This window comes from Mauremys mutica, chromosome 1 (genome assembly GCF_020497125.1).
Source record: "Mauremys mutica isolate MM-2020 ecotype Southern chromosome 1, ASM2049712v1, whole genome shotgun sequence".
NCBI classification, from domain to species: Eukaryota; Metazoa; Chordata; order Testudines; family Geoemydidae; genus Mauremys; species Mauremys mutica.
The window spans coordinates 319,824,885-320,056,079 of NC_059072.1; the positions used below are offsets into that span (position 1 = coordinate 319,824,885).

The following is a 231,195-nucleotide window of genomic DNA, read 5'->3' on the forward strand; positions in this document are numbered from 1 at the left end:
CCATTTTATCAAATGTTGGAAAAGAGAGCCTGATTCCCAGCTAGAATGGCTGAGCAAGACAAGTCCACCTCAGTCAGCACGGTGTGATTGTGGGAGAGGCTCCAGACAGCAACAGGGACTATTTCAAAGCAGAGTGTCATACTGTAATCCCGGTAATGACTTCATATCCAAAACATGTGGTTGCTCCTGCAGAAAGTTTTAAAAGCTGTGATGTTCCAAGCACTTGTGTCTCAGGGAGCAATGGTGCAGCAAATGTTACTGATCCAAACAGACGCCTTCATTTGAGTCCAATACTGGTGAGTATCATTGCAGAGACCTATGATGCAGGCATGTACCTCAGAAAGAAACAAGCCGGCTGAGCCAGTACAGTGGCCAGTCCACATGTTGCCCCCCAGAGCATCCAGATTCAGGACATGAACTCCATCCCTCACTTTTAGCACCAGAGCAAGCTGGGTTTTGCTGCAGTCATGGTACATGTGATCAAGTGCCAGCACTTACAACTTTCATTGAAAATGGATTCCAACATAAGCCAAAGACTGGTGCCGTTTTCCTGGACCTGACCACAGCATACGATATGGTTTGGCACACAGACCTTTCGGTGAAATTGTCTAGAACTATGCCAAGTTGGTTAGTATGTGCAATGGCTCCGTTTTTGAGAAATTACCATTTCTGTGTGCATATTGGTGATAGAACAAGTGCTTGGAGGCACCAGAAGAATGGCCTCCTGCAAGGATCAGTATTGTCTAAAATATTATTCAACTGATATTCGAATGATCTACCATACACCAGGTCTCACAAGTTTGTTTATGCAGACAACATATGCCTTAGCACTCAGTCACACTCCTTTGACATACTTGAGAGTGTTCTGAATGTAGATATGGTGGCCAATTGCTGTCATTGATGGCTCCTGATACCAATTGTAAGTAAGACTTTGTCAAGTGTTTTCCACTAACATCATGCACAAGTGGGCAGACAGCTGAATATAGTTCTCAATGGTCAGTGAATAAAGCATGATTCACATCCAGTCTATCTAGGTGTCACATTGGATAGAACTCTCAAATATCGTGACTATCTTACAAAGACAGTGATTAAGGTCAAAATGCACAACAACCTGCCCAGAAAACTGGCTTGAATGACATGGGGCACCAAAACCTAGATGTTACGCACTTCAGCCTTGACACTGTGTTATTCGGTGGCAGAGTACTGCACTTCAGTATAGGCTTGCTCGTCTCACACAAAGATGATCACCATACAAATTAATTCCACCATGCATATTGTTTCAGGCACACTTAAATTTACTCCTCTACTAAGGTTACTGGTTCTTTGCAAAATTGCTCCAACCAGTGTTTGCAGAGAGGAAAGCATAGCAAAGCTCATGACGAAATTGCTTGATATGCCACATCTACCTTTAATTAAAGACTTGTTTAATCCACCACATGGTCGTCTGCCCTCATGGCACCCATTGTGAATAAGTTTACCGGGTGAGGGATTTATGGCAGAGGACGCGTAGCGAGCTTCATGGTCCACAGAGAAAGTGACAAATAATTATCTTGTCTTGGACCCCACTCAACATCAACCTGAGTTTGATTTACTGCAAAGGCAATGGAGCCTTCTGAATTGGTTTTATACCAGATGTAGACTTTGTGCTGCAGTGGCTTTTTGGTAATGTTTTAGAGACAGTTCACTATGTCAGTGTGGGTAGCCACAAACACATGACACATTGAGGACTGCAGAATGACTCAAATTCCTGGAGGTCTTCATGCCTTGAACATCATTGATAAGAATGCTGTGGCTTGGCTTGACCAGATTGCATATGCCAAATAAATAACATCTGGGCTAGCAGGGCTGGAAGGTTTATGGAAGCAGCAGTCTCAGTTCATGAAAGAGAAGGGGCATCTTAGGTCACTCTTTAATAAGAAGAACTCCAGTAACTGACTTGTGGAGCTTTGTTGAAGCATTCTGGAGGAGCAGCATGGCATCCACTCTTACTCAGCTGGAAGGAGGAGTGCTCTGATACAGAGGGTTTGTTTGGTGGGGATAGCAGAGTGGAGGGAGTGATCTTGAACAGCTGGAGCAGATATAGGTCAGAAAAGGATTTTGCTTTTGAGGGCAGAATTTAGCTGTTAGAATTAATGGTGTAGATTAAAAGTAAAAGAAATCTAGATATTGGAGGACACTGGAGCCAGAGTGAGCTGCTCTGTTAATCAGAAGACTGGTTACCAGTTTTATCCTAGGGAACAATTATGGCTGCCATAGTGTGGTAGTGGAGGGTGCAAGAAGCCCCTTCACATCAATGAGAGGTACCCCTAATTTGGCTGTCACTGTTGGTGATCACAAGGAGGCCCAGGGAGGCCACCCATGGCTGCCTGCTGTGCTCCTAGCTCTAGAAGTGAGAAGTGATTGGGCTGGTGAGGATGGAGCATTAGCTCTGGAACCTCTGTACCCAGACACAAACTGATAGGAGAGCTCTGGGGGGTGGGGATTTACTACCTTCCTGAGCATGCAGAAAGTCCTGCTGCTCACTGCACTGCCCCTTGCCCATCACCTATTAGGCATAATGCTTTCCAAGGGCACTATGCCTCCTAATACAACTGCTCTGGCATTGCTGCTTCTCCCCGTCCCCAAGGTGGCTTTGCTTTGTAAGAGGCACGTTTTAGCTGCTTATCTCACTGTGCCTCAAGTCTATTCTCTCTAAAATGAGGGAGTGACGCTGGCAGACCAGCTGCCGGCTCATGCCAGTGTCCCCACATCTCAACTGAACATTCACGGATACGTAGCTGGAACCAGTCTGGCTCCCCTGTGTGTTACTATTGGTAAAATAGACATTGGTTATAAGAATGTGTTTAGTGGTTAGACATTATGGAATGCTTGTGAGTTGTTGCAAGCTCTAATCTCACTCATACCATCTGTATCCCTCATTGTAGGGTAATAGTTGAGCAGTTGTATTGTGAGCCTCTGTGACTGTGTAAATCCCCAGACAAGAGAGAGACATTGACTAGTGTGAAGCGCTGGTCTCCAGCAGAAGGTGTTATGTCCCGACCAACAAGAAAGTTCCATTGTCAGCCAGAGGTGATGCATGGGTGGAGGGAAGGTCAAGTGCCCCCCCCCCCCAAGATTGGCCTGCTGGGGGCAGGCCAGGAAAGGGAATTTATCCTTTTCTCCCCCTGCCTTCCACTGGCACGTTCGCCACTCTCCCAGGCAGCCAGGCAGGGAGTGGGATGGAGTCGCTTCTGCCTGAGAGAGCCTGGCTGAGAGGCAGCAGTAGCCCTCTCCCTGCCCGGGCTCGGCTGCCAGGGACAGGGGCCGAGCAAGGCAGAAACATGCCAGAGGGGAGAGGGGGCTCCAGTGCACTCAGCCCCTGTCCCCGGCAGCTGGGGTGGCAGTGGGTCGCCCCCCACCCAGGCCCTGATGCCAGGGAAGGGGACCGAGCAAGCTGGAGTCTCCCCTAACCCCCCGCTCCCTGAATGCTCAGCCCCTGTCCCCAGCAGCCGAGCCCAGGCAGGGAGCAGTCGGCCATTGCTTCCCAGCCAGGCTCTCTCAGGCAGAAGCGGCTCCATCCCGCTCCCTGCCCAGCTTCCTGGGAGAGTGGCAGACGTGCCATGGGGAAGGTGCAGGGAGAGAAGGACAGGTAACGTGGGGCGGGGAGAGCATGGCAGCACAGGGTGGGGGACGTCACTGGGCAGAAGAGACATGTGGGGTGGTCATGTGTCTCCCCTTTAGATTGTGCCCCCCCCAGTATGGGGAGGCATGAGTTGTCTATGCCAAGCGGACTAGGGTGGAACATTAAAGAGGACCAACGACTTTGTTGTTTACTCTCCTCCCCACACATGAAGATGAATCATACAAGTGAATTCCTCCCATCAGTTGAGTTTGCAGAAGTGGGAAGGGAATAAAAACCCCTATCAAGGAGGAACGGGATCTCTATGCTGCTTGGACTCTGAGGGGCAACATTTTCCAGGCATAAGCAATAAAACCCCAGTGCTTAGCCTGGGTTAGCCCTAAAGGACAGCTAGAGCTTCTATTACCTTTTGAAACTTAAGATTGGAACCACATTTGTGTGTTCACCTGCTTTAACCTTGACAATAACTCTCTTGTTTCCTCTTCCTATATAATAAATCTTTAGATAGTTTACTATAGGATTGGCTCCAAGTATTGTCTTTGGTGTGAGATCTAAAGTGCAACTGACCTGGGGTAAGTGACTGGTCCTTTGGGACTAGGAGTAACCTGAATATTGCTGTGTGATCCTTTGTGTAGGGACAAAGGTAAGCTTGCCTGGGTGGCAAGATAAATCGGTGTACCAGAGGGAACTGTCGGTGTCTCCATGTTTAGGCTGATATAGTACATCAGGAGTTTACACTTGATACTTGGCTGGTGAAATCTAAGTATAAACTCACAACCAATTTGGGGTTGGTGTCCTGCTTCTTCACAGTCTGCCTAGAAGTTGGCAGTCACACTCTTGAGCCATTGCATGATGGATTGACACAGGGCACAGGGTTAGTTAATCTTTGCACAGCATGTAAAAGAGGAAAAGCACCATGGCACATAAAAGCTAAGTGTTATGATTTGAAACAAGCTTGCCCTTAAAAGGCCAGTATTGTACCAGTGCGCTGTGAGAGCCTGTGTTCTTACTGGCTGAGGGTCATTTTTCCCATTCTGTAAATAATGGTGCAGCAATCTGATTTGCTGACACAACTTTCCATTTGTTATAATTATCTTTTTAATTTGCTTTTGCTTTTTGTTTTTCTCCCCTGCCTCAATCTTCTTTCTTATCTGATTGCATCAATTTTTATAAGCTCCTGCTTATTGCTCAGTACATCACTGCTGAACCACCCTGGCGTCTCATGACCCCTTTTCTCTGCTTGGAGTGAAGGATTTTAATGAAAGTGTCTCCCAGCTGTTCCTTAAATAGTTTCCACTTTTCTGCACTGCACTTGCTAATCTATTTTAGGATTCAGAGCCTTAGGGCATTTGGCATTCCCCCATATTTTGTTTTCACAAAAAGACAAAAGCATTTGTGGCATTTCCTCTAGTTTCTCGAAGCTATTTCAACCCAAATGACAATGAGAGCATTATATTTTTGATGTCTTAATCCTACTTGCTTCATTGTGTCGGGATTAATGTCTTGGGCCTGTGACTGTGCTGGCTGTTCAGTAAACTACAAAATCCAAAGCTTGTGTTTCTTCTAAAATATGTTCTTCGCCTGAGTTTTTGCACAGTCACCCAGTAATCCTGTCATGGAGACTCTGGGTGTTGTAGAAAATGGTGCTGGTGACCCATCTTTGCTCTGAGCGTATCAAGGCCCCAACATAGGATTTGTCCAACCTTTTTCTGTGTCTTTTAGAGTGGGTGTAAAATCAAGCCCTGACTGCATATGGTCATTAAAGATGCCATTAGCACTTTTGGCAAGGACTCTTGAGTTCCAGTGCAGATCATTATATTCTGTGAACAATCTAAATTCCAATCTCCTACTGGGTCATGTACTAATAACACACTGAAGACTTCACCAAGGTGCACATGTCTGCGGAGAAGATATCAAAATCTATCTGTGTTCGGAGTTAAGGCGGAGTGTGACTTGCAGAAATTGTGTGTGCATTGTGATTATATGGTGAAAGTGCCAGGTGTTTATAGTGGAAGGGAAGAGTCCCCCATCATCATGTGTTTGGACAGTATGGTGTGCAGGTGGTAAACATACGAATGAAAGTTTCCACGGTTGGTGATTTCCTTGATTGTTAATGACTGCGTTGGCAGGATTTGCATTTGAGCAACTTTATCTCTAATTAAACAACCTTTTTTCCTTAGATACAATTAATTTGCAGCCAATTTCTTATATTCCTCTGCTGCTCTTCTCCTCTCCCCAGTAGTCTTAGGGTATGTCTACACTACAGCAGCATAGTTACGATGCTGCAGCTGTGCTGTCCTAGTGCTGTGTGTAGACACTTCCTACAATGACTGAATGGGGTTTTCCATCAATGTAGTTAACCACTTCTTTGGGCGGCGGAAGAATTCTTCCATTGACCTAGCTGTGTCTACACTGGGGCAGGGGTGCTGGAACAATTTTTATAGTGGGGGTGCTGAAAGCCATGGAACCAAACAGTAAACCCTAGATATAATGGAAACAACTTCAAGCCAGGGGGTGCAGCAGCACCCCCAGCACCCTAGTTCCAACACCTATGCACTGGGGGTTAGGTCAACCTCACTGTGTTGCACAGGGTGCCAAATTTTTTACAGCACAGAGCCACGTATCTAGGTCAATCTCATTTTTAAGTGTAGACCAGGTCTTCATTACCTAAAAGCCAGAACCTTTGTATTCATACCAACTACTAATGCCTGCTTTCATCAGGCCTTGCTGTCAGTTCACAGCCTGAGACTTTGAAAGCTGCTGAAAGGATTTGGACACCCATTTCCTCTTAAAATTAAATGGGAATTAGGAATCTCTCTGTGTTACTTGTCTTGAAGGTACTAGATTGCCATAGCGTCTGAGCACATCACAGTCTCTGATGTGTTCATCCTCACAACACCCCTGTGAGGTAGGGAAGGGCTGTTATCTCCACTTCACAGACGGGGAACTTATGCACAGAGAGACAAAGGGCCTTAAGGAGTTCGGTGCTGAGGCACTTTTGAAAATCCCACTAGGCAGCTACCTGCGTCTTTAGGAGCCTAAATACATTCAAAAGTCTAGCCCCAAGGCACACAGAAAGTCTGTGGCAGAACAAGGAACCAAACCCAGGTTTCTGGAGTACCAGGTCAGTGCTCACTGGATTATCCTTCTCCTCTAATTCCTTCCATTCCAATCTGGTAGCTGGCTTTGAAAATTCCACCTAGAATGGCTATTGCACACAAAACATATGCTAAAAATATGGTTTTATATCCCCTTTTATAGGTTTCCATTAAATATCTGAACCCATTTCTAGGCATCTCTGAGTGCCTTAGTGTTACGTCATCATCCCAGTGTGCACAAACACAACATGCCCACTCTAATTTCTCTTGAATAAATTAACCATTATCTCAACAATAACTTTACTCTTTGCCCCTAAAAGATCAGTGTTTGTTCTGTTGGATCAGCCCTTAAATGCATGATGATCCATACATGTGTGGCATCCAGGAGAACATTTGTAATATCCAAAAGGGAGGCAATGTGGTCTAGATAGATCATAGTCTCTGAAGCCAGGAACGCCTTTGTCCTATGCCCAGCCCTCCTGCTGACTAACGCTGGGATCTTGAACACACCAACGAGGACTCTCTTTTCAAACCTGGGTGTCAAAAGTTTGGCACCTAATTCCATCATTAGGCACCTAAATAAGTGACCTTATTTTCAAAGATGGGAGCAGCCAGAGCTCAGCAACCCAGACAGACAAGCCTCCTACTTAAGTGTCTAAATATGGAAAGTGCAAAACTTTTAAATGGGGATAATACTTTTCCATACCCACCTCACACATGTGTGGTGAGGGTTAGAGAAGGTCTGTACAGCAATTTGAAGAAATGAAAGGCTAAGAAGCAATAGCATTCTCCAAAGCAAACATCCTTTTCTATCCTTCGTGAGCACGTGCTTGTTGACGAAAACCCAGCAAGAATTCTCTCGTGTAATGCAGTTTTGTGGCATTGGTGTTTGCACTAGAATGAAAGGCTCTGTATGACAACAGGCCTACAGCAGGAGGATCCACTGAAGAGAAAGAGACCAACGTGAGCTATCAGGAAGGGTTTGAGGGACTAGAAAGCTCCAGGGTGTCACTCCTGTACAAGAACTTGTGGCTAGAATCTCTCATCCCCAACAGATGACTGGCCATGGGACTTGGTCACCAAGTGCGGGGCCCTTCTGCGTCTCCTCATTTCTGACTGAAAGGACAGAGCTGTTGACTGTGTGTAGAGCACGTGACTCCACTTTGGTCAGAGCAGCTGCTGTGAGAGGAAATGGAGGTTCAGAAAGTCAGCGCACATGGTGAGCTAAGGGAGATCAGAGAACAGGCACCATGTTCTCCAGCACGACCTCTCCCTGACAGGTCTCTACTGTACCATATTTCAGGCCATGCAGGACGAGACTGGGAAGGTAGTAGCTACATAATAAAGGACCCAGCATAGCTGCCTCCTGAATATATTGTCCAGGCTCAACAAGTCACAGAAAGAAAGGGCAAATATTTTAAATCTTTCCTAAACAAAATACGCACTGACTCAAAAACAGTTATGCTCACTGTGCTCAGCACAGCTCTCTGAAAGTTCACCTGGCGAAAAGCATTTCTTATTCTGTATTAACTGCAAAATGGATTCCAGGGCTCTTTCCATTAGTCTACTAAGTGTAACCCTTCTACCAGATGGAGCTGGCAGCAACCAGGGCCTGGTTCAATATCTAGGGGTTCCTTTTCAACAATACAACACAGAACTGACTGAAGCCCTCACCCAGTAAACTGGGAAAATTACATGCCACCCTGGGCGCCTCTAAGAGGCAATACTTCCCCTCTCACAAAGACAGAGTCTAAGTGTAGAAAAGAAACTTTTAATGAAAGGAGAGAAGTTACCCAACATTAATTAGGGAAAATGCCACAAGCAGGATTCATAAATATAAAACTGTGAGCAGGACACCCACCCCAGAGTGCGTGAGGCTGTGTCTTCTGCCTCATGTTCTTGAGTCCTACAACCAAAAGTTCCTTTTCTGTGCCCCGATCTGCTCCCTCACAGTGGTTGTTCTTGGTCAGTGAGGACCCAGGGTTCAGAGGTGCATCTGTGTGAGTTCACCTCCCACCCGGGGAAGAAGGCTTGCTCTGGCTGGCCACCCTACCAGCCGCAATTCTTCTCTGCTCGCCACCCTGCCAGCTGCAGGTCCTCTCTGCTCACTGCCCTGCCAGCTGCTCATTCTGCTCCTGCCAGCCAACTGCTCACCACTCACACTGGCTGACTCTCAGTTACCATCTGCTGCCACCTGCCTGTCCGCTGTGACCTCTGCAGGTCAGTCGCTGGGTGATTTTCAGTTTTTAGCAGGCTGGGCAGAAACACTGTCCCACTGCAAGTGATTTCAGCTCTCACTTAACACTTAAAATAAAAAAGGCTCCTAATGGAGCCTATTTTGCTCCATCTTTGAACAGTAGGGAGGAACAGGTTAAACCAGACCGGAGAACCCTTAGAGAGCATCCCCACCTCCTGGCTGGGACACCTGTCCCCATCCCTCTTACTTTCACAGGGATCTGGCATTCGAGCCCCTGCCTTAATTAGATCCTTTCCGCTGAGGGTGACCCCCTCAGTTGGGACAGGTTAAGTACAGTTCTACTCCCCTTTATTCATACAATAAAGACAACAACATTGATAACATTTCACTACCCCTGCATTCAGTACTAAAGTGATTTGTAACTCAACACCAGCCAAAGTTGATCACTTTGAGCAACACAGCTCTATCTGCTGGATATCTAAGCAGAGTAGGTGTATTCATGTAAAGACAGTTTGCTCCTGAAGTCTCTCCCTCTTCCCGCTAGCTGTCAGGAAAGAGTTCATTCAGACCCTGCTTACATCTACCCTGACCCTCCCTGTGGTATATCTGCACCTAGATGGCATTTCTGAGCATACAGATCTCCATAGTCACCTTATGAAAAGTGACAGTTGTATCACTAGCCATTTAGGAACCTAACATAGGAGTTTCCACCCACTGTTATATTTGATGATGAGGTTGGAGTCCAGGTGCCATTTCCCATTACCAGAAATGTGATGGGCTGCATTATGAGTCCCTCTGAGCTCGCGTTTTGTCTCAGGATCAATACCCCGAAATCCCAAAATCCCCACATCCAGCCTGGCTGGTGAGAGAATCTTGTGATGAGCCATTGCAATAGGAAAGACACGCCTGGAATTTTCTATTCTTTCTTGCTTGATCTCCCATGCTGGCCTCCCTCTCCTGCTGATGCCAGGTCCCAGTCTACATGCTGCACATGTAAGCATCCTTTTACTCTGGTGTGAATGCCAATGCCACAAAGCTGCATCCATTGTGAAAACCCTCTTTTGTGTCAGCGGTGGTTTGCTTAGCCTAGAACAGAGGGCAATAGTGGAATCTTCCTCTGCTAGCTCAGGTAGTGGGGGATGCCCGTCTAATTCATTAGAAAGAAGCCTCTGCCATTTTTAATGTCAGAGAGCCAAATTCTGCTCTCAGCTACATTGGTGTAATAACATTGAATTAAATGGGCTTACTCCAAATTTACTGGTGTAACTGCGAGCAGCATCCTGTCTCAAGGAAGCATGTATGCACTTGAGTGCTGTTTATGATTGTGACGGGGTCCCCAGGGTGCAGCCTGGGTCTGTGGGACCACTGTGCCCCCTTAACTCTCTCCAGTATGGACTGTCTCTCACAGTGCCTTGCTAGTGACCAGCAGCAAACCCCTCCAGGAGCTGTTATCACTCAGTACAACCGCATATGGAGTCCCACAGCCAGCGAGGTTGCATGCATGCTCCCAGAGCCACCCATGAATCACACAGAGAAAGGCAACAGTCAAATCCCCCCAGCTCCCAGCACTGTACCCCAGGAATATACCGTCTTGCACTGCTCAAGATTGGCAGCGCAAAAGTATTAATTGGTTCCCCATTTCATCAATGGAAAGTGGACATACATCAGCCTTTGAAAACCTGAGCAGATTTCCCACACACTTCATATGAACTCACTGGTAAAGATAAACAGTAAAAGAAGTTTACTGACTACAAAAGATAGATTTTAAGTGATATTAAGTGATAGGCAAAAAGTCAGAGTTAGTTACCAAAAAATATATATATATATAAGCGCACAGTCTAAACTCTCAACCCTATTAGATTGGGCAGCAACTAGACAAGCAGTTTTTCTCAACCCACTGGATACTGCAGTCCTTAATATACAGATTTCACCCTTGAAATTTGGGCCAGTCCCCTCAGTTGGAATCTTCAGAGTGTCCTTGTTGCTTGCAGAGTAGGTGGGTGAAGGAGAAAGGTCCAGCATGTGGCCAGTGTGTCTGTTTTATACCCTCAGTCCATGTGCTTGGGGAGCACAAGTCCAGGCATGGCTGGTGGGCATTACTTTTGGGCTTGGCTACACTTACAAGTTGCAGCGCTGGTGGAGGCTTTCCAGCGCTGCAACAACACCCCGTCCACACTTGCAGGGCACAACCAGCGCTGCAACTCCCTGGTTGCAGCGCTGGCTGAAAACCCATCCCGGCAGAGGTATAAGGAGTGCAGCGCTGGTGATCCAGCGCTGCCCAGCAGGTGTGGACACTCACCAGCGCTTTACCTGTCCTCCAGGGAATAAGGAGGTATCCCAGAATTCCTGTTCAGCCACTCTGCACATCAGTTTGCACTCTACTGCTCTTGGCTCAGGTGACCCGCCCTGTAAATGCCCCGGGAAATTTAAAAATCTCCTTCCTGTTTGCTGCAGCCAGGTGTGGAGTGCAATCAGTTTTAATCAGTTACAGGTGACCATGCCTCCACGCGGCAAACGAGCCCCAGCATGGAGCACTGGTGAATTGCAGGACCTCATCAGTGTTTGGGGTGAGGCATCTGTTCAGGCACAGCTGCGCTCCGGCCGTAGGAATTACGATATCTTTGAGCAGATATCAAGGGCCATGCTGGATCGGGGCCATGATCGGGACGCAGTACAATGCAGGGTGAAAATTAAAGAGCTGCGGAGTGCCTATTACAAAGCCCGAGAGGGGAATCGACGATCCGGAGCTGCTCCCACGACCTGCCGTTTTTACAGGGAGATGGATGAGATACTTGGGGGTGACCCCACTGCCAATCCCAGGATAACGATGGACACTTCTGAGCAGGCTGGGGGACAGGAGGAGGAGGCGGAGGAGGCGGCGGAGGCGGAGGCGTGGGGGGGGGAGGAAACCGCGAGTGAAGCTCCTGGCATGGGGGAAGAAACCGCAGATTCCCTGGAGGCATGCAGCCAGGAGCTCTTCTCAAGCCAGGAGGAAAGCACCCAATCGCAGCAGCCAGCAGTTGCAGAAGGACAAGCAGAGGAGCGTGTTACCGGTAAGCGGCTTTTATTTTCTGGGTGAAATGTTTCTGGAGAGGAGGGGGGGTTATGGATGCATGCATGCCAGCCTCTAGATGTGGAATAGCCCGTTGATGTGGTCTATCACGTCGCGGTAATCTGCCTCAGTTATCTCAGCAAAAGCTTCATCCAGAGCGTGGGCAATATGCCTGCGCAGGTTTATAGGCAGAGCCACTGTGTCCCTTGTCCCAGTGACGGTGACGCGTCCGCGCCACTCTTCTGCCAGTGGTGGGGGGACCATTTCTGAACACAGGCAAGCCGCATAGGGTCCCGGGCGGAATCCACATTGCTCTAAAAGAGCCCCCCGCTGTTCCCTAGTGACTCGCAGTAGGGAAACATCTTCCAGGATTAAGTCCTGTGAAAAATGTTGGGAGACTCTTTAGTGAAGAGATAGGGAGATAAGATCACCCCTGCATCTGCATTTCACTCAACCCCTCTAGCACTCCAGATTACCCGAAGCAACCAGCTCCCCTCTTACACCCAAGCCCCACTTCTCCCCATATAAGCACTGCTCACTCACCATGTCGTGGCTTCTGTAGTGTTATGCGTGTGGGTAAAAGAATGCTTAAATAAGAACTCACTCCCTCAGTGTAACAATTCATGTCTGGAGATAGTGGATACAATGCTGCCCGTGTTAAATGTTGTCATTTCTGTTTCTACAGTGACCTTGACTACTGGACTGCCCAGATGTTCAACATCACAGAGGCTTCAAAATTTGAGAAAAAATCCCCGAAAGAGCAAAGAAGACATGCTGAAAACTGTTCTTAATCAGTCTGCTCGAGAGAGTAAGGACTTGAAGGATTGGCGAGAGAAAGAAAGCAGGACACGCAAGAGAAATGCAGTGGCCAAGAGGAAAACCACGGAGCGGCTGCTAAGCATCCTGGAGCGCCAAGCGGAGTCTATAGAGTCACTCGTTGCCATGCAAGCAGAGCACTACCGTGCTACTCCCCCACCCGCCCCGTCCTTTGTGCCTTGTGCCCCAATGTCAGCTCAAACCACCTTTCCCCAGCATCCAGGTTCTTACCACCACCAGCTGCCTCCAACACCTGTATGTTCCCCAACCAGCCCTGATACCTACCACCACCCTTACCCTCTGCATTCAACCCCCATCACCATGCAGTATATGAACCCTGAAGTGCAGGATTCATTAAACAGCAATCCAGACAGGGCATATGCAAACTTGTGACTGTACAGTTCACCAACCCACACCCCTGCCCTCTTGTGTTCATGAAATGTTGTGTGTCTGTCTGTCTGTCAAGGAAGTTTTTTTCTTTTCAATAAAACAATTCTTGGCTTTGAAAACAGTCTTTATTATAGCAGATAGTGAAAGATACCTTAGCCCAGTAAAGAAAGAGGCACTACAAATCATATTATTATTATGGATAATAGAATAACAGTGTAAGCAGTGCAATTCCCTCCCATGCAAGGCAGCAAACATTATTGTTGGCTTTCAGCCTCAAATTCTTCCCTCAAGGCATCCCTAATCCTTGTAGCCCTGTGCTGGGCCTCTCTATTAGCCCTGCTCTCTGGCTGTGCATATTCAGCCTCCAGGACTTGAACCTCGGTGGTCCATGCCTCACTGAATGTTTCACCCTTCCCTTCACAAATATTATGGAGGGTACAGCAAGCGCATATAACCGCGGGGATGCTGCTTTCCCCCAAGTCTAGCTTCCCATACAAGCAACGCCAGCGGGCTTTTAAACGCCCAAAAGCACACTCCACAGTCATTCTGCACCGGCTCAGCCTGTAGTTGAACCGGTCCTTGCTCCTGTCAAGCTTCCCTGTATAGGGTTTCATGAGCCAAGGCAGTAACGGGTACGCGGGGTCTCCAAGGATCACAGTGGGCATTTCGACATCCCCTACTGTGATCTTCCTGTCTGGGAAAAAAGTCCCTGCCTGCATCTTCCTGAACAGGCCACTGTTCCGAAAGATGCGTGCATCATGCACCTTTCCAGGCCAGCCTGTGTAAATGTCAATGAAACGCCCGCGGTGATCCACAAGCGCCTGGAGAACCATAGAGAAATACCCCTTCCGATTAACGTACTCTGATGCCAGGTGGGGGGGGGCCAGAATAGGAATATGCGTCCCATCTATCGCCCCTCCACAGTTAGGGAAACCCATGTGTGCAAAGCCATCCACAATGTCCTGCACGCTCCCCAGAGTCACGGTCTTTCTTAGCAGGATGCGATTAATTGCCTTGCAAACTTGCATCAAAACGATTCCCACGGTCGACTTTCCCACACCAAACTGGTTCCCGACCGACCGGTAGCTGTCTGGAGTTGCCAGCTTCCAGATTGCAATAGCCACTCGCTTTTCCACCGTCAGGGCAGCTCTCAATCTTGTGTCCTTGCGCCGCAGAGTGGGGGCGAGCTCAGCACACAGTCCCATGAAAGTGGCTTTTCTCATACGAAAGTTCTGCAGCCACTGCTCGTCATCCCAGACTTCCATGACGATGTGATCCCACCACTCAGTGCTTGTTTCCCGAGCCCAAAAGCGGCGTTCAACGGTGCTGAGCATTTCCGTAAATGCCGCAAGCACTTTAGTGTCACACGCGGCAGGCAAATCCATATTGATATCATCGTCGGAATCCTCACTGTCACTTTGGAGCTGAAGGAATAGCTGGACTGCCAAACGTGTTGTGCTGGTGACACTCATCAGCAGAGTCCTCAGCAGATCGGGCTCCATTTGCCACAGAAATCGCGATTCACACAGAGAGTAACAGAAAGACACTCACAATGGCGCCAAACGCTGCTGGAAAGAGTGAATGCTGGGATGTGAAGCGATGCACCACGGGGCGCTGGCAAACAGGAAGCGGAATGACCCGCACACTTCCTTCCCCTTCCCACAATACTCAGCGCCAAAACGGCGCCAAAACGGGACGAGGTGCTCTGTGGGATAGCTGCCCACAATGCACCTCTCAATACAGCGCTGGAAAGTGCTGCAAGTGTGGCCACACTGCAGCGCTGGTAGCTGTCAGTGTGGCCACACTCCAGCGCTGGCCCTTCCACAGCTGCATGACCAGCGCTGTAACTCCCAGCGCTGCAACTTGTAAGTGTAGCCAAGCCCTGAGTCCCCAGGCATGGCTGAGCAATTCCCCTGGTGTGGCCTCATGCAGGTGAGTCATTGAATTGTAGCTCCCTTGCTGGACAATGGTTGTTGATGGGTTGATTGACACTCCGCCCGGGAGTTGGTTCCTATTGCCTCTGGGGAGCTAATATCTGGCTGATTCCCCAACTTACAGCATGTTTTAGTGACAACCGTGCAACACAATTCTCATAACATTGCATGCATTAATGATACACATATATGGATAGAGAAATGACTTTCAGCCGATCATAACCTTTCCCCTGATACCTTACAAGGCCTGCTTTAAATGTAAGATCACAATTATATACAGATGAGGAATATAGGGAGGTTACAGGGTGCTCCCCCAAGGTATGTTACAACGGTGTCTGTACATAACAATCCCATACTGTAAAGCTCATCTGTGCCAGAGAGAGAGTTTTCTCAGGGGCCGACCCAAGACTGTGGAATGAGCTCCCCCAGGAACTAAGGCCCATCACTAATGTCACCACTTTCTGCCTTGGGTGCAAGGAGCATTTCTTTGACCTGTCTCCTCTACTATAAACACATAGTAACGTGTGTGCATGTATATACAGATATGTAGATAATGTAAACAAGCCCCAACATTCTCCTGCACGCACCTCTCCCCTGGGGACAGGTTGAGAAAAGAAACACATGACAAATACCTAGTCATGTTGCTTAATGCACTGCTGGAATGAGCTCATCGGTGATGAGCCGTGATGAGCATGGTATAAAAACTTAAACAGAATAGAACTATTGCGACTTACATTTATCTGATTTTCTGAAAGGAGAAGGGGTATTGAGCAATTAAGGAGCATGTGTAAACCAATAATTAGTCATATTAAGTGATCTCTGCAGGCCTCAGACTCCAGCTTTCAATGCTAGAGGATAAAAGCCTCCTGGGAAACAGAAGCTCAATATCCTTCTGCAGCAGGCAAACAAAACCTTGTGAAGTTATTTTAGAAAACTGAATAGCATCATACAAATATGTTTCCTTTATCTAAGAGTCAGGTCATAGCAGCCTGAACTACCAGAGACTAGAATGGAAACAACATAAAAATAAATCCTTCCAAAATTTGCAATCATTACCACTTTTGGCATACTTAAATATAAACACCATCTGTGTTTATCATGAAATATGATCGTAACTGGGACCTATTCTTCCAGTTACACAAATGTTTATGAAGTGTTACAGTAAGGGGCACCTGGAATCCTTCCTCTGAAGCTGAACTGAGCTTAATTTATTTGCAAAACTGCCAGATGCTTATGTAGATGTGGCACGGTTTTGCCAGGAAAGGAATTACTAGGGAAGAAAAACAAAGCCACTGATCTTGCTTTTATGGCAGCAAATCCAAAGATAGAAGGTACAGATTGAATTATTCCCCAGAATTAATTGCCCTGAAAAATGTACTTTCTGGTTTTTATAATAAAAGTTACTCTTTTAAAATCCAGCTGGAGGAAGAGACATGCCAGCAAAGTACCCAAATGCATTCTGCCCCTTTACATCCCTGGCTAGAAGAAAAAAAGAACATAAGAACATAAGAACGGCCATACTGGGTCAGACCAAAGGTCCATCTAGCCCAGTATCCTGTCTACCGACAGTGTCCAATACCAGGTACCCCAGAGGGAGTGAACCCAACAGGCAATGATCAAATGATTTCTCTCCTGCCATCCATCTCCATCCTCTGACAAACAGAGGCTAGGGACACCCTTCCTTACCCATCCTGCCTAATATCTAATATAAAAGAGTTGGGGTCCTATTGTTCCTCTGCCTCCATAGATGGGGGTGGCAAGAACCCTACATATTTGGATTGGGGGTGTACAGGAGACTGTCATCTCCACTCCCCACAATTGATCCCAACCCTTCTGCTTCCCCTGGAGAGGGGCTCTGGGAGCAGGGCCGGCTCCAGGCACCAGCATTCCAAGCTGGTGCTTGGGGCGGCATTCAGCAAGGGGCGGCAGTCCCTGTTGTTTTGCCCCCAAGCAGCACGCCGAATTGCCGCCGCAGACAGCGGGGACAGTCTGTGTGCCCTTAGGGTGGCACGCGCGTTTCCGCGGCGACGGCAATTCGGCAGCAGCAGCTTCTCTGTTTAGCTGTCCGGGGCGGCTTCAGCTAAACATAGAAGCTGCCGCCGAATTGCCGCCGCCGAAGAAACTCACCTGCCGCCCTAAGGGCACACGGACTGCCCCCGCCGCCCGCGGTGGCAATTCAGTGTGCTGCTTGGGGCGGCGAAAACTGTAGAGCTGGCCCTGTCTGGGAGTGTTGGGTTGTGCAGTACAGCAAGGAGTGGGCCAGAGGTGAGAGTACTTGCAGGCAGCTTTTGTCTGTGAAATTATAGCCCAGCCCACACCATCACTTCTGTCATCTGCAGGACTTTTGTGGGTAAGTCCGTGCTGATTCTGGCAACACTGAGTGGTCATACCTGCGTTTCCTCTCTGCAGTCTGAACCACCACCCCTTCCCCAGCAGGACAGCTTCTACACTAGATGTACTGTCAAGTTTCAGGAAGTGGCTGGGGGAACCAAGAGTTTGTGTATGAATCTCCAGACAACCATATGTGCATATGGCCTTGACTTTCATGGAACCCAAGGCCTACACTGATGTTGGGGAGACATATTTTTTTAAGGTGCAGAGCCACTTGCTTCTTCCACACAGGAACAAGCCCCCATCCCCCCTCATTTCCAGAAAAGAAAAAAAACAGAAGAAAACTGAGAGTGGAAACTCACATCATTTGCTGTCTGGTCTGTGGGACCAGCCCATCTAGGAGATGATAGGGCTCTGGGTTTTCTTAACCAGAATCTCTAGATCTAACACTCAGATCCATAAAGGTATTTCAGCTTCCATTGATTTCAGTGGAAGTTAGGAGCCTAAATACCTTTGTGGGTCTGGGCCTATATGCCTGTGCTTCCCCCATAGAATACAGAGTCCAGGCAGTCTGTTTCCTTGTTCAGATTTAGATCTCACTGCATGGCAATCAGTTGTAATCTACTGTATGGTTTGCTTCTTCAACAAAAAGAGCTCTTTAAATATTGTCATTAAATGTGAAGTCTTTTTAGATTATAACGATAATTAAAATGTAACGATCTCTTTGACAGCCAGAGGTGAAAAGATGAAGAAATCCTAAATATATTACACCACCTAGAACTGAATACCCTGGGACAGATTCTGATCTCAGTTGCAGTGGTGTCAGTCTGGAGTTATTCCAATGAAGTCAGGATTGACACTGGCATTGCTGAGAGCAGAATTCAGCCCAATATCTTCCTGTAGCATACAAGGGAATTAAGCAGCACTGTTTTGCAATAGAAATGTATTGAAACATACAAGGAGATTTTAATTTAAAAAAAGCAAGTATAAGAGCCACAAAAATAAAGCTATTTCCCCAATTCAGATCAAGATTTTTATGCTTGGTAGAATTACAGAAAATAGTGCTTCAAGAAATCTGTTAGATTATCCAATCCACTCACTGTAAATGCAGGATTGTCCCATCCAGTACACTTTCTAGAGTTTTGTTCAATCCAGTTTTAAAACTTGTAGACAATTGCCGCTGGAAGCCAATCTAAAATATCTCACTGATTAAAGGATTTTTCCAATATTCAGCCTAAATTTTCCTTTTATTAATTATATCCCATTCACCCCAGTTACACCTCCCATGTAGTATTCTAAGCAATATTTCTCTAGCTGTAGCGTTTACCCTCTTCAGATATTTGTAGACTGTTTTTCATATTTGCCCACATATTTCATTTTCTTTTAGACAAGCTGTACTTACTTAGCTTTTTACATTTTTCCTTATAAGTCAATCCCTCCAGCTATCTGATAATTTTTTTGATCTTCCTCCAAGTTACATATCACTATTCTTCTAGTGGTGTTGTCAGACTTCCAGGAGCAGCTGCACCAGAGCTATGTAGGGCTTGATCTTGCAGGGTGCTGAGCAGTCTAACCCCAATCCAGCACACATGCTTAACTTTAAGGACATAATCAGTCCTATTTACTTCAATGGGACTTCTCAGACACTTAGAGCTAAGCATGTACTCAAGTGCTTTGCTGGATCAGGCCCAGAATGTGAAGTTCTTCACAGGATCAAGCCCATAGAAAAGAATTACTACTTCCCTCAGCCATGACAAGATGTGTCTGCATATGCAACCCAAAATTGCATTGGCTTATTTTGCTGACATATTACATTGCAAATTCATGTCCAATTTGCTATTCACTCTCACCTCTAGGTCTCTCTCAGCATCCTAGCTTCCTAGGTTTCTCCTTTCCATTATGTTTGTTTGGATTATTTTCCCTCAAGAATTAGCTTGTCTTTTTCCAGTCTGAATCTCATTTTGTCATTTTCCACCCTGTTCAGAGCACCCCCAATAGAACCGTCTAGTGGTAATGGGGGCTTAAGTGAGACTGGAGGTCTTTGCACAAGGGCAAATTTCCCCCTAATTAATTAAAGGGGGAAAGAGTCTCTCTGATTAATACCAAAATGTTTGTGGGTGATCAGCAAACCAGATACTCTTCAACCTTTTGGTTGAGCAATTATACTAAGATAATCAGTGAGCTATGAAAATACTTACATTTAGAACTTTTTTATGACAATTTATTCTCATTTACAGTCTGGCAACCTCCACTAAACTCAAGGAGAGCTGCAAAAGGTGAGCACCCCTGAAAATGAGGTAACTTTTAGTTGGGTGCTTAAATGTGGATTCAAGAGCCTAACTCTACACACCTAGGTATAAACATTTTGACCTTGTTTCCAAATGAGACATGAAATGAGCTGAAGAGCTAACCTTCTCCCATTCCATTCATCATACTGCACGGATAAGACTGGAAGCTGTTCCAAAGGTTAGGAGCTGAAAAGGAAAAGGCTGTGGCAAGGTGGTGAGGGAGAACAATATTAGTTTATTTAAGGCCCAAGAGAAAACTCTGGCAGCTGTTGTGTTTGCAATATTTTTTACCTAGAAAATTCTCAAGTGGCAATTCATTTATAGCAAGATCTGCACAGAGAGCAGGCAGGTGCTAGAAGAGCAAGGATAAGAGAGACAGAGAATGTCCTAAAGGTAGTTAATGGTGAGTACATGTGGAGTTTTAAAAACAAATCGGATCGTTTTGAACTTGATCATGAAATCACTGGGGGGCACGGGTGGGAGAGGGGAGTGATGGGGTTGTTTTTCTTGGTACTGTCATGGGATAGGCTGGGCTTTCAAGAGGAGTGCCGGCCTAGACTCTTACCTGTGCCAGGGTCATGATCCTCCTTATGGGACCGAAGTAGGAAGGGTAACATCAGTATCATGTGATCAAGAATGTGTCCAAGGACAGGATTGCTGGAGGATATTTAAGAAGCAACCTGTTCTCACTATGGAGTAGAGTTGACAGGAGTTGCAGTGTGCTGGCTAGCCAAGGAACAGGGTCTGGGGAAGGACTAGTAGTGGTTAGTCCCTGCTGGGAAGGATTTGGAGAGAGTCCTGTACTAGGACAGTGCTGAGCTGGGGACGGGGGGTGTTTGCCAGGTGCTTCCCTGTGGAGAAAAAGGTAGGGATGGAGTCTGAAAGGGGCTTAGCTAATGAGGCCTGAAGAGGCCTAAGAGGAGACCAGCTGTGTAAGAAGTAGCTTGAAGAAGAACAAAGCAGGTGTTGTGTATTTGGTTGTCATGGGTTTTGTTACTATGGCAACTGAGTTAGACTATTAAGGGATAGCTCAGCCGGTTTCAACCGGCTGAGTGAGCTCTCTGTTTCTGTAAATAAAATGGAGGTTTTGGTTAGCTGTCTGTTCTCTGGCCTCAAGTGATTGCTTCCTACACCGGCTGCCCCTAGGTCATAACACTGGCGACGAGGATGGGATCCTGGTGCTGCTCCAGTAACAGAAGGAAGTAGAAGTCAAGGTAAAGACCAAACAAAGAAAAAAAGCTGCTTGTTTGCACTGACTGTGAAAGTGAAACTAAAAATCATGGCTACTCTGACCAGGCCCCTGGAGCCTTTTGATGAGAATACAGAGCAGTGGCATGTGTATACTGAGCGTTTTGAGCTTTTTGGTATTGCAAATGACATTACAGAAGCGAAGAAGGTGCCAATATTCTTAACTGTTGTAGGGGCTAAAACCTACTCTCTGCTACGCAGCTTACTACACCCTGTTAAGCCTGAGACTAAATCTTACAGTGACATTGTGGAAATCCTGGGGTCTCATTTCTCCCCAAAACCACTGGTAATTGTTGAAAGATATAGGTTCCACAAAAGAGACCAAAAGGAAGATGAAACAGTTGTACAATTTGTAGCCATTTAAAAAAAGCTAGCAGAACACTGTGAATTTAAAGAGATGTTAAATGATGCCCTGCGTGACAGGTTAGTGTGTGGCCTCTGCAGTGAAGCTATACGGAAGCGCCTACTGACAGAGGCTCAGCTTACATTACAGAAGGCTGTTGATATTGCTGTCTCCATGGAACTGGCTACAAGGGAGGCACAATATATCGGTGCATCCCCTAGGGTGCAAAAAGTGTCACAAGAACCGACCCACAAAACTGTGCAGAGTCAAGAATGTTACCACTGTGGTAAGCTGGGTCACCAGGCATCAGAATGCTGGTGTAAGGACCTGGTGTGTCGACACTGTGGCAAAAAGGGACACATTGAGTATGCCTGTAAACAAAAGAAAAAGAGGCCTGTGGTCTGGCCGACAAAAAGAGGAACCTTGCATACCCTAGAGCAGACCCAGGATGATCAAGGTGACACCTCCTCACAAGAGGAAGTGCCACTGCATGTTTTGTCTTTGGCAGCGGGCTCACATGAATACTGGGTAACCCCCTTATTGGAGGGCAAACCTATACGCATGGAACTAGACACTGGTGCAGCTGTCTCGCTGGTTCCTGAGACTGTGTATAAGGAAAAGCTACAGCATCTTCCGCTTAAGGCAACAAAAACTGTTCTGAAGACGTATACAGGTGAAGCTGTGCCCATGTTGGGCACTATTGATGTTAAGGTGGAGCTCAATAGACAGGCGGCTAAATTGCCACTGTTTGTGGTGAGAGGTGACTACCCAGCCTTAATGGGTAGGTCTTGGCTTGGGAAGATTCAGCTGAACTGGGCAGAAGTGCACCGGATGACTAAAGAAGAAACCAGTCTAACCCCTATACTAAGGAAACATGCTGCTGTTTTTGGAGATGATTTGGGAAGTATGAAGGGAATCACTGTGACATTGAACATTAAACCTGGCAGTCCACCAAAATATCTGAAAGCCCGAACTGTGCCATATGCCATCAGGCCAAAAGTTAAAGCAGACCTGGAGCGCCTGGTCACCAATGGAGTCCTAATACCAGTTACCCATAGCTCATGGGCCACTCCTATCGTTCCAATAGTGAAGAAAGATGGCTCTCTCCGGATTTGCGGTGATTTTAAAGTCACTGTCAACCCAGTGTTGTGTGCAGAGCAATACCCGCTTCCCCGCATCGATGACCTCTTCGCAGGCCTGGCTGGGGGACAAAAGTTCAGTAAGATTGATCTGAGTCAAGCATATTTACAGATGCACGTCGATGAAAAGTCCCAAGAGCTGTTGACTATTGTGACTCATAAGGGGCTTTATCGATACTGTCGCCTACCCTTCGGAATCACATCGGCTCCCGCCCTGTTCCAGAGGGCTATGGACCAGATCTTGTGTGGCTTGTCAGGAGTTCAGTGCTATCTGGATGATATCCTGGTCACTGGAAGAAATGAAGAGGATCACTTAAAGAATTTAGAGGCTACCCTACAAAGACTGGAAGAGTATGGCCTACGAGTTCGCAAAGACAAGTGTGAATTCTTCAAGCCCTCTGTTGAATATTTGGGACACATCATCGATTCTGCAGGTCTTCATAAGGCCCCTGCAAAAGTTAAAGCTATTGTGGAGGCTCCCCCACCTCGAAATGTAAGCCAGCTACGCTCATTTCTAGGACTACTGAACTATTATGGAAAGTTCATCTCACAGTTAGCCACACTGCTAAAACCACTTCATGAGCTCCTTGGGCAGAACAAGGCCTGGAAGTGGACTGAAGCCTGTGATGTTGCATTTAACAAAGCTAAGGATGCATTGTTAAATTCTGAAGTTCTAACGCACTTTGATCCATCCTTACCCCTGCAATTGGCCTGCGATGCTTCCCCTTATGGAGTGGGAGCGGTCGTGTCACACATTATGCCTTCGGGAGAAGAAAGACCTATTGCTTTTGCTTCACGCACTCTAAGCAAAGCAGAAACTGGATCTTTAGTTAGGGCGAACCCACGGTTATGGGGCAAAATAATCCCCAGGGTTTAGCCGGGAATGGAGGCAGTCTACCCTCCTTCTCTAGTTTAGTGTGTGTTTTATTTAGGGGATGTTCTTATTAGGGGGGGAGGAATATGTTGTGTATTTGGTTGTCATGGGTTTTGTTACTATGGCAACTGAGTTAGACTATTAAGGGATAGCTCAGCCGGTTTCAACCGGCTGAGTGAGCTCTCTGTTTCTGTAAATAAAATGGAGGTTTTGGTTAGCTGTCTGCTCTCTGGCCTCAAGTGATTGCTTCCTACACCGGCTGCCCCTAGGTCATAACAGCAGGGTGAGTCTTTGTGTAAAGGTTACAGCTTTAGGCTCCCTAACCTAAAGCCTGGAGTAGGGGGAGGGCTCAGGGTACCTGCTACCTCATCTGCACTACCAGGAGGGATGAGTTATTACTCCTGCCAGAAGCAGAAAAGGACTAGTGAGTTGAAGAGCCCAAAGAAGAACTGAGCCCAAAGGGACTAAAATAATGTTTTGTTCTGGTCCACTCTTGTTTTGGGTGAAGGTCCCAATATATCCTATAAGCCTTGGGAAGATCCAACCAGCTACAGGAAAACCAAGGCATGATGGTCTCCAGATGCTGGAGACGTAAGCCACACTCAGTACCACACGTGTCAGTAAGTGAACATTAGTAGGAGAATGCAGACAGTGGAATTTGGAAAATATATACAGCCTTTCTTTATAGGTGCCGACACCATACAATACACCATATATATTAAGACCTTGCCACTTGAGGTTTTCTCCAGGAAAAATGCTGGAGAAACGACTACAAGGTAATCGTCTGGATTTTAATAAGCTATTATTATATTACAAAGAAAATGAAATCCAATAGAGTTCCAACAATCAGTGTTTAAGGAGCTGCATTCATTTTACACTCTACTCATTGTTACTAATTTCACAATAGAGTTGATTTAACCCAGTTCTTAAAACAAACTGGTGTTAAGACCTTTTGTGAGATACTGGCTTTGTCTCAAAGCCATCTGCTACATATTACTTCTAAACCATTTATGTAAAGCCAGAACAGCTCAGGATCTGTATCTAGTTCCTAGTGACTGCCAAAATGTTCTGCAGGATGTGGCAACGTGTGACTTTACAACAGCTTTTTATATCAAAGAAAAAGCCCAAGGCTAAAATATTTGAGACAGTGGAGCCTCTGACTCAGAAAAACTGCAGTAAATCCATTCTGTACATAAACTGTGTCTGTGTGTTGAGACTGGAAAACTGATTTGCGTGAGGCAGAAAAGTTGTCTGTGAATCCAGATAGCACAGACTGATATTTCATTGTGTTATAGAAAACACTACTTGTTCCATTAAAATGCTTTTTCTGACTTGGTTCCTAGTGAATAAAATCTACCCTGGCTGTGCCATTACTACTCCCCACAACTAGTGGGGCATTGGGCGGGTGCCTCTTGTTAAAACTTTGTCCCAAATGGAAGGTGGGGATGGTGTGGGAATGAGTTCCCTGTCTCTGATGGAATTGCTCCATTTCAGGGCTTGACTAAATCACCCGTTCCATAGATGACTTGCCCCCAGCACTCACTCCGGTTTTAAAATAACAAAACATCAAACCCTCCGAAATGCACCTGATGGCAACTACCAAGTGTCTGGGGTATTACTTTTCCCCCTGAAATCAGTATATATCCATGTGTCCCTTACCTAGGTCTTTATATGCCATTGTGAGGCTGGCAGAGCAGTTGCCAGCTGATCCCAAGATCTCACTAAACATTGACAAATATACAGCTGGAAACCAGCCTGGCTTAGCTGTATGTTAGTATTTGTAAGATAAATATTAGAGTTGTAAGAATGTGTTTGGTGTCTAGACGTTATGATCAGTGTAGGATGCTGCATGTATTGATCTCACTTATAATGTCTATAGCCCCTGGTGTAAAGTTATATTGTTTGCACTGTAAACCTCTGTAATTGTGTAACCTACCAAACAGGAAAAGAAGCATTAATTAAGGTAAAGTGCTCATCCTTCACACAGGATGGCCCACTGAAGGCAAATGAGGCATTGTGTAGCATCAGAGGACCCAGACCTTGTTGATTGCATTCCAGGAAGGGGAGACCTGTGCATGAACTCATCCCATCAGCTTGGATTCTGGGGTGAAGCGGATAAAAATCCCTGACAAGGAGCAACTGGGATCTTTATGCTGTCTGAACTCTGAGGGGCAAAGATTCCTAAACGTAATCAAGAGATGTTCATGTTGCTTGGCACGGGTCAGCCCGAAAAGGACATATAGAGCTGCTTATTATAGAAGCTTATATTACTTTTTATATCTAAGACTGTAACTCATTTGTGTATGTATGTTTCCTGTTTTAACCTTGTGAATAACTCATTCTTTAGTTAATAAATCTTTAGTTAGTTTATTACAGGATTAGCTACAGGCATTGTCTTTAGCTTGAGATCTGAGTACAAATGACCTGGGGTAAGTGACTGGTCCTTTGGAACTGGGAGTAACCTCAATAATGTTGTGATTTTTGGTGTAAAATGACCATCTGCAGCATAGTCCAGCTTCCCTGGGTGGCAAGATAGACTGGAATGCCCAAGGGGACTGTCTGTGTCTCCGTGGTAAGACTGTTGTAGTGCTTTAGGAGTTCGCACTTGTTACTGGGCTGGTGAAATCTAATTATAGATCATACAACCAGTTTGGGATGTCTGGCCTGCTTTTTGACAGTCTGCCCTGAGACTGGCACTCACAATGTCTGGAGTGGCTCATGACCGTAACAGCCACATTACATGTATACCTTTGAATAGTGAATATGTTTGGGGACTCTCTTAACATACAGTTTGAATAGAATCACTGGCAACATCTGCTGAATACATTAGTTGTTAGGAGACATTTGCTCACTTATAGTAAAAAGTATCTCACTTTTCACAAGGGGAAACTACGGCTAAGGGACTCACTAAAGGTCACAGAGGGAATTGGTGTTAGTATTACAATTAGAATTTTGGAGTACCTGACTTCTGGCCTTGTGTAGTAACCACTAGATAACACTTCTCCTGTTTTCCCCAGTCGGTCATTGACTTCTGCTTCAGTGGCGTTTTGTCTGTTGTGATGTGCTCTGGGTTTGAAGTCGCTCTATAGTATCACTTCTTATGCACCACCACCATGCAAATGGGGAAAACCATGAGAAGAACATTAGTCTCCATGAGAGAGCACTCTGTGTGTGTGTCTTCTCTGGAACACGATGCACTAACGCTGTCTTACAAAATGGCAGCTGTTTCTGCACCCAGGCCAGCCCTAAAGAAATGTAAAGGTACAATACAAAGAAACCAAAGCCATAATACAGCCACTAACTTCATATTTACATAGTGAGCTGTACAAGATGACCATAATAGTGGCAAGAGCATTTTGAGCCAAGTCCCTTGTCATGCATGGCAATCATGTTATCCCAAACATGAAAAAGCATCCAAATAACACTGATTCTTTCTGGGGAGGGAGAATTGGTCTTAAAACCAACCAGAATGAGAATCTTCTGAGTGCATAACTTCATACAGCAAAGAGTGGTGTTCCTACACAGCATTTTGTGCTCTTGAATCAAATATTAAGAGGATCTAATCCTCCAGGTATCTGCAGGTGAGACTCTCTTAACTAGAACTCCATGCATGTAGGCCCTGCAGGATTGGACCCACCCACAGAGGGCAAATTGCCAATTTCATAATGTTTCTCCATTTAGTTAGGGAAATAAACAATAAAATATTCATACTAGTGAACAGGAGTAAACATAGCTCTTCATAAGTGGTCTGGTTTCCATGGTGATCAAATTAACTGCATTTGCTTGCACAGACTGTGCTGTGTGGCAGCCACCTCTCTCAGGCATGGCATAACAGAGCCACCTTGACATCTGGGCACCAATTCAACCAATTCTCACCCTGGAAACAGCAGTGAGTAATGACATTTCAAGGAGCATTGTGGGAGCTTGCAGCAGGATCAGGAGGAGGGAAACAATTTGGGTTGTTGTTGCCACAAAACACGACAGGTCAGATTCTCTTCTCACCCTAGATTTATGGCAGCGTAACTCCACAGACTTCTGTGGTATTACACCAGATCTCTACCTGTGAAACGGAAATCAGAATCTGACCCACAATGTATTACTAGTAGTTTGATTATTTTTATTACATTTTGCATCGGGGTAGCTGCTGGTCTTAGACGCTGGCCCTGCTGTGAGCCCTCTCTGCCCTGCTGGTGGCACCGATAGGTTGTTAAATTGCCCTGCCAACTGGCTGAGGGTTCCTCTCAACATGGGGAATCCCTGATCTCATCCCCTTGCAGCCCTCTCATCCTAGGGTGCATGGCCAGAAGAAGGGGGGCATTTACAGGAGCATTGCTGTTCTCCAGGGATTAAGTCCCTTGTCCTCTATTCCCATCTAGCACTCTCTTCCTCCTCCATAGGTCCTGTGCTGAGCACAGCAAAGGGAAACAGTCCTCTGCTTCAGGAATCCTGCCACCCAAGTTAGGATTTGTCAAGGCACAGTAGTATAACTACAATGGTGCAAGTGGTTCAGGCACACTAGGGCCCACAAGGTTACAGGGCCTAACCAGACCAGGATTTTGATGTAGCACCCAGGAGTCCAGAGATACCAGGGTAGGAGGGGCAAAGGCTGCCACCTCCTGTCTGGAGCTATAAGGGGATTACCCACTCAACTGGTACAGTGGATAGGATCCACTTTTGTACCCTCGGCCTGGAGATGTAACCAGATTGTACATGTGGATAACCCGCAGGGGATAGAATGCAGGCAACAGGTGATCAGGACGGGGGGCTGTCTGTGATGGTGCTGCAGGGGGTTGCTAGTTGTGGAGGGCACTCAGATCTACCTGCACACACGTATCCCCATTCGTGGCACCACCAGCCTGGCAGAAGTTGTGCTGTGCTGCCACTAGGGGAGAGTGGCTGGGATTGGGGGCCCCTCCAGCTCGGATGAGCTGGGCATGAGCAACCAGCAAGGATGCGCAGAGGAAGGGGGGCGGTGGAAGGCAGCACCAGGGGATGCGTGGGATATAGGGGAAGGCCCAAGAGATGGGAAACGCAGTCTCCCCTTAGAGACAGAGTGCAGGGTGAAAGCACTCACCACTTTGCTTGGGGCAAGGGTGTGGAGGGGTTAGACTGGGGCTTATGGAAGGGGGTTGGATTGGAGCAGAGCTGGAGGGGGTTGGGGTAGGGCATGTGGGGGCCTGAAACAGGACTGAGGGGATGGATCAGGGAAGTGGAGGAAGGAAGGAAGCTAAAAGGGCCTGGAGGGGTGATTGGATCAGGGAGCTGTATCAGAACTTGAGGAGAGCAAAGGGTTCCATGGGAGGGAAGCTAGGGCTGGACTCAGGATATGGGGGAGCAATGGGGCTGGATTTCAGAATCAGACTCTTACCTGTTCGTACACCAGGGCCCACTAGGGCCTTGTTACACCACTATCAAGGCAGGCTGGAAGGGACATGCTCAGAGCATATCTAGGGCCCTCTAAAGCAGAGCAGTAGGCCCCTGTGTTTAGGGGCTTGCTGCTAACAGTAGTGTATGCATCAACTGGCTGGGAGGCTATAGAGGCCCCTCTAAATACAGCTCACACTCTTTTGAGAGCTTATCAACACCTTTTGCAAGGCAGGAAAGCAGGATCCCTATTTACATCTGGGGAATTGTGCTCACGCAGGGAGCCCTTGCTAAACAAGGAACTGAACGCAGCTCTCCTGGGTGCCAGGCTGGAGGCCTAGCCATTAGACCATCCCTGCTATGCTGCACCGGATGTTATCAAGAGGCTCCTGTCCTCTCACTTCCCTTCATCGCCCTTAATCTTGGTCCTTTGACAGACCTCACCATCTGCTGAACACCTTTCGGGCACACACTCATGAGAGTGCTTATGTTACAGGAGGGGAAGGTTTATTGGAGTGGAAAACAGGCTTGTCAAAAACATCTGACATGAGGAAAAAATATCCCATGCAATGATTTGACAGGAGAAAGATTGCTCAGTGGTGGAGGCTCCTCAGGCTTGACTGGGTAGGAAGAACCTGCCCTGTTCGGATTCAGATACCTTCCTCTCCTTACCCACTGCTGTGAATTGGCTGAATTCACCTCCCTGAATCAGGTATGCCTGTGCTGTCTCAGAGGTCACCATCCTCCACTACTGCTCAGGTCTCTTCATACTGTTTCATAATCACTCAGGAGGAAACTGGGCTTGTCAGAAGAAAAGAAATGGCATTACTTACTGCACCAGCTCTCGGTTCAGTCTAAATGTGCTCAGGCTTCTGGTAACCTCTAGGACACACTGGGCATGCTCAGAGATTTAGCATTGCATTGACAGTCCATTCTCATATCAACAGTGCCATCATCTAATCTATGTAGTCACTCCATTACTAATCGTTTGATACCTCTCCTCAGTTTTGTGGGGGCATTTTGTATTTTCATAACATTTGGGCATTTTAAAGTAGTTATTACTTCAGTTTTTCAGTTATTTAGCTGCCCCAAAAGTTCCATTGCCATCTACTGCTGATAGGTAATCACCCCTTTGAGGAGTAAGCAAACATCTTTCCTTTGCATCCTTGCTCCATTGCCGGTTTCTCTTTATGAGCAGAAAGCTGTTCTCATGGGTACTGCGTACAAAGCACTGAGGAGAAAAGCCTATGTTAATATAGGCTGCAGGCACAAGAAATGCACAGAAGGTATTAGAGCAATAAACAAGAGCTCTGTCATTTTGATCTGTGGACCAGACCATTCTGCCATACTAGAAACCCTGCAAGTCTCACCTTTGTCAAGAAAGGTCAGTTTGTTTCCCTTATGTAGAACTCCTGTGACATACATCACAGGTCAAATATTACATTTCATAGACATTCTTGCTGGACATACTGCTGAAAAGACCAACATAAAAATGACTTGAAGGTCACTGACTATTTAAATAGCCCTTCCTTGTTATGAGTCAGAATATAATTTATTAGTGTACAAGAAAAAGAGATGTAGCAGAAACATCAATAAATAGCTTCAGATTTTCCACCCAGTGGCTTCATTCTTTGTTCTCAATCTTAACTGCTCCTGTCCTAATTGTAATCACGCATAATTTGGTTTTAAAGCAATTAGAAATCTACTGTAATGCATGCAGGTTACTGATCTTATTGTCATGCAGAAAATTCATTCATTCTGCCAACAATTCCATACACTGTACTCGAGCTCATGACTCATAGCTTTGCGTAAACGATTCTACAGTAAAGCTTGTGAAACAGATAAATGTTTATCAAGGATTTACTGTAAAAGATTTCTCAATGCTATTAGTCCGTATAAGGACTCTTTCCTCAGTGGAGGAAAAAAGTTGATTGTGCCTTCGTATGGGGGCATTACCTGGAGACTCAGAGCTATGTGCTTATTTTGTACAGACTGTGGACCAGATTCTGCTCTGTTGTGCCATTAACTTGAAGTTGAGAATCTAGCTCACTACCTGTAGCTGTTAAATGCATTCCTGAAGGCAATAGCACTACTTCAGCTGCAGGGACGAACCCCACCATTCATGGTACATAGCTCATGAGCTACACCAAATCAATCTGCCACCCCAAAAAACAAAATAAAACTGGAGAATTTTTTTTTAAATTGCTTCTATAGACAACTCTGGCCTTCCAGTGCTAAATGAGTAATAAGTTGCATGACATAACCAAGAATATGTGGGAAATCTAGCACCATTTCTTAAAATGCTACCAGGGTTGCTGGAGCTACAATGCAGAACAGTATTCCACTGTAGCTATACTAATGCATATCTGTGCTACATCTAGAAAAGGCTACATTGGAAAGGACCTCCCTTGCGTAGACGCTAACACTACATGCTGTAACTCTTGTACCCGTACAATGCAATAAGACTCGTGTTACTGATGTCTGTGCAGAATTAGGCATGATATTTCACTGGCTGCCAGAGCTCCTCTCAACATTGCTTTAATGCTCATCTCCTAAACTCCACTTGCAGAACACCAGTGGCTGCTGTATGCATAACCACATTATTGCTTCCCTGCTGCAGGGCCTGACCTCCAGCAGAGGGAGCACATGCTAATTAATAGCATCACAGCTCAGAGGATGGTTTATCAGGGCTGTTGGCTCAGGTGATATTGGTGGATAAACAAGCAAGTAGATAGAAAGCAAAAGCAGCTCCACTGAACACATGATTAAAGAGTAAATGCCCAAATGTTCAAACGTGGGTGCCTGAAATTAGGCTCCTAAACCCTTATTGAAACATAAATATACCAGAGTTTCTGGGTGCTCAGCACGCCTGAAAACTGGGCCACTGTGTTAGGTGTCTAAAATCTTGGCCTGCGTGCCCTTGTTAAGGTCAACAGTAGGATGTGCAGGTGTCACAGCTGTGACAATCTACTAGAAGGCACATTTGTACCCCAATTGAAGCCAAAGAAAACTTCCCTTGACTTCAGTGGCTACAGAATCAGACCCATGATGAGTAAGAATTAGCTACATCATTGTAAGTGGATATCTGTATTATAAATGCTGAAGTATTTCCCAACGCAGTCAACTAACTACTCAATAATAGAGAGCTGATCTCCCAGAGGACGGGCTGTAAGAGAGAGGAAAATATCAACATTATTATGGCATAATAGTAATTGGGAGGGAACAACAGCAACATGTAGCTAAAAATGTCCTTATTCCAGAAATTTCTAGGTAACAAGGCCTGTATCCCATGACTCTATTCCTGTATCACGTGAATATAGTAACACCTAAATATACTTAATTACTTCTAGCATATTCAAGGTACCTTGCATCTCAACAGTTACATCCTTGAATGAGTGTATAATCATAGATATCATGAGTTCTAATACCATTAACTGAATTAGAGTGTTGGGACTAGGCATGGAATTACTTCTATTTGTGAGGTCCACAAATGTGTCTCAACCATCAATTCCTTGCCATGGAAGGATGAGATTGCACCAAATGGCAATTCTTTTCTAGAAGATCCTTGCCCCCTTCCCATTCACATGTCACAAGTTCACTGGGTACCCAGGAGATACTGGGTACCCATGGTGGCTAAGTCCATAAATGGCTATTAGCCAGGATGGGTAAGAATGGTGTCCCTAGCCTCTGTTCGTCAGAGGATGGAGATGGATGGCAGGAGAGAGATCACTTGATCATTGCCTGTTAGGTTCACTCCCTCAGGGGCACCTGGCATTGGCCACTGTCGGTAGACAGATACTGGGCTAGATGGACCTTTGGTCTGACCCGGTACGGCCTTTCTTATGTTCTTATGTTCTTATACCCAGGAGTAAAGGACAAACACTTCCACAAGTGGGCGCTTACTACAAGTTTGTGTGCCAAGTAGTGCAGCCTCCTGCCTTGGGTGGGTTTATGAGAGCGTGTTGGCTTAAAAGAGAGAGATTAATCGAAAGGTATCCAGTCTTTCAAGTCTACAGGCTGCAAGCACACACACTGTGGTTTATCATAAGCTAAATGGGGAAAGGGTGGTGGATCTTGGTACGATATTGGCTGCACAGCATGAGATACATTGCCTTGGGCAGGGGCTACTGACTTAGTTGTAATTCCAGGGGATTTGGCATGATTTCCTTAGAACATGCATTAAAATACTCTATCTCGTGGAGAATAATGCACAGATCCATTGGGCCAAAGGTATCCCTGAAGTCAGAAACTCCATGGATTTCCACAAAGATGCTGTGCAATTGCTGATGTCCATGTGGCTCATGAAAGCAGTTGCAAGGGAGTAGATCTGAGTGATGTTCACCTTGCCAACATTTAGGTCCAAAAAATCCATCTCCAGTCTCTGTCCAGTTTCTGACCATTCCAGCTCATGCCACTTGTGCTACTCCTCCCCTGGCCTAAAGACTCCTGCTGCTTTCCCCGCTTTCTCTTTTTATAGAGGAAGGAATTGAATCTTATTGCTGCTTGCAATCCCAAAGCTTAGTCTGCTGTCGTTTGCATATGCTAAGGACTAGGCTGTCTGCGTTCACAACCGTTGGGGTGGGAGGCAGAGAGAAAAGATTAGGAAATTGAGAGTAAGCCCTCTGAACTGGCTATTGTGATGTAATAAACAGGTCTGTCCACTGCTATTGATCTCTGCCCACAGCCGTCCATGCAGAGCCCTCTAGCACATGAGGGTAAATGTGGAAAAAACTAATGGACTAGAACAGCAAGAATAAAAATCCTCACAACTCTTATATATTCCGTATCTAGAGAGTGTCTTCCCTGAAATCACTGGAGATGCTTTAGAGCAAAGTAAGTTCTAATGAGGTTTTTTGGGGCAGGAAACTTCCCCGTTTTCCTTGAGTTCATCTATTTGTTTCCCATCTCTTATTTAAAACTTCTAGTCATTTGAACAACCTCACAACGTGTGTGCCTTTCTCTTCTCTGCACCCAGACAACTATGTCCTTGTAGGGTGTAAGGCAACTGTGATCTTCCAACCTAGATGAGGCTCAGAGCAGGACAAGAACTGCTTTGGAGGTGTCTGTTTTCCCTAAACTCAGTGAACAAGGCTTGCCTGGGACCTATTGAACATCTTGTTTCTGTTCACTCGCAGACTTTTAGCAGGTCAGATGTGATATAGTGAACTAAATGTGAGGTTGGCAGTGGGAATCCTGAATTCAAATGCTGACTCCTTCTAACGTACTGGGTGACTTTTGGCTAGTTCCTTTACCCAACGATTAAAAGGGGGAATGTTTCAAAACACAGCTCCCCCTCTGCTAAAAACCAAGAAGGAGCTCCTCTTCCTCTCTCTAGCTTGGATAAGCAGAACTTTCTCCAGGGTGAGAGCCCCCTTCTCCTGTTGCAGTTAAACAGATTGAGTTTTACATCTCTGTGCCTCTATTACCCCATCTGTAAAATAGGAGTGGTAATACTTTCCCTCTGGATAGATGAAAAGCACTGTACAGGGACACGGTAAGTATTATGTCTTTAAAAAAATGGATTAGTGGGAAGGTAGAATGCTACTACTTCTTGCTACACTTAAAGGCTAAATTTTTGAATATGAGCCTTTAATTCTACTTGTAAATATCAAGGCCATCTTTGGAAATAACTACATAAAAGATGTTGCTATATTCCATTTGTGCCATACACTGTAATTGTCAAATCACTGTTAAGTGTGATGCATTTCTTCGTTCCACTACCTCTTTTGCCATTCTTTTCAGTTATATGTGCAGCTTTGCTCTCCAGAAAGATCAATAAAGAGCTAGTTGTTTTCTAAAAATACAACTAAACATTTAAGGTGCATAATCTGCACTGAGATGACAGAAAAAAAATTTCCTACTCAGTTGTCACAAACAATGTCCTACTGAGCAAGCACTTATAGAGGGAGCATGAACATTCAAACAGGCTTATGTTATGTCTCCTGCTTAAAGGTAAGGAGTTTTTTTTTTCCTGGTGCTCATTCTTACCATAATTGGTGAAATTGTTGGTGTTGCTAACAAAAGAATCTTTACAGCTCTTCTGTCCTTGGGGGGAAATGAAGGTTCTCTTAAATAAACAGCTCACCTAAAACAACAGTACTCTGACATTCTGTTTCTCATTCTCTTCATGCCAGCCTCTGCTTGTCTATTCATACAAAGCTTTAGCACTGGATGTCACAGAGGTGTTGATGATGCAGTTATCTCTGTCATGTTCTCTTCCGGTCACTGGCTATCACAATGTATGTGGGAGTAATTTGAAGATGATCAAAGAAGAGAATGCACATGAAGCTCAGACAGAAATTTGTTTGTGTTCACCTTTGTATGGCAACATATTTGTATTAATACATCTTTGTATAGAAAGAAACTGTAGCCACATTTTGGCTGTTGGATCTTCATGGTGGATCTTGACTTCCATCCAATATTCTTCACTCTAAGGGCCAGATCCCCTAACTCACATTGAATCCTACCTTACTCCTCAACTAGTCTTACAGAGCTCTTCGTCTGTTTCCTGTCTTAAGGTGTGATTGCACTCCAAGAGTGGATGAAATGGTCCCTGTATAATTAGGGTGACCAGATGTCTCAATTTTATAGGGACAGTCCCAATTTTTGGGTCTTTTTCTTATATAGGCTCCTATTCCCTGCCCCCCCCCCCCAACCCCGGTCCTAATTTTTCACATTTGTTGTCTGGTCACCCTATGTATAATATATGCTGTGAAAAGTGCTTTAGGATTCTCCAGGATGAAAAGTGCTATATACTGTACATGGGGAAATCATCATCCTTACAATTGATGGACTTCAGCTCCCCTAGCGCCAGGTGCAGTCTGGATGCTCTGGTAGATGAGATCTCCAGAATATAGGATGAGATCTAAAGCAACAACTGACCATTTATTTTGGGGTTAGTGATTAAAGTATCTGGACTCCATTTCAGTAATTCACTACCAATTTACATGGAAATGGGAGTACAAAACAGGAGTATCAGGTCAGCAGCCCCAGGGTAAGAATGGCTAAGGCCATTCAGTAGTACCCACGTCCATTCCTTATATTAAATTCTCTCTCTCTGGGTGGGGGTGGGGGTTTGTTTTTTAACTAAGGGTATATCTACAGTACCCACCGGATCAGCAGGCAGCGATCGATCCAGCGGGAGTCAATTTATTGAAACTAGTCTAGACGTGATAAATCAACCCCCGAGAACTCTCCTGTCGACTCCTGTACTCCACCTCCCCGAGAGGCACAGGCGGAGTCGATGGCAGAGCAGCAGCAGTCAACTCATCGCAGTGAAGACACCACGGTAAGTCGATTTCACCTATGTTATTCACATAGCTCAAGCCTGCACAACATGCAGGCCACATGCGGCCCATGTGGGCTCACTGTGCGGCCCGCAAGGGTGGGTAGGCAAGCGGTGGGTGAGGGAGGGGGGCTGAGGAGGCGAGTGGGCGGGCAGTGGCGGGGGGGCAGGTGAGCCGGTGGCAGGGAAGGGGGCCTGAGGAAGTGATTGGGCAGCCAGTGGTGAGGGGAATGGGTGGTTGGATGGGGCAGGGATCCCAGGGGAGCCATCAGGAATGAGAGGAGGGGTTGGATGGGGTGGCGGGGGGCATTGAGGGGACAGGGAAGGGGGTGGATGGGGCAGAGGTCCCGGGGGGGCATCAAGAAACACGGGGGGTTGGATGGGGCAGGAGTGGGCCACGACCCCTTTGTGGGGTGAGGAGGGACCCGGTTGTTAAGATTTTGGCAGCTCATCACTGGCCAGGGCGGTGGGAGGCTGAGGAGGCGAGCGGGCAGGCAGTGGTGGGGGGGAGTATGCAATCTGGGGGGGAGGGGCTAAGAAGGCAAGCGGGGGGGGCACATGAGCCAGGGGAGTGGGGGTCTGAGCAGGCGTGCGGGTGGGCAGTGGCGGGGGGGGCGGGTGAGCCGGTGGCGGGGGAGGGGAGGCTGAGGAGGCGGGCGGGGGGGCAGGTGAGCTGGCAGCAGAGGAGAGGGGCTGAGGAGGCGAGCTGGGGGTGGGGGGCTGAGGAGATGAGCTACGAGTCAGTGGCTGACCTGTTCTACTGATCTGGTCTGGCTCCCATCCCCTCTCCAAGGGTTGCAGCTGTCTGGAGGTGCCTGCCTTCCACGCCTTCCTCAGTCACACCTCATTCATTGAACAGGGCAATTGATTACAAAGTGGGGGGAAGAGCTTATTCTACTTCTAGCTAAAAGATATTTTTCTTTTACCTTAATTATACTACCTTAGGGGCCTGCTATAACATACCAAGGGTCAATACCGCTGTTTCGGCAGGGCGGCGATGGGGAAGGAAGGTTTGTTTCCGCGAGGTGGGCGGCGCTTGGGGGGGTTGTTTTCGCAGGGCAGGCAGTGCTGGGGGGGTTGTGTTTTGGGGGGGCTGGGCGGTGATGGGGTGGGTGTTTCGGCGGCACTGGGGGGGTTGGTGGAACTGGGGCGGGGAGTGTTTTGGCCCTCAGCTGTTTTCTTTGGAGTAATATGGTCCTCGCCGCTTTACGAGTTGTGCAGGCCTGGTCATAGCTGAATTGCGTAACTTAGATTGATTCCCTCCCCCCACATACACCCAGTGTAAACCAGTTCTAAGACTATAAGTAGTTAGAAAGTCTGGTTCTACTAGGTGCTGAGACTTGTTTGGGGGATGAAACCAAACCCTCCTGCAGCGTGTGAGTGTATCTGTGTACCTGCTGTGTTCTTTAATAACAAATGGAGAGAGACATTGGGCTACATCCATTCAGTTGCTGATCACTACCTGCCAGCCGCTAAACCCTTTCAGCTCCACTGTACTAAATGCACCCTCATCTAGCCCTGAATTGGAGCCAAAAGGAGGAAAACATGCAATGCTGTTTATTAAAATGTGCTGTTTATCTTCAGATGTTGCTAAAAGCATCTCATCATAATTACCCCCATTGACATTCGGTGTCACTGCCTTAAGTGGTAAATGCTCCTGTCAAACAGCTCGAGCAAATGACTACCTATGGATACAGTCCCGGAGAGGGGGGAGAACTGGGACATGATGCACACTCATTACATGATGATACATTAGTATAAGTATTTGCTAAATGAGGTATAAGTGAAAGCATTAATGCAAGATGTCTATAGACCTCAAAGCCTGTAAACCAATATTTTAGCCAGATTGAGGCATGAGTAGCTTAGCCAGATTGAAGCATAAGCCTTAGCATGCATAGCTGAGCAGGAATAGCCCAGCATCAGGAGATCGAATGCTGTCTTATTCCCGTTTGACTACACTGCTGACCGGTTACTGCAAAATATCAGTTAATGCTAGTTTTGGATATTTTAGGATAGGAATGTTCAACAACAAGAGTGCTAGGGTAACCAATTGGCATATGACAATGAGCTTGCAGTAAGTGCTCGATTAGCCTATAAGGGGAGAGCACCCCAACATTACTAGGGGAAGAAAGTTCAGATATGGACTAAGGAGGCCGAACATCCTTGTAAATATTCATGGTGGCCACAGAACCCTATAAGAGAGCTATCCATGGCCCAAACACTTAGGATTTTCTTGGCAAGCTAGAGGTAAGACCACTCATGAATTACTTGTCTCACTACTTTTAAGGGTTCTGCCGGGGATGGTGTGAGCTTTTAGATACTCAGACGTTTTGACCAGTCTTTGTTATCGCTATCTGCTTTGCTGGGTTGGGGTGTTTGTGCTCGTGCTAACTGTGCTAGTAAAAATATTACAAGGACAGAACGCCTTTCCTAAGTGTGATTGTCCCCCTCCAGCACACTAGGGTCATCGTAATAATGCTAGTACTTCTGGGTCTGGTCACGAGGCAGAACCCTATCAAACTATAGAGTACTAATTGGCATTTCTAATTGAGCAGTATAACTGATACATAATTAGCAAAGCTCAAGGAATAATTATTCCATGATCAACTGCATAATTGCTCTTGACAGCATTTTAGTCAGTAGAGGAAGGTAGAGCAAAACTCAGGCTGAAGAAACACCTTCTCAGGCCTTATATAATACATTTCATATATGACTACACCACACCAGAATGGCTCTTGGAATGAGTGGATATTTTCAGAGGACTGGTAATAGGATACATATCCTTAAAGTTCCAGGTCACTAGTTCAGCTCTAGTGCATATAGAGTTGCTACCTGACCAGATTATCCCAAGATTGTCTCTTTTTTGAGGTAGCTGTCCCAGGAAATCTGTAAGTGTGCGCAGTACACGCTGACAGTTGTCCAATTTCATGGGCTCAGGATCATCCCAGGTTTTTGTACCTCAGAGGTAACAACCCTAAGTGCATGGCAGTTGTGATTTAGTTCGTTTTACAGAAATTTTGCAAACTTTCAGTAGTAAAGTGTGATGAACCTGCTAAGCAGGGAGCTACCATTTCCATCAACTCCCTCTCCACTACGTCTGGCCAGGTTGCCAACTTTCTAATGGCACAAAATCGATCACCTTGCCCCGCCCCCTGCCCAGAGGCCCTGCCCCTTTTCTGAGGCCCCACCCCCACTCACTTCATTCCCCCTCTCTCTGCTGCTTGCTCTCCCCCACCCTCACTCACTTTCACTGGGCTGGGGCAGGGGATTGGGATGTGAGAGGGGGTGAGGGCTCCGGCTGGGGGTGCAGGCTCTGGGGTTGGGCCGGGGATGAGGGGTTCGGGGTGCAGGAGGGGGCTCTGGGCTGGAGCCAAGGGGTTCAGAGTGTGGGAGTGAGTTCAGGCCTAGGGCAGGGGATGGGCTTTGGGAGGGAGTTAGAATGTGGAAAGGGGTTCCTGCCAGGGCTTGGGGTGCAGGAGGGGTTGAGGGTGTGGCCTCCAGCCAGGCAGCATTTACCTCAGGTGGCTCCCGGTCAGCAGCACAGTGGCGCTAAGACAGGCTCCCTGCCTGTCCTGGCTCTGCCCGCTCCTGGAAGTGGCCGCCCCGTCTGGCTCCTAGGCTCAGGGGTGGCCAGGTGGCTCTGCACCTGCAGGTTCTACCCCCACAGCTCCCATTGGCTGTGGTTACCAGCCAATGGGAGTTGCAGAGCCGGCACTTGGGGCGGGGGAAGCATGCAGAGCTTCCCTGATTGCCCCTGCACCTAGGAGCTACAGGGACATGCTGGTCACTTCTGGGAGCTGCACAGAGCCAGGGCAGGCAGGGAGCCTGTCTTAGCCCCGTTGTACCTCTGCCAACCAGACTTTTAATGGCCGAAGCCACCAGGGTCCCTTTTTGACCGGGTGTTCCGGTCAAAAACTGGACACTTGGCAAGCCTAAAACACACAGAGACATGCTGTGAAGCTGAGTGTAAGGCCTTTGCAAGCTTGGCCCCAAAAAAAGTTTAAATGTTCACCTTTAAGAACCCCGCCCCCCCTTGCAAACTAAAGGTCTCAAGAATCTTTTATAATAGAAGGTGGGGGAGGGTTTGCTACCAGCCCTCGTTAGCTGTTCCCCAGAGGGCAAATCTAAATTCTATCAATGCTGCCTGGGACGTTTTTTTCCCAAATATGTAAAAAATTAGCAACCGAGATGTGAAGTTGTCCATGGATTTGTTACTATCTTAGGCCCTGACCCTGCAATCACTTGCACACATGCTTAACTGCATGGGCGTGAGCATTCCCATTGATGTCAAGGGGACTACTCTCATAGTTAAAGTCAAGCATGTGCCTGACTATTTGCCAGATTGGGGGCTTTATCTCTTACTACCGCTAGCAGCCATAAAAGACCTCCAGTTCAGTTCCATATTTACATAGACAAAGCTCCCACTAATGCTACTGGGAATCTTACATGAATAGAGTACAGAATCAAACCTCGGGAATTTTGGCTGCAGAAAGAATGATGAAACAGGCCTTAAACTGGTATTTGTATTAAAAGCAATTAACATCAGTGCAGAAATGCAACCCTCTTACTGTTATACAGCGACCCCAAAGGTTCAAAAATCATGTCGGGTCTTAAAAAATCACAAGATTAACTTAATAATCATGAGACTTTAAATTAAACTTTGGGTTTTTATTTGTTTCTGGTTTTTGAGCCTTTCACTTTTTCAAGGTTCTCTTTGCAACCGTAAGGACTAGAAACTACATTTTAAATGAAAGTTCAGATTCTTGTGAGACTTGAAATAACATTGTAAGTTGGCAACACTCCTAGAATGTTCATCATTAGGAATATTCTAGAAAAAAGAATATTGAGGAAGCCAGACTTCCCTTTGTGAGAGGTCTCTGTTAGTTTAGGAGCCCTGTGTTTTCTTGAGCAGTCAGCAATGGCTACGCAGATATACCTTTATCATCACCACAGGAGCTATATTGTTCAATTTTTGTCAGCCAAAAAAAAAATCTTATCTTGATCTCCTTGCTTCTTATGGTGAGTAGGAGAGAGGAGTTTACATAATCCTCTGACTTTTCTCTTTCCTTCCGGAAAATCTTTCATTAAGGAGTTTGCTGTTGTTAATCATCTTTTTACTATAAAAGCCTATCTGTTCAAACCACAGGAGGTCTTCTGACCTCCAGCAATTGTTAAGCACTACGTAAGTAAACTATTACTTCAATTCTTTGTAACATCGGTAACTTGCCACCTTGAGTGCATGCTTTTATTATATTTATAAAATTCACCTCACTACAGGAAGTGCTCTAGCCAAAAGCTGCTAACAATTACTACAATCTTCCTTTCATTCTATCCTTGTTTTGAAGCAGAATGCGGTATTCAAAACAAGGTATCAAAACCAGAATCTGTCACTTTGCTACGGATCTGCAGCAAGCTCTGAGCTTTTATTTTATTTTATTTTTTTTAAACGCAACACATGAGAATGCTTAGAAAATGCAGTCGTGTTTTTATAAACTGCTTTTCACCTTCAACAATCTCTAAAAATAGCAAGTAACTAAACATACCAAGGCGTATGTTCTTTTTGTAATGAGAGGTTCTGTATCACTGCTGTCTTCAGTTTGGTGGGCTGGGCCGGACAAGGCTACTATTACCATGGGTTGTGACTGAGGCCAGCAGGAAATACAGAGGTCTATTACTAGGGATCCTGTGTGGTATCTCTCTGTTACAGGAGGTGCAGGAAGAGGCATTAATATTGTGTGTAGTCCATCATTTTTCCACAATGATCTCAGAACTGATCACTTGAAGTAACTCTGATTAGCTCCCCCCATATTTAGCCAAAGTCAGTTATATTAAAGATTAAGAAAACCCCAATGCTGCCTAACAAAGGGCTGCATTGACAGTTTACCTGGAGCATTACAGCCACATATGAAAGAGCAGGTTGTAGCCACTCTCCTCTTTCACATGGTTTGTGGCCCATGGAAACCTCCATCCTTGTCTGGATTGCTTCATCTTGATCAGAGTGGCTTTCTTCTTGGAACAAGCTAGAGAACAAATAAGCCAGGTAATGAGTCAATGTGATTTTTTTCAAACCCATGCAGCCAGAGTTGAGATGGAGAGAGCAGCCTGCTAGCAGCAAAGAGTGTCTCTTATTGCTTGGGTAGCTAGGACTCCATTGTTGGGTTATCCCTATTTTACAGCTGGGGAAGTGACATTCCTAAGGTCAGCCTGCAGGCCAGAGCTGGGAATATATCCTATGTCTCCCAAGTGTAGTGTTTTATCCACTAGATCACAATCTCAGAGAGTTTTGCTAGAAAAATTTGGGGAAACATGCCTCCAACTCAGTTCCCCAAAGGAGGTATTTATAAGTGCAGGCAGAACCCGAACAGCTCAAGGCTAGACTGCACCCTCCTACCATGCTACTCCACCCTGAATGGGCCCAACCTATATAATAGCCTCACCTATTCTTGCTCCTACGGGCCTACTCATCTCTGACACAAGATGGTGGCTCAGAGACATTTGCCTCTTTGTGCCTCAGGACAGGGCTCCACAAGCCTGAGACTAGAAACTCTTGCAGATATTTGGTCAATTCTCTCCTTACTTCTCTTCGGTTGGCTCAATGTGGAGGAGAAGCTATTGCACTGAAAATGCTGATCTTCTGATCCAAGCACCATGTAAGAGATAAGGTCCCTTTCCACTGCTTCATGACATCAGAGGGAAACACAGGTGGCAGTGAGGAACTGCTGATTGCAAAAGCTAAACAATTTAATTCTGCTTTCTCCCTTGCTTATATTTAACACTGTCATATCTGAACAATTAATAAATACAATAAGTCATTACCACCTCATTTCTCCAAATTGGTTCTGAGATTTGTGAAACAATTGAGTGAATGGGGAGGGGAAGCAATTCATTATGTCCGGGACACAATTTCTGGGAATTTCAGCTATATTAAACAAAACCTACCTTTGCTCAATCAAATTAGCCTAATTACATACATATGTATTGTCTGCTGTTCTATTATATCTAGAAAAAATTAAAAGGCGCTTGAGTTTCACTATGAAACCAGCAGCTTTTGCATAAGAAATGTGGACAACTTGACATCAGACAAAGCTTGATACTCCATTATTCATTAAAAATGTTGATAAGACTGGCTTATGCGTAGACTACCAGATTTTTTATTTTAATCTTCAAGGGACATGTTTGAATTAGCACAGGCCTCTGCTTTATTTCTGTAGCCTTTCAGTCCAGGTGTGCTGTGCTGAGAATATTGACAAAATGAGATTGTCAAGCTACACTCAAATTCTTATGCATGTCCTTTCCTGTTTAAATGTTACTATGACTTCAGAGATCATACTGCATCTGAATCATTTTGCTGCTGCATGAAGATACATCAACACAAGAATCTAATGCTTAATATATGCCTATTAGTGGGAAAGCAAATGTAACACTCATTACGTTACACTACGTGTTCAAAGGGCAACAGCAACAAAATAATGCATTCTGTTTTGGTAGATGTGGGAGCTCTTCAGAAGCTCTCAAGGCCTCTCTTAAAAGGCTGCAGCCTGTTCTCTCCTATGCCAGGGCTTTTCACCATGTCCTCTGCTCTTCCTTCAGGGCTCTAATGGTGCAGGGGGTGCTAGCAGGGAGCAGGTGCTCTTGTTGGCCCTTGCTCTTGAGATAAAAGGGAAGGCTTCTTGTGTTTCTAGCAGGCAACAGCCACCATCTGGCCCATCAGATGCACTATCTTTCTAGACTCATATGAGAACAGCACTTTGATAGATACCTGAGTTGTCTCTCGGCCAAATCCTACAAGGTGCTGAGCTCCCTTAACTTGAGGGAATAAAACAGTTCCTGGAAGGCACTTCGTGATTTGCAGAAGCTGACCTCATTAAAATAATCCTTGGGGGTTTGAAACTTTCTATACAAGCACCAGCTGATAAATGATTTTTTTACAGAGAGATCTGGGCTCTGATATAAAGTCTCCGCCCTGCACCTCTGATACTGTGCTGAGAGAAAATCATCTGACGTACAAAGCCTGAGCCAGATGCTCCCAATGCAGAGAGGTTCAAAGAAATGGAAATTGCACCTGAAAGGGTACAGGTTCGACAAAGGAGGAAGAGATGTGAACATGCTGCAGGCTTCTGCACTGCCCATTGACTGAAAACTCCCCCCTCACCCTCATAGTTGGAGTGCTGAAGATCTGAGAGATACCTATTAGGTATAACAGGAGCTGAGGCACGCTGAATGCTTTCTTTGGGGGCCTGTATATTTCCAAGCAGGAAGTTAATGCTAACTCTGGCTTCTCAGGCATGGCCCGCACTACAAAGTTAGGTCAATATAAGCCGCCTTGCTTCAATGAAGTAGTGCATGTGTCTACACTTAAGTTCGTTTCCCACCAATTCCCAGCATTCTCAAAACTACGATACCCACATGAGGAAATAAGGAAACAAATCAACAGAGCCAGACGTGTACCCAGAAGTCTCCTGCTACAAGACAAGCCCAAGAAAGAAACCAACAGGACTCCACTGGCCATCACCTACAGTCCCAGCTTAAACCTCTCCAATGCATCATCAGTGACCTACAACCCATCCTGGACAATGATCCCCTCGCTTTCACAGACCTTGGGAGGCAGGCCAGTCCTCGCCCACAGACAACCCACCAACCTTAAGCATATTCTCACCAGCAACCACACACCGCACCATAACAACTCTTACTCAGGAACCAATCCATGCAACAAACCTCGATGCCAACTCTGCCCACATATCTACACCAGTGACACCAGGACCTAACCAGATCAGCTACAACATCACCGGTTCATTCACCTGCACGTCCACCAACGTTATATACTCCATCATGTGCCAGCAATGCCCCTCTGCTATGTACATCGGCCAAACTGGACAGTCCCTACATAAAAGGATGAATGGACACAAGTCAGATATTAGGAATGGCAATATATAAAAACCTGTAGGAGAACACTTCAACCTCCCTGGCCACACAATAGCAGATGTAAAGGTAGCCATCTTACAACAAAAAAACTTCAGGACCAGACTTCAAACAGAAACTGCTGAGCTTCAGTTCCTTTGCAAATTTGACACCATCAGATCAGGATTAAACAAAGACTGTGAATGGCTAGCCAACTACAAAAGCAGTTTCTCCTCCCTTGGTGTTCACACCTCAACTGCTAGAAGAGGGCCTCACCCTCCCTGATTGAACTAACCTCGTTATCTCCAGACTGATTCTTGCCTGCATATTTATACTTGCCTCTGGAAATTTCCACTACATGGATCTGATGAAGTGGGTATTCACCCATGAAAGCTTATGCTCCAATACATCTGTTAGTCTTTAAGGTGCCACCGGACTCTTTGTTGCTTTCCCACCAATGTGAACTCTCCATTATGTAACAGCACCTCCCAGAGCGGTGTTCAGCCACGGCTGATGTACTGAGGTTGACACAGCCTGACTGTAGACACTGTGTTACCTATATCAACCTTAACAGTCCTCCACCAGCTGTCCCACACTGCCCACTCTGGTCAAAATTGTGAACTCCACTGCCCAGGGTCATGGAGACTGGAAGCCCCCTGCCCTTTAAAACTCAGCGAATTTTTGAAATGCCTTTTCCTGATTGTCCAGCATGGTGAGCCCACCCAGCAGCTCTCCATTGTTGTGTGCAATTCCCCAGCAGACCTTGCCAGCTACATACTCCAGACGCACTGTGGCTTGGAATAGACAAGAGATATTGGATCTCCTGGGCCTGTGGGGAGAAGAGGCTGTGCAGGCACAACTATGGAACAGCCACAGAAGCGTGGACATCTAGGAGCAGATTGCTCGGGGGATGCAGGAGAAGGGGTATGACAGGGACCAGCAGCAGTGCCACGTGAAAGCGAAGGAACTGTGTCAGGCATATTAGGAGGCCAGGAAGGTCGATCCAATGCCAAGCCGCAAGGATGTCTCTTGAATCCTCCTGAGAGATCTTGATGAAACTTCCAGGGAGATAATCTGCAGTCCTCTCCTGAACATTTCTAGGGATGGCAGTCCTATTTCTTCCTCCCCGATAGGACACTTTCCCGCATCAGTCAGCGATAACTTCGGCAGGCCCCATTGCAGTACACAGGCTAGCAGCATACAGGCCTGAGTGGCTTCAGGATGCCAGCACCAGCTGTGATCTCAGTGGCTTTGTTACCCTCAGGAGTGGGATATCAGCTAAAATCACCACTGCCTGTGGAAAATGGTGCCAGTATTCAGTGACATTGCTCTATATTCATAGATTCATGCAACCAAGCACTTTCCCTCCTCATTTCCCTCACCCTGGCCGGGCCACACTCACAATGGCTGGTGCTTGCATGGTGCTATGCACAAGCAATTCCAAGCAGAAGAGTCAATAAGCCTGTCTTGTTTAAAACTTTAGGGGCGCAAAGGAAGAGAGTTCTGAATTTTAACTTTCACTTTCCATTGTGACTGTACTGACAATGGTACCTCTGTGGGTTTTATCTGCAGCTGCTGCCATTGAAGACTTGAGGGGTTCCCCCTCCACAGCCGCAGGATGCAGAAGTCAGAGGAGGAGAAAGAAGAGGACTCAGGGTGACACATTCATTTCCTGCAAGCCAGTGCTGTATCAGACCATGAGCAAAGGGCCTGGAGGATGAAGAGGAGGCCCGTATAGAGAGGGAACGAGCAGACAGGAGAAAGGCCCAGGAGTCCCAGCAGGAAAAGGAGAGAGGGAGATGCACCAGGACACAATGGGGCTGCTCCGGCAGCAAACACAGATACAGCAGACTCTTGAGGACCTACAGGTACAACAACCTCAAGTCCACCTCCCTTTGTAGTCCACGGAGAACTCCAGTATAGCACTCACCGCCTCAACTTTCCATGTGGCCCCCGGGGCCATATCCCTACCCCTCCCCCTCCATAATGGGGGACATTAAAGACAAACACAGCTTCACCTACATATACATCAACCGTGGTTCTCATAGGGCAATGTATCTAAAATGGATATGACTGTTCCTTCTTCTTTACACTCTGTTCCACTCAGTTTGCTTTTAAATTCTACAGAATTTTTTGATGTATTTTTGTTAGTCAATAACACTGTTGTTGTTTGGAAAATAATAGTTCCCATCCTGCATAATACCTGGCGGCAGCGAAAGCACCCACTTACTTGATATTGTACTCTGTGACACCACTCGTAGGATCAGTGACAAACACAGTGTAATAATCATAAATGTACAGCAAGCACCGCAGTGTTACTAGGTGCATTGTCAGTGTTATATTCATAGATGTGCACCAATTCCTAAGAGGCCCCCAAACTGCAGGACCAGGCAGAGCACAGTACATCACAATGTATTACTGTGGCTTGCTGTTAAAGGGCTCTTTCAAAGCTTCCCTGAGCTATGTAGCTGCACACTGAACTCTTCTGATAACCCTTGTGTCTCGCTGTTCAAACTCAGCAGACAGGCACTCCACCTCCACCCCAGTAGAAACTTTTACCTGTTCGCTTCTCAGATATTATGCAGGACACAGCAGGCAGCTATAACCATTGGGATATTTTTCTCACTGAGGTCTAATTTTTTGAGAAAACAATGCCAACGTCCCTCCAGCTTTCTAAGCCAGGGGACTAACAGCTAGGCTAGATCCCCCAGGATCACTGTTGGCATTTCGACATCACAAACAGTAATCCACTGGTTGTGAAAGAAAGTTCCTGCTTGTAGCTTTCTGAACAGTCCTGTGTTCTTAAAGGTGCAAGTGTCATGCACCTTCTCTGACCACTCAGCACTGATGTTGATGAAGCATTCCCAGTGATCCACAAGCACCAGTGGCAGATTACCACACGGGCCCATGGGGCCTGTGTCCAGGGGTCCCAGCCAATTTGGGGCCCCTGGAAAAATCTCCCCTTGCCACAGCCCGAAGGCTGGAAGAGCTCTCACTCCCCACTGCAGCCTCGGGGCCGTCGCAGGGGCACAGACCTTCTCCAGTCTCAGGGCCACAGCAGGGGGGTGGGCGGAACAGGGACGGGGCCGTGGGTGGAAGAGGGGTGGGACCACATGGGAAGAGGTGGAATGGGATGGGGCCATAAGGCAGAAGGTGTGGGGTGGAGCCACGGTTTCCATGCCGGGGCCCCCCCACTTGCTCCAGCCCAAGGCCCCAGGAGACCGTAATCCATCTCTGACCAGTGCTTACAGAACCATAGAAAAGTAGCCCTTTTGCTGATGTACTCTGTGGTAAGGTGGTCTGGTGCCAAAATAGGGATATGTGCGCTGTCTATTGCTCCACCATAGTTCGGGAACCCCACTGCTGCAAATCCATCCACTATGTTGTGCACATTGCTGAGTCAATCCTGCATAGCAGGAGTCCATTAATGGCCTTGCACACTTGCATGATGGCAGCACCCGCAGTGGATTTTCCAATTCCAAAATGATTTCCCACTGACTGGCAGAATCCAGCACTGAACGTTTCCACAGTGAAATCACCACTCGCTTTTCCACTCTCAGCGCAGCTCTCATTCAAGTGTCCCTGCGCTGGAGGGTTCGGTGAACTCAGCGTAAAGATCCAGGGAGGTGGCCTTGAACTTCAGAAACTTCCACAGCAACTGCTCGTCCTCCTAAGCAGTGGCATTGGAACAGTTTGTACAGTGGGGGTGCTGAGAGCCATTGAACCAAACTGTAAAGCCTCTATATGGTGGAAACCACTTCAAGCCGGGGGTGCTGCCACACCCCCCAGTACCGCTAGTTCCAGCAGCCCAATCCCAAGCCTGCATTATGATGTGATCCCACCAGTCAGTGCTCGTTTCTCGGGTCCAGCAGTGCCACACTACCATTTGCAGCTGCTCTGTGAATGCCACCAACAACCTTGAATTTGTTCTCGCTATGTCCACAGCAATCTGCCCTCCAGGAAATCATTATGTTCCCTGCAGCTCTTCTTGTGGCTCTGCAAATACCAGAGAATTGTGGGTCCTGTGCTTGCAATGCTCATAACAATAGAGCAATGCTGGGACGCATCTGTCAGGGGTGGCGGACAGCAACAAGTCCCATGTGGGTTCATGGGCTTTTCAAAATAGGCATGAAAATTCTGGGATAGAGATGGCATTATGGAGTGGATAAAGTTGCATGATAGAACCTGAACCCACCCATGGTGCGTCCCACTATGCACTGACACAAGCACTCTTGGTGAGTACGCACAGCACCAATGCAAAGAGCTAAGTATGCACAACCACAAGCAATGCACTAACTGTGGCAGCTGGACGCCAGTGTAACTTGCATTGGTAAAAGTTTGTAGTGCACATTGCCTCAGAGAGACTAGTGAGCAGCCTCAGTGAGGGAGCAGATGGCATTGCAGTCTGATTATTGAGTGAGCCAGGCTGATTTGATGAGGGTACGCAGAGACAGGGACGGCTTTAGGAACTGCGGGGCCCGGCGGCAGTCCGAGTCTTTGGTGGCACTTCGGCGGTGGGGGGAGGGGTGTCCTTCACTCGCTCCGGGTCTTCCATGGACCCCCCGCTGCCTAAATGCCGCCAAAGACCTGGAGCGAGTGAAGGACCCCCCTGATGCTGAAGTGCCGCCGAAGACCCGGACCGCCACAGGGTGAATAAAAAAAATTTTAAAGGCGCCTAAGGCGCGGGGCCCTCTTAGGCGTGGGGCCTGATTTTGGGGAATCGGGAGAATTGGCCTAAAGCCGGCCCTATGCAGAGAGATAAGCTCTCTATGTAGCTGCCCCAATGGTTATAGTGTTGAAAACTGATGTCCCAACATCCTCAGGCTCCAAACTGTTGCAAGATTACATCTTCTCTGTGTGTCTGCAAAACCTTTCCTTCCCTTGCACTAACAGCAGCAAATTGCTATACAGCGATTTCAAATCCTAGGAAGCTGAGGGGGTTTTCAGTGACATAACACACCTGTTATTGCTGTTAGTTCCTGATGATCTCTCCCTTATTGTGTGCTTTCGCCTAGTTATCTCCCAGCATTGAAGTCATCCCATTGTGCTTAGCAAGTATTAATTTTAAAATGAACCAATATCTGTTCTGAAGTATACCAAATAAGCAGGCTCCTATCAAGCTCCCCATAGGCCAACAGCATTCTCTTTAAAATGTTTCCACAGAGGTTTCAGTTACCTTTGGGCCCAATCATGCAATCCTTTCTCAAGCAAAAATCCCACTGACTTGCCCCCAGTGGGAGTCTTTGCCTGAATGAGGGGTAAGTATCAGTTTGAATCAGATTTTGTTTTCTTGACAGAAAGTGGCCTAGGGAGTGTTGAAATCACTTGGTTTCCCACTATGGGAGGGGAGAATTTAGTCCCCCATTCCCAGAGCTGTGCTGATTACCTGTACTTGATGGTATTGGCTCACAACCAAGGTGGGGGGAAGAGAAACCATTTCACAGTCCATTTGAAACATGGGGAAAGGAATCAATTTTAATACTGGGAAAAGGTCCAACTAGCCTGTAAGGGAAATAGTTCTGCTTCTAAGAATAAATTACCATTTACCAACAATGAGGACTAAAACTATTAAACAAACCGCATGGGACAGTTTCCTGGTAAAATATGTATATAATTTTAATGTAAGTTCTGGGCACAGATCTAGCGCATGATATGGCTCTCAGGCTCCCAATCCTGCAAGCTGCTGCATGCAAACGGATCCTTCTGTCCATTTAAAGGGTCACTGAAGTCAATGGGGCTCTGCCTCGGAGGGTCTGCCCCACAGAACAGCTTGCAGATTTGGGGCTTTGCATCTGAGGTGTTGCCATGTGAATTGCCACTTGTTGTCAAGAAATCAAACTCTGAATGGCAAACAAAGAGATAGGTTTTTTTTTTAAATCACAAGTGAACCATCTATTGAGCTGTATAACATGCAAATTTCACTATGAAAGCTTAGCAGATGTCCAAGGAAATGTGTGCTTCATTTCTGACTGCACCCTGACTGGCCTTTTATGACTGTAATAAGTGAATATAATGGATTTATTCCAAATACCCACTGACATAAGTCAGAATCTGGGTTTAGATATCTGATCCAATTTTTTCTTGGATGACAGCATCAAATAGTGGAAAGCCACTTAAATGAATTACCCAGAAAGCTTTTCCCATCAAAAAACGGGTTTGTTTTTGTTTTTTTAAATACTGGGTGGGTGGTGATGGTGGCGTTAGCACAGAATTGTAACTAGTTTATCAGAAAAACAGGATGAGGTAGTATTTTGTGAACTCTGTTCTACCACGCATCAAGTTTATCAGTGTGTCATTCTGAACTGCTACCTCCAGAAAATGTTACTTTTTAGAACTACGTCAGCAGCACAGTTGAATCACTATCTTTGTATAGTCATCCCCCAAAGTATTGTTCTCTAGAAGTGACAAATGTGGAAATGACTTCAAACCCATGGGAGTAGTAGTAGTAACTGGATGTGCACCTGGTCCTGCCCTTACACTGGTATAAATCAGGAGTAACACCGGGACTTGATTCCAAATATGTTTGCACTAACTTTAAATAAGGAGTGACTCCATCAAAAGTCAATGGAGTTACACATGTAAAACTGGCTTAAATTACATAAGAATTAGATCCAGGTATTTTAGTATTGATGCCTTTCTATTTAGGTTCTAATATGCTATTTAGGTTAATATTTTAGTACTGATGCTTTTCTAATAAGTTCTGGCCTTATTTATGGTCCTTGTCTTGAGATTGTTACTGTGATAAAATATGTTTTGAACTCAATAGGAATTTGTGTGAATAAAGACTGAAGGACTAGTTTCCCACTGTCTTATGCATCTTGGGCATGCATCGTTACTACTCTGATTGTTTAGCAATTTGCACAGGTGTGAATGATGACACGTGGAGCAAGGCAGTGGAGAAGCCAGCCTGGATAAAGATTGGATCCCTATGTAAATGGAACTTTTTCTAAAATAAACAAACAAACAAACAAATAAATAAATATGCTCCTGACATATATTTAGGATACTGCAAGCCTTGAACTGAAATACTTAGAACAAGCTTATGACAACTGGTATTTTAAGATTCATAGTCTTAAAAAGCATAGTGGGATGATTTCAATACTGGGAGATAACTAAGCAAAATAGCTCAACAGGGGAGAGATCATAATGTAATAACAATCATAATAGTGTGTAATGCTGCACAAAGTGCTGTTGCTGAGAATCCACTCATCTTATCCTTTGAAATTGTCTTGGTTTGGCTTAGTCATAGTGGTGGGAGGGAATGAGAGACAAATGTGTCTTCCTCCAATACAAATTAATGGGCCAAACTGGGCCCTCACTTACTCAAATGCAACCCTGTTGACCTACTTATATAGCTTTCCATCAGTAGAGCTTAAAGCACTTTAGAAGAGCTAGGTAGAATGACAGAATATCAGGGTTGGAAGGGACCTCAGGAGGTCATCTAGTCCAACCCTCTGCTCAAAGCAGGACCAATCCCCAACTAAATCATCCCAGCCAGGGATTTGTCAAGCCTGACCTTAAAAACCTCTAAGGAAGGAGATTCCACCACCTCCCTAGGTAACCCATTCCAGCGCTTCACCACCCTCCTAGAGAAAAAGTTTTTCCTAATATCCAACCTAAACCTCCCGCACTGCAACTTGAGACCATTACTCCTTGTTCTGTCATCTACCACCACTGAGAACAGTCTAGATCCATCCTCTTTGGAACCCGCTTTCATGTCGTTGAAGGAGCTATCAAATCCCCCCTCATTCTTCTCTTCTGCAGACTAAACAATCCCAGTTCTCTCAGCCTCTCCTCATAAATCATGTGCTCCAGCCCCCTAATCATTTTTGTTGCCCTCAGCTGGACTCTTTCCAATTTTTCAACATCCTTCTTGTAGTGTGGGGCCCAAAACTGGACACAATACTCCAGATGAGGCCTCATCAATGTCAAATAGAGGGGAATGATCATGTCCCTCTATCTGCTGGCAAAGCCCCTACTTATACAGCCCAAAATACCATTAGCCTTCTTGGCAACAAGCGCACACTGTCAACTCACTGTCAACCCTAGGTCCTCTTCTGCAGAACTGCTGCCTAGCCATTTGGTCCCTAGTCTGTAGCAGTGCATGGGATTCTTCCGTCCTAAGTGCAGGACTCTGCACTTGTCCTTGTTGAACCTCATCAGATTTCTTTTGGCCCAATCCTCTAATTTGTCTAGGTCCCTCTGTTTGCTATCCCTACCCTCCAGCGTACCTACCACTCCTCCCAGTTTAGTATCATCTGCAAATTTGCTGATGGTGCAGTCCACACCATTCTCCAGATCATTAATGAAGATATTGAACAAAACCAGCTCCAGCACCGACCCTTGGGGCACTCCGCTTAATACCGGCTGCCAACTAGACATGGAGCCATTGATCACTACCCGCTGAGCCCAACGATTTAGCCAGCTTTCTATCCACCTTATAGGCCATTCATCCAGCCCATACTTTAACTTGCCAGCAAGAATACTGTGGGAGACCGTATCAAAAGCTTTGCTAAAGTCAAGGAATAACACATCCACTGCTTTCCCCTCATCCACAGACCCAGTTATCTCCTCATAGAAGGCAATTAGGTTAGTCAGGCATGACTTGCCCTTGGTGAATCCATTCTGACTGTTCCCGATCACTTTTCTCTCCTCTAAGTGCTTCAGAATTGATTCCTTGAGGACCTGCTCCATGATTTTTCCAGGGACTGAGGTGAGGCTGACTGGCCTGTAGCTCCCCAGATCCTCCTCCTTCCCTTTTTTAAAGATGGGCAGTACATTAGCCTTTTTCCAGTCATCTGGGACTTCCCCCAATCACCATGAGTTTTCAAAGATAATGGCCAATGGTTGTGCAATCACTTCCACCAACTCCTTTAGCACCCTCAGATGCAGTGCATCTGGCCCCATGGACTTGTGCTCATCCAGCTTTTCTAAATTGTCCCTGAACCACTTCTTTCTCCACAGAGGGCTGGTCACCTCCTCCCCATGCTGTGCTGCCCAGTGGAGTAGTCTGGGAGCTGACCTTGTTCATGAAGACAGAGACAAAAAAAGCATTGAGTACATTAGCTTTTTCCACATCCTCTGTCACTAGGTTGCCTCCCTCATTCAGTAAGGGTCCCACACTTTCCTTGACTTTCTTCTTGTTGCTAACATACTTGAAGAAACCCTTCTTGTTACTCTTAACATCCCTTGCTAGCTGCAACTCCAAGTGTGATTTGGCCTTCCTGATTTCACTCCTGCATGCCTGAGCAATATTTTTATACTCCTCCCTGGTCATTTGTCTAATCTTCCACTTCTTGTAAGCTTCTTTTTTGTGTTTAAGATCAGCAAGGATTTCACTGTTAAGCCAAGCTGGTTGCCTGCCATATTAACTATTCTTTCTACACATCAGGATAGTTTGTTCCTGCAACCTCAATAAGGATTCTTTAAAATACAGCCAGCTCTCCTGGACTCCTTTCCCCCTCATGTTATTCTCCCAAGGGATCCTGCCCATCAGTTCCCTGAGAGAGTCAAAGTCTGCTTTTCTGAAGTCCAGGGTCCATATTCTGCTGCTCTCCTCTCTTCCTTGTGTCAGGATCCTGAACTAGACCATCTCATGGTCACTGCCTCCCAGGTTCCCATCCACTTTTGCTTCCCCTACTAATTCTTCCCGGTTTTTGAGCAGCAGGTCAAAAAGAGCTCTGCCCCTAGTTGGTTCCTCCAGCACTTGCACCAGGAAATTGTCCCCTACACTTTCCAAAAACTTCCTGGATTGTCTGTACATTGCTGTATTGCTCTCCCAGCAGATATCAGGGTGATTGTTGTCTCCCATAAGAACCAGGGCCTGTGATCTAGTAACTTCTGTTAGTTGCCGGAAGGAAGCCTCATCCACCTCATCCCCCTGGTCTGGTGGTCTATAGCAGACTCCCACCATGACATCATCCTTGTTGCTCACACTTCTAAACTTAATACAGAGACTCTCAGGTTTTTCTGCAGTTTCATACCGGAGCTCTGAGCAGTTATACTGCTCTCTTACATACAGTGCAACTCCCCCACCTTTTCTGCCCTGCTTGTCCTTCCTGAACAGTTTATATCCATCCATGACAGTGCTCCAGTCATGTGAGTTATCCCACCAAGTCTCTGTTATTCCAATCACATCATAATTCCTTGACTGTGCCAAGACTTCAGTTCTCCCTGCTTGTTTCCCAGGTTTCTTGCATTTGTGTAAAGGCACTTAAGATAACTCACTGATCGTCCTGCTTTCTCAGTAGGAGACAAGAGTCCTCCCCTCTTGCACCCTCCTCCTTGTGTTTCCTCCGGTATCCCATTTCCCCACTTACCTCAGGGCTTTGGTTTCCTTCCCCCGGTGAACCTAGTTTAAAGCCCTCCTTACTAGGTTAGCCTGCTTGCAAAGATGCTCTTCCCTCTCTTCATTAGGTGGAGCCCATCTCTGCCTAGCATTCCTCCTTCTTGAAACACCATCCCATGGTCAAAGAATCCAAAGCCTTCTCTCCGACATCACCTGCGTAGACATTCATTGACTTCCACGATTCGACGGTCTCTACCCAGGCCTTTTCCTTCCACAGGGAGGATGGACAAGAATACCACTTGTGCCTCAAACTCCTTTATCCTTCTTCCCAGAGCCATGTAGTCTGCAGTGATCCATTCAAGGTCATTCTTGGCAGTATCATTGGTGCCCACGTGGAGAAGTAGGAAGGGGTAGCGATCCAAGGGCTTGATGAGTCTCGGCAGTCTCTCTATCACATCGTGAATCCTAGCTTCTGGCAAGCAGAAGACCTCTCGGTTTTCCCAGTTGGGGCGGCAGATAGATAATTAAGTCCCCCTGAGGAGGGAGTCCCCAACCACCACCACCTTCCTCCTTCTCTTGGGAGCAGTGGTCATGGAACCTCTATCCCTAGGACAGTGCATCTCATGCCTTCCAGTCAGTGGAGTCTCCTTCTGCTCCCTTCTCTCAGATGTATCATCTAGTCCACTCTCCGCATTAGTACATGTGGAGAGAACACAAAAACGGTTGCTCACCTGTATCTGCATTGCTGGTACATGGATGCTCCTTTTTCTTCTTCTGGAGGTCACATGCTGCCAAATTTCTTCACCATCCTTCTGTCCCCGCTGTGCAGCCTGCTCTGATTCTTCAGAATGTTGTGCCCGTAGAAGCATATCTTGACATCTGTCCAGGAAATCTTCATTTTCTCTTATGCAACGCAGGGTCGATACTTGTTTCTCCAGACCTCAAACTTTCTCTTCCAATATGGAGACCAGTTTGCACTTCATACAGACAAAGTTGCTTCTGTCCTGTGGAAGAAAGACAAACATGGCACATCCTTTGCAGGTAACAACAGCTGAACGCTCATCATCCATATTTCTTTCCTTCTAAGAGCTTCCTCAGCTGTTGCAGTAACTACTCAGAGAAGCCTGCAAGATGAAAGCCTTCGTGCATGCTCCCAAGGTGAACTCCTTCTGTTAGCCTCCGTGGTTCGCTGCTGACTGCCTTTTTATAACTATCAGGCCCACTCAAGGCCCACCTGGAACAAAGCACTCCCAATTCACACTTTTCAAACAATCAAGCACATGGTCAAACTGACAAACTGTCCCCACAACAGACACTCAGATACTCACCAACACAGCCCCCCTAATGCAGCACTTAGTGTACCTCCTCTCCAACAGATCCCAGGTAAACTCCCTCTGTTAGCCTCCACTGTTCGCCACATTATTATTATTAATTAGTGACTGTAGCAGGGTGGCTACCCGCTCCTGCCCTTTGGGGCTTTAAAACAGCCCTGGGAAGGGGCTTTTGGCTTGGCTGATTGGGGAAGTGGCTACAGCTGGGCCACACCCCAATCAGGCCACAGTTGGCCCCTATAAAAGGCTATGAGCCAGGAGCCCAGTCAATCTCTCTCTGTTTCTAGAGGGAGATGGGCCTAGCTGCAGGGAACTGAGACAAGGTACCTAGGGTGAAGCAGGGCTGGGGAAAGGCTGAGGAGCTAGGGAAGATCCAGCCTAGAAAACCCCAGGCTGTGGCCTAGCATAGGGCAAAAGGTACTGGGGGTTGCAGGGGGCAACCTAGGGGTAGGCCAAAGCAGCAGGTCCAAACCCCCTTTGCCGATGATGAGTACTGGCTACTGCAGTCTGCCCCAGCGAATGGGGGCTAGATAGAGACTGGGCAGTAGCCACTACTGAGGCAAAGTGGGGATAGTAGGGTGGGGGTTCCCCTGGGAAGGGGAGAGCCAGTAAAAGGGGCACCGGGGTCCTGGGAGGGACACGGGGCCAGGAGAAGACAGGTGGATCACCGGCCTGCAGGGGGTGCTCCGAACGCTGGATTGAGCTAATTCCCCAGAGCAACCAGCAGGAGGCGCTGCAGGGGTGAGTCGAACCCATTACAGTGACCCAAATGGATATAATTTTCAGATCAATCATAATCAATTCAGAAATGTCTTTCTGTCTTTCTCTGGCTGAGAATACATCTCCTTTGTCTTGCAGTCAATCCAGAATCTGAGGTCATGCCTGTTTAAAACTGTCTGATATGTTTCTTTAAAGGTTCTAATTTGTTTTACTCAGTACTTTACATACTAGTTGTAAGTGGCTTAGTTCTAACAGTTTTGTTCCATGTAAATACAGCTCACTGAATGATTCCAACAAGTTAGAAATGTCCTAGACACATTGTCTGTCATTTTTTTGTTTGATGCATACGTACAAACTGAATAACAGAAGCAACTTGTTTCAGAGGGGTAGCTGTGTTAGTCTGTATCAGCAAAAACAACAAGGAGTCCTTGTTGCACCTTAGAGACTCTCTAAGGTGCCACAAGAAACAACTTATTTAGTTAAACTTTGTGAGGTGGGAGTGGGAAGAGAATTTCACAAATCAAATCTAATATACCACAGTGGGGTTCAGTTGTGTTTCCAAAAATAAAGTCAAAGGTCTTCAACAACAACACTCTTACTACAACCTTTTCCTCTGAACTATATCTATATTTGTAGTTTGTCTTTCATTGCACTAAAACTATTTACAAACACACAACAGTAGACACTTATAATATACCTTAATAAGGGACTTCCATTTTGGGGAAGTCTTTCATATGCATGTCATCAGGTAGCATTTATTTTTGTCAGGTTTTTTATAGGGCCTTTCTATAGCTGCTAATTAACCAAAGGTATTTGTGCCCAATTTTCAATCCTAGTTCAGGATTTCAATGAAGTATGTGGGAGAGGTAGACTGCCATAGGGCCTGCTCCTGCTTCTTTTTAACTCAATTGAAGCTATTTCATTCGCAGGAATAGACATTTAGCAAGCACTGAGGCCAAAGCCAGCCTTGATTATTTTTTTTTAAATGTTCTCTGAATGCCCCTGTGACACGTTCCTTGACAAACTTTATTGAATTAAGCTTACTAGGAGTTTATTCTATTAAAAATGCAAATGTTTACGTACTATTTTATATGTCTCTGGGAGGTGGGGGCAGGGGGGAGACATGACTAATGTAAACCCTGGGATGTGTTATGAACTTCAGTGGGCTATTTGAAACAATGTGCCAGACAACAATGAATGTAGTTAACTGGTGAGGAGTCTGGTGGCACCTTAAAGACTATGCCCAAATAAATCGGTTAAGCAGAGTGACTGAAGTGGGTTTTTTTACCCATGAAAGCTTATGCCCAAATAAATCGGTTAGTCTTTAAGGTGCCACCAGACTCCTTATTGTTTCTGTGGATACAGACTAACACAGCTACCCCTCGGATACTGTAGTTAAGTGGGTTTCCCAGGAACAATCTTGGGGGAGATGTATACAGACATAGCCCCTCTCTTATGCAAGAACTCTGCTTTTTGAAGCCTCACCCTGAGGAGGGAACCATTGTCTGTTGATTGCCTGTTACATGAGGACAAGATCAGAAGCCCAAAGGGTGTAAAGGAGTGACTCACAGATGTGCTTCTTCTCAACCAAGGCATTATAAACTTGTAACCACACAAAACCCCCTGTGCTGGGTTTTGAAGCACTGACTCCTACCAGAGCCCTTGCTGGAGTTGGGGTGATTTCAGATAAGCTTATTAGCATGCATGGTTCTTGTTTTAATAGAGTTTCTCTATATGCTTGAACCTTAGGAATAAATGTGCTTGCTTAGGAAAAGCTGTTCAGTGCCTCTATAACTGTGGGTAGTTACACTGTTCACAGCCTCTGAGGAAAAAAAAACCACACACACACAAAGCAGGCCTGCTTAGGCAGTCTGACTTGCTGGGGAATTCACACAATGTAGATAGGGAACTGTGCAGCCTGAACACACTGCAAGCAGCAGAGGACAGAGATGCATGTCTCTGCCTAAGAGAGCTGATGGCTACGGAACCAGAACCCTGGGAGAGGGGGCTTTTTTTTAGACCATAAAAGGGAAAAAACAGTGGTGCAGTTGCCAAAGGGGTTCAAGGAGTATATGGTGGATAAATTCATCCCTGAGTAAAGGCTGCAGGATTTGGGCCCTGTGGGATTTTAAAAATGGCATTCCTTTGCAGAGCATCTCCTCTTAATGCTGTAGTCTTTACTCTACCCCAAATCTACATGTGCAATTCCACTGATGTCAATAGGATTTCCATCTATAAATCAAGGCTAGTGGGTGTGGGGAGGAAGCATATTGTTAAAACTGATAAGTCTGATGCCATAACAATGGGTGATGGACAGAATTATAGATTTCATTGTAGCACCAGCAGAGGATAGGTTGTGAAAGTAAAATATTGTAAAAATAGCAAGGAGAAGATGGGGGGGGGGGGGGGACAAAAAACAAACAACCACCCACCTGCGTAATAATCTTTGGTCCCAGTTCCACTACTAGCTATAACTTCTATTGAAGCCTACCAGAAGTTATGCCTGAGTGAGCATTTTATATACATATATGGCTGGGAGAGTATAGCTGATGGCTTGCTTTAGAGGCATGTTCCATTAACTAAGACCATATTTCATGTTATAGTAACTCTTAAAGTTATTACAACCATTCTGATATAGCATAGTTTACACTAGATAAATTGCCACAAATCTACTGCTTTTGCATACCTGTGAAAAAAGCCTTGGAGGGAAAAAAAACCAACAAGTCATTCCTTTAAATACAACCACTTCTCTATAAATAGAATGTATGTCAATCAATTTTGTTCTCAGTAGATCTACTGCTATACTACTCAAAGAGCAGTATGACAGCAATGCCTCCCACTTGTGACCTTCACAGAACCTCCAAAAACCAGCACTTTGTGACTTGCAAGGAAACATTCATCTCTGCTGAAAATACATGGATACACACAAGTGATTACTTTAAGGCAGAGGATATACACCAGTGATCTCCTAGTGCAAGGTATGTGGTAATGCTTGTATAATATAATGCATATTGTGAACAGCACAGTATAACAAAAATGCCAAGTTAGCCAAAAGGACTTGGTGCCTTTCTACAGATGCAGGCAAAATAACCCAAATCCTGGGTACACTCTCAGATTCCAATTGGTCAGCGATGAAGGAGGGAAAGCCTGCTAAATGTTCTGTTACAAACAGGACTATTGCAACCAAAGAGTTTTATCATTTCACCTTTAATAGTACTTTCTACACATGTAAAGCTAGTCAGCCAAGGATCTCACAGCATTTGACAAAAAAGGTGTGATGTTATCCTCCCCATTTTACAGACAGGGAAATGGAGGCACTGACACAGCAACGTAGCCTAGGTTAAACAGCTAGTCACTGTCCAAAACAGGACTAGAACCCACGGCTCCTGGCTCAATCCCTTTCTCTAATCACTAGTGAAATCCAGTTTGTTACAGCACAGTAGTTCTTACAAAAGAAAAAAAATTGTATACTCCCCCCCCCCCCCCCATTAGTGGCATGAGTACAAAAATAAATATTTTTTTGAAATTCACAGTTTATAAAAATAAGTCCATTTAGTTGCACATGACTCAGTGTTGGGGTTTATTTGACTTTGGAAGATAATGCCTGTTTGAAACGTCTCTTTAGATCTTGCATGTTGGGAGACTTGGGTCGAGGGATGATGGACGATCTCCTTTTGTCTCCACAGATGCTGTGGTGTAGTTTGCTAACCTCCTTGCAAAGATACTGAAAAACATCACACACCCCATGGTAGTTTTCACTAGTGGAGATTTCTAAAAACACAGTGCCCAGTTCATTAGCCAGCTGTATCCCCTCATTGGTCTGTACTTGCCTCGCATGGAGGAGATCCCCTTTGTTTCCCACAATAAGGATGGGTATTTTAGAGTCTGGATGGACTTTGCGTATGTGCTGATAGAGAGGACGAATAGACTGATAGCTACTGTAGTCTGTGATAGAATAGACCAAGAGAAAGCCCTCTGCCCACTTCATACACCTGGAAAGAGAGTCCAACATCTGTACAAAGCCTTCTTGCACCTGTAAAGGAATGATTGGAAGTTGAATGATTGGAAGTTAAATAATGGAAAGATGAAGCTTAAATTGTACTATTTTCAAAAAGATCAATAAAGCAATGACATCTGACCACACTGTACAATCTAATGAACTTGATTCCTATTAATTAGGAGGCAGGTCTGGCTATTTAAGGAATGGTTCAACTTTTGAGTCTTTAGTAAGGACTTGTCTACATTACCTGCAGGATCAATGGGCAACATCTATCTAGTCTAGAAGTGATAAATTGACTGCTGAGCACTCTCCTGTCAACTCTGGTATTCCACAGGAGTGAGAAGCGCAGACAGAGTCGATGGGGGAGCGTCCACTTAGATTGATTCCCTCCCGCATAGGCCAGGCCTCACTGATAGAGCATAACTGCTTAACGCAGACAAAGAACATAATTGTGAAAACTAATGTTTCATCTTGAATCATTTTAAATTAAAATCAAATGATTTAGTTGTTGTACATTTAGCTTAGTACTTAGACAACAAATCACTATAACACATTTTTCAAGCAAGCCACTCTAGCATATTTAATAAATCTGCCAGGGTGGGGGGGAATCTGGTTTTAGTCATGTTCTACTAGCAGCCTAAGTACATTATCATGCACATTCTAGTATGTCTTAAATGTAGTATTTTAAATAAAATTTGATTTTTAAACTGTCTGTTAATAAACTTTCAACATAAGTAAGTTTGCTATAACTGCATTCCAAACAGCCATTACAGATTATTTTGTACAGGCTTAAATCCATTCTATTTATGGAAATGTTTGCTAATGTACCTTTAATCACAGCTATTAGTCATAAAATAACTGTAGGCAGCGATGCATGAATGGTTCTAATGATTAGGAAAAAGACTGCATTTCTACTGACTTTCAGTGGAGTATGGATCAAGTCTCCCCTTGCTAGCTCAGAAGCATTTCTGTACCTGAATACATCCTGGTGTGTCTTGGATCTGTATGGAAACTTGGTCTCCCTCTACATGAATAAGTCTTGAATACAAGTTTCCTGAGAAATAAATAAGATAATGAAAACTGTTGCTTTGGGGCAGGGGGAAGAAATTTTAAAGAAACGTGGTAGCTAGTATGTAGATTCTGAAAACAGGCATTAAAAAAAAATAAATCCTCACCTGTATTGGGTTCATAGTCTCCAATAAACCTCTTTGTTAGGAATCGAACAATCATAGCTGAAAAGAACCAGATGCTTTTATTAATAGTGGCATGGCAAAACACAGTACAATCATGCTCTAACCCTCTGGCACTCTCAGGCATGTACATTTACAGGTTTATCAATGGATGTTAATGCAGAAAGAGCCTTAAAATAAATAAATTTTAAAAATCAGTCATATTTGGATTGGAGAGGTGTACAGCTAGGTCAGAGCTAATCAAATGAACAAGAATTGGACAACAGGCTTGGTCTGCCTGGCTACGGGAAAAACTCTGTGGCTGTGAAGGAATTCTCCAGCTACGGCAAGACGCATCCCTGACTTCGGCACTTCTCTCCCGACCAAGTGCCAAGTCCACAAACAACCCAGACAGACTCAGCCAACATCCCTCCGTTTTCAGGAACATTCCTTCCCTCGCCCCCGGGATCTCTCCACGTGCGACGGAGCCCAGCTGCCTCTCGCTCCCAGCCCCAGCGACGGCCCCCGATCGCGGCTCCCAGCCCCCGCGCCTCGGCAGGCAGCGGCGCGCCCGGCTGAACTCACCGCTTTTGCCCACGCTGCCGGCCCCCAGCACCGCCAGCTTGATGTCCCGGCTCTGGAAGAAGTCCGAGGGGCACTCCAGGATGGGCGCGAGCAGGAAGTTAGCGGACATGGTCGGCGGGCGCATGGAAAGGGAGGGGTAGATCCGGGCTGGGAACAGCAGCGTGTGCCCCACAAATACCGACACCGCGGAGGGAGCCCCGCGGGCGGCAGGGCGGCAGAAGAGCAGCTGCTGCCGCCGCCGCTGCAGGAGATGGCGGTGGAGGTGTTACTGCAGCTGCGGTGCCGCTGCCTGAGCGCCGCTGCAGCGCGAGCTTTTAAAGGGATCCCGGCACCCGCTGGGAGCCGCCTCCTCCCCTTGTAGCCCGGCCCCAGCGCTGGGGAGGCTGAGCCCGGCGGCCGTCGCTACGTACGCACATGGCGGGGTGTGCGCACACAGCGCGCGCGCCACCGGCCGGCTGCAGCGGCGGGGGCCCTGCCTCTGCCCCTGCCCCTGCCCCGGCGGGTGCTGAGGTGGCGCCCCGCTTGCGTGGGGCGCAGCTGTCCGGGGTTGCGCGCCTTTGTGTTCAGGCGCCTGCTGCCCGGGGCCGCTGGTCGGGGGGCTGGTGGTGACCCATTGGCCCCAGCGGGGAAAGTGCACCAGCAAAAGGTGAGCCGGTTAAAGCCCGGCTCCTGCAAACTCTTCTGCCAGCTTAGCCACCCGCCGCCCCCTGACTGCCGGGGCTGCTCACGTGCGAGTTTGCAGGGGGAAGGGGGGGGTAAATGTTCCTTTGCTTATACTGCTAGAAAGACACTTAGCGCCCTAGACATATAAGGCTGGAAGGGACCTCAAAGGTCCTCAAGTCCAGCCCCCTGCGCTGTGGCGGGACCAAGTAAACCTAGAGATCATCCCTGACAGGTGCTGGTCCAATCTGTGCTTAAAAAAACCTGGATGCTGGGGACTCCATAGCCTCCTTTGGAAGCCTATTGCAGAGCTTAACAACACTATTAATTAGAATTTTTTCCCCTAATATCCACCCTCCGTCTCCCTTGCTGCGGACTAAGCCAATTCCATCTTGTCCTGCCTTCAGGGGCTATGAAGAATAATTGATCACCTCCCCTTTCTAACAGCCCTGAACATATTTGAAGACTATCAGGTCCCCCATCTTCTTTTCTCAAGACTAAACATCCCCATTTTTTTTAACCTTTCCTGGTGGGCAGGGCCGGCTTTAGGAAGTGCGGGGCCCAATTCGAACATTTTCGGCGGGGCCCCGGCAGGGATGACTAAAAAAAAAAAAACGTAAAAAAAAGCCTTTCATTTCTTAGCAACCGGTTCCCTGTAAAAAGTTCTGCTTTAAGGAATGTGCCCTGCTTTAAGGGATGTGCCACAGTATGTATTTTTTGTACCAATAGGGTTACCATACGTCCGTATTTTTAAAAATTCCTCCCAGATGGTGATTTAAAAACCAAAAAGCTGGACATGTCCGGGAAAATACGGATGTGTTAACCCTACCTAAAGTTCTTTTTTAAAAAGATGGGCCTGAACTAGAAATGAGCTCTGTTTCACATGTGTGGGTCCCTGCCACTCCCTGGAGGTGTGCTAGGGTGACCAGATGTCTCGATTTTATAGGGACAGGCCCGATTTGGCGTTCTTTTTCTTATGTAGGATCCTACTACCCCCCACCCCTGTTCCAATTTTTCACACTTGCTGTCTGGTCACCCTAGGGTGTGCACATGTGTGGGTCCCAGCTGTTCCCTGCCCCTCTCATTGAAGCAGGTGTGCAGGGTTACTGCCCTGGGAACTGCAGGGCACCAGTGGACATGGGGCTGGCTGGAGGCAGGGCAGGGACTGGCTGGAGATAGGGTCTGGCTGCAAGTAGGGCAAGGGGTGTGGGGCTGGCTGGAGACAGGGGGATGTGGGGTGGGCTGGCTGGTTTCAGGCAGGGCCACAGGGGGGTGCGGCAAGGGTTGGCAGGCCTGGAGACAGAGGAATGCGGGACTGGCTGGCTTCAGGCAGGGGCTGGTGCGGGCAGGGGCTGGCTGCAGGCAGGGCTGGGAGTGCAGGGCTGGCTGCAGGCAGGGGCTGGGTGCAGGCAGGGGGTGTGGGTACAGGGGGTACAGCCCACCCTGTACGGTAAGTGCCGCCTCCTCCTCCCTCCCCCACCAGGGTAGCAGCAGCAGCCCGGAGCTCGGGGGCTATTTAAAGGGCCTGGGGCTCCCCTGCTTCTACCACCCCGACCCTTTAAATAGCCACGGGAGCCCTGGGGAAGCGGCGGGGTTCCGGGGGATATTTAAAGGGCTGGGGCAGTAGAAGCAGCAGGAGCCCCAGACTTTTTAAATAGCCCCCAGGGCTCCAGCAGTGGGGCTCTGGTGGCAATTTAAAGGGCCTGAGGCTCCAGTCCCTGCTGGGAGCCCCAGGCCCTTTAAATTGCCCCCTGGGGAAGCTGGGCCACCCCGGTACAGCGCACTGGCAGGGCTTGGGTGCGGGGCCCTCTTAGGCGCGGGGCCCGATTCGGGGGAATTGGTTGAATTGGCCTAAAGCCGGCCCTGCTGGTGGGTCAGGTTTTCTAAACCAATCATTTTGTTGCTCTTCTTCCAGCACTCTCCAATTTGTCCATATTTTTCCTAAAGTGTGGCACTTTGAACTGGACACAATATTCCACCTGAGGCCTCACCAGTGCCAAGCAGAGCTAGACAATGACCTCCCATGCGTCTTACCTACCACACTGCACATTCCCACAGGAATCAGGACAAGTGATGCAGGAAGTGCAGCTATGCCAATGAGATATTACCCCACATCCTGTGTAGCTGCAAGCCCCATTCCAGAGCCTGGCAGCTGTGGCACAATGCTATCCAAGATTGCCTGGGCAGAGACATCCCGAGGGCCATCCTTACCATATGCATACGCAAAGTATGCAGCTCCGGCTCCTCCCCAGAGTCCCCGCCCTTTCTCCACCCTGCCTCACCTCTTCCCTGCCCCAGCCCCGCCACCACTCCTCTGAGGACTCCAGAAGCGGTCGGGCCTGCACTCACCAGTAAGAAGAGCGACCCGGCCCCAGCCTGCTCTGCTTCCCGGGCTCCCAGCTGCGCCGCCGGCGAGTGCTGGGGGGCAGTTCCCCCCTCCCCCCAAGCCTGGGAGCCAGGGGAGCGGAGCAGGCTGGGGCCGGGTCACTCCACTGAAGTGGCCAGCCCCCCTTCCCCCCGTCCCCCATGGAGGCCTGGGGCCAGCCCCCCACCGCTCCCCCCCACAGGGCAGGGGCTGTGTAGGGCACCAAAATAGCTAGGGACAGCCCTGGCCATCCCGCCACCTGTGGGGAAGATAGCCATGAACTCCGCCATCCCTGGAAACGACAGCCAACTGCGACCAGACATTGTCATCACCAACGAGGACTGGAAGAAGATCATCATGGTGGACATCACAGTGCCCTTTGAAAACAGGACTCCGGCTTTCCATGATGCCCAGTCTCGAGAACTGGAGAAATATGCCCCTCTGGCTGACACCCTGAGAGCTAGGGGCTACGAGGTCCAATCTCACACGCTGATCGTCGGAGCCCTGTGCGCATGGGACCCCGGTAATGAACGAGTGCTGAGAGAATGTGGAGTCGGTCAATGATACACTTGGTTGATGCGGCAACTCATGGTGTCAGATGCCATCAGGTGGTCAAGGGACATCTACATAGAACACATCACCAGACAGCAATACCAGGAGGGATGAACCAGAGTGCTGATGAGAAGAGCAGTCAGGAAAGTAACTCAAATACTTTTCTGATGGACTGTTTTTTTTTTTCTCTAAATGGACAACCTACCCTAAATTCTCAATTACCGAGGGACAATCTTCACTCATTGATATATTTTGCTTTCCGCCACCAACTCTCTGTATAACTTTTTTCATGAGTAATATACCCAAATGCATGGAAGCTAGATATCTAAACTATTATTAAATTAATTCACCTAAATTTCGATTATTGCTGATTATTTACTATATATATCTTATTACTTTAAAAATAAACTTTGTATTTGTGGGTAATCTAAGCACTATATCCTGACACTCTTTTCTCAACCTATGTATTATATAATTCTTTTAACATTAGCTTTAATAAACATTTTGAATATGTTTATCTGGGGTCTGCGGCCTGCAGCTGCCTGGCTGGCTAATTAGCCTCGCCCACTGCACGTGGGAACAGACTGGCACCTTAACTGGCTGATCCTTAGAAAAGGAGGAGCAGGATATAGAAGAGGAGGCTGTAATACCTGCTAGAGCCTGGAGCAAATTCTGGGAGGAGCAGCTCCAAGAAACAGAAGGGAAACTGGGGAAAATCACAAAAAGGGCTCTGAGGTAAGAGCTTTTGGGTTGATGAGCTTGTGGGGTGAGGGACAGACTTGGGAGAAAGGGACTTAACCTATACAGACTGTGTGGAGAGGTTGTGAAGTGTTGATTCTGATTTCTGTTATGAAGATTTTAAATAAAACCCACAGCAATTAATCTGACTGGAAACTACCTTCCCTGGATTCTGTGAGAGGGCCCAAGGGATGGAGCTGGCTCTGCAGGCAGTAGCCTGGGTCCAGCTGGAAGAGAATGTTGTAGGAGGCCCCAGTCTTTTACAGCACCTCAGAATGATTTTAGCCTTTTTCACAACTGTATCACATTGTTTGACTTGTATTCAGTGAGATCCATTATATCCCTCTGAACCTTTCAGCAGTACTACCACCAAGCCAGTTATTCCCCATTTTGTATTGTGCACTTGATTTTTTGCTTCCTAAGTATTTGTATTTGTCCTTATTGAATTTTGTTTTGTTGAATTCAGACCAAGTCTCCAATTTGTCAAGGTCATGTTGAATTCTAATCCTGTCCTCTGAAGTGCTTGCAACTCTTCCCAGCTTTGTGTCCTCTGCAAATTCTATAAGCACACTCTCAACTCCATTATCCAAGTTATTATTGAAAATACTGAATAGTACTGACCCCTGGGGGATCCCAGTAGATACACTCTTCCAGTTTAACAGTGAATCATTGATGATTACTCTTTGAATACAGTTGTGCACAGGGGCGGCTCCCGGCCCCAGCACGCCAAGCGCGTGCTTGGGGCGGCAAGCCGCGGGGGGCGCTCTGCCGGCGCTGCGAGGGCAGCAGGCAGGCTGCCTTCGGCGGCTTGCCTGCTGAGGGTCTGCTGGTCCCGCGGCTTCGGCGGACCTCCCGCAGGCAAGCCCCTGCTTGGGGTGGCAAAATGCCTAGAGCCGCCCCTGGTTGTGCACCCACCTTATAGTAATTTCATGTAGACCAGGGCTTCTCAACCCTTTTTTTTTTCTGAGCCCCCCCTGCCCTCCCAGCGTGCTGTAAAAACACCAGGGTCCAGCAGGTCAACCCCACGCCACTTTCAGCTTCAGCCCCGCGGTGGGATGCTGGGGTTTGGAGTTTCAGCTGTGGGGCCTTGTGGCCCCCCTGAAAGGGCTCACTACCTGCAGTTGAGAACTGCCAATCTAGACCATATTTCCCTAGTTTGCTTATGAGAATGTAAAGTAGGACAGTGTCAAACGCCTTACTCTATTGTGATACATGCTTTATTTTAGTAATTGGGAGTAAATCATATACTGTATTTTTTCATTTTTTATATAAAGTTATAAACAGAATTTATTTTGCTTTTCTTTTATCATTTAGTAATACTTTTATTTTTCATATCCAGATACATCATTCAATAATCAATATTGGAAATCCAGGCTCACATTAATTAAGGTTCATCTGGATGGAATTTGAAAGTGCTTAGAAAAAAAACAGGTTTAATCTAGACTTTTTAAAAAGTGAGGCAAATATTAAAAATGAAATAAATAGATAACAGAATTACTGCCACACTCAAGCCCCAGTCCTGTAAGCAATTGTGCACATGCTCATTTTTATTCATGTGAGTAGTTGCACTGGCTTCAATGAAATTACTTATACATGTTCTTATCTGCCAGCAGGTGAGAGTTTGCTGATCCAGGCCTTAAAGAATTCATAAAAGGGTGAATATATATTTTTTAACATTAAGGAGTATGACACAAACCAGCAAAAGCTGACATGTAGAACTAAACTGTTAGAAGGTGGTCTGTCAGAACATGATTTTTTAAAAAGTAGTAAATTTAAAAAATCAAGTTGATAGTATCCCTTTAAGTTTGTGTGTTTGAGTATATCTACACTACAAAATTAGGTCAATTTAATAGAAGTCGATTTTTTAGAAAACGATTTGATAGTGGATTGTGTGTGTCCCCACTAAGCACATTAAGTCAGCGGTGTGCGTCCACAGTACCGAGGCTAGTGTCGACGTTCGGAGCGTTGCACTGTGGTACCTATCCCACATTTCCCGCAGTCTCCGCCGCCCATTGAAATTCTGGGTTGAGCTCCCAGTGCCTGATGGGGCAAAAACATTGTCACGGGTGGTTCTGGGTACATGTCGTCAGGCCCCTCTCCTTCCCTCCCTCCGTGAAAGCAACGGCAAAAAATAGTTTCTTGCCTTTTTCCTGGGTTACCAGCAAGCATGGAGCCCGCTCAGCTCACTGTCACCGTATGTCTCCTGGATGCTGCTGGCAGACGCGGTTAGGGTGACCAGATGTCCTGATATTTAGGCAATTTGTCCCAATATTTCGCACTCCATTTTTTTTGGTTTTTTTTTTGCTCCACCGACAGCCCCCCCAATGTGTCCCGATATTTTCTTCCTCTCATCTTGTCACCCTAGACGTGGTACTGCAGTGCTACACAGCAGCATCCCCTTGCCTTGAGTTGCGGACGGCAGATGGTGCAATACGACTGCTAACCGTTGTTGTCATCCTGTGGATGCTCCTGGCCAACCTTGGTTAGGTTGGTCAGAGGTGCCTGGGCAGACATGGGTGCTCCTGGCCAGCCTCAGTGAGGTTGGTCGGAGGAGCCTGGACAAAAATGGGAATGACTCCAGATCATTCTCTTCTTTAAGTTTCGTCTAATGGAGATTCAGTCCTGCCTGGAATATCATGCCAGCTGGAGGCTTCTGCCTCAGGCTACTCTCCCAGTCGGCAGCACCGCGCGGTCGCACCTACCCCAGCCTAGCCCTTGTTCCCATGGCTCATGAAGCCTGGACAATAGTAAGGAGCAGTTCAACTATAGGCTGAGCAAGTTCACAATGGTGGCACAATGTGCCTCTGGATGTTTAAAAGCTAGCTGGTGCAGTTTACTGACTTTGTTAGACCTCAGCGAAACCAATATTCCCATTGTTATTACCGCTTGCTGTGTGCTCCACAATATCTGTGAGAGTAAGGGGGAGATGTTTATGGCGGGCTGAGAGGTTGAGGCAAATCGCCTGGCCGCTGATTACGCGCAGCCATACACCAGGGTGGTTAGAAGAGCACAGCAGGGCACACTACGCATCAGAGAAGCTTTGAAAACCATTTTCATGACTGGCCAGGCTTCGGTGTGAAAATTCTGTTTGTTTCTCCTTGATGAAAACCCGCCCCCTTGGTTAACTCTACTTCCCTGTAAGCCAACCGTCCTTCCCTCCCACCTTTGATCTCTGTTTGCAGAGGCAATAAAATCATTGTTGTTTCAAATTCATGCATTCTTTATTAATTCGTCACACAAATTGGGGGGATAACTGCAAGGTAGCCCGGGGAAAAGGGATGCACAGGGGTGGGGGTGTAGGGGCACCCCCTAGAATGGCATGCAGCTCATCATAGAAGCAGCATGTCTGGGGCTCTGACCCAGAGCAGCTGTTTGCCTCTCTGGTTCTTTGGTAGGCTTGCCTGAGCTCCTTAAGTTTCACGCGGCACTACTGCGAGTCCCTGTTATAACCTCAGTCCTTCATGCATATTTATACCTGCCTCTGGAAATTTCCCTTAAATGCGTCTGATGAAGTGGGTATTCACCCACGAAAGCTTATGCTCCAATACATCTGTTAGTCTATAAGGTGCCACAGGACTCTTTGTTGCTTTTTACAGATCCAGACTAACATGGCTACCCCTCTGATACTTGACACCATGACAATTGGAGTTCCTCTGTCTGCTGCAGCTTTCATCCACCTTCACAGCCGTTGTAACATTACACAACAGTTTCTCCTCCATTGTGCAGTTATCCTCCTTCTGCTCTGCCGTTAGAGACTTCTTGGATCACACTTTGTCTGGAACCTCACCCTTGACTGTTCTGCCATGGGTAGCCCTAAGGGAGTACATGACTTCAGGCAGCATTGCTCTCGGGGTCATTGAGACACGCAAACCTCTCCACCATTACAAGGTACCAATTGGCATCAATGAGTGGTTTATGACACTCCAATTGAGGCACACCAAAAATCAACAGGCAACTATTGTGAGCGCTTATGCATCAACACTGGATCTCGAAGAGAACCTGAAGGAAGATTTTTATTCTCAGTTGGAAACCATTTTATTGGAGACCCCTACAGAAGACAAGATCATCCTTCTGAGAGATTTCAATGCACGTGGTGGATGAGACTCAGACCTGTGGAAAGGAACAATCGGGAAAGAAGGAGTTGGCAAAAGCAATTCAAATGGAATTCTGCTCCTGACCAAGTATGCTGAACATGAACTTATTATTACGAACACTCTTTTCCGACAAAAGGAAAAGTTCAAAACATCTTGGAGACACCCACGGTCAAAACACTGGCATCTTCTCGACTACGTCATAGTTTGTGCCCGAGATCATAGTGACGTCCTTCTCACAAGAGCAATGACAAGTGCTGATGACTGTTGGACTGATCATCGCCTTATTTGATCCACAATGAAAATTAAGATCGCTCCCAAATGGAGGCTGCAAAAGAAGCAGGTCAGGCGCAAGTTGAAGGTTCAAGATTTGAAGGACCCTGTTAAGCGTGACCACTTCCAAGCAGTCTTAGAAGAAAAGTTCCCATCAGAGTTTCCAGAAGAAATTGAGGAACATTGGAGCCAGTTGAAAGCAGTAATCATGATTGCTTGTGAGGAAACCATAGGCTACCAAACCAGAAAAAGTGGATTGTGGAAATTATCGTGGTATCTCCCTCCTAACCATTGCAGGCAAAGTTCTGGTGCGGATCCTTGCATCCCACCTTTTGCCCTTGTCAGAAGACATTTTACCGGAATTACAGAGTGGTTTCCGACCATGTCGTGGAACTGTGGATATGATCTTCATAGCATGGCAACTGCAAGAAATGTGTCGGGAGCAAAACCAACAACTGTACATGGCTTTTATTGATCTAACTAAAGCCTTTGATTCAGTGAACCGCCGTGCTGTCTAGACTGTACTTTCTAAGATTGAATGTCCTGATAAATACATCAATGTCCTAAAATTGCTTCATGATAACATGAAAGCAACTGTTCTGAGCAGCACTAGCTCCCAGAGTGAACCTTTCAAAATACAGCCCTATTTGATTCCTGTTTGTATCATTGCTCCAACCACGTTTGCAGTATTTATTGCCGTCATTCTTAACTTAGGTGCTGGGAAGTTTATTCATTTACAGAATGGATGGAAAGCTGTTCAGGCTTAGCAGGCTGAAAGCCAAGAGTAAGGATCTCCACAACATCTATTGTGGAACTTCAGTATGCTGATGACAACACAGTCTTTGCCCACTCTGAGAAAGATCTTCAAACTATCTTGAATGTGTTTGCCAATGCTTACACACGTCTTGGTTTCACTCTTAATATCAAAAAGACTAAAGTGCTCTATCAGCCCTCTCCAAATGAGGTATTACATGTCCCATCTATCAAAATCAATGGAATGGCACTGGACAATGTTGATCATTTCCTCTACCTTGGAAGTCATCTTTCATCCAAGGCAGATATTGATTCAGAAATTCAACATTGCCTGAGCTGTGCCAGTGTAGCTTTTTCTCGTTTATGGCACAGGGTTTTTGAAGATCACGACATTTGAACAGACACCAAGCTTCTTGTTTATCAAGCCATTATTCTCCCAACACTGTTGTATGGGTCTGAAACCTGGATAACCTATAGACACCACTTGAAAGTCCTTGAGAGGCACCATCAACGCTGCCTTTGTAAGATTCTGAAGATCAAATGGGAAGACAGGCACACCAATATTAGTGTTCTGAAAGAGGCAAATACCACCAGTATCGAGACAATGATACTCCATCAGCAATTCCACTGGACTGGTCACGTTGTCCGGATGCCAGACCATCACCTCCCAAAACAGGTCCTATTCTCTCAGCTGAAAGAAGGGTACTGTAACGTGGATGGACAGCGGAGGCGTTATAAGGACTTGCTGAAAGACAACTTTAAAAAGTGTAATATTGACATTGACACTTGAGAGGCACTTGCCCAGGATCGCTTAAGATGGAGTGAAGTCCTACATGATGGTCCCCTGCATTTTGAACTTGCTTGACGACAAGCTGAAGAGGACAAGAAGCGCAGGAGGAAGGAGACTGGCTTCCAATCATGGTCAACAGCCTCCTGCTGAGCCTGAAAACATCTGCCCTCATTGTAATAGAACATTTGGTTCAAGGATTGACCTTATTAGCCACCTGAGGATCCATAACTCCCATTGAAGATGATCATACTCGGTAACGAGTGATCGCCCTCATATGATGGAAACCTCTTCAAGCCAGGGGGTGGCAGCACACCCAGGACTCCTACTTCCAGCACCTATGGATGTTCCCTCAGGGAACTGATGGGCAAGGTCCCCTGGGAGAATAACATGACGGGGAAAGGAGTCGAGGAAAGCTGGCTGTATTTCAAAGAAACCTTATTGAGGTTGCAGGAACAAACCATCCCGATGTGTAGGAAGAAAAGTAAATATGGCAGGCGACCAGCTTGGCTTAACAGTGAAATCCTTGCTTGTCTTAAACACAAAAGAACAGCTTACAAGAAGTGGAAGATTGGACAAATAACCAGGGAGGAGTATAAAAGTATTGTTCAGGCATGCAGGTGTGAAATCAGGAAGGCCAAATCACACTTGGAGTTGCAGCTAGCCGGAGATGTTAGGAGTAACAAGAAGGGTTTCTTTAGGTATGTTAGCAACAGGAAGAAAGTCAAGGTCTTCACAGACAAGGTCAGCTCCCAGACAGCTGCACTCTGCAGCACGGTATGGGGAGGAGGTGACCAGCTCTCTGTGGAGAAAGAAGTAGTTTGGGGCTATTTAGGAAAGCTGGACGAGCACAAGTCCATGGGGCCGGATGCGCTGCACCCGAGGGTGCTAAAGGAGTTGGCTGATGAGATTGCAGAGCCATTGGCCATTATCTTTGAAATATCATGGCGATCGGGGGAGGTCCCGGATGACTGGAAAAAAGCTAATGTAGTGCCCATCTTTAAAAAAGGGAAGAAGGAAGATCCAGGGAACTACAGGCCAGTCAGTCTCACCTCAGTCCCTGGAAAAATCATGGAACAGGTCCTCAAGGAATCAATCCTGAACCACTTAAAGGAGGGGAAAGTGATCAGGAACAGTCAGCATGGATTCACCAAGGGCAAGTCATGCCTGACTAACCTAATTGCCTTCTATGACGAGATAACCGGTTCTGTGGATGAGGGGAAAGCAGTGGATGTACTATTTCTGGACTTTAGCAAAGCTTTTGATACAGTCTCCCACAGTATTCTTGCCAGCAAGTTAAAGAAGTATGGGCTGGATGAATGGACGCTAAGGTGGATAGAAAACTGGCTAGATGGTCGGGCTCAACGGGTAGTGATCAATGGTTCCATGTCTAGTTGGCAGCCGGTATCAAGTGGAGTGCCCCAAGGGTCGGTGCTGGGGCCAGTTTTGTTCAATATCTTCATTAACGATCTGGAGGATGGTGTGGACTGCACCCTTAGCAAGTTTGCAGATGACACTAAACTGGGAGGAGTGGTTGATACGCTGGAGGGTAGGGCTAGGATACAGAGGGACCTAGACAAATTAGAGGATTGGGCCAAAAGAAATATGATGAGGGTCAACAAGGACAAGTGCAGAGTCCTGCACTTAGGACGGAAGAATCCCATGCACTGCTACAGACTAGGGACCGAATGGCTGGGCAGCAGTTCTGCAGAAAAGGACCTAGGGGTTACGGTGGACGAAAAGCTGAATATGAGTCAACAGTGTGCCCTTGTTGCCAAGAAGGCTAATGGCATTTTGGGTTGTATAAGTAGGGGCATTTCCAGCAGATCGAGGGATGTGATCATTCCCCTCTACTCAGCACTGGTGAGGCCTCATTTGGAGTACTGTGTCCAGTTTTGGGCCCCACACTACAAGAAGGATGTGGATAAATTGGAGAGAGTCTAGCGGAGGGCAACAAAAATGATTAGGGGGCTGGAGCACATGACTTATGAGGAGAGGCTGAGGGAACTGGGATTGTTTAGTCTGCAGAAGAGAAGAATGAGGGGGGATTTGATAGCTGCTTTCAACTACCTGAAAGGGGGTTCCAAAGAGGATGGATCTAGACTGTTCTCAGTGGTAGAAGATGACAGAACAAGGAGTAATGGTCTCAAGTTGCAGAGGGGGAGGTTTAGGCTGGATATTAGGAAAAACTTTTTCACTAGTAGGGTGGTGAAGAACTGGAATGGGTTACCTAGGGAGGTAGTGGAATCTCCTTCCTCAGAGGTTTTTAAGGTCAAGCTTGACAAAGCCCTGGCTGGGATGATTTAGTTGGGTTTGGTCCTGCTTTGAGCAGGGGGTTGGACTAGATGACCTCCTGAGGTCCCTTCCAACCCTGAGATTCTATGATTCTATGAAAGCATTAAAGAGAAAATGTATTAAAAACAATAAAAGAATCTATAAGCTTACCAGAGATCACCCTGACTTCAGTAAAGGCTCTGGCTGGTGAATGAACTGTCAAACCCCACAGAAAGGGTTTTCTGTGGTCACGAGTTCATAACTGTCTTTGCTCAGAACAAGCCCCTCCTCCTACATGACTTTGATTGTCCCTTCATTAGACAGTTTGGGTCTTTTTATCTGTCTTCCTGTCTGCTGGTCACTTGTTATAATAAGTCCCCCTCTCGGAGTGAAGCTTTAAAAGGCTGAGTTCTTGCATAACCGGAGTAAGTGTGTTTGCATAACGCATCCCCAAGATTTCCTGGGAAACCTACTGTGATGAAGGGTGGATTTTCTGTAATATTTTTATGATTTGTATGTGTGCTTCAGCTTCCAGCTCTACTTTGCAATGTTACTCAATGATTGGAAAATGGTTAAATCTGCTTTTAGGGCACAGCAAGAGACATGAGGTGTTGGGTCACATAGCTGTCCAGGATAGAATGAATGGATCATTAAAGGACCAGCTGAAACCGACCCATATCAATGGAGAATCTGCAAAGACATTGGGAACCCCAGTAACCAGGACATTCATACCTGGCAACCAACCTGAGAAAGGCAAGGAAGCAGAGCAAGGGCTCCAGCTCAAGAACAAAGGGGAAAGGTGTCAGGTGGCTGGAGAAAGGGTTGGCTTTTGGAAGAGACAGCAGCTCTCACATGGGACTGACAGAGAGATGGAGAGCCAGAGCCAGAAATAGATTTCATAGCAACTTGGCTGGCTAACTGCACTGGCTTGGCCAGAATGAAATATGCCTTAAACTTTGTTTCTGTTTACCTAAGGACTTCTTGATGCTGTGTCCCAGTTGACACAAATCCTACTCTATTTTGAAAAGGCAGCCTGGTGTCACTGCAAATACTTGCCGAGGAGCATTGGTCCCTGAAGATTGTAGAAGTCTCTGACCAGGAGTCTAGCTTAGTTGGACTTGCTGGGCAGAGCTCACCGTGTTAAGCAGGCAGGCTAGAACTGAGAGGCTCAGGGCTTGTCTACACTGCCGGCCAGATCGACGGACAGTGATCGATCCAGCGGGGGTCAATTTATCGTGTCTAGTATAGATGCAATAAATTGACCGCTGATCGCTCTAGCGTCGACTCCAGTACTCCACCTCAATTAGACGCACAAGGGGAATCGACGGGAGAGTCTCTCCTGTCAACACACCACAGTGAAGACACTGTGGTAAGTAGATCTAAGTACGTCGACTTCAGCTTCGTTATTTTTGTATCTGAAGTTGTGTAACTTAGATTGATTTCCCCCCCCCGGTAGTGTAGACCAGCCCTCAGTCTCGGTATCAAGACCAAATGGCCTATCTTTAAGGAAGAGTGAAACCACTTGAGAAGGAGGGATGCCACACAGAAGGTGTTCCTCTAAGGGACTATTTAAAAGCTGGAGCATAGTACAGATCCTGTGGGTCTGTGACACCTTCTTAACTTGAAAAGTTCCTTCTTGTCTTGACCCACTGCTTCAAACAGTCCTTTGAAGCTCATGACACTTCCTGTGGTTTTAGACGTTAAATACAATCCCACAATAATACATAGACATTTACATTGTTAATACAATGAACTCCTAAGATACTTAAACTTAATTCAAGGTTTGTCTAGAATATTGCAGGAAATTCTGTCACAACTATATAGCCTTGTCACACAGTGCAAATCTTTCTTTGTGCAAATGTCAGGTCGAGGCAAACAGATGAAATGCTATCTCAAGGCAAAGTATTTCTGAATACTACTATTTTATTACAAAATTGGAGATTGGTCCAAGATCCAATCTGGATGTATATATTCCCAGAGTTCAGGAGACATTGAGATGCAAAGTTTTGATTCATGCTCCTCTATCTCCATTATTATTTTATCTTTAGCCTTCCACGCATAGCCATGTAAGTATATACTGTATAGCTTGTATCTTTTTATTTATACATATGCAATGTAATTAGTCATTGACTCATTCTTTGAATGAGATACATTATGGAAGTATATTGGACTGTATTGCTTTGTTGAAATAAACCAGAGGTCTCAAACATGCGGCCCGCGGAGTTATTTCCTGCGGCCCACCATAGCTCCTCTCACCCCCCGCCCTCCCGAGCGCACCATGTCCCCACTCCCCTGCCTACCTCCCAGCACTTAGGACTTTCCAGGAGGGAGGGGGGAGGAGCAGGGATGCGGCGCGCTCAGGGGAGGAGGCGGGGCCGGGGCGGGGATTTGGGGAAGCGGTTGGAATAGGGGCAGGGAGGGGGCGGAGTTGGGGCGGGGACTTTGGGGAAGGGGTTGGAATGGGGGCAGGGAAGGGGTGGGAAGAAGCATGGCTGGGGCAGGGCTTCATGGGAGGGGAGGAGTGGGGACGGGGCCAGGGGCAGAGGAGACGGCTTTTGTATCTTTGTATGAAAAGGTGTCAGTGATGCAGCCCTTGGGCCAATGTACTAGTCCTCATGTGGCCCTTGTGGTGATTTGAGTTTGAGACCCCTGAAATAAACACATTACAGAAACACCACACTGCGTAACCAATTTACATTTTGTTGCAGAATGAGATAAAAAAAATATATTTCTCTCTTGCCAATACCATATCTTTGAGTTGTCTCTTCACCTTGCTGGCTGTAGAAAATATGTCCACCTGTTTCGTAGGAAAGGGGACTGGAAGAATGACAAGAAGGTCCATAAAGACAGGCGAAGTGATTCCCAACAAAATTCCCACATTGAATGGCACTTATAGAAGTTAAGAGAGAACCTATTAACTCATCTAGTCCTTTCCTATGCCAAAGCAGGATTATTCTCTACACTATATGTTCTCATCCTTTACCTAGGCTAGTTTTAAATAACTTAAGACATGGGGCTTTTTATTGCTTTATTGTTTCATTGTTGGGAAAATTATCTTTATTCAGGACAAATTTTCCCTTTCTTAATAATATCCCATTACTCCTAGTTATTCCTCTTTGAAGTCAATAACATTACTTGAACGAGTAAGGGCTTTGTGTGCAACTAAGGGTTTGCAAAAAGTCATACCCTGGCTAAGCCATGCTAATGACCCACAATGTGGTGTGGAAAGTCAATTGGCGATAAAGCTAATACATATCAAAATTCAGTCACTCCCATTACATCAGAAAAGGCAGGTACTTTAGCTGGGACTCTCAATTAATTTTGCTTCTAATTTGCACTGTCTATTTAGATTATAAACTTCTTGGGGTGAGGGGAGAGTAGCACTGTATCATTCTGTCTTGTACAATGCCAAGTATATTGTTGCCACTTTACAAAAATATAATATACCAATAATAGGCCTAGAGGCTGCAGTGATGACAATGTTACAAAAATGCAGTGGCAGTCAGACAAGATTAATATTGCAGTTCTTGAACAAAGGGTTGTTTGACTCCCAGCAGTGAGTAGACAAACTGCCTTTTGTTCTAACCAAAATATACCAAGTACCCAATTGGAGGGATCCAGAATAGAAGTAATTTTAAATTTAAACTAGTATGGGAAGTGTGATCAGTATCAGCTGAGTTGCATGGAGATTCTCAGAGAATGGAAGAGCGCGAAGGGTGCAGGAACTCATGTTGTTTGCTCTCTACCCTTTCTCTCCATCCAAGAGTTCAGATGCACAGAGGTGTAGAGGAGGCTTCAGAGGGGCCATGGTCACAGTCCTCAGGGGTGGTGGGGGAACTTAATACCATTCAACCAGTGGAAAGTTGTCCTACAATCAATTACCAAAGCAGTGGAAGATTCCCTGTGTAGGAGAATGCTCAGGAACTGTAGGGTCAGGGCTGGGCAGCATTGCTGCTGTTGCACCCAGGGGCTGTTCTCTAACTACTCCCCAGGGAATGCATGGTATCCAAAAGGAGCAGGGTGGGGAAGAGAGTTGGCAGAGCCCTGGCTATGTGTCCATGCACCAGCCAGCAGAATGTGTCAGCTGCACATGGATGAGGATTCTGCACCCCTTCAAGAGTATCTGTTTTGTTTCCTCCTGTACCCTGACAGCTCTGGGAGGCTGTGTGTCTCTGTCAGGTTGCCTCCATTGTTCCATGCTACCCGCCCCCCCCCCCAGTGCAGAGCCATTTCCTCAAGGCAGGGGTAGTCAATTGTTTTCGATCAAGGTCCAAATTTCTTGGTCAAGGTCCAAACTCCAGAGAAAAACAACAATAATGATGCTAAGTACAATCACCCAAGCAGACCTTCTCCTTTTGTTCCAAGATTTCTGTTCTATTGCTAAAGCTTTTTAGTTAGCTTCCAGGAATTCATGTTGTTGTCATCCACTTCAATTGTCATATTCCATCATCTTTTGTCTTTGGCCTTGCACATAGCATTTGATTGCACTATTTTTCTATAACCTTCAATGGTGCTATTTAAGGGTGTTCATTCAAAGTGCCCCTTGACAGAAGATTATCAAAACGTGTCCATTCCATGCCTGATAAATAGGAGAGTTAATAAATTGCAGCCCCAGGACTTTGACTCCCCTTGTTTTATACCAACCGGGGGAGTTTGTATTGCTGTGTTGAGCTAGTCCTCCAGTCTCAGTTTCTATCTACAGAGGCATTCTGTGAAAGAGAAGTAACACTGACCTAAACAGGAAACACTGTGAGCTCTAAATGCTTGTCATAGCTGTTAAATGATACAATGGTTCCCGAACTGTGGCTGGTGGCCCACTGGAGGTCCATAGAAAGACAGCTGATTAGATGGCGTGAGCTTTTGTTTCCAGGCTCGGAGGTTTAAGAAGCTGGAAGTGAGGCAGAGGCAGTTGAATGTTGAACTCTCTTTTATTACAGACTGCTGTCACTTAAGAATAGGGGAAACAGAAGTCCCCTCAGTGACTGGAGTCATGGGGACTGGAGCTGCCAGCCACTGCAGAAGAGGAATGGAATGTAGTTGTAGCTGTCAATCCCAGTCCCCTTGCCTCTCAGGAGAAATGAGGCAGCATGTACAAGAGAGCAGCTATATCCAGGAACGAGAGACGGGAAACAAGAAGGGAAGCATGTGCAGGAGGGACACAATTGTTGCAATAGCTGAGTGTTGTCACTCAAACCTTAATCTTGCAAGTATTTGCAAGCTGTGTCAGGGTGAGCACAGTTGCTGCACTCCAGCACCAGGATAAGCACAGGCTGGGGGGAGGGGGGCAGGCAAGGTTAAACTTTAGACATAATCTTCTGCACTGAGCAAAAACATGTGTGAACTCCGTTATGTGTCTTCTCCCTTCTCACTACCATGAGGCAAAAAAGGAGCAGAATATGGGGAAATGGTCAAATCTGAGTAAGCAGTTATGGGTTTAAATGCTATTCTCAGATTGCAAATGAGGTTTTTATTTAGGCATTCCCATCATTGGCTGTACTCCTACTATTAGTCTGCACTAACTTTATAGCCATACTGCAGCACTCTCTATGCAGAATCAGGTTGTCATACATTTCTTTACCTTCCTGTTAGAGTGGATTCCTACAGGCAAAAACCCATCTTTCCTTTTGCACATATTTTAGTTTCACACAACTACACCATTACCTGAATTCAATTCACATTGGTCACAAACATATATAATCATTAGAGAGAAGAAAATTCTATACACATAAGACTGATATGAATAGACAAAAGATTGTACTTCCCGAAGCATGTTGCTGCTTTTAATGGACTATACTTAACGCACAGCAGCATGCTCAAGGTATTTTTGTATATAGAAAAAGAAAGCTCTTGAGCAAACCTTCGCCTCTTTTGACTTAGCAGAAATGGTCAGTTTACGATCTTAGCTTTCAAGGCTCTGCATCTACATAGATCTGAGTATAATCTGGGGATATTGGGTCTGAATTTTAAGGACTTTTTTTCATGCTCAGTTCAGAATCTGAGGATTCTTATCAAAACAACTGTTGTGATTGTAAGTGAAGATAATTGTCATTATTTCTTATTTTCTTCCTTTCAAAATGTATTCATGTTCCACCTCTCTGTAGTGCCTACAAAACCCTGCCAATTGGCATTCTCCCTAGTCATGGGTCCATTTCTTTTTCTTTTTAAATTAAGTTGCTGAATAACCATGTTATTTTACTGATGTTAGCCCTTTTTCTCCTTAGTCTTGGTCACCCCACTGTTCAAAATTAGCATGCAAGCTCCTTTGAGCCAGAGATCCATCTGCTGCTGTCCTAACTCTTAAGACTTTTTAAATAACATTTACTTTGTAATAGTGTTTATAGATGAGTCAAAATGATTTAAGCAAGTTGTGTTCTCTTCACATTGTTTAGTGAATACTGCACTATTTTGTACCAAATGAACAGGGGCGGCTCTAGGCATTTTGCCGCCCCAAGCATGGCAGACAGGCTGCCTTCGGCGGCTTGTCTGCGGAGGGTCCGCTGGTCCCGCGGCTTCGGCGGACCTCTATCAGAGAAAACTATGTTGACATATGATAAATATACTTTATAGGTTATTTGGCTATCAAGTTGTCCATTATACTGCAAAAGTTATGTCACTTATTAGCAAAAGCTTAAAGGTATGTATATATTTTGTTCATCCTTTCAAATGGAGTACTAGCACTTTTTATTGTCTTTGATACCTAATTAACAACACTGTCTTGATAGTTAGCTGACAAATAAAATTTGAGGACTATATATATATGTCCTAATTATAAAGAAAAATATCAGTGATCAGCATTCCCTTTAATGGGCCAAATTCTACTTATTTACACCTGTTAATTTCTTTGATATTAATGCTATAGGTACAAAGGAGGGAAGAAACTAGGCCTATGAACATTTGCTACAGGTACTGACACATGCATAACAATATAATCAAGTCACACTCCACTGGCTTGGAAGTGTGACTTTTACAGTTACATTTGATTAAAAATATAATCAAACCACTGTACTTATGCTGGCATGCATTGATATTTTAAGATCAGGTCTTTCCACCAGTGCAAATGTGCATCATGCTATCTTTTTTTATTGAAAGTGAGGTGATTATCTAGACAAGTGGAGACCAGAAAATAGAAGCATGACTTAAAAGAAGCCCTTGTCAGCCTTGAGCTTTGAAATCTATAAGCTGTATGTGTATAAAAAATAAATAAAAAAATCCACAGACCTGGATGGAATTAACATATGCAATACACAACTGTATAATACACTTGAATAGGGGTTCTCAAACTTCATTGCACTATGACCCCTTCTGACAAAAATTAGTTCATGACCTCAGGCTGGGGGACCAAAGCCTGAGCCCCACTGACCTGCAGGTAGGAGCAAAGCTGAAGCTCCAGGGCTTCAGCCCCTAACAGGGGGCTCGTAACCCAAGTCCCAACATGTAGGGCTGAAACCTCACACTTTGGCCTTAGGCCACAGCAAGTCTAAGCCAGCTCTGGTGACCCCATTAAAATGAGGTTGGGACCCACTTTGAGAACCACTGCACTAGGACTCTTATCACTGTATTTTGAGCCAAGTGATTTGTACTCAGTCAGTGGATGGAGACAAATGTGGCAGAGGAAACAGGAAGAATGATTGAGAGGAAAGGGATGCAGGGATAGGAAGAAGAGGTAAGAGGGCAGAGGGAGTGGGGGTAATAGTGGATGAGAGGTTGAAATGGAGGATGAAAAGACGACGGAAAAGATGGGAATTTGAACAAAGTGAAAGAGGCAGAAGCTGAGCTGTAGGGATAAGTAGGGGCTGAGGAAGTGTAGTGTATGAATATGGGGAAGCAAGGCTGTGAATGGTGTGGGTAAAGGCACTGCCATGATATGGAAGGAAGCAAGCAGATGAAGAGTTGGGGGTGGGGAGACAAAAGGACTGAAGGTGAGCTGTTCCAGAGGCCACTTCAATTCTTCAGAAACTTGCTGTTTCTCTTCAGCAATGTTTTGCCTATTAGGCACTGCTTCAGCATGGGGATGACCTGATGCTAGTTGTAAAATTGTGATTCCTCTGTACAACTCCTGCAGTGCAAATCATGAAGATGGTGTAGAAGCAGGGCCATCACCATTTACCCCACAAGAAAATATGCTACAGCCCCTGGAGGGGTGGGGGCATACTGCTTGAGAACCAGAGTGCTTCAGGATACTCTTGAGTCCTCAGTATAGAAGTCCTCCAGCACTTTCCTTGAAACAGTATAGATCTAGTATCAGTGCTGATCCCACAGGAAGCAGATTGCTAAAGGAAGCTTTAGTAATGGCTGCAAGTAGTAGTGGAGCTGTGCTATCATAGAATATCAGGGTTGGAAGGGACCTCGGGTGGTCATCTAGTCCAACCCCCTGCTCAAAGCAGGACCAATTCCCAACTAAATCATCCCAGCCAGGGCTTTGTCAAACCTGACCTTAAAAACATCTAAGGAAGGAGATTCCACCACTTCCCTAGGTAACCCATTCCAGTGCTTCACCACCCTCCTAGTGAAAAAGTTTTTCCTAATATCCAACCTAAATCTGCCCCACATCCAAGCCATTGTGTAGTATTATGTTTTTGCACAGGAATTGCAACAATTGTTTTAAGTTGAAACTTGTTTGAAGTTCTAATGCTATAACATTGTATTTCTTGTTCACTGTGTCTTTGTAAATCTGAGGGGTGCATGTTTGGGGCTAGGACGAGCAGAGACCAATGAGTCTCCCCTCACCTGCTGTGGGGCTGGCATGTAAGAATACAAGGAAAAGGGGGAGTATAAGGTAGGTTACAGATATCTAAAATCAGCTATCAAAATTGAAAGCTGGCTTGCAGGAGAAAGAGGGCTGGTTACTGGGGAAGATTTTTAGGTGCAAGGCCTATTTCCTATACAAACTCCATTTCGATTTCACTAGCTCCTGGGGACCTTAAGTATGGTAGGAATTTTCAGTGCTGTGGATCTGATGAGCACAGGAAGGAAAATCTATTCCTATGCTTAGTATATCTGAATACTATATACAACCTTCCCTGAGAACACTGAAGTCCACTGAAGCAGGGACTCTGGAGCACCTTAGTTTGCTCAATCAAAGGCAGACCTCACCACACTTAAGGTCTACAGGAGGGATTTGCTCTTGGAACCACCTTTTGGGTATGCATACAGCTTTGTTTTTTACAAATCTTGTTTTGAGAATTATAAATGTTGAAACTCTTAACAGTTTACACACAACTCAATAGATTGAAATGTCCATAATGGTCAGCTAAATACACCTAAACTGGTTTCTATCTAAGACTCATACAGCTGTGAGCCACTTTCAGCTAACAATCAAGTAAATGAGACCTGAAGCTGTTTTCTTAATTAAACTAAAGATTGTAATATGACATTAAATACTGCTTGCTGTATTCTGTTTGACAGTGCCTAATAAGGCAATATGAGAATGCAATCAAAGGAGAATAATCATTGGTAAGGATACAGAGGTCACCAATTCAGACTTTAACAGACCTCTGACTTTTAGTTGGGGCCCTGGCAGGGCCCCTGATTTTTATTCCCTTCCACCCCCCTCTGTATTTTTAGTAAAAGTCAGGGACATGTCATGGGCTTCCAGAATTTGTGTGTTGCCTGCAACCTGGCTTATTAAAAATACTTGTGACAAAATCTTAAGCTTAATCATTGGCACAAGCAAAGCATAGTGATTAAGGTACACGTGTTTAATAGTACACGTGATGTACAGAATTTGTTACCTTTGTTACCCAAAACTGATTAAATGACACTTTTGATTATAGAAGGAAGATTAATTTTCTAAAGCATATGTTCAGAAAGCAGCCTTGAAAGCAATCAACCATCACTCACATTTTGTCCTAAAGAGACTCCTTTATTTTTTTAAGTTAGGACTATGCCATGAATTCATAGGGAATTGGCTCCAGCAGCTCTGGCTCTTTGCCATTGGTTCTCACAAAGTGTGCTTCTCTGGGTGGAGCAGGCTGAAAGCAAAAATAGCAATAATCATTAATGTGACAAACACTCAAAAGTAACCTGACTTGCTACATTTAAAATATTTGCAGTCACATTAGCAATGTATAAACCAATTCCATCATGTGTAATGTGAAGTTTGTCTTTTCATATGATTCTATTAAGCTAAATGTATTTCCGATCTGACTGCTTTAACAAAATAGTCTCAGTACTATTGAGTAGTAGTTATGGGAGGGGTTCCCGCATTGTAGAGAGAGGGAGTAGCCAAGTCAACAGAAGAATTCTTCTGTCAACCTACTTGTGTCTACACTGGGCATTAGGTCACCTTATCACCACCACTCAGGAGGTTATGGATTTTTCATACCTCAAAGCAATGCAGCTGGGTTAACCTAACTTTTTCCAGTACAGACCTACCTTAAACAAATATTCAGTGTTTATCAATATTTCTCCCACTTAGGCCTGGTCTAGTATTGACACAAAAACCATTAGTTGATTGGCCCCCTCCTTCACTAGTGTCTGAGGAATAAATGCTCATTTACATGGTCAAGCAGTTTGGGTCTTAAGTGTCATGGGTGTATCATTAGTTCAGTTAATAAAAAACAGTACCTGGCGTTTCAGTTCAAACCAAGTGCCTTTTTCCTTTGCTTCCTTTTTCTTCCTTTCATTTTCTTTCACACGCTGCAGGAAGCTGTCTCTGCTCTTGGAATGCTTAATATGCTCAATACGCACATTTATTCTCTTGGCGAGAATCTTGCCCCTAAGGGAAAAAGCCTGTTTTGAATCTATTGCACTTAAAACAAAAATATTGAAGATTATTTTAAAGTCACAGAAGCATTTTTCTTAAGGGCTGTTGCTCAAAATGCACAGAACTGTAGTCAGATTTTTATCAGTTTCTACAACAAGATGTGTTAGCACATAGTTAAGTGTTGTATCATCTCAGGACTAATACTCTTGAAGACAAATGATTCTCTCCTCTGTAATACAGGGACAAATAGTTGTATCTACCACCACTATTGTAGTTCAATCCACAGTCAGTAAGTCCAGGGATAAGTAGGCTACGTACCTTGTTGTAGTGACTACACTATATTATGCCCAGTTGAGTAAAATTAAGACAACATAATGACCTTTAAAAACATATTTAGTATAAATATGCTAGCCAGCTGAACTCTTCATAATCTTGTTTAGAGTGCCACTCAGAGACCAGTGTTTCCCCTGACAGGATCCAAGCCAAACAAACATTGTTTGCTTGGGTTTTAAAAGGACTTATTTTACCCCAACTGAATGACCAAGGAAGACAAGAAATGTCTACTTGGCAAAGTGAAAGAGGGGGGTGTCACTACAGTTATTTTCAAAAATCAAATTTCACACAGAGGAAAGTTAAGACACTTACTTAACCTGTTTGTTTACAATAATGCCAACAGCATGCTGAGTAATGTTAAATACCCTTCCAGTCTTGCCATGGTAACACTTGTGGGGCATACCTTGTTGAACAGTACCCATGCCCTGTTAAAAACATAATAGAGTAAGACCATTAAAATAAAGTGAAACCATTCTACTCAGCTTTAATGTGGAGAATAAAGAATAAATTTGACATTCTTAATTTTATGGATATCTTGGAAGATGTTTAAAGGTTTGCTCTGAGCTACTCAAACGGTCACAAGATATCTGAAATCTATTAAACTTCTCTGACAATCCTGGCTTGCTTTCAGTGCCGGTGAAATGATTTGCTCATTTTGCTATTACCAAAGCAATCACACGAGACAGTCATCATCAAGCTCCAGAATGTCAAGAAGCTTAGACTTTGCATCCTTTGCTTTTTCAAACAGGCAAATCTTCTCAAAAGTTTGCAAATTGGAAGATAAAAGTAGAATTCTTCTATGAATAAATCAGTATCCAGTGAAAAAGCTAATTTAAAGCAACACTACGGTTGATTCTGGAGCACAAGTTCAGAAAATACAAAGTTATGGTACTCACTGCAACTGAAACTGTCACACTGCACCTATTATATATGCAACCAAGTACATCCTTTAGTTTATTCCCCATATTTTAAAATGTGTTCACTGCTTCCATCTCTGTGCATATACTTTTAATATATAGACTCCCCAAGCAACTCTACCTGTATCTAGGATTTTAGGTAGGAGCTAAGCCAGATCCCCTTTGCACAATACCCTAGAAGTAAAATGTTGGCTCTGTTAGGCCAATAGAGAGTTGCAGACTGAGTTATTACTGCTATTTGTATATCAACAACATCCAGGGGAGCCCCCAATCATGAATCTGGGTCCATTGTGTCAGGCACTGTACAAAGAGTAAAATCTCAAGATATCCAGCTTCTAGACATCAATTCCCAGTGAACATGCAAGATAGAAAAGACAGCTGTTACAGCAACCAAAACAGTCCATTAATTAGCATTTACAGTCTCAGCCATGTTTTTAAAATGTATACTACATTGTTTTGACACGGAATTTGTTTTAGACCGCCTTATTTCATCTTTAAATTATGCTATACTATTAGAAGATACCTTGATGTCCACAATATCACCCTTCTTGTAGATTCGCATATAGGTGGCCAGAGGGACAACTCCTGGTGGGGGGGGAAAATACAAGTCATTTAATAATTTTACTAAAAAGTGGTATTTCTCAAACTCATCTGAAAAAGCTTAAGTGACTAGAAATGGAGAAGCCATCCATCTGCTCACATTTAAAAGAAGTGCAATTTAAGACACTATGGCTTATTCAAGTTCAGTTTTAACCTGATCAGTGTAGAAGTTACAAGACAATACTACATTGTAAGATTTTTTCTTCCCCCCACTGTCAGCTGTGTAATTGCTGTTGCCATTGCCTTTTGGTAAAAGCAGTTTGAACTTGTTAGTTAAGTCTATAGTTTTAAGCCAGTGCTCCCAATACATACAACTATTTCTCACTTTCCCCTTCAAAGCAGTTCTTAGCCTATCTTTACTAAAGATGACATGTACTGTATTCATACTGTAACCTACACCTCTACCCCAATATAACGTGGTCGTGGGGAGCCAAAAATCTCTTCTGCGTTATAGGTGAAACCCCGTTATATCTAGGTAGTGGTGGCAGGGCTGCAGTGGTGATTTAAAGAGTCCAGGGCTCCCCGCAGCAGCCAGAGCCCCGGACCCTTTAAAGCACCACCGGAGCCCCACTGCTACCATGCTATATGTGAACCCATGTTATATTGGATCGCATTATAGCAGGGTAGCGGGGTATTTTCAAGCAGTCAGAAGATGAGGTAATCAAAATCTAAGGAAGCTACTACATTAAAAAAACATTTATTCTATAAAAGCAGTGGATATGACAGCATTTTGTTCTGCATTTTTAGTTGCCACCTTAAATACAACTAAGATTATGTCTGACAAAGCAGATATTCACCAATGAAAGCTTGCGCTCCAATACTTCTATTAGTCTATAAAGGTGCCATGGGACTCTGTGTTGCTTTTTACAGATCCAGAGTAACGTGGCTACCCCTCTGATCCTTAAATACGTTATTCTTAATACAATGTTGATGAGAAATGGTTAACAATACTTAAATATCTTATTAGGAATGGCTAAACTCATTACTGCTATGAATGCAGGTATCCCTAACACAAGCTGTACTTACCATGTTTGCGAAATGGCCTCGAGAACATATAACGTGTCCCTCTCCTTTTCCCCTTTGTGTTTGTCATTTTGGCAAATGGCTATTAAGAAAAGAGACAACTCAGATTATCGACGTGTATTCACCCCCAGTGCTAGTCAGGTCTTGCAGCATGCTTGGAGCTAGTGATACTTTCAGACCATACTCCAAATTACTGTAGAAACCCCTGGCAAAATCTTGCTTGTTGCTTAATACTTCCAATAAAAGCTTCATAAAAGTCACTAGGGGAAAAATGTGACAACTTTGCCTAGATGAACTAGGTCAGAAAAAATATTTTAACCTAAACACAAAGATGGCAGAGGGAGAGGTACGTTCGCTAGCAGATCATTGAGAGAGACTTCACACAGTGCAGGCAGCTAGCCCTGGCGTCACGTTAACAGCTGGATGAAGGGACTATACAGGCACGTAGCCCCTTAGCAGCCAAGCGATACCACACAGCCCGGGGCGGACCTACTAGGACGCAGGCTGGAGACCTACCCCCCACCCCCGCCTGAACAGCCGCCGCGGAGGCGGCAATGCCGCTCCCCGGCCCCAGCCCGCTCCCCCGCATCTCAACTTGGGGGCCCCCTTCCCCATGCAGCCACCTCCGGGCCCCCTCTCAGGCCTGTGCAGCGGCCTCCCCTTTCTCGCGCCAACCCCCCCACCCCGGGCCCGTGCAACCGCCTCCCTTTTCTGTCCCGGCTCGTGCAAGCACATGCAGCGGCCCCTCCGGCCCATGCAGCCGCCCTCCCCGCGCTGCTGCTGCTGCTGCCGCCGCCAGCCCCAGCCCCAGCCCCGCCAGGCCTCCAGCCACCGCCCTCCCCACCACCCAGCGGTACCGCAGCCGCGGGGCTCCCTAGCCGGTGTCACAGCAGCGTGACAAGAGCACTAGGTCTCGCACATACCTACAAAATGGCGGCTCAGGCCGAAAGGAAGGAGGAGGGACCTCCCGGGCTCTCTTAACGGGGCACCTCAGGGGCTGTCCGCAAATTGCCTGACTATAAAGCAATCGAGGGCAGCGGGGCTGGGGGGCAGGAAAACAACAGCGGCTAGGGATTTACCGAGTCGTGCCCTGTGTGACACACTTGCCATACAGTGCCCGACTGTGGGCCTCGCCATCGATTGAAAACAGGCAACTGTGTGGCCAGCCCAGGAAGTGGGCTTTGGAGGGCCACGTGACATGGCGGAGCGGTTGGGGGTGGGGTCTCAGTCCGTCATCTATCGGGAGGTTGTTCTGTTGCTGTTTGACTCCTGGCGCGCCAGCACCCGGGGGAGAAAACAACCTACTCGTGTCGCCCTGTGTGGACTGTTCGTCATTAGTCTGCGTGTTAAAAGTCGGGGCAGGCTCTGCGCTCTGTAAACCTTGTCAGGGTGGCTCCAGTGAAGCCTGTGAGTCGTATCACCCAGGGGAAAAGCCTCGATTTAAATAGTCAATTGTAATCAACTTTTCCATTTATATTTCACATCTTTAAAGTGTAGTCTCATTAGTTGATGTAACCATTAAACTGTATTGATTTACAACTAAATAGCACCATTACACGAGAGTTGTAAAAAGTGACAGAGTCCTGTGGCACCTTCTAGACTAACAAGTATTGGGGCATAAGCTTTGGTGGGTGAATACCCATTTCGTGAGACGCATGACATACCCATGCATTTGACGAAGTGGGTAGTCACTCATGAAAGCTTATGCCCCAATATGTCTGTTAGTCTGTAAGGTGCCACGGAATTCTCTGTCGCTTTTTACGGATCCAGAATAACACGGCTACCCCTCTGATACTTGACTACATGAGTTTTGGTATGTCTTTTTGCTACCTAGAAGGGTACACTATATACAATTACTTAAATAAATGCATAGGTTAATATTTGTAGATTATATTTTTAGTATATTAGAGAATGGTAAATGATAGTGCTTATTTACTAAATAATTAACATTTTGCTCATGAGTTCTATCAAGCTGCATTAGGATGGTAACTTTGAATTTAATTAAATATTCATAACAGTATGTAAAACTCGTGTATCAGAGGGGTAGCTGTGTTAGTCTGGATCTGTAAAAGCAGCAAAGAGTCCTGTGGCACCTTATAGACTAACAGACGTATTGGAGCATGAGCTTTCGTGGGTGAATACCCACTTCGTCAGATGCATGTATTCACCCACGAAAGCTCATGCTCCAATACGTCTGTTAGTCTATAAGGTGCCACAGGACTCTTTGCTGCTTTTGTAAAACTCATGTTTTTTAAACAAAGCAACCTTAAATGTTTTGGGTACATAAACTTCTCTTATCAAGACATGTTTCATATTTATAGCTAAAAGATTTATTAAATAAATGGGTTAACTGTAGTCAGAATTTAAAGGATTATTTCAGATTAGCCTGAGAAAATATGCCAAAGTGAAAGTGGCTAGAGTTTAAGTTGCACTTGCTTATGGGCTTGTCTATGCCACTGTAGTGCTTCTTGCTTCAGTGTAGATATTCACTACATTAATTTATTATGTTGACCAACCTACTACCTCTTGGATAGGTAGATTAGCTACTGATGGGAGAACCCCACCCCATTGCTGTAGTGACAGTCTTATAATATGCATCCAGATATCCTCCAATCACACAAGTTGAAAATTGTTCCACTTTACTGCAGTTCTGTAACCATATGGGAACCAATCCTGTCTGTGTTCTGTGCACATCCAAAATTCCTGCTGAATGACCCACTCTGAGAGCAAGTTACTAGTGACCAGGGCTGGGACAGCAGGAAGGTGCAGGTTGTGGGGAGAGCCCAGGGCTGGGGCGGCAGGGGGGTGGGGGTAGGGCACTGGTGGGGGGGAAAGGGAGGAGCCCAGCGCTGGGGTGGCAGAGGGTGTAGGGGGCAGAACCCAGGGCTGCAGCAGCAGGGGAGTGTGGTGGGGGGGAACCCAGGGCTGGGGTGGGAGGCATCCAACATTTTTTTTTGCTTGGGGCAGCAAAAAACTAGAGCTGGACCTGACCACAAGCATGAAAAGGGCTCGTCTACAGGTATCTACCAACCTTCCAGGAATGTCCACTCTGCTGGGTGGAGTGTAGCCTGTGTCAATGAAATGTTTGTTCTGAACAAGATGAAATGGAAAATTTGTTGCATAAATGATCCAAGCAATCTTTTCATCTTTAGAATCTTGCAGGAATTTGCTGGTCCTGATTACAAACTCATCTATGGTTTTACTGGATAAGAAAGAAAGTCTGTTAGTTTTTGTTTTTTGATACAGGTAATTTACTTCATAATGTATGTTAGTTGCAGCACTGCTAGTGGTACCAGCAGATGTCTCTGAAGTTGTAGACATTGCAGATTATGGATGTTCAAAACTCCTTATGTCTAAGCTGGACTCTGAAACAAAATGGTTAAAAAAGTCACTCTCTAACTCACTGACTGTTACTCGTCCTCTGCTTTAAAAAAATGAGATTGTTAATGAACTATTCCTCCTGTTGCTGCTGTTTTTACCACTATTTAAAAGACAATTATTCTAAACCTAATTTTATAGGAAAAATAATCATAAGGATTATCTAAATCTATTTAAACCCTTGTCTCTAGTGTGATACCAAACAGACTGTAAACAAAATCACTTTTTAAATGTACAAGTTCATAAATGCCTAATAAAATTTTACTTTTAAACAGGAAATCTTCACCTATTATTTTTGATAATATTTAGCAATAAAAAATAATCTCAGAAGTCCAGCAGTAACAGTAAAAATGTAATTGATAAACACTCTCTCAACAAAATAATATACCAATTATATTTTGATCAGAAACATTTTGACATTCCTAAGTAATCCACCCAAAACACAAATTTATGACAATAATCTAAATTATCATTTACTAGCATAGTAAAACATGGTAGGCAGCCTGTTAGAAAGGTGCAAAAATAAGTTTACTACCCAGTTGATCCAAATTGTTTAGACATGGCCACTCCTTCTTCATTGTTACATAACTTTCCCTGCTATTCTCAGAAAAACAAAAGAACTAAGAGTGCAAGACTTCTGCTCATGTCACCCACATGTCTTTTGTACTGCAGTAATTTATTTGTTTGGAGACAGAGGGAGGCAGTTGAGGAATTAATGGATTTCTGTTTGTTTTAATCTCTGTCTGTGTACACACGCAAGGAGACAGAGCAAGACCATTTACTTTCAGTGCCCGGAAGCAAGGACTGGTAGATACTGTGCAGATCAATGTTTTTCTATGAGCTGGGAGAGTAAGTTTCCATGGTGGATGGAGCCAAAAATATTCATAATTTGAGAACTGAGTCAATTAGAGCTCAGGTAGGGAGAAGTTATAAAATAGGAGTATGAGACTTCCCCTGGTGGCTCAGTGGATAATCCTGATGAGATATGTGATGCTGGGGTAAGTGAGCTATCCACTGGGACTTAATATTACTGAGATGGTTGCCTTATAACAAACATCAATAAGAACATAAGAACAGCCACACTGGGTCAGACCAAAGGTCCCTCTAGCCCAGTATCCTGTCTTCCGACAGTGGCCAATGCCAGTTGCTTCAGTGGGAATGAACAAAACAGGTAATCATCAAGTATCCATCCCAGCTTCTGGCAAACAGAGGTTAGGGATACCATCCCTGCCCATCTTGGCTAATACCCATTGATGGACTTATCCTCCACAAATATATCTAGTTCTTTTTTTAACTCTGTTGTAGTCTTGGCCTTCACAACATCCTCTGGCAAAAAAGTCTTCAATGGCAATTCGGCAACGGGGGGTCCTTCCGCTCCGAGACCCGCCACCAAGGTGCCCCAAAGACCCGCAGCGGGGGGTCCTTCTGCCCCGGGACCCGCTGCCAAAGTGCCGGGTCTTCGGCAGCAATTTGGCAGCAGGCAACCCCAGACCCCCTGAATCCTCTGGGCGGCCCTGGCTTGCTGCCGCCAAACAGCTGTGAGGGAGCGGGAAGGAGCAGGAACATAGTGTGCTCAGGGGAGGAGGTGGGCCCGGGGCAGGGATTTGGGGAAGGAGTCCAATAGGGGCGGAGGTAGGGCAGGGGCATTGGAGAAGGGGTTAGAATGGAGAGGGTGAGGTGGAGTTGGGGCAGGGCCAGGGGCAGAGGGAGGTTGAGCACCCACCAGCGCCAGAAGAAGTTGGTGCCTATGATTCCTACCCTTTATTTCCAGTCTCTTAACCAGTTACCAGTCCATGAGAGGACCTTCCCTCTTATCCTATGACAGCTTATTTTGCTTACTTTGCAATCTCAGAATCTATCTTACTGGGGAGTAAGATAGATCCAAACGTCCAAGGGGACTGTTTGTGACTCCATGGTAAGATTGTTCTAGAGTTTTAGCAGTTCACACTTGTTACTGGTTTGGTAAAATCTAATTATAGGTCATGCAACCAGTTTGGGGTTTCTCCCTTGCTTGTTGACAGTCTGCCCTGAGATTGGCACTCTTGTTTGTGAACCACTCAAAACAGTCTGACACCCACTTTCAGGTTTCTAGCTCCCTAGCAGTTTCTTGAGTGGAGACCCATGTGTGTCTTCCTCCTGGCCAGGGTATCTCCAGGCTAAACAGTTCCCTGCCTTTACTGTGTTATTCCCAGCAAAAGACAAGCTACCTAGGCAAGCTTCTCTTGCCTTCTCTTCAGATGCTAACAACAGAGCGATTGCCAACTGTTGTAAATTACCACACAGCACTTCCTATACAATCCTACAGAGAAAACATTTAAAACAACACAAGAATCTACACAGATGCTAACAAACATACCAGAGATCACCCAGCCCTAACATGGGCTCTGGTAGGAGCAGTCCTTCATAAGCCTACCGAGTAGGTCTGCTTGTGGTTTCAAGATCATTACAGCTTCATCTCTGAACAAGCACACACAGCATATTTAGTCCACCCTTTATGTAGTTCAAGGGCCTTTGATCTGGAATTTCCAGGAGCAGGTAATTAGGAGACAATGGGTTTCTCCCCAGGGTATAGCTTCAAAAGGCCTCCCAAGTATCTCCTAGGTCAGGGGTTCTCAAACTAGAGGTTGGGACCCCTCAGGGGGCCACGAGGTTATTACCTGGGAGGGTCAGGAGCCTCAGCATCCATCCCAAACTCTGCTTTGCCTCCAGCATTTATAATAGTGTTAAATATATACAAAAATGTTTTTAATTTATTGGGGGGGAGACACTCAGAGGCTTGCTACATGAAAGGTGTCATGTAACAAGGTCCTCCTGGGGCCCACTGGCTGCCCCAATAAAACACAGAGAGGCTTTTCCTTCTACAGCACCAGTGGCTTTATTTACACATATTCTCCCACCACCAGTGATAGACTATATACAGAGCAGGCCTTACAGGCTCCTCTTCAGCACAGAGTCTGCCCTCAGCCTGAAGACTGACCTTCCCCTGACCATTCCCTGTCTTCTGGCTGCCAGCCAGCCTTTATAGCCCTTGAACCCTCAGGCCTGCAGGTGCAGCCAGTTCTAAAGGCCAGGCACCAGACTTCTCCCCAGCCCCAATCTATTTCCCCTGATTGGGGCTGGCTGAACAGGGGCTAATTAGGTGCCTTTGCACCAGCACCCTGCTACAGGTCACCAGTACAAAAGTTTAAGAACCACTGTCTTAGGTGCTCTTGATGAAGTTGAATGTCTTGCTCACCTTGCACCAGAGGTTAATCAGAATTCTGTTGTGTTCCTCTGACCAGCTAGCAGCACACTTGATGCAGAATGACTTCTTAGTGCTGGTCATATTAATACACATGAGGGTTAACTGTGATTCCAGTTGAGCAGTCTCCATGGACATGAAGGGATAAATGCTGAGCAGCTGCATTTGAACCAGGAAATTGCTTCTGGTTCCGGGGAAGTGAGTGGGAAGTTTTGGGATGGAAGGACTGGGAAACAAAGCCCAGGGATTTGTGAGATAATGTTGCTGGACTTGCCAGTCCTGAGTCTGGAGACCCAAACTTGAGATACATCCATGTTGCAAAATGCCTGGGCTTTCACCTGCATCATTTAAGAACGTAAACATAAGAATGGCCATACTGGGTCAGACCAATAGTCCATCTAGCCCAATATCCTGTCTTCCAACAGTGGCTAATATCAGGTGCTTCAGAGGGAATGGACAGAGTAGGCAATCATTGAGTGATCCATCCCCTATTATCCACTCCCAGCTTCTTGGCAGGCAGAGGCTATGGACACCCACCGCATGGGGTTGCATCCTTGACCATCTTGGCTAAAAACCATTGATGGACCTATCCTCCATGAATTGTTGATCTAGTTCTTTTTTGAACCCCGTTATACTTTTGGCCTTCACAACATCCCCTGGCAAGGAGTTCTACTTGCATTGTGTGAAAAAGTACTTCCTTTTGTTTGTTTTAAACCTGCTGCCTATTAATTTCATTGGGTAACCCCTGGTTCTTGTGTTATGTGAAGGAGTAAATAACATTCCCTTATGCACTTTCTCCACACCTTTCATGATTTTATATACCTCTATCATATCCCCTTTAGTCATCTCTTTTCCAAGCTGAAAAGTCCCAGTCTTTTTAAACTCTGCTCATATGGACACTGTTCCATACCCTTAATTATTTTTGTTGCCTTTCTCTGTACCTTTTCCAATTCTAAGTATCTTTTTTGAGATGGGGTGACCTGAACTGTACACAGTATTCAAGATGTGGGTGTACCATGGATTTATATAGCGGCATTATGATATTTTCTGTTTTATCTATCCCTTTCCTAATAGTTCTTAACATTGTTCGCTTTTTTGACTGCCACTGCACATTGAGCAGATGTTTTCAGAGAACTACCCACAATATCTCTTTCTTGAGTGGTAACAGCTAATTAGGCCCCATTATTTTGTATGTATAGTTGGGATTATGTTTTCCAGTGTGCATTACTCTGCAGTCACAGCGGGATTCCGGCTCTGACCCACACCCCTACCAGGGTTTGCACACCTGAGTCCTTAGGGATTCCTAACTCAAATCAAATTTACTTCTGTGTGGACAGATGGGAGGGCTTGGACTTAAACCTGAGTAAGAGCCTGGGCTTAATGTGCTATGCAGACATACCCTTATACAGCCATAGTCCAGAGTCCCACCTTCCAAAGTGAAGGGTGACTTTTGGTCTCTGAAGCTATACCCAGTATTGACAACTTGAATTATTAAAAGATCATAAACCAGATTTCAAAATATCATAAGATTGGCTTTACAATACTTATATCTTAAAATACATTGAGTTCTTCTTATTTGTCTTCTAGTTTTTTGAAACCTTAGGGCGTGCTCAGACTATGTTTTCAAGCTTTGGACTGCAACAATATGATCTAGAAACTTATTTTTAAAAATGAATGAAAGATGAAATTCTCAAATAATAATCACTTGTATCTAGTAACTGGGACTTTAAGTAAAACATCAGTTATCAGAAGACTTGCAATAAAATAGTGAGAATTGGCTGCACTCTGACATGCCTCTTCTTTTCGCTACGACAGTTGCTCTACACAAAGATGTAGGGCTGAGAGAGAGAAAGTACTAATGGTGGATTAAAAAGAAGTAAAAGTGAGAATCAATAAAGGACAGTGATCTGTCCCTTGAGCCCTGTGTGCCTCAGTTTTTCTATCTGTGAAACGGGGACGATAATGCTCGCTTACCTCACTGGCAGTTGTAATTGATTAATTCTTCAGTGCTTACAGAGTGCCGTGAAATCCTTTAATGGAAGGCATTCTAATGTAAATGTTAATACTATGAAATTTCTGTCCCAAATCCTGAGGTCCTTACACCACATTCTCATTAACAGTATTGCCAATCCCAAGCCTTTAAAAATCAAGAGTCCGGTCACTAGAAACCATGAGACTGGCTTAAAAATCATGTAATTAAAAAAAAATGTGTGGGTTCTTTTGTTTTGTTTTCTAGTGTCATTGCCTTCAGGGTTCACATTTTCAAGCTTTTCTCAGCAACCAGGAGGGCTAGAAGCATATTTGTGGTTTTTTTAATTAAAGTGGAGATTCTCAAATAATTCTAAGAATTAAACTGGAGGCTTTAAGAAAAGCAACAAATGTTGAGACTGGCAAGAAAATCATGAGAGCTGGCATCATGACTTTGGTCTAAATAAGGACTCAATAAAACCTAAGCAAGAATTTCAAGATTTGCCCCTTCTCTCACACATGAGCCCTGGGTCTCAGCAACACTCTTCTCAGTGAATGTACTCCTTAGTGGTGAGTTCATAGTTATCAGACATGTATGTGGCTATTTAAAAAAACAAAATTATAAGTATAACCAGATGGGGCTATTAAACCAGCTGGCCATCTGCAAGTACATCAGGGAAGCTACTAATTTTCCAGGGTAGAAATCTTCCAAGAGAGTGAATCAAAATGATTGTACTTTTTTGTTGACAACAAAGACAGCAGTGTTTAAGGACTGATTGCCACCCGCACATGAACAATAGCTTTACAATCAGCCAAAGAACAAAATATGTCTAACAGTGACATATGTTTCAATCACAGCAAAAATAATAAACATTAGCACCGTGTGAGACATATCAGAAATCAATGGTAAGCATTCTTTAATTACTTTACTTGCGAAGTTCTTTCCAATATTTTCTGTGCTCCCATTGATCAATTTACCAATGTATAAATGCTTACTATTTTGCATGGTACTTTGCTAATTTCTATTCTGCTTCCTTTAGATCTAACTGTTGTAGGGAACTGGTTGCCTCAAGGGACTGGAATAGTGTAAAACAACATTTTACATGTAGGTTGCCAGTTCAAACGTAATGACTGGAAGTTATTACATGATAGCTGTTGGGTAGCCTATTTGAAATGAGTTGTTACTCTAGTTCTTACAGAGCAGAACCCACACCGCAAAAACCATCACAATTGACACCTTTGTTTGCTGCTCTGGAAGGAAGCAAAAGGGCCAAACAGTCCTGGGCTTCATCATCCCTTCCCGTCCACTCCTCCCCAGCAGCAGTTCTTCTAAATTAGGGCTGAAGTTCATTGGAAGGATTTGAACGGAAAAGATGTCCTGTCACTGGCTTCTGCTATGCTTGTGCTGAGGATAAACAGAGGATGTTGGTCTCCAGAGCTGTTAATCTGACACCCGTAATAAGGACCAAATTCCCTTCATAAAACACAAGAGGGTACTGTAACTGAAACTGGTGCTTTTAATACTTTAAGTAGACAACATTATATACTATGTACCTAGGGTCCTCTTTTTCCAATGAGCTCTGCACAAGCCCCTGCACCTATGCAGACCAGAACCCCGTTAAAGAAAACTGGGCTCCACAGGGAGGCAAGGTCCATTCATGTAGAGATCATTGCAAGATCAGGGCCTGGGTTTTTATATTGTTCTTATCACTGTAGTACATGAGCACCTCTTTTCATAATGATATCCATTCTTATATGCGTACACTGACTCCCTCAAGAAATATGATCTCCTTCGTAGCCAGCGCTCCATCTTCTTTTAGCTGTCTAAAGACAAAAAGCAGTAATGATTTAAAAATCTATTGTTCTGTTATTCTTAACTCAAAATTCCTATTTTCATTTTTTATTGGACACATTTTCTCTTTCGCCTTTTGTCTACTGCTGATATATTTGACAAAAAATTGTTAGCTGAAATACTCTTTGCAGTTCAATATTCAGTAACCTTTTTCTCTCAGGACCCATATGTAAATCCATGGTAGAGATCATTCTCAAATTGAGGGATCGCCAATCAATCACATGAGGACAGAACAAAAGGGAAGTTCCTTATTAACTGTTTACCATTTGAGAATTACCTTAAATAAATGCTTCAGGTGGTATAAGAGAGTAAAATCCATTAACTGATATCATTTCTTTCAATCATCAAATAACCTAACTATGTATACGCTGGTTCACAATGGGATAAGATAAAGTAGCACAATTACAAGATTCAGAGAGGGTTATTGAGGATAGTGAGATGACATTTCTTAAATGTCAACTGAGAACTCTTAAACAAGAGAAGGAGTAACAAGTTTTTAACAATGGGACTCTTATAGATTCCAAAGTATAGGAAAGAAGAAAGGCTCTTATCCTCTAAACAGAGAGACTACACTAAAAAACATCCTTCTTTGCTAAAATCTCATATAGTTTTTCTTTATTTGGCAAAGGATCTGGTTATTTCCCCCCTGCTCCTATAACTACTGTAAATATGTATAAACTATTTTAATTTTCTTCTTCTTCAGGTGTTAAGATTATGGAGATAAAACTGACTTAGAATTGTACTTGAATGACTCCTGATGAATTAGGAGCTAGGTACAGAGTTGCTGCCTTTGGACTAATCTCAGTGTACTATATATAAAATGATAACACAAAAACACTGTGCTTGGTGTCAGGTAAAGTAGATTTACCAATAATATACTTAACACAGAACCTAAAAAGCAAAGAAATTAAAATTTAAGGAAACCGACAGTATATACCCTCTGTTCCTCCATTCAAGGACACACACCTGACCAATAGCGCAATGAGCGTACAACACAAATGCACCCCCACCTGTGCCTATGTCTTCACTGCCAAAAGAGGTGTGTTTTTACAGTGAGATAGCTAATGCACGTTAGTTATCTTGCTGTAAAATCCTAGTGAAGACAAGGCTCTATATATTTTACTGCAATGTGGGGAGACGAGGTCAACCACAGTTGGAAAGTATAGTGTTGACCTTGCCTAGCGGTCAAAACTTGTCTTCAGTGGGCAGGGCATGTTGTTAGAATGATGAAAGACAGACGAGCTAAGTGTCTTTTGGATAGACATCCTTATGATGCTTAACCTTGTGGTTGACCAAGGAGAAGATGGAGGGATAATACTGAGCACGGCCTAAGAGGTCTTAATGTGATATCAGTGGGAAAAATATGCTCTTGACAGAAACAGGTGGGGGAAAATTGTGAGAATAGGCAAGGATCTCTATGATCTGTAGAGCCAGGGAAGAGTACATAAGAACATAAGAACAGCCATACTGGGTCAGACCAAAGGTCCATCTAGCCCAGTATCCTGTCTTCCAACAGTAGTTAATGCCAGGTGCTTCAGAGGTAATGAACAGAACAGGTAATCATCAAATGATCCATCAAGTAGTTAATATTATGGAGTGCTCACAACTCCAAAATTAAGGTTGCAACAAATAGTTCTACTATAATGCTCATTTTGAACATATACCTCTGTCCCCCGATTTTTAGTTGAAAGAGCTATTGAGCTGCATTTTTTGGGTCTAATGTTCATGTTTAGTAGGATTTTTCTAATGACCTTCAGAAGTGAAGAATCATAATTGTTTATATAGTAAAGACTCAAAAATCTATGGTTTTCACAGTGGAAAAAAAAGCTCTTATGAGTTTTGGCCACCTGTTTCTAAACACAGTTTATTTATGTACTTATTATTATTTATTAAAATGTGCTCAGCACTTTCCGTATGTGTAGGAAGAGACAGTCACTGCCTCAAAGACATTGTAATCTAAAAGGACAAAGGATGGAGGAAAGGGAGTCTCATATAAAGTGATTTAAGATGAATGGACACAGGTCTTGTTCTAGTTCTAGATTTGTTGTTTGAAAAATACAGTAACTCCTCGCTTAACGTCATAGTTATGTTCTTGAAAAATGTGACTTTAAACGAAACGATGTTAAGCTAATCCAATTTCCCCATAAGAATTAATGTAAATGGGGGGATTAGGTTTCAGGGAAATTTTTTTCACCAGACAAAAAACTATATTTTATATATATACACACAGTATAAGTTTTAAACAAACAATGTAATACTGTACACAGCAATGATGATTGTGAAGCTTCATTGAGGTGGTGAAGTTAGAGGGTGGAAGAGGGTGGGATATTTGCCTGGGAATGCCTTACTGCTAAATGATGAACTAGCACTTGGCTGAGCCCTCAAGGGTTAACAGATTGTTGTTAATGTAGCCTCACACTACAAGGCAGCATGAATGAAGGGAGGGGAGACAGCATGGCAGACAAAGACACACACGCTGTGTGTGTGGGAGAGAGATGCGCATTGTCCCTTTAAGTATGCTGACACTGTTCTAAGTACATTGCCTTTAAAAACATCAGGAAGCTGAGATAGCAGCTGCAGCCAGCAAGCTCTCTCCATCCTGAGGCCTGTCCTGTCCCCACCCTGTTCTATATGGAGAAGGGATAAGCGGGGGGCAGGAGTAGGGGGGAGGGGGACACCCTGACATTAGCCCTCCTCTTCCCCCCTCTCCAGCACAGCAAGCAGGAGGCTCCCAGGAGCAGCTCCAAGGCAGAGGGCAGGACCTGCACATGGTATTGGGGGAGGGACAGCTGAACTGCCGGCAACTGATAGCCTGCTGGGTGGCTGCTGCAGAGAGAATTTAGGGGAGCAGGAAGCTGATAAGGGAGCTGATAGGGGGACTGCCGGTCCACCCTGGCTCCAAGCCCCCACCAGCTAGCTGCAATGGGCTGCTTTTCCTGCAAGCAGCGGACAAAGCAGGCGGCTGCCAAACAACGTTATAAAGGAGCATTGGGCAACTTTAAATGAGCATATTCCCAAATTGATCAGCAATGTAACAAGGAAACAACGTTAACCGGGACAACTTTAAGTGAGGAGTTACTGTGTATATGTATAAACTGTCCCCTCTGATAATCCCTATCTCTTCAGCAGCTGCAGGTTTAGCCTGTCTCTTCCTGGAACAGGTTCTGCCATTGAGTCAGGGGTATGCCTACCCACTTAAAAAAATACAATAAAAAAAATCTCATTAAAAATCCCTTCTCCCCTTGTCTTTTCATCATCGCAACAATCAATCAATTCCCTCAGCATGAATGGCAAATTCAAAACTGATCAAAGGAAATACTTTTTCACATAATGTACAATTAGCCGGTGGTACTCCTGTGTCCAGATAAATGACTTTTTTAATGCTGATATCAGTGTCAGGATCAGGCCTTGAGGCTTTTTGCAGCATCATCTGCCTCAGGCTTTTTGCTCTGCAGAGATGCAGACTCCACCTCCAAGTAGGGGTGCCAATCCTCCAGGATTGGCCTGGAGTCTCCAGGAATTGAAGATTATGGCATGTGATGAAATTTCCAGGAATACAGCCAACCGAAATTGGCAACTCTACCTCCAGGAGGGGTGGTGGTGGTTTGAAAATTCATACAGATACATGTCTGTGAATGAACACAAGGGAGGCTGATCTACCCTGTGTTACTCCAGTGTAGCGGTTTTCAGCCAGTGGTCCAGCGACCCCAGGGGGCCTGCAGACTATGCCTGAGCTTTCCAAAAGGGTCTGCACCTCCATTTGAAATTTTGTAGGGGTCTGCAAATGAAAAAAGGATCAAACCAGGGACCTCTGGAGCTTAGTGCATAAACCTCTACCGCAGGGGTGGCCAACCTGAGCCGAAGAAGGAGCCAGAATTTACCAATGTACATTGCCAACGAACCACTGTAATATGTCAGCAGCCCCTTATCATAGAATATCAGGGTTGAGACACCTCAGGAGGTCATCTAGTTCAACCTCCCCCCCACCCTGCTCCCAGCGCCTCCCATCCACCATCAGCACCACTGATCAGTGCCTCCCCACACCTCCCAATCAGCTGTTTCGTGGTGTGCAGGAAGCTGGGGCGGGGGAGGGAGAGGCGTGAGGGCACTGCAGGTTCAAGGAAGGGGGCAGGAAAGGGTGGACTGGGGGTAGGGCCTGTGGCAGAGCCAGGGGTTGAGCAGTGAGCACCCCCCTGGCCAGGGGCGGCTCTAGGAATTTGGCCGCCCCAAGCACGGCGGCACGCCGCAGGGGGTGCGCTGGCGGTTGCCGGTGCTGCGGCTCCAGGGGACCTCTTGCAGATGTGCCTGCGGAAGGTCCGCTGGTCCCGCGGCTCTGGTGGAGCATCCGCAGGCATGCCTGCGGGAGGTCCACCGGAGCCGCAGGACCAGCGGGAGGTCCACCCGAGCCGCTCGTCCCATGGCTCCGGTGGACCTCCCGCAGGTATGACTGCTGATGGTCTGCCGGAGCTGCCTGCCGCCCTCCTGGCAAAATGCCGCCCCAAGCGTGCGCTTGGCGTGCTGGGGTCTGGAGCCGGCCCTGCCCCTTTCACACTGGAAAGTTGGCCCCTGTAGCTCCAGCCCGAGTCGGTGCCTATACAAGGAGCCGCATATTAACTTCTGAAGAGCCACAGGTTGGCCATCCCTGCTCTACCGCATGAGCTAAAAGCCAACTGGCTGTTACTGCGGTGAGTAGATCTAAATACATTGACCTCAACTATGTTATTCACGGAGCTGAAGTTGCATAACTTAGATCGATCCCTCCCCCAGTGTAGACCAGGCCTTAGAGCCATTAGATGGGACAGAACCCCATACCCAGGAGGTGTGTGGATTACACTATGCAGGTGTAACCCCACCCACGTCAATGGCATTACAGCTGTTTAAAGCAGAAGTAACACAGTGGCAAATCAGGCTCCTGTTTGTGAATGTCACCACAATGTTTTACCAGTTCTGGAGCTTTGTGAGTGTTTAATAGTGGCAGGGCAGGGCCATGGCACTGACTACCCAGCTTGCCTGACTGTTTGCGCTTTGGGGTGTTGGTCTCAATGCTGGGGCTCCTGGACTCCAGGGTTTGCCTACCACTCTCCCCTGTGAGGAGAATTACGTTTCTGCCCCCCACGTCCCCAAGCAAGGAAGCGGCAGCAAACAGCAAGAGCCCGCCACTGGTGAGGCTCCACGGGCCCCTGCTTTGTAAGCCAGGCATATGCTTTCTGGACTCCGGGTGCCTGACTTCGGCCAGGTGCCGCAGGCCACTGCTGCCACATGCTGCGCTGCCAGCCTGCACGTGGGCCCGCCCCTCCAGGTGTGGGCGGTGGAGGGGCCCAGTCTGGCGGGGGCAGCTGGGCTGACTGGCACACTGGAGCTACGGCCCGGAGAGAGCCCACGTGGCGCCGCTACACCCGGGGGGAGCCAATGTGGGGCGGTGCTACAGCCCGGTGCTGGGAGCCGCTTAGAGTGGGCGGCGCAAAGGCCCGAGAGGAAGCAGAGGGCAGGCCTTGGGCGGCGCTAGGCCGGGAGCGGCGCTAGGGCCCAGAGGGAGCCGGCGTAAGGCGGGGTGGGCTCGCGATCTGTGCCCGCGCGCGGGGCTGGGGGTGTGTGAGGGTCTCGCGCTCTAGACTCTGCCTCGCTTAGAGCCGCGCGCCCGGCGGTTGGGGCGGCGGGTCTGGCGCGCGGGGTACGTGTCCCGCTGCAGCGGCTGGTGGGGGCTGCCCCCTCCCCGGCTCGGCGCTGTGAGTGGGCGGAAGATGGCGCTGGGCGGATGGAAATCCTAATGACGGTCTCCAAAATCGCCTCTATCTGTACCATGGTGAGTGAGGGGGCGGCCGGGCACCCGCGGGGCCTGTGGGGAGGGAGGTGATATAGGGGGGCCGGGCGGTGGGTGTGAGGGGGAGCCCCCTGGCGAGGCGGGCTTGAGGGGGCGGGTTCTGGGGCGCCTGTGCATGCTTCGGGTGGGGTGGCGGGGGGGTGGCGTGTGAGCCGGGCACTGAATCGGGGGGTGGGTTTGGAAATGGGACGGAAGGTGGCGCGTGCGCTACGGGGGCCCTGCAGCATCGCGCGCGCGCGCGTGTTGGGAAAGGGCGTGAGGGGGGCGCTTCCTTCTCTTGCAAACAGGTGACACGGGTTACGGGGGTTCGGGAAAACCAGGCTCCTCGGAGCGGTGCTTCCTCTCTGCCTGGGTTTTGTGTGTTCATGTAGAAGAGTGTGCCACTCGCCGTGGGAGGGACTCAAAACCTGGGTGTAGTTAATCGGCTTTAGAGAATGCAGTATTGAGGCAAGCACTAATGGCGATGGGGGTGGGGAAGCGTAATATGGACATATGGTGAAACTTGATTTAATAACCACACAGGAAACTAGGAATCATTAGTTAACCAGTAGAGAGAAGTCTTTGTCAAAATTGTACTGGAAATCTTGCAGATGCTTTAAAATATTTGCTCAAGCTGGTTTTTATTGAGTATAGGATTTCTAGAGATCTTGATTCCCCCCCCCCCCTTGCTGCTGACAAAAAATTATGATGTAGAGTTGTTAGTACATAGTGCCTCACTAATGTTGTGTGGGCTTGGTTGTCATGTCACACTGGCAATCTGGTGCACCCTTGGTTACCCTTAAAAGCTGCATTAGCATCCAGTGTAGTTAGTCTTGTGCAATATGGCACATGTACTGGTATGTAGTCTGGACTGTTTGCATTGGTTCAAGTCCTGATGGGAATACATCTTTCAGTGTTTATTTTTAATTGGACTTCATCCATAATTATTTGTGAAGAAAGAGTTATGAGCACACTAATTGGTGTAATAGAACTTTTCTATCTCTAACTAAAAAAAAATTATGAATTTAGTGTTCTTTGAGAGTGCTGAACTTTGAGACCAAGCTATCCTCTAACCTGTAGAAATAGTCTCTCCTCAGAGATAAATATATCGGAAGGACAGAACAGGTCGGGCAGGGGGAGGAGTGGCACTATATGTGAAAGAAAATGTAGATTCAAATGAAGTAAAAATCTTAAGCGAATCCACATGTTCCATAGAATCTCTATGGATAGAAATGTCATGCTCTAATAAAAATATAACATTAGGGATCTATTATCGACCACCTGACCAGGACAGTGATAGTAATGATGAAATGCTAAGGGAAATTAGAGAAGCTATCAAAATTAAGAACCCAGTAATAGTGGGGGATTTCAATTATCCCCATATTGACTGGGAACATTTCACTTCAGGACGAAATGCAGAGATAAAATTTCTCGATACTTTAAATGACTGCTTCATGGAGCAGCTGGTACGGGAACCCACAAGGGGAGAGGCAACTCTAGATTTAATCCTGAGTGGAGCGCAGGAGCTGGTCCAAGAAGTAACTAGAGCAGGACCGCTTGGAAATAGTGACCATAATACAATAGCATTCAACATCCCTGTGATGGGAAGAACACCTCAACAGCCCAACACCGTGGCATTTAATTTCAAAAGGGGGAACTATACAAAAATGAGGGGGTTAGTTAAACAAACGTTAAAAGGTATAGTGATTAAAGTGAAATCCCTGCAAGTTGCATGGGCCCTTTTTAAAGACACCATAATAGAGGCCCAACTTCAATGTATACCGCAAATTAAGAAACATAGTAAAAGAACTAAAAAAGAGCCACCGTGGCTTAACAACCATGTAAAAGAAGCAGTGAGAGATAAAAAGACTTCCTTTAAAAAGTGGAAGTCAAATCCTAGTGAGGCAAATAGAAAGGAGCACAAACACTGCCAACTTAAGTGCAAGAGTGTAATAAGAAAAGCCAAAGAGGAGTTTGAAGAACGGCTAGCCAAAAAATCCAAAGGTAATAACAAAATGTTTTTTAAGTACATCAGAAGCAGGAAGCCTGCTAAACAACCAGTGGGGCCCCTTGACGATCGAAATACAAAAGGAGCGCTTAAAGACGATAAAGTCATTGTGGAGAAACTAAATGGATTCTTTGCTTCAGTCTTCATGGCTGAGGATGTTAGGGAGATTCCCAAACCTGAGCTGGCTTTTGTAGGTGACAAATCTGAGGAACTGTCAGAGACTGAAGTGTCACTAGAGGAGGTTTTGGAATTAATTGATAAACTCAACATTAACAAGTCACTGGGACCAGATGGCATTCACCCAAGAGTTCTGAAAGAACTCAAATGTGAAGTTGCAGAACTATTAACTAAGGTTTGTAACCTGTCCTTTAAATCAGCTTCGGTCCCCAATGACTGGAAGTTAGCTGATGTAACGCCAATATTTAAAAAGGGCTCTAAAGGTGATCCCGGCAATTACAGACCGGTAAGTCTAACGTCGGTACCTGGCAAATTAGTCGAAACAATAGTTAAAAATAAAATTGTCAGACACATAGAAAAACACAAACTGTTGAGCAGTAGTCAACATGGTTTCTGTAAAGGGAAATCGTGTCTTACTAATCTATTAGAGTTCTTTGAAGTGGACAACAAACATGTGGACAAGGGGGATCCAGTGGACATAGTGTACTTAGATTTCCAGAAAGCCTTTGACAAGGTCCCTCACCAAAGGCTCTTATGTAAATTAAGCTGTCATGGGATAAAAGGGAAGGTCCTTTCATGGATTGAGAACTGGTTAAAAGACAGGGAACAAAGGATAGGAATTAATGGTAAATTCTCAGAATGGAGAGGGGTAACTAGTGGTGTTCCCCAAGGGTCAGTCCTAGGACCAATCCTATTCAATTTATTCATAAATGATCTGGAGAAAGGGGTAAACAGTGAGGTGGCAAAGTTTGCAGATGATACTAAACTGCTCAAGATAGTTAAGACCAAAGCAGATTGTGAAGAACTTCAAAAAGATCTAAAAAAACTAAGTGATTGGGCAACAAAATGGCAAATGAAATTTAATGTGGATAAATGTAAAGTAATGCACATTGGAAAAAATAACCCCAACTATACATACAACATGATGGGGGCTAATTTAGCTACAACAAGTCAGGAAAAAGATCTTGGAGTCATCGTGGATAGTTCTCTGAAGATGTCCACGCAGTGTGCAGAGGCGGTCAAAAAAGCAAACAGGATGTTAGGAATAATTAAAAAGGGGATAGAGAATAAGACTGAGAATATATGATTGCCCTTATATAAATCCATGGTACGCCCACATCTCGAATACTGTGTACAGATGTGGTCTCCTCACCTCAAAAAAGATATACTGGCAGTAGAAAAGGTTCAGAAAAGGGCAACTAAAATGATTATTGGTTTGGAGAGGGTCCCATATGAGGAAAGATTAAAGAGGCTAGGACTCTTCAGCTTGGAAAAGAGGACACTAAGGGGGGATATGATAGAGGTATATAAAATCATGAGTGATGTTGAGAAAGTGGATAAGGAAAAGTTATTTACTTATTCCCATAATACAAGAACTAGGGGTCACCAAATGAAATAACCATATTGTTCCGAGTATAGGCCGCTCCTGATTATAAGCTGCACCCTTAAAGTTTGGTGCTATTTAAAAAAAATAAATTTTTAACTTTTTTTAACTTAAAGAAAATATACACATTAGTAGAACAGTAAAACAGTATTTTATTTAATGAATAGGAAGACATGTACCAGTATTTTTAACACTTTTGGTAGTCCTGCTTTTGACGGCATATGTTATATACTCAGAAATATTGAAAACTATTTTGTAGTTATACTGTAAATAAAGAAGGGAAAAGGAATGGACAACAAGGAGACTGATGGGAACAGTTCTCACCCTCTCCCCTGCACAACAATCAACAACATTAGCAAATGTTCTTAGGGTTAGGGATCATGGCCCCCCACGAACTCCTGCCCCATCCAACCCCGCGCATTCCTTGACACCTCCCCCCACCCCAGGGACCCCTGCCCCATCCAACCACCCCTTCTCTCTGTCCCCTGACAGCCCCTGGAACCCTTTCCCCTGACTGCCTCCCACCGCCCCATCCATCCCCTGATCCTTTCTAACTGCCCCACCAGGACCCTTGCCTCTATTCAATCCCCCTGTTCCCTGCCCTCTGACCCCCCCAACCCCTATCCACCCCCACCCCGAACCCCCCTGCCCTCTCTCCAACACCCCCTCCCTGCCCCCTTACTGCGCTGCCTGGATATGGCTGGCGGCACTACAGTCCGGCCACGGCTGGAGCCAGGAGCCCCGGGATGCTGGGCCAGGGCAGGAATCACGCGGCCGGAGCCCGGAGCTGGAGGATGTGGCAGGAGCCGGACGGCCAGAGTAGGGCGGCCAGGAAGGGATGCGGGGCCGGGGCCGGAGCCGGGTGGCGGGGGACGCGGGGCCGGGCGGCGGGGGATGCGCGGCCGGGGCTGGCGCCGGGGGACGCGAGGCCAGGCAGGGCCGCCCAGAGAATTCCGGGGGCCCGGGGTCTTTGGCGGGGGGGCCACTTCCGTTCCGGGACCTGCCGCCGAAGTGTCCCGAAGACCCGCCGCGGGGCGCCCCCGCCGCCGAATTACCGCCGAAGCGGGACCCGCCGCTGAAGTGCAGCCCGGTCTTCGGGGCACTTCGGCGGTGGGTCCTGGAACGGAAGGGCCCCCCGCCGCCGAATTACCACCGAAGACCGGGCTGCACTTCGGCAGCGGGTCCCGCTTGGGCGGTAACTCGCCCCGGAGCGGAAGGACCCCCCCCCCCCACAGGCGAAGACCAGGAGCAGAAGAAGCTCCTGCGCCCGGCCCCGCAAGAGTTTTCCGGGCCCCCCGGAGTGAGTGAAGGACCCCGCTCCGGGGCCCCCGAAAAACTCTCGTGGGGGCCCCTGCTGGGCCCGGGGGCAAATTGCCCCCTTTGCCCCCCCCTCTGGGCGGCCCTGAGGCCGGGGCCGGCGGAGGCGGGTACACGGGGCTGGGGCCGGGCGGCGGGGGGTGGGGGGGGATGCGGCCGGGGCTGGAGCTGGGCGGCGCAAGGCCAGGGCCGGCGGAGGCGGTTGCGCAGGGCCGGGGCCGGGCGGTGGGGGAGGCGGGGACGCGGGGCTGGGGCCGGGCGGCGGGGGGGGCGGGGACGTGGCCGGGGCTGGAGCTGGGCGGCGCGAGGCCAGGGCCGGCGGAGGCGGGTACGCGGGGCCGGGTGGCGGGGGAGGCGGGGACGCGGCCGGGGTCGGAGCCAGGCGGCGGGGAAGCAGGGACACGGCTGGGGCAGCCCAGAGCCCTCTGATTCCCGGCCGCGGCTGGGATTTAAAAGGCTCTGGGCTCCCCGCCGCAGCGGGCAGCCCAGAGCCCTCTGATTCCCGGCCGCGGTTGGGATTTAAAGGGCTCTGGGCTCCCCGCGGCTGCCGGCAGCCCAGAGCCCTCTGATTCCCTGCTGCGTCTGGGATTTAAAAGGCTCTGGGCTCCCCGCAGCAGCGGGCAGCCCAGAGCCCTCTGATTCCCTGCCGCGGCTGGGATTTAAAGGGCTCTGGGCTCCCGCCGCGGCTATTGTCCCGATTGTAGGCCGCACCCCTAGTTTAAACACTCACATTAGGGGAAAAAAGTGCGGCCTATACTCGGGACAATACGGTAATAGGCAGCAGGTTTAAAACAAATAAAAGGAAGTTCTTCTTCACGCAGAGCACAGTCAACTTGTGGAACTCCTTACGTGAGGAGGTTGTGAAGGCTAGGACTATAACAATTTTTACAAGGGACCTGGATAAATTCATGGTGGCTAAGTCCATAAATGGCTATTAGCCAGGATGGGTAAGGAATGGTGTCCCTAGCCTCTGTTCGGCAGAGGATGGAGATGGATGGCAGGAGAGAGATCACTTGATCATTGCCTGTTAGGTTCACTCCCTCTGGGGCATCTGGCATTGGCCACTGTCGGTAGACAGATACTGGGCTAGATGGCCCTTTGGTCTGACCCGGTATGGCCGTTCTTATGTTCTTATGACATGAGGCACATTGGCAGACCATTGTAGGAAATCTTGCATTCCACTCTTCTGTAAAACTGTAATATGAATGGAGGAGCTATATACACATCTCCTTTTGAGAGCACAAAAATGTGAATTTAGAAGTTAGAGACAGCAGAAGTCGGGAGAGACCTATTGGATCATTCCCTACAGTACTTTCTCTAGGCTTTTTTCTCTGTCTAGTTATAAACTTCTCAAGCAGTGGGGCTTCCTCCACTTCCCATGGGAGACTGTTCTGCAGTTTTTATGAATTTCTGTATTATTGTCTTAATATATCAAGCAAAAGTTTCAAAGGAGGCCCAAACTATTCTAAATATATTACTTTCTATAGCTATGTCAGCTAAAATTGCCATTAACGGTTGCTAGTCTACTGTAGTGACAGATATTTGTGGTATGAGAGAGCACCCAAAGTTCTTTCAGGTAAGCTACTGAACAGTCATCAGGTATGGGTTGGATTTCAACAGGTAATGTAGGAGAGGACTCTACATTCTGTGTTGTCACCTAAATCATTTTGTTTCAGTTAAATCTCGTGATGAACTAAAATATATGTCTATACATAACTAAGACATTTTTACATCGGGTACATATTATGTTCATGAGTTAATAAACCATAAGACTGATGTGCTTTGGGATAAAGCTGTTATAAAATTTAAAATGAATTTCGAAATGTCTGTGCTTTATTAGGATCTTGGGATAGGACAGCTAGATGAAGATACACATTTTAAACCTGCTGTGTTTAAATTTACTGGTAATCTAGGATCTTATTTACAATCATAGTGTAAATTAATGCACACATTATGCTGAAGCTTGTCCCAACAGTATAGTTATAATGCTGAGATAAAAGTCCTTAGTTTAAGTGGTGTTTTAATTTTCTTACAAAATAAAGATTTAAAAATATTCAAAATTTACATTTACAATTTGACTCTTTCATGTTGCTTGATGAAAATTGGGTTGATACAGAGAGGATAAGGGATAAAGGAGTTAAGGAGAGCTGGCTGTTTCTCAGTGGGACAGTAGTGAAGGCATAGTTGCAAACTATTCCGATGTGGAGGTAGAATAGGAAAAACTACGAGGAGTCCTTGTGGCACCTTAGAGACTAACAAATTTTATTTGGGCATAAGCTTTCATGGGCTAAACCCCACTTCATCGGATACATGGAGTGGAACATACAAGTTTTTTTGTTGAAGAATTGCCACTTTTAAATCTGTTATTGAGTGACCAGGGAGATTGAAGTGTTCTCCTTCTGGTTTTTGAATGTTATAATTCCTGATGTCAGATTTGTGTCCATTTATTCTTTTGTGTAGAGACTGTTCAGTTTGGACAATATAGGTGGCAGAGGTGCATTACTGGCACATGATGGCATATATCACATTGGTACATGTGCAGGTGAATGAGGCCCTGATGGTGTGGCTGATGTGGTTAGGTTCTATGATGGTGTCCCTTGAACAGATATGCAGACAGAGTTGGCACCGGGGTTTGTTGCAGGGTTTGGTTCCTGGGTTAGTGTTTTTGTTGTGTGGTGTGTAGGTCCTGGTGTGTATTTGCTTCAGGTTGGGGTACTGTCTGTAAGCGAGGACTGGCCTGTCTCCCACAGTCTGTGAGGGTGAGGGATCATCCTTCAGGATAGGTTGTAGATCCTTGATGATGCGCTGGAGAGGTTTTAGTTGGGGGCTGTAGATGACGGTGTTCTGTTACTTTCTTTGTTGGGCCTGTCTTGTAGTAGGTGACTTCTGGGTACCCTTCTGGCTCTGTCAGTCTGATTCTTCACTTCACCAGGTGGGTATTGTAGTTTTAAGATCGATTGATAGAGATCCTGTAGGTGTTTGTCTCTGTCTGACGGATTGGAGCAAATGCAGTTGTATCTTAGAGCTTGGCTGTAGACAATGGATTGTGTGATGTGATCTGGATGAAAGCTGGAGGCAGAGCGGCAAACCGCGGCCAGTGGGAGCTGCGATCGGACGAACTTGCAGATGTGGCAAGTAAACAAACCAGCCCGGCTCCAGGGGCTTTCCCCGAACAAGTGACGGCCCTAGTTTGAGAACCACTACTCTAGAGTACTTAAGGAGCTAGCCAAAGTAATTTTGGAATTGTTAGTGATTATCTTTGAGAACTCAGAGGACAGGTAAGGTCCCAGAGGACTGGAAAAGGGCAAACCTACTACCTATCTTTAAAAAGGGGGACAAAGAGGACCTGGGGAATCATAAATCAGTCAACTTAACTTCAATACCTGGAAAGATACTGGAATAAATATTAATCAGTTTGGACGCAGCTAGAGGATAATAGGATTATAAGGAATAGTCAATATGGATTTGTCAAGAACAGGGTCACAAACCTAGTGGATAGGGGGAAAGCAATAGATATGATATATCTTGATTTTAGTAAGGCTTTTGACACAGTTCCACATGACATTCTCATAAGATGACTAGGGAAATCTGGTCTAGATAAAATTACTATAAGGTGGGTGCACAAGTGGTTGAAAGATTGTACTCAAAGAATAGTTATCAATGGTCTGTTATCTAATTGGGAGGGCTTATCTAATGGGGTCCAACAGGAGTCAGCCCTGAGTGTGGTACTGTGATACTTCCCAAGAGCATCCAGAATTGTGAGGCACCTCGCTTCCACCTGCCCTTAGCATGAGGAAGTCTTGTCTGTGCCTGCTGTAGATCAGCTCCCTGACTCCAACATCCTCTAGCAACATGATCACTAACTTCCAGGCCTCAGCAGACCTTGCTCTGTCCGTGAAGGTTAACGATAGGCACACCAAGCATCCCTTTTGAGCACCCAGCCCCTGGTCCACTGAACGCTCTCAGAAGTCTCAGATTTGCTACTCTCAAAGGAATAGTACACACAAGTTTATTAGTTTTAATTCAGGATTGACACTTTTCTTAACAAACATTTAAACTTATTCTTGTTTTCAATATAAATATATCTATTACCAAAGCACAGATATTTAGATGATAGAATGTAAGAATATTGGAAACAAATGATTACATATAAAACAAAATCATAAGATTTTCTAGAGTTGCAATTTAACTCACAAGACATTCCTGTCTCCAGCAAGATAGCTTACCTTATGTCCTTTCCTCAGCATTTTCAACCAGGATGTCAGAGAACCCCCTTTGATAAGATCAAACCTGCTGGCACTTGTCTTTGTAGATTGAAGGATGCCAGGGCATCTCTCTGCACCCCAGATAGACCAGACCAGATCTTTTATCTTCACATGAAAGCAGGGTCTTCCCCCCCCCCCCGTTTACCTCTTCCTGTTAGTTTCCTTTTGAAGTCTCCGCAAGCTCTTCATTAGCATTTGACTCAGTATTCTAATAGGTTTCTGTAACAAGAAACACAATACACAATGGTACACCAGGGAGATAAGTGTCTTCCACCTCCTGTTTGGACAAGTTTGTCTCAAGTCACCCAAAAGTAGTGTGCCCTGTCTTTATAAGGCCTACAGAATATAATTTTCAGCATGTATACTTCTTGCACATTTTCCATATCTACATATCATAAGAGACCTTACATGACCCCTTTTGGTGAACCCAAGGAATTCCAGTTCTCCTATGTATCTCTGTGCCATCTGCCAGTTGGCAGCAAAAAGTTCATAGGTATTGTTCAGTAGTTTCATTAATTACTTGAATAATGGAGTGGAGAGTATGACTATAAAATTTGTGGATGATACCATGCTGGGTGGGGTCGCATGGATTTTGGAAGAAAGGATTAGGATTCAGAATGACATTGGCGAATTGGTCTGAAATCAACAAGATGAAATTTAGTAAGGACAAGTACAACACTTAGCTGTGCATTTGATTTTTCCTTCCTAACAAAATGGGGAATGCTGGTTAGGTGGTAGTACTACTGGGAAGGATATGGGGGTTATAGTGGAACACAAATTGATTGAGCGTCAACAGCATGATGCAGCTGTGAGAAAGGCTAATATTCTGGGGTGTATCAACATGAATGTTGTATGTAAGACATGGGAGGTAATTGTCCTGCTCTGCTCGCCATTGGTGAGGCCTCAGCTGGAGTACTGTGTCCAGCTCTGGGCTCCATGCGTTAGGAAAGATGGGGATACATTTGAGAGAATTGAGAGGAAAGCAACAAAAATATTAGGTTTAGGAAACCTAATCTATGAGGAAAGGTTTAAAAAAAACTAAACATGTTTATTCTTGAGAAAAGAAGACTGAGAGGGGGACCTGACAAGTCTTCAAATATGTTAACAGCTGTTTGAAAGAGGACAGTGATTAGTTGTTCTCCATGTCCATTGAAGGTAGGATAAGGAGTAATGGGCATAAACTGCAGCAAGGAAGATTTAGGTTAGATATTAGGAAAAGCTTTGTAATTTTAAAGTTAGTTAACCACTGGCATAGGCTTCCAAGGGAGGTGATGGAATCCCTATGACTGGAGGTTTTTAAGTACAGGTTAGATCAGGAGTAGGCAACCTGCAGCATGCGAGCTGATTTTCAGTGGCACTCACATTGCCCAGGTCCTGGCCACCGGTCTGGGGGGCTCTGCATTTTAATTTAATTTTAAATGAAGCTTCTTAAACATTTTAAAAACCTTATTTACTTTACATACAACAATAGTTTAATTATATATTATAGACTTATAGAAAGAGACCTTCTAAAAGCATTAAAATGTATTACCGGCATGCAATACCTTAAATTAGAGTGAATAAATGAAGACTCGGCACACCACTTCTGAAAGGTTGCTGACCCCTGGGTTAGATAAACACCAGTCATGGATAGTCTAGGTCAGTGGTTCCCAAACTTTAACAGACTGCGAACCTCTTTCACTAAATTGTGAAATCTCGTGAACCCCCTCCTAAAAGTGAATATTTCCAGGGATTTAAGTTTAAATTTCCTCAGTGTGATGGATGCGCTTGCTTTGCTATGCATAGCTCTTGGAAGTCCGGAACCACTGGAGAAAGGTAAAGTCTCAGGTCTGGTTCGGCATCAAGTCTGTTTCTGTATTTGGTTTTCAGATGTGCATATGAGGAAAACGCTTTCTCGCCTAAGTATGTTGTTGAAAATTGTAACAAAACTGCAGCCGCTTTTTCTGCCAGAAGGGGGTACTCGTTTCTTAAACTCAGCCAAAAGTTGATCAGTGACAGATTTCTGAAACTCCTTTTCAGTTTGTAATCACAGGAGATCTCAATCAATTTCTTTTTCCTCAGTGTTCAATATCTGTGTTGAGAAAGTGGTATCAACAAAAGGTTGTGGTATCCAGTCATTATTGCCTGACATAGCTGGAAAGTATTCCCTGAAAGTTGTGCAAAGTCCTTTTAGGTGTGCAGTTATATTGGTTTTAGTGCACTGATCCAACTGAAGTTTATGTTTTGCCAGGAAGTCATGAAGATTACTGAAACACTCAGTTTGATTGGTTTCCAAACAACTTTCCCAGAACTGCAACTTCTTTATCATGGATTCAGCTCGCTCTTGCACATTGAAAACTGTTAAATTGAGACCTTGAAGAGATAAATTTAGGTAATTAATTCTTGAGAAAATATCTGCTAAATAAGCTAGGTTCTGGAGCCAGACATTATTTTCCCTACAGCTGGCAAGGTGGAAAGGGTGGCTGTTGAAAAAAACTAGGATTTCCATTCTAAGCTCAAACAAGTGCACAATGATTTTGCCCCATGAGAGCCATCTAACTTCAGTATGGGTCAACAGACAATTGTGTATACTACCCATTTCTTCACAAAGTACGTGAAATATTCTGGAATTTGTTGGCTGTGATTTTATGAAATTCACCATTTTCACTGCATTGTCCAGCACTTCCTTCAGTCCCTCAGGCATGCGTTTTGTTGCAAGTGCTTGTCTATGGATGCTGCAATGAGTCCAAGAGACTTTTGATGTAACCTTTTTTGTTTGAGCTACAAATCCAGTATACTTCCCCGTCATTGATGTGGCCCCATCAGTGCAAATGCCTAGGCAACGAGACCAATCTATTTCCTTTTCTTGAAAATATGCATTAGTCAGATTGAAGATAAGTTCTCCAGTTGTATGTTCTTCCAATGGTCGGCAAAACAACAAGTTGTCTTCAACCAGACCTTCATTCACATAACATACAAACAGTAGCAAAATAGCTAGATTAGCTACATCAGTTGATGCATCCAACTGTATAGCATAATATGAACTATTTTTCACTCTGTACAATTGTGGTCTCTACATTATTTGACATGTCATTAATTCTTCGTGACAATGTATTATTGGACAAAGGTACCATGTCAGTCCTTTTTGCAGCATTTTCTCCAAGCATGCAATGAACTACTTCTTTTATATATGGACCAATCAAGCTTTCTGCTATGGTATGGGCTTCTGATGCTTTTGCTACTCGGTAGCTCACGCGGTATGACGCTTCAAGTGCATTTTCATTATCAGTACTTGCTTTGGATATAAAGCTGGTAATGTCACTTTTCCTCTCAGCTAATTTTTGCTTGAAAAAATCAGCATGTTTGTTGAGGTGTGCAGGATGCCTGGTTTCTAAATGGCACCAAAGTAGAGAAGGTTTGAGGCTGCTGTTTGCTAGAACACCATCACAAATCTCACACAGTGGTTTTGGACGTTCTTAATCACCAATGCATGTAAAGCCCATATTTTATATAATCATAATAATATTTTCTTTTCTTTGTAAGTGACTTTCCAGGACAATCATGATAATTAGACTTAGATTTTCTACAGTGTGGACTTGAGGAAACACTAGCTGATTCTTGCGTCTTTACACTTTCCTTTTTCAGCCACTTATCCATTGAACTTGTGTACAAAAGTTTTAATAAAAACAACAAAGAGAGACTAACAACCAAACAAACTAGAAAATGAGAAGATTCACTCAAGTATCACTGAAGCAAAACAGCACTGCAGAGAGAATGACAATTACTGAGGCACCTTAACACTGCTGCACGGGCTATAACGTGCTTCTGGCGGGTTTGGCTCAAAAACAGATTTTCTTCCGCCACGAGGTCTGTCCCTACGAGGGTGTCCTGCGAGGGACAAATTAGCTTGGACCACCTCCCACGTACAGTGTGGCCCCTGCTCACTCTGCCTACCATAACAACTTCCCCTGTCTGACAAGGACAGGGGTCCGGGCTGCCACCTGCAGGCCTGGGAGTCTCATCTGCCGCCCTGCCCATCAGAGGGCTCAGGCTACTGGCCCCGCGCCGGGGTCTGGGCAGCCGGCTCCTGCTGCTGGACCCTGTTGACCGTCCCGGTCAACTGAGCTCCACTGAGCTCGTGCTGCAGGTCCCGCTGACCACCAAGGCTTGGGCTGCCAGCCCCAACTGCACAGCCCCGCTCTCCCTGGGGCTCGGGCTGTCTGCACTGCAAACAGGTCTCACCTGCTGCCTCCAATGTCCGGGGTTCTCTGGCCATCGTTAGAGAAATTTTTCTGGCGACCCCCCTGTAACGTTTTGCGAATCCCCAGGGGTTTGCGAACCTCAGTTTGGGAACCACTGGTCTAGGTTTAAGTGTCCTGCTTCAGTGCAGGGGACTGGATTTGATGACATATGAGACCATAAGAGTGGCAGTATTGGGTCAGACAAAAGGTCCATCTAGCCCGGTATCCTGTCTTCCAAGAGTGGCCAATGCCAGGTGCCCCAGAGGGAATGAACAGAACAGGTAATGATCAAGTGATGCATCCCCTGTTGCTCATTCCCAGCTTCTGGCAAACAGAGGATAGAGACACCATCCTTACCCACCCTGGCTAATAGCCATTGATGGACCTGTCTTCCATGAATTTTTCTAGTTCTTGAACCCTGTTAGTCTTGGCCTCTTGAGGTACCTTCCAGCCATACATGTTTATGATTCTATAATAAGACTTCTAAAATCTCCCCTTTTTGATTTTTTTTTTCCCCCTCCACAACCTTCTCCCCTTTTTTCAGACCCCTGTAGCGAGCATTCTGGATCTGTGCTTTGCTGCTTGTGTGCTGATTACCACAAGATTGCATCCGACAAACTGGGTATTCGCCCACGAAAGCTCATGCTCTAATACGTTTGTTAGTCTATAAGGTGCCACAGAACTCTTTGCCGCTTTTACAGATCCAGACTAACATGACTACTCCTCTGATATTTGCCACAAGATTAGTTATTTATAACTGATTTTGTATTTATAGGTAGTGTTTGTCTGTGTCATGATTTGTCACTCTTTCCCCATAATGGAAAAGAAATGTGCCAAGATGAACATGTTGTATTTAATAGTGATGATATAAGATAGCTGTTTGGGGAAGGTGTGTGTGTCTCTCTCACTAACTCTTCACTCCCCCAAAAGATCCTGTAGCCTAGGGGGAAGTTGGGAAAGAGCTGGGGGAGAAGAGACCATAAATTCAAATCTGACCTTTATTAACTGTCTTATATTTCCATGCACTTTGTTATCCTTCTTATTGACAAAGTCTGTGAACCCTAGAAAGCAGTCATCCTGTGTGAACTGCCACCCTGTTTTACAAGTACATTAAAAGAGGTTTCATAAGGTCTCTACAAGCAGTGTCAGATATAAAACCCAACCACACTGCCTTTCCAATTGAATGTGCTTTGGTCACTCTATGTCTAAGGATATGTATTCACCTCAGAGTTACCCAGGTTATTGGCACGTATGTTAGCCTAGCCCAGGTGTCAGTGGCCACACTGTACAGACCTAATTACTGTGTCCTCACTGGTGTTGAACTCTTCTGTGTGTGTTGTTTGGACTTCTGGGGGGCATATCCTGGGGTTCGTTTGTGTTGTAGAAAGCTGAGCTGCCCTGTGAGTCTTTCCAAGTGAATTGTGGGAGAACTTGTCAGTCCTTTTGGGTGTATGTGGGTAATTGTGAGAAGGCATTTAACTTAAGTGATTTAACTGGCATCCTTGCTGCCAAGTGGGCAGATTACTAGCCCAAGTGAATGCATAACCTGGCCTGTAACCCACACCCTCAAGCAGTGCCAGCTAACCTGGACTGAATGCATTACTTAACTCATGTGAGAGGTTTTTGTGTGTGCATGGAAGGGGGCTTCAGGCAACACCGGAGTAAGAGTAACTTAGGCCAATTCTGCAATGAAGCTACATTATCAGAGCTAGTGATAGAATCGAGAAGTTCTGATCTCCAGTATATTTCTGCTCTTTAGCAAACAGTTTTGTAAGCAACTGGGAAACTGTGAAATTCTCTGTGTATTCTGGGATTATTTTCCTTGCTGCACATTGTGGGAAACTTACTGGAAGTCAAATCCTAGTAAGGCAAATAGAAAGGAGCATAAACACTGCCAAATTAAGTGCAAGTGTGTAATAAGAAAAGCCAAAGAGGAGTTTGAAGAACGGCTAGCCAAAAACTCCAAAGGTAATAACAAAATGTTTTTTAAGTACATCAGAAGCAGGAACCCTGCTAAACAACCAGTCAGGCCCCTTGATGATCGAGATACAAAAGGAGCGCTTAAAGATGATAAAGTCATTGCGGAGAAACTAAATGGATTCTTTGCTTCAGTTTTCACGGCTGAGGATGTTAGGGAGATTCCCAAACCTGAGCTGGCTTTTGTAGGTGACAAATCTGAGGAACTGTCACAGATTGAAGTGTCACTTGAGGAGGTTTTGGAATTAATTGATAAACTCAACATTAACAAGTCACCGGGGACCAGATGGCATTCACCCAAGAGTTCTGAAAGAACTCAAATGTGAAGTTGCAGAACTATTAACTAAGGTTTGTAATCTGTCCTTTAAATCAGCTTCGGTACCCAGTGACTGGAAGTTAGCTAATGTAACACCAATATTTAAAAAGGGTTCTAGAGGTGATCCCAGCAATTACAGACCTGTAAGTCTGACATCAGTACCGGGCAAATTAGTCGAAACAATAGTTAAGAATAAAATTGTCAGACACATAGAAAAACATAAACTGTTGAGCTACAGTCAACATGGTTTCTGTAAAGGGAAATCGTGTCTTACTAATCTATTAGAGTTCTTTGAAGGGGTCAACAAACTTGGACAAGGGGGATCCAGTGGACATAGTATACTTAGATTTCCAGGAAGCCTTTGACAAGGTCCCTCACCAAAGGCTCTTACGTAAATTAAGCTGTCATGGGATAAAAGGGAAGGTCCTTTCATGGACTGAGAACTGGTTAAAAGACAGGGAACAAAGGATAGGAATTAATGGTAAATTCTCAGAATGGAGAGGGGACCAATCCTATTCAATTTATCCTAGGACCAATCCTATTCAATTTATTCATAAATGATCTGGAGAAAGGGGTAAACAGTGAGGTGGCAAAGTTTGCAGATGATACTAAACTGCTCAAGATAGTTAAGACCAAAGCAGATTGTGAAGAACTTCAGCAAGATCTAAAGAAACTAAGTGATTGGGCAACAAAATGGCAAATGAAATTGAATGTGGATAAATGTAAAGTAATGCACATTGGAAAAAATAACCCCAACTATACATACAATATGATGGGGGCTAATTTAGCTACAACGAGTAAGGAAAAAGATCTTGGAGTCATCGTGGATAGTTCTCTGAAGATGTCCACGCAGTGTGCAGAGGCGGTCAAAAAAGCAAACAGGATGTTAGGAATAATTAAAAAGGGGATAGAGAATAAGACTGAGAATATATGATTGCCATTATATAAATCCATGGTACACCCACATCTCGAATACTGTGTACAGATGTGGTCTCCTTACCTCAAAAAAGATATACTGGCAGTAGAAAAGGTTCAGAAAAGGGCAACTAAAATGATTATTGGTTTGGAGAGGGTCCCATATGAGGAAAGATTAAAGAGGCTAGGACTCTTCAGCTTGGAAAAGAGGAGATTAAGGGGGGATTTGATAGAAGTATATAAAATCATGAGTGATGTGGAGAAAGTGGATTAGAAAAAGTTATTTACTTATTCCCATAATAAAAGAACTAGGGGTCATCAAATGAAATTAATAGGCAGGAGATTTAAAACAAATAAAAGGAAGTTCTTCTTCACGCAGTGCACAGTCAACTTGTGGAACTCCTTACCTGAGGAGGTTGTGAAGGCTAGGACTAGAACAGCGTTGAAAAGAGAACTGGATAAATTCATGGAGGTTAAGTCCATAAATGGCTATTAGTCAGGATGGGTAAGGAATGGTGTCCCTAGCCTCTGTTCGTCAGAGGATGGAGATGGATGGCAGGAGAGAGATCATTTGATCATTGCCGCCGTTCTTATGTTCTTATGAAAGCAACTGGAATTATGGGACCAGGGGGTGAAATTAGTATATTCCCATGATTCCTCTTCTGGCATCCCAGGATACATCTGTATTTTATGAGCCAGCACCATTTTCAAAATGCTGTTAGGCAGCATGCAGGGAATGCTGCTGAATGCCATGATCCTGACAGTCTCATAGACTTTAATAGACTCATAGATTTTAAGGTCAGAAGGGACCATTATGATCATGTAGTCCCAGGCCTGAACAACTCGTAAAACGGCGAGGGCCACATTACTCCAAAGAAAACAGCTGAGGGCCGAACCCCCCTGGTCCCGCTGAACCCCCCCAGCGCCGCCCAGCCCCCTGAAATACTCCCCACCCAGCCCCCCTGAAATACCCCCACTAAGCACTTCCCACCCCGCGGAAACAAACCCTCCTTCCCCAGTGCTGCCCCACCGAAACAACGGTATTGAACCTTGGTAATATGTTATAGCGGGCCCCTAAGGTAGTATAATTAGGGTAAAAGAAAAATGTCTTTTTGCTAGAAGTAGAATAAGATTTTCCCCCAACTTTGTAATCAATTGCCCTGTTGAATGAATGCGGTGTGACTGAGGAAGGCATGGAAGGCAGGCACCTCCAGACAGCTGCAACCTTTGGAGAGGGAATGGGAGCCAGACCAGATCAGTAGAACAGGTCAGCCACTGACTCCTCGCTCGCCTGCTCAGCCTACCCCCCCGTCCCCGGCTCGCCTACTCAGCCCGCGCACTGCCTGCCCTCCCGTTTGCCTCCTCAGCCTCCCCGCCCCCGCCGCCGGCTCACCTGCCCCCACTGCCCGCCCGCTCGCCTCCTCAGCCCACAGTGAGCCCACGCGGGCCGCATGTTGTGCAGGCCTGATCTAGTCTGACCCCTGCAGTCAGTATTAGTTGTTGTAGTAGTAGTAGTAGTAGTAATCACAGTTCAGGGTAATGGTACCTGTATTCCCCTCTGCAGTCTAGCAAGGACTCTGGTAGGTGATTAGTTTTTCAAACCCAAAATAGGGGTTTTGCTTGTGGTTACTAGTTCATCAGCTTCAGCTCAGAACGAGCACATTCATGACTCTGAGAGTAATTCATTTATACAATTTGGGCCTTTGAAGAGACGGTGAATAGGTAATCAGGTAGACAGTGATTTTTCTGCTCAAGATGAAGCTTCAGAAGGGGGATAGGTCATTTTCATTCCCCTCACCCCAAGTATTTCCTAGGAAATCCATTTCATATGTATTTTCCCAAAAAGTCCTTTGAAGTTCCTAATGCTTCCCAGAGATTGCATTAGTCAGATCTCCTAGAGAAATTAGGAGATTAGTTCCACAATAGCACATAAACAATGACATTTTTAATTCAATTTACTCTTGAAATCCTTAGTTCAATAAGATTTAACTTAATTCCATAAGGTTTGTTTAGGATATTGCAGGATATTGTTATCTGTCACAGTAATTAACACTGTATTTGTAGTCATGCAGCCAGATGGCTTTGGGTGTCAGCTACTGCGCTGAAGAGCCAATTTGGGTAGAGGAGGATGAAACTGGGCAACTACCTGTGGATGAACTTTTCCTGGGGCAGCTTCCCTTGGAGGAGCACCATGTCTGGGCTTGAGAAACGAATTGAGTGGTGTGAAAGAATAGTGCTGGAGACCTGGGATTACCAATAGTTGTGATAGAATTTCAGGATATAGGCCACTTTCCCAGAGATGTATGGAACTCACCCCGAGCTGCTACAGTAGTGTATGAACATGAGTTCCTCTTACCATGGAGAAGTTTTTGGCCATCGCCATCTAAAAGCTAACTATCCACAGTTGGTCAGTAGCTAATCAGTTTGGTACTGTCGCGGCTGTAGTCATGAAGATGTGCAGTGCATTAAAGTACTGATTCTCCCCCCCCCCCCGCCAGGTGATAACACTTGGTAGTGCACAGGAGGTTATTGATGGATTTGCATGGTTCGGGTTCCTGAATTATATTGGGGCCATTAATGAGATCCTTGTGCATATTCTTTTGCCTCCCACACCAGAATTCATAAACAGAAATGGATATATCTGAATGGTGCTTCAGATATGGTTGATCACCATGGAAGGTTTGCCAATATTGATGTGAGGTGGTCTGGAAAGATCCATGTTGCTAGGATCTTTAGAAACTCAGACTTGTTTTCGTGAATGAAAATGTGTCCTCCCAGGACCACTTTGGATGTTAATGGTGGTATGATTCCCATGGTCCTTCTAGGAGACGTAGCTTACCCTTGGCTTCTCTGGTGTAAGAAGCCTTTAACTGGACATTTGGATAGAGAAAGGGGCTGTTCAACTATACCCTGAGTTGCTGGAGAATAACAGTGGAATGTGTATTCAGGATGCTGAAAGGGATATGCTGGTGTCTGATGACAAGGCTGGAGTCTGCTGAGCAATATCTGCCTAATGGGATAATTGTTTCAATTGGAGAGAGCCTCACTGATGGGCAGAGGTGCAGAGACTTTCAGAACATCGTGAACAGCCAGAGAGGCTGCCTCTGAACACTACAGCAAATGGTTAAGGCTAGATGGTCAGGAATGCCTTGTGCTTTTACTTTGAGGTTAGGAGCTGAAGTTGTTAATGCCTTTTTTTGTTTTAACTAAAAAGGTTGTCTGTGACCAGATGCTTAACACGTATAATATTAGCAACAAGGGGGAAGGAATATAGGCTAGACTAGGGAAAGAACAGGTTAAAGAATATTTAGCTGTTAGGGTATGTCTATGCTGCAAGGGTCTAAGCCAAGGGTCTTTTGGATTTGAGTCCGGAGACTTGGTGTTTATAAGTCTGCACTTGAGTATCCACACTGATTTATGACCCTGGGTTTACAATTTCTGGACCTGGGTCTCGGACATGGGTCTCACACCTGCTCTCATGCATCCACACTGCACTGTGCAGACCTGAGTCAAACCAGCATATCCCAGGCTTCCTAGCTCCCTCCTTAGCTGTAGCTACTCTAGTCCTTGGTTCCTGGTGCATTGTGGGAAAACTTGACTCTCCATCCTTCAGAACCATATTGGAAGTTGTTTTAGCCCACCAACACATCCAGCCAAGACATCTTTTGGGTCTGCATGCTCTCGGCAACCGGAGCCAACAATATGGATGAGGCACTATTTGAAGAACTTGCTCTGCTTGTTCTTTCACTCCCATTTCCGGAAACAGGCAGAGCATCCATCAGATGCTGGTGAATGTTTTGATGGCATTTTCTGACCTACTGAATGCACCTCTCAGCAGAGGAGGGAGATGGCAGATGCCAACTGGCTAATGCTGCTCACAACTCTCAGTATAGCTGCTGATGGGATCGTATCGTCAGGTGGACCTGGGATGATCAGCAGTGGCTCCAGAAGTTTTGCATGAAGAAAGTGATGTTTCTGGAGCTTTGTGAGCAGCTTCCCATGAAACTCCAATGTGAGAGAGGGTGGCCATGCTGGTCCGGAAACAGGTTGTATAACTATCTGGAAGCTCGCTACTTCTGACTTCTACAAGTCCATTGCTAACCAGTTCAGTGTTGGCAATTCAAATGAAACCTCCACCACCACAATCAGGCATGTGATTTGCTCAAACGTGGTGAACATAAAAAATGTCCTTGCCATACTTTCTGGTTTTGAGAGAATAGGGTTTCCCAACTGCACTCGTGCCCAAAGCTTGTCCTCCTTCAGGGAGCACAAGAGTACATAAACCACAAAGGCTACTACTCCGTTGTTGTGCTGGCCCTTGTCAATCACAGAGGCTGATTCGTGGATGCCAACATGGACTACTAGAAAAGTGCATGATGACAGATTTTTCCATTAATTGGGAGTTTTCCTTCGTGAACAGACTGGGACTCTATTCTCATCAAATGACATCATCATAAATGGAGTAACTGTCCCCACTTTTATTCTAGGAGACCCCACCCTTGTGTTATGAAATTGTACCCTGATTTCAGATGCCCTGGCAAAGGAAGGTTTAATTACACTCTCAATAGGTACAGAATGGTGGCTGAATGTGCATTTGGCCAATTAAAATCTTGCTGGTGCTATTTACAGAACTGTTTGGATTCAAGTGTTATCAATGCTGTCTGCATTATTGTGGCTTGCTGTGCTCTTCACAATGTTTTACTGCATCATGACAGCGTGATTCCTCCCCGCCAGGCTCCTGCTTGATTGTGGTTGGCGTGCAGAGGTAGAAGGGCCTGAAAATAGAAATGAAACAGTATACAGTCTCAGTATTTCAGAAAAGTTTTATTATATCAGCGGCAGAAATTTCTTTAGAATCTCAAGGCCAAAACATGATATTTTGAATAATTATGCTTCAGTACATCTGAGGCCAACAGTTTTTTAGTTCCCAAATGCTGCTTGGGAAACACTTGCCAAACACTTAGAGTTAAGCAGAGTGTAAAGTTTTCACACTTAATGGTAAAGTGAAATTTACAAAATTCATTTAGTGATATATTGTTAAACATTGCAGTCCACTTTAGCTTTGGGGAGTGAGTGCCACTTTCCAAAGTTTACTACCTATGGTTTTATTATGCTTTTAGGCATTTGGGAGGACATAACAATTCTGGAGATTCCTGAATGGCAAAGGGATATTCTGTTTCAAGCTACTGGCGGCAAGCCAGATGTGTGTTGAGTTCCCACTACAGGAAAAATTTGCAGCTATTGTCACCTGGGGAAATCAACAGGATGCAGCGCTAGCTTCCACGGGGATTATTGTCTCTCTATAAGCTGCTGAAAGCTCTCTGCATTCATGTGTTACCTTTGGGCAGCTATGGTTTACAACATAAACTGCATGGACTACATCTGTTTATGGATGACGTGCAAATGCGCCTGACAATATGGACTACTAATCTAGCAATACATAGACTATATACGCAACACAGGGACTGCTAGGACTCATAATTTGGCATGTATCACCTAATTTCCTCCCCCCCCCCCAAGGCATATTTCTGTAACAAAGAACTGAAAAGCACTTCCCCATCCCCACCACATTTCTGGACTTCATACAACCCCCTGGTGTATTTGAACAGTTAATTCATCACCCATGGATTATTCCCTCCTCTCTTCTCTCCCCCCCTACCCCCCATATCCATTCACTGGCAATTCGGTACCGTCTGGCGTGGCTGATTTTGTATTGTGCGGCATATTGTCAGGGAATGCAATGTAAAGTCTTTCTTTTAGCACAACACCACATCTTTGTAACAGTGTGAGAGTTTGTTCATTTAACTGTTGTTAGAACTTCCCAGTATCCATTTTGAATTCCATGTGGTGGGGATAGGAGATGCTGAGGTGCTGGCATGAATTCTGCCATGAGTGGATAAACACTGCTGCCCATGGCTTGTAATAATAATTGGATTGGATCATCAGCTGGAAATCCCTTTTTTTCCTATATCAATAACAGAAATGAAAGTGGAAACTTGTCAGGCTCCAGTGCTACTTCTCTCTTCTTTAAGATTAACAGATTTATTTAGGCATAAGCTTTATTTATTTGGGTCAAAGTCCTCTTAAAAGAGACAGGATGATGAGGAGTTCCCAGAGGTGTGGTTCTCATCTCTGGCTTTCTGATACTCCATCTTGAGCTGCTTGATCCACTCTCTGCATTGGTCACTAGTCTGTTGAATCCCCAACACTGACAGCTTCTTGGATTGTTTCTTGGTGCACATTATCATTTCTGGCACTCTTACTGAAGTCAAACATCTTGCTCATCTCTCACCAGAGACTTACCAGTATCTGACTCTGTCTTGTGACCAGGTAGCAGCGCTCTTGGCAAAGGACGACTACTCACTGGCCATAACTAATGCAGGAGACGGTTCACTCTGTTTCCAGTTTAGCAGTCAGAATAAAATGGAAAGGTTAAGTACTAAATAGCTGTACTTGAACCAGGGGGATTGATTCTATTACCTGGGAGTTGATTGGCTAGTCTTGGGATAGAAAGGCTAAGAAACATGGGCCCATAGGTTTGTGGGATAACATTTGTGAACTTTCAGGACATGAGTCTAGGGATCCTAACTCAAGCTGTGTCCCCACTGCAAAACAACAGAGTTTTTACTTGAGTCAGAGTGGCTCTCAGGCTTGGACCCAGCCTGTTTGGATTCTAGAGGCTGGGTGGTGAGGGCTTACTGATTTGAATCAGGCAGACTTTTTGTGTGGACAGAAGGGGGATTTGGGCTTAAACTGAGTCTGAGCCTGGGCATTGCAGTGTAGACGTACCTTTAGGTGTATTCAAATCAACAGGTCTTGATGAAATCAGACCAGAGGACTTGAGGAAATAGCCAAAGCAATCTCTGAAGGCTCATAGATTCAGGCTTATAGATTCAGACTTTAAGGCCAGAATGGACCATTGTGATCATCATGTCTGACCTCCTGCACACTGCAGGCCACGGAACCTCACCCACCCACTCCTGTAATAGACTCCTAACATCTGGCTGAGTTACTGAAGCCTTCAAATCATGGTTTAAAGACTTAGTTTGAGAGAATCCATCCTTTACTCTACTTTAACCCAGCAAGTGACTCGTGCCCCATGCTGCAGAGGAAGGCGAACCCTCCCCACCGCCCAGGTCTCTGTAAATCTGACTTGGGGGGAAATTCCTTCAGTTAAACCCTAAGCTGGTTGGCGAGCTCCACCATGCAGACACCTGGGAAAGAATTCACTGTAGTAATCCAGAACCCTCCCCATCCAGTGTCCCATCTCCAGCGGAAAAAAGGAGATTCTCACATTTTCACATGGCTCTAGAAGGTGGGGATCTAGGAAAGACACCAAATACCACAAGACTCATGCTGTAAAATAAACCCCTCCTTCCAAACACACAACACTGAACATAGGAACAGCCATAAAAGTCCATCTAGCCAAGTATCCTGAAACATTAGCGATTATCTTTGAGAACGCATAGAAGTTGAGTGACGTCTCAGAGAACTGGAGAAGGGCAAACATAGTACCTATAAATGGCAAAAAATTCATTAACACGGAGTTAAGGTTGCCCGGTGGTAGCTCATGCCCTTCCAGAACAGTATGTTCAGCAAAACTCAAATTTCTGAAAACCAGGAGTACAGCGTTAAGGTGTATACACACACAACCTTAATTCTGCTTCCTGGAGCTGACAGTAACCACTAGGAATTATCTGCACGTGCGCTAGCTGCTTTCAGGGTCTTAGGGTAGATTTACTGACTCATGGAGTCAGTAGGTGGGGGCAGGTTGGTAGAGGGTGTATTTTGGGATACGAGGACATCTTGGTCTGAATTCCTGTGAGTGATCAAAGGAAAGAGGTGTGCATATATACCTTGAAGTTCCAGTCTGGATCAAAATGATCCAGACTGGTATAGGTTGTGTCAGAAGCAGGGCACTGGGGTCTTCTTGCCATGGGTGTTGTCAGTAGTGAGGTGCAATATGAGGGCACCCTGTGGATTTAATTATGGGTAGAGGGAAAATATAGGTTTAGGCAGTATCCTGTGTGTAAGTATTGAAGGGGTTGTAAAAGGGTATGAAATAGTTGTTAAATTTACTGGTGGAGTACTCTGTCTGGGAAGTAGGTTAAGTGTTTGAGTATAAGGCAGGTGTAGGTAGCAGCTGTCCTTTACTTATCTCTGCATTAATAAAGTTGAATTTCCTGTTTGTTTTTAAACAGGAAGATAAATGTTGGTAGGAGTTATTGGCCATTTAGGTAGTTGCAGTTCTCATCTAGATTTGTAGTTGAAACGTTACTGTGGCTAGGTAATTCTAGCTTTTATATAATGCTTTCATCAGTAGATCTCAAAGAACTTTAACTTAGGCTGGAGGCCAAATTTAGGCTGCTAAGTAAGAGATAGAAGTCCAGGACCTCCATGGCAGCTTTCTCTGAAATGTTTCCAGTTCCATGCGCAGGGCCAGTTAGACAGGCAGAACTGCAGGGTCTTAATGCATGGATAAGATGATGGTGTAGGGAGGAGGGGTTTAGATTTATTGGGAACTGGTGAAACTTTTGGAAAAGAGGGAGCCTGTACAGGAAGGATGGGCTCCACCTAAACCAAAATGGATTGCTGGCACTTAGTTTAAAAATTGCTCTATGACCTTTTTAATTTTAAGAGCTGGGGGAAAGCCGACATATGCGAAAGAGCATGTCGTTCGGATAGAGACATCCCTTAGGGGAGGATCTATTAATGGAGATTCTCTATGTCCTAGTGAGGAGAGGATGGTAGATGATAAAATAGAGGTGAGATCTGATGAGAAACAGTCAAATGAAAAAAAAAGTCCCATTCAATTACATCATGTAATGGCAGACTGCTAAAAAGTGACAATTTTTAAGTGCTTATATACCAGTGCTACAAGTCTAAATAATAAGATGGGTGAGCTAGAGTGCCTCCTATTAAATGAGGATATTGATATAATAGACATCACAGAATCTTGGTGGAAAGAGGATAATCAGTGGGACACAGTAATACCAGGGTACAAAATATATCGGAAGGACAGAACAGGTCTTGCTGGTGGGGGAGTGGCACTGTATGTGAAAGAAAGCATAGAATCAAATGAAGTAAAAATCTTTTATCAACCAAACTGTACTATAGAATCTCTATGGATAGTAATTCGATGCTCTAATAACACTGGTCTACAATTTTTGAGAAGTCTGCTTTAGAGATAAAATGTGCTATTTATTATGTATTTTGATGTGCTGAATTCAAATATGACAATTAAAACAACTGATTGGCTACTGTTGGTAAGATATTTAAGTTTTTACATTTGATGTCTATGTATATTGTGTATATAGTAGAGTTTTAATCATAAATTGTAAACGTAGGTCTTTTCATGTGTTTATGGTTGCTTTACATGATAATATTTCACCTGTCCTGTTTATGTAACACTTTAAAAATCAGCAAAAGGGTTATATAACTAAAATTTATTATGAAACAAAAGGCAAAAAGCTATTATGTATATAGTTTAGTCCTATTCAGTGTCTACTCGGCGCTTCTTGGCTTGTCTCTTGTATTCATTAAATGGAGCATCTCTTGTCACTGTCCAGCAATAGTCTGCAAGCATTGATGGGCTCCATTTGCCCTGAAAGCGTTTCTCCATTGTTGCAATGTCCTGGTGAAATCGCTCGCCGTGCTCGTCGCTCACTGCTCCGCAGTTCGGTGGAAAAAAATCTAGATGAGAGTACAAAAAATGTATCTTTAGTGACATGTTGCAACCAAGGCTTTTGTATGCCTTGAGGAGGTTTTCCACCAACAACCTGTAGTTGTCTGCCTTGTTGTTTCCGAGAAAATTATTGCCACTAACTGGAAGGCTTTCCATGCCGTCTTTTCCTTGCCATGCAGTGCATGGTCAAATGCATCATCTCGAAGAAGTTCACGAATCTGAGGACCAGCAAAGACACCTTCCTTTATCTTAGCTTCACTTAACCGTGGAAATTTTCCACGGAGGTACTTGAAAGCTGCTTGTGTTTTGTCAATGGCCTTGACAAAGTTCTTCATCAGACCCAGCTTGATGTGTAAGGGTGGTAACAAAATCTTCCTTGGTTCAACAAGTGGTGGATGCTGAACACTTTTCCTCCCAGGCTCCAATGACTGTCGGAGTGGCCAATCTTTCTTGATGTAGTGGGAATCTCTTGCACGACTATCCCATTCGCAGAGAAAACAGCAGTACTTTGTGTATCCAGTCTGCAGATCAAGCAAGAGAGCAACAACCTTCAAATCGCCACAAAGCTGTCACTGATGTTGGTCATAGTTTATGCACCTCAAAAGTTGTTTCATGTTGTCATAGGTTTCCTTCATATGGACTGCATGACCAACTGGAATTGATGGCAAAACATTGCCATTATGCAGTAGAACAGCTTTAAGACTCGTCTTCGATGAATCAATGAACAGTCTCCACTCATCTGGATCGTGGACGATGTTGAGGGCTGCCATAACACCATCGATGTTGTTGTAGGCTACAAGATCACCTTCCATGAAGAAGAATGGGACAAGATCCTTTTGACGGTCACAGAACATGGAAACCCTAACATCACCTGCCAGGAGATTCCACTGCTGTAGTCTGGAGCCCAACAGCTCTGCCTTACTCTTGGGTAGTTCCAAATCCCTGACAAGGTCATTCAGTTCACCTTGTGTTATGAGGTGTGGTTCAGAGGAGGAGGATGGGAGAAAATGTGGGTCCTGTGACATTGATGGTTCAGGACCAGAAGTTTCATCCTCTTCCTCGTCTGACTCAAGTGAGAATGATTTTGGTGCATCAGGAACCGGCAGTCCTTCTCCGTGGGGTACTGGGCGTATAGCTGATGGAATGTTTGGATAATGCACAGTCCACTTTTTCTTCTTTGACACACCTTTCCCAAGTGGAGGCACCATGCAGAAGTAACAATTGCTGGTATGATCTGTTGGCTCTCTCCAAATCATTGGCACTGCAAAAGGCATAGATTTCCTTTTCCTGTTCAACAACTGGCGAAGATTTGTTGCACAAGTGTTGCAGCATATGTGTGGGGCCCATCTCTTGTCCTGATCTCCAATTTTGCAGCCAAAATAAAGGTGATAGGCTTTCTTAACCATAGTGGTTATACTGTGCTTTTGTGATGCAAAAGTCACTTCACCACAAGCATAGCAGAAGTTATCTGCACTGTTCACACAAGTACGAGGCATCTCTGCTCACTTTGGCTAAACAGAAATGTCCCTTGGCAAAATCAAACACTGACAAAGAAGAGAGCACGACACTGTATTTTTTCTAGAGCTGATATAGGGCAATTTGTTCAGCAGAGTGATGTAAGCTTCGTTATGATTGCATCATCCATGACTTCTAGGAATAACATGATGCAATTCATATCATGTATGACGCAATACCAGCTTCAGATTGCATCATTCATTGTTTTGCCTAAAAAGCAAGTACTGTCCAAACCCAGTCATAGATTTATTCATAGATCCAGTCAAAGATGTATTTTAGTCATTTCTGGTTTAAATTGAGATCCCTTCCCTTTATAACTCACTTATCCTCCACTATTCCCAAGTCAAGGGTCGTATATACTGACCCAATAGCATATCTTGAAAACTAGAGCCAATCAACAATTTTAAGCATCATTTTCGTTCTCAGTGACCCAGAATTAGTAAAGTTTGAGTACATTTATTTCAGAAGCATTTTGGCTGTGGAGCAGTGTAATAAGAATATAGCAGTAGGGATATATTACCGACCACATGACCAGGATGATGATAGTGTCTGTGAAATGCTCAAAGAGATTAGAGAGACTATTCAAATAAAAAACTCAATAATAATGGGGGATTTCAATTATCCCCATATTGACTGGGTACATGTCACCTCAGGATGGGATGCAGAGATAAAGTTTCTTGACATCTTAAATGTCTGCTTCTTGGAGCAGCTAGTCCTGGCACCCACAAGAGGAGAGGCAATTCTTGTTTTAGTCCTAAGTGGAGCACAGGATCTGGTCCAAGAGGTGAATATAGCTGGACCACTTGGTAATAGTGACCATAATATAATTAAATTTAACATCCCTGTGGGGGGGAAAACACCACAGCATCCCAACACTGTAGCATTTAATTTCAGAAAGGGGGACTACACAAAAATCGGGGGGAGGGATAGCTCAGTGGTTTGAGCATTGGCCTGCTAAACTCACGGTTGTGAGTTCAGTCTTTGCGGGTGGCCACTTAGGGATCTGGGGTAAAAATCTGTCTGGGAATTGGTCCTGATTTGAGCAGGGGGTTGGACTAGATGACCGCCTGAGGTCCCTTCCACCCCTGATATTCTATGAAAAATGAGGAAGATAGTGAAACAGAAATTAAAAGGTACAGCGCAAAAAGTGAAATCCCTGCAAAAGCTGCATGGAAACTTTTTAAAGACACCATAATAGAGGCTCAACTTAAATGTATACCCCGAATTAAAAAAGCATAGAGAACCAAAAAAGTGCCACCGTGGCTAAACAACAAAGTAAAAGAAGCAATGAGAGGCAAAAAGGCATCCTTTAAAAAGAAGTTAAATCCTAGTGAGGAAAATAGAAAGGAGTATAAACTCTGGCAAATGAAGTGTAAAAATATAATTAGGAAGGCCAAAAAAGAATTTGAAGAACAGCTAGCCAAACCCTCAAAAAGTAATAGCAATTTTTTTTTAAGTACATCAGAAGCAGAAAGCTTGCTAAACCAGTGGAAATGCTAAAGGAGATGCTAAAGGAACACTCAAGGATGATAAGGCTATTGCAGAGAAACTAAATCAATTCTTTGCCTCGGTCTTCACAGCTGAGGATGTGAGGGAGATTCCCAAACTTGAGCCATTCTTTTTAGGTGACAAATCTGAGGAACTGTCCCTGATTGAGGTGTCATTAGAGGAGGTTTTAGAAGTAATAAGTCACCAGGACCAGATGGTATTCACCCAAGAGTTCTGAAAGAACTCAAATGTGAAATTGCAAAACTACTAACTATAACATATTATTTATATCAGCTTCTGTACCAAATGATGGGAGGATAGCTAATGTGACACCAATTTTTAAAAAGGGCTCCAGAGATGATCTGGCAATTACAGGCCAGTAAGCATGACTTCAGTATCGGGCAAACTGGTTGAAACTATAATAAAGAACAAAATTGTCAGACACATAGATGAACACAGTTTCTTAGGGAAGAGTCAACATGGTTTTTGTAAAGGAAAATCATGCCTCACCAATCTACTAGAATTCTTTGAGAGGGGTCAAAAAGCATGTGGACAAGGGGGATCCAGTGGCTATAGTGTACTTAGATTTTCAAAAAGCCTTTGACAAGGTCCCTCACCAAAGGCTATTACGTAAATTAAGCTGTCATGGGATAAGAGGGAAGGTCCTCTCAGGGATTGGTAACTGGTTAAAAGATCGGAAACAAAGGGTAGGAATAAATGGTCAGTTTTCAGAATGGAGAAAGGTAAATAGTGGTGTCCCCCGGGTTCTTAATTCAACATATCCATAAATAATATGGAAAAAGGGGTAAACAGTGAGGTGGCAAAATTTGCAGATGATACAAAACTACTCAAATAGTTAAGTCCCAGGCAGACTGCGTAGAGCTACAAAAGTATCTCTCAAAACTAGGTAACGGGGCAACAAAATGGTAGATGAAATTCAGTATAAAATGATGGGATCTAAATTAGCTGTTACCACTCAAGAAAGAGATCTTAGAGTCATTGTGGGTAGTTCCCTAAAAAAAAATCCACTCAATGTGCAGCAGCAGTCAAAAAAACGAACAGAATGTTGGATATCATTAAGAAAGAGAGAGATAGTAAGACATAAAATATCATTGCTTCTATATAAATCAATGGTACACCCACATCTTGAATACTGTGTGAGCCTCATCTCAAAAAAGATATATTGGAATCGGAAAAAGTTCAGAAAAGGGCAACAAAAATGATTTAGGAGTATGGAAGGCCTTCTGTTTGAGCAGAGAATAATAAGACTGTGACTTGTCAGCTTGGAAAAGAGATGACTAAGGGGGGATATAATAGAGGTCTATAAAATCATGACTGGTGTGGAGAAAGTAAATAAGGAAGTGTTATTTACTCCTTCTCATAACACAAGAAGTAGGGGTCACCAAATGAAATTAATAATCAGCAAGTTTAAAACAAATAAAAGGAAGTATTTCTTCACACAATGCACAGTCAGTCTGTGGAAGTCTTTGTCAGCGGATGTTGTGAAGGCCAAGACTATAACAGGGTTCAAAAAAGAACTAGATAAGTTCATAGAGTATGGGTCCATCAATTGGTATTGGCCATGATGGGCAGGGATGGTGTCCCTATCCTCTGTTTGCCAGAAGCTGGGAATGGATCATTTGATGATTCCCTGTTCTGTTCATTCTCTCTGGGACACATGGCATTGGCCATTGTCAGAAGACAGGATATTGGACTAGATGGACCTTTTGTCTAACCCAGCATGGCCATTCTTATGTTCTTCTTATCTCCATTTTACACATGGGAAACTGAGGCACAGAGAAGTGATGTGGCTTGCCCAAGATCATCTAGGCCAGTCTAGTGGTATTTCCACTAAGCTACACAGTTATGTGATATCTAAGTGCTTCTCTAAGTGCTATTTTGTTATAGTGGAGTGTTGATAATGGTCATGCTTTGAAATGTTTAGTTTGAAATTTTTTGAAATGTGTAGTTCCTAACAAGGCTGATGAGAGAGGCTCAGAGAGGTCAGAACATCTCAACGAGATGAGTGTATCCTGTAATAATAGCTCTAAATATGTGAATTACTTCATTAATGATCTGGAGGCTGGCATGGACTGCACTCTCAGCAAGTTTGCAGATGACACTAAACTGGGAGGAGTGGTAGGTACGCTGGAGGGTAGGGATAGGATACAGAGGGACCTAGACAAATTAGAGGATTGGGCCAAAAGAAACCTGATGAGGTTCAACAAGGACAAGTGCAGAGTCCCGCACTTGACTAGGGACTGAATGGCTAGGCAGCAGTTCTGCAGAAAAGGACCTAGAGGTTACAGTGGACGAGAAGCTGGATATGAGTCGACAGTGTGCGCTTGTTGCCAAGAAGGCTTATGGTGTTTTGGGCTGTATAAATAGGGGCATTGCCAGCAGATCAAAGGACATAATCATTCCCCTCTATTCAACATTGGTGAAGCCTTGTCTGGAGTACTGTGTCCAGGTTTGGGCCCCACACTACAAGAAGGATGTGGAAAAATTGGAAAGAATCCAGCGGAGGGCAACAAAAATGATTAGGGGTCTGGAGTGCATGACTTATGAGGAGAGGCTGAGGGAACTGGGATTGTTTAGTCTGCAGAAGAGAAGGATGAGGGGGGATTTGATAGCTGCTTTCAACTACCTGAAAGTGGGTTCCAAAGAGGATGGATCTAGACTGTTCTCAGTGGTGGCAGATGACAGAACAAGGAGTAATGGTCTCAAGTTGCTCAGACCCTCCCCAGAAAGGGAAGGGGGGGGGATTAGGTCCCTGTAGATGGGCTGGGAGCTACCATATTGTAGCACACTCAGGAGGGGAATGTAGAGTGACAGGCACTCCTATCCCTATTCTTCTCCAGTCCCCCTGTCACTCACCCCCATATCTCCTTCCCAGTGGCCCCCCACTGGCCTCCGTCCCCTAGCCCCCCTCCTCCAGGTCCTCTCTCCTTATTCCCATCTACTTTTATCCCAGTCATCCTGCCCTCCTAGTTGCTTTCAGAGTTTTTCTTTTCAAAAAGTAGTTTCAGTGCCTTCTGAAATTTTTGTTGTACTCTGATTACATTTCCCCAGAATGAAAATAACCCTTTTACAGAGCCAGATTACAGCAACGTTATCTCTTCTTTCAATTTCAGATTTCAGCTCTACTTTGGATTCATACTCTCAGTGCCTGTGTTCAGATTTGATGACTGTAACATACCATCAGAGCCACACAGGTTCTGTGATATAGAGAGAGTTTTTCAGATTAGCTGCTCTCTCTACCTGTGCACAGTGTAATCCATTTGATGTGTGAGCACTAGAACTGCTTGGAGTGGGCCTATCTGAAGAAGCAAACTTTTTTTTTTTAAATAACATTCCAATTTGATTTCCCGAGAAGGGCTGGGGGGTGCCATGCACTCTGTTGGGGTAACCCTTGAGCTTCAGAGATCCTGATGTGATGATCTGAGTACTGGTTTGATCTCTGTGTGCCAGAATAGGTCACTTTTAAGAAACAACTCTCCCAAAAAGAGAGTTTATCCAAATGGCCCCAAATTTGTGTTACTGAGCCTACACTGAACCCACTGAGGCGCACAGATTTCAAGGCAATCCGAATAACCGTAAGGATTTTAGAACACTTGGAACAGTCAAGCTTTAAACAGGAAGTTGGTCTTAACCTTAAGTATAGCAGAACTCTGCTTATAATCTTTAAAGAAGGGAAAAAGGAAGACTCAGGCCATTAAAGCACAGTCTTCATAACTTCAATACCCAGAAAGATACTGAAACAAATTATTAAATTGTAAGCACCTAGAGCAGAGGTTCTCCGACTGGTGGTCAGGACTTCTTGGGGGTCGCGATCTGTCAGCCTCCACCCCAAACTGCACTTTGCATCCAGCATTTATAATGTTAAATATATAAAAAAGTGTTTTTAATTTATAAGGGGTAGCACTCACTATGTGAAAGGGGTCACCAGTACAAAAATTTGAGAACCACTGACTTAGAGGATAAGGTGATAAGTGATAGCCAAAATGGCTTTGTTAAGAACAAATCATGCTAAACCAACTTAACTTCCTTTGTTGACAGGAACTGGTGTATTGCAGGTGAGGGAAGCAGTAGGGTGACAGTCCAGTAGAAAAGTGTGTCAGATGAAAACATCACCAAAACATCAAAATAAGCAACATCATTATATTCTGTCCTTATTTTACAAAGTTTGCAGCCGTTCCAGCCTTTACTGCTTCATATTGTACCATAATGTCTCCCACATGTTAATGCTGAGATGGTGATTATTAGGCCAAGATGATATAACTTTATAGAAAACCAGTTTGAAGATTGCAGAATTATAATATTAATATTAATAAAACAAACAAGCCTCTTTACTCCTTGTAGATGATCTGCATTCCCTAACTTCTGTAAAATGTAATCCTGGTATAATAGTACATTCCAGGCATTTTGATGCGTGCAAATGTTGCTCAGAAAAGAACTAATGTCTTATTGTTTTGGTGTGCTTTATTTATAGTTATGCAAAAATACATGTGACTTTTGCAGGTCGGTAAATATTATACTAAAGGTGAAGTAACCAGAACATACACAGAAATAAAGATATCTTTTAAGGGATTGTAAAATGATTTAACATAATCCTGTCTGTCTTGGTGCAAGAGAGGTTAGGTGATGCTATATTTTGGGAGTTTTAAAAATATTAATGGGGTGTAGTCTGAGGAATAGTTGCTAGATGTTCTGCCTCCTTTAAGAGCTGTGTTGTGGTGGTGGGGGGGGGGAGATGGCAATTTAATTCTTCTCCCTGACTACCAGTAAGTTCCATTCTGGAGGTGTCAGCCAGAAAAAACACCAACAATTAAAATGGCTACTTTTTTCTGTATTGCTGGTTAATTAGGACTAGCTAAGCATGCTCAGTTAGTTCTCGCTCTAATCATTGCCAAGATTTTAATTGCTGTATATAATGACTGGGCTGGGTCATAAAAACCACCCCCTGGGAAGGAGGCAGAGCAGACACCTAATCCATTGTTCTGCAGATTTACAGTCAGATTAATTTTTTGCATTTCTTTGCCTTTCTTCACTTGACTAAGACGTAACTGTTGTTACAGAGTCTAGGAAATCCAGAGCATTTATGGCCTGAAAGCTGTGCATGCCTGTTTTGGCTGGATCAGCCCCAGGTTATGGAGTGCCTAGGAATAAGTACCAAATCCTGACCAAAACTTTAATTAATTAATTAATTAATTTTATTTATTTTGATGGATCAGAAAGTTCAAACTCAGTCAGACGTGCTTTTCCGGTATGTTCAATTTGTTTGGTTTAAAATTGCCTTAAACAATTACTTAATTTTGGTAGAATAAATGTGCACTGTGGAATATAGGCAGTTAATTCCAAGCATAGAGGTTGATAGTCCTCCACATAAATACATCCTACTTCAAAAGCAATTGAGCACCTGTTTTTCTTTTTAAACAAGTGACTGTTGTTCATATTAGACATTTGGGGCAGATTTTCAGAAATGTGGGTATGTATTTGCATGCCTCATTTGTGCATACTCTACCAGTTAGATGCGTAACTGTCCATTTGTGTGTGCAGTTAGTCATATTGACCATTGCAGAGCTGGCCTCATATTCTGGGAGAAACTACCATTTAATTAATTTTTCCTTCTTTAGTTACATTACATGTTTACACTGTGGACTGTAGCTAGAACTATAAATAGATAGAACCATAGAACCTGTGAATATTAAGATTTCATTGTTTTATTTTCCAGGGCGCCAATGCCTCAACTTTAGAGAAAGAGATTGGTCCGGAACAGTTTCCAGTCAATGAGCACTATTTTGGTTTAGTTAACGTAAGTTTCAATTGATAATTTGATTGCTTTGAAATACTAAGTGATAGAACTGAGGTGGAGCAAATTGCGTACAACACTAATATAATGTCAGTGGAAAAAAATTATTGAAATCTGACTTGCTGTAAACTTAAAGTTAAAAGTTAAGCATCTCATAAAGGTACAGTATGTATATATGTTAGAATAAATATAGAACTATTTCTCATGTTTCTTGTGTTTTACTCGTCTTTAACCTTTTACTTTTTCAGATTACTGTACTCTAAAGCAGAAAAGTACATAGCATGCTGTGGTTGTTATCACAGTCTATATAAATAATTACATACAAAAAATCTTACTGCTGTAGTTGCTGTGTTAAAGCACTCAGAAGTGTGGAAATGCCTAAATAAAAGTTGCAGTTTTTGTTGAAACTTTCAAAATATATTCAGCCCAAAAAAGAGAGGAAGACTGGAAAATTTCTGCATATTCTATTCAATAATAAAATTTAATTACATAACTGACAGTTGGCAAATTGTGAAAACTGCATGCCATTAGAAGAACTTATGTAGCACTGCCTGTAGTGATGTAAGAGTTTTTAAATTTTGTTTCTTGGTGATGAGGGTATTGTAAAGACAACCAGTAATATAATATAGCGCCTTCACCTTGGATGGACCAGAGCACCAAATGCTGCTTGGTTCTGCATGAGCTACATAATTTTACATTGATTTATATTGAATTCCATCTCTTCCAGTTTGGCCCATAGCTTTAATGTCTCCTGCTCACTCTGCATCTTGGTTCTCTGTCCTTCTATGTGTTTTACTCTCCCAATTAATATGTCACCAGTCTGTGTACTTTTTCAATCTGGAAATTGTGAAACCTTTTATCTACAACTTTGTTGCTCTGATTTCTGTAGGAAATTTTGAAAGGTATGTTTGAAATTCACTGATTAATTAAAAAGCAGCCTTTCCTGGAGAATAATCTTTGGGGTGGGGACGGGACTTTTTTTGCGGGGTAGGGAATTGGGGTTGGTTTTGTTTTTGTTCTCATCCTCTATTCATCCTGATTACCTATATTCTAAATTGTAGGAGCCGTGACTCTTTAAAGCATTTAGCAATAGATATGTATTCTATTAATGTACTTGAAATCAACTGAAAATATGGAAACCAGATGTCTGTCTTTGGTCTCCAATTTTCTGACTGCATTGTATATGGTGGTTTTGTTGGTCATGCAGTCCCAAATGAGAGCTTCTAAAGGAGTCGCTTTCCCCATACTCCCAAAGCAATGAGTAAGGAACTGTTAGACCATTCTGGGTTGAGAACATGCTCAACTTGTCCCCAGATAACTGTTTGTATTAGTGGCTTTATCATAGTACATCCCTATAGTTTGAAACTACCAACATGCACCAATACATAACATTTTCATTAATTACTTTGATAATGGAGTGGAAAATATGTTTATAAAATTTGTAGATGACATGAAGCTGAGAGAGGTCACAAGCATTACAGAGGACAAGATTAGAATTCCAAAGAACCTGATAATTTGGAGAATTTGTCTGAAATAAACAAGATGAAATTCAATAAAAACATGCAAAGTATTTAAATGCACAAACACAAAATGGGGAATAGCTGGCTAGGCAGTAGCGCTGCAGAAAAGGGTCTAGGGGTTATTGTGGATCACAAATAGAATATGAATCATCAGTATGATGCTGTTGGGGGGAAAAAAGGCTAATATTCTGTGATGTATTAGCGGTAGTATTGTATGTAAGACATAGGAGGTAATTGTTGTGCTGTACTTGGCACTGGTAAGACCTCAACTGGAATAGTGCATCCAGTTTTGGGTACTACATTTTAGGAAAGAGATGAACTAACTGAAAAGAGTCCAGAGGAGAGCAACAAAAAATGATAAAAGGTTTCGAAAGCATGACCTATGAGAAAAGATTTAAAAAAATAGAGTATATTTAGTCTTTAGAAAAAGGAGGTAGGTGGGGGTTGCTGATAAATCTTCAGTTAGGGTAAGGGCTGCTATAATGATGATGATCAGTTGTTCTCTATGTCCACAGAAGGTAGGACAAGAAGTATCTGGCTTAATGTGCAGCAAAGGAGGTCTAGGTTAGATATTAGAAAAGCCTTTCTAATGATAAGGATAGTTAAGTACTGGAATAGGTTGCCGAGACAGCTTGTGGAATCCTTCTCACTGGAGGTTTTTAAGAGCATGTTAGACAACACCTATCAGGGGTATTCTTAGGTATTCATGGTCCTGTTTCAGCTCAGGAGGATGACCTTGATGGCCTCTTGAGGACCATTCCAGCCTTACATTTCTATGATTTTACAATTTATATGATGAAAATAGTATTTTGCATTTTTAAAATGCTGTATAAATATTGACTACATTTCACAGAATCCATGTGTGGCAGATATATGATGTTTCCGTTTTAAAGATGGGGAGACTTGCCCAGGACCATGCATTTTTCTTGAAGACCCACCTACCTGTACCATGAAGAATTCCAGCCATAAACACTACATTACACTCTGTTCTTTCTTTATTGTACTGAGTGGTGTTTTGAGTGATATGTGGCAGAGAATCTCATTTTTTCAGTTTACTCTTTATACTGTGCTGTGTACATTTTTGGTACTAGGTAAATACTGAGCACTTATTGAATACTTTACAGTTCCACAGCACTGTAAAGCATTAATAACACATACATACCTCAATTATTACAAACACGAAGACACAATCTAGTATTAGTTAAAATTATCTGGAGTGCTCCCCATTATTTATATTGCTGCCTGTGATTTTTTAGATTTTTTGCTGCTTGTTGATTTTTGATCTGAAAATCAACAAGAAATGCCTTCCAGAAAATTTGCCCTTGTTTGTATGTTTATATTTAGTTTTCTTAATCTTGCATCACTGTAGAAATACAATCCAAGGTAAGAAGCAGCAAAGAATCCTGTGGCACCTTATAGACTAACAGACGTTTTGCAGCATGAGCTTTTGTGGGTGAATACCCACTTCTTCGGATGCAAGAAGTGGGTATTCACCCACGAAAGCTCATGCTGCAAAATGTCTGTTAGTCTATAAGGTGCCACAGGATTCTTTGCTGCTTCTACAGAACCAGACTAACACGGCTACCCCTCTGATACTTGAATCCAAGGTAATAATTTTTTTCCCCCTTATTTTATAGTTTGGGAACACCTGCTACTGCAATTCAGTTCTTCAGGCACTTTATTTTTGTCGACCATTTCGAGAAAAAGTCCTAGCATACAAGAGTCAACCGAGAAAAAAAGAGAACCTCCTTACATGCTTAGCTGATCTCTTCCACAGCATAGCTACACAGAAGAAAAAAGTCGGAGTAATACCTCCAAAGAAGTTTATAACAAGATTACGAAAAGAAAATGGTACCTTCTTAATTTTTCTTCTGTTCTGTGTATACTAATTACATCAATTGTGACTTAATACTGAAATTGAAAGGTTGAAATTTTTTTTAATGAAAATATATTTGCTAAGTACAACAAGCATGCTTGGTGCTGTAAAAGACAGAAAAGATGACACATACGCTGGGGTTCTCACAACACTTCTTTTGGTGGCCTCAGACTGCAGTGGTAGCTATGACATTTTTTCCCTAAAATACTTAATTTACTTTAGGAAAAACAAATAAATATGCACATATACATGACCAAATCATAGTAATTTATTTATATGGGGGCTTCCCCCCCCCCCCAACTCAATAATAAAAATAATGTACAGTTGTCTCTATTCTTTACTGGACCTAAACAGAATAGAAACACAAATAAGGTGTTTTTCTTGTTGTTGTTGTTTTGGTTCTTTTGCCTTTTTGGTTGTTTTTGTCTTTTTTAGATTTGCTAGCTAATAAATCTGCTTCTGTGAAAAGTGGTATTTGTATGCTTGTTAATATCACTTTTCACAGCAGCAGATTTGTTAGCTAGCTGGGAGGCAGTGAAAAGTGATATTAACAAACATACAAATATCACTTTTCACAGCAGACTTACTTAGCCCTGTCAAGCTAGGGGACAAATTAAACCTTGGATGGGGAGGTGGGAGGGAGGCAGTGGCAGGGGCACTGGAACAATTTTTATAGTGGGGGTGCTGGGAACCACTGAAATCCTGTATATAATGGAAACCACTTCGAGCCTGGAGGTGCGGTGGCGGGCAGAGAGTCATGAGCACAGAGCCCTGTAATCAGGGGATGGAGCCTGCTCCCACCAACCCGGGGCTCAGGCTTCCAGCTTCAGCCCTACCACCCCCAGGAAGGTGGAGAACTCACAACGGCTGTCTTTTTTTCCAGTATTTGTGGATCCTGAGGGGATCAGAGCCCAACTGCTTCGGGCAGCCCCAGGGGAGGGGCCGCTGCTTTGTCCCTCCCCCCATCACTGCCCAGAAGCCTGTGGGCAAAAGAAAAGCCCCTGGTGGCCGCATTTGAGAAATACTTTGGCCTTCCTGAAGCAAGGTCCATGTCTTTTTTTTTTTCTCTTTTTTTTCCCCTTTTTTTTCTTCTCCCCCATCTCATATAGAATTGAGCTCAGTCAGTGCTTAGCAAATATTGGAGGCAGTTTTGCCAGTGTGGAATTTGTAGATTTTTGTCAAAAATCACTGTTTTTAAAGCTTTTGTGCTATGTTTATCTCACATCTGTATTTATGTGTAGTGGTTATCATGTTTGGCTAACATGCAAAAGGGCCCTGGTTTGAAACTAGGCAGAGGCACAGTTTCTTTTGCCAGAAGCTGGGGATGGGTGACAGGATGGATCACTTGATTACCTGTTCTGTTCATTCCCTCTGAAGCACATGGCATTGATCACTGTCGGAAGACAGGATACTGGGCTAGATGGACCTTTGATCTGACCCAGAATGACCGTTCTTATGTCTTATTTCACATGTTAAAATCAAATAATTTGAAACCTTTAGTTGTTCCAGAATGTTAGCACTTATTAGTAAGAATATTAATAATTAAATGAAATAATTGAAGTGCGAATTGAGCCCTGAAGGTCTGTCTTTCCATGTTAAGGCTTTGACTGGAAGATTATAGCTTAAATTGGGTTCAGTTCATGTTTATATAATACTTAGGACTTGAGATTTCTATTTAGGATTAATATACTCTTCTTTAAAAATCAGTAACACTTTATCCTAGTGTTGTGGAAACACATAATTTCAGATATTTAACACTTACTATTTGGTATTTGTAATGCTTGTTGATTAGGATGGTTTATGAAATAATTCTATGTACTGTATTAAAATATAATTAAAGCCTTTAATAGATCTGCTACTTGATTTGGAAGAAATATAAAATAATGCTTGTAAATTGTACATTTTATTTAAATTAATTACAGGTAATCTTTCAATAAAAACTTCCCTGCTTGGTTTATACAAGTTAAATATGACAACACTTTCATATCGTAGAAATTTTCATACCCGTATAATCCATCCTGGGCCATATTTCCAAATGTTTTTCACATATTCAAATATTATGAAGACTGCATAATAAAGACAAACTATTCTAAGATAGCATAACAATTTATTTCTAGCCTTAAGTGAATTTACTGCTCATGAAAAATGCTAAATTTTTTAGACCTGGAAGATGATCTCTTTTCAATAGAGCAGTTATAGCATAGGTAGTAGTGTTGTGTAAGCTTTCTTAAGCTACACACCAATGAGTCTTAAATCTGATGATGAATGACTGTCTGTAGAGGTGAGAGAATAGTTCAATCTCCATGCCATTTAGCTCTTGGCACTTCTGCTGAGACTGCCAGCAAAGGTGATAACTATAATGGTGTTTTGTGATATGTACACTTAAAATACTATAACCTCACTCATCAAACACATCAACTTCTAATCACTGCTGACTTTGGGATTTATTGAAATGGGGAATTGGAAGTAAAAAAGATTCTTTATTTCATGGGAGATGCCTGTTGGAGCTCGGGGCTTCAGTCCAGCTCCCACTGAAGCCCCAAGCCGTGGCAGGTGTGCCCCGGCTCTCGAACTTCTGAAGATTGTTGTATGCAGCTCAGAGGTTCAGTAAGTTTGACCACCCCGGTATAGACTTATAGGAGACGATTGCTGAGTTGCCAGGTGGATGATTCTTGGTGGTGGTTATGTACACTGAAGTATTAACCACTCTGGCGAATTAACTTTTAAAAAAAGTACATCCATGAATAACTTTCTTGATAGCTACAATGGAGAATTCTTTATAAAAATAAGTTTCCTAGGAATAGTAGGTGTATTGTGTATCAATCCAAACATACATGAAGGAGACGACACACAAAGGAAAACCCAATCTGGATTCTTCTCTCATCAAGTAAGACCAATCACTCATAAAGACTTTTATAGCCTCACAGCTCTCAAATCAAGACTCTTTCTGTGCTCAGAATCTTTTACCTCTATATCATTTCTAGACTCTATTCTTGCATTAAAATACATACTAAACAGTATATGGTAATGAGAAGAATTTAAAACCTGACATGCTTCAAGTTTGCAGTTTCTCATTAACCAAGTGGAGGTGTTCTGTTTCCTTTTGTTCCAATCACTCCTGATCCTTGAAATAAATAATGGCAAGGACATCTGTGGGATTAGATCCACTGTGCTTAATATCAGACTGTTGATCGGACATGCACCACACTCCTGGAATCTGGATGCAATACTGCTAAGAACCTCTGAGGCAAGCCGTTTACCTTCAGGAAACTTGCAGTATTTGTTATGTCACCTCAATTTAAATATTCAATTAAATAGAGACATTTTGGCTGGTTTGATCTGGGATCTAGTTAGTTTATTTTCAACTCCCAAAAGTATAGTGGTGTCTTGGCCTGGAAGCTGCTTGGTTTGTAGATGATCTGTGACACTTTTTACTTAGACCCTCTTAGTGATCTAGAATCAAACTAGCAATTTTTCCCTATTCTAGCAACTCTTAAGACAAATGTTTGTTTTCTTTTCAGACTCCCTAAAATAGACTAGCCAAGTTTCCATGTAACTTTAAATATACTCTCCAGAAATGTATGCTTCTGTGAATTTCCTTTTACTAGCACCATATTAAACTGATGACCTATTTCTGTTAGTCTTTCTATTTATGGTACCATTCCTTCACTTATGGGCTAACATTTGCTCTATATTCTTGGACTAAGAACAAGTTGCAACGTGTAATTTGTTAGCTATAAACACAATTTCTGCTATGTAACCAAAATATAGAGCCCCATTGGAGGAATTACATGATTAGTTATGCAGGCATAGAATATTTTTTGAGTTGGTAATTAAGGAGAATGTGCAATTCCTTTGAGTCAACTCCTCAAAAAGGGAGAACAAGTATGGTGATTGCCTATCACTGCTCCTGTCTACTTTGAGTCTTATGCTAAGTCCTTTTAGCCATATGTAGGCAAGGGACCTGCAGCTACCACCATTTTAAAAATGGCTTTCAACAGTTAGATGATACTCATTACAAATACTGACATCTGTAGGGGCCTTGTTTATACTAGTGTTTTCATCATTGCTAGCACCTGTGGAGCTGCGCTTGTGGTAGTGCAGTGATGGTAATTAAAAACAAAAACCTCGCACCTCCATAGACTTGGCCTGTGAGGTCATAGTGGTCATATTCTTCCTTTGATGAGGGCAGAGTCAGGAAAGGTTTCTCTGTTCAAAGCTGTGTGTCTGCTTGACTGAACCATCCTATGCTTAAGGCTTTCTTTTGAGCCTGTTCACTCTAGGTAGTTTCTAAGCACATGGGATAAAAAGACTGTTCTTATACACCACTGCACTTTCTCATCCCCAGACTTAAAGTTTGTGGAATATAGGTTTTATGGGTAATGTTATAGAAGTACTTAGTCATGCATGATTCTTGACATAGACCAATGTCGACTTTTGCCTAACATCTTAGGACTTGTTTGAATGTAAATGGTGGCATTGAACTATAGTATATGGTGTCTTCTTTAGATTTTAATAGATTGCAGAGCACAATCATTTTAATGCAATTTTACCTTATTTGTGTTTGTAACAAGTACATATGGGGGGGAGGGCGAGATTTTGAGAAGCATCCTAATCAATATTTACCTCTATTTCAAGGCATTGTATTGGACTTAATGCCTTTTCCATAAGTACAATTTTCTCTTCCCATATGTGTTTACATCATAAACTTCTGCTTAGAATCCCTTATCTGTGTTATTTATCCAAATATCTATACAGTACCTTGTTCTGCCAAAGTTTTTAAATTTTATTGTTTTCACTGTTTTTTAAGATTAAAATTGATTGCATATGTCTATGAAATAAGTTCTGCTAATGCCATATTTTAACTTATATTTTAAAAGTTTTATATTGGACTTTTTATTCTAAATTTTAATTAGTTGGTTATTTTATCTTCATGTTTTAGAGCTCTTTGACAACTACATGCAGCAGGATGCGCATGAGTTCTTAAACTATCTTTTAAACACAATTGCTGATATTTTACAAGAAGAGAGAAAGCAGGACAAACAAAATGGCCGTCTACCTAATGGCAGTATCGACAATGAAAACAATAACAGCACACCAGACCCAACCTGGGTTCATGAGATCTTTCAGGGAACATTAACTAATGAAACCAGATGTCTTACTTGTGAAACTGTAAGTCTATATCTGTTTTATAGAAGAAATTCTTATTTCATACTTTCAGGAATCCATTTTTCTTTAAAATAATTTGAACTGCATATTTAAATTACAATTTTTTTACTCTTTAGTTTCAAGATTCATGCAGATGGTAAGTGTACTAGACTAATTGGTTTATTTTTGCAAGCTTTAAATGTAACTATCTGTATGATCCACTAAATATTAGTGAGTGATTAATATTTTTTTTAAATGAGTGATCACTGAATGAGTTATGGGAAGGAACCTTTATTGGTCAGTGAAAGAGTACTGAGCAAACTGTTGCATGAAAAATCTGCATTTGGATTTTTGAACTGTGCCCTCATAATCAGCTTCAGAATTTAGATAATGTTTTAAAAATAAGGATTAAAAGTTTGGAAGGGCCTGAATATAGATAGTTATACGTAAATCCACCTTTTTTTGTTTTCACTGTTAATCCTTTTTCTTCTAATAGGTTAGATTTAATAGTTTACTATTTCAGATTTAGATTTAAAATATTGCTATCATTCAACATACACATTTATGTTCTATAATTAAATACATCTTCCCAGGTGAGCTTGATCAGTTTTTAATTTGCCAAATTTGCTTAGCAGCGCTAAAATCAATATGACAGAATTCCATTGTGTCGCTAGTTGTCAAAATTGGTCTGTTTTTCCTCATTTATTTAGATAGCCAAGCCTTGAATATAGAGAGAGGTTTCTCCCCAGGATACTATCAAGTGCTTACTATTCCAGCTCTGGTCTAGAGAATCATCTCAAGTTTAAAATAGGTTTCCTACTTAAAATAAGGTATTAGGATGATGACTAAAATATATAACTTAAACATTGCATCTGCATAGATGATCAAGTCAGGTGTGTTAGTTCAAATGTCTTAACCATTCAGTAGTTGATGGGAGGGCATTATGCCAGTCCATGAGGGAACCAGGCAGCCCTTGCTGATGCATGTGGCATACATCTTCTAACTGGCCACAGCAACAAAGTGGAGGAGTTACAAAGACCCCATTTTGACACACTTTTTTAGGGCAACCGGAATTGTAAGCCACTGTCACCCTTCTGCTTTAGCAAAAGATATATTTTTGGTACTATACTCTGTATAAACATTTTTGGTGCTCTCTGCTGCCCCAGTCTGTTAGCCAGCCAAACAAACTCCTTCTCACTCTGCCAGTCCTAACTTTGCTCTGCAGGTTAACCCTTGATGTACTTCAGTTCCCTAACTGTCCAGAAGCGTGTCTGTGCAGCATCCAGCCACTGGATGCCCGTGTCGCCAAAGAGACGGAATACACACCAGCCTTTTGGCTTAGCTGAGGATCCACACCTCACATAACAGCACTGAGATGAATTTATAATAAAACAAGAATAAGTTTTACTAATTAATTTGGTTCTAAGCAGAGATAACAGAAACAGTAAACTGTTACAAATAAAACAAAAATATAATCATGCTTTCTAGTGACTAAAACTTAATTTAACAGATTACAATCCTTGTCTGAGGCAGTTTTCTCACCTACAGCTACTTTTTAATATCACCAACCCTACATAGTTGGGGATCCACCGTTCATGGAATGTAAAGAACGCTGACCTCTTCCCCTCCCAGTGATGAATAACAAAATGCTCTTTTGCTTCTCCTTATATTCCCCAAAGTTCATTGTCTTTGTCTCAAGAGTCAGGATGACCTGCAGTGTGTCTTCTGGTGTGCTGACAACTTATCCTCCTGATAACGGACATTAACCTCCGATGTAAAGGAACTGCCCAATGTCTCTGGCATCACCATGCTCTATTTACATTAGAGACACATGTAAACAGACAAATCAACATTCCTTTGTCTAGGACAAATTTGTTTATCAATTCTGCTCCCAAAACAAATTTTAGGAACATATTTCCAGCACACATACAACTCTTTACACACCATCTATATATACATCATATAATGATATTAATGACTGATGTGTCACTAGCTTTCATTTGATACTTCGCACAGTACTCTTTACAGATAAATTTATAGCAATGTGATAGGTGGAGTGAGTGTGTCAGGTCTGATAGGAATTACAAAATAATGGGTCTCTGCCAGTTCGCATGGAGGGGCTCTTAAGGTCAGACCATGGTCATGGTCAGCATATCTGATCCTTCTACAAGTGATTGAGCTTTACCCAAAAATGGCATGGAATGTCAAAACTAGGGGCTGGACTGTTGGATCTGTCATGAGATAGGCACTATCAATGTTTGAAGCTTGCTGTTGCCAGCTACAGTTCCACCTGGAGGTGATATCAAGGTTCCTTAGGGGAATTGAGATGAGATGATGGGTCAGTGGATTAAGCTAATCTGTAAGCAGGGGTAGATGTGGCCTGTTTTGCTCCTTAAGGAGCAGATTCTGCAAGGTGATGATGTTGGACAGGACTGGCAGCCAGGCCAGGTTGATCATTCTCTTTGTACTAGGGCTGTCAAGTGATTCAAAAGAGTAATTGTGCGATTAAGCAATAATAGAATACCATTTATTGAAATATTTTTGGATGCTTTCTACATTTTCAAATATATTGATTTCAGTTACAACACAGAATACAAAGTGTACAGTGCTCACTTTATAATTATTTTTTATTTCAAGTATTTTCCCTGTTTAAAAAAAAAAAGAAATAGTATTTTTTAATTCACCTAATACAAGTACTGTAGTATAATCACTTTGTCATGAAAATTGAATTACAAATGTAGAATTATGTACAAAATAATGCATTCAAAAATAAAACAATGTAAAATTTTAGAGCGTGCAAGTCCACTCAGTCCTACTTCTTGTTCAGCCAGTTGCTCAGACAAGTTTGTTTACATTTGCAGGAGATAATGCTGCCCACTTTTTGTTTACAATGTCACCTGAAAGTGAGAACAGGCATTCTCATGGCACTGTTGTAGCCAGCATAGCAAGGTATTTACGTGCCAGATGTACGAAAGATTCATATGTCTTTTCATGCTTCAATCACCTTTCCAGGGGACATGCATCCATGCCGATAACAGGTTCTGCTCTATAACAGTCCAAAGCAGTGCGGACCAGCGCATGTTCATTTTCATAATCTGAGTCAGATACCACCAGCAAAAGGTAGATTTTCTTTTTTGGTGGTTCAGGTTCTGTAGTTTTCACATCAGAGTGTTGTTCTTTTAAGACTTCTGAAAGCATGCTCCACACTTCATCCCTCTCAGATTTTGGAAGGCGCTTCAGATTCTTAAACCTTGGGTCGAGTGCTGTAGCTCTCTGTAGAAATCTCACACTGGTATCTTCTTTGCATTTTGTCAAATCTGCAGTGAAAGTGTTCTTAAAATGAATAACGTGCTGGGTCATCATCCGAGACTTCTATAACATGAAATATATTGTAGAACACGGGTAAAACAGAGCAAGGGTCATACAATTCTCCCCTGAGGAGTTCAGTCACAAATTTAATTAATGCATTATTTTTTTAACAAGCGGCATCAGCATGGAAGCATGTCCTCTGGAATGGTGGCCGAAGCATGAAGGGGCATATGAATATTTAGCATATCTGGCACATAAAGACCTTGCAATGCCAGCAACAAAAGTGCTATGCAAATTGCCTGTTCTCACTTTCTGGTGACATTGTAAATAAGAGGACAGCACTATCTCCTGTAAATGCAAACAAACTCGTTTCTCTTAGCACTTGTAGGCTCTGAAGTTTTAAATTTTGTTTTTGAGTGCAGTTATGGAACACAAAAAAACAACATTTGTAAGTTGCACTTTCATGACAAAGAGATTGCACTACGGTACTTGTATGAGATTTATCATTTTTACAGCGCAAATATTTATAATAAAAATAATATACACTTTGATTTCAATTACAACACAGAATACTATATATATATGAAAATGTAGAAAAATATCCAAGATATTTAATAAATTTCAATTGGTATTCTATTTAACAATGCGATTAAAACTGCGATTAATCATGATTAATTGTTTTTGAGTTAATTGCCTGAGTTATCTGTGATTAATCGACAGCCCTACTTGGTATCTGTATGTGCATGGCTTCATTCAGCTGAGTATCTATTAGTCCCGACCCACAGTTTGAAAACTGCTGTCCTAGACACATCCGCTTTGGTCATGGGCCAGTTTGTGTCCATTCAGGAAGATGTTGAGTTGTTTATTGGCTTTTGTGTGGTACAAATGGAAGGTGATTGCGAGGAAGTGGAATGGCTGCTCTTAAGCAAAGGTAAGTTTTCTGGGACCAGCTATGCAGTAACAGAACCGTTATCTGTATATTTCCTTCAGTAGAGATTTTATCAGGATTTTGGCTCAGAAGGTGGGGATGTTGGTAGTATGTGTTCATGTTATGACTGTGCTGCTATTGGAAAATAAAAGTAATATTAATTGACTCTTGGATCATACAGAATTTCCCTCAAGATATAAGGGAAGAGTGATGGCCAACCTACCAGATTGTCTCAGTTCAGTGAATATGGTTGAGTGAAAATAGTTTAAAGTTTTCTGATTAATACTTGAAATAGTTAAAAGATATGGGAAAAATTTTAGGAAAAGGAAAAAGAATGAACTTGTGATTAAGACATTAGGCTAATGTTCCAGAGTTTAGGTTTCAATTGCTGGACCTTCCACAAAGTCCCTGTGAGACCTTTGGCAAGTCCTTTATCTATTCTGTGCCTTGGTTCCACTTCTGTAAAATAGGGATAATACTTCCCTTCCTCAGAAGGAGTACTATAAGGATAAATTCATTAATGTTTTTAAAGTACTTGGATACTATGGTGATGAGGGCAGAATGAGAAGAAGTATGGTCCAGTTATTAGTATGCTAGGCTGGGATTAGGAAGAATGAAATTCAGTTCACTGCTGCATCACAGGCTTTCTGCATGACATTGGGCAAGTCACTTAGTGTTTCCATTCCTCAATTTCCCATCTCTGGAATAGGAATAAAAGTATTTTCCTATGTCACGAGGGTGTTATGAGGATAAAAATATTCTTCTTTGAGTTGTATCCCTATGGGTGCTCCATTGTAAGTATCGTGCGTCCCTGCTAGACAACTTTGGTAGCAGTGTCCGTTAGGCCCACACATGTGCTGTCTGTCCTCTTGCTCCGCCAAGAGGCTAGCCAGCACACAGGCTAACTGCCTTCAGTTCCTTCTCAACTCTCCCTGGCTGGAGACTGAGCTATTTGCAGTGCATTATGACCACTGCTTTTGTTTTGCATTTCTGTAGTTAGTCTCCTAGTACTTAGTTATAGTTTTAGTTCTTTGCTTTTTATCTTATCTTTTCTCCCTGGAAAAAAAAATTCCCACCTTTTTTCTTTGGGGGACCCTTCCCCCAACAGGGTATGCCCAGTTCACTGGACTTCAGGAAGTGCCTTTCTTGTATGTAACAGGGATAGCCTCTTTCTAATCACTCTCAGAGTTTATGCTGCCTTGGGGAAGGCCACATTCAACAAAAGTGTGGTCTCTACCGGCAACTGAGGCCCAGGTCTCGCAACGATAGGGAGCTGAGACAGAAGATCATCTTAATGGAGGCGGCCCTCCAACCCTCTCTGGACTAGTGCCATGAGTTACCTGGCAGACATGAGTCTTCCCCACAATCTTAAACATCTAAAAACTGTGGATCAAAGAAACCAGGCGCTGACCCCGCTCATAAATCATCGAAAAAGAGAGCAAGAAGTTCCCACAGTGAGCCCCGAGATAGCTGCAAACAATCTCTGGCATGCTTGGTATCCTCAGTACCGTCAGCACCAAGATAATCCCAGCCCGGTACCCCTGCTCACAGATATCTATGACGATAGGTACTGTTGACAAGCCTATGGATGCAGTGGGCTCAGGCACCAAGTCAACGGCACTGAGGGACAAGGACAGAAGTAAGCACTGCACTAAGAAGGCACTGCCGGTATGCTCTTCTCCATCGGTACCATCATCAACGTCCCATCTCACACCAGAACGATCGGTGCAGGCAAGATCTCCATCCTCCCTAGTACCGACAGTGGCACCGAGTTGGTCAGTACTGCTAGCATTCTGGCACTCAAGGGACCTCTGTGTATCTGATGTTCCAGAGTCTCCTCGGTACTGGGATTTCCATACCGAGTCTTCATTTGTCATGGGAGTTTTCCCTGCTGCCCTGTCACGCTCCCCTGCTCTCTAGTGCGGGCTTGGATAGTGAACCAAAGGAGGCAGTATATCAGTACTCCTCCCAAGCTCCCTATGGTGCCCGATATCAACAGGGCCACCGAGCATACTCTCAGATGACCCCACCACTGCCATCATGGTATAGCCAACCATGGGCACCACCACAACCACTGCGGCCATACTGGACCATTGGACTGCATATTGCTGCCATGCCTCTCAGGCTTTTAGCCCCACCCAAGAACCCTTGAGATGCACCCCTTCCAGTGTGGCGTCCAGAGCTTCGTAACCTCCAGAAGTAATTGGGAAAGAACCATAAGGAGGTTTTGTTGAGGAAGAGGTGACCTTGAGGACCATATCCTTCTTCCTGGATGGAGGTCGTCATGCCTCCCCCACCATCTCTGGCTGATGATTTTCACCTCTTCCAGGACCTAGCAAAGAGAGTGACAGATACTCTCCAAATACCACTAGAAGAAGTCAAGGACACTGATCATCGATTCTGACCTACTCCATTCATCCTCAAAAATTAATTAGTGAGTCTATTCTGGACCCCACAAAAACCATTTGGCAGACCCCAGCATCGGTGGCACCTACCTTCAAGTGGGCAGACAAAAAAATATTATGTCCTAGCGAGAGAGACTGAATTCCTTTTCTCCCACCCTCCACCCATCTCCATCATGGTGGATGCTGTTAATTCCCATGGCCACCAACAGCAGATGAATTCTATTTCTTATGATAGGTCCAAACGCTTCTAGTTCCTTTTTGGGAGGAAAGCATACTCCTCGGCCATGCTTCAGTTTCGAATCACCAGTTACCAAGCCCTGATGGCAAAATATGACTATATAAACTATTCAAAACAACAATTTTATTTAACAATGCCTGAGTCTCACTGCGACCAATTTAAAGCCATTATCCAAGAGAGACAATGGCCAAGACAAGACTACAATCTGCCTTTGACACAGCAGCAAGGTCTGCCTCCATGGTGGAGGTTATGTGATGTGCATCATGGCTACATCTGTCGGTCTTCCCAAAGGAAGTACAGTCAACAGTTGGAGATCTTCCCTTTGGATGGATGCCTCTCTTCACACCCTGAAGGATTCTAGGGGTACTCTCTGTTCGTTGGGCATCTACACGCCAGGACAAAAGAGGAAATTTAGTCCGCAGCCCCAGCTCAAACCACACTCCTCGCAATACCCAGCTCAGTGTTACTACGAGCCACAGAGAGGGAGAAAAATAAATTCTCAAGGTGTAAACCATCTGGCCTACAGTTTTCCTCATTCCAGCTGTCAATTTCAAGCACCAATTTTGATGTGTTGGTCGAGGTGTCGAAAGACCACCTCCCAACTGCTACAGGTGACCACTGCTATCCACACATTTGGCCACCATCTAGCAATGTTCTTCAGCACCTGGGAATGCATAACATTTGAATCAATGGTCTTAGAGATCCCTTTTACCTCCCTGACCCCTCCACAACAGCTTTCCCTACCCCTCTTTAGGGATCCTTCTCACAAGAGTTTACTATGACAAGAGGTCAATCATCTCCTCCAGTTAGGAGCCATAGAACCAGTACTTCACCATCTACGAGGCAAAAGGTTCTGCTTTCACTATTTCCTAATACCATTCAGGACCTCAGAGCTCTCAACAAGTTTGTCAAAGCTCAAATTCAAGATGGTCACTCTCTAGCAATGATCATTCCAGCATTGAAACAGGGAGACTTGTTTTCAACTCTTGACCTTCAGGATTCCTACTTTCATATCTTAATCCTACCATCTCATAGACGATTTATCAGATTCATCCTAAGACAAGACACAGGCACTGACGTTCCAATGTGCTTGGTGGGTGCTCGATTTCTGGCTCTGCCCCAGACCCTGCCCCCACTCGACTCCTTCTCCCAAGCCCCTGCCCCCACCGGCCTCTTCCTGATCACGGTGGATAGGAGGCACTGGGGGGAGGAGTGGGAGAGGAGAGCTGATGGGGGTTGCCCACGGAGGTGGCACCTTTGGGACAAGACCAGTACAGGTTACTCCCCTTCAGGCTGCTATCCACCCCAAGAGTGTTCTCCAAGGTTCTCTCAGTGGCTGTGCACTTAACTCTCCCAAAGGATCATGATTTACCCCTATCTGGACGATTACCTCCTCAGAAACCTGACTCCCTACCCCATCATGGGACCTAAACCTGGTACTGAAAGGACTGACCAGGTCTCCCCTCAAACCCATGGCCACCTGTTCACTTACATACCTGTCAGTGAAAACAGCCTTCCTGATAGGGGAAGGAGAATAGGAGAAATAGTGGCCCTAATGACATGTCCTTCCTACACGGTGTTCTTTCGGGGCAAGGTTACCTCAGACTACATCAAAAATTCATTCCTAAAGTAACCTCCCTGTTTCATATGAATTAATTTACCTTCCAATCTTCTACCCCAAGCCTCAACAAGACAATAGGGAGGATATATTACTCACTCTAGATGTCTGGAGAGCCTAGCCTTCTACCTTCTAGTTCAGGGATCGGCAACCTATGACATGCATGCCAAAGACGGCATGTGAGCCGATTTTTTTTTTTTAATGGCATGCTGCGCAGCAGCGTGCCATTAAAATCTAGCCCAGCCTGACCCGCTCTTCTCTGCCCTCCGCCCCCGTCTCCTCCCATGGGGGCAGGGGGCAGAAGCTTGGTCCTGCTAGCCTCCCCAGCCTCTTCCCACAGTGAGCTGGGTTCCTGCCCCTCCTCCTCCTCTCCGTCCCTCCCTCCTTGCCAGCTGATCAGCTGATGGCCCTTGCGAGGGAGGGGGTTGGGGAGGAATGGAGTCAGCGTGCTCACTGCTCCCAGAGGAGGCAGAGAAGAAACGGGGGCAGGGACTTAGGGAAAGGGGGTGGTGGAATAGGGGCATATCACCTCCAGCCTCCTGCCATGAGCACCCCACGACCCCAGCCCATACCCCCCAGCCCTCTGCCCTGCCCCCCCCCACACACACCCAGCCCTTTGCCCTGGGCCCTGCAGCCCCCCCCCCCCAGGCCCCGTACCCTGAGCCCTGCAACCCCGCACCACCACCCCCAGGCTCCTGCCCTGAGGCCTGTACCCTCCTCACACATACCCAGCCCTCTGCTTGACTCCTTCACCCTCTCCCCCACAACCCCAGCCCTGACTCTGGCACCCCCACACATACCCAGGCCCCCCACACACCATGCACCCCCCACATCCTGACTCTTGCACCCCCTCACATGCCCCCAGCTCTCTCTCCTGACTCTTGAACCCTCCCCACATACCCAGCCCCCCCACACCCCATGCACCCCCCACATCCCTACCCCCCACCCTGAGCACCAAACGGGAGCTCCTGCACCCACCCACCCCACATTCCCATCTGCACCCCTTGCACAAAATGGGAGCTGCCCAGGTAAGCACTCTACATCCAAACCTCCTGCCCCAACCCTGAGCCCCCTCCCTCATTCTAGCTCCTGGCCAGACCCTACACCCCAACCCCCAGCCTGCTCCTTCACCCCCAGCCCTGTGCTCAGTGCACTTCCACCCTCAGCTTAGTGCAGAGAGAGAGGAAGAGAATGGGCCAGAACCAGGGAGAAGGTAGTTACCCACTGTATGTGGGCAGGACCAGGATCCCAGACTGGCAGCGGGCTGAGCAGGTCCAGCAGCTGGGATCCCGGCTGGCAGGAGCCAGCGGATGGAACTCCTGAGCGGCAGCGGGCTGAGCTGCTCAGCCCACTGCTGATCTGGGGTCCCGGGTGCCGGCCCCACACAGCCTGCTGCCGGTCTGGGGTTATGGCTGCTGGACCCTTGCCAGCCAGGGTCCCAGCCGCAGGCCCCACTCAGCCCGCTGCCGGTCTAGGTGAGCAGAACCCCGACCAGCAGCGGGCTGAGCAGCCGGTGGCATAAAATCAACATTTTAATTTAATTTTAAATGAAGCTTCTTAAACATTTTGAAAACCTTGTTTATTTTACAATACAATAGTTTGGTTATATAATATATAGACTCAGAGGGACCTAAAAAACATTAAAATGTATTACCGACATGTGAAACCTTAAATTAAAGTGAATAAATGAAGACTCAGCACACTGCTTCTGAAAGGTTGCCGACCCCTGTTCTAGTTTTTAAGAAGTCCCTGTGTTTTTCCTCCCCATTGTGGAAAGTTCCTAAGGCTCAGCAATATCAGCCCAGAGACTCTCCAAGTGGGTCTCAAACTGCATTAAACAATGTTACCAAGTACACAATATGACGCCTCCAAATATTATTGGTACACACTCCACAAGATCGATCTCATCCATTGCCTTCTTCAAAAATGTCCCTATCTCAGTCATTTGTAGACAGGTGACATAGACGTCAATCCATTCTTTTGCAGAACATTTTGTGATCGCTGGGGACTTGCCATCCAATGTCATTTTCAGCTCCACAGTAGTGATCTGTAAGTGACCCAACTCAGAAGTCCAAGCCCTCCTGCAGAAATACTGCTCAGGAGTCACCTACAGTGGAGCACGTATAGTGACACTACTTGAAGAAGAATTTACTCACCTTGTGCAGTAACAATAGTTCTTTGAGATGTGTGTCCTTCGTCTTGCATCTGACGAAGTGGGTATTCACCCATGAAAGCTCATGCTCCAAAACGTCTGTTAGTCTATAAGGTGCCACAGGATTCTTTGCTGCTGTCCTTATAGGTGCTCCACAACTTACCCTCCTCCCCTCTACTTCAGAGTTCTTGTCAATGATTTTGGTAGAGAAGGAACTAAGGGGGGTTAGCCTGCCTACAGTAGCTAGCCTCGTGGAAGGGCACAAGGACAGACGGTGCATGTGCAGGCTTAATGGACACTACTGTCGAAGTTCTCCGATCAGCAGCGCAGGGATGCAAGCACACCTACAGTGGAGCACCCATGGGGATACACATCTCAAAGAACCATCGTTACTTGCACAAGGTAAGTAATTTCTTCTTAGATTGTTAGGCACTCAAATAAGTACCATACATAGATATATAGGAGAGTATGCAAGTAGAAGGGAATGCGCAGAGGTAGAAAATGTGTGGTGGAAGAATGTCACCTTTTTAGGGCTCTAGATAAAACTTCATTATAGCTGTAGAGTAATGTTAACATACAATGCCTTTTTGGGCAGCAGAAGGGGATTCCTGGGTTGTAGAAGCAATCCTAGTCATATCCCTGACTTTAGAGTGTTTTGCCTTATTTCTTTTAAAGGAAGTTATTGATCCACAAAAACAACAAGAAGTCCTTGTGGTACCTTAGAGACTAACAAATTTATTTGGGCATAAGCTTTCGTGGGCTAGAACCCACTTCATCAGATGCATGATGTGAAAAATATAGGAGCAGGTATAAATACATGAAAGGATGGGGGTTGTTTTACCAAGTGTGAGGTCGGTCTAACAAGATAAATCAATTAACAGCAGGATACCAAGGGAGGAAAAATACCACTTTTGAAGTGGTAAGAGAGTTGCCCATTACAGACAGTTGACAAGAAGGTTTGAGTAACAGTAGGGAGAAATTAGTATTGAGGAAATTAAGTTTAGGTTTTGTAATGACCCAACCATTCTCAGTCTTCATTCAGGCCTAATCTGATGGTATCCAGTTTGCAAATTAATTCCAATTCTGCAGCTTCATGTTAGAGTTTGTTTTTGAAGTTTTTTTGTTGAAGAATTGCCACTTTTAGATCTGCTATTGAGTGACCAGAGAGACTGAAGTGTTGTTCTACTGGTTTTTGAATGTTATGATTTCTGATGGCAGATTTGTGTCCATTTATTCTTTTGCGTAGAGACTATCTGCTTTGGCCAATGTACATGGCAGAGGGACATTGCTGGCACATGGTGGCATATATCACATTGGTAGATGTGCAGGTGAATGAGCCCCAGATGGTGTGGTTGATGTGGTTAGGTCCTATGATGGTGTCCCTTGAATAGATGTGTGGACAGAGTTTGCAGTGGGGTTTGTAGCAGGGTTTGGTTCCTGGATTGGTGTTTTTGTTGTGTGGTGTGATGTTGCTGGTGAGTATTTGCTTTAGGTTGGGAGGCTGTCTGTAGGCAAGGACTGGCCTGTCTCCCAAGGTCTGTAAGAGTGAAGGATTGTCCTTCAGGATAGGATGTAGATCCTTGATGATGCGCTGGAGGGGTTTTAGTTGGGGGCTATAGGTGACATCTAGTGGTGTTCTCTTTCTTAGTTGGGCCTATCTTGTAGTAGGTGACTTCTGGATACCCTTCTGACTCTGTCAGTCTGTTTCTTCATTTCACCAGGTGGGTATTGCAGTTTTAAGAATGCTTGATAGAGATTCTGTAGGAGTTTCTCTGTTTGAGGGATCAGAGCAAATGTGATTGTATCTTAGAGCTTGGCTGTAGACAATGGATCGTGTGATGTGGTCTGGATGAAAGCTGGAAGCATGTAGGTAAGTATAGTGGTCAGTAGGTTTCCAGTATAGGGTGGTGTTTACGTGACCATCGCTTATTAGCACGGTAGTGTCTAGGAAGTGGACCTCTTGAGTGGACTGGTCCAGGCTGAGGTTGATGGTGGGGTGGAAATTGTTGAAATTTTGGTAGAATTCCTCAAGGTCCTCCTTCCCATGGGTAAAGATGATGAAGATGTCATCAATGTAGTGCAAGTAGAGTAAGGGTGTAAGGGGACGAGAGCTGAGGAGGCATTGTTATAAATCAGCCATAAAAATGTTGGCATACTGAGGGGCCATGCGGGTACCCATAGTAGTCCTGCTGACTTGAAGGTATACATTGTCCCCAAATCTGAAATAGTTGTGGGTGAAGACAAAGTTCAGCCACCAGGTTTGCCGATGGTATCGGGGATGCTATTCCTGATGGCTTGTAGTCCATCTTTGTGTGGAATGTTTGTGTAGAGGGCTTCTACATCCATAGTGGCTAGGATAGTGTTTGTAGTTTCCTCAGGAAATCAGTGGTGTCTTGAAGATAGCTGGGAGTGCTGGTAGCATAGGGCCTAAGGAGAGAGTCTACATAGCCAGATAACCCTGCTGTCAGGGTGCCAATGCCTGAGATGACGCGGCGTCCAAGATTCCCAGGTTTATGGATTTTGGGTAGCAGGTAGAATACCCCTGGTCGGGGCTCTAGGGGTGTGTCAGTGTAGATTTGTTCCTGTGCTTCTTTGGGAGTTTCTTGAGCAGATGATATAGTTCTTTGAGTGCTTGCTCATATAGATTCCAATTAGGTGTGCGCGCGCCGCGTGCACGTTCGTCGGAAGATTTTTACCCTAGCAACACTTGGTGGGTCGGCTGGGCGCCCCCTGGAGTGGCGCTGCTATGGCGCCGGATATATACCCCTGCCGACCCATCCGCCCCTCAGTTCCTTCTTACCGCCCGTGTCGGTCGTTGGAACAGTGGAGCGCAACTTAGCTGACCTCCACTTCCCTAGCTACTCGTAGTTCTTTCGTTAATTCTTGTATAGATAGTTCAGATTTATATAGTTGTAGTTAACTTTATTCGTTTGTAGTATAGTTAGTGTATAGTTCACAGGGGTTTGGGGATTATCCCCTTCCCCACACCCGGTGCCGGGTGCTATGCCCGGTTCACCGGGTTTCAAGTGCTCGGCCGGCTACAAGCTGATGCCGACAAGAGATCCTCTCCTAAGTGCCTCGGGGAATCTCACCTAACAGATAAGTGCCGCATTTGTAAGGCCTTTAAGCCGAGAACAAAAGGGGAGTGAGACTTTCGTCTCAAGCAGCTGCTGAGGGAGGCAGCTCTTACTCTTCCGCCCTCGGCACCGAGCGCTGGTCAGTCTTCAAGAAGCGCTCCCTCGGCACCGGATCGCCAGTACCACCAAGGCTTCTCGGCACCGGCCATCACCAGCACCGACGTCCGCTTGGCACGGATCCCTCTCCCCGAGGATGAAGAGGCACAAGACTCCTGCTGCGTCCGAGCCGCCTGCTCCGCAGCCCGAGCGCTATACTAAGTTGGACCGCCCGGCACCGATACCTGCCGTGGCACCGACAATATCGCCACCGTCGACTCCGGCCACGCAAGAGCCGTCGAGTCCGGTGCCTGAAAGCTCCCGGTACGAGCCGTGGTTGAGCTCACTATTAAACTGCTTCAGAGCTGCCTGCTCCGCAGCCCGAGCGCTATACTAAGTCGGACCGCCCGGCCCCGATACCTGCAGCGGCACCGACAATATCGCCACCGTCGACTCCGGCCACGCAAGAGCCGTCGACTCCGGTGCCTGAACGCTCCCCGGTGCGAGCCATGGTTGAGCTCACTATTCCCTCCACGCCGGAGACATTTTCCACAGCAAGGGAGTTGATTGCAATGACAGCACCTGCGCTGCCTCAACCCCCGGCACCGCCGGTGCGGGTTATATAGTCGATCGGCAAGCCTGCCTTGATCAGACCACCCTGCGTCGGCACCGCAGAGCGGCACCGTTCATGATCGCGGTCCCGCAGATGTTCTCGGTCCCGTCGCCAATCCAGGTGCCGACGCCGCTCGCAGTCCTGGCACCGTTCTCCATTTCGGTACCGGTCGTACTTGCAGCACCGATCAGCGTCCCGTTCGCCGGCCCGGTGCACTCGGCGCCGATCCAGCTCCCGGCACTGCTCCAGGCACTGGACTCCCGTAGCCACTCCCGACATCAAGCCTCAAGATCTCGGTTGACCTCCCGGCACCGCTCCGGTCACAGGTCCCGTTCTCGCTCCTGGTACCAGTATGCCTCCCGGTACCGATCCCCGGTGCCGCGTCGAGCGACGTCAGCTAGAGAGGGAGACTCTGCCCAGGGCTTTTCAGCTCCTCCATGGCCATCCAGACATGCATCAGTGTCGTCCCGCGCAGACAGTTCATACGCGCAGGACTGTGATTTGGATGTGCCCACCAGAGTCTTCCAGGTGCCCCAGGCCCAGGACCCTGACCCCCATCAGTGGTCACCCTGTACATCTTGGACGTGCCATCAGGCCAAAGGCCTACCTGTGATCCCATCTCGCTCTGTTCCGTCAGAGCACTGGGTGCCAGAGGCGACAGTTAGCCGTCCCCCTCCGACTGGTATGGAGGAAGCCCCGGTTCAGCCACCGGACTCCCAGATCCCACCAGATCAGGAGGTCGTCCAGGAGGACCTCCTGAGACGGGTGGCACTCAATATGAATCTCCAAGTGGAGGAAGTCTCGGAGATACAGGATCCAGTCGTAGACATTCTGTCGGCTGACGCCCCCACTAGAGTGGCCCTACCGTTCATTCGGACGATCAAGGCCAATGCGGATACCATCTTGCAGTCTCCAGCCACTATCCCGCCCGCAGGCAGGGGAGTCGAACGCAAGTACATGGTATCCTCCAGGGCTTACGGGTACCTATATGTACATCTTCCCCCCTGCTCCCTTGTTGTCCAGTCCGTCAGTGAGACGGAACACCATGGCCAGCAGGCACCAGCCCCTAAATCCAAGGAGGCTAGGCGAATGGACTTACTGGGCCGTAAGATGTACTCGGCGGGGGCCCTGCAACTTCACGTGGCAAACCAGCAAGCCCTGCTTAGCCGCTACTATGGGCGGCGGTGGGCAAATTTACGGAGTCGGTTCCTCAGGACTCCCGTCAAGAGTTTGATGCCCTCCTGGAAAATAGGGAAGAAGGTAGCGAGAGCTTCCCTCCAGGCCTCGTTGGATGCAGCTGTCTCCACTGCCATGACTCTGGCCTCGGGTGTGGCCATGAGGCGCATTTCATGGCTCCAGTTATCGAGCCTTCCCTCGCAGCTGCAGCACACTATACAGGACTTGCCCTTCAATGGCAAAGGCCTGTTCTCCACAAAACAAAAAAAAACACCTTACCCTAGGCTGCAAAGCCTAAAGGGCAGCAGGGTCACTTTGCGCTTTCTCTCAGCATGCGCATGCCGGTGACTCAGCGCCAACCTTTCCGTCCCCAGCCTCACCGCCCTTACCCTGCGCCTAGACAAAGACAGGACTTTGCCAGCAGGCGTGGCAACAGGTCGTAGGCGACAGTCAGGACCCCAAAGGGGCCAAAATCAGGGTCCTTCTAACCACCAATGGGGCAAAAGCCTATCCATCCTCGTCCCTCTTTAGGGACCCCTCTCACGAGCAATTCCTCTTGCAAGAGGTGCGGACGCTCCTCACCATCGGAACTATAGAGGAGGTACGAAAGGACGAAAGGGGCAAAGGGTTCTACTCCCACTAATTCCTAATCCCCAAGGCGAAGGGAGGTCTCAGACCTATCCTAGACCTGCGGGAACTCAACAAGTTCATGATACAGCTGAAGTTCCACAGGGTATCCATGGGTACCGTCATCCCATCCTTGGATCCCGGAGACTGGTATGCCGCCCTCGATATGAAGGGCACTTATTTTCACGTCGCCATTTATCCTCCACACAGAAGGTACCTCCGGTTTGTGGCCAACCATCATCATTTCCAGTTTATGGTCCTCCCGGTTGGCCTCTATACAGCCCCAAATGTATTCAAAGTGCATGGCTGTAGTCGCCGCCTCCCTCCGCCACCCTCGGATACATGTTTTCCGTATCTAGCCGATTGGCTCATTCGAGGGACCACTAGGGCCCAAGTTACCAGTCATGTGGGCATCGACAAGGACCTATTCCTGCGTCTAGGCCTGATGATCAATATAGAGAAATCCACTCTGATTCCCACACAGGGAATAGAATTCATTGGGGCCATCCTGGACTCCAGTCTCGCCAGAGCCTGCTTACCTCAGCCTCGGTTTCAGGCGATGGTAACAATTATACAAGGTCTACGGACCTTCCCGACAACTTTGGCTCGCACTTGCCTAGGTTTCCTGGGTCACATGGCTGCCTGCACGTTCGTAACCAAACTTGCCAGACTTCGACTCCATCCACTTCAATCGTGGCTCACCTCGGTGTACCACCCGGGCAGAGACAGCATAGTCATGGTCGTCTCGATCCCCCCGAGCATCCTAGGCTCCCTCGACTGGGAGTCGACGCCCTCCCTGGTGTGTGCAGGGATGCTGTTCCATCCACCTCACCCCTCGGTGTCCCTCATGACAGACGCCCCATCTCTCGGCTGGGGTGCTCACCTGGGTCAGTTTCGCACTCAAGGCCTTCGGTCGGCTCAAGAGCTGGCCTTGCACATCAATGTCCGAGAGCTGAGAGCAGTCTGCCTTGTGTGCCAGGCGTTTCAGCAGCACCTGCAAGGCCGTTGTATCTCAGTGTTCACAGACAACACAACGGCCATGTATTACATAAAAAAGCACAGAGGAGCATGGTCCTCCCCTCTTTGCAGGGAGCTATCCAGCTCCAGGACTTCTGCACAGCCCAATGGATAGACCTGGTAGCGTTCTGTCTCCCAGGGCTCCGGAACACTCTGGCGGATCGCCTCAGCATATCCTTCCTGTCTCACGAGTGTTCGATTCGTCCGGACGTTATCCATTCCGTTTTTCCGGAAGTGGGGCTTTCCCCGCATATTCCTTTTCGCTCTCGCGAGAACAGAAAGACAGAGAAGTTCTGCTCATTCCAAGGCCTCTCCCCGGGCTCGATCTTGGATGCTTTTCTGATGCCGTGGACGAGCCATCTGCTGTACGCTTTTCCACCGTTCCCGCTGGTTCACAGGGTCCTGCTAAAACTCCGCAGGGACAGAGCGCACCTGATCATGATCGCTCCAGCGTGGCCCAGGCAGCACTGGTACACCATGTTGCTAGACCTGTCGGTAGCCAACCCGATTCCCCTGCCTCTTTGCCCAGACCTCATAACGCAGGATCACGGCAAACTTCACCACCCAGACCTGCAATCCCTGCACCTCACAGCATGGCTGCTGCGTGGCTAAACTGATCCGAGTTACATTGTTCTGCCTCGGTACTACAGGATTCTCCTGGGTGGTAGGAAACCTTCCACTCGGTTAACATATCTGGCCAAGTGGAAGCATTTCTCCTGCTGCTACGAAACGCACAATGTTTCTCCCACCGAGGTCCCGATCCACTCCATCTTGGACTACCTCTGGTCTCTCAAACAGCAGCGCCTGGCGCGGTCATCATTAAGGGTACACTTGGCAGCCATCTCTACCTTCCACCCAGGGGAGAGTGACCGCTCCGTATTCTCGCACCGTATGGTTTCTAGGTTCCTCAAGGGCTTGGAGCGTTTATACCCCCAAGTTCGCCGCCCTGCCAAAACCTGGGTCTTCAACCTGGTTCTAACCAGTCTTATGACTGCCCCATTCGAGCCACTGACAACCTGCTCGCTGATATACCTGTCTTGGAAGACAGTTTTTCCTTGTAGCCTTTGCATCGGCCAGACAGGTCTCCGAGCTTCACGCTCTCACGGTGGACCCACGGTATACTGTGTTTCTCAAGGACAAGGTGCAGTTGTGACCACGTCCAGCCTTCCTCCCTAAGGTGCTGTCGGCCTTTCATATCAACCAGGATAACTTCCTTCCGGTCTTCTTTCCGAAACCACACTCATCGCGAAGGGAGCAACAATTGCCCTCCCTAGACGTCCGTAGGGTGCTCTCATTTTATATTGAGCGGACAAAGCCCTTTCGTAACGCCCCAACTCTTCGTCATACTGGCAGACCGGACGAAGGGCCTACTTGTCTCCTCCCAGAGGATTTCATCTTGGGTGATGTCGTGCATCCGCACCTCCTGTGATTTGGCCCATGTTCCATCGAGCCACCTTACTGCACGTTCCACCAGTGCTCAGGCTTCTTCTGCTACCTTCCTGGCTCACATTCCCTTCCAGGGGATATGTCGTGCAACTACCTGGTCCTCGGTCCACACCTTTGCCTCATTGGTCCAACAGTCCAGAGATGATGCAGCCTTTGACTCAGCAGTTTTGCATTCTGCAACATCTCACTCCGACCCCACCGCCTACGTAAGGCTTGGGAATCACCTAATTGGAATCGATATGAGCAAGCACTCGAAGAAGAAAAGATGGTTACTCACCTTTGTAACTGTTGTTCTTCGAGATGTGTTGCTCATATCCATTCCAAACCCGCCCTCCTTCCCCACTGTCGGAGTAGCCGGCAAGAAGGAACTGAGGGGCGGATGGGTCGGCAGGGGTATATATCCGGCGCCACTCCAGGGGGCGCCCAGCCGACCCACTGAGTGTTGCTAGGGTAAAAATCTTCCGATGAACGTGCACGCGGCGCACGCACACCTAATTGGAATGGATATGAGCAACACATCTCGAAGAACAACAGTTACAAAGTTGAGTAACCGTCTTTTTCTTTTGGTAATCCTCAGTGGGGTCAGAGGGTAATGGCCTGTAGAACGTGGTGTCATGGGCCACTCTCTTATCACTTCAAAAAATTTTTTTCCTCCCTTGGTATCCTGCTGTTAATTGATTTCTCGTTAGACTGACCTCATACTTGGTAAAGCAGCCCCCATGCTTGCTTGTATTTATACCTGCTCCTGTATTTTTCACTTCATTCATCTGATGAAGTGGGTTGTAGTCCATGAAAGCTTATGCCCAAATAAATTTGTTAGTCTCTAAGGTGCCACAAGGACTCCTCTTTGTTTTTTGCTGATACAGACTAACACGGCTACCACTCTGAAAATTGATCCACAAGTATATCTTCCAGCTCAATTGACTTGGATGTACCACATGATTTTCAGCAGTTTATATATTATATACGGTGGGTAATAAGAGATGTTGAATTCACTTCTGGGTATTGGAACTAATTTTTTCCCTCATGACTTCTTTCTGGTAAAAAGGTAGCTTTGTCAAAAGCAAAATTTGTTGATTTTAATGTGGTATTCAAGAGTTTGTGTTTTGGTTATTGGGATGGGCAGATCTGTTTTAAATTTATCTGTTTTGGGCAGCATTTTGGGAACAAAACTGAAAACAATATTTTTAGACTTGCTGAGCTATTAATTTCTCATTGGCATGACAGAACTTTGAGAGAGACAAGAGAGGTGAGGTAATATCTTTATTGGACCAATTTCTGTTGGTGGAAGGCACAAGCTTTTGTGCTACATAGAGTACTTGGTAATTTTTTTTAAAAGATAAAGCTTTTGTCTTCCTTTGATAGATTTTACATTTTTGCTAGTTTTTTCTTGTCTGAGTTCAAGACTGCTATAAATAGCTACCTGTTTCTAAAAGCAGATTTTTCAGTCAAACAATAAAATATTGTTTTGAGAGAGAGGATGGTCTTGTGGTTAAGGTAGTGGACTGAGTCTTTTGATACTTGGCTTCAGTTCTTGGCTCTGCCACTGAATTGGTGTGTGACTGGGCAAGTCACTTGATTTCTCTGTGCCTCACTTCCCTATCTGCAAAATACTTCTTTTCTCCAGCACTGTGTTTATTTGAATTGTTAGTTCTTTAGGGAGGGGCAGTCTCGTGTGTGTGTGTGTGTGTACAGCACCTAGCACAGTGGGGGCCACAATCTTGGTTGGCATTTGTAACAAAAATACTTAGTACTTTTAAGTGATAACTATTTAAGATGTGGAGAAATTGGAGAGGGTCCAGAGAAGAGCAACAAGAATGATTAAAGGTCTTGAGAACATTGACCTATGAAGGAAGGCTGAAATAATTGGGTTTGTTTAGTTTGGAAAAGAGAAGACTGAGAGGGGACATGATAGCAGTTTTCAGGTATCTAAAAGGGTGTCATCAGGTGGAGGGAGAAAACTTGTTCACCTTAGCCTCTAAGGACAGAACAAGAAGCAATGGGCTTAAACTGCAGCCAGGGAGGTTTAGGTTGGACATTAGGAAAAAGTTCCTAACTATCAGGGTGGTTAAACACCGGAATAAATTGCCTAGGGAGGTTGTGGAATCTCCATCTCTGGAGATATTTAAGAGTAGGTTAGATAAATGTATATCAGGGATGGTCTAGACAGTATTTGGTCCTGCCATGAGGGCAGGGGACTGGACTCGATTACCTCTCGAGGTCCCTTCCAGTCCTAGAATCTATGAATCTATGAGAAATTCAAAATTAAGACAAAAGTTTGTTCATTAACTCAATTAATTATTCAGGTTGTTGCATCTAGTTTAATCTACTATTTAGTCAAAACAGTAGTCGATCCTGTTCTGGACAGTTTAATTTGGCACTTAAGATCAGAAAGCATGGGGGCTTTTTTCTTTTGTGACACCAAAGAAACAGGTAATTTACCCTGCCTGATGTGAAACATGTTTTCAACTTGGCTGATGATTTGTATACCAAGTTTTATTGTGATATCTGAAATAACAGAAATGCTAAATCTCCCTATTGTCCCTATGCATCTGACGAAGTGGGTATTCACCCACGAAAGCTTATGCTCCAATACATTTGTTAGTCTTAAAGGTGCCACAGGGCTCTCTGTTGCTTCTCCCTATTCTGTGGCTCAATTTGTGATGCTACACACACTGGGTTCCTCCTTCTCACTTGCTCTGACAGGTAGGATGAAAAACAGTCACATCCAGGATATTCCTACTCTCTATAGTTTTTCCCCCTCTGCCTCTCTAGAATTCCTGCTTTAAAAGCAACATATAGAAAGTGAGCTTTCTGGCCAGGTCTGTTTGTTATTTGTCTTTGAGAGAAGGCTTTGAAAAGAGAAATTTCAACGGTGCTTTCCTGGAGGACCTTTAAGGGTTTGTTTTTTTCCTACTTGCACTGAGGAAAACCTTGCCTACCTCAGTGGAGCAAGGCACTGACTGAAGCAATTTCTGCAGTTGTACCAGACAAAACCAGTCAATCAGCTTCCTTAAAAGATGAGGGAAACTCACCAACAGGGACCAAAGCTTCTGTAGGGATGCTTCAAGGAGCTCATTAGCTGAGGTAGTCTCTGGGACTGTGAAGTTAGTAATTTGCTGGCTGATGACATTATAACAATGTGGCATTTCCTGTTCCTCTTTTCCCAGAAAGGTTTTTAAAAAAAAAAAAAATCCAGAATCCTTTGAAGGTCAACAATAGATTGCAGGTATATTCAGTGATGCAGATGGATCATCAGATACACTTCCAATCTGGAGTAGAAGACTTCTAATAATATTACACCAAGATCTGGTCTTTGTACAGAACTAAACATTTTTACTAAACTGAAAATATAACTGCTTTTCTCAGACACCCAAGCATGCCTGTACCTAACATGCTACTCACAAAGTGTGTCATAGATTCTCAAGGTGTGCATTCTGTTCGTAGATTGTTGGGCTTCATCTAAACAAAAGTCCATTTTCGTGCCAGTACAAAAGGTAGGATTGTAGCCTATGTGGACTCCAGAACTGCAAAATCTTTCTTGGCACAGAGATGAACCATATACTTTGTGACCTCCGAACCTTTGAGAAATATGGAGTGATTCTACAAATGTTAGTCTTTGTGGCTTTGTGCACCCATGTGACATTATTTACCAGACAATATCTGAGTCCTCTGAAGGGCTGATTCTTTTTTTGAGTGACTGTCCCTATGTGTAGTGCACTTCAGGGTTACACATGTACCCAGGGCTGGAGATTTTTTTCCCTAGCACTTTACGTCTGGTCTGCACGTGTGCCCCTGCTCTCCTCATGCTCCTTGCCAAGGAGATAAGGGGAGCTGTCAGACTGTCACCATCTTAGTTCTTTCTTACCACTTGTGGTCTTGGTTGGAGCTTCAGTGTCTGTACTGACTTCAGCTTCTTTCTGTAAACTTTTAAATAGATAGTTAAGGAACCGCACCTGAGAAACTCTCTCCTAACTTTCAGAACACCCCCCCACACACACACTCCAGGGCAGGGAGTTGTTGCTGAGCTCCTCTCTGCCCCCCCCTACCCCCCCCAAAACCCCAACAGCAAACAAAAAAACCCCAAAAACTTCTATCTTCCAACTGTTGCTGGAGAGTATGTCAAGGATCATTCCTGGCTTCAAAAATTTCATTAAATGACATAAACCCTTCCTGGTCACAGATTTCATGACACTTGTCTGTACTGCCTGGGGGTAACCCACATCCCTTCTGGCTGCAGTTTATGCAGGTTGTTCCCAAGTAGGACTTAGCAGTATAGGGAGTTCTGACCCCATATGTTCCTCATGGAGGAGCCCATGAAGACAGAAACAATTTCTGACTGGAGAGAGACTCCCCCCCCCCCAAAAGGGTAGGAATGGCCCCTCTTATTTGGTTCTGGACGGTTCCAAGACCTCTGTCTCCCTTCTGACTCCAAGAGACATTAGAGAACAGAGCTAAGACAGATAAGGGAAAAGAGACACAAATGCTACCATAAGGACAAGAGGGAAGATCCTCTGACCAAGACTTCTAAAAAGAGGTAGAAGTCCCCATCCCATACCAAGTCATTGGGAGCTTTGTGCTCTGAAGTGGGACCATCCAGTACCAGGAAGGACCAGTCTGGGACTTCCTCAAATGAAAAAACAGCAGTACCTCCAGTAGTGGGAGTGGTTCTTTGACACCAAAACCCACTTTGGTATCCATAGATCTGATGCCCTCTAGTTCAATAGCTCGAGCTATGGAAACTACTCCACTGACTTTGGCTCGCTTCTTGACTCCAGTGTTCTCGGAATATATGTTCCATTCCCTTCCAGACGCCATTCTGGCATCACATGTTGGGATCTGGTATCATTATCCCTATAGTATTCCTCTCCATCCTCATGTAAAAGTAGGTGTTGAAACACGGTACTATCAACAACAGGGTGCTCACACTGGATCTGAGCTTCACAACTTCAGAGTCATAAGAGAACTATGACAGAGACACCCACTCTTGGACTGTGCTCTGAAGGGTTCTTTGAGAGGATTGAGCCCAGACAGAACATCGAGTGTCTCCAAGGTATCTCACTACTCTTATATGAAAGAGTACCCCACTATGCCTTCTGGTACCTAGTACTGTACCAAGGCCCTGCACCAAGGAGGTATGAGATCCCACAATGGTAGTATTGGGGCCTGGAAGATCTGTGAAACTACTGCCCAGTAAGGTCTCTTGTCTAACAAGAGGATAAAGGAGATCCAGGATTCTGAGAGAAAAGGAAGAGCTTTGTCAGCCTCCTGAAGACATGCAATTATAGCAGCATAAATAAGAAAAGAGCAACATGAGCAGGAGGATTCTGTGCTAGTGACCTTATCCTCCTGTTCCCAAGACAAGGGGGTGATTCCAGCTTCACCACCACATCCTGATTACACAAAGGCCTTCCAGGACTGACTTAAGAGGGTGACAGAGTCGCTACAAATCCCCATGGAAAAGGTCCAGAAAGCACCACACAAACTGCTGGACATCTTGAATAGCATGAGTCTGAGTTGTGCCCCTATTAAGACCATCCTCTAACCTACCAGAACTCTTTGGCAGATGCTTGCCATGATCCCACCAGTATACCTGTGGGCTAAAAACAGATATTTTGTACCTGTTAAAGGGTCAGAGTACCTATTTTTTCTCCCATCTCCCAGCTTGTTGGCAGGGCCAGCTTTAGGCCAATTCAACCAATTCCCCTGAATCGGGGCCCCACTCCTAAGAGGGCCCCGCACCCAAGCCCCAGTATGGCATACCAGCAAGAGCCAGTGTGCTGTACTGGGGTGGCCCGGCTTCCCCAGGGGGAAATTTAAAGGGCCTGGGGCTCCCAGCAGGGGCTGGAGCCCCAGGCCCTTTAAATTGCCACCATAGCCCCACTGCTGGAGCCGTGGGGTAAAAAGTCCGGGGCTCCCGTTGCTTCTACCGCCCCGCCGCTTCCCCAGAGCTCCCGCGACTATTTAAAGGGCTGGGGCAGTGGATGTGTTATTGGATGTGATGGCAGCCTATAACATCAACAAGCAAGGAGGAGCACACTCCTCAGCTTTGTGTGGATCCGTTGCCCTTGGAACTATAGCATTCCCATGTATATTACCCTGACTGCTGTCCACCTGCCAGGAATCCAAAACATTCTGGTAGATTCTATAAGCAGACATTTCTCCACAGAATTTGAATGGGACCAGCATGACCCAACTTTCTGGGAGATGTTATGGGTGTGGGATCTTGCATCCACAGATCTCTTCATGTCCCAAGTGAACAAGTGCCAGGTGATTTGGGTCATGTTTTTCTCACGTAATGGTCAGGAGTCCTGAAACACTCGTTCCCCTCCAAATTACCTTATTACTTTAAGGCCTGGTCGACACTACGAGTTTATATTGAATTTAGCAGCGTTAAACCGAATTAACCCTGCACCCGTCCACACAACGAAGCCCTTTATATTGATATAAAGGGCTCTTAATACCGATATCTGTACTCCTCCCCGACGAGGGGAGTAGCACTGAAATCGGTATTGTCATTTTGGATTAGGATTAGTGTGGCCGCAATTCGATGGTATTGGCCTCCGGGAGCTATCCCATAGTGCACTATTGTGACTGCTCTGGACAGCAATCTGAACTCGTATGCGCTGGCCAGGTAGACAGGAAAAGCCCCGCGAACTTTTGAATTTCATTTCCTGTTTGCCCAGCGTGAAGCGCCGATCAGCACAGGTGACCATGCAGTCCCAGAATAAAAAAAGATCTCCAGCATGGACTGTATGGGAGATACTGAAGCTGATCTCTGTATGGGGAGATGAATCTGTTCTATCAGAACTCCGTTCTAAAAGACGAAATGCCAAAGCATTTGCAAAAATCTCCAAGGCTATGATAGACAGAGGCCACAGCAGGGACTCAGCACAGTGCTGTGTGACAAGCGTAGTGGAAAGCCAAAGAATCAAATGGACGCTCACGGAGGGAGGGGGGACTGAGGACTCTAGCTATCCCACAGTTCCCGCAGTCTCCGAAAACCATTTGCATTCTTGGCTGAGATCCCAATGCCCAAAACATTGTCACGGATGGTTCAGGGTATATGTTGTCAATTCCCCCCCCCATGAAAGAAAAGGGAAAAAAATAGTTTCTCACCTTTTTTCAATGTCACCGTATGTCTACTGGATGCTGCTGGCAGACACGGTGCTGCAGCGCTACACAGCAGCATCCCCTTGCCTTGCCTTGCGGATGGCAGACAGTACAATAGGACTGGTATCCATTGTCATCATCCCGTGAGTGCTACTGGCTGGCCTCGGTGAGGTCAGCCGGGGGCGCCTGGGCAAAAATGGGAATGACTCCCGGTCATTCCCTTCTTTAAGTTTTGTCTCCTGGAATATCATAGCAGCTGGGGGCTGCACTCCCCCCTACCCCCTTTAATGTCTAATGGAGATTCAATCCTGCCTGTAATATCATAGCAGCTGGAGGTTGCTTCCCCCCCGTTTTATCTCAATAAAGTCAGTGTTGTTTCTTATTCATGCATTCTTTATTACTTCAACACACAAATGGGGGGATAACTGCCACAGTCGCCCAGGAGGGGTGTGGGAGGAGGGAAGCAACAGGTGGGGTTGTTGCAGGGGCACCCCCTAGAATGGCATGCAGCTCATCATTTCTGCAGGATGTCTGGGGCTTTGACCGTGAGCGGCTGTTTGCCTCTCTGGTTTTTTAGTAGACTTGCCTGATATTCTAGGCAGGACTAACTCTCCATTAGACAAAACTTAAAGAAGGGAATGACCTGGGGAGTCATTCCCATTTTTGTCCATGCGCCCCTGGCCGACCTCACCGAGGCCAGCCAGGAGCACCCATGACAGCAGCAGATGGTACAATATGACTGGTAACTGTCATTGCCAACTTCGAAAGCAGCAGATGGTACAATATGACTGGTAACCGTCTCTGCTAACTTGCAAAGGCAAGGGGATACTGCTGTATAGCACTGCAGTACTGCGTCTGTCAGCAGCATCCAGTAGACATATGGTGACAGTGAAAAAAGTTTGAACGGGCTCCATGGTTGCCCGTGCTATGGTGTCTGTCAGGGCAATCCGGGGAAAGGGGCGCAAAATGATTGTCTGCCATTGCTTTCAAAGAGGGAGGATTGACTGATGACAGAATCACCCGCGACACTTTTTGCCCCATCATGCATTGGGATCCCAACCCAGAATTCCAATGGGTGGGGGAGACTGCGGGAGCTATGGGATAGCTACCCACAGTGCAATGCTCTGGAAATCGACGCTAGCCTCGGAACATGGATGTGCACCACCGAATTAATGTGCTTAGTGTGGCTGTGTGCAGTCGACTTTATACAATCTGTTTCCAAATACTGGTTTCTGTAAAATCGGAATAATCCCGTAGTGTAGCCATACCCTAAGTGTTGAACAAAATCAGAATATACAAGGTGCAAGTTGCCCTCATAGCATCAGGTTGGGACCTTCATTTCTAGTACCCTATTCTTTTGCAACTGTCCTGACCTCCTCACTGCCTTCCCCTGGATATTAACCTAGGGGAAAGGGCGGACTTGCCAACCCAAATCAGCTATGCTTCACCTGAGGGGATGGTACTTGGTTGGATGTCAGTGTTAGAAAATGCCTGTTGAGCTGATGTACAGGGTATTTTGAGCAGCAGCAGAAAGGGACTCTACTGGGAAATTTTACAAATAAAAATGGAGAAGATTTGCATTTTGTTGTTTTAATAGACAAGGAATTTCCTTCTTTAGAGCAAAGAATCCATGTGTAGTGAGCTACCTCTTCTACTTAAAATCTTCAGGGCTGTCGTTTGGGTCTCTCAGGGTAGGCTATGTCTACACTGCACACCACTGGTGACAGCGTGCTGTATATGTGTAGCTACATGCCCGGGTAGAAAGCAAGCTGCATCCACACTGTATTGTATAGCTATGTGCGTCAGTGAAAGACTCTGGCAAGGGAGAGGTAGCAGGGAAAAGCTCCAGGAGTGAGGAGCTGGCGGAGCCTTTCCCCACTGCCTCCTTGCTTCCCGAGTGTTTCCCTGCCATGGGGACAAGCTTTGGCAACTCTCCTGTGATGGGGAAAAGCTCTATCAATGAGGAGGCAGCAGGAAACTATACTGCTAAAAATAGCAGTGTAGACATGGGAGCCACTGCTTCATCGTGTAGAAAGCTGTATAGGGTGCATACCTTCAGGGTTCAGGACTATCTTTACATTCCAAAGCAGTGCAGCACCATCTACATTGCTATTTATACCCATGCTAGGGAGGCATAGTGTATGTATTCTACATGCCACTGTGAAGAGTGTGCAGCATAGATGTACATTTACTCTCTCTTTTCCCACCCAGTCACTACCCACTTCCTGAAAGATGTAATTCTAGACTTCCCTCCAGTGGCAAAACATGTACTAGCCTGGGGCTTGAACCTTGTTTTATCAACCCTTACTAAGTCTTTGTTCAAGCCCCTGGCATCGTGCTCTCTACTACATATCTCCATGAAGATAGCATTTTTGGTCACTGTTATCTCAATCAGAGTCTAAGGCCTGGTCTACACTAGGATCTTAAATCGAATTTAGCAGCGTTAATTCGAACTAATCGCTCAACCATCCACACCAGGAAGCCATTTAATTCGAACTAGGGGGCTCCTTAGTTCGAATTTGGTACTCCACCCCGACAGGTGGAGTAACGCTAAATTCGCACTTGCTAGCTCGAATTAGGCTAGGTGTGGATGCAAATCGAACTTAGTAGCTCCGGGAGCTATCCCACAGTGCACCACTCTGTTGACGCTCTGGACAGCAGTCCGAGCTTGGATGTTCTGAGCAGCCACACAGGAAATGACCCAGGAAAATTTGAAATCCTTTTCCTGTCTGGACAGTTAGAATCTCATTTCTTGCTTTGACATCGGGGCGAGCTCCGCGGCACCTACAACGATGCAGAGCTCTCCAGCAGAGGAGTCAGCCCAATGCAAGAATAGAAAGAGATCCCCAGCATGGACAGACCGGGAAGTCCAGGATCTGATCGCTGTGTGGGGCGAGGAGTCTGTGCTGTCGGAGCTGCGCTCCAACAAGCGTAATGCAAAGACCTTCGAGAAGGTCTCCCAAGCCATGACACAGAAAGGATACAGCCGGGATGCGATGCAGTGCCGCGTGAAAGTCAAGGACCTGAGGCAAGGCTATCAAAAAGTCAGAGCGGCAAACGGACGCTCCGGAGCACAGCCCCAGACATGCCGCTTCTACGAGGCACTGCATGCCATTCTCGGTGGGTCTGCCACCACTGTCCCACCAGTGACCGTGGACTCAGTGGATGGCATAGTGAGCCAGGACAGTTCCTACTCGATGTTCGCCGATGGGCAAGACGATGAAGGGTCCGTGGAGGAAGGCGCAGGCGACAGCGAACACAATGCCGCTTTCCCTGACAGCCAGGATCTGTTCCTCACCCTCACAGAGATCCCCTACCAACCCTCACCGGCCGTGAACCCGGACTCAGAGTCAGGGAAGGATCAGGCGGTAAGTCGTATAAACAAGAAAATATTTATTTGCTCGAAAACATGTATACCAAAAATATAAATTCTATCTATAAATACTATATCTAAAAGTTTTTAAAGGGAAACTAAACGAACAGTAGGTCTACACAGATTGGGATGGAACAATAGTCCTCCATGGACAATTCCACAAATGCTTCAAACAGTTCCTCAAATACCCTCTGCAGGAGGTTTCGAGGAAGAGGTGCCTTATTTGGTCCTCCGGTGAAGCTCACTCTTCCACGCCACGACATCCTCAGATACAGGGGAACCATCGCCTCTACCAGCATGGCCGCGTAGGGTCCCGGTCGGTGAAGTGCTTCCCTTAACATCCTTTCTTTCTGCACTCGAGAGACACGCCTCAGGGTAATCTCGTTACTGAAGTGCTGCATCTAATTAGGGCAATTAGCGAATAGTTACTGTTCTTAATGGTTTACTTATACTTTGCATAACAAAGCCCCGCGCTTAGCAGCCACGTGCTGTAGGCCACACAGGAAAAGCATACATTGATCTTTCCCCTGCAGTGTCGGGAGTGGCTGCAAAAGGGTCATAGTATCTGATTTCCAGATTGCCTTTAGCACGACGGCACAGCTATCCGTTAACTGATAAGCATAATGTACTGTAAGGCTTACCAGGACTCTCTGCTAGAGGGATTCTGCTATCTCTCCCGACTTCTCCGCTCTCCTGTGCAATGGCGCAGCCAATCAGAGCGTAGCCCAAAATGTTGTGCTTCTCTGGAGACCACGTGACACTTGTTGTCCGGTACGGTCTTCTTCATAGAAATTCACTAGACGGTGTTCACTGTTCGCCAAAATGTATCTGTACAAGGAAATCACTAACTTTCCCCATCACGCAGCTTCGGCTCCTTCCCGGACTGCCCCGGCATCCCCCTCGCAGAGACTGGCAATGATTAGACGGCGAAAGAAGAAGACTAGGGACGACATGTTCACTAAACTGATGGCCTGCTCCCGAGCAGAGGCTGCAGAGCAGAAACACTGGAGGGAGACCCTATGTGAGCAGCATCGCACACTCATGGAACGTGAGGATAGGTGGCGGCAGGAAGACCAGCAGACCACCCAAACGCTGCTTGGTCTCATGAAGGAACAAACGGACACGCTTCGTCGCCTTGTTGATGTCCTGCAGGACCGCAGGCTGGAGGACAGGGCCCCCCTGCAGTGTCTCTGCAATCGCCCTCCCCAGCCAAGAAGTCCTGGCCCCCCCTCACCCAAAAGTACAAGACGGAGGGGTGGTAGAGGCCGTGAGAACTGTCACTGAACCAGAGCAGAGCGGCCGTGTACCCCGCACTTCTTACGTTATAAATTTGTAGAAGTGCTTCCCTTATAGGCTCAGCCAGTCCCAAATCCAAGGTTCATCCCCCCACTGTTTATTAGATTAATAAAAGATGTTTGCTGTTAATCACTGTTTCCGTCATGTCTTTCCTGTCAGAGGATTTTTCGGTGTATGGGGTGGACAGGGGTTTCATACTTGCACGGTATAGCCTACAGTACCAGGGTACAGACTTGGGGAAAGGATCAACTGCGGGGCACACACACACTGCAGTCAGTAGGCACCAGGGTCATTCTGTGTTGTGTATGCTGCCCCTGATCATTTCGTAATGTGTATGCTTGTCCAGGGTCCTAGCGCCTGCCACGCCATTACTGTGAAGGCAGGCTGCCCTTACGATGCACTTGCAACGGATCCACGAGCCTATCCGCTGCCCTGAGCCCCAACAAGAGCCCTCATCCACGGACAGATAGTCACCCTTCTCCCACACCCATCACCCCTTCCCACGCAGAAACCCGCAGCCCACTGCCGTCATCCAAACCCCTATGCAAAGAAGGCACCACTCGCCCCTTCCTGCAAACCCTCCCCTTCATGCAGAACCACTGTCATCCGTCCCCCACCCCAGAGACCTATGTAGGAGCAGGAGGATGTCAGTCCTCTATGGCGGAAGCGGTCTGTACGTCAGTGCACACCGTGCCCAGCACAGTATGCGTCCATGTCTCAACACCAGAACAGAAATGCAAAATAAAAGAAAGATTTATTAATAATGAGTGTAACAATTAATTTGCTTAAAAACGTGCTTTGGAAGTGGGGGAAACTTGGAGAACGCGGCATGTAGCCGCAGATCCAAATTGACACAAACTGACACAGGCCCAGGGTCAGTTTCTCTTGAAAGCAAGTGGAGAGTCATAGGTTACCCTGATCTCCGAGGAAACTTGCTTTCAAAGCCTCCCGGATACAGAGCGCTTCCCGCTGGGATATTCTCTCGGCACGGGTGTCTGGCTGAGCGTAAACTGCAGCCAGGCGATTTGCCTCAACCTCCCATCCGGACAAAAAGGCCTCGCCCTTGCTCTCACACAGATTGTGCAGCACACAGCATGCAGCAATAACTACGGGGATATTCTTTTCGCTGATGTCCGAGCGAGTGAGTAAGCTCCGCCATCTCCCCTTGAGATGTCCGAAAGCACACTCCACCACCATTCTGCACTTGCTCAGCCGGTAGTTGAAGAGTTCCTTCTCTCTGTCCAGGGCGCCTGTATAGGGCTTCATGAGCCAGGGCATTAGCGGGTAGGCTGGGTCCCCGAGGATCACTGTAGGCATCTGCACATCCCCAACCGTTATTTTGTGGTCCGGGAAGAAAGTACCTGCCTGGAGGAGTCTAAAGAGACCAGAGCTCCTGAACACACGCGCGTCATGAACCTTGCCCGCCCACCCGACGTTGATGTTGGTAAAACGTCCCCTATGGTCCACCAGTCCTTGCAGCACCATGGAAAAGTAGCCCTTTCGGTTAATGTAATCGCTGGCCTGGTGGGCCGGTGCCAGGATAGGGATGTGAGTCCCATCTATAGCCCCACCGCAGTTTGGGAATCCCATCGCGGCGAAGCCGTCTATGACAACCTGGACGTTTCCCAGGGTCACCACCTTTGAGAGCAGTTGCTCAACGATTGCGTGGGCTACTTGCATCACAGCAACCCCCACGGTAGATTTGCCCACGCCAAAGTGGTTCGCTACAGACCGGTAGCTGTCTGGCGTGGCAAGTTTCCAGAGGGCTATGGCCACTCGCTTCTGCACACTCAGGGCTGCTCGCATCCGGGTGTCCTGGCGCTTCAGGGCAGGGGACAGCAAGTCACACAGTTCAAGGAAAGTGCCCTTACGCATCCTGAAGTTTCGCAGCCACTCTGTGTCATCCCAGACCTGCAGCACTATGCGGTCCCACCAGTCCGTGCTTGTTTCCCGGGCCCAGAATCTCCGTTCCACAGCATGAACTTGACCCATTGCCACCATGATCTCCACTGCCCGGCGTACCCTGCTTTCTGAGAGGTCTGCGCCACTCTCCTCACCGCGCTGCCGGAGCCTCCTCGCCCGATTTCTCAGCAGCTGACTGTTGCAGAGGTGGACGATAAGGTGCGAGGAGTTGACAACGGCCATAAGTGCAGCGATGATCGCAGCGGGCTCCATGCTCGCAGTGCTGTGGCGTCCGCGTTGTAACCGACCAGAAAAGTGCGCGAACAGATTTCCCGCCGGCGCTTTCAGGGAGGGAGGGCGTTTGAGTGACGGTTGAATGATGACAGTTACCCAAAACCACCCTCGACACATTTTTCCCCCAGCAGGCATTGCGAGCTCTACCCAGCATTCCAATGGGCAGCGGGGAGTGCGGGAACTGTGGGATAGCTTCCCACAGTGCACCGCTTCCAAAGTCGACGCTGGCCCCGTGAATGTGGACTCAGAAATTCGAATTAGTGTATTTAGTATGGATACACAAATTCGACTTCATAAGGTCGAATCCACAAATTCGAACTAAGTTGATTCGAAATAGTCTTGTAGTGTAGACAAGGCCTAAGAGCTAGGCAGTGCTCATGGCTTATTCCCCCTTCCTTCTCCTCCCCCCTGCCCCAATACAGTTCTCCACTAGGCCAAGGTATCCATGAGACTACATCTGAAATTCATTCTTAAGGTGGTATCAGAATTTCACATGAACTAAAGTATCCAGCTACTGTTTTTAACAGTAAACCTCTTTCTAGCAGGGAAGAGGTCGCATGGCACTTACTGGATGTGTGTAGGGCTCTTACCTTTTACCTGCAAAGGATGAAATTGCTTCAAATGTCATAGACTTTGTGTCATTTGTGGAACAAATGAAAGGAGAGGCCATTTCATACCAGAAATAGTTGAAATAGATCTCAGTGTGCATCCTACTCTGCTACAAGATTAACATCTCCCTTGAGGGCATTGTGAGGGCACACTTGACTAGAGCTCAGGCAGCATCTGAAGTGTCCCTTAGAGTTGTCTCCCTTACTGACATCTGCACAGCAGCAAATTGAAGTTTTGTACACACCTTTGCGAGACACTATCCCTTGGTGCAAGCAGCTGCTTCTGATGGTGCTTTAGGCAGAGCAGTTCTGCAATCTGTTGTGTCATAGGACACCAGACACCCACCTCCTTTAAAGAGACACTGCTTGTGAATGAACTGAAGTGCACTATACATAAGACAAATTAATTGGAGAAGGAGGGGTTACTTACCTTGTAATAACTTCAGTTCTTTAAGATGTCCCTGTGGCTAGTGCACTGCCTGCCCTCATTCCCCATTGCCTGGTTTCCCCTACTGGCAACTGACGGTAGTGAAGGAACTTAGTTGCTGGTGGTTTGGCAGCCTCCTTTATTCCCTAAATGCAGAGTGCAAGGAGAGTGGTGACACATGCATATGGATCGGGCAGACAGTGCTAAGGAAAAATCTCCAGTCCTGAGTGTATGGAGCACCTGTGCAACCCAGAAGTGCACTACACAAAGGGACAGCACATCTTGAACCGAAGTTACTACGTGGTGAATAACCTATCCTTATGGAAGGTGTACTACCTCAGAGTCATGGACATCTGGGCTAGTATGCCTTGGCTGATCATACGGATTTGAAGGAGGAATATATCTGTTTGACAATTCCATTCACACTCCTTTGTCACTTCACTATTATTCACATGTGCTTCAGTGTGGGTTAGGGTTCTCATCTACATCTCCACATACTTCAAGGTTTCTTGATTCTGCAGGAGATGAGGCAGCCTGATACTATCCCTCCTTTTCTCCTCTTGTCCCAGCCAGAATACACATAGCATTGGACATGAGCATCTTAGCACACAAGGATGCCTTCTCAGCACAGCACAAAAACACCCAATGCAGTTGGGTTAGCATTTCTTGGTGTTCAGAAGGTTAATGCAAGGAAAATACACCCTCATAGGTGTTGCCTAGACCTGCTGATTCTTTCCCAAGGGGTGAAAATCCCTCTGCTCTCATGCTGACAACCATCTGGGCCCAGTAATGCCTAGAACCCAAGTGTATTAAATCTCTTGAATTGGTCCACAACAGGGCACTCCTGAAGTGGTAAATCATCTCCGGGTGCCCTGACCATAAGAACGGCCATACTGGGTCAGACCAAAGGTCCCGCTAGCCCAGTATCCTGTCTTACGACAGTGGCCAATGCCAGATGCACCAGAGAGAATGAACAGAACAGGTAATCATCAAGTGACCCCTTCCCTGTCACTCATTCCCAGCTTCTGGCAAACAGAGGCTAAAGACACCATCCCTGCCCATTCTGGCTAATAGCCATTGATGGACCTATCCTCCATGAATTTATCTAGTTCTTTTTTTAACCCTGTTATAATCTTGGCCTTCACAATATCCTCTGGCAAAGAGTTACACAGGTTAACTATGTGCTGTGTGAAGAAAAACTTCCTTTTGTTTGTTTTAAACCTGCTGCAAATTAATTTCCCCCAGTTCATGTGTTATGAGAAGGTGTAAATAACACTTCCTTATTTACCATGCTGCACCCACAAAAAAGAGAAAATGAAAGAGGTAGCACTTTCCACATGATACAGGATAAGCCTTTTTTTAGAAAGAAGAATCAGAATCCCCCCCATATTAGATTTTCTACAGAAGATTTTCCATTGAAGACCCTTTTACATTAAAGGCTCTGCACTTCAGAATCTTCAGTCTTGCATAGGTGGTGTACCAGTGGAATCTTTTCCTCTGCATTTCAGATAACCCCTCATTGGTTCTAGGGCAACTATACTTAGTCCCCTTAGGGTTGTGCAAAATGCCCTTCAAGATTTTCCATTTGGTAGATTTGTGGTTCTGCCTTCTGACATTAGTTCTGGGTAGCAATCAGGTTGGCCAAGAAAATTAGAATTCTTGTACTTCACCTTAGTCCTCCATATTTGCTATTCCCTAGTGACAAGATGATCTTCAACACTTATCTTAGTTTTTGCCAAAATCTCTGTCTTCCTTTCCCCTAACCAGGGTACCACTTTCCAAGCTTCTATCCTGATCCTAAATTAGAAAGGGAAAAGTCTACCACACCTTAGATTTCAAAAGGACTTAAGTATGTACTTAGAAAGATTGAGGTGAACGCATCCTCTTTTCTTCTCGTTCAAGAATAAGATCTAGTATCTAGCAATGGAAAATATCAGTAATGGTGAGGTTAATCAGTACAATCAATTTTGGTTATAGTTTATTGCAGATTTGTATTAATAATCCGTCTTTTTTTCCTGCAGATAAGCAGCAAAGATGAAGATTTTTTAGATCTTTCTGTTGATGTAGAGCAGAATACATCAATTACTCACTGCTTAAGGTACATGCACAAACAAATGCTTATATATTTATTTGAGTCTTTCATCTGTCACCATGTTAACTAATAATAAATTGATGAAGATGAAAATGGAAGAAGTAAAGCAAAATAGCTCAGGATAATTTGATAGTCCAAATGTTTGTTAAATACTTATTGTCCCTGTTTATTTAAAATGAGTCCTGTAAACTTGTGATGTAAAATGGTGTGATTTTTGTTTTGTTTAAAAATCAGTATATATTTCAAAATCAAGAGGTAGTTTTTACATCTTGCATTTTCCTTTCTGTTATATTCAGGGGTTTCAGCAATACAGAAACTTTATGCAGTGAATATAAATATTACTGTGAAGAATGTCGCAGTAAACAGGAAGCACATAAAAGGTATTGTGTACTTAGAAAATATGTATTTCCATTTTTGGAACTTGTTAATTTTTTCAAAAATTTTGTTTTCCCTGTCTGGTTCTGTGGATGCTTATCATGAATAACTTACTGAGTTGTACTCCACTTACTTTGAGTTCAATGGAAATATTCAGATGAGTAATGTTACTTATGTGTATAAGTGGTTGGTTTGGGCTCTTGATCATCTTGATTTATTTCAAAGAAAGAATATAGCTTGTTTTTTAGGAACAAAACAAACTAGAAACGATGGGTGAAAATCAAGCTGTAAAACAGTGACAATCATACATTTTTGCATGACTTTTTAAACTTGAATGTATTTTTCTTAGCTATAATATTAAGTTGAGATAAGATGGTAAGATCAAAAACATTATTGGCATTACTTAGTAGAGGTAGCATACATAGAATAATTCAGATTAACTGTATAGCTTTTAACATCTATCATAAGAGAGATTCATAGCAATAGTTGACAAACCTGTATTTTTCTTTGATCCAGTCAGAATTAATCTAGTAACAATATCACCATTTTTACTTTTTTCTCTTTTCTTAAAAATTTAAAAGTTATTATATTAAACTACTACCTGACATAGTCCTTCCAAAAAGCAGCACAAAGTTTCTTGGAAGACTGACATTTTTTCTGTTTTAGAAAAATGTCTTGCCCTTTGCCTAACATTGTAATATTTTTCTTTCACCTTTAAGAACGTTTTTTACTGAAAATTATTTGTTTTTTATTAGGGAGACAACCAGCCTCCTGCAGGTGAGGTAATGTGTATTGGACCAACCTATGTTGGTGAAAGAGACAAGTTTTTGAGCAACACAGAGCTCTTCGTCAGGTCTGGGAAAGATGTTCAGAATGCTTTTTATTAATTTCTCTTGCATAGGTGTGGTTTTTTGTTTTTTGTTTTTGTTTTCCCTACTGAATTTTTTTTTTTTTTTTTTCAAAATAAAATTCCATTATGTGAAACATAACTCATCTGTATTAGGTCACATATGCTAGCGAGTGCTTATTGCTTATGAAAGCAACCAATTGTGTTACTGCACAGTGTGACAACTCACAGGATCACTCTCAAGCAAAATCAATAGATGCATTGACAGTGTTATATTCATATATGTACATCAAACACCATGTAATTCTTAATAGGCCACAAAACAGCAGGTCCAGGTAGAGCACAGAACAACAAAATGCATTACTGTGGCTCACTATTACAGTGATTTTTTTCAAAGCTTCCCTAAGCTATATATATGCAATGAACAGGGCATGGGCAGTCAGGCCTAGTGATCAGACCCAGATTCAGACCTATTGGCTGAAGCCAAGGGTCAAAACCAAAGATAATGTCAGACACCAAACCAAAGGTCAGAGTCAGAGACGTTGTCAGGTGGCAAGCCAGAGGTCAGAGCTGGAGACAGAGTCAGAGGTAAGTTTGAGGAGCAGGGACTTGGCGTGTAGGGCAGGACAGCAGGAAAAAGAAGTAGGCAGGAGTCTGGGGTAGGAGGATAGAAACCAGGAGCAAGCAGGAATGCAGGACTCAGGAATCAGGTAGGGAAGAGGGGTCCATAGTAGCAGCTAGTTGCTCGGACAACTTCCTGTTTTTTACTTCCTGGTTTATATAGAACCCTTCAACCAGACGGGGCTGGATGTTTCCCCTTGGGAGCTTTGGGGGCAGGGCCCTCTGCAAGCTAACCCTTTTCTGGACCCTCTCCTGATTAACCAGGTGAGCTTCTGGATGTTGGTCATCACCTTGGCACTGCCTAGGGACATGTTGGCTTGGGTTTGAAGCCCGTGATCCCTCACATCTAGCTCCACGTTCAGTTATTTTAATAGCCTTTCTGTCTGGCTTTCAAACTCAGGAGACAGCTGCCCACCTCTTCCCTCCACCCCAGTGGAAACTTTTCTCCCTTTGCCTCACAGATATTATGCAGGATACAGCAGGAAACTATAACGATTGGGATATTTTTCTCACTGAGGTCTAATTTTGTGAGTAAACAATGGCAACGTCCCTTCAGTCTACTAAAAGCACATTCAACTGTCAGTCTGTACTTGCTGAGCCAGTAGTCTCTCTTTGGTGCTGTCGATGTGGCCAGTGTACAGCTTCATGAGCCAGGAGAGCAACAGGTATGCGGGGTTGTCCAGATCACTATCGAAAGCTTGTCTCTCTCTCACCAATAGAAGTTGGACCAATAAAGATATTACCTCACTCACCTTGTCTCTCTAATATCCTGGGACCGTCACGGCTACAACTAAGCTGCATGTGGGATCGCTATTGACATTTTAAGATTCCCAATGATGATCTTCCTGTTGGGAAAGACGTTCCTACTTAAAGACTGTCATGCTGTCATGTTGTGGTGTCATGCACCACAACACTGATGTCAGTGAAGTGTCCCTGGAGATTCACCAGTGCTTGCATAACCACAGAAAAGGAGTCCTTTCTGTTGATGTACTCTGTAGCAAAGTGGTCTGGTGCCAAAATAGGGATATATATGCTGTCTATCACTCTACTGCAGTTGGTTCCACATTGGGGAACCCCATTGCTGCAAATCCATCCACTGTGTCTTGCACATTGCAAAGAGTAACCGTCCTGCATAGCAGGAGGCCATTAATGGCCCGGTACACTTGCATGATGATGGCATCCACAGTGGATTTTTCCAAAGCCATATTGATTTCCAACAGACTGGTAGCAATTTGGTATCGCAAGTTTCCACAATGCAATCAACACTTGCTTTGCCACTGTCAGTACAGCTCTCATTTTGGTGTCTGTGTGCTGGAGGGCTTGGGTGAGCTTAACACAAAGATCCAGGAATGTGGCTTTGTGCATCTGAAAGTTCTGCAGCCACTGCTCATCATCCCAAGCCTGCATTATGATGCGATTCCTCCAGTCAGCGCCCATTTCTCAGGCACAGGAAGCAGTGTTCCCCCACCAGCAGCTGCTCCATGAATGCCACCAACAACCTTGAATTGGTTCTCATTTCGTCCCAAAGCAGTCTGTCCTCCAAGAAATCATGTTTCCCACCGTTTTGGTTCTTCTTGCGGCTCTGCAATTACTGCAGGATTCTGTGCCCTGTGCTTGCAATGCTTATGAAGATAGTGCAGAACTGTGCAAACTCCATACTTCTGTCAGATTGTGGACAGCGAGGAAGGCAACGTATGTTTGTGGGATTTTGGAAAAAAAGTGCGAAAATGATGGCAGACTGATGACCTTATGGGATAGAAATAGTTGCACTGGGACTGTTGACCCCTTGCTCCCAGTCAGCCCTGCACAACTTGTTTCTGCCCCACCGTGCATTGGCAAAACTTTCCAAAAGGCAGTGTGCCAGATGGTGATGGGTTGTGCACTGGGGTATCTGCCCATAGTGCACTGCACTGTGCATTGATACACGTGCTCCTGATGAGTATGCGCACTGCGCACACAAGAGGAAAAGTATGCTTGCGCACAAGTGATATGCTAACTACAGCAGCTTTATGCCAACATAACTTAAATCGACAGAAGTTTGTAGTGCAGACATGGCCTAAGGTCCTGTTTCTGGTTATACCATAGGTCTAACATGTCATTTTGGGCAAGTCTCTTCAACTCATTCCTGAAGTTCACTAATACTTATTTATGTTTGTTTAGAGGGTGCTGAGATTCTCGGGTGAAAGGTTTTAAAAAAGATATTATCTTCTTTGTGATATTAAAATTATCATAGAAACCAATTAATTTCACAATGACTTCAAATGAAGAATAAGTAGAATGAGAATAATGCACAAAGATGCTCAATATTCTTTCTAATAGTAGTTGGGGTTAGAAAAAGTGGAGAGATGCAGAAGTGGATACAGTATAAACAAAATTTTGATAAAATTGATTATTTTTCAAAACTTTACATAAGTTTAGTCATCCAAAAAATAAAACACTTGTGAAAAGGGGTTTCACTATAATGTTCACAATAGGTACACTAAATAAAAGAGCACTGATTCCAAGCTCTGAGTACCTTTTACAGTTTATTATGAATTTTAAAATGGACTCCAGCAATCACACCATCAAGCAATAATGTAAATATAACAAAAATCTAGTGAGTCCCACCGAAAAAATCATCACCAGAGTCCTCTCTGTTTTCCCAGCTTTACCCATTTTCCATCTCCTTACAGGTCAAGGTGAAAATGTCAGCCTTGCACAATGCCTGAAAGGTTAATAAGCTCAGACTGTCATGGACCAAAGGTGGAGACAAGTTTCAAAGACCTGTGATGCTGACAGCAGCCCCCGCCACCATCTCTTATGACAAACAGGCTGTAGCTGGCACCTTCCATGATCACAAATATGGCATTATGTCACATATACAGAGGTGGTCCCTTAGATAGGTAAGCACCCAGGTCACTTGGGGCTTTATAGGTCAAAGCCAACACCTTAAAATCAACATGAAAACTAATGGCCAGTGCAGATAATCAAGTACTAGTTTAATGCGCTTCCTAAAAGAAATACTGCTTAATAAAAAGCCCACCAAATTCCATACCTGCTGCAATTTAATAGGTAGCCCCATAATCTAATCTCAAAGTGACAGTCCACTGCAAGGCCCACATCTGAAAGTAACTCTTGCAACCTCCTGGCTGTTTAGATGAATAAAAGAGTTGACCTAGGTATAATGGCTATCTGTTTCTCTAGTAGCTGGGAGTCCTAATGAACCCAGTCAAAAAATGCAGATACATACCTCAGTTATGGGGACCGGTGATATTCTTGCCATATCTTCCATATCTCCCACCCCCAACCAACCAGTGTCACTTCCTTTTTATCTGGGATGAGTTTCAAAATCAAGCATAACTACTGATAAAGAAGTGAGAGTTGCTAGAGAGACTGCTGTCAAAATTGGTGAGGGGTTTCTGAAAAGTGAGCACATCAGTTTATCACAAAAATTACATTTTGATTGTTTTAAAGTGTGGTTTATTGAGTTAGCCCTGTATACTACTTGAAGAGATGGACACAGTAAAAAATGAAAGCTAAAATTATGAGCTTTCATAGTATTTATTTTCTCAAAGAAGCTTGATTTGGGTGAACTGATATTTTTCCTTGCAAAGAAAGTTTGTGGATACCTTGTCTATCTGGTTTTGTGTGTCCTGTATATATTATGTTTGTCAGAAGATTGCTTTTAAGGATAGTTTCTGTGGATGCAGTCTCAAGAACTACCCTAATTACTTGTGCATGTTTCAGTAAGGAATAGAATACTTAAGACAGGAAGATCTTTGGAGAAGTTTGTGTTCAAGATACTATGTGTGGCCATCTGTCTTAACTGTATCTGAACAAGGTTAAGATAAGAAAAGGTTAAGATAAGAAAAGAGCACTTGTTTATGTTAAGACAACTGAGAGTTTGGATATTCCTGAAGTGGTCCAATATCTGGCCAAGTTAAGAGGAGATTATGGAGGCCAAATAACTAGTTGGTTTCTTGTCTTTCAATACAGGACACTTGTAATTTTATGGAGATTAGGAAAACAGAAGTATGATAGGATGCTGAATGGTTCTAAATTTGAAGAAGACAAAGCTAACAAAGTTAAGACTGAATTTTTAATTTTATTTCCTGAATTTGATATGGACTTGGTAAAAGTGCTAAACATCCACCCTGATCCGTACTTCTAAAAACTTTTTGAGCCTTAACAATTATAAGATTATTTCTTGGGGTGCAACATGCATTTGTCACAGATTCTTTTTCAGTCAGCTACTAAAAAGAAACTTTAGCTTTAGTTAATACAGACAGCTATAATTGAAATAATAGAAAAACCATTATACATAAGTATAAGACCAGTACAATGTGCATTGTGCGTACTTACAGCTTTATAGAGACCATTGGAAACAAAGATAGAAGGAATAGTAAGTGGAGCCCATCAGAAGAGATTCTGATTTAGGCATCTTGAGGACCCAGTGAAACCAAAAATAGGGAACCAAAGCAATGTTTCCTCTAATTTTTTTCCATCTGTGCAGAATGAATTTTGTTATGTGGACCAATATCAAGGTGATGTACGCCATCAGTGGAAACAAAAAACCTAGATATATATTTTTAAGTTACCATAGGGATAATTACACCAGCCAGGACAGGTCAGGCATTTTAGAACTCACTACTCAAAGAATTAAATTTAAACATAAGAGAGAAATAAAATTATGAAATGCATAGACCAGCCAAACAACTTTGAAAGAATAAAATTAAAGATAATATATGTGCATTGCACTACCAAGAAGTAACAACAACATGAGTATGTGTTGGGAGGAGAGTGTGAAATAGACTGTGTGTGTATGAGAGAGACACAGAGACCGTGTGTGTGAGTGAGTGAGAGAGACACACAGAATGTGCTGGCTGCTGGGGCAGTCAGAGAGACCGTGTGCTGTCTCTTTAATGCATTCACACCAGAAGGTTCAGACCATAGCAGCTGAGCTCTCCTGCTCCTGAGCCCTATCCCTTCTCCCCCGCTTTGCAGACATGGGGTACATGGCAGAGGGGAAGCGTGGGTAGGGAGATGTTGCATCGCAGGCGTACATGAACAAAGCTCAGCAATCAGTGTGATTGGCAGCAAAGTCATTTATTTCTCTCCAGCATGCTCTTATATACAATTAAGATCAAGCAATCAAGCAGTTGCTAATTGGTTAATAAGGTACACACAGGCACAACTGTAACTTCATTGGGTAATTGCCATTCTGTCTAACCTTCTAATTTATTATCCTGTTACTGCCTACCAGCAGATAAGAACTAGCCTCATCCTTGAAACTTGCATGTCAGTTTCTCACACTCTCATGCACAACAATCCCACTCCTCCCCCCTTTTCTCATAATAAAAAAGGGAAGGCACAGCAAAACATTCCCAGCTCATAGCATCACATTACTACAATCTATTACACAGCAAAACTAAAAGCAAATCTAAACACCAGCTGCCTAACTAAACCGTAACAGAATCTTCCGTGGTTCCCTAGCCTCCTACATTCCTCCCCTCGCTTTCTCAAGCGCTCTGGTACAACAACAGCAGCATAACCTTGAGCTAATCTAGCAATACAAGCACCAGCATTCCCATTTGTCTGCTTGCGCTTAAACAGAACAAAAAATTACACAGAGAGCAGAGAAAATTACAATCTAAGCCAGATTTTTCCTACTTCCATTACATTATCCGTTACAGGGGGCGGGACTGAAGAATCCCAAAACAACCTCAGAGCTTCATCGCACACATGGCTTCCACCCTGAGGAATTACGAACGAGAAGTCCAGTTCCGCCCACACACCTAACACCCAAATGAACAGAGCAGAAAAAACAACAGTAACCGGTTAAACAAAACAGAGCCAAAGCTAAATAGTGCACCCAAACCAAATAGTGTTTCCTTAATCTATTAATTAGGGCTCACCTTTAATCATGCAATTCTTAACATATAACACCAGCAGTACCAAACAATGCAAACATAAATATAACAAGGGTAAAACAGATAAATGGTGTAAATTCTGCAGAGCTCCCCCGTTCATAATTGCTCACCAAACTGTGACAAATTTCTATTACCAATCCATCCCTCATGTGTCAGGTGATCAAACTGACACTGAGGGGGAGGATTCACAGCAGAAAACACAACATAAACCACATAAACATCTCAACAACACCACAACAATTCTGGCCAGAAAACACATGTCACAAACAAACATAAAACATAAATGTAAACTCTATAAATAAATGCATGGTACATTAAATGCTATGCAGCTAACACCAATTTTCTTTAATATCTAAAAAACAAAAACAAAACTACCCCTACTGGGCAAGCAATCATTACATACAATATACAAATACCCTTATTACTATCAGGCAAAAAAAAAGGAAATTACATCATCAATTAAATCATTTACAATAATACAATTGCTTCCTAACTTGCCTCTAAAATCCAAAGCTAATCACAGCTTAAAATTTCTTACTATCAACTTCTACTTATAAACACTAAAAAAAAAAAAAAATCACCACTTATATGCCCATAAAACCTAATACAATCTCAATTACATAGCACTATATACATTCTTCAGCTAATGCAACAAAATTATTCATAGCCAAACAATTACAAACTAATTTCTTTGCCTAAATTTATTTACAAAAATTTCAAAACACCAAAAACTTTTCTCTCTCAGCATTTTTACAAAATTCAGCTATTATTCCCTTTAGCAACCACAAAATTAACTTTTTACTCTGCCTTAAATTACTCGCTTGTACTCCAACAACAACCTTTCTCAACTTAAATCACCATTCCAAGTATCCCCCTGAATATTTAAAATTCCCAAGCTTTTGTCTGTAGCCTGGCCGGCTGGGCCCGATCCTTTTTTCCTCTTCAGAGTCTCTGTCTATTGCCTACCCGCCTGGGCCCGATCCTTTTTTCCTCTCCAAGTTCTCTGTCTATTGCCTGCCTGCCTGGGCCCGATCCTTTTTTCCTCTTGCTAAACCGTTCCTTTCATGGACACTAACTTATCCCACTATCAATTTAGCTAGGAGGGTGTACTTCTTAACTAGCCCCCACCCTTCTAATCTCTACTGCGAGCAATTATCTGTATTTTCCCACCGTGGGGGCTACATTCTCATGCATATAACTTTAATTACAACATCTGCAATCAGCCTATCTATTTTAAATATAGGCTACATCTAGTATCAAGCAATCTACAACAACCAATAATCAGCACATAACACAAAATTAACAAAAATCTAATAAGGCTAACAAAAGCACTTTACATAAAGGTACTTCGGGTCACATAAATTCAAAGCCATTCTCCCAAATTACCTAAATTTATGCCTAAATAACCCACAACTCCCCCCTTGAGAATACTCAGCAAACCTTTTGGCTGAGTTTTCTCAAACTTGAAAAACAACAAACAATTAAACTCTAGAAAGCTGGGGTAATTAGTTCCACAATCATCCTCCCCATGAACCCGGCAGGGGTTCGGTATGTGAGAGCCCTCACCCCCCAACCCAACCGGTCCACATGCTGGGGTTAGTAATGGGGGGGGGGTAATATCATTTACAATCCAATTAGGGGGGGGCAATACATGCTAAAATTTTTATCCAAAACACAGGGCGCAGCCTGTAGAATAAATCCCAAAATCCAATTAATACCACATTTTTCAGCAGGAGTCCCAAATTTCTTCCTGCCAGTGCACAATTCTTTATTTCTTCACCAGGGTTCGTTCTCAATGTCCTTTTAGTCAGGAATTTCTGGACTTTGGCAATATCAATGATGTGAGTGTTTTCTCTTCTTTTCCACCACCGTCGTGGGTCAGCTTCTGTGAAAGGAGACAGCTAACACATTCCGTTAGTGCATGGCAGGATTTTGCAGCTCTCATTAGCTTTTTTGGGCCCAGTCAAGCTCTCTTTAGTCTGGGCTGTTCGCCAAGTCTTAGCTGTTAGCAATGTGTGTCCTTGACTGGGGCGAGAAAAGAATGAGCTTTTCTTCGGTTAAATCATTTTGTTCTCTCTCCTTCCCTGCTAGGCTTCTTTTAATCTGTGCAGCCTGTGTCAGAACACCCAGCTGTTGCTGCTCATACCGGAGAAGCATAACGGTTTTCCCGGCATTGTCCCAGGCTTAGACCAGCCAGCGTAGAACGCCTTCTCCGGGCTCCTGCCAAAACAACTTACTTGCTTGTAGGTCCAAACGACCTCCGGGGCCACGGCACGAGCCTCTGCCTGTGCCGTGCACTCCAACGTCTTCCCGTCCAGGGCTCGCTTCCAGCGGAGCACCTCCTCGTCCTGTGCCCGAAGGCCGGTCAGGAGGAGCCTCCCCAACTCCCCCTCTCTTCTTAATAAGTGAATCAGTGCAGCAGGGGAAATCTTTTCCCCCTGTCGGTTCATAATGTGCAAATAAAGCTTCTGTGTTATCTTTTCTTCAGCTGATACAGCGGTACTCATATTAGCTGCTCTGCCCTTCTCCGACGCGGCTTATAGCCGCCCTTCTCCGCGGCTTATAGCCGCCGCTTTCCTCCGCGACTTATAGCCGCCCCTTTCCTCCGCGACTTATAGCCGCCCCTCTCCTCCGCGGCTTATAGCCGCTCTCCTCAGGGCTCAGGTGCGCCTCTCTTTTCGGACGCCCGGGGGCTTCTCAAGCACTCCCCGCCGCGGCTCCCAGCCGCCCGCCTCTGGGCTCAGGCTCCTGGCCGTTCGCCTCTGGGCTCAGGCTTCTCCGCCTGGGTCAGGCCACCGACACTTTCATTCGATACGAATCACGTCGGGGTCACCATTTGTTGCATCGCAGGCGTACATGAACAAAGCTCAGCAATCAGTGTGATTGGCAGCAAAGTCATTTATTTCTCTCCAGCATGCTCTTATATACAATTAAGATCAAGCAATCAAGCAGTTGCTAATTGGTTAATAAGGTACACACAGGCACAACTGTAACTTCATTGGGTAATTGCCATTCTGTCTAACCTTCTAATTTATTATCCTGTTACTGCCTACCAGCAGATAAGAACTAGCCTCATCCTTGAAACTTGCATGTCAGTTTCTCACACTCTCATGCACAACAATCCCACAAGGAGACACCCTGACATCAGCGCTCCCCACCCCCACCGCTTTGCACAGGAAGATCCCAGGAGCAGGAGGATCCCTGGAGCAGCTGGCCAGAGGCTTCAAGGCAGAGGACAGGAGCAACATGGCTGCAGAGCAGCAGAGGGAGGGGCACCTGAACACATGCTGCCATGTGCAGCTCTGCTAATCACGTGCACAGCACTTGAGTCGCTCTGTAGGAGCAGAATTTTATAATTGTACTATAAAATTAACGTATAATTTGATTTCATCCTGCCAGCCACCCTTTTTAAATAGCCAAAAAAAAACCCCTCTGGGACTATGGGATTCTGTCTCTCATATGCATTACAAATTGGGCCCTTTTAGTTCTTTGTTTTAAGGTTTAGTTAGTAAAAGACAGGATCCTGTATTGTGTCTATGTTCAGTAAATTAAAAAAACATTAAAGGTCTGGACCTCAATGTAAATTGTTTTGGTTATAAAACTTTGCAAGGTTTAATTTACAATGTCCTTTTGCTCAATATAAAATACTGCTGTTTATATTCTCAAAGGTCACTATAAAAAACTGTTTATATAAATAAAAAAGGCATGCATCAAAAAATAAAATAAAATGTAGAGGCCGTTAGTAACCAAATGGTCCAAAAAAAAACCAAAACAAAAGAAAACCACTTATCAAAACTTATTAATTCCAAAAAACCATCAATGCGATCCATAATCCAAAAAGGGCAAATTAACAACCTTAAGGTAAAGGCTATCACCCCTAAAAACAATTAATTAATTAAATCAAATCCAAAACAAAATAACCCTCTCAAAGATGTTTTAAAATATTTACATCAAAAAATAACACCAATTAAAAAATAACTGGTCATAAACTAACACAGCAAAATCCATAAACTTTAACAACAAAACCTATATAAGCAAAGTGCTTTGCCGTGGAACTTTGGGTTCATATTGCCACTATTCCAAAAGCATCAAATCGCAACCAACAAAGCCCGGCTCCCCTCTGTGACCAATCTGGCTGGCCACTAGATTGATCCAAGCTCTAAACTGGTAACTATAAACATCAACTGACAAAACTGTGTGCATGGTACGTGTGTGTAACTAAAAAGCATATGCTAACTGCTGTATTCTCAATAAATGTGGCGTGTTGCCTTCTCCCCTATAAAAAATCTCATGTGCTTTGTTTAAGTATAACAGCTCCTGGACAGCCACGCAAGCGCACAGCTTCAGAGCCTTTTATACCCCACTTTTTGTAACCTGTTGGGTATCTAACCACATTGGCCACCTTCTGTGACCATAATAAGATTGATACCAGTCTATTATCCATATGTGGCCTTTTGCGTGTCCCTAGCCAAGCCCCTAATTATTAATACTACTTAACTGCATCACACCTAATCATTTCTATACATAAATACACCTCTACCCCGCTATAACGCGACCCGATATAACACAGGTTCGCATATAGCGTGGTAGCAGCGGGGCTCCGGCTGCTGCGGGGAGCCCAGGGCCCTTTAAATCACAGCTGGAGCCCTGCTGCTGCTACCCTGGGGCTGCGGCAGCGGGGCTCGGGTAGCACTTTAAAGGGTCTGGGGCTCCGGCTGCTGTGGGGAGCCCCAGGCCCTTTAAATCACCACCAGAGCCCTGCTGCTGCTACCCTGGGGCTGTGGCAGCGGGGCTTGGCCAGCGATTTAAAGGGCCCGGGGCTGCTGCGGGGAGCCCCAGGCATTTTAAATCACCGCTGCAGCCCTGCCACCGCTACCCTGATATAATGGCGTTTCACCTATAACACGGTAGGGATTTTTGGCTCCCCACGACTGCGTTATATCGGGGTAGAGGTGTACATTTTAACCACCTAGTTATTGCATAGCAGCTAGATCACTAAAGCCTCCCCACAAACTCCATTCTTACACAACTGCTGTGTGCTGTCTACTTGTGGATATTTGTGTGTCTTTTCAGAATGAGAGTGCAGAATTTATCACCTGGGATTATTTCTTGGGCCTACTAGATTTCAGCCTAATAACCCAATTATGTGTGCTCTCCTAGTTGCTGTTACAGCTTTCATAACTTCTATTAAACATGCTTACCAAAGGAATCCAAGCCCAAAGACTATGAACCCTCCAAGATCAAGTCAGCGTCAACAGTCAACACTCTCCATATCTTTGCCCTAGATTAATTTTTGAGGTTGTTTGAAATTACACAGTTCATTTTTGATCCACGTGCTGCTTTTGAATTCTGTGATCGGCTGAATTTTAGGGAGAGCTGAGACCCTTCATGTCTTTTCACAAGAGGGAGGAGGCAGGATATTTTTGTTGTACTGAGCTTGTGTTGTACTTTTATGTAGTGGTGTATTAATTGCACTTTTACATAGTGGTATGTTAGTTGCCGTGGTGCTGCTGTAGAATGTTCTACTTCAGGGAGGATACCATTGATGATGGAAGTTTGGAGACGCTACTTACTCTGATTTACATCTTTTGGAGTGTTTTTCTAAACTATTCATGCATTTTTTAAAATTTAGCTTTGTTCTGTTAATGTTCTGATTTACCATCAGAGATTTATAGGTGATTCAGATCTTTTCCTTTTATTTTTGCCAGATTCAAAATGTTCACTGAATAGGTTTGCAGAAAGCATTAGGTGTTTCTCTGGTTCTTTTATTTTTTATTTTTATTTTTTATTTTTTTTTCGGTTCTAGCACAACAGGAGTTTAGTATTGTGATTGAAGTGGTTCTCAACCAGAGGTACATATATGCCTAGTTTTACAACAGGCTACATAAAAAGCACTAGCAAAGTCAGTACAAACTAAAAGTTCATACAGGCAATGACTTGTTTATACTGCTTTACAGACTATACACTTATATTTAAGTACAATATTTATATTCCAATTGATTTATTTTATAATTTGATGGTAAAAATGAGAAAGTAAGCAATTATTCAGTAATAGTGTGCTGTGTCACTTCTGTATTTTTATGTCTGATTTTGTAAAGAAATAGTTTTTAAGTGAGGTGAAACCTGGGGGTACACAAGACAAATCAGACTGCTGAAAGGGGTACAGTAGTCTGGAAAGGCTGAAAGCCACTGTTGTGGTGCACAAAGGCTGTCTTCCTAAAATTGTCTTTTTGTAGTCCTGGATAGCTTTTGTTTTTTATTTCTGTTCACAGCATTGATTTATCTGTACTGCAGTAATGTCAAGAGGCACCAATCGAGGGTCGTGACTCATTGTGCTGGTGCTGTACTAATAAGTAAGGCTATGATTTAATCATAGGTATTTTTAGTAAAAGTCATGGCCAGATCACTGGCAATAAACAAAAATTAATGGCCTATGACCTGTCCATGACTTGTACTGTAGGAACCCATGACTAAATCTTAGCTGGGGGTCCATGGGGCAGGGAGCCACTGCTCAGGGGTGGAGTGGGGGGCTGCGGGGCAGGGACCCACTGCTCGGGGGCCGCCGATCAGTGGCTGCTCCGGCCGCCCCTAGGGCTGCCCAGCTGCTTCTGCTCAGGTGGTCCCTGGGGCCAGCTGCACCAGCCATTGTTTGGGCGGTCCCCGGGGCCAGCTGCATCAGCCGCTGTTCAGGCGGTCCCCGGGGCCAGCTGCCTGGGGCTGCCTGAACAGCGGGCAATGTGGCTGGCTCTAGGGCCACTCCAGTAGCAGCCAGTGCGGCTGGCTGCGGAGCTGCTCCAACAGTGGTGGGTCTGGCTGTCCCCGGGGTCTCCTGAGCAGCTGGCCTTGGGGCAAGCTGCTTGGGGGGCCCCGGGGTCAGCTACACTGGCCACTGCAGAAGTTACAGAGGTCGCAGAAAGTTATGGAATTCGTGACTTCTGCAACCTCTGTGACAGACACGGAGCCCTACTAATAAGCAATAAAAAGACAATTTCTGCCTTAATAAAGGTGGTTCTTCGAGTGATTGCTCATATCCATTCCATGTAGGTGTGTGCGCGCCGCGTGCACATTCGTCGGAAGACTTTTACCCTAGCAACTCAGTGGGTCGGCTGGGCGCCCCCTGGAGTGGCGCCACCATGGCACCGGATATATACACCAGCCGACCCACCCACTCCTCAGTTCCTTCTTACCGCCCGTGCCGGTCGTTGGAACAGTGGAGCGTGGCTTAGCTGACCTCCACTTCCCTAGCTACTCGTAGTTTCTCTCGTTAAGTATATAGTTCAGATGTTTATAGTTGTAGTTAACTTTATTTGTTTGTAGTATAGTATTTATTTCACAGGGGTTCGGGGTTATCCCCTTCCCCTCACCCGGTGCCGGGTCCGATGCCCGGTCCACAGGGTTTTATAATGCTCGGCCGGCCACAAGCCGATGCCGACATGAGATCCTCTCCTAAGTGCCTCGAGGAATCTCACCTCATAGATAAGTGCCACATTTTTGAGGCCTTTAATCCAAGATCAAAGGGGAGCGGGACTTTCGTCTCAAACAGCTCCTGAGGGAGGCAGCTCTTGCTCCTCCGCTCTCGGCACCAAGTGCTGGTTAATCTTCAGGAGCGCTCCCTCGGCACCAGATTGCCGGTACCGCCAAGGCCTCTTGGCGCCGACCGTCGCTGGCTCCGACGTCTACTCGGCCTGGAGGATGAAGAGGCACAATATCCTTGCTGCGTCCGAGCCGCCTGCTCCGCAGCCGAGCGCTATGTTCAGTCGGATCGCCCAGCACCGATGTCTGCCGCGGCACCGACAATATCCGCACCATTAACTCCGGCCAGGCAAGAGCCGTCGAGTCCGGTGCTGGAAAGCTCCCCGGTACGGACCGTGGTCGAGCTCGCTATGAAGCTGCGTCCGAGCCCCCTGCTCCGCAGCCGAGCGCTATGCTCACTGGGATCGCCCGGCACCGGTGTCTGCCGCGGCACCGACGATATCCGCACCATTAACTCCAGCCAGGTAAGAACTGTCGTGTCCGGTGCTGGAAAGCTCCCCGGTGCGGACCGTGGTCGAGCTCGCTATGAAGCTGTGTCCGAGCAGCCTGCTCCGCGGTCGAGCGCTATGCTCAGTCGGATCACCCGGCACCGATGTCTGCCGCGGCACCGACGATATCCGCACCGTTAGCTCCGGCCAGGCAAGAGCCGTCGAGTCCGGTGCTGGAAAGCTCCCCGGTACTAACCGTGGTCGAGTTCGCTATTAAGCTGCGTCCGAGCCACCTGCTCTGCGGCCCGAGCGCTCTACTACGTCGCACTGCCCGGCGCCGGTACCTGCTGCGGCACCGACAGTATCAGCACCGTAGACTCCGGCCACGCAGGAGCCGTCGAGTCCAGCACCTGAATGCTCCCCGATGCGAGCTGTGGTTGTGCTCACTATTCCCTCCACGCAGGAAACATTTCCACAGCGAGGGTGTTAATGACAAGGGCAGAACCTGCGCTGCTTTAACCCCCGGTACCGCCGGTGCGGGTTGCATTGTCTATCGCAGAGCGGCACCGTTCACGATCGCAGTCCCGCAGATGTTCTCGGCCCTCTCGTCAAGCCTGGTGCCGGCACCGTTCCCCATATCGGTACCGGTCGTACCCGCGGCACCGATCAGCGGCCCGTTCCCCGGCCTGGTACACTCGATGCAGATCCAGCTCTCGGCACCGCTCCAGGCACTGGACTCACGTAGCCACTCCCGGCGTCAAGCCTCGAGATCTCAAACAGCCTCCCGGCATCGCTCCGGTCGCAGGTCCCATTCTCGCTCCCGGTACCGGTAGGCCTCACGGTACCGATTCCCGGTGCCGCGTCGAGCGCCATGAGCTGGAGAGGGAAACTCCGCTCAGGGCTTTAACTTCTCCATGGCCATCCATTCGGATGTGGACACCAGAGTCTTCCGGGTGCTCCAGGACAGGACCCTGACGTCCATCAGTGGCTGCCCTGTACATCTTGGGCGCGCTGCCTGTGCTCCCATCGTGCTCTGTTCTGTCAGAGCACTGGGTACCAGGGGTGACAGTTAGTCGTCCCCCTCCGACCGCTACGGAGGGAGTCCGGTTCTGCCACCGGATTCCCACATCCCACCAGATCAGCAGGTCGTCCAGGAGCGTGAGCCCACACAAGACCCACTTGCCCCAGCTTTTCGTCTCCCTCCTCCCCAGATGAGGCGGTGGCAGAAGCGTGCTCCTTGGACCCTCTCCTAATTGGCCTGGGGGCCCATCAGGACCTCCCGAGACAGGTGGCATTCACTATGAATCTCCAAGTGGCCACTATCCCGCCCGTAGACATGGGAGTCGAATGCATGTACATGGTATCCTCCAGGGGCAACGGGCACCTATATGTACGTCTTTCCCCCTGCTCCCTTGTCATCTAGTGGGAGACTTTACGGAGTCGGGTTCTCAGATCTCCCGTCAAGAGTTTGATGCCCTCCTGGAAAACGGGCTCAAAGTGGCGAGAGCTTCCCTCCACACCTTGTTGGAGGTAGCGGACTCCACAGCCACGGCTCTGGCCTCAGGTGTTGCCACGAGGTGCATTTCATGGCTCCAGTTATCAAGCCTTCCCTCGTAGCTGCTACACACTATACAGGACTTGTCCTTCAATGACAAAGGCCTGTTCTCAAAACTGGCCCTAGGCTGCAAGGCCCAAAGGTCAGCGAGGTCACTATGCACTCCCTCTCGCCATGTACATGCCGAGGTCTCACCGCCGACCTTTCCGCCCAGCCTCGCCGCCCTTACCTTGCACCTAGACAAAGACAGGGCTTTGGCAGCAGGCAACGCTGAGGCAGTCGTAGGCGTTGGTCGGGACCCCTAAGGGGCCAAAACCAGGGTCCTCCTAACCACCAATCGGGCAAAAGCCTATCCCTCCTCGTCCCTCTTAGGGACCCCTCTCACGAGCAATTCCTCTTGCAAGAGGTGCGGGTGCTCCTCACCATCGGAGCTATAGAGGAGGTTCCACGGTCAAAAGGGACAAAAGGTTCTAGCCCCACTAGTTCCTAATCCCCAAGGTGAAGGGAGGTCTCAGACCTATCCTAGACCTGCGGGAGCTCAACAAGTTATGATATACCTGGAGTTCTGCTTGGTATCCATGGGGACCGTCATCCCATCCTTGGATCCCGGAGACTGGTATGCCGCCCTCGATATGCAGGGCGCGTATTTTCACGTTGCCATTTATCCTCCGCACAGCAGGTGCCTCTGGTTTGTGGCCAACCGTCATTTCCAGTTTACGGTCCTCCCGTCTGACTTCTATCCAGCCCCCTGTGTATTCACAGTGTCTGGCTGTGGTCGCCGCCCTCTCCGCCACTGTCGGATACACGTTTTCCGTATCTGAACGATTGGCTCATTCCAGGGGCCACCGGGGCCCAAGTTACCACTCGTGTGGGCGTCTACGAGGTCCTATTCCTGCGTTTAGGCCCGAGGATCCATATAGTGAAATCCACCCGGATTCCCGCTCAGGGAATAGCTTTAACTGAGGCCACCCTGGACTTCAGTATCGCACAGCCTGCTTACCTACGCCTTGCTTTCACGCGTTGGTAACCATTGTACAAGGTCTACGGACCTTCCCGGCGACTTGGCTTGCACTTGCCTAGGTTTTCTCGGCCACATGGCTGCCTGCACGTGCGTAACCGAACATGCCAGGCTTCGCCTCCGTACACTTTAATCGTGACTCACCTCAGTGTACCACCCGGCCAGAGACAGCATGGTCATAGTCGCCTCGATCCCCCCGAGCGTCCTAGGCTCCCTCGACTGGGGGTCGACGCCCTCCCTGATGTGTGCAGGGGTGCTGTTCCATCTACCTCACCCTCACTGTCCCTCATGATGGACGCCCCATCTCTTGACTGGGGAGCTCACTTGGGTCAGTTTCCCACTCCAGACCTTTGGTTGGCTCAACAGCTGCCCGTGCACATCAGTGTCCGGGAGTTGAGAGCAGTCTGTCTTGTGTACCAGGCGCTTCAGCTGCACCTACAAGGCTCTGTGTCTATGTGTTCACAGATAACACAACGGACACCCGTTGCATAAACAAGCACAGAGGAGCACAGTCCTCCTCTCTTTGCAGGGAGCTATCCAGCCGGGACTCCTGAACAGCTCCATTGACGGACCTGGTAGCGTCCTTTCTCCTAGGGGTCCGGAACGCTCTGGCGGATCGCCTCAGCAGCTCCTTCCGGTCTCTCAAGTGCTTGATTCCACCGGATGTTATCCATACGTTTCTGGAACTTCGCTCTCGCGGGAACGGAACGAGAGAGAAGTTCTGCTCATGCCAAGGCCTCTCCCAGGACTCGCTCTTGGCTGCTTTTCTGATGCCGTGGACGAGCCATCTGCCGTCCGCTTTCCCTCCGCTCCCGCTGGTTCGCAAGGTCCAGCTAACACTCCGCAGGGACAGAGCGCATCTGATCATGATCGCTCCAGCGTGGTCCAGGCAGCACTGGTACACCATGTTGCTAGACCTGTCGGTAGCCAACCAATTCCCCTGCCTCTTTGCCCAGACCTCATAATGCTGGATCACGGTAAACTTTACCACCTAGACCTGCAATCCCTGCACATCTCCGCATGCCTGCTGCGTGGCTAAACCGATCCGAGTTGCATTGTTCTGCCTCGGTTTTACAGGATTCTCCTGGGTGGTAGGAAGCCTTCCACTCGGTTAACGTTTCTGCCCAACTGGCAGTCTTTCTCTTGCTGCTACGAAACACAATGTTTCCCCCACAGAGGTTCCGATCTATTTCCTCTGGGATTGCCTATGATCTTCAAACAGCAGCGCCGGGCGCAGTTCATCATTACGGGTGCACTTGGCAGCCGTCTCTACCTTCCTCCCAAGGGAGAGTGGCCGCTTCATATTCTCACATGCTGTGGTTTCTAGGTTCCTCAAGGGATTGGGGCGTTTATACCCCCAGGTTCACAGCCCCACCAACTCCTGGGTCTTCAACCTGGTTATAAGCAGACTTATGCCTGCTCCATTCGAACCACTGACAACATGCTCACTGTGATACCTGTCCTGAGGGACAGCTTTTTCCTTGTAGCCTTTGCATCGGCTGGACAAGTCTCTGAGCTTCGGGCTCTCACACTGGACCCACGGTACACTATGTTGCGTAAGCACAAGGGGCGGTTGTGGCCACGTCCGGCCTTCCTCCCTAAGGTGCTGTTGACTGTTCATATCATCCGGGATATCTTCCTTCCGGTCTTCTTTCCGAAGCCCCATTCATTGCAACGGGAGCACATTTGCCCTCCCTAGATGTCCGTACGGCGCTCGATTTTTATGTCAAGCGGACAAGCCTTTTTGTACGCCCCCAACTCTTCGTTGTATTGGCAGACCGGATGAAGGGCCTACCTGTCTCCTCCCAGAGCTTTCCATCTTGGGTGACGTCATGCCTTTGCACCTCCTGTGACTGGCCCATGTTCCGTCAAGCCACCTTACTGCTCGTTTCACCAGGGCTCAGGCTGCTTCTGCTGCCTTTCCGACTCACATACCCTTCCAGGGGCTATGTCATGCTACTACCTGGTCCTCTATCCGGACCTTTGCCTCTTTGGTCTAACTGTCTAGAGATGATGCAGCCTTTGGCTCAGCAATTGCATTCTGCAATATCTCACTCCGACCCCACCGCCTACGTAAGGCTTGGGAATCACCTACATGGAATGGATATGAGCAATCACTCGAAGAAGAAAAAACGGTTACTTACCTTTGTAACTGTTGTTCTTCGAGATGTGTTGCTCATATCCATTCCAAACCCACCCTCCTTCCCCACTGTCGGAGTAGCCGGCAAGAAGGAACTGAGGAGTGGGTGGGTCGGCTGGTGTATATATCCGGCGCCATGGTGGCGCCACTCCAGGGGGCGCCCAGCCGACCCACTGAGTTGCTAGGGTAAAAGTCTTCCGACGAATGTGCACGCGGCGCGCACACACCTACATGGAATGGATATGAGCAACACATCTCGAAGAACAACAGTTACAAAGGTAAGTAACCGTTTTTTATGACGGGTTGGCAACCTATGGCACGCGTGCCGATTTTTGATGGCACGCGGAGCGGGCTGAGCCACTCGGCTCGCTGCCACTCTGGGGTTCCTGCTGCTGGCCCCTTGCCAGCCGAGGTCCCACTGCTGGTCCCACTCAGCGCCCACTGCTGGCCTGGGTGAAGGAACCCCAGGCTGGCAGTGGGCTGAGATCCTGGCTTGCAGGAGCCGGCAGCTGAAACCCCAGAGCGGGGCAGGCTGACCCTGGGTGGGCTCTGGGGTTCCAGCTGCTGGCCCCTTGCCAGCCGGGGTCCCCGCCTCAGCCCTGCTCACCTTGCTTCTGATTGGAGTTCCAGCTTAGGCCCCCTGCCAGACAGGGTCCAGGCTTCCGGCCCTGCTCAGCCCTACCAGCCGCCAGCTCCACTCACCTCAGCTGCCAATCTGGGGTTCCAGCCAGTTAACAACTGATCACTCAGAAGCCTGTGTGCAACTTAAAGTATCCAAATATGTGCCACCAGTCATTGGAAAACTCAGCAAGCAAAAGATCACACTAAACCAATAAGATCTGCATTTTAATTTAATTTTAAATAAAGCTTCTGAAACATTTTGAAAACCCTTGTTTACTTTACATATAACAGTAGTTTGGTTATATATTATATAGACTTATAGAGAGACCTTCTAAAAACATTCAAATGTATTACCAGCATGCAAAGCCTTAAATTAGAGTGTACATGAAGACTCAGCACACCACTGCTGAAAGGTTGCTGACCCCTGGGTTATGACAAGATGCAGTTGGTGGATGATACACATAAGTGGATGTTTGTGGGGAGGGAGAGGATGAGGTAATTTAAGTGAATACATTTACTGTATATTAAGCAGAAGTATTAGCTCTTTCTGTGGTCAGCTGATAAAGTTTTGTAGTCACTGCAGATTATTTGTGAGATTCTGGCCTGAATGGCTCAAACAGGGTAAGGGGGTATTGAACATGTTGGTGAATCTAGGATTGTATTTTCCATCTACTGCTTCCTTGTTTTTTGTCCTCCAAATTAGCAGCCAGATCATGCTATCATGGCACTCTATGGAATACAGTATTGGCTTGTTTGAGTGGGGTTACATCAGTTAAATAGTGGTATATTGATATTTGTGTCCTTTGCAGATATAAAACTAAGTTTAAGCCACATATTTTAAAATGAAAACATTTGACTTGACTCCCTCTACCTTAAGGATAACTCTGTGTTCCAGTTGGATTCCACAGTAGTTCTAAAACAAATTGGTCTGTGCCTAGAAGTATCACAAAAAGGTGAGAGTTGGGTTTTGCTTTTAGGGACCTAAACAGGAAGGATATGGGGAAGTGTATTTAGATTCACTTCTGTGCTGCATGTCCCTTTTACTTATGTTATTTGGGGCATAGGACACATAACCTTTTATTTAACTTGTTTTTCAAACACACATTTGCAATTCTCTTTTAGGGTTAATCTCCAGGTTTAATTTACTGCAGTTGTCCATAACTTGTTTTATTGTTTAGGTATTGCAGCATTAAGACATGCTGAAGAAAAGACCACTGATCATATGGTTTTAATAGAGAAAATTTAGGAAACTGACAAGCTGAGCATCTTTAATACTTGAATGTATTTTAATAGTATTCAAAATACTCTTTTTTCATTTCTGAAATTTTGAAATCTTGGAATCTGAGATATGATATATTTCATTTTGTTGTTTCAGGATGAAAGTAAAAAAACTGCCTATGATTCTAGCTCTCCATCTGAAGAGATTTAAATACATGGATCAGCTACATCGATATACAAAACTCTCTTATAGAGTAGTGTTTCCTTTAGAGCTTAGACTTTTTAACACTTCGGGAGATGCCACCAATCCTGACAGAATGTACGACCTTGTTGCTGTAGTAGTTCATTGTGGGAGGTAATAAGAAGTTTGTCACATTGGGGTTCTTGAATGAAATTATTAACATTGTGACAGAAATCCAATATCACTTAATTTAAGTAATCTCTAAAGTGTTTTAAGAAATTATGTAGCACAGAAAGTAACATTGCAGAATGTATTTGCCTTTGTTAAGTAAGTTCTTCAACAAAAGATACGTTCAGATTTTAACAGAATTTCTCCTGGAACAGTTTTGTACGTTTTTTCAAATAGGCTGATTTTGTCTCTTCTCTCTGCTTCTAAAGCTTTCAAGATCATAGTATTATGTGAGTTGATGGACGGTTAAGAAGTATATTCTATTCTTAAAGTTTGTGCACTTGTGTTCTAATTTTACTTTTCAAGCATCGGATCCCCAAATGGAACACTGATCACACATCTACCATAAGATTGCCTCCTGTGGATGGAGGTTGGGGTGCCATTATTCAATCAAGGCAATGCTGCACCTGCTTTATTAATCTGCTTAAGTGGTTAATGGGACCTGCCAGTTTCCAGCTGGCTCTGAGGGAGTGTGCTGTTTTGTTGATAGAATAATGTAACAAAATCCTGAGTGGACCTTTTTGTGTACAAACATCAACTCAAAGCAGCAAAGAATCCTGTGGCACCTTATAGACTAACAGACGTTTTGCAGCATGAGCTTTCGTGGGTGAATACCCACTTCTTCGTATGCAAGTGGGTATTCACCCACGAAAGCTCATGCTGCAAAACGTCTGTTAGTCTATAAGGTGCCACAGGATTCTTTGCTGCTTTTACAGAACCAGACTAACACGGCTACCCCTCTGATACTAAACATCAACTCAGTGACCTCTAGATGGCCCCTTTCCCAGAGCTTTCATCTCATGAGTCAGTGTGACTTACAGATAATTTGCAATAGACAAATGAGAAAGGAGACTGTTAGAGTATTCATAGTTCAAATTCAGTTCCAAGCCTGACCGACTGAGATGCAAGACATTTTTTAACATCTTCTGCTGTGTGTGTTCAGGAGGTAAAAAAAAATTTTGTCTCTGCCTTAATCTACAAAGTATTGCACAGTGGAACTGTTGTAGGTGGCCTGCATTTTATTGTATAGTCAAGTTGTTGCTATGAGGCGTTTTCATATTGCATTGTGGATAAAATTACTCATCTTAACCAACTCTATCTGCTTTGAAAGCAATTTCTTATGAGAACAGACACACAAAATCATCTCTGCAAGAGTTTCAGAGTGCCTCATTGAGTCCTGGCTGTGCTAGGGTGCTTCAGGTTACAAATTTTGAGTTGAACCTCTGTCGATCCTGGCTGGTCAAATCCATGACCTTCTGTTGCCTCACATAAAATTTGGGGCAGCATTATACATAAGAGACAGATCAATAATTCTGATGGAACGACTCTTCCAAGTTCCCCTATTGTCATGGGTTTAGAATATTCTTCAAAGTTACATTTTTGGCATGAAATTTCTTGGTATTGGTCTCACCCAGAATCCAATTTGGTGTGGAAAGTTTGATTTTTTTTTTCTATTCAATCCCCTCCCCCCCCTTTTTTTAAAATAAAAAATGTTCTATATTTTTTTTTGTCCCTAGTTCCGTAAATAGCTTTAGCATGAAACAACCTCTCATGTATGTTGTTACTGCTTGTCCTACTTATTCCTCATTTAATCCTCTGTTTAGTATAGTATTTGGCATCATGATGACTAATGTCTTGTTTCATGTAAATGTCCTTGGTAACATAAAGGGGAATGAATATACAAATAGAAATACAAATAATCAGCTTAATTTTTACTAAATGTTGTTGGTTTTGTTTTTGTTTTTTTGTGGAAAAAAGCAGCTTTTTAATAAAATAGACATGCATAATGTTTTTTGTTTTGTTTTGTTTTGTTTTGTTTTTAAATACAGTGGCCCTAATCGAGGACATTATATTGCAATAGTGAAGAGTCATGATTTTTGGTTGCTCTTTGATGATGATATTGTAGAGGTAAGTGTTGTTGTAACCCTGGTGTTTTTACTTCTTCTAAACAAAAGTCTCCCCCCATCCCAACACCCCATTTATGATCACTTAAAGATTAAAAGGAATGGTGTGCTGATACTGTGAAGATAAGAAATATCTTCAGCTACATTTCCTTTCTCTCCTAAACTAGAGAGATTCAATCCTTGGTCTTTGAGTACAGTCATGTTTAGATATTTATTGGAGGAGGAGAAAGTAGAGCTGTTTGTTCAAAATGTATATATTTTTGGATCAATTTCCAGAGGAATTGCTTTTTACCAAAAGAAGAAAAATCTGTGCTATGGAGACAGCTAATAGTGATAGCTTAGATAGAGCTCTGCCTGAAAGAGTAGCCAAGTTTTCGTGCCTATCCTCCATGACAGTCTTCTCAATATAATAATATCTCTCAACCTCACAGGTAGATTAGAGTCTTTCAGAGAAGTACCTGAGACTCTGCAACTCTGAATCAAGCATGATGATTAATGGCAGATCTCTTTTTCTGCTTTTGCCACCTATGACCATCACCTTTTCCTGGCAGGGAGGGAAAACTCTCTAAAACAAAACCACTCTTCCCATATGAGAGATGCCAGGGCCAAAGTGGAGGTCACATAACATTGGAAAGTATGGTCATATATACCTCTGTAGTGAGCCTGCTTAACTAAACCTTTGACGAAGCCAGGTCTTCCCTTTCAGTTTCCGGAACCAATCAGGCTACTGAAGGCTTCTTTGTTTGGGGGAGTGGGTGTCAATGGGTGGTCTCAGTTTTCCTGACAGGATACTCAGTGGATTTTAAGATACCGCCACAGAGTTAAAGGTTCACTCGCCCACTAGTAAAGTGGATGGTGCTAGGACGGCCTTGCAACCTCTTAAACATCAAGGTATCTATCTCACTAGAACTTGAGCGAGAATGCTTTTCAGGAATTTACTGGAGTTTGCACTCCCAAAGAAGTCTGGCTGGTACTTGATCTTAAGTAGCTTTATTTGGTGCTTCAAGATGGAAATGATCCAATTAGTCATCACAGTAGTGGAGACAAAAGATTAGATTAGATATCTAATTGATCTGAGGAAAAGAATGCTTATTTCCACATTCCTGCTGTATGAAATATATCTGTGGCTTGTTCTGAATCAAAAATTCTTTTTGGCATATTGCCTTTAATTTGACTGCATTTTCTGTTGTTTTCCCAAAAATCATCATGATGGTGGTAGCATCTGGCAGCTCTTTGCATCCTGCTCTGTATCACAAACTAGAGGCTCTTCATCCAATTTAAGTGTTTATGGTCCTGGTAGCTCATAATTTTTTAAAGAGCCTTTATGGTCCTGGTAGCTCATAATTTTTTAAAGAGGAGAGTTGACCTTTTCTCCTCTTAATGCTCATCCCCCATCACTGTCTAAGTTGGTCTACTTTATTACATTCTGATTAGTCCTGCTTATAAGTTCAGCGCTGATTCTAAGTTCTTATATGTGCATAGCCTATGCTGAGTTTTGGTCCCTCATCAGAAAAAATCTTGGTATTACCATTGTAAATCACCTTTCTGTGTGGGAAACTTATCAGATGTTTGTATTCATGGTTAGTCCATTTATTAGTATTAGATGTTCAAGTTACTTAAATTAGACACAAGATGGGCTGCTGTGGAGGAAAGAAGATTTGGAATTTAAAAAAAACCCAAAACCCTATAAGCCTTATAATCCTTCTATAACCTAGGTTGTCTGGAGAAAGGTAATTAACAGATGAGACCAAAATATTTTGTCACTGTTTCACAAAGTGTAATTTAATAGAATATACATTTATCATAGTAGATTTTTTTTCCTTTAAAAATAGTGTTTGTATTTTGTTTTCTGTAGAAAATAGATGCACAAGCTATTGAAGAATTCTATGGGTTGACATCAGACATTTCAAAGAACTCTGAGTCTGGTTACATTCTCTTCTATCAGTCTCGGGATTGAATGGGAACTGTGGTGAAGAGAGATTTTATGCCTCGTTTCTTCTCTGGCTATATTGGAATGGAGCAAGCACTGATTTAAAAAAAGGAATGCAGGGAGCTCCAGGGACAGTAGCGCAGTTTGCACACAACAAAGCAAAGTTTGGATTTTTTTTAAAACCCTTCATATCAAGTTCATTTTATTTGCTCCGGTATCATGCTGACTACACAATTCTATTACAACTGCTAGGAGAAAGGAGAGATACCAGCCACTCTTGCAGGAGCAACCTTCCAACAGTTAACACATTTTCTCTTTTTAAAGTCCTGAATCAGAGCCCCTTAAAATCAATGGAAAGACTCCCATTGATTTCATTGGGGTTTGGTTCAGGGCTAATTGCAACGATCTGGCAGTGCAATAGAAGTAATATAAATCTGGTATTTTATACTGATTTCTTATTTGAAAAGACAGAGAATTCTTTGTGCAGTAATTTGCCTGTATTCAATTCTGAAAGAATATGGTGGGCAGGGTTTGTTTGTTTTTGTTTGTTTTTCCTGGGTTTTTTCATATATAAACAAGAAATATACTTGGGACAACACAGTTGCCTTCTTGACTGTAACAGATTAACTGAAAAGATAAACTAGTGTCAGGGAGGCCAAGAATGTTTTGCTTCTCTGAAGAAGCTTACATTATAGTAATATATACCTATTCTGTCGGGAACAATCAGTAAAAATTATGACTTTTAATCTCCCTATGGAGAAAGATGGGGTTATTAATAATAGTTTATTTTTATTTATGAATTACTATAACTACTAGGGTCCTATGTATTATCTTTGAGTATAACAAATCTTGAACATAATTTTATATATTAATTTGAATTAGATTTACTTATTCCATTTAAGTGGGTTTTTTTAGGAAAGACAAATTCTAAATAAAATGCATAAAATGTCTTTTTAAAAAATTGGTAAAACAGAAGAGGTATTTTCTCTTTCAGGAGGAACTGGTATCTGGCTTAATGTTTTACATTGTTTAATTATTAAATTAAAATATGAATCTGTTTTTACTCTACTGAAAAAGCCAAGCTGTAAAATGTTTCCTATAGCTGTCTGAATGATGATTGTACGAATGCTTATAATGAAATGTTGGTGGTGTACCCCAGTTCTTACTGTTTTTTATTCATTAAGGGTCCATACGCTAAATAATTTGTTAGAAAAACCTGGATTAAAATAAACAGTTTTCAAAATATTCCCTCCTCAGAAAATTTTCCATTCAGACTCCCAACAGCTTGAGTGACTTTCAAAAAACTCTCCAAATATGAAATGAAGTTGATAATAAATGAAATAATCTAGGAATGAAAAGGGAATTCAGTGTGTTGAGATTTTTTTCAAGTCCTATGAGGTGAAATTTTCTGAAATTAAAGTTTACCTTGCTTTGGGTTTATGAAACAGCATTAAGATTTAAATAATAGCACCACCAAGTAATAGATGTAATAAGAAATATGTGAAATGTTGTGATCTGATACTTCTCCATGCATCAGTTTGTTGTCTGACAGTGGCTGAATGTAATTTCTGGAAAATGATGGAATACATATTTCAGATTATGGCTATCAGGTCTTGGATGTCCTTGTCATCCCATTTCAGATTGTGATTTTTACTTTGTTATTTTATTGATACTGTTGAAACCTTTAAAAAGAATGTCTCCTGTCTGCTGCTATAACTAATATATTTACTTGTATTTTTAGCTCAGGAAAAGACTTCACCTATTCATTCAGTTGAACAAATTTTGAACAGGGTCACTAAGTAAATTGGGCTATTTAACAAATATGAAAGAAAATTCTTGTCATATTATAACAGGTTGCTTTTATAAATGCAAATTTTCTGAAGCCTTGGCTTGGCTGAAATTCTTTAATATAAATTATGTAGCTTGGCTAAACTACTAGCATTTCAAAGAAAAGCATAACATATTTTGGGAGAGGCATAAAAATATAATGGATTGGATATTTTTAAGGGCTTATACCAAATTAATTTAGAACCTAAATCTGTTTTTCCAGGTTTCAGTGGGAAAAGAGTGAGGGGTGAATCAGTTGGACCATAGTACATGTCAGAAAGATGAAGTCCCTTGCATTAAATGTACAGCTTTGTAAAACCATTGTCACATTAGTTTTTGTTAACTGATAAATGTTTGCTCAGTCATTTTACAGTTTTTAAAAATGTATGTAGTTAAAAGCCAAGCTTAGTTGCTAAACATATTTTAATACAGTAACAACATTTAAAGCATTTTTGTTTTACTGGTAGCCACAGAATATTTTGCTTCACTCCTGCAACATATTTTTATAAAATGGTTATTTATTTTGGATAAGGTTTTTTGAGATAGTGGTTCCAAATGATGCATTTAATTTCACTTCTAGTGCAGCTGAAAAATGTAAGTAAATTCTTGATAAAATTAATACCAGAAACTACAGGCAGAGGAAATACAAAATGTTAACTGAACAATATAAAAAGCATTATAGGATTATCTCTTGATTGTAATTTCAATGGGGAGTGTGAGAAGACTCTTCACTTGTAAATGGTGGAAATGATTTCTGTGTAACTATGTAAATGTTAACTGGGATAACAGGTCCCCTATTTTGTATATTGGAGCAAAAACTTCTATTAAATAATAAAATATGTTCTCTGAACATAAGTATTGTATTCTTTGTATATCCCTACTGTTGAGTCACATGGTCTCTGGTGCTTTTGTAACGTTCTCGAAACTTGTAAAAATGTTTAGCATTTCCTGCTTTAGGGAAGCAGCCATGCACCATACGGCTGGTCTACACTAGTTGGGGGGGATCGATCTAAGTCAAAGTATTTTAGTTCGACTTACCTGGCCATCCTCACGGCGGCAAGTCGACCGCTGCGGCTCCCCTGTTGACTCCGCTTACTCCTCCTGCCGAGGTGGAGTACGGGCGTCGATTTGGGGATTGATTACTACCCGCCGATCCGGCGGGTAGTATAGACGTGGCCATGGAGGAGAGTGTAAGGTATTTACACTGTAGTGGTCTTAGCAATGAGGTCCTATACTTAGCTTATGGGATAAAGCCTGACTTCCGAGGCCTTCGGCTTCCTCCTCGGGGCCCAACCTCAAAACCTGCCTCCCTTTCAGTCAGGTTCCCCTTCCCTTGGGATCTGCCAATGATTGCTCCAGGAGCAGAAAATAAATAAATAAAAAACAAAACTGTTCTAATGATCACCCTCTCCTTCCGTAGCTGTGATCACTTGAACACTCTCCCTTTACCTTATCATTGCAGAATTATTTACTGATTATACTGACCCTTCAATCAGCCCTTAAATGTTTTGTCCAGGCTTCCTAATTCTTTTAGGATCAAGACTCAAGACTATCAGTTTAAGCAGTAATTCCTTTAACAAGGCACGTATTAAAATTATCTTTGATGTTACTTACCTTTAGCGCTCTTTAAACAAAACTGGTTTCTAGATGTGTGTACGTGTGGTGTGTGTATGTGTACAAACATTGAATCCAGCCATGCCTAAAGGCTGCCAGATACGCATGCGTGTATATCAAATCAGGCAAGTTAATGAAAATATTCTGGGTAGAATTACAACACCGGTCACACTTGAGTGACAGGTCCTGCTTGCCTTTTGGACCTGCACACAGCTGCCAGATATGCAAGCGGGTATGTGTATTTAATGAAGTTGTGTGTATTGAGAGTGTATGTGTGTATTTGTCAGAAAAGAGAAAAAGGGGGGGAAAGAAGAGAGAGAAAAAATATTACTGCTTGGTGTCAGTCATCCTCTTCTCCCATAAGGGGTGCTATACCCTCTTTGACCTTGAAATAAAGCTTTCAAGCTTCAGGGTTTAAAATAGCACCTCAAGCCCACAAATACAGGGATGCCAAATACGTTACCCTAACATTTAGATGCCAATTATGTTACCTACAAATTTGTCTAATTTAACCAAAGGGTAACAAGGTTGTGGCCCGCCCTAAAGGAATTGCCAGGATGTTACCAGTCCCACAGAGGACTCCCCAGAGCATGTTAGTCTTGCTAACTCCTGAAAGGACACGGATACAGCCTTTGACTCAAGGATAGATGCACAAGCAGTAATTCTTCAAAAACAAAATAATTTTTTTTAAAAAGGTCTTTACATATTTAATAAAGCAAGAAAGAATATATAGAACACGGTAAAATGCAATAGAATTACATTTAAAGAATTGTATAGTTAAAGTGGTGCAACAGAATAAGAGACAGACTGCATAAGTTAGCTAATACATACAGAAAATGCAGTAGTTTCAACGTAACATGCAGATAAAGAGTCCGTATACACACAGGCTTTTAGTCTGTTACAATCTAATCCCTTACTTAATACAATGTGGCATACGTACGCTATATACACATATGAGAAACCATCATCACTTTCACGGACTAAAATAAAAAATTTACTTTAACACTAACATTAACACTTAAAACTAAACATTTAACATCCTGTAAGGGCTGGCCAAGCAGTTGCAAAACAGGTAGGGGAGATCTCACTCAAGATGTAGGCATCCAGCTTTATTTACAGACAGACCCATACACTCTTAAATAATAGGTAGAAACAATCAGACTTACACTTCTGTTCAAATTCCCTCTGTACCATCTAATTTGGTCCTTCTGACCTGTCTAATCTCTGGAGTGTTACTTCCACAGCTGCAGTCTCTTCAAGCTGTAGATGTAGTGTCCGTTGCTGCTGCCCAGGTAGCTGAGGTGTCTCGCTACTCCTGTTCTTTTAGAAACCCCCAAAACCCACTACAGTCTCAGTCTGCCAGCTGTCAGCCTTATGTACTGGTTGCTCTCTCAAGGTCAGCTCCTCTCAGCCAATCAGCTTCTAGCTTTCTAGTGCCTCCCCTGACATCATAGACATAGAGCTCCTCCCCTGATGCCATCTTGGGTAAAAGTTCTTCCCTCTAACCTGAGCCCCTTCAGCACCCAAACCCCCTCCTAGAGCTTGCACCCCACCCTGCACCCCAACCCTCTGCTCCAGGCTCAGCCCAGAGCCCCTTCCCACACCGAACCCCTTGGCCCCATCCCAGAGCCTACACCCCTTCCCGTATCCCAACCCCCTGCCTGGTGAAAGTGAGTGGGGGTGGGGGAGAGTGAGCGATGGAGGGATGTAGTGAGTGGGACGGGGCCTCTGAGAAGGGGCAGGGAAGGGGGGGACAAGGGTGTTTGGGTTTGTGTGACCAGACAGTTGGCAACTCTAGTACGGAACCCTGGGGGACACCACTACCGCTCTCCATTCTGAAAACTGACCATTTATTCCTACCCTTTGGGCTGGTCTACACTGGGGGGAGGGGAAGGGGGTCGATGTAAGATACACAACCTCAGCTACGGGAATAGTGTAGCTGAAGTCAACGTATCTTATTTTGACTTGCCTCCTGTCCGCACGGCGTGGGATCAACGGCCGCGGCTCCCCTGTCGACTCCGCTTCCACCTCTCGTCCTGGTGGAGTTCCGGAGTCGATGGGAGCACGTTCGGGGATCGATTTATCATGTCTAGATGAGATGCGATAAATCTATCCCCGATCCGGCGGGTAGTGTGGATGTACCCTTTGTTTCTGATTTTACCAATCCATGAGAGGACCTTCCCTCTTATCCCATGACAGGTTACTTTGCTTAAGAGTCTTTGGTGAGGGACGTTGTCATAGGCTTTCTGAAAATCTAAGTACACTATATCCACTGGATCCCCCTTGTCCATTTGCATGTTGACCCCTTCAAAGAATTCTAGTAGATTGGTGAGGCATGATTTCCCTTTATAAAAACCATGTTGACCCTTCCCCAACAAATTATGTTCAGCTATGTGACAAGGTGACAATTCCCACCAATTTCATGGCTTCCCTTGCAGGGGAGACAAACCTGGAACAGGCATGTGATGAAATCCCTTTCATTTCACTGACACCCGATGCAACCGTAATCTCAGACACATCTTTCTTAGACTGGGGAGCCTACTGGGCAGTCATATGGCACAAAGCATGTGATCTCTTTGGGAGGCCAGGATGCACATTAATCTCAAAATTATGGGCACTCCAACTGGCTTGCAATGCATTCCTCCCACATTAATACAATCCCAAAATGTCCATGTAATGTTGGACAACATAATGACTACCAGCGGCATTTTGGCAGCAATGCCTCTGGATGCTGCTGCTTCTCGGTGGCATTTTGGCAGCAACGCCTATTGACGTTGCCACTTCTTGGCAGCATTTTGGCGGATGTTCGTCTGCCAGCCACGGTGGCTCATCGTCTGGCGCCCACCAGACGAAAAAGGTTGGGGACCACTGGTGTATATGTACACATCACTTAAGCTTCCCATAAATTCACCAAACAGAAGAGAAATTAGATGAAAAATTGTAGCTTCCAAACTTCTATCCTCCTCCCTTTCTTCATTGTAGGGTCCTATGTGGAAAGTAATATACATTTGACTGAAAAATAGTTATAGAAAAATTAAACAGAGCCTGGGAAGGGGAGGTTACTTACCTATAACTGGAAGTTCTTTGAAATGTGTGATCCCTATCTGTATTCCACTGAGGGTTATACAAAAACCCAGAAGTCAGTGGATGAGTAAAGACAAAGTACCCCTCCTGTGGAGGGTGGAAGGCACTGATAGCAGCCATGTGCACTTTGATGGAGCTGAGAGTGAGGCCAGGCATCTTCAGAGAGAGAGATAGTCCAGAATAAGAGGGATGTCCACATCCTCAGGGGCAAGACTCCTGTGCTGGGACCAAGAAGTGAAACGCTTCCACTTGGCCCCATAGGAGCATCTCATGGACTCCTGGCTGCTCAAGAGAATGTCCTGCACTGTTGAAGAACTTTAACAAAGATGCCCATCCAAAAACCAAGCTCTGAGGTGAAGAGTCGGATTGGGATGCCGGATCTCTCTGCCGTGTTGTGTGAGTAGTTCCAGGAGAGCATGGGAAACCAAAACTGTCAAGGCCAGAAGGGGGCAATCAGAATAACCATCGCTCAACCCTGCCTGAACTTGTGCAGGACTTGTGGCAGGAACGTGTGAGTCGTGTGCTCACCCATATGGACCCCCCATCCGATAAGCAATGCGTCCGTGATAATTGTCATGGAAGGTGAAGACAGGAGGCACGGTATCCTGGTGCACACCCAAGCTGGATCTGTGCATCACTCAAGGGAGGAGAGAACCTCATGGGGAAGAGTGAGGAGAAGGGCATAGTATGGTACATAAGGGAATAGACCCTCTGGAGCCATAGCTGTAGGCAGTGAAACTTCAGATAAGCAAATACAGTCACGTAAGTGCAAGCCACCAAGTGCCCAAGAAGACAAAGGTAGGTTCTGGCCAGGATAGAAGGATTGGACGCCATCCTGGAAATTAGGTCCTCAAGGGTCTGGAACCTGTCCCCCGGCAGGTATGCACAAGCCGAGACCACATTTATATGTGCCCCAATGAACTCTACGGATTTCATGAAGTCCAAAGTCCATTTTTTGATGTTTACACTCACTCCCAGGGCTGAGAGGAGAATGAGCAGCATGGAAGTTTGAGGCTTGAGCTTCCCTTCTTGATTGTGTCACCAGCAGTCAATTGTCGAGATAAGGGGATATAAGGATCCCTCGATGGCAGAGGTGGGCTGCCACAACTGAAAAAACTTTGGTGAATACACGAGGAGCAGTGGTGAGTGCGAACGGAAGAACCCTGTACTGAATGTGATGATCTGTCGTGAATCTTAGGAAATGTCTGTTGTCAGGGTGGATGTTCACACGAAAGTAAGTGCCCTGCATACTGAGAGCCATAAACTACATGCCTCTTTCTAGGGAAGGAATGATGACTGCCAGAGTGACCATGCAGAAGAAACGGTCGAGACAACAGAGGTCTAGATCAGTTGCCACCCCGTGTTTCTTCTTGGGGACTAGGAAATAAGTGGAATAGAACCCTGCTCCCTGGGAACAGGTTCTCTCTCTCCCCTGAGCAGTAGGGAGTCCACTTCTAGCATGAGGATACTGTTGTGAGAGTGATCCCTGAAGGGGGGTCAGCGGGGGATGTGGACCAGGTAGCATTTTTAACTCAATCATATAACCATGTCCAATGACATCAAGGACACACTTGTACATTGTTATCGCACTCCAAGCTGGCAAGAAGACTGCTAGGTAACCACTGAAGGGAGTGGGACAGGAGCACAGCATGAGTAATGGTGATTGGAAGCTCTGAGTGTATTCAGAAATAGCACTTCTGAGATGATTGAGTGTGCGATGCAGAAGATTGTGTTGACAATGAACTGGAGGGACAGGGTCACTGGGTCCTCTGCTGTTTGTGAGGGAGCTCATAGGACCATGGTTGGAATAATTGGGGAGTTTTCATCCGCTGGGTCTAAGGTGGACAGTAGAGTTTGTGCTTGGGCGACAGTGTGTAGATGCCCAGCCACCAGAGGGTGGCTCTAGAGTACTTGAGGGAGTGAAGGGAGTCATCAGTCTTCTGATTTATCTGTCGAAGGAAAGATCTTCTATGGTGGTCTGGACTTCCTTCAGGAAGCCAGAGGAATGTAAACAGGACTCTCTGCACATGATGACCCTGTAGCCATTGTATGCGAAGAGGTGTCCGCTCTGTCAACCACGACCTGAAGCTTTGTCCTTGACACCAATTTCCTTTTCTCTAGGATAGCCTGGAATTGGGCCTGATCCTGCTGGGGGGGAGCTTGTTAGTGTAGGTAAAGAAATTATATTTCGCGAATAGAGCCATGTAGTTCGAAATACAAAATTGCAGGCTGGCAGAGGAAAAGACCTTGCAGTCCAAAAAGTCCAGGCACTTTGCCCTCCTTATCTGCCAGGGTGGAGTGTGGGTGCTGTTGGTGAGGCCCGTTCAATTGCTGCTTGAATAACAAGAGAGTTGGGTGGAGGGTTGGAGAAAAGAAACTCAGATCCCTTCAGAGGCACATAGTACCACTTTCCCACCACTTTGGGGGTAGGTTTGCAGGTGGCCAGAGTGTGCCGAACAGTCCCAGCTGGTTGAATGATGACCTCATCTATTGGTAAGGCCACCCTGGCTTGTACCAAAATGTATAAGATATAGAGCAGTTGGTGCTGTTTATCTTGCACTTCCTCCAGTCGGATGTTGAGGGCCCTGGCCACCCTATGAAGCAGTTCCTGAAATTGTCAGAAGTCATCTGGGGGTGAGGGAGGAGTTGAAGACACTGGGGCATCCAGGGAAGAAGAGGAGAATCACTCCAGATCCAGCGGTACCATTGGAGTGGGGTTCAGTGGTGTGACATCTAATGGCGTATCCGAACGCCTGCTGGATGACAGAGAAGGAGAGAAAAGAGATCCCTCATGGGCAGAGTGAGAAGGTTCTGACGGTGGGTACTGCAACCATGAACCCCAGTACAGCTATCCCAGTGGTTCCATTGGACGTTTAGGAGGGCCCCATGGAGCCGGGTACCAAGGGCCCCGATGCTGGGTAAATGGCAGATACTGCCAAGGAGCCAATGGGGAATTGGGGTACTCACTGGAGGTATGGGAGGGGTGGGCCTTGATCCCTGTCCAAATCTTCGAATCCGAGAAATCAGAAGCTGGTTCAAATGGCAGTGCGGTTGGAACTGATGGAACTATAGAAGGCTCTCAGGAGCGGGCGGGAACGTGGCCCAAAGGAGGCAAGTCCATCGTGAGCATGCACACTCTGAGGAGGCGATAGCACTGGAGGGCAAGAAGACCTCTCTTCAGCTAAAGCAAACAGTTCATGCCATTCAGGGGCTGATCCAAGTCTCCCCAGCATCAGTGGCACACACGTTTCATCTGGAACCAGAGTCAGAGTGGGGGACTGCCATGGAACTGAAGATTCCCTGGATCTCGATGGTGCCAAATATACCGCCTAAAAATGAGGACACTGCAAAAATATAGTAATTCTTGTATAGCGCTTCTACACTAGCCTGCTACATCAACAACACTGTAATGGAAATTGAAGGGATTTCTGCTCACAGGCTGTTAAAGTCAATGGCTGCACTATGCTGTGGAAGCAGTAGGGTGGATAGAAATGTCTCTTAGGGCTCTTATCACAGTACCAACTCCAGCTACATAATAGAGAGGCAGCCTTAGTTCCACAGCTTGGTCAATACATAATTAGCAATAAAAATAGTTGACTAATTAAAAAAAAACAACCCCACACACTCACCCAAACTGCTCACTTGGAAGTCTAAGAAATTCCCTCCCTACATGATGATATCATGGATCATCCATTGCTGCGTTTTTTGTTTCACAGATAGAAAAACTTTTGGTTTTAAACACAAAGCTATGGAAAACTCTGTAGTCTCAGTGCACAATAATGTAGCTTTGTATGCACCACTTTACAAAGTTCCTTTGGCAGCCTGGATGTAGGAAAAAATGGGTAAATCTGGCTTTGCCCTGCACAATGTGTTGCTTTTAGTAAACCAATGGCATTCTGGCTGACCTGCATAGAACAGATGATAATGTTCAGGGGCTGACTGGAGCTAACACTTAGAGCAGAGATGGGCAAACTACAGCCTGCAGGCCACATCCGGCCCGCGGGACCGTCCTGCCTGGCCCCTGAGCTCCCAGCTGGGGAGGCTAGCCCCTGGCCCCTCCCCCACTGTCCCCCATCCCCCGCAGTGTCCATATTACTATTTTTATTTTAAGCAAGCTAGCTTGAGCCCTGCTCATGCATCTCGCTCTCTGGGATGAACGGCTCACTCCCAGCTGCAGTGTAGACATAACTTGACTGAAATGGTGGATGGAAGGATTTAGTTCCATGTGATACTCCTGATTTCCAGTCCAGTAACCTTTATGTGGATCTTTAAGCAGAGTAAATTGTTTCTATATTATTGTGAATAGCTGCTTTGGAGAATTAATTTCTGAGTTCTTCTAACTTTTTATGGTCTCTCCTAACCACCCAGGTCATTTGCAGTCTAAGCCCAGAAATGTCCATAATTCAGAAAAATTCAAAAGCTGACAGTACAGGATAACATCTATTCAAACACAAACCTGTGTTAGTGCGGCACTAAAAATGATTAATTCCATTAATCCAAAACCCTAACATGAAGATCAAGCGCAACACCATACAAAAGGTGGGAGAGAAGTTCAATGTCTCTCTTAGTGAGTTGTTTAAAACGCTGATAACTTTTAACATTCAATGGAATCACATAAAACTTCCATGAAAACTCACATTGGACTGGGAGTTCTGGAATCTTGAGGAAAGTTAATTTTCCTTATAAAGTCAAGGGAACAAGTTTCAACTTTGGTTGCTTTTGTTAAGTCAGTCTTAACTCTGGAGTAGTGACCAGTGCATCCATTATCTGAGTTGTTACAGAGAATTCTTTCCTGGGTATCTGGCTGGTGAGTCCTGCCCACATGCTCAGGGTTTAGCTGATCACCATATTTGGAATCAGGAAGGAATTTTCCTCCAGGGCAGATTGGCAGAGGCCCTGGGGGGGTTTCGCCTTCCTCTGCAGCGTGGGGCAGGGGTCACTTGCTGGAGGATTCTCTGTACCTTGAAGTCTTTAAACCACAATTTGAGGACTTCAGTAGCTCAGATATAGGTTAGGGGTTTGATACAGGAGTGGGTGGGTGAGATTCTGTAGCCTGCCTTGTGCAGGAGGTCAGACTAGACGATCATAATGGTCCCTTCTGACCTTAAAATCTATTATTATAAACACACTCATACTATACGTGTGTGTGTGTGTGTGAGAGAGAGAGAGAGAGAGAGAGAGAGAAATTCCTGGGAATATATTTTTAGGAGTGAATTAAGAATGTTAGGAGAAATGTGCCTGTTTTGATATTATTTTATTCTATTTATTGTTGTTGTTATGTTTTCCTTGGTAAATATATGGTAGCTGAGATACAAAGGTCCCATTTTCCAGTATATGTAAATGACAACACTTTGCCTAAATAAAAAAAAAATCCTTTTCAGAAACTCTGTGTGAGTGTGTGTGTGAGGGAAAATCAAACATTAATCATTTACTGTGATGACTGGTAAAGTATAGTTTTGAACCATAAAATGGTTAAGTAACTGCTATAGTAAAACACACTTTGGGTATAGTATGTAAATATTTTCCTTTTCCAATCTGTAGATCCTCTGCTCATTCGCAGAGACAGCTGCAAAAATAAAAACCAGTCCTAGTGGTTAATTGAAGTCAAATGCTTGCCACTGGCCGCAGTGTATGTACTCACTGTTATATAAACTGTGAAATAGTGATGAACGTTGTCATTCCATATTACACAACAGTGAGGCAAATCAAGACCTCATGAGACAAAACAGATGAATCCAAAATGATGATTATATGAAAAGGCACTGCACAATTTACTGTAGGAGGTGAACTGTGAGCAAATTATAAAACTTTCAAGTAATGAACACTCAACAATCTAAACTGCAGGTTTAGGATGTCTCTGTGACTGTTGCATAAGTATATATGGCTGGATATGTTACATTACACAATATTCAAATAGGATTTAAACCAGTCCTCTGAAGACCGAGATGTGAAAGATGAGGTGATTTAGAGTTGCATATAATCTCTTACTAGATATTTGATCAGTAGCCAAAATCTCACTAATGGCTATTTCAACTTCAGGGACATTTTGTTTTTGTTTGAGGAAGCAAGTGCAATAAAGGGGAAAAGTAATTAAGTTCATGCAAGAGATCTAAGCTTTGAAAATAGAATGATACAAGCAGTTCTGGGGGAGGAGGAAATCTAATTCTGCTTGAAACATTGTCTTTCTGTGTAAAAAATTAAATCCATCAATTTGCATGGGCAAACACTAACATTGCACAAAGCAGCTTTGAAGAAGTTCCAGCTGGCTTAGTAGGTGGCCTGCCCCATGCTGAACAACACTGGTCATTGCAAACATATTACCCCACTGCTCTCTACACTGGCTTCCTGTAGAATGCTGGAATGAGTCCAAGGTACTGATCTTGAACTTCAAAGCCCATAACAGAATGCACTCAAGGTGTGTCCCTTTGTGCCTGGAACAGGGGACACTGTTTTGCTAAGAGGGCCCACACCTCTTATTTGTATGACACGAGTACCCCAGCTGCGATCAGGGCCCCATTGTGCGAGACAGGGCCTGAACTGAAGAGCTTCCACTGTAAACAGCTACAAGGATGGAAAATAGGAAAAGAGAAATGAAAGGACTTGCCCAAGGTCAAACAGCAGGGCAGTGATATTGCTAGGAATAGAAGCAAGATCTCCTGACTCTCATGCTAGGTCCCTATTTGTTAGATAAGGGTTTCTCAATCCATGGGTTGGGACCCAAATTTGGGGTGCCAGAATGTTTCAAAGAGTTGCATGGCAGATCCTGGAGCTCTTGTCCTACTAGGCAGGTTGGGCTTACTTGCCTGGTCGAGGCACTGCAACCTTTAGTGTCCCAGCGCCACTCAGATTTGGTCTATCTGTCATGATGAAGGTAGGCCAAATTTGAGTGAGTGGCACTGCAACCCCATGAGCCAGGTCACAACTCCACTTACACAAACTTGGTCCAGTCAGGGAGACGGGGTGAACCTGAATGGCGCTGCAACCCTGGAGGTTGCAACACCTGGAGAAGAGACAAGCCCAGACAGCTGCAGGAGCTGCCACTGTGGGGTGAGTGCTGGGCAGGATCCAAACCCCCGAGGGGCAGGATCCGACCGAAACCACCCCAGGGTAGGGCTGTAGCCAGGGCAGGGCAAGCAGGGCAGCTGCCCAGAGCACAAAGCCGCGGGGGCAGCTCAGGCTGGCGACACCAGACAGCTCAGGGCAGCCCCATGTGGCAGGGCTCAGTTGGGTCAGCCCCGCGTGGTGGGGTGGCAGGGCAGTGAGGCTCAGGGAGGGAGCACGACCTCCACCCCCAACTCATCTGAGTGGGACATCCAGCCAAAAAATCAGGGGGCCACTTGATTATGCATGGCCAACCCCCCCCCACCCCGCACACATTGCTTCTCATAAAGGGCACAAATATAGTCAGCAGGGCCAGATGGTATTCACCCAAGAGTTCTGAAGGAACTACAATGTGAAATTGCAAGACTACTAACTATAGTCTGTAACCTATCATTTAAATCAGCTTCTGTACCAAATGACAGGAGAATAGCTAATGTGATGCCAATTTTTAAAAAGGGCTCCAGAGGTGATCCCAGCAATTACAGGCTGGTAAGCCTGACTTCAGTATCAGGCAAACTGGTTGAAAGTATAGTAAAGAACAAAATTGTCAGACACATAGATGAACATAATTTGTTGGTGAAGAGTCAACATGGTTTTTGTAAAGGAAAATCATGCCCCACCAATCTACTAGAATTTTTTGAGGGGGTCCAACAAGCATGTGGCCAAGGGGGATGCAGTGGATATAGTATATTTAGATTTTCAAAAAGACTTTGACAAGGTCCCTCACCAAAGGCTCTTAAGCAAAGTAAGCAGTGTGGAAGTACAGAAAGAACTGACAGGGATTTGTAGGGGATCTTAATGCATGACAGTCTTTGTTAGCAAGAGTTAGGCTAGCTGTAACCCTAATAACGCGAGATTTGTAGAAGCGAGGATTGTGTGAGGCGAGTGGAAAAGAACTGTGTGAGAAGTTGTTTTTCGACCTTGTGTAGATAATACAATATGTAGACTGGCGTCTCTTAGGTCATCCTGATATCTTGTTTTTCTCACTTATGTATAAACAAAATGTAGCTGTTGCTTATTATTGTCTGTAACAAAAGTATAAATGCTGCTGTAATTGTTTACCTGTTGAGAGACCTATCTAGGAAGGGGAGACCCTATGTCCTAGTGCACTCTTTCCCTGTTGTAGCTGCTAAACAGAATAAAGTATCTGACTCTGCTGCACCCAAACAAAAAGCGAGAACTGAGTTATTCTCCGACAGCAGTCATGGGATAAGAGGAAAGGTTCGCTCGTGGATTGGGTTTAAATTAGCTGTTACCAGGGCCAGCACTTCCATTTAGGTGACCTAGGCGGTCGCCTAGGGTGCCAGGATTTGGGGGGCGCAGCATTTTGCTGCCCTCGGCAATTTGGCGGCGGGGGGTCCTTCCGCGCTCTGGGTCTTCAGCGGCAATTCTGCGGCGGGTCCTTCACTCGCTCCGGGACCTGCCGCCAAAGTGCCCCGAAGACCGGGAGTGCGGAAGGACGCCCCCGCCGCAGAATTGCCGCCAACGACTGGGAGCGCGGAAGGACCCCTGCCTAGGGCGCCAAAAACCCTGGCGCCGCTCCTAGCTGTTACCACTTAAGAAAGAGATCTTGGAGTCATTGTGGATAGTTTTCTATTGTGGGCTTTCAACAGTTAATCCCACTCCAAGGTAAACAAAGCAGCTCAGAAACCTGGCAAGAGAAGATTGGGTTTCAGAGTGTGAGCTCCAGCCCAAGTGAGAAAGGCCACACTGCTAATTTTCGCACTGTAGTGTGAGCTTTGAGAGCCCGGGTCTGTAGCCCTGGGCTCTGAGATTTGCTGCCATGGGAGGCCTGACTTTCAAACTAACCAGCTCAGCTTGCGTTTCATACAGTAAATAAAATGCCCTCAAATGAGCTACAGGCCAAGAATTGTTCATGGCAATTGTTCAGCAGCTATTTTGGAAGACCCAGTACATTAAAGAGACTCATAAACTGCTTGCAGACAGTGGTGACAAGGCAGCTAAATTCATCAAGTAAATGTTTTGTTATGAGTTATTTACTTGGTCTTAAAAGAGGTCCTGCTTTCCTCTCCATTAATTCATTAATAGCTCCATGCTCTGCGAAGCAGCAGGGAGACTCTCAGGGGCAGGCAGCTGAGCATTCTCACCAGATGGCTGAAAGAATTGGGCCCCTTACTGGAGGGACTCAGTGTCAGAGCACTATGCCAGCCCCGCCTCAATGTGAGGGCTTTCACAAGGAGGTCTGAAGAGCATCTTTTTCCTCCTCATTGGTGGCGGGAAGGAGAAGGGACAAAAGAGAGAAAAGCGCAAGGGAGGAAAAGGGAAGCACAAGAGGACAAACCTCAAACAACCCCACTGAGTCTAAGGGACAGGGTCCCAGCTGGGAAATATTTCTGACATTTTAACCTTGTGTTTTCTGTGCCTAGCATACAGCCAGTGACAGATGGCTCAGACTGAACAGGTTCCAAACCTCAGTGATGCTCTTACCCTGTAAGCAGGGAAGGTCTGTTTTCTACTAAAATCAATAGCAGGAAAGGAGAAAAACTCGGAGGCTCCATCCTAGCGCTCAGGTAAGTGAACCACATCCTGTCTTAAGTCCTCCTAAGAGATACCTTGAGATAAAGACTTGCCACAGGGATCTCCTGCCCCGCATGGCTGATGTCAGGAGCTCTGTGAGGTCACTGCCTCCACACCACCTTTGCCCAATAGGCTGAGGTCTTTGCCAAAGGCCTCTGTGAAGTCACGGCCACATCCGCCTCTCCCTTGGAGGACTGATGTCCTGGCCCCGGCTAGCACCTTTGGAGGTTTGAGCACTCATTCACTCACTGTTGACTCTGGGGATCAAGCAGGTTACAGAAGCTGCTCTCCATGGCACATTTTCATAGAGTGATAGATTCCAAGGCCCGAAGGGACCATTAGCTCATCTAATCTGACCTCCCATATAACACAGACCATTACATTTCACCCAAGGATCTCATTAGACCTTTTTGCCATGTCATCACACTGGGAGCTCATGTTGAATTACTTGTCCACTATGACCCCCTAAATCTCATTTGGAGTCACTGCTTTCTAGGATGCAGTCCCATTTGCTGTAGATACAGCCTGCATATCTTGTTCCTAAATGCATAATTTTGCATTTAACTGTAGCAATACCCATTTTGTTAGCATGGGCCCAGCTTACCAAGTGCTCTAGCTCACTCCATATGACTGCCCTGTCCTCACTATGATTTACTACTCCACTCATTCTAATGTCTAATGTCAGCTGCAAATTTTATCAGCTTTTATATTTACTTCCAAATCACTGGTGAAAATGTTGAACAAGCTTGTTCAACCCCACAGGCACCACAAACGTGTGGGGCACTGCAGACCAGGAACAAGTCTGTCAGCCCTGCTTTCACATGGAGAAGTTAGAAAAAAACAACAGCTTCTGTCTGGAAGGTTGATGTGTAGCATTACTTTATGGAGTCGTGAGTCTGTATCATAATGCACATGGACAATGGGACAGAATTGAAGTTGCACATTCTGGCATTTCCTGACTTCTGCGTGCTTGATGTTGCAACCTTGATGTTCTTTTAATGTAGTTTTTTGCATGGAGTTTCCTAGGTTTTAAGAAAAACAAACTTTAAAAAAGTAGAAATTTCATGATGTGGCATCATATTGACACTTATGGGCAGAGGTGCCAAATTTGTCCTTTCCCAGGGGGTGATTGACTCCTGCTCTGCCCCAGGCCCTGACCCCACTTCACCCCTTCCTCCAAGCCCCCACCCTGCCCCACCTCTTCCCCTTATTCCCACTCCATTCTGTCCCATCGCGCCCCGCCCTCGCTCCTCCCCCTCCTCCCAGCATCTCCTGCACACTGCTAAACAGCTGATCCGCAGCAGGCGAGAAGTGCTGGGAGGTAGGGGGAGGCGCTGATTGACATGTCTGCCAGCAGGTGGGAGGCACTGGGGGATGGGGGAGGAGCTGATCGGCGGGGCTGCTGGTGGGTGTTGAGCACCGACCATTTTTTTCCTGTGGGTGCTCCAGCCCTGGACCACCCACAGAACCAGCGCCTATGCCTACATGGGCCATCAGCAGAGTTGGCACTTTTGGATTCACCACACAGCCCTCTCCCACTGGACCTAGTGGAGTAACTGATAGCAGTAGTAGATTGTCATCCTCTTTATGGACCAGCATTAGAGGAGGATGAGACACACTTTGCCAGTGGGTTTCACAGCTATTTGCTGACAGCAGAGGAATCGTGAGACTCAGGAATCTTAGATTCCCTTCCCAGTGCTGGAGAGGAGAGTGCTCTGATTGGGCAGGCTCTTCTGCCTTGCTCCATTCCACTCCTGTCTCTTCATCCCAGCCCCAGTCTCCTTGAACAGCTAGTCCTAATCTTCCCCCCTAGACTCACTGAGTCCCAATCTCCCTCCCCTTCCCAGTCTCCCCTCATTCCCACATCCAGTCCCAGCCTCCTTGTCAGGCTAGTGCCCCCAACCCAGTTCCTCATGCAATCTGTCTCTCCCCTACCACTACCCACCAGCTCCCAGTCTCCATCATCAGGTTCCCCATCCAATCTCAGTCTGTCCCCACCCCCAACTCTTTGCCCCAGTCTCTCCCCCTCCCTGTCTCTGCACATCTCACAATCCCAATCTCCTTGCCCACTGGTCTGACCTTTCTGAACTACTAGTTCTAGTTTATCCCCCACTCCCAGCCAGTCACAGCTCTTCACTCCCATCTCCTCATCCAACTTGTCTCCCTCCCCCACCCTGGCCTTTGGACTCAATCTCCTTCCCCAGGCTCCTCCTCCATTTTGAGTGTCTCCCACCCACCTAGGCCTCTTTGCCCAGCCAGTCCCATTTCTCCCCTGGCATCTTGTCAGATCTCTCCCTCATGTCTTCTTTCCTTCTGTCCCTCCCAACCACTCAATTGGTTCTCAGTCCCAGTCACCTACCCCCACCTCCCAGTCTCTATCCCCACTGCAACTCCTAGTCCCAATTTCTCTTCCGCCCCCAGTCTCTAGTCCCAGTTTCTTCCTTCTCCATCATAGGCACTGACTCTGTGGGTGCTCCAGGGCTGCAGCACCCATGGGGAAAAATTAGTGGGTGCTCTGCACCCACTGGCAGCCAACCTCCCCTCATCCCCCACCACACCTCCTCCACCTCCCCTGAGCACGCCATGTCCCCGCTCCTCCACCTACCTCCCAGAGTTTCCCGCCCGGCCACTGCCAAACAGCTGCATTAGCATGCTCCAGGGTGGGGGTGGGGGGAGGAGCAGGAACGTGGCGCACGCGGGCAAGAGGTGGGGCTAGGGTGCGGAGTTGCAATATTGGAGCAGGGTGGAATTGGGGTGGGGTCTTTGGAGAAAGGGTTGGAATGAGGGTGGGCAAGGGGGGTGGGAAGAGCCGGGGCAGCGGGGGCATGGAAGGGGTGGAGTGGGGGCAGAGTCGGGGACAGGGGGGGGCGGGTTGAGCACCCACGTGAAAGAGGGGAAGTCAGCGCCTATGCTCTCCAGCTCTCCCTGACCCAAGCCCTTATCCCAACCTACACTCCCTGACATACACGTCCAGCTCTTGTCCTCTCTGCTTTCATATAAGGCATCTTTCTCCTCCATATTTCATGGGCCCAGCACAGGGGGGTCACTGAGGAAAGACAGTCTCCCAGCTCTCAAGTCAGTGCCTGGGCTGGTGTGGCCCACTGAAACCCGGAGCTGCAGTTGCTGGGAAAGTCTCCCCGCTGTGGGCAGGAGCGCAGCCAGTCAGGACAGAATCTTTGGGAAATTTAACTGCTAAAAATCTGCATCTCTACTGAGCATGTGCAAACTGAGGTGTTTTTTTTAAAGGCTCATAATTTGGGCAGATTTTCACAGGGATGGCAAAAGTTACATGCCTAACACAGCAGCCATGCTCCCTCTCTAAAGTTTGAAAAAGCTATAAGCAACTGACAACAGGGTCTTATAATGGGAAGCATCAGCCAATAATAATAGCCAGTGCTGCCAACCCCAACTGTAACAGAATCTACTGTTTTGCTATGGAAGGATTGCAGTGGGGTGTTAGGATTTACCGAGAGAGCTTTTGGAAGAGTAAAACTACTGTGCCTAATCTGGTGTTAAATTGTCCAGTACCCAAATTCCTAGCATCCATTGCTATAGTGTGGTAGTTTCACAGGCTTCATTCTCTATTTTTTCTCTTACTTGTGCAATGTAGCATAGCCCTTGCTGGGGAGTTGTCCTGAATCAAAGGCCTAATTTAAAGTCCAATGAAATCACAGGAGACTTTCCATCAGGCCTTGGCTCTTGCCCTAATTTCTTATTTTAAAGTTTGGTCTCTATTTTCATCCCCAGAAACCCCTGTCTACTATACAATAGCCCCATCAGATCAAATGCAGCCTTCTCTTCTTCATTTTTAAGA

At 45.2% G+C, this 231,195-nt stretch overlaps 3 protein-coding genes, 1 long non-coding RNA gene and 2 other non-coding genes across 9 annotated transcripts; 1 reads left to right on the plus strand and 5 right to left on the minus strand.

The window, feature by feature from the left end:
* Nucleotides 1–60,403: 60,403 nt before the first annotated feature.
* On the minus strand, nt 60,404–63,265 carry RASL11A (RAS like family 11 member A). The gene is made up of 4 exons (XM_045017055.1): nt 62,970–63,265; nt 62,391–62,447; nt 62,190–62,269; nt 60,404–61,248 (listed from the first exon to the last, which is right to left on the minus strand). The coding sequence occupies exons 1-4, from the start codon at nt 63,091–63,093 to the stop codon at nt 60,796–60,798; spliced, it is 714 nt and encodes a 237-aa protein (XP_044872990.1). The 5' UTR covers nt 63,094–63,265; the 3' UTR covers nt 60,404–60,795.
* A 22,038-nt stretch (nt 63,266–85,303) lies between these two features.
* Nucleotides 85,304–90,041, minus strand: RPL21 (ribosomal protein L21). 2 transcript variants are annotated; one of them, XM_045017124.1, is made up of 6 exons: nt 89,964–90,041; nt 89,044–89,122; nt 87,941–88,002; nt 86,813–86,925; nt 86,029–86,179; nt 85,304–85,433 (listed from the first exon to the last, which is right to left on the minus strand). In XM_045017124.1, exons 2-6 carry the CDS (start codon nt 89,108–89,110, stop codon nt 85,344–85,346), a joined length of 483 nt encoding a protein of 160 aa, XP_044873059.1. In that variant the 5' UTR covers nt 89,111–89,122; nt 89,964–90,041; the 3' UTR covers nt 85,304–85,343. The 2 variants fall into 2 exon arrangements, with proteins under 2 accessions (XP_044873059.1, XP_044873069.1); XM_045017134.1 differs by lacking the exon at nt 89,964–90,041 and adding an exon at nt 89,898–89,901.
* Nucleotides 86,624–86,753, minus strand: LOC123362348. The gene has a single exon (XR_006576446.1). It is a non-coding gene; the product is annotated as a small nucleolar RNA SNORA27 (small nucleolar RNA).
* Nucleotides 87,123–87,199, minus strand: LOC123362331. Its single transcript, XR_006576430.1, has one exon. It is a non-coding gene; the product is annotated as a small nucleolar RNA SNORD102 (small nucleolar RNA).
* A 15,052-nt stretch (nt 90,042–105,093) lies between the features above and the next one.
* Nucleotides 105,094–190,717, plus strand: USP12 (ubiquitin specific peptidase 12). Of its 3 annotated transcripts, none has more exons than XM_045017150.1 (7): nt 105,094–105,282; nt 140,281–140,361; nt 143,516–143,729; nt 148,697–148,926; nt 184,639–184,715; nt 185,006–185,089; nt 190,528–190,717. In XM_045017150.1, exons 1-7 carry the CDS (start codon nt 105,235–105,237, stop codon nt 190,700–190,702), a joined length of 909 nt encoding a protein of 302 aa, XP_044873085.1. In that variant the 5' UTR covers nt 105,094–105,234; the 3' UTR covers nt 190,703–190,717. The 3 variants fall into 3 exon arrangements, with proteins under 3 accessions (XP_044873085.1, XP_044873093.1, XP_044873103.1); XM_045017158.1 differs by lacking the exon at nt 190,528–190,717 and adding an exon at nt 185,840–185,942 and having other exon boundaries at nt 105,096–105,282; XM_045017168.1 differs by lacking the exons at nt 184,639–184,715; nt 185,006–185,089; nt 190,528–190,717 and adding an exon at nt 154,707–154,778 and having other exon boundaries at nt 105,096–105,282.
* LOC123370516 lies at nt 126,443–227,444 on the minus strand. Its single transcript, XR_006579443.1, has 3 exons — nt 227,292–227,444; nt 215,825–215,954; nt 126,443–126,633 (listed from the first exon to the last, which is right to left on the minus strand). It is a non-coding gene; the product is annotated as an uncharacterized LOC123370516 (long non-coding RNA).
* Between the last annotated feature and the right edge of the window lie 3,751 nt (nt 227,445–231,195).

Coding starts and splice junctions, on each gene's coding strand:
- RPL21 (XM_045017124.1), bottom strand. CDS start 89,110: ATGACAAACACAAAGGGGAAAAGGAGAGGGACACGTTATATGTTCTCG. Junction 86,926..87,940: donor GTGATATTGTGGACATCAAG/GTATCTTCTAAT, acceptor TGTTTTTAACAG/GGCATGGGTACTGTTCAACA. Junction 85,434..86,028: donor GGTTTGAACTGAAACGCCAG/GTACTGTTTTTT, acceptor TTTTGCTTTCAG/CCTGCTCCACCCAGAGAAGC.
- RASL11A (XM_045017055.1), bottom strand. CDS start 63,093: ATGCGCCCGCCGACCATGTCCGCTAACTTCCTGCTCGCGCCCATCCTG. Junction 62,270..62,390: donor AGACTATGAACCCAATACAG/GTGAGGATTTAT, acceptor TTTATTTCTCAG/GAAACTTGTATTCAAGACTT. Junction 61,249..62,189: donor ACACACCAGGATGTATTCAG/GTACAGAAATGC, acceptor ATTCCTTTACAG/GTGCAAGAAGGCTTTGTACA.
- USP12 (XM_045017150.1), top strand. CDS start 105,235: ATGGAAATCCTAATGACGGTCTCCAAAATCGCCTCTATCTGTACCATG. Junction 143,730..148,696: donor AAGATTACGAAAAGAAAATG/GTACCTTCTTAA, acceptor TTCATGTTTTAG/AGCTCTTTGACAACTACATG. Junction 185,090..190,527: donor AAACAGGAAGCACATAAAAG/GTATTGTGTACT, acceptor CTTTCAATACAG/GACACTTGTAATTTTATGGA.